Genomic DNA, 288,358 nt, shown 5'->3' with positions numbered 1-288,358 from the left:
TGAGTTTATCTTTGTGAATGGTGTAAGAAAGTGGTCCAGGTTCATTTTTCTGCATGTTGCTGTCCAGTTTTCCCAGTACCATTTGCTGAAGAGACGGTCTTTATTCCATTGGATATTCTTTCCTGCTTTGTCAAAAATTAGTTGGCCATACGTTTGTGGGTCCATTTCTGGGTTCTCTATTCTGTTCCACTGATCTGAGTGTCTGTTTTCATGCCACGTCTTTGTGAACTTCTAAGTCATCCACATTCCCTGGATTGTGGTCCCCTTCCTCCTTCAAAGCCAGATACTCTGTATCTCTCTGACCCTGCTTACATAACCACATTTCTTTAACACTCTCTTCTGTCTCCCTCTTCTACTTTTAAGAACCTTTGTCATTAAACTGAGCGGACCCAGATAATCCAGGATAACCTCCCCACCTCAGGGTCTTCTTTAACATTAATCACCTAGTCCAAGTTCCTTTAGCTATGTAAGGTAACATATTCACGGGTTCCAAGAATTAAAACATGGATGTTTTTGGAGGTCCATTTTTCTGCCTACCAGAGTATATGTTTGAATTTTTTTTAATATAACTCACAATAACAGACATAGTTGCCATATCTTTATAAATATTTATCAAAATAAGTTTCAGAGGCAATCAAGAAACCTATCTTATAAGATTCCAAAGTCAAAACAATGAATAGAGGCCATAAATTTATTTTTACATACTTTCAAACTTAAAGAAACATTACAAAAATAATACAAGGAAATCCCTGATAGCACTTACCCAGATTCACCATTTATTTACATTTTGCTCCATTTGTTTTCCCTTCTTCCCTCTCTTTATGTGTATATGTGTGTTTATATTTGAGATAGAGCTGGAGACACTGTGCTCCTTTACCTCTAAATATTTCAAGATGCGTTCTCAAAGAGCAAAGACATTCTCTTCCACAATCACAGTAAAATTACCAAAATCAAGATTTAACATTGCTATATTATTATCTAACCCACAGTCCACATTCAAATTCAGCCACTTATCCCAATAATGTCTTTTATAGTTTTTTCCCTGAGCCATGGCCAATATCAGATCATATATTATATTTAGCAAGCATGGTTCTATAGTCTCTAATCTAGAACAATTCCTCAACGTTTATTTGTCTTTTGAGACTTTGACACTTTTGAAGAGTACAGGCCATTTTGTAGAATGTCCCAATATGGATTGTCTGATGTTTCTTATGATTAGCTTCAGGTTATACAATTTGGACAGAAATACCACTGTTCATCATACCAAGAGGCACATACTACTGATTTGCCCCATCACTTAAGTATATATTTGATAAAGGTGTCATTAGCCAGGTCTCCCTGAAAAGTTAGTATTTTTCCCTTTTTTATTATTTATTTTTGAAAAAAAGAACAAGCAAGCAGGGGAGGGGCAAGGAGAAAGAGGGAGAGAGAATCCCAAGCAAGATCCAGTGCCCAGGACAGAGCCCAATGTGCAGTTTGAACCCACGAACCAAGACCCGAAATCAAGAGCCAAACGCTTAACCAAGTGAGACACCCAAGTGCCCAACCTTTGTAAGTCTTAAAAGCATGTTGTGGGACACCTGGGTGGCTCAGCGGTTAAGCGTTTGGCTCTTGGATGTCAGCTCAGGTCATGATCTCAAAGTTTCGTGAGTTTGAGCCCAGCATCGGGCTCCGTGCTCACAGCACAGAACCTGCTTGGGATTCTATCTCTCTCCCTCTCTCTCTCTCTGCTCTCCAGCCCACGTTGTCTTTGTCTCTCTCAAAAATAAACTTAAAAAAAAAAAAAAAGTCATCTAGGGGCACCTGGGTGGCTCAGTTCAAGTTTCTGACTTTAAAGTCAGTTAAGCATCTGACTTTGGCTCAGGTCATGATCTCACGGTTCATGGGTTCAAGCCCTGCATTGGGCTCTGTGCTGACAGCTCAGAGCCTGGAGCCTGGTTCAGATTGTATCTCCCTCTCTCTCTGCCCCTCCCCCACTTGCACTCTATCTCTCTCTCTCAAAAATAAATAAATATTTTTAAAAATCATCGTAAAAAGTATGTTGTGAGAAGATGCTTGAATCTATTCAAGTATCTTATTTCCTCAAACATTCATGCACTAGTTTGGGTATCCATTGAACTTTTTTTTATGGACAAGTAAACACAGCTGTCTAAGGCCAACAACTGCTATGGAAAGCAAGGCAGGTAAGGAGGAAAAAAAGTCGTTCTAGCCAATGTCCAAATATCTAGGAGGTATTTATGGTTCTCCATGCCTCAAACTTCCTTCTAGAGTTCATACTAACCAGTCTAGTCCCTTACACTGTTGTAGAAATTACACAAATTGGGGATGCTGGGTGGCTCAGTCAGTTAACCATCTGACTCTTGATTTCAGTTCAAGTCATGATCTCATGGTTCATGGGATCAAGCCCCACATCAGACAGCACAGAGCTGGCTTTGCATCCTCTCTCTCTTTCTCTGCCCATCTCCTGCCGGTGCTCTCTTTTTCTCTTGCTCTGTCTCTCTCAAAGTAAATACATAAACTTAAAAAAAAAAAAAAAAGAATCACACAGATTGATTCGGTTCCATGGATTAAGAACTAATGTGCAAACTCTTTGTTATAGAGCACACTAATATTAAGTGTATTAATTCCCTTTAAAATCCTGTCATATTGGGGTCCCTGGGTAGTTCAGTCAGTTAAGCATCTGACTTCAGCTCAGGTCATGATCTCATGGTTTGTGAGTTTGAGCCCCACATCAGGCTCTCTGCTGTTAGCACAGAGCCTGCTTCTGATCCTCTGTCCCTCTCTCTTTCTGCCCCTCCCCCGTGAATGCACACTCTCAAAAATAAATATTAAAAAAATTTTATAAAAAGTAAAATCCTGCCATATTGTAGGTGCTTAAATGTGTTCCCATGTAATAAACATGCAACTTAAAATTCTTCCTTTATCCCCACAAATCATTCTTAAGCATATATTGTTGTATGCTAACAAGCTCCTTTAATTGGAGTACTGAAGGCAGTTTTCTCTTCAGCCCTGGCTTAAGAAACGGCTAAACTGGGGCGCCTGGGTGGCGCAGTCGGTTAAGCATCCGACTTCAGCCAGGTCACGATCTCGCGGTCCGTGAGTTCGAGCCCCGCGTCGGGCTCTGGGCTGATGGCTCAGAGCCTGGAGCCTGTTTCCGATTCTGTGTCTCCCTCTCTCTCTGCCCCTCCCCCGTTCATGCTCTGTCTCTCTCTGTCCCAAAAATAAATAAAAAACGTTGAAAAAAAAAAATTAAAAAAAAAAAAAAAGAAACGGCTAAACTTTTGTTTTAATTGACGCTTAACTGAGATATAACATATTGGTTTCAAGTGTACAGTGGAATGCTTCAAGATTTGTATATATTTCAAATTGATCACCACAATAAACATAGTTAACATCCATCACCATACATAGTTACAAAAAATTTTTCTTGTGATGAGAATTTTTAAAGTCTACTTCTTAGGGGCGCCTGGGTGGCTCAGTTGGTTAAGCAGCCAACTTCGGCTCAAGTCATGATCTTGCAGTTCATGAATTCTAGCCCTGCATCAGGCTCCATGCTGACGGCTCAGAGCCTAGAGCCTCTTCAGATTCTGTGTCTCCCTCTCTCTCTGCCCCTCCCCCACTCACATTTGGTCTGTCTCTGTCTCTCAAAAATGAATAAACATTAAAAAATTTTTTAAAAAAATAAAGTCTACTTCTTAGCAACTTATGGCATCCATTATATTTTCTAACACTGTCACTTCTATTATGATTTAGCATTCCACTTTAAGGAAGAGCTTACTCTTCTCCCCATTTACTTATTTACTTATCTCAGTATATATTCAGACTCCTATATTATTCAATGAATTACCACCCACGAGCACATTTATTTTGACAATTTGTTCCAGATTTTGTATTTATCAGACCAAATAAAAACTCCTGAGGTTACCAAAACAGTACTTTTTAGTATGGAATAACTCAATCTAAGATAAATATTTTAAGAACAAAAGTTAGGAATGGAATAGACTAAGGTAAAGTTAATTGCCAAAGGTTCTCATGTTGCCTTGCTTAAAATAGCTGTATAATTTCAAAAATGCCTACTTAGAAAATGCCTAGTTTTAAAAAATAACTATTTAGTTTCCTGATATAATTCAAAGAGTAAATCGGTGGTTTTGGTCTCAAATTAGTCCTCAGAAACAACATTTAAAAAAAAAAAAAGGGGGGGTGCCTGGGTGGCTCAGCTGGTTAAGCATCTGACTTCAGCTCAGGTCATGATCTTGAAGTTTGTGGGTTCAGCCCCACATCGGGCTCTGTGCTGACAACTCAGAGCCTGGAGCTCGCTTTGGATTCTTAGTCTCCCTTTCTCTCTCTGCCCCTTCCCTGCATGAACTCTGTCTCTCTCTCTCTCTCTCTCTCTCAAAAATAAACAAACATTAAAAAAAATTTTTTTTAAACAAACAAACAAAAAGAAACTACATCAAAAATTAAACCTTAAGTCAAGGGTGTCAAAATGATTAATGGGTAAAGAAAAGTCTTTTTTTTTTTTTTTAATTTTTTTTTTTTCAACGTTTATTTATTTTTGGGACAGAGAGAGACAGAGCATGAACGGGGGAGGGGCAGAGAGAGAGGGAGACACAGAATCGGAAACAGGCTCCAGGCTCTGAGCCATCAGGCCAGAGCCTGACGCGGGGCTCGAACTCATGGACCGCGAGATCGTGACCTGGCTGAAGTCGGACGCTTAACCGACTGCGCCACCCAGGCGCCCCAAGAAAAGTCTTTTTAACATACTGGAACAACGAGGTATCCACATACAAAAGAATGAATTTGCACCCCTATCTCACACCATGCACAAAAAGGAACTCAAAATGGGTCACAGACCAAAATGTAAGAACTAAAACTACAAAACTCTTAGAAGAAAATATGAGACAAGAAAAAAAAAATTCTGTAACTATGTGCAGTGACAGATGATAACTAGACTTATCATGATCATTTCACAGTATATACAAATATCATTACGTTGTATACCTGGATATAATGCTGTATGTCAATCATACCTCAATAAAAAACAAATTAGTTTTTTTTTTAGGTTCTAATTTTAAGTCATCAATACACCCAACATGGGGCTCAAACTCACGACTTCAAGATCAAGAGTCACATGCTCTACCACCTGACCCAGCCAGGCACAACAAAAAAAAAGTTCTTTAAAAAACAAAATACAGGGGCAGCTGGGTGGCTCTGTAAGTTAAGCATCTGACTTCAACTCAGGTCATGATCTCACTGTTCATGAGTTCAAGCCCTGCGATGGGCTCTATGATGACTGCTCAGAGCCTGAAGCCTACTTTGGATTCTGTCTCTCTCTCTCTCTCTCTCAAAAATAAACATTAAAAAAATAAAAATTAAAAAACAAAAATACAGGAGTAACTATTCATGACCTTCTTAGATATACTACCAAATCACAAGGACTAACATCAAAAAAATTAGATAAATCTAACTTAGTCAAAATTAAAAACTTCTGTGCTACAAATGATACTATCTAAAAAGTGAAGAATAACCAACAAAATGAGAAAACGTTTGCAAATAATGTATCTGATAAGAAGCTGTACCTAGAATATATTTTTTTTAAAAACACTCTAGTGGCACCTGGCTGGCTCTGTCAGTGGAGTGTGAGGCTCATGATCTTGGGTTGTAAGTTCAAGCCCCGCATTAGGTGTAGAGATTACTTAAAAAAATTAAAAATCTTAAAGAAAAAAAACTCTTACAACTCTATAATAAAAAGCAAATAATCCAGTTTTACAAGGGTCAAAGGATCTGAACAGACAGTTCTCCAAATAAAATACACAAATGGCCAATAAGCACATATAAAGATGCTCAACAACATTTAGCCACCAGTGACACACAAATCAAAACCACAAATGACATACTACTTCACCCACTAGTATGGCTACAATCAAAAAGATCTTAAGTGTTGACAGGGATGTGGAGAAACTGAAATCCTCCTACACTGATGGTACAAATGAAACTACTGCAGCTACCTTGAAAAAGAGTCTGGCAGTTTATTAATGAAAGATTAAACAGAGTTATCATATGATCCAGCAATTCCAAACCTAGGAATATAACTAAGAAAAATGAAAACATACGTCTACACAAAAACTTACACACAAATGTTCATAAGCATTATTAATAACTCATAATTTAAGGAGCACCTGGATGGCTCAGTTGGTTAAGCGTCTGACTTTGGCTCACATCAGGATCCTGTGGCTCGTGGCTTCAAGCCCCTCATTGGGCTCTGTGCTGACAGCTCAGAGCCTAGAGCCTGCTTTGGATTCTGTGTCTCCCTCTCTCTCTGACCCTCCCCCACTCACCCTGTCTCTCTCTCTCTCTCAACAATAAACATTAAAAAACTTACAATAACTCATAATTTGAAAAGTGGAAACGATCCAAATGCCTGTCAACTGATGAACAGATAAATAAAATGTGGTGTATTAATATTAATATTATACAGTATGGTAGGCAGAATAATGCTTCCCAAAGACATTTATACTAATCCCCAGAATCTGTGAATATGTTACAAGGCAAAAGAACTTTGCAGATGTAAACTGTGCTCAAAGTAATCTCTCCTGGAATGGAGACTGTCCTGGATTATCCAGGTGGTGCAATCTAATCAAATGATTCCAGTTTGAGAGAACCAGAGACATAACAACATGGCAACAGAAATTATCATTGCTGGCTTTGAAAATTAAAGAAGGGGGCCAGGAGCAAAAAATAAATTCAGGTGGCCTATCAAACCTAGAAAAAGCAAAGGAAATAGATTATTGCCTAAAACTTCCAGAAATTAATGCAGCCCTGCCAACACCTTGATCTTAGCCCAGTGAGACCTGTTTTGGACTTCTGACCTACAGAACTTTAATAGATTTGTGTTCCTTTAAGCCACTAAACTTGTAATTTTTTATAGCAGGAATAGAAAACTAATAAATTTGGCAATAAAAAAAATTAATTATTGATACGTACTAAAACATGGATAAGGAAACCATTACACTAACTGGAAAAAGCCAGTCACAAAATGCAATGAGTATGATGAACGTATGATTCCATTTATATGAAATTTCCCTAATAGGCAAATCTACAGAGACGGAAAAATGATTAGTGGTTGCAAAGCACTGAAAGAGTTTGGGAAAAATGGAGAATGACTGTTAATATATATAAGTTTTCTTTCTGGAGTGACGAAAATGTTCTTTTTCTTTTTTTTTCTTTTTTTTTTCTTTTTTTTAGAGAGAAAGAGATTGCACCCGCACAGGAGAGGGAGAAAAAGAAAGAATCCCAAGCAAGCTGCATACTTAGCATGGAACCTGACATGGAGCTTGATCCCATGACCCTGGGATCATGGCCTGAGCCAAAATCAAGAGTCAGATGCAACTGAGTCACCCAGGCACCCAGTGATGAAAACGTTCTAAAATTGATTTCTGTGATCACTGTACAACTCTGTGAATACAGTAAAGACAAATGACAGGGCATCTGGGTGGCTCAAGCAGTTGGTTAAGCAGCCAACTTCAACTCAGGTCAGGATCTCAAGGTTCATGAGTTCAAGCCCCGCATCAGGCCTGCTTTGGATTCTGTGTCTTCTTCTCTGTCCCTCCCCCTCTCATGCTCTGTCTCTCTCTCTCTCAAAAATACAAAAACAAAAAACAAAAAAAAAAAACAAAAAAAAATCCACGAATTGTAGTAGTGGGACTGTGTGGCATGTGAATTGTATCTAATTAAAGCTGCTTTTAAAGAAAGAAAGAAAGAAAGAAAGAAAGAAAGAAAGAAAGAAAGAAAGAAAGAAACCTTATTAAAAAAACAGAAACCTATGTTTTCTTCTGACATTGTGTCCAGAAAGAAATGTAGGCTAAAACAAACACATGCAGACCAAAAAACAAGTTAAAAACTAGCAGACTTTTTGGAGCACCTGGGTGGCTCAGTCAGTTAAGCATCTGACTCTTGGTTTAGGCTCAGGTCATGATCTCATTGAGCCCCACATCGGGCCCTGCACTGAACCTGCTTGAGATTCTCTCTGCTTCTCTTTCTGCCCCTCCCACCTCAAAATAAACTTTAAAAAATATTAGACCTTTTTAACCACAAAAAGACACAAAATAAATTAGAACAACCTATTAAAAACCAGGCAAAGGGGGTGCCTGGGTGGCTCAATCAGTTAAGCAGCCAACTTAAGCTCAGGTCATGATCTCACAGTGAGTTCAAGCCCCGTATCAGGCTCACTGCTGTCAGTGTAGAGCTAACTTTGGATCCTCTGTCCCCATCTCTCTCTGCCCCTCCCCATTTGTTCTTGTGGGCTCTAATAAATTAAAACTTAAAAAAAAAAAAAAAAAACCAGGCAAAGAACTTGAATAGGTATTTCTCCAAATCAGATCTACAAAGAGCCAATTAACATATGAAAAGATGCTCAGCACCACTTTTCATAAGAGAAATGCAAATCAAGACCACAATGAAATACCACTCCTACTACCATCACCTACTATGGTTATAATCAAATAAATAAATAAATAAATAAATAAATAAATAAAATAACAAGTGTTGCTGAGGAAGTGGAGAAAAGGAAACCCTCACACAGTGCTGATGAAAACGTAAAACAGTGCAGCAGTTGTGGAAAACAGTTTGGTAATTTCTCAAAAAATTAAACACAGAATTACCTCATTACCCAGCAATTCCACTCCTAGAAAAATGAACACAGGGATTCAAGTAGAAACTTGTATGCCAATGTTCATAGCAGCATTATTCACAACAGCCAAAAAGTGAAAACAACATAAGTATCCATCAATAAATGAATGGATAAATAAAATGTGGTATATACATACAACTAAATATTGTTCAACCTTATAAAGTTATGAAGTTTTGACACATGCTACAACACGGATGAACCTTGAAAACATTATGCTAACTGAAATAAGACAGAAATAAAGGGTAAATATCGTATTATTCCACTTCTATAAGGTAACTAGAAGTCAAATTTATGAAGAGAGAAAGTACAATAAATAGTGCTTACAAGGGGGTAGGTGAAGGAGGGAATAAGGAATTACTGTTTAATGGTTACAGAGTTTCTGTTTGGGGTAATGAAAAAGTTTTCAAGTGAAAACAGTGATGATGGCTGCAAAACAGGGCGAGTATAATTAATGCCATTTATCTGGCACACTTAAAAATGGTAACATAGGGGGTGCCTGGGTGGTTCAGTCTATTAAGCAGCCGACTTTGGCTAGGGTCATGATCTCATGGTTCCTGAGTTTGAGCCCCTCCCCCCCCCATTGGGCTCTGCACTGACAGTTTGGAGCCTGCTTGGGATTCTCTCTCTCTGCGCCTCCCCCACTTGTGCTCTCTCAAAATAAACTTTTAAAAACAATGGTAAAACGGGAAGGGGGGGGCCTGGGTGGTTTGGTCAGTTGAGCACCAACTCTTGATTTCAGCTCAACTCAAAATTCCAGGGTTGTGGGATCAAGCCCTGCCTCCTGCTCCTCGCCGAGGATGGAGCCCGCTTGAGATACTCGTTTTCTTTCTCCCTCTCTCTCCCCCCCACTCCGCCCCTCTCCCTGCCTCGCACTCTAAAAATAAATCTTTTAAAAAACAAAAAAGGTAAAATAGCAAATTTTATGTTATATATACTTTATCGCAATAAAAAAAAAAGGAGAGGCGCCTGGGCAGCTCAGTCAGTTAAGCGTCTGACTCTTGATTTCGGCTCAGTCACGATCTAGAGGTTCTCAGGGTTGAGCCCTACATTGGACTCCAGGGTGTTGGTGTGGAACCTGCTTGGCATTCTCTCTCTCCCTCCTCTGTCTGCCCCTCCCCCATGCTCACTTGCGTGCTTGCGCTCTCTCCCTCTCAAAATAAATAAATAAACCTTAAAAAAATAAAAGGAAAAGAAAAAAGGAAACATACAAAATAGTGACTGTAATCATTACATACATTGTCTCCTCAAATCACCTTACCTAAGGTTTTCACTTATATGGTAATTTTAAAAAGAACACTGGTTACAATAATTTATTTTTACAATTCCTTCACAGAGGTTATTTTTTACTGTTAACAGTTTACTCTACAGATCCAACTGCATATCATTCCTTTAAAAAAATTATTTTAACCATTATTTTAAGGTTTTGGGAAGACTTTGTCAGAGACACTAAAAACTCCTTCAGGCGATAAGTGTCGTTAACTCCTTAAACGACATGTTTAAAAAAAAAAAAAACATGCTTCTCTATATTATGCTTCTTTTATTTATTTATTTATTTAATTTTTACCTGAAGTAATTTTACATCTGGACTCATCTTTGTAATCTCTTCATCTGGACTTGGATTACTCCTTCCTGGTGGTATAAATTTTACTTTTTTGAAGGAATTCCCCTGCAACTGACTCGGTGCTGCAGATCGTCTCATATTCAGCAGTACCAACCTAAAAAAACACCCAAAACAGAAATCACCTACGAATCTGACAGATTTAACCCCAAACATAAAAACAGTTCATCCCTACAACCCTATCTTTAAAAATATAAGAGAATAAACCTGTAAAAAGCCTTAGGAAACAAGTTTAACAGCTAGTAACATTTTATTTTCATCACAAAGAGGTACTGAAAAGAATATAAGATTTAAATTGAACGGTGTAAACTTGAGCATGTGGATTTTGATAATACTATGGATTAGATAATGATGATGTAGTCTTTGAAGAATGCAACCATTAAACCTCTAGGATACAACAACGTTAATAAAACAGCCAAGAACCAGCAACAGACCCGCTGTTTCTGCTTTTGGCCTTCCAACTACCATCGGCAGCAGCTACACTTCGTGACTTAAGTCGTTCCTCTCCTTTGTGGCCCCGCTAAACGTGCCTACAGACATCGTCTATTAATCAATCGGTTTATACCGTGCAACATAATGCAGACTAGCCCTGGGGGAAAGAAACCCAAGACCCACAGAAGCAAAGCAGGTGGACCGCTGGGGGACCACTGCCCAGAGTCGACTCTCTCTGGGACACTACCCACCCCACCCCCCATCACAAACGCACCCCTACCGCCGGCCTTGGCACCAGCCACCCCGGAGCCAAGAGCGAGGGCGTCCCTTACACTTCAGACCGCTCTCCCCCACCGCCCGCAGGAGACGGCCGCGGCCGCTCCACCGCCTTCCTTCCCTCCTCCCCGGAGGCCTGCTCCAGCGCCTCTCCTGTTTTGTCCCACACAAGCGCACACACCACCGCAGTCTCACAAGCCTTCCCCTCCAAGGACGCACCGGCGACGACCCAAGAGAAGCCGCACATCCAGGGAAGAAAAACTCGGGTAAACAGAAAACACCTCGCCACCCCAGGAGCTTAAGGCTCCCGCCTCAGCGCAGCCTATCGCGAACGAGCTAGCCGCGCGTGCGTACCACCTTCCTGCAGCTGCGCCTTGTTCAGCCCGACTCTGATTGGACGACCTTAACTGCGCATGTCTCTATGCGTTTCCCTTTATTTGTAGTTTGGTTCAATTCAAAAATATTTGGTTGGAAAAATATTTATTTGTTTATTTGTTACTTATGTCCTATAATCAGACATGCTGTAGGTGCTGAGGCTACAGACCTCATTTTCAACAGACGACCCATCTTAAAACTGAGACCACCTACATGGATATGTTCATACAGTTAGATGGTCTGCTTGGAAAAATAATACGCAAATATGCTGATTTTACCATAAAGCTCCTAAATTATGCAGCATTTTAGGAATAAAGTGACTTCAGCAACGTGGTTAAAATAATATAGGCCCTTAAAGTACCTAACCCAAATAGGTAAACTAACCTTTTAAAAGTGGTCTGACACCTTTTAATATAGTGACAAGCCATGCATAGGTCATAGGCCTTTTAATGTAGAAGTATCTCCAAACCATGTCACTGTCTGTAGTATCTACAAAAATACTCCAGTTTGAACAAAAAACTTAGAAATGTGTGAATAGAATAATTTTTATCATTTAGCCTGATTTTGGAAAACACTTAACTCTAAAATATAGGTAAAGAATTAGAGAATATTAAAGTTTACCTAACTGTAGTAGACTAGTATTCTTTTTTGAAATTTTGTTATTTTATTTTGAGAGGGGTGCCTGGGTAGCTCAGTTGATTAACCTGACATCAGCTCAGGTCATGATCTCCTGGTTTATGAGTTCAAGCTCCACTTTGGGCTCTGTGCTAACAGCTCAGAGCCTGGAGCCTGCTTCAGATTCTGTGTCTTCTTCTCTCTCTGCCCCTCCCCCTGCTCACACACTCTCTCTCTTTCTCTCTCTCTCTCGCTCTCTCTCTCTCTCTCTCTCTCAAAAATAAACATTGAAAAAAAATTTTTAATAAAAGTTTATTTTGAGAGAGTGTGTGGGGAGGGGCAGAGAGAGAGAGTGAGAGTGAAAGAGAGAGAGAGAGAATCCCAAGCAGGCCTCTCTCTCTCTCAGCACAAGCCCAATGTGGGGCTCAAACTCACAAACAATGAAATCATGACCTGAGCCAAAGTCAGACACTTAAACGACAGAGCCACTCATGCACCCTGTATTTTATTTTATTTTTAAGTGAACTATAAGCCCAATGTAGGACTTGAATTCAGACCCTGAGATCAAGAGTCACATGCTCTACCAACTGAGCTAACCAAGTGCCCCTGTATCATTTTTTATATACTAAATTGTTACAATTCTTTGGACTTTATTTTAGCAAAATTTGTGTTTTAAATTTTTTTTTAACGTTTATTTATTTTTGAGACAGAGAGAGACAGAGCATGAACAGGGGAGGGGCAGAGAGAGAGGGAGATACAGAATCTGAAACAGGCTCCAGGCTCTGGGCTGTCAGCACAGAGCTCGACACGGGGCTCAAACTCACGGACCGTGAGATCATGACCTGAGCCAAAGTCGGACGCTTAACCGATCAAGCCACCCAGGCGCCCCACAAAATTCGTGTTTTAAATAAAGATGTTATGAATTGCATAACAGCAAAAGTTAGGATTAATTTTCTACAATAAAGATAAGGACAAACAGCAAAATTATAACTGATGAGCATAAACCAAAAGAAATATAGTCCTAGTTAGAATACAGCAGATAAAATAACTTTTCTTTGAAACAGTAAATTTCAAAATTTCAAAAGGCTTATTTATATTTTATAGGAATTGTCTATGGAAGAGAAATCAATCTCACTTTTTATTCTTTCTAATAAAAATTATCATCATGAAATATTTAGTTTACTTCACTTAATTGTTTTATGGTATTAGATAATGGTGGGCTAGAAAAAAAAGATAGTGTAGAAAGATACCTGTCATTTTTGTCAGAACGATTACAACTACTTCTCAATACTAACATAACTTATTACATAAATGATTTTAATTTTCTGCATTTTAATGACAAAGTCTACTACTTGCACCTAATTATAAAGAAGATAAGTGAGTGCTAGATAGTGAAAAGGCATAAGAAGAGTAAAGCAGAGATGGGGGGTATTGAAACTCTAGATAGGGTAGCCAGGGAAGGCCTCTTTGAACAAAGGTCCTGAAGTGATAAGGTATTCAGGGCTGGTAGGAACAGTCAGAAGGTGGTAGCTGGAGCAAAGTGAGCTCAGAGAGTAGTAGATGAGGCCAAAGAAATACCAAAGAGGGGTGAAAACAGGGGTAGAAACCTGTGGACTATTGTAAGAATTCCAGCTTTTATTCTGAAATGGGAGGCCATTGACGGGTTTTGAGCTGAATTAGGAAGCTATTACCATAACTCAGAAAAGAGACAATGGTGGTTTGGCAGCAGAGGTGGAACAATTAGAGTCTAGAAGTCAAGATCGGAAGTAGAGTATGAGAGAAACACAGTAGGGAAGAATGACTCTAAGCGTTTTGGTGTGAGAAATTGGAAGTATGGAGTTGCTGTTTATTGAAAATTTAAAAAAGAAGACAGCAAAGGAGTAATGATCACAGCAGGGGAATATTCAGAGCTCAGTTTGAGTATGTCAAATTTAAAGTGATTGCTAGAAAACTGGTGGAGATGTCGAGATGCAAATCTGGGTGTCACAGGACAGGTGTGGGTTGGAAATTTAGAGGAACCAATATGTAGAGATGCTATTTAAAGTTACAACACTGAAGGGTGCCTGGGTGGCTCAATAGGTTTAAGCATCTGACTCTGGGTTTCAGTTCAGGTCATGATCTCACGGGTTCATGAGTTTGAGCCCCGCGTCGGGCTCTGTGCTGACAGTTTGGAGCCTACATAGGATTCTCTCTCTCTGCTCTCCTTTGCTCATGTGCTCTCTCACTCTCTCTCTCAAAAATAAATAGATTTAGGGGCACCTGGGTGGCTCAGTCAGTTAAGCATCCGACTTCAGCTCAGGTCATGGTCTCATGGTTGGTGAATTTAAGCCCTATGTCGGGCTCTGTGCTGGCAGCCCAGAGCCTGGAGCCTACTTCACATTCTGTGTCTCCCTCTCTCTCTGCTCTTCCCTCCCTCGCTCTCTCTCTCTCTCAAAAATAAATAAACATTAGGGGCGCCTGGGTGGCGCAGTCGGTTAAGCATCCGACTTCAGCCAGGTCACGATCTCGCGGTCCGTGAGTTCGAGCCCCGCGTCAGGCTCTGGGCTGATGGCTCGGAGCCTGGAGCCTGTTTCCGATTCTGGGTCTCCCTCTCTCTCTGCCCCTCCCCCGTTCATGCTCTGTCTCTCTCTGTCCCAAAAATAAATAAAGGTTGAAAAAAAAATTTTTAAAAAAATAAATAAACATTAAAAATAAATAAACTTTAAAAAATTCTTCATGTAGGCAATTTTGTGAATGCAGATATCTTTGTAAACAAATGTTTTGATAAACTTTAGTTCATTTCCTTCCCTTCTTTAATCATTGAGTAAGTACTAAAATTTTATCACCACTACTTTCTGTAAGGACATTGTACTGTGTCCCCAGGTTCAGTTAACATTAGACCTATCAGAAGTAAAAGTTTCTGGGGCAGCTGGGTGGTTCAGTCGGTCAAATATCCGACCCTTGATTTCAGCTCAGGTCATGATCTCATGGTTCGTGAGTCCACACTGCCTGCGCAGAACCCACTTGGGATTCTCGCTCTCCCTCTCTCTCTCTGCTCCTCCCCCACTCTCTCTCTCTCAAAATAAACTTTAAAAAGTAAAACAATAAAATGAAAGCCAAGCAACTCAGCATAATTTTTTCCAAATTAATACCTCAAAACTATGTTGCATTTAAAACCCAAGAATATATAATGATATACTAACCAGAATAGGGTCATTAAAAAAGTATAGCTCCAAGATATTTATGCAGCATGAAACAATGCAGCATAGTTAAGAACATCTTAGATATGAAAGACATCGACAGAAGAACTTAGAATACAACAATCAGAAATGCAGATTCCAGGGTGTGTGGGTGGCTGAGTCAGTTAAGTGACCAACTCTTAGTTTTGGCTCAGGTCATAAACTTTTGGTTTGTGGGTTTGAGCCCCACATCAGGCCCCACGCTGACAGTGCAGGGCCAGCTAGGAATTCTTTCTCTGCCCCTTCCCCACTCGCACACTCTGCCTCTCTCTCAAAATAAATAAGTAAAAAGAAAGGAAGAAAGGAAGAAAGGAAGAAAGGAAGAAAGGAAGAAAGGAAGAAAGGAAGAAAGAAAGAAAGAAAAAGGAAGGAAGGAAGGAAGGAAGGAAGGAAGGAAGGAAGGAAGGAAGGAAGGAAGGAAGAAATGCAATTTCCAAAGCAGTCTGTAGTCAAGTATGGAAGCACAGAAAACAAAACTAGATTCTGCAGATGCGGTCTAGCACCACAAACATAAAGGCAAACTTTATACATAACATGTTAGGGAAGGAGTGGCTTTGGTACACATAGCTTTTAGCAATCTCTCCTCTGTTCCCCACCAGATTGAAAAAATATTCATTGCCCATAGTTTCTCACTTCTCTATAATTCAACAAACAGCATTGTGGATTCTGCTTACCTTTCTCCAAATTCACACTCCAAAAAAACTACCATCACAGAAATTATAAAATCTTTCAAACTGCCCAATCTAGTAGTCTTTTCACCTTCACCTTTTGAGGACTTGTGTAGCATCTGGTACTACTTACCACCCCTAAACCCCAGGTCTCTTCAGGTGCCTCAGTCTTTTCTGAAATGCTTTTTCCTCCTTCTGCTCCCAAACAGCTGTCCCTCCCTTCTCCCACTAGAAAGGTATTTCAGAGCAGTTAACTGCTTTGTACTATTTTATGCCATCGTGGCCTAATATAATTCTAGAGGCATTACAGTATCTGGGAAACATCTTTTGTATTTGATCCCTCCATTTCCATTACCATTGTCTTAGCTGAGGACATTACTTTTCATTTGGGTCACTGGATCCAAACCTGGCTGATTATCAGAATCTCCCGAAAAGCTTTTTAAAAACAGATTAGTAGGTCCCTGGAACCTCTATTTTTAAGTTTTTTATTTATTTTGAGAGAGAGCAAGCATGCATGCACACCTGTGCACAAGACGAGAGGAGCAGAGAGGAGGAGAGAGAGAATCTCAAGCAGGCTCTGCACCGTCAGCAAGAAGCCCAATGTGGGGCTTGAACTCACAAACTGTGAGAGCATGACCTGAGCCAAAACGAAGAGCCGGATGGTTAACCCGATGAGCCAACCCAGGAGCCTCCTGGAACCTGCGTATTTAATGACCTCCCCAGATGATTCCTAAATTTTAAAACCACTGAGAACATATCAGTGGTTCTCAAAGTGTTAGGGTGCATCAACTTTTAGCAGAATTGTGTGCAGGACTTGTTAAAGCACACATTGCTGGGCCCCAGTTCCAATTTCTTAGGTCTGGGATTGTGCCTGGGAATGTGCATTCCTAACAAATTCCTAGGTGATGCCAAGCTGCTGGTCTGAGGACCACTCTAGAAATCACTGATTTAGATCTTTGCTGTAATTGCTTAATTGCTGTTTCTGCTTGGGCTCTTCCCTCTCTAATCCATTCTTACTGCACTAGAGCTGTCTTTCTAGTTTCTTAAATGTTTTTATTTATTTTTGAGAGAGAGGCAGACAGACAGAGCACAAGCGGGAAGGGGCAGAAAGAGGGAGACACAGAATTCAAAGCAAGCTCCAGGCTCCAAACTGTCAGCACACAGCCCGACGTGGGGCTCGAACTTACAAACCGCAAGACCATTACCTGAGCCGAAGTTGGATGCTTAACTGACTGAGCCACCCAGGCGCCCCGATATCTTTCTAAAGCATAAATCTGGTTATGATTAACTTATGGAAAACATCTTTCAGTCACTCACCAATAGTAGATGCTTATAAAGGTGTGCCAAGTTTACAAATGTCATTCATATTAACAAAAATTATTTTGTTGCTGAGCACAGCAAATAAGAGACCTTTTGCAATTTAGCCCTAGTCTCCAAGTACACATTCCCTCCTCTTCTTCTACCCTTGATCCCAGCATCCAATACTGGCCAAAGTAGACTACTCACTGTTCCCTGCACTTTCGTATCATCTACCACCTCCTTATATTTAAAAAATATTACCACATGCTCCTAAGCATCCTGGAACTTATTAGAAACTGGACTATCTTCACTTAGAATGTATACTACAGAACTATTATAAAAGTATCCCCAAACTAAAGACCTCCCTAAAGTCCCATCAAAATGCTTCAGTAGATCTACAAATAGAGCTGTAACTCTATTCCCATAACTTCCACATTATTTTTCAAGCAGGCACTAATTCCTATGACTTCAGAAATAATTTAAATAACAATTTAGTAAATAATATTGCTCTACACATCAAAAAAGAAAAAAGTCAAATATATACTTTCTTTAATCTTCAAGACATAGTGAGGTAGGTAAAAGGAGATAGATTTAGGATAAGAGATTAAAGTTTATTAAAGTTGCACAGCTAATAGATGATAAAGCTGTTCTCAAATCCAAGCTTTTTGGCTCCAAAGAGCTCCATAGCATCATGTCCTACCACAAATTTACTTGGTAAATTTTACTGTCTCAAATGTGGTAAGTTTTTGCAGTAATCCAGTTCCAATTTCTAAAACAGGTGTTATCAAACTCTTCAGGATGGAATCCTCTGGCCACATTTTGCCCTGCACTTGTGTTTTTTTGGGCTCATATAGTTATTAACTGCTGCATTTGGAAATTGTTTATGTACACACAAAGAAAAAAATTGTTCACACAATGGTCCAAATTTTTGACTTCTCTGTTTTAAGTTTATTTCTGTATTTTGAGAGAGAGCAAAAAGCGGGAGGAAGGGGGAGACAGAGAATCCCAAGCAGGATCTGTACTGCCAGTGCAGAGTCCGACAAGGGGCTTGGTCCCACAAACCATGAGATCATGACCTGAGGCTAAAACAAGTTCACCACTTATCTGCTTGAGCCACCCAGGCGCCCCTTGGCTTCTTTGAAAGAATCGGAAGTGAAGCCCCTGAGTAATAAAAAAAAATTTTTTTAATAAAATCAGAAAACGGGCCACCTGGGTGGCTCAGTCAGTTAAGTGTCCGACCTCAGCTGGGGTCCTGACCTCACCATTCTGTGCTGACAGCTTGGAGCCTGGAGGCTGCTTCAGATTCTGTGTCTCCCTCTCTCTCTGCCCCTCCCCCACTCACATTGTGTCTCACTCTCTCAAAAATAAACATTAAAAAAATTTTTTTAATAAAAAATAAAAAAAGTCAGAAGATGCATCAGCATTGGACCTATCAGTCTTCCAAGTTACTGATCAGCTGAAGCTGAAGCCTAGTCTCCTTTAACACTGCAGGCACTCTCCAGAGCCACCTGCTTCAACTTTCCCTATTTGGACTCTGGAACTGAAGCCAAAATACCAACTAACAACTCTTCTCCAGTTTTCACTGTCTGTTCTTCAACTGATTCTCTTCCCACATTTGTTACTTTCCAGGCCATTGCTAGTAGTTGAGTTTGCAACCTTTTCTCTAGCTTATGAATTTATAGGACCCTTATAAAATCTTGCTAATTATTAATCTCTCTGGCCTATGAATTTAAAAATAAAAATCACGTTTTTCATCTGAACTAGTCTTTATGCAAAAATAATTCCAGAGATGTTATATATGATCTAACATACAACTCTAATGTCTTTTTATTTAGCTATTTAAAAAAGTTACTTTAAAAACTTATTTGAGTTTTCACAAATTTTTTTTGTTTATTTTTGAGAGACAGAGTGTGCATGGGGGAGGGACAGAGAGAGAGGAAGACACAGAATCCAAAGCAGCCTCCAGGCTGAACTGTCAGCACAGAGCCCAATGCAGAGCTTGAACTCACGAACCCTGAGATCACGACCTGAGCTGAAGTCGTATGCTTTACCTACTGAGCCAGCCAGGTGCCCCTCTTTTTCCTTATACTTATGAAAAAATACAAATCATTCAATTAAAGATTTAACTCAGTAACTCCTTGTATTATATGTTAAATAGAATATAAGTTTTATTCTTAAAGGTATTCTCCATTTTCATTAATTTCTAAATACCATTCAAAACTTTTCCTGAAATGTCTTATGTAAAACAAAGTAGTTTTGCAAATAATGCATATACCCATTTTACCAAAGTACATATAATATAAAATTGATTTATTTTTGAAGGTATGTGACCTTCCATAGAGATCTAAATATATATGACAGCAAACATCCCCCAGTTATCTATCTGGCTCACGTTAGAAATGACTAAAACAGAGTGTTAAGCCTTTGGAATTAACACTTCCCTATGATAAATTAATTTTTATCTTTATTATCATTCAACCTAAAACGTAGCTTCATACTTCTCCAAGACGGAAAAAAAGAGGTATAGAATTACAAGCTAGCCAACCTGGTTCTAAATCCTGTTTCTTTCACTTTTGAGTCAAGCTCCTCTTCAGCTTTCTCTATCTATAAAATTATGGTATATCTCCTTTGCTGGATTGCTATAAAAACTGAGTGATGCATGCATGAAAGGGATAGTCAACATGTTTATCTAAGACTCTTAATTACTCAAGACGTTTTAAATTTGTCTGGTATTAATTTGCATTTATGTTAATTTATTATCTTGGCTGGTCTGAAATATTGGCCTGAATCATCTAAGGCAAACAGCAGAAACAACCCTGAATATTTCTCAGAGATTATATTCAACTTAAAGCTAAAAAACTAGTCAAGTAATTACGTATTTGTATATAGCCATATGTTATTATTTAAGAAATGCAGTTACTTAAAAAACAACTATTTTTCTGTGTACTTATGTCAGACATTAGGGACAAACTTTGAATTCTAGCTAATGTGAAAAATGCATCTTTAGAGAGAATGAACTCATTAGGTTTCAGGAATGAAAGAGATTTAAGTTACCTTGGATTTTTTGAGGCTACTATAGTTATGAAAAGATTTCCATTACCTTTTCCTTAAATCAGAGTCTTTAGAGCTCAGAGTTCTTTAAAGTATTTTCCAAACAAACATACTTTATATTCCCACAAATAGTTTGGCAAAACAGTGATATAGGGATGGCATGAGACTCATACACTCCTGTTGTTTAAGAACTCTATATTTTATGCCAGTTATATAGGCTGAGTCAAGACCCTTGGGAAAAATATGGCTATTTTCTCAAAGTTATCAACTTTATTTCTGTATGTAAAGTCCAGACTTTATTAGATGTTTCTGACTCTCAAAAGACCATTATTAGGCTATGTCTCATTTAGGCTTTAAAAAATTGCATAATAAAATAGCATAAGTAGGTATAAAGTTGAAACACAAAGTACGTACATATTTCTTTCTAATATGAAGAAGAGTGTCAGGTTTCTTTTGGTACAGCCAAAAGATTCCCAGCACCAGGGCATCCTAGTAAATTAACACAGATGTCACAGGGTATTTTAAATTTTTGGGAGTAACACATCTGTTACTGTGTCCAACGACACAACACAAACTACTACTTCAAGGTACTTTAATTAGCACTAAATTTTCCCATGACAGTGTATCTTTGCAAAACCAGGTTTTCAGCAGTTCTCATAAAAAGTACTATGCAAAAAGCATTGTGGAACAGGAAATGATACTGATGGTGTCCAAGCTGGTTCCAAAGTAAGAAGGTGGCAGTGTTCACAGTTACTCATGGTTATGATATAAATTCTTATGAAGCTGTTTGGACCCAACTGTTAATAAATAGAAGTATTAGGTACTTCTTTTGGCTTAGCTGTGCTGTGAAAAAGTTACTGCAACACTAAAGGGCACCATGAGCTGAGAAAGTATTGAGGACATCTGTGGCATAGGCAAAAATACACTAAAACCAAAGTCACTTCATTGTTCATTTTCTACCTAAGAAATTTTGTAAATAGTTATATATGAAAGGGAAAAAATATATACAAACGTACATACAAAGTTTGGATTTTTATTGAAATCTTGTGTTAGGTATCAAACAAAATCTGCTTTCTTCAGATAAAAATATTCTCTCAGATGTCTCCAGATAACTGCTAAGTCTAAGTTGGTCCTTTAATGTCTTATTTTACTTTTATTGTCCTCATGAAATGTTCGTATACACTCAGGATGTTCCCAAAAGAATTTTTATCGTGTAAAGGATCGTACATGACGACCTCTACCACTGCCTCCACTGACAAACTTTCCTCTTGAGCCTCCACTGCCGCTATTTGCACTTGCCCAGGAAGGTCCAAGTCCCCCACGACCTCTGGAAGCACGGTCACGAGGACTTGGGCGGTAGCCTATAAAAAAAAGAATATAGTTTTTAGTCATAACACCCTTTACATTCCCACTATAGAAATAGTAACCTACAAAACTGAGCTCAAACTAAGAGAGGAATTACTCTTTGCCCCTTTAAAATCCATGTGCAGGTTCTTTCTGTAAATGTGATGAAGACTGATGAACTGTCTACCTTAAATAGGTAAATCGTATGATATGTGAGAATTATATCGCAAATAAAGCTGTTATAAAAAAAGTAAGTGAATATGAAACCAAAAGCTACTTCTGACCAGAAGAATTCTGGACTTGATATAGTAATGTTTGAGGAAAAACAGGTTATGTGCCTACTCACACAACACCAATATTATAAACAAAAATAGAATACACTGTATGAAAATATCTCTATTACTAAAATACTTTGGTCAAAAAAGTATCTTAAGGATTGGCTTTCATTATCAGCACATCACTGTGAAACTGCTCAGATTATACGTGTATTCAGAATCCAGAATTTTTATTATTCCCACAGAATATGAACATTGGGCATTCATTTGCAGATATAAAATTAAATTGACTTTAGAATTATAAGTCTATGTTCTAAAATATCCTCTCTCAGAATGAGAGTATATGACATCTGACAACTTAAAAAGGAGGTTTCACCACGCCCCCCCCCCGCCCCACCCAATTCCCTGCCTCAGCGATATCAACTCGGAAGGATGTATACCTGTAGAACTAAGTGGTCGCAACGGTGGAAGAGGTCCTCTGTTAAAATTGCTCTGGCCTCCACGACTTTCATTGTAAGTTCCTCGAGGAGTATTCTGAGCACTCCAACTGGAGCCTCTTGTTCCCTCCCGACGACTGTAGTTTCCTAAAAAGAGAAAACACAATCAAAACCTACTATTTTCACAACTTCAACTGAATTAAAAAAGACTCAACAGGCTTTTCTTATTCTTCAAAGTAATGAAAGAGAAACGGTGAAATTCTGGCTTATATACTACAGTGTGGCAGCATCGTATGTGGTTAGAAGCAGAGGCTCTACAGCCAGACCGCCAGCATTCAAATACTGGTTCTGTCACTTACATTTATATATCCTGGTCAGCTGATAGTTTTCTCTTCTGTAAAGTGGGTGTACTAACAGAATCTACCTCAAAGGGTTGATATGAGAGTGTTTTACATAATAGTCCCAACACAGCTATGTATTTGCTATTAATATAAACTGCTATTCACTTTCACTACCAACCTCTTTAACTCAGCAGCATGAAAACATGTCAACAATCCACTAGCGAAGTATAATTTCTACAAGTATACCTAGTTTCTAAAATCTTGAAACTTTTTTTAAACAAGGAATGTTTAATAAATCACAGAAGCAAAAAATATCATGCAGTAAGTTAAAGTAGCCACTGTGACAATCAATAAAACAAGTTCTGTTACATTCCACAATAGTAGGGGCACCTGGCTGGCTCAGTAGGTGGAGTATGCAACTCTTGATCTCGGGGTTGTGAGTCTGAGTCCCACATTGGGTGTAGGGATTACATAAAAATAAAATCTTTATGGGGCGCCTGGGTGGCGCAGTCGGTTAAGCGTCCGACGTCAGCCAGGTCACGATCTCGCGGTCCGTGGGTTCGAGCCCCGCGTCAGGCTCTGGGCTGATGGCTCAGAGCCTGGAGCCTGTTTCCGATTCTGTGTCTCTCTCTCTCTCGGCCCCTCCCCCGTTCATGCTCTGTCTCTCTCTGTCCCAAAAATAAACAAAAAACGTTGAAAAAAAAAAAAATCTTTAAAAAAATTTTTTCCACAACAGTAACTTAAAAAAGAAACAAGATTTGGGGCGCCTGGGTGGCGCAGTCGGTTAAGCGTCCGACTTCAGCCAGGTCACGATCTCGCGCTCCGTGAGTTCGAGCCCCGCGTCGGGCTCTGGGCTGATGGCTCGGAGCCTGGAGCCTGTTTCCGATTCTGTGTCTCCCTCTCTCTCTGCCCCTCCCCCGTTCATGCTCTGTCTCTCTCTGTCCCAAAAATAAATAAACGTTGAAAAAAAAAAAATTTAAAAAAAAAAAAAAAGAAACAAGATTTGTAACTTAAAGCTCTGCTGTGCAGTGGTCTCCCTAGAGCCCATAAGGAGGGTAGCATTCTGAAACAGGTATGACAGGTGTACAACATTTCAAATGGAATTCATTCACAGGCAAAATCTTGAAATAATTTAAAACAAATTAAATAGGGGTGTTTGGCTGGCTCAGTCGATAGAACATATATCTCTTGACCTTGGGGTTGTGGATTCGAACCCTATGTAGGGTGTAGAGATTTAAAAATAAAATCTTAAGGGGCTCCAGGGTGGCTCAGTCGGTTGAGCATCCAACTCTTGATTTCAGCTCAGGTCATGATCTGAAGTTTGTGGGATCAAGCCCCGTGTCAGGCCCTCCACTAAGTGTGGAATCTGTTTAAGATTTTCTCTCTCCCCCTCCGCCCCTCTCCCCTGCTCACGCATTCTCTCTCTGTCTCTCTAAAATAAAATTTAAAAATAAATAAATAATTAAATCTTAAAAAAAAAAAACCACAACAAATATAACATCAAGAAGTAGATAAGAGAATCAATGCTTAACTACTTAGAAGAATCCTAAGGAAATTGTTGGCAAGTAGAACTGTGAGATTGTATATGTACTATTCAGAAAGGATAAACACAATTTTCAATATAAAAAGGAAAATAATTAGCCAACTGACTTCTTTTAAACTTATCACTAAACATGTAATTAATTAAATATTAACTTAAAAAAGATTTTTTCTGGGGTGCCTGGGTGGCTCAGTTGGTTAAATGTCCAACTTCAGCTCAGGCCATGATGTCGTGGCTCATGAATTCAAGCCCTGCATTGGGCTCTGTGCTGACAGCTCAGAGCCTGGAGACTGCTTCAGATTCTGTGTCTCCCTTTCTCTCTGCCCCTCCCCTACTTGTACTCTGCTCTCTCTCTCTCAAATTAAACATTTAAAAAATTTTTTTAAATTGTTAAAAATTTTTTAAAAATTAAAAAAAAAAGATTTCTTTTTTCTATCCAATAAAGTACTCAGAAAATAGTTACCAGTGGTCTGAGAAGTCGCTTAATTGTAGTAACTGAAAAGTACTTCATCTGAATCACTTATATCTAAATCACTTCTTTTAAAAAAAAATTTTTTTTTTTAATGTTTATTCATTTTTGAGAGACAGAGAGAGACAGAGCATGAGTGGGGAAGGGGCAGAGAGAGGGGGAGACACAGAATCTGAAGCAGGCTCCAGGCTCTGAGCTGTCATCACAGAGCCCTACGCGGGGCTTGAATTCACAAACTGCGAGATCATGACCTAAGCCGAAGTCGGACGCTCAACTGACTCAGTCACCCAGGTGCCCCACATCTAAATCACTTCTATTAAATATGCTAATATTCCAATATTCTAACCCACTAGAAAATATACATAAATAATTACCTTTTGAAGCAGGTGGTGTGAAAAACCTATTCTGACTGTGAAAAGCACCCCGTCCTCCTCGATTGCCTGAAAATCCACCACGAGAAGAAATCTTCTGTGATACTTTGAGTGGTCGTTTTGGTGGGGGTATTCCATCTTGAGGGACCACTTCTTTACTTTCAGCCGCAACAAAGTCATCCACATGCATAGATGGTGGTCTGCTTGTGTTCTGTTTTCTCTGACGAAAAATATCATGGGGTCGTATACCCTGTCCAAATCCTCCCCTGCCCCTTCCTCTTGGTGGTGGCACAACATGAGCTCGTTTGGCAGGTTCGATGTATTCAGACTTCCCGCTATTAAAATAAAAACACCCCATGAAAACTTACTCTTTTTTTTTCTATTTCCAATGAATATTTAAGTCAGTCTTTGTAATATTGAAAACTACATTTCAATTAGTTCTTATTTCAATTGTGTTAACACTGCAAACATCTCTATTCCTCTCCAGGGATGGACAACAAAACTAGCTAAGAATGGTACTCACATTTTATGATATGACTAACAATTATTTAAAATAATCCAGTTCACCTCTTGTTCAAATCTTCCAAACTCTCATAAAGTAGAAGAACATAACAAAAGTACCAGGGATATCCTGGCCAAAGTATTATCTTAAAAAAAATTCCAAACAATATTCATGACTCAAGTATTATGTCAACTTCCTTTTTTCTCTTATAGTTAGTGTCTATCTTAAAATACATTGCAACAAATAAGCTTCCATGACCACAATCAAGATCTTCAGTAGAAAAAGTTTTACCTTGAAGTTATAAAGGTCTCATGCTTGTGCTTCCCAAGTTTGAATCCTTTAGTAGTCTTAGTTCTCCCTGGAGATGATGGTTCTGACAAAAATGAGCGCTCTAATTCTGAGTGCAAATCAAAGTCACTACAGCATTTTTCAGAGAGCTCAATTAGGTCAACCTTTACCTGCAATCATAAAAATTAAACAAAATGGAAAATAATCTTAAATATAATTATTAATGTAACATTTATTAAAATTCTTATTTCCTATAAACTAGCTTTGACTCATAATAAATAAATTATAGGTCGGCCTCTTTCCCTCATCCTTTTTTTTTTTTAATTAATTAATTTTGAGAGAGCGAGAGAAAGAGAGGAGAAAGAATCCCAACCAGGCTCTGCACTGTGAGCAGGGAGCCCAACACAGGGCTTAATCCCACAAACCAGAGATCGTGACCCGAGATGAATCCAAGAGTCAGACACTTAACCAGCTGAGCCACCCAGGTGCACCCCCCCACCTTTTTTTTGAAGAATTTATTTTTAAGTAATCTCTACATCCAACATGGGGCTTGAATTCACAATCTCAAGATCGAGAGTTGTATGCTCCATTGACTAAGCCAGTCAGGCACCCCTTTCCCTTATCCTTTCAAAAAGCAACATCATTGGTAGTCAAAAATCTTAGGAATTCAGCTGCATTTTGGAGGGATGGAAGAGAGTGGCATTCTTCCTCAAAGAAGGGTTGTCAAATTTGGGAGGCCTCTGCTGTCTGACAAGGAACTCAGAATTTATCTATATAAATTAATAAAGTAGCATCTCCAAAACGTTTCCCAAAGAATCTGAAAATAACATACTTTGTAAGCCCTGTATAGTCAACATATCTATTATAAAAGGATTCTGTGCCACAGATCTCAAAGTTCTACGCATTTAATGAGGGTCCAATCTAAGTTTACTTCCAGAGAAATAAAAATTATGTTTACTTAAGTTTTATTTAAATTTAGCAAACCTAAAACCCCAAATTTTCTAAACCATGTAAGGTTACAATAAAGACAGTTGTGATTCAATATAAAAGTTATAAAGAAAACAACATCCTTCTAACAAATATTTTAGATCTATGATGCTAGATATGGTAGGTAGCCCCTTAACCTCTTGTGCCTATTTAAATTTAAATTAATTAAAATTAAATAAAAAATAAAATTCAGTTCTTCAGTCACACTAGCAACATTTCATTGTTCAACAGTCACATAAGGCTAATGGCTACTATACTAAACAGAGCACATTTCTGAACATTTCTGTTACTGCATAAAGTTCTATTGGACAGAACAGTTCTAAAGAATCATTGACAATTTACACTAAAGAAGAAATTTTTTTTTTTTTTAATTTGAGAGAGCGTGCTAGCAGGGGAGAGGGGCCGGAGAGAGAAAATCTTAAGCAGGCTCCATGTTCAAGGTGGAACCCAACATGGGGCTCAATCCTACAACCCTGGAACATGACCCAAGCCGAAATCAAGAGTCAGACACAACCAAATGAGCCACCCAGGCACCCCTTTTTGTAATTTTTAAGCAAGCTTTATGCTCAATGTGGGGCTTTAACTGAAAACACCAAGATCAAGAGTCACATGCTTGGGGCGCCTGGGTGGCGCAGTTGGTTAAGCTTCTGACTTCAGCCAGGTCACGATCTCGCGCTCCGTGAGTTCGAGCCCCGCGTCGGGCTCTGGGCTGATGGCTCAGAGCCTGGAGCCTGTTTCCGATTCTGTGTCTCCCTCTCTCTCTGCCCCTCCCCTGTTCATGCTCTGTCTCTCTCTGTCCTGAAAATAAATAAACGTTGAAAAAAAAAAAAAATTAAAAAAAAAAAAAAGAGTCACATGCTTGCTCTACTGACTAAGCCAGCCAGGCACCCCAAGAGAAATTAATTCTTTTTTTAAAAAATGTTCATTTATTTTTGAGAGAGAGAGAACAGGGGAGGGGCAGAGAAGAGGGGGACAGGGAGTCTGAAGCAGGCCCTACATCGACAGCAGCAAGCTTGATGTAGGGGTCGAACTCATATAAACTGAGATCATGAGCTAAGCAAAGTTGGACACCCAACTGACTGAGCCATCCAGGCACCGTGAGAAATTAATTCTTTAATGCAATTTAAATCGGATTTTATGCGATATTAAATTTTTTAATGTTTATTTACTTTTGAGAGAAAGAGACAGAATGCAAGTGGGGGAGGGCAGAAAGAAAGGGAAACACAAAATCCAAAGCAGCTCCAGGCTCTGAGCTGTCAGCACAGAGCCTGACACAGGGCTCAAACTAACGGGTGGTGAGATCCTGACCTGAGCCAAAGTCAGACACTTAACCAACTGAGCCTTCCAGGCACCCCAGATTTTATGCAATAGTTTAAAAGGGAAAGGAGCTCTCAAATATATTAAATACACCTTAAGCATGAAGTAAATAATTCTTTTAGTCTTATTGCATATAATAAATACTAACACTTTTTGGACCAGGGAATATCCAAATATATTTATTTTTCTGATCAAGAAAAAAATAATATATAGTATAATATGTGGCTGAAATCATCCTCCCTAATATGGCTCTGAGAAACATAAATCAGCATGCTTCTAATTTTAAATGTTTAACTATACTCTTACATGTTCAGCATTACGTTTAAGAATGTGAATTCCCTTTTGTACCTATGTTATTTTAATAAATAGATTCTTCACATTTGCCCCAAAATTAAAAGTAGATTGCCACAATACCATTCCTTTCCTTAAACCCCAAAACAGAAATGAATTATAATTCTGTGGGATACTTTTCTCTATTCTATACCCTGCAAATATAAGAAAACAAAGTGCCTCAGAGTACTTAGGCAAAAACATAATTTTTCCCCAAAGAATCTCATTCTCAGGGCACCTTGGTGGCTCAGTCAGTTGAGTGTCCAATTCTTGATTTTGGCTCAGGTCATGATCCCAGGGTCAAGCCCTGCATCGGGCTCCCCACCAAGAATGGAGCCTGCTTAAGATTCTCTCTCTCCCTCTGGCCCTCTCCCCTGCTCTCACTCTCTCTCTAAAAAACAGAAAGAGAAAAAAGAAAGCATCTCATTCTCAAATATACATATCACTAACTAGAAAGAAGCAAAATAAGTAGCATAAGATACTGAATGTCCTGGATACCATTAAGTGGGCAGCCGATATGAAAATAATGCAGTACTGGTCCTCAAACGGGCCTTTTTTTGTTTGTTTTTAAGATTTTATTTTTAAGTAATCTCTATTACCCACCGTGGGGCTCAAACTTACAATACAATGAAGAGTTGCATGCTCTACGACGGAGCCAGCCAGGCATCCCCTCAATGGGCTTTTAACAGCCATACAACATGTATCTTATTTTAGTGCTAATAATACACACAAAAAACAAAAAAATCAACAATAACTTTTTTCTAAATATTTAGTAATAAAATTACTTATACCAAATCCAGATCTGTATCAATCTCTTCAGCCTGAAATGGAGTGAACCACATGGATTTCAACTGATCATCCATGACATCAGCTAGCACATATGCAGTCCTAGAACAGAAAAGACATTTGGTAAAAAGCAGAATTCCAAAATCAAATTATTTTAGCTTACCTTCTAAGCAAAATCTGTACAATGTACAATTTAAAATGTCACCCTCAAAACTGTTAGTAAAATTAGTATTTAAAAGCCAAGTTTATTACACTGTAGCAATGTGTACAGAAACTGCCCATATTTAATTTTTCTAAATTTAGAGAGTAATTCCATCACACTGAATAGTTATGCTTTAGAAGTATCAGTAAAGTATAGCCTCCATTCTGCCAGCCTGCTTGTGTACAGCCTGTAAGATAGAAATGGTTTATTATTTAAGTTTTGTTTCATTTTGTTTTTAAGTAGGCTTCACACCCAGCACAGAGCCCAACATGGGGTTTGAACTCACAACACTGAGATCAAGACCTGAGCTGAGATCAAGAGTCGGATGCTTAACTGACTAAGCCACCCCAGGTGCCCCTATTATTTAAGTTTTTAAAAAAAACATATGAAACAAACAAAATGCTACAGAAGAATATGCAACAGAGGCTGAATGTGGCCTACAAAGCCTAGAATTTTTATTATCCAGCCCTAACAAAAATAGCTTGTTGGCCCTCTCTAGACCTCGGTCATTAAATATACAATACTCAACCACAAAACATTGCTTGTTTTACCTATTATTAAACAGATTCTGGAGAGATTCTGGAGCTGAAAGTACTGGTTCTACATCCTGGTCACCAAGAGGTAAAGGATCACCAGATGACTCCAGCATCTGCTTAAGTCCAACTACATTGTCCAACAAAGAATCCAGATTGTCATCATCTTTTGAATGTTCCTAGATATAGACAAAAGCAGAATAAGATGATACAGGTAAAACTTGAACATTTATGCCCATAATCTACTGACTCTTTAGTAGAAAAGGTTGTATTTTTTGATTACTAAGAAATTTGAATACTGTCAAAAACTTATGAACATTAAACATATTCAAATAAAACAAATACCAAAAACATTTGTCATTTTATTTCTAAAGAATGGTAGCAGGGGACACCCTGCATTCAAATAGATAATTCAAAAACTAATGCCTTCTTTCTTAAGATTCATAACAGTATGGAGGACTTCACTCCAAATTATTAATTCAAAGAGTTATTTCAAACTTTATTACAGGTATCCAACTGAAGGTTCACTATTTAAAAAGGTCACTGAAAAACTTGCACTAGTCAAAAAGAGAAAAAAATATATCTTAGGAATGAGCAAATGTTTTTATTTTGCTTCTGTTTTTCTTTCTTTTTTTTTTTTTTTTTTTTTTTTACCAAAACAAGCTTCTCTAGTTCAAGGAACAAATTTTCTGGACTTTCTTCTTTGCTTTGTAGAAGCTGTTTTAACTCTGCAGCATTAATACTCATTGTCCGTGACGGATGAGTTCCCTCTACTTCCATGAGACCACTATCATCTCCACAACATCCCTGTAAATGTCACACACAAGTTAAATTTGAGAGCAGAGAAATTTGCAAAGATGCTTCCACACTTATACAGATATTTAAGCCATTTGCTGCAATCTTCCCCTCAGTGTTTTGGTTTTACACCAGTATAAATGGCTAGTTTTAAGAAAGAGTTAATCAGCTTAAGGCTGAAATGCATTTTCTTTGAGTAAGACTCACATAATAAATAGCTAAACACACATATTCAATATACTAGCAGCAAGGTTTCTTAACAAAAATATCCAATGGCAAATACACTGGCACTTGCTGGGCATGTAACATACTGATTGATACTTAAGTTAATAAAATGCCTACTGCTAAAATAAAGAACTGATGAAACCTGAATTTATCTTTCTAGAGATAAAGCAAACAACTAAAGAAAACAGTAACTATTGTATTTAGGGCTATATTCTGTAATGAAAAAAATTAATATTTCCTGTTTTAAAAAAAAGTAAGCCATATAGTAAAAGGTATTAAGATAGTGATACTCCCAAACTTCAATACAATTCCTATCAAAATCCCAGCAATCTTTTTGCAGAGACTGATATAGAGATGGAAAAGTAGATTAGTGATTGCCATGGGCTAAAAGGGGAAAAGAGGAGTTTCTGTTATGGGCACAGAGCTTCTTTTTGGGATTACGAAAGCATTCCGAAATTACATAGCAGAGATGGTTGTACAATATACTAAAAACTAAAGGGGTGAATTTTATGAGATGTAGATCATACTTCAATAAACACATTACGAAAAAAGCAGCAGCAGGAAGGAAATCTAAGGTAATAGTGGTAAAATACAAAAGAAAATGAAATATGAAAGGTATTATAAATAAAACTGATACGAATGACAGCTGCTGAAGAGGATGAAGAAAAGGAGGAAAGTTGGCTACCATTTCATGATTTCTATCGCGAAGGTCAGGGAAAATCATGATATAAAAGTAGGACAGATAAATCAAGTTTATAGGGGAAGATAATGAATTTGATTTTGGATATTCAGAGATTCTATCAAGTAGCCAAGGGCAAGGAGAAACAGGAGAGGGAAAAGGTGCCAGATAGGATATTAGAAGGTGTAAGATATACGTCATAGATAGAAATGAAGTGATGGGGGAGGGGGGAAGGGATATTCTCCTCTGATTAAGGAAGGAAACAACAGGTTAGAAAAAACAGGGAAAGAATCTAAGGGAGAGTGAAAAGATTTAGAAACCAACAGGATGGCCTTGATCTTCCCAATGAAGGAGGTAAGAAAAGGAAATGCACTGGTGAGGGATGAATAAAAGCATTAATTAGCAGTCCTCAGGGACCAGCAGCTCCTGGATAACAAGAATGAACACTGGTTAGTGGTTTTTGATTAGAAACTGTTTAATTGATGACATGCATAAGAAAATCTGTCAAACTGATTTATTAACAACACACCACTTAGGATCTGGTAAAACTAATTAGTCTTCCATTACATAAAAACTCCTAAAATTTCTTTACGGTAGCTATAGTCCTACCATTAAATATGCTCTTTACCTTTCAGAATCAAAATCTGATCTTTAAGAATCAAAGCATCTGGTAAACTTAATCACTTTAATAAAGTATATCTGACACAAAGCAAACACAAATCTGCCAGTAAAATCAGTATAAAAAAAACTACAAAAACAACAGGCAGCCAAGAGGTGCTTACTAGAGTAAAACAGAAAAAAATTTTTAAGTAGGCTCCATGCCCAATGTGAGGCTTGAACTCACGACCGCAAGAGCCAAGTCTCATGCTCTCCTGACTGAGCCAGCGAGGCATCCCTTACTGGAGGAGTAGATATTCTTAATATAAATTACACACATTACATGTTTACTAAACAGTAATTTTACTTAATTTTACCTTATGAAATCATCCCATATTATATTTATTTTGGTAAAACTGAACTAAGCAGGTCCTCCACAATTCTTCCCAAACACAAATCTTAAATATGAGCTGAATTTTTTTTTTTTTTTAAAGAAAGAAAGCGTGAGCAGGGGAGGGGCAGCGAGCTGTGCTGACAGCAGCAAGCTGGATGTGGCATTTGAACTCACCAACCGTAAGATCATAACCTGAGCTGAAGTCAGATGCTCAACCCACTGACACACGCAGGTGCCCTTGAGCTGAATTTCTTAAACCAGTGTTGACAGAATACAGACCCACAGGATGTTAACAGTATATGCACATGTACACGGACACACACACACACACACACACACACACACACACACAGTATTTTGCAGGCAATCCATTTGGGAAAAGCTAGATTAGACTATAGTAAAGCAAGTTTCTATTTATCCAGGAACTTTCAGAACTTTTACTATACTAATGTGCACAGTTAAGTTCCATCAGGGGAGACTTTTCCAAACTTATCTGACCAAAAACACTTTTTAAAGGCAAGCCTATTAAAGGTTTCTGGAATTGTGTCCACAACATATACTAGATTTTGGAAAATATGATGGGAGAGATTTTTTTAAGTTTATTTATTTTGAGAGAGAGAGAGAGAGAGAGAACGAGAGCACGTGAGTAGGAAAGGGGCAGAGAGAGATGGAGACAGAGAATCCCAAGCAGGCTCCACGTGGTCAGTGCAGAGCCCGACGCAGGGCTCAAACTTACAAACCATGAGATCATGACCTGAGCCAAAATCAAGAATCAGAGGCTTAACAGACTAAGCTACCCAGGTGCCCCAGGAGAAATTCTTAATTAGATTTTAACAATAAGATTTGAGAGAAATAGATACTTAGTATCTATGATGGATCCAAAATACCCTAGTGTAATAAACTTTGCAATCACCCCAAAAGCACAATATCCAAAACACAATGAGTAAATGCTCAATTAAATGACAGAAGGTAAATATCTGATTAAGAGACTAATAAAATTTGACTGCCCTGAGTGTCCCTGGCAAGATAACTCAATGTAAAAAATTATATAAAAGATGAAGGCTCTGTAAGTAGTATTTTTCTCTAAGTTGCCAAGTTACAGAGTATTCACAAATTAATGATGTTTAATAGATTTAAAAAGAGTTCAGTAAATTCTACTCTAAAACACCTATCTTTTTTAGAAATCAAAACCTTGCATTTATAGTGGAGTAAGGACACAGGAAAAAAAAAACACTATTCTAAGTTCAAACTTCCAAAAACCATTTCAAGATATTTTTGAATGCAAGTGATTTTTTTTAACTTATGACAAAAGTCTATAAATTTAAAAAATACCAAATACATACATATACATTTATGTACACTTACCATTGTGTCAGAGTTAAGAATTTGTCTCATAAATTCCAAAAATGAAGATGCAAGTTCACCTGTGTCCTTACTAAATGTGCTGACCACTCGTTTCAGTAAACTATGCAGAGCATTACTGTTTTTCCTCAAAGAACTGTAAATAAAGAGAGAATATGTCTCAAAATTTGAACATATAAATCTAGTATGAGAAATAAATGATCTCCAGTTCAGACAGAACAAAATTCAATCCATCATTTAAAAAATGTTTTGGTGTGCCTATGTACACACACCATTTAACAAAGCAATATCTACAGATACCTTCTTTTAAAAATAAGCTTCAAGCCCCCCATAAAAAAAGAAAAAATTTCCCCCAAATAATAAAGATATAAAACTTAGCAAAAGAAACTCCAAATTCCTTATTTTTTATACTTTTTATAGCCTGAGGATTTCTCTAATACAAGGAGGTTATAGCTGTCTCAGAAGCCTGACCAGAAAGCCTGCTTTATGTAATAATTATTATGTAAATTATTTAATAATAATAATTATTATTACTATAATTTGACAGAAGAAAATCAAGGGTATAGACTGGGGGTCTCCAAACTTTTTATGTAAAGAACCTAATGGTACATATTTTATGCTTTGCTGGCTAAATAAAAACGCAGTCTGTTTCTCTCTATACACAACACCAGTGTCAGTCACTACTCAACTCATTTGTGTAGTGGGAAAACAGACATAAACAGCACATAAATGCTGGCTATGCTCCAACAGAACTGTATTTATAAACACTCGTGGTCAGCTGAATTTGGCCTGTGGCCCATAGTTTGCCAATTCCTGATATAGGTAGATTTAAGTATAACAATCAACCATATCCAAGTCCTGCTAAAATTATTCTATACAATTACACAGCTCTTTGTTGATCAAAAGAGAATTTCAAGGACAAAGTATTCTAATATTCAATTGTGCACTTTGAGTTGTAACAATTCATAATTAATCAAAATGAAAATAAGATTATATTAACACTAAACATGCAGTGTTTACATTTGAAAAATATAACTCAGATGGATTCTGAGATGCCATCATAGAAGACTTTGGTAAAACAATACAAAAGAGAAAGATAAAGACTCCTGCTCTTGAGAACTTTATAAAATACTGGAATGGACAAGGCACAACAAACAGGAATGAGATTAAATACAAAGATAATATGATTAATGGAAAAAGAATGGATATAAACTGGACTACACCAATTACTAGTCTCTACATATAACCTTAAGCAAATACTTCCATGATCTATTAAAATCTGGGGTCCACTACATACCTATTAGAATATCTAAACTTTTAAGCTGGTATTTTTATTGCTCAACTTTTTTTTTTAAGTTTATCTTTTTATTTATTTTGAGAGAGAGACAGAGAGCAAGTAGGGAAGGGGCAGAGAGAGAGGGACACAGAATCCCAAGCAGGCTCTGAGCTGTCAGCATAGAGCCTGACGCAGGGCTCGAACTCACGAACTGTGAGATCATGACTTGAGACGAAGTCAAGAGTCAGATGCTTAACCAACTGAGCCACCCAGTTGCCCCTGTTGCTCAGCCTATAAAGAAGTTGTCTATAAAAAGGTAGTACACTGATGGAATTGTTCTGTATGCAACTGTGGCAATAAACACATGACTCTATACATTTGTCAAAATCCACACAACTGTACAACATGAAACATGAATAAGGTTACAAGGAAAGAGAGAAAGCTAGAATCAACATCTAATATTAGAGTCAAAATGTCAGTATGGACTCATTTAAAAAAATACATACAAAGTGATGAATCACAGGAATCTACCCCCAAAACCAAGAGCATACTATATATACCGTACATTAGCCAACTTGACAATAAATTATATTTTAAAGAAAAAAAAGGAGGAGGAAGGCACTTCAATCAACCAGAGCAATGAGGCAAGCTGGATCCTGTCTGCCTCCACTTGTTACAAACAGCCAAGCACCACGCTCAGGAATAGAAGGGCTATTCTCCTTTGGGATATCTGATGCTGATGGCTGTTACTGAGCACAGAACCCAGTGGGAACCTGATGGCCATCCCTAGGAGCCCGCTGAGTAAGTGCCAGCTCCATGGCTCCTAAGGGTGAACGAAGACAGAGTCAGAGACACAGTAACAGAGAGGAAATCGCTGCAGCCAAGACCAAAGTGCGTTCAACATTTCCATCCAATGGGAACGTGATCAATGTAGAATAGAGATATTTAACTTTATTTCCCTTAGGCCCAGCAAAGAGGCCAGCTCCCCACTAATACATCTGGCCCAGCCTCCATACAAACAGCTCTCAGCAGGACCCCTTCTGATGCCCTAGGGCTCTGGATGTCCATGTAGTCCTAAAACCAAAAGGCCAGGGCCCCTTTGGCTCAACCTGTCCCACAGTCACAAGGGCTGGTCCACATTTGACATACACAAGCCAGAGATAGTACTCTGAAAGACTGAATTTGTATGGACCCTGAGATGAACTCTGATGGATAATAAAGCAAAGTCATGAAACTTGAAAAAAAAATAATAAATAAAAACAATACATACATACAAATAAATAGATACAAAAAGAAATGTAGACATATATATGCATGAGTTAGGACACAGGCATATATTTCCTAGCTCTATCCAATAAGAAGAAACAAAATCAGTGACACAAGCTGAGCAACAAAATGAATAACAATAGTATCAGATTATCATACAAAGAGAAAAAAAATAATGTCCATAAATTCATACTTATATCCCTGAATAAGTAAATAAATGAAGAGAAAGTGGTAATTCTTCTTTATAGAAGGATAATTAATAAATTAAAAAGGAATAAGAGAGAGGCACCTGTGTGGCTCAGTCGGTTAAGCTTCCTGACTTTGGCTCAGATCATGATCTCACAATTCCTGAGTTCGAGACCCATGTTGGGCTCTGTGCTGACAGCTTACAGCCTGCAGTCTGCTTCAGATTCTGTGTCTCCCTCTCTCTCTGACCCTTGCCCGCTCATTCTCTTTTGCTCTCTCAAAAATAAACAACCATTGGGGTACCTGGGTGGCTCAGTTGGTTAAGTGTCTGACTTCGGCTCAGGTCATGATCTCACGGTTTGTGAGTTCAAGCCCCGCATCGGGCTCTGTGCTGACAGCTCAGAGCCTGGAGCCTGTTTCAGATTCTGTGTCTCCTTTTCTCTCTCTCCCTCCCTGTCTCAAGCTCTGTCTCTCTCTCTCTCAAAAATAATAAACATTAAAAATTTAAAAAATAAAAAATAAACCATCAAAAAAAAATTAAAAAAGGATTAAGAGAAATAGGAAACCAGCATTGGGATACCACAGTAAAACCTGCCACATGCCTAGATTCACTGATGAATACTAAAATTAGTGGACAAAAGGGTTTTTGTTTGTTTTTAATAATACTTTTAAATGTTTATCTATTTTGAGAGAGAGAGAGAGAGAGAGAGAGAGAGAGAGAGTGTATAAGCAGGGAGGGGCAGAGAGAGAGGGAAAGACAGAAAATCCCAAGTAAGCTCTGCACTGTCAGTGTAGAGTGCGACCCAAGGATTGAACTCACGAACTGTGAGATCATGACCTGAGTGGAAGCTGGATGCTCAACCTACTGAGCCAACTGGATGCTCAACCTACTGACTAAAGTTTTACACAGAAATAAGATCCTATATTTGCACAATGGAAATATATTTTGGAAATATATTCTCCAAAATATTTAATTAAAAATGGAAAATTATTAAGTTTACAGTGCAGAATCCTGACAGACAGCACCTCAGTCAAGTGATCAAAGTGGATATCATCAGAAATATATCAAGCATTTCCTAATATGGTGCACTGAAAGAGGTATTCTCTCTGTGTAATCTTCTCAATAAAGCATAATCTCAATCTAATTATGAGAAAACATCAGACAAAGCTAAATTGAGGAAATTCTACAAAATAACTAACAAGTACTCTCCAAAAATGTCATGGTCATGAAAAACAAGGCTACAGGACACAAAGGATACATTACAACTAAAACCAATGTAGGATCCTGTCTTGGATCTTTTTTTTTTTTTTTAATTTTTTTTTTTTAACGTTTATTTATTTTTGAGACAGAGAGAGACAGAGCATGAATGGGGGGAGGGTCAGAGAGAGAGGGAGACACAGAATCGGAAGCAAGTTCCAGGCTCCGAGCTGTCAGCACAGAGCCCGACGCGGGGCTTGAACTTGTGAACCACAAGATCATGACCTGAGCCGAAGTCAGACATTTAACCGACTGAGCCACCCAGGCGCCCCTGTCTTGGATCTTAAAACAGAAAAAAAACATTAACAGAAAAACTATAAAATCTAAATAAATTTTGTATTTTAGTTAATAGTATTATGCCAAGGTTAGTTTCTCAGTTTTGATAAATATTCAGTGGTTACATAAGACATTAACATAGGGGTAAGGTGGACAAAAGGCATATCTGAACTCTGTACTATTATTTTTGTAATTCTTCTGAAAGTACAAATACCTCAAAAAAGAAAATTTTTTGTGACGTGCTTCAGGGTTGTTGTTAGAACTATGTAAAAAGCATAATAGTGACCTGCTCATAAGAAAAAAAAAGGCAGATAAAAAACCAGATCATTCTTTGCTTCTGCTCAAAATCTTACAATAGCCCTTATAATAACCCTAAAGGCCCTTGATTTGCTGTCCCCCACCTTCCCCCCAGGTTACTTCTCCAACCTATGCCCTATCATTTTTCTCCTTGCTCTCTTACTCCAAAGATAGCCACCGTGACCTCATGACTGTTTCTCAGACACATTAGGCATGCTATTTGTGATTGTTCTCCCCCAGGATATTAACATGTTTCACTCTTCACCTTTGGGTCTTGGTCTTTGTTCAAGGGTCACCTTCTCAGTGAGGACTTCCCTGATCACCTCCCCGTATTTCAAATGACAACTCCTACCCTCACTCTGGCACTCACCAGCAGCTTGAACTGCTCTATTTAATGTTTTTCTGTAATATACTATGTATTTTATTTACTCAATCTTTAGTGTATGTGGCCCAGAAGAGGCATTCAATAAGTATTTGTGGACTAAATGAATCCAGTGTCCATTTTTATTCTTTCATAGAGCCTACTATGTACCAGGTTTCTAAATGCTGGGGGACTGAAGTCAAGAAGACACAGTCCCTTTCTTAGGGTAGCTTATATTCAAATAAACAATAAATCTACATAATGCAATGTCAAACAGTATAAATACAGTGAAAAATATAAAGGGGGATAAGGAATGGGGACTCAAAAGATAGACTTATTTTAGTGTTTTGTTGTTGTTGTTGTTTTACTTTAAGTAGGCTCCACGCCCAACATGGGGCTTGAACTCATGACCGTGAGATTAGGAGTCACATGCTTGGGGTGCCTGTGTGGCTCAGTCAGTCAAGCGTCTGACTTCGGCTCAGGTCATGATCTTGTGGTCCATGAGTTTGAGCCCCACATCGGGCTCTGTGCTGACAGCTCGGAGCCTGGAGCCTGCTTCAGATTCTGTGTCTCCCTCTCTCTCTGCCCCTCCCCTGTTCGTGCCTGGTTTCTCTCTCAAAAATAAATAAACATTAAAAAAAAAAAAAAACCTCACATGCTCTACCAACTAAGCCAGTCAGGCACCCCAGGATAGACTATTTTAGACAGGTATTTTGACAGGAAAAATATTTATACAGATACATGAGTGAAGTGAGAAATAAGTCTTATAAGGATCTAGAAGAAAAACATTTTAGGAAAACAAAACAAAACAAAAAAGTCTGGAGGTAGAAATGAGCTTGACAGGTAGCAAAACTGAGGATAAAAAAGCTATAAGGTTAAGTCAAAGAGATGAGCAAAGGCCAGACTGTATACAGCCTTAAAGAACATTATAGAATTTGGATTTTACTGCAGTGTAATAGGAAACCACTGGAAACATTTCAGCAGAACAACAAATGTATCTGTTTTAAGTTTAAAAAATCAGTCTGAATGCTCAGAAAATAGATTTTAGGGGGACAACAGTGGAAGCAAGAAGTAGACTGGAGGCTACTGAAATGAGTCATGCACGAAATGACAGTGAACTGGACAAGGGTGGTAACTACAGAGTGGACAAAAGTGATCAAATTAGGGATAAATTTTGGAGGTATAATCCACTGGACTTACTGATAGGTTGCACGTAGGAAGTAAGGAAAAGAGAGAAATCAAGATCTTGGTGTTTTGTGTGGACAGTTAACGTGATAACACTTACTGGGATGAACAAGACAGAAACGTGTTTGAGAGCAAGAATTTCAAGAGCTCTGCTTTAAATCTGTTCAGTTTGAGATGTCCAATAGAAAGCCAAGCACAGACATCAAATGGATGGGTTATTTGGAGCTTAGCAGAAAAATTAGAGCTAAAGGGAGAAACTGGAATAGATTAAGACAACTTAGGAAAAGATTACCAATAGAAAAAAGACCAGAAACAGGAATCCAGCAAAATTAAACATATCACACATAATACTATGAGAGCTTAGGAATGGAGGAATCAAGGAAAGTTTTTTGGCTTTCCTGGAGATGGAGAGTAGAAGATGAGCTTTAAGGATATAGAGTAAATACCCAGGCAATAGGAAAAGGGGCATTCCAGAGTAAAATGTAAAGATTATGGTGAGAGACTAAGAAGGGGGGGGGGTAGGAGGAAATGGAAAACTTGGATTTTCAGCAGGTGCCACCAACTGAAAGAGAATATAAAAGAGGAGACAGGTTTTTCAGGAGAAGGAAGTGGAGAAGGTAGGAGCCAGCACCAAAGAGCATTTGGAACGTAAGTTTTCAACCAATGTTACAAGAATGAACGAGAGGCACAAACATGTTTCCTCCTCCTTTCTGTCTCATACTCCTACAAGCTTCTACAAATGTCCAAGCAAATCTACATAACATCCAGCTACCTTCCTAGAGAAGAAAAAGATGAGGGCATGGACAGAGAGACTGAAGCAGAAATTACACTTGAGGTTTACATCATCTCAAATTAATTTTATCTCAGCCACTTCTCTACAGAATAAAAAACACAGAATCAGCACAGAGTATCACAGCACCATCACAGCACCATCACTTCTGTTTGTTTGTTTGTTGTTTAAGTAGGCTCCACACCAATGTGGGGCTTGAACTCACAACCCTGAGAAAAAGAGCTGCATGCTCTACTGACTCAGCCAGTCACGCACCCTACACCAACCATCACTTTTAAAGAACTACAGGTAAATGTATCAACAAAACAAAAACAGTGTGAATTAATATCCCTGGAACAGTAAGGGATTCACTTCTTAAATACTGTAATATGTCCACATTAATTTGTCTATCTATTCAATTTATATTTTAATGCTGAAGATTGGATTACTAGCACACTTCACTACTAAAAAATCCTTTCCATAAATACAAATTTCTCCACATGAAAGAAATCATATCTTCAGCCTTCTACAACAGCAATGAGTTAACTAATTTGGGGAGGGATGATAGAGTGAAAAGTTAAATCCAAGAATATATTAAATTAGATAAAGCATTACCTTTTTAAATGAAATAATCCATAATCATGCTCTGCAAGAAACATCATTGTTCTGACACATGTCAGTAAACAGCTATAACTGCTCTCAGAGTTAGCTAGCATAGCCAGTAGACAGTCACAGATTGAGGCCATCAATTCTTTGTTTGGTAGAGAATTGGAGAGCTGCTCCAGTTCAGAAATAGAACCTTCAGAAGAGTTTGGCAAAATAAGCGCAATGTCCTGTGAGGGTGGAGAGGAGTAGGGAAAAATTTTCTTTCATTATTATCACCATCGATTAACATTTTTATTTCAGAAACACACAGCAACTAATACTTAGTAATTATCTCATCAAAACATTGTCACCTTCCTACACCAAATATAAATTCAAACACATTAAGAACAATGGCGTCATTTTGCTCTTCTATAAAAGGTAATTCAAGGATATACACTTAAAGAAACAAAGACAAATATTTTACTTTACAATATTTTTACTTTAAAAGAATATCTCTTTTTAAGCTTACACTTATTTATTTGTTTGATTGTTTGTCTGGCTCTATGCCCAACGTGGGGCTTGAACTCATGATCCCAAGATCAAGATTTGCCTACTCTACTGAATGAGCCAGCCAGGTGCTCCTACACATTTTTCCTTCTGTACTGCACTGAGTGTAGTTTCTATCTTCAAGTGGTTACATTCTTTTGGTACTAAAAGATTTTAAATCATGTGTTATTGATTCATTTGAATATCTTTTTAATTTATAAAGAAATCATTCAATGAAATAAATTTTTTAAATGTTTATTTAGTTTGAGAGAGAGAGAGAATGCATGTGCGGGAGAGGGGCAGAGACAGAGAGAAGGATAGAGAATCCCAAGCAGGCTCTGACTGAGCCACCTAGGTGCCCCCAGTAAAATAAATTTTAATGAACATATTGGAATTTAAAACATCACAAAAAGAAATGGATAGAGCAAATAAACATTTAAGCACTGTCTTTCAACTAAATATTTTATTTTCCTCTAGTTTTTATATACTTTTAAAATTCAAGTTTTTCAGCACTAAGCAAGTTTAACCAACAATAACTAAAAACTCGGGGCGCCTGGGTGGCGCAGTCGGTTAAGCGTCCGACTTCAGCCAGGTCACGATCTCGCGGTCCGTGAGTTCGAGCCCCGCGTCGGGCTCTGGGCTGATGGCTCAGAGCCTGGAGCCTGTTTCCGATTCTGTGTCTCCCTCTCTCTCTGCCCCTCCCCCGTTCATGCTCTGTCTCTCTCTGTCCCAAAAAATAAATAAACGTTGAAAAAAAAAAAATTTAAAAAAAACAATAACTAAAAACTCTCACCACTCTTTTTATAGAAGTAAATAAAGTAGATCTTACAGAAACATTTTTAGGGATGTCTCATTGCCTTTAATCACTTCAACATACTGTAAACTAGTATTCAACATGGGTTACAACCAAAAAACAAAGTTTGAATCAGAAGGCAAATATAGTAAGATGAGGCCAAGAATGAGGTTTACGTGATCAGGGCAGCTATGGTGCTATGGTGTCATTCAGATTAGTCATAAAACCTGACCTGGGTTATGTAACAAACACCAGTCAAATGGACACTTTAGGGTATAAGGACTTAAAATATCCTCTCTGCCAGGTCCAAAACTATATTCTACCAGGTCCTCTTTTTGTGAAAACAAGTCACACCAAAAATGCTCCTTCTTAGGTGTTAAATGTAACCAAACTGGATTTTTGTCAGCTGAATAAAGATAATCTTCCAACATGGGATCCTATTAAAAATATTCTGCCTGGGGGCACCTGGGTGGCTCAGCTGATTAAGAATCCAACTCCTGATTTTGGCTCAGGTCACAATCTCAGAGCTCGTGAGATCAAGATCCCCGTCAGACTGCACTAACAGTATAGAGCTTTGCTTGGGATTCTTTCTCTCCCTCTCTCTCTCTGCCCCTCACCCTGCTTGTGCACACGTGTGCACTGTCTCTCTAAGTAAGTAAATAAATATTAAAAAATATACATTCTGCCTGAAAAAAATCACATCTGATTAGACAGGAGCATTATGATAAGCTAAAGTACCATTAGGTATAGAAATCTTAAAAAATCTCAATCACAATGAGCTTTAAAAGTTAAAACAATTTTCATTAACTCATGGAATTATAAACTGGAAGTCAATAATATACAAAGGTAGAAATACTACTACTTTTGGTCAACATCTGTAAGGAGAGTAGTCGGAAACACACTAAAACTGTAGTAGCCTATGATACCTTCAAAAGTTGTCCTAACAAAAAAACACATGGTATTAATTCAACCAATCACAAAGCTATAAAATTCAAGAATGAATCTGTGTATAAGTGGAATGAAAATGAACATGCTGGACATAACCAACCCCAACGAATATAGTGGCACATAAAGTAACTATCCAATGATGCAATCTCATAAAGAGCTCTTCAGAGAAACCTGTGAAGTACAAACCCAAAGAAAGCTATGAAGCACCAAACCATTTTATTATTGGTTCACTGGTCAAACAAGATCTCCCCCAACAACAGTAGGAATAATAAAACAGATGAGATGTCTGTGTTGACAGACAAGATTTATATCAAGGGAAGCTTTGGAACCATATACAAAAAATGAATTTATAAAATAACTATAAATACCTGATCACAGAGAGACTGCAAAATGGATGTGATATATTCAACACATTGTTGGCGAATAACACTGTCTCCAGGAGACCGCACCAAAGCTAACAGATCCTGGAATATCTCTGCATATCTTTCATCACCTTTAATAGTTCCATTAATTAGATGCAAAATAGCTAATTTACAAGCTTTATGTGAAGCCAGAGCATCAAGAAGAGCAAGCAACCTGGTGGTTTGGCTAGTGTACTGTTTTTCTTTATCTTCTGAAGTGCTGAAATAAAATCAATACATTTAGTAAACAAAATTCTTAACTTTAAGGTATTATTTAACTAATATTTATTTTCCAACACATATCATCTTACACAAATCTTGTATAAAATATTTCAATCCTTGGATATGATGACTTCTCTGGAATTTTACAATTATTATAAAATTTTATAAATTCAGATTTCAATATGTATTTTTTTAAATCAGAGTACTTTATAGTTCACCTTTTAAACACCCAAAATCAAGACCTTCAGGGTATCTTGCACGTGAAATAAAGTTTTCCAATTAAAAACAATCTACATATATTCATATACATACACAAATGTGTATGTATACCTGTGTATATGTGTACACACACATATATATATGCATATATATATATACATATATATATATACACACACACACACACACACACACACACACACACACACATATTATCTGAGCATTCTAAACCCTGGTTTCCACATTCTAAGTGAAAAAAAATGTATGTGTCAAAAATAATTTGAGGAAAAAATGTTTAATACCTTTGCAAGTCTTCTACAATCAAATCCAACACAGTTCTCATAATCAGAAGTGCAGTTGGTGAGGCAAGATCACACAATTGAACACAAATACGCCGTAACATATGTTGAATGGGCTGGCAGGTTGTGCCAGAGAAAGAGCGAACTATTTCTTGGAGCAACTTTGCTTGAACATGAAGGTGCATGCTCCACAATTTTCGGGTGTTGAGTGCCACTGATATATCATGTGGCTCAATAACCTGTTAAAAAAGTATATTGTGTGTGTACGTAGATTTTCTTTAATATTTATTTATAGTCACAAAAATTGTTCAGGAAGAACTGTTACGAAAAGAACACATGCTTAAAACATTTTTCTATTATACAATTAAACATTTGCTTGAATTCAATTCATCTAGAAAATCTTATTGTTCTCAGGTTAGCAGTCAGTAGAACAGAGTCCATTGGTGAACCAACCTAGTTAATGGCAAATTCTAACACATGAAAAAGGGGAAAAAAAGGATTTAAAAATAACAAAAGTACAAGTATACATAACAGCATAATAAAATTCACATTAACAAAAATTTATTAAAATGTTGCCCCCCATATTTCTTTAATGACCAACTTGCTTCAGTTTTATCTCACCCTCATCCGGTTATTTTATGTCTTTTTTAGGGGAAGGGGATGAGGGTTGTGGGTTTGGTTTTTTTTTTTTAACAAAATCACTGGCTTTTTTTAAAGTGTTACTGCAGTCATTTATAAGATGCATGTTATATGGAAGTGATACCTGAGTTGTTTGCATGGGCAATGGTAGAGGCAGCAGCTCTGAAAGTAGTATGAGTCCAGAAAAAAATCCTTCAGGAACCTTCAAGATTGAAGAAAGAACTTCTTTTAACATTAAAGACCAAGTATTATTGGCCAGTGTCTCTTCTGAGATTGTGAGTTTTTCATTAACTCCTTGTGTAAAAGTCAGTAAGATATCAATGATATCATTTTGAATTTTCTGTTCATCACTATCCAAACGACCTGAGAGAGGGATAGAGCACAGGAGCATGTGTAAAGTCACAAGTGCTGAAGGAACACGCATGTCCTTAAACTCAAAGGATCCACCTCTCAGGAGTTCCGTTAACATAGTTTTAAGAAGAGTGAGTGTGCAGCGAGCCATTGAAATAGTAGTAACTCTGTGAAGGGTAGTCCCCATGTTGACATGGAGCCTCCAGGGCTGAGTCAGAATACTGTTCAATTTTTGTAGAACCCGAATAAAGGTGTCCATTCCTTCAGCAGAAAAAAGCTGAATAACGGCAAGATTCCATTTCAGGTCTTTCTGTTGACCTTTATATAGGATAAGGGGAAAAAAAACTAATTACTTATATGTTAATAATCAGTTAAGATTTTTTAATATTTTATTTAATAAATGACATTTATACTAGGCCTTAAGAATAGTTTTTAATGTATAATAGCCATATTACCTTCAACAGGAGGTGGTGGACACGCGACATTACAGAGAACACGCAAGGCAGTGGTAAGGCCAACTCCTTCTGGGGTCATCAAATTATCGATATTCTTTAAAAATAAAAATGAACAGAAAGTTTAATTCTTGGTGCTTTGATACAAATCGAGAAAAAATTCCCAAGAAGGCATTAGTTAAAAATACATTTCATAGTAAGTACTTACACTTTAAGTATCTTAATTAAATGTAAAACATGAATAATGCTTATGAAGTTTATAAAGGTTATTTTATAAAATGAGTAATTACAAAGTGCAAGTAGATTAAAAAGTGCTGATTAAAAACAAAGGTAACATACAAAACTGAATGAGACTCCTTGTATTAAGAATTTAAAATAGTTCTTTATCATATACTCTTTCTAAATACCCTCCCTCCCAAAAATGAAGCAATAACTGATTTTACAGAGCCTTGTGGGCACTAAACCTCTTTTAAAACTGAGGAAGCAACAAGGAAAGTTTTAGCACTATATAACATACACTTAAATATAGCTACATAGTTGTGATGGTCAGTTAGGACATGGTTAAAGGAAAAAGAAATACAGTTGCCTATGTCCTTAGCACCTGCCCATGCCATGTTTCCTGACAATAGTTATGTCTGTTTTTGTAGTTTCTACAGAGAAGCACAGATGGTTTGAAAATCCTCAGAAAAAATAACATTTAAAAATGTTACTCTTTCAGCTTCTAAACCTCAAGGAGGAACTTAAAAATTAGAAAATTCCTTTCCCTTATACATTTTTCACCTTACATCTTTTCCTCTGATTTCTTCCTTGCTGCCTTTCCATGGTAATTCCACAAACTACATAAGGCAGCATGGAGCCACCAAGGGAAGTTTCAGTCTCAGATGAACTGCTTTTGGTATATCTTGGAATAAGAGTCATTCATTATTAAGTATAATTAACGAATAAGGATTTACAGAAAAGTCAAAATTCCTTTAATTATAGCACGTAATTTAAATTTCTAGAACTAAATTTCTTACTGGTTAAAATCTTGTACTCAAGTATCTGATGTTTACTGGATGTTTCCTTATATATTTTCCTGACCACACACAAGTACCCCAAATACATGACAACTTAAATTTACAGACCAAAAATGATCATATTTCTGCCAAATAAAAGACTGAATATAACGAGAAGCTCTAGACGTCATACAAAGCATAGAGTGAGGAACACAGAAGAATATGATGGCACCAAAGGAGATTAAAGTACTCTTAGGAAAGATGGAGTAAAAAGAGAAGATAAGGGAGACAAGTCAGTAAAGAAAAATCTAAAGCAGAGAAACCCAGATTAGAAAGATATACATGTATGTTATTTTAATAACACATTTCAACTCCAAGACCAAGATGTTTTACACACACACATACACAAAAATACACAGTTTACCTGTTAAATGAAAGAGGAGAATAATTCAAGGTTCATTCTTTTAGCTTAAACTTTTTATGCATCTATGACCACCTTTGTTACACTGACTTCCTATGTTACACTAACTTCTAAAACTGACAATACAACAATCTTAGTGAATTTTTAATTACTAATTACTTGAATTGTATATGAATTTTTCAAATGTACTATTATGAGTTTTATGATTTTCAACTTTCATGAATATTTTATTTATAGATGTGACCATCCCAAATTAACAAATTTATAACTAGTCCCCATTGTGATTATCTGGAATTGACTCTTGTCAATTTTTGCCTAAAAATTTTGAAGGAAGTTCTTTTTTCACTAAAGTTTAACTTAAACAATTATACGTTAAATTACTTAACTTTAAAACACTGTTGTAAATGTCATCAAAATGGCAGTGATATCACTCCAATTTGAGAAAAAAATATGAAAGAATCTGGTAGTGGAAAGCAGTACAGTACACAGGGTTGTCTGCATGTGTATTCCCATATACACACCGTCACATACCCATCTACATATATGTACGAATCTGCACCCATAAAGTCTAGTAAATCAATCAAGTATACTTAACAATTACTGCATTATCTACATAAATGATTTAAAGTAACACTACTATACACTACCATACAGTTCCATAAAATCAAGGTACTTTTAGGTTTTACTTACCTGTTTAACATATTCAATTAGGTTTGGGATGCAGTTAATTTCAAATCTAAGGTTTTTCAGAGGTTCAAGCCACTTGCCAAGTTCTTAAAAACAAAGAGGTCATTTATAACATAATATTTTAAAATAAAAGCCTTTATAACAAAGGAAGTAAAGGTATTCTTTTCCAAAGAACATTGTCAGATCCATACTGATTTCAATAATCTAAACTTCATACAGGGATGAGCTTATGTCTAATTTTTTTAAAAAAGTTTTAACATGAAATGTAAATGGACTACTATACTGGTTTAGAAGTAAGAAGTGACCATTCTTAGTTACTTGGTTTCTGAAAACTTAAGTGTTTACATGCTTAAACAGGACCATCAACTTATAACATTAAAAAGATTTATAAAAGACTTTTTATAAACTAACATAATAAAATAGTGTTTATTCACTTAATGCTACTGCTGCCTCCCACACCCTCCAAAAAGCATGCACAAAATATATTAATTTCTAACAGGATCAACCCTGTTGGGGGAGTGGTAGACATTTGCTGAGTGTCTTTTCTCTTAACCTGAATTTTAAATTTTATCAATTTCCTTATTTGTCTTTATAAAATTAAAAATAATCACTATCATCCCAAAATAATAACACACTTTGCTTATAAACAATTATAAGTGAAATATATCATCTACCACAAATGAATTTAAAACTCTTCTAGAAAAAAATGAACAAACAAAAAAAGAAAAAACAGATCCATAAATATAGAGAAGAAACTGGTGGGTTGCCAGAGAGGATGGGGGTGGAAGGATGAGCAAAATGAGTGAAGTGGAGTGGGAGGTAAAGGCTTCCAGTTATGGTATGAATAAATCACAGGGATGAAATATACAGTGTAGGAAATATAGTCAGTGGTATTATAATAGCACTGTATGGTAACAGATGATAGACACACTTGCAGTGAGCATCGCATAACCTTATAGGTTGTGGAATCACTATGTTGTACAATTGAAACTAATGTAACATTGTGTGTCAATTATACTTAAAAAAACTGAGTGGAATAATGTAGAAAAAAACCCTCTCCTAGAAGCTGCGCTATAATACCTATACTTTATCACCAAAAATGTTTTAAGAAAAGCATTCTAATGTAAAAAGTGATATGCCAGTTCCAGACACTTTGTAGGAAAAACTGAAAATAGTCATGTCTCTCCTTGGTTCTACACACTCCTCCATGAGGATTACAACCATGCACATGAGTATTTTTCCTATGTGTTTTTAAATTAACTCTTTCATATATACAGAATATATTGTCCCAATGAAAAATATAATGAATAATAAAACATATATGTGTACCCATCACCCAGAATAAGTAGTAAAGCATTAATAATACCCTTTGAAGATGTTGTGTGACCTCTTTTTATATAGGCACACTACAGGGAAAAAACCTATTTTCTAGATGGGAAGCTGAATTTACTACCCAACTTTTACTGGTAGTACCACACTTAAAATTTAAGAATAAAAAGAAAAAAGGCCACATGCTATTTATAGTATTTACTTAATGTTTTCAAATTTTCTATTTGGTAAGGTCAGAAAGCCAAAAATCAAAGCAAAATAATAAAAAACTGTGATTAAATACCTTCGATTTTTCAGGACTGCCCATATAAGCTTTGCCATAAACTTCATTCAACATACATTTAAATATTGTAGAAAATAATGCTCGGGGTGCCTGGGTGGCTCTGTCGGTTAAGCATCTGACTCTTGATTTTGGCTCAGGTCATGATCTCGCTGTTTGCGGGTTTGAACCCTGCACTGGGCTCTGCACTGACAGTGCGGAGCCTGCTTGGGATTCTTTCTCTGCCCCACCCCTGCTCATGTTTTCTGTCTCTCAAAATAAATAAATAAACTTTAAAAAAATTATTAAAAAAGAAAAGAATGTTCATATTCACTATCTTTCACTGTTAAAGATAGCACAATGTGTTAATGACAAATAGATTTCTAAGTTGTACTTAGAATAGTGTTATACTTAGAAATATATATAGAAAAACACACACATATGCAAACTATACACAAAACTCAACTTTTGAATTAACCTTTAAGCTACTTCTTCCATTTTGATTAGTAACTTCAACCAACCACCAATTACCATGATTTTCCAGGAAAAGGTACTTGCAAACAACTTCCTAAAAATTTTTTTAAGAACACCATATAAAACACTTTTATATAGGGTACCCTGAGGCAATAACAGAGTATTACCATGTATATTATCAAAACATGAGAAAGTACTAATTACAGATATTCAAAGACTTTTCCCTTCACATATCATAAATGCTTAAACAACTTCAAGTACCATACCTTGTAATTTAGCATTATTTTCATCTGCTTTACAAAGCTTCAAGAGAGATGCTGCATGCTGTTCTAGCATTTGGACATCACTGGAAGACTGAACCACCACCAAAATAAGTATGCATGCATAATTATAAGCTACTGACTTCTTAGACTTGGAATCACTGAAACAAAATAAGGTTTTAAAGTTTTTGGTATGAAAACAATTCTTCCAGGAACAATTTTAAACATTTTTTTTTCTATTTGGTTTTAAAGAGACCAGGGAATTTTACAATGAAACATGACTAACTTCCTGAAGACATGAAATCAGATTTTAACATTCACCTCCAATTCACCTGAAAGCACTACTTAAAAGTATATAAACAAAGAACACGTATCACAATAGAAAGTGAAATTCTATTAAGAAATAAGATTGGAAGAACAATGAAATATTAACAATAAAAGATCCAGAAGTCTACTTCAATGGTCTCCTTTAAAATGTTTGTCCACTCCAGATAAGTAGGAATAAGTGTGATGAATCAATCTACTGCCATCATCACTCAGTCTTCTACTGTAAAACTGTTGAGGTAGAGCTAGGCATGGAAGCCGATGGTGTTTGCCTTTCATAGCCCCCACCCCCCCCAAAGACCTATCACTCAAGGAGTCATAGCAAGACCCTGTTGTGAGGCCAGCTACCTGGATGTCACTGCTCTGTATGACATGAGCCAGGAAGAGCATGTTTACCTCCTCAGACACTAAAATCCTCTGCCCTCCAGGGCAGCTCTTGAAAACTAGTATCATTCTAAAATCCCCCACATCCATTTAGTCAAAGTACTTCTGAAACCAGAGCACCACAGTGTAAAGGTGAGGGAAAATTCAAGACAGCAAGATAGTCCTCATTACTCTGCAAGTATATATTTTGGTGCCTTAGGATTACTCTACACACAAATTAGCAAGGGTACTACAGTTGCAATCTTGTCAACACCAAGGGGAAACTGGCAGAAGCTGCAAAAAGATCCATTTCGTTGCTTTATAGCACATCTTATATTTTAGAGATTTCTGTCATACTAATCCTTAATTAACAAATTATGTATTATGTCAAAAAATAATTACAGTTTTTACTTTCAAATGCAACACCTACTTTTAAGAAACTAGCCCTTTACTGACACAGTTTTCCCGAATAATAAAAAATTTAACAAGTAAAAAGAAAATTACCCTAAGGCTTCTTTGGAATAGTACTCCATTAGAGTAATAAGACTTTGGAGATTTTTCTCAAGACTGAAAACATGACCAACAGCTGATCTTCCCACAGGGTTAAAAGTAATCAAATAAAGATTGTGAAGGGTTCCCAAGAGATCTGAATGGTCAGTTTCTTCACTGGCTGTGCAACGCTGAAAATGGCTGAAGAGCTCTGTAATACACTGCAATGTCTGTGTTGAGTCCTGTAGCCACAAGGCAAACGCATCATCAATGACACCATCAGACTGAAGACCCTCCTCTTCATCTTGATCATAAAGGTGACACAGAGCTCGGATCAACAAATTTGTTGCTTCATATTCCGACATAAAAAAAAGAAGACCCTTTTGTGACTGTGCAAGAAACTTTAAAACATCTTTTGTGGCTTGCAGCACACCAGGGTGGGCACTTGTTACCGGAATTGACAGAAGCAAGGTAACTAACTCCAAGAAGTGATGACTATGAAGATACCTGTAGAAAAATTAATTGATACGTGTGAAGTCAGTGCAAAACATTCTTCATATACTCAATATTCGTTAGATAGGAGAGAGGTAAAAAAAGTTAATGGCCACAATCTTTACCCTCAGCAATATACTACTTTAAGAACATAACGCAAGCAGCAAGTCTTCTCTCCACTGGGTCAAATAAAAGTGAAATTGTGTGAGGCTTTTTTCTAGCTAACATTCAATGGACGTTCAACAAATAACTGTGGACAAGTTTTCTCTTTCCAGAATCAACCTTGACTTTAAATTCTGGATCTTCTTTCCAGGCCACTTATCAAATATTTCTTTTTCACCATGGTCTTCCTCTACTCATGGTACATACCAGTGTATCTGAATTAAGTGTATCTAGGAAAAATATAGTACATGTACTACAAAAAATATGTAGTTTATTCAGATTTACTATAGGTAGTATATCTGAATTAGTACTTTCTACTAGAGTAAATAAATTAAAATTATCAATGTTTAGTATTTGAATAGTTAATACTATCATATAGCACTTTTATCAAATCTAAGAACCATTTTTTAGCATACATACTTTTAGTAGAAAAAAGCATGAACTTACTCACACCCCAAAATAGACACAAATGCTACTGCGTTGTCCTAAAAATACTGTGCTCCATGTATTTATCCATTTCCCTCCCTCCAACCCCTGGCAATCGCTGATCTGTTTACTGTCTCCACATAGTTTTGCCTTTTTCAGAATGTCATGTATTTGGAATCATACAGTATACAATTGCTTCCTCATATTACTCCTTTAACGCAGGCTTCTACTTCAGGATAACAAACACCCCCCAGTAACTTCTTGACTACAAAAGCAAACAATCCTCAAGAAGATAAAATCCCAGAACCACTATACTCTAAGAGCATCTTTTAACTACTCTGTGGAGTGTTCAGAAACCGTTAATACTGCAGGCCTCAGACTGCTTACTCTTAGAAACGCCTTCTTTGAGGCTGGTCCTCGGCTGGCATCTGGGAACCCGGATTTGAGGAGGGGGGGGGTTGCATCCCCCAATTGGTAAGAATGTCCACTTTGCCTAAAATGTTTACGCAAACAACATGGTTTACAGGGAACACCTGCTTTCTTTCTGGAAGGAAAGCATTACTTCAAACTAATCTCTCCAAAATGCAATTATTTCTCCTTTCAAAATTCATTGTCCCTCCTAATTTACCAGGTTCTATCAATAAAATCCCAGTTCTAGTAGGTACCCTAGCTAGAAACCTCAAAACACCTTTGGCTCCTTCTCACTTTCTCTTAGCTATTAGGTCCAGTCACCAAGTCCTAGTAACTGCTCTTTCAAAACCCTCTCGCTATTAGCACAATATTTGTCTTTCCATTCCCTGTAAGTGCTACTATATTTGATAAGTACTTAAAGTACAATCTAGACTGGCTCATCTACTTCCTTAACTCCAATTTCTTTTCCATTGCAATATATCTTAACAACATAAGATCTTAGAATGCTATTTTGATCAGATCTACTACTCTGAAATAGTGAAGAGCTTCCCACATTCTAAAAAAAATCCAAATTCCTTAGCACAGCATTCAAGGCCCTATATTTCAAGTCTGATATCTAAATGTACCTTCTCCAGTTACAGAGGAGAAAACAATACTTAATAAGCCTTTAATTATTGGTTTCCCCTCAGTAACTAAGAGCATCACTCCCTTCCTTAAAGTCACTACCCTCAGGTATCCTCAATGCATGACTTCACCTCCTATCTTATTAAAAATAAAGGGGTCAGTGTGAAGTGTCTTTGCTCTTTTACTGTCTCCATGTTATAAATGTATCTATATTTGTACACATAAGATTTCCTTTCTCCTGTTCAAAGCCAAACCTCTACACTTGTACTCTTGACCTCATCTCTTACCAGACCTTGCTTTAGCATTATCATCTTTTATTACCGTAAGAACTCAAATTAAGGCAAGATCTAATAGTTTCAGCGAAAAACAGGAATGGGTATGTACAGATTTTAGAATGGTTAAGATCTCATTTTCTGTTAATGCAGTATGCCCTAAATCAAATGAAAAATTAATCACCGAAATAAGGAATAACAATTAAAATGCCATTTTCTCATTAGCTACAAAATTATTTACAAGCAAAACGCCAAAAAATAAATTATCAAAAATTAAAACAAAATTTAAAAATCTACTGTGGGTGCTGATCCTAATAATGTCAAACTCTATCAACAAAAAGAGTTAGATAGGGGCACCTGGCTGGTTCAATCTGTGAGCATTTAACCAGGTCTGTAAAATTAAGTTAGTAAAATGTAACTTTAACGTGCAACGTATTAAAATGATAAAGTACAAAGAGGTTCACACAGAAAAGTTCTCTCCTTCCTGGGCCATCTTCTTGTACCACCTTCCCAGAAGCAACTCTACAGTTTCTCATTTATTCTTGCTCATAGACATGCTTATGTAAGCACTGTTGTTAACTATCACTATCTTTAACTTAAATTACTATTACTAGTTTAAGTACTAATAAAATGCAGCTCTCCCACAGTAGCATACTTCTCAGTTTCACCACTCTTTTGAAATAGAGTATTCTTGGGGCGCCTGGGTGGCTTGATCGGTTAAGCGTCCGACTTCAGCCAGGTCACGATCTCGCGGTCCGTGAGTTCGAGCCCCGCGTCAGGCTCTGGGCTGATGGCTCAGAGCCTGGAGCCTGTTTCCGATTCTGTGTCTCCCTCTCTCTCTGCCCCTCCCCCGTTCATGCTCTGTCTCTCTGTCCCAAAAATAAATAAACGTTGACAAAAAAATTAAAAAAAAAAGAAATAGAGTATTCTTACACAGATATGCACTGCCTACAGATTTGAAAAACCAAAATCAATCACACAAAATTGCCTGTAGTGATTTGTGAAACGTATTTTCCCCGACTGAAAATGTCTTACCTAAAGAGAACAGGGTATGGGTCATCCCTTTCTGGAGGTCCAGTAATACGTGCCATCGTTGGGAAAGACTTAACAGGAGGCTGGATCATTGTATGAGGTGCAGTTTCCATTAAATGGAAAACTTCTTCCAAGAGGTTAATAAGCTTTTCTATTTCCCCTTCACTTATATTTGAGGATTCCAAAAGATCCATATCCATTGAAGCCTCTACCTCATTTTCATATTCTGGGTTTGTTCTCTCAAGTCCTGCATCTGTGTCATGATCAGGTTCACCGTGGTTAGGAACAGATGAAGTCTTCTCTGCTAAATGGTCACCAAGTCTTTTAATCTCTGACAAGATTTCATAGAAATGGCACTTCTGAAGAATAGCGGAACCAGCAGTGACAACTCTCACAGTCTGATCTAAAAGTATGAGCTCCAAAAGTTTTTGATAGCCACTTTTTTCATTCTGCCTACCTCTTAAAAAAGCTTCCATTCCTTCTGTCATACTAATGACACTGTCCAAAGCTTTAAAAGCATTTAACTTAAGAGAAGATGAGACATGATCAGCAAACAGGAGCTCAAATAATCCATTGATTACTCCTGCTTGTAGCAGTCCCATGACTCCTTGAGCCCCACATTCTGCTAGTGAGGACACTAATTTGGTCCCAGCTTTGAGTTGTCGGACATTTAAGGCAATGGGTTGGCGAAGAGCTACTTGTAAATTTAAAGCTTGCATGGTCCAGTCTACCAACTGGTCAAGAGAGTCTTGTTTTGTGTTTTTCAACTGCAAATAACTTAATCCTTTTATTATTAAACTTGGAATTTCTTCTAAAGCTGTTACCCACTTTGCACCTCTATCTTCCCGATACAAATCTAACAGTTCAGTTAACTTCACTGAGGCTTCTACTGCCCCTGAATTTTCTTTATCTGGACCTTGATCCTTCATCCTACTGATTTCAATTTCAAAAGTAGTCTTGTATGGACAGCTGAAGTATAAGAGTGGTACAAGTTCCCTATCATATGGATCATATGTCATAGGAGGAACTGAAGCTAAGTCTTCAGCAGTGTATTCAACATCAAAGTTTGGATACTTAAATGTTTCACGTTCCAAGTCAGCAATTCCATCTTCATCACTGGAAATTTGTTCATAACCATCATCCCCTGAAAATCAGTTTGAATATTTAAATATTACTGTTGTTTAATGCAAAAAAATCTAGTTAATCAAAAAAATAATTTAGTACTATGGCAAAAAATTAGAATGATTTCTTCAATAAAATTAACTTCTGCTCCAACATCTTATCAACAATTACCAACATTTTATAATTTCTAATAGAATAATTAATAAGAAAGTTCATAAGCAGTCTTCTATCTGTTCAACTTTACAACTGACTCTTCTATGGATATCTTCTCTTCACAGAAATAAAATTAGAAATGTCTTGGGGTGCCTGGGTGGCTCAGTGGGTTAAGCGACAGACTCTTGGTTTTGGTTCAGGTCGTATCTCACAGTTCATGAGTTCAAGCCCCACGCTGGGTTCCGCACTGACAAGTGCAGAGTCTGCTTGGGATTTTTGCTCTCTCCCTCTCTCTGCCCTTCTCCACCTTGTGCATGAATTCGTGCTCTCTCTCTCTCTCAAACAAATAAATTTTTTAAAATGTCTTAAAGGAATAAAAAACACCTCTCTCAAGAAGGAAGAGGTTAACCTTGCCCTCTTTCAAAAAAAAAATTTTTTTTAATGTTTTTATTTTTGAAGGAGAGAGAGAGAGCATGAGCAGGAGAGGAGCAGAGAAAGAGAGAGGGAGACACAGAATTTGAAGCAAGCTCTAGGCTTTAAGCTGTCAGCACAGAGCCCGATGTGGGGCTCGAACTCACAAACTGTGAGATCATGACCTGAGCCGAAGCCGGATGCTCAACCAACTAAGCCACCCAGGCGCCCCAACCTTGCCCTCTTAAGAGTATTTTTAAGATGGGGGAAAAACTGACAGGCAAAGATTATTAAATTTAACTGTAACACCATAATCACAAAGCTAAACCAAATTTTTCAGTGAAAGCATTTTAAGTTCTTTTTTAACATTAATTTCATACTCCCCAATTTTTTTTAATTTAGATTTTAGTTAACATACAGTGCAATATTGGTTTCAGGAGAATTCAGTGATTCATACACTATCCAGTGCTCATCACAACAAGTGCCCTCCTTAGTACCCCCAACACCCACCTGGCCCATCTCCCACTCACCTCCCTCTGTCAACCCACGCTTTGTTCTCTTATCATTAAGAGTCTCTTATGCAGGGTGCCTGGGTGGCTCAGTTGGTTGAACAACCGACTTCAGCTCATGTCATGATGTCACAGTTCGTGGGTTCAAGCCTCCTATCAGGCTCACAGCTGACAGTACACAGCCCGTTTCAGATCCCCTCTCTCTGCCCCTCCCCCACCCATATGCGTGCACGCATGCACTTTCTCTCTCAAAAATAAACTTAAAAAAAGAAAAAAGAGTCTCTTATGGTTTGTTTCCCTCTTTTCTTTCTCTTTTTTCCTCCCCTTCCCATTTATTCATCTGTTTTGTTTCTTAAATTCTACATATGAGTGAAATCATAAGGTATTTGTCTTTCTCTGATTGACTTACTTCGCTTAGCATGATACGTTCTAGCTCCATCCATGTCGTTGTAAATGGCAAGATTTCAGTTTTTTTGTTTGTTTATTTTTGAGAAAAGAGACAGAGCACGGGCAAATGAGGGGCAGAGAAAGGGAGATACAGAATCTGAAGCAGGCTCCAGGCTCTGAGCTGTCAACACAGATCCCAACTCGGGGCTCCAAATCAAGAACCACGAGATCATGACCTGAGCCAAAGCGGGACGCTCAACACACTGAGCCACCCAGGCGCCCCAAGATTTCATTCCTTTTGATGGTTGAGTATCATATTCCTGAATTTTTATTTCTCTTCATTTACCTGCCACACAGACCTGTATTTTTTAAATTTTTCAAAAAAGTTATTTATTTATTCTTGACAGAGAGAGAGAGAGAGAGAGCACATGCACGTGTGTGCAGGGGAGGGGCAGAGAGAGAGAGAGAGAGAGAGAGAGAGAGAGAATCCCAAGCAAGCTCTGCACTGTCAGCACAGAGCCAGACTAAGCCACCCAGGCACCCCTCCTAGGTCTGTATTTTATTTTTAAAGAAAATTTATTCACTTAAAATGCTCAGTTGGACCAAAACAAAGCTTTCTTATCATTACACATGTGCAACTTTTTCCTGTATTTCAAATAAAACAAGGTTAGAGACAAAACTTGGTTTTACTTTTTAACACTGCTATTGCCTGGTTGTGGGAAAACTGAAATAATTGCCTACATAAGAAAAGGAAATGTTTCTAGAGTATTGTTCCAGCATCAGCCATCTGTAGACATCCTTTTGTTCAAAACAAGTTTGCTTTAGCCATATACACTCATCATTATTTGAAAAGATAAGGGCCTACAGAGGCCCGACTCTGGGATAAGCCAGATATCTTCTATTAAAAACCAAAATAACCAGCCTCTTTCTCTCACCTTCTCTACAAAAGTGATTAAGAAAATAGTCTGCCTGAAACCTAACTACTATTTGCCAAATACAATAAACATAAAAAATATTATTTGCTAATCTGGGAATGGGGGAAGATACAAAAGTATCACTCAATAACCTAATTATTTGTATTCTGTAAAAGGGCACCTGTGATACCAAAATGACCCTCATTCTCATGGAGAATAATCCTCACCCTATTTTAGAAAAAAAACAAGGCAGTTTATGTTATTTTACATAAATGCTTTAACATTACATGCCGTTTCTTAGACACCTTAAGAGTCAATTAGCTTGAGTCGCTCTCACTTTTTGCTTTCAAAGGAAACATAAAGCCTAATGAAAGGACTACATCATGCTGTCATACATCCCTGTATAGTTGAGATTTTTTTCCCCCTGAATTTCTAAAAATGTAGCATTTGCTAAAGTATCTAGGTGGCAGGCATCTTTAGGAATTCCACCCAGCTTACACCATTCCTTTCTGAAAACAGCCCACCAAATCTCTACTCATGTATTTCCTACATGATCTTGCTTCCTGGCCAAAGCTGATGGTACCAAGGGACAAATGATATTGGAGCAAGCCAAACAATCTCCCAGAAAAATGCAAACAAGACTGAGCACAGGTAGTGTAGGCTGGTTGGTTAAAAAGAGATTAAACCTGGAGTGCCTGGGCGGCTCAGTCAGTTAAGTGCCAACTCTTTTTTTCTTTTTTTTAGTGTTTGTTTATTTTTGAGAGATAGAGAGACAGAACGTGAACAGGGAAGGGGCAGAGAGACAGGGAGACACAGAATCTGAAGCAGGCTCCAGGCTCTGAGCTGTCAGCGCAGAGCCCAACACGAGGCTCAAACTCACAAACCGTGAGATCGTGACCTGAGCCAAAGTCGGACACTTTACCGACTGAGCCACCCAGGTGCCCCAAGCACCTGACTCTTGATTTCAGCACAGTTCTGGGTTTGAGCCCTGTGTCAGGCTCTGCACTAGCAGTATAGAGCCTGCTTGGGATTCTCTCTCTCCCCTCTCTCTCTGCCCCTCCCCTGCTCTCTCTCTCTCTCTCTCTCTCTCTCTCTCTCTCTCTCAAATAAACTTAAAAACAAAAAAAGGAGATTAAACCTGTGGGGTGAGCAGAGAAACAAGTTGGCTGACAGAAAATAAAGCAGAAACATAAAGGAAACAAAAAATGGAAATCCCCGTTCTAGTCAAGTCTTGAGGTGCAGCTAGAGTCTATCCCTTGAGTTTCTTGAAAGTCATTTATCTTTGCTATGAATTCTCTTGGATTGCTGAGAGCTATAGCAAGTCAGTTCCTAGTACTTAAAACCAAAACGTCCTAACAAACATAACCTACCTTCACCTTCTTCATCCTCTTCACCTTCTTCCTCTTCATCTTCCTCTTCCTCCTCGGGGATACTGTCTACTGTATGGCGATCATCCTCATCCTCATCCTCTTCTTCCTCTACGTCCACATCATCTTCATCATCTTCTCCTTCTTCTTGCTGTTCCTCTTCTACTTCTCCTTCATCAGAATATTGCCCTTCTTGGGGAACAGAATTCCGATCAGGAGAAATGGGTTCAAAGTAATCTTCTCTGTGAGAAGCATCCTCTTCCTTATCACCAGATACTGAAAAATTGAGATTTAAGGCACAGATTATTTTAATGGTTTAAATAACATAAGGCAGCATACTGGATACTGCAACTAGTTAATGACATTTTGGATGATTTAGCTCATAAATACCCTTTAAAAAAAAAAAGTGGTTAAACTACCCGCTTTTAAAAATATTAAGAGTATATTGCACAATTTTACACAGTAAGAATTAATAAAGTATACTATTTTATGTTCTAACACCGCAAACTAATCCTTTTCTTTATAGCTATTAAGTACACAGGTTGTTTACTTCTTCCAATACATACTGCTTATTTTTAACTGGTATTCTTCTGTATACACCACTACAGTAAATTATTTTCAAAGCAATGCCGGTACAGCTTCAAATGAATTAACTGATTTTTTTTTTTTTTTTTAAACAAGTTCATTTGCCAAAAGAAAACACAAGGAAATATCGCATAGGATAAAGTGTGAGGGGCATTCATCAAGATTTGATTAACGATATCTAATTTTTCCTTTAATCAAAAAGCACTATAACATTAATCAGGGGATGAAGAACTAGCACTGATTTTGTTCACACCTGGCAAAGGTATGGGATCATCCTCATCATCATCAGGTGGAGGTGGTCCTGGAGGAGTTCTTGGTCCCCTAGGTTGTGGTCTTGGAGGGCTTCCATTAAACTGATCTTCTTTCTCCCCATCAGCTTTTTTATTAAAGACAGAAAAAGAACTTTCAAATTATTAAAGTGAAATGAATGCACGACAAAAATGCTGTTATCAGCTGAGTCTTTCATCTTCAGAATTTATTGTTAAACTTTTCCTTCCTAACAGCTAACAAATTTTACAAATTAATTTATATTACAAACATTAGAATTTCTGACTTCCCACATACCAAAATATACTCTTGGGCATTATCCCAGAGAAATGAAGACTTATCTTCCTCAGGAAGATGTACACAAATGTTCATAACAGCTTTATTTGCAAAAGTCAAAAACTGGAAAACATCTAAGTGTCCTTCAATGATTGAGTAAATAAACTATGATATATCCATACTATGTAATACTACTGAGCAATAAAAAAGAATGAACTATTGATACACACAACAGTGGATGAACTTCAAAGAAATTATGCTGATTGGAAAAAGCCCATCTCAACAAGATACCTATTTATGCAATACTCATGAAATAATATAATTACAGAAACGGAGAACAGATTGGTGGTTGCCAAAGGTTTGAGATGGGTAGAACGGGTGTAGTTATTAAAAAATAACACCAGGCAATCTTGTGATGGTACAATCAAGTATTTTGATTGTAGTAGTGGTTATGAAAGGCTATACATGAATAAAACTGCATACAACTACACACACATACAGGCACACACACACAAAGTGCACATATGACTGGTGAAATTTGAATGAAGCTCTACAGATTGTACCAATGCCAATTTTGTTTTGATATTGTTCTACAGTTGTAAAAGATGTTAACAGTGAGGGAGCCTGGGGAAAGAGTGCACAGGACTTCCTCATACATTTCTTTGCAACCTCTTATGGATCTATAATTATTTCAAAATTAAAAATTAAAAACACATACATCCATATAAATAAATGGATGAGCACAAATGCCAATTTTAAAACAATTCAGTAAATTAAACAAAAATTGTGAGTAGCCACTATATACACTAGGCACTGTGATAAAACTAGAAACACAAAATATAAGTAAAATATACTCTCAGCCCACAAGGAGCTCAGAGTCTGGTAAAAAAGACAAATGAGCACAGAAAACTAAAGGATTAAAAGAAAAAGTGAAAGATTAACCGCACTTAATAGGTAAGATTTAAGAAAAGACATGAAAATATGGTATGTGACCATCAAAGACAAAGAGCTCACACGACACTATTAGATGATGTTTAAGAGAAGGTCATTTTATTTACTCATAAAATGCTCATTGTAAAGCAAAAGATTTTTCCTAGTGACCTCAATTATAACTTGAAAATGTATTCCTGAATCTCCATATTTCAACAGCTTACAGTAATAATATTGGAATAAGGAGATGAGACCCTCTGAAAGAGGAGTCCAACTACCTGCCTTATAGAAGGAGAGTCACTAAAGTTTAATGGAATTCTTATTTTTCTTGTCTCCACTTAATGAGCAAAAGGTTCTCAAAAATGCGGGGGGGGGGGGGGAATCTGCATTTAGACATCTAACCAAATCTGAAATGCACTCCTGAAAAAAAAATACCATTAACATGAGTATTCTAACCATATATACCAAACTTACTGCCTATTCCTCAATTCCTTTGGAGATAATTTTGATATTAAACCATGAATAAACACTGGAATACATTTCACTTACTTATTAAAAAAAAAACCCTCAGGTCAATTAAAAAAGTATCTAGGAAACTAGAGGAAGAAAATGTAACCACTTCAACATAAAAATAAACTCTTTTATAGGAAAGAATTGTGAGACTGACAAAGATCTTCTCAAGTTTTAAGGAAGTTTCAAAAGCTCTTCAAAGTTTCGAAGAGCTACTTCGATTACCTTTTCCTATTATAATGAACATAGTGTCACTGACAAAGACAAATTTAAAATTCTCACCATGTTTTGGATTCCTTTTCAAACTTGGCTGTGGCTGGGGAGGAGGTGGAGGTGGAGGTGGAGGTGGTGGAGAGTCTCTGTCATGACTTATCACTCTATCCACTGATCCATATATTGCCAGTGTCAGACAATTATACCAGCCTCTTAGCACCAAACCATCAGTATTCACCTAATTTGTTGGGGGAAAATATCTTCCAGGTTAATCTTTTAATATGCCAAAAGTAAACTGATATCAAATTACTCTATGGTTAAACTAAAGTCTTTAAAAGTATGCTGAAAGTGCAAAGGTCAATATTGATGGAAATACATCCAGAGGCATAGCTTTTATATGGCTCTCCAGAATTGCCATACCTAAATTTGTCTCAAGACTACATCTCTCCTGTCTGATACTTTACATCAACTCTGTTCAAAATGCATAACCAGATTCCCAGTCAAGAGAAGGGAAATGAGAATGAAATTAAGTGAGAGTTACTGCCAATTAATAAATTAAACTCCAATAGTTATAGAGGTCACGGAGGTGCACAAAAGCACAAATTATGCCCAGTCTCAAGAATTCTAATCCGTAAAATTGTATAGCATTCTTTTTATATGCCCAACTCATACATGCAAGTATACTTAATGTACCCATATTGTACTTAAAAAGTAAGGGTAACCAGAAGCATTAAACAAATTGTTTTTGCAAAGAAACTTTCTCCTAAAAAGATCAAAGATTTTATCAATGCAATTAAACCTCAATATTTTCTTATAAAATAAAAAACAACTTGTTTTTCAGTGCTTATCTACATTAATTGCCATATTTCCACAATACTATGAGAGGTAGCCAGAATGAGTACAAATATATAAGAAAATCAGAGTGTCAGTAGAAGAACCTGAACCAGAAACCAAAGCCCCTGACTTCTGAGTTCTTTCCATTCTACCATGTTGAGTAAAGATAAAGTAATAAGTAGTAATGGGGCCCATTCTGGAGGCACGATAAGGAAGAATGAAATTATTATTCTCCTTGCAAACTCTAGCAAACTCCAGTAAAGGGAAACTGGGGACCAAAAGAACGGCTCAAAGACTATGCCCAGGAATTGACAGATTCTAAACAGAAGCCCCACTGGAAGACAAATAAAGAGATCAGGAAGATAACTTAATCTAAACAGCAAATAGAGGATTAAATACCCACCTCCCCACCAAGAAAAAACAAACAGCCTAAGTAAGTAGCCCCATACTAGGACAGTTTTTTGCATTTCAGATCACCCATGATTTAGCTTTTCTAGATGCTTCTAGAATGGCATTTGTTAGGGGCGCCTGGGTAGTTCAGTCGGTTAAGCAGCCGACTTCGGCTCAGGTCATGATCTCGCGGTCCGTGAGTTCAAGCCCTGCGTCGGGCTCTGTGCTGACAGCTCAGAGCCTGGAGCCTGTTTCAGATTCTGTATCTCCCTCTCTCTGATCCTCCCCCGTTCATGCTCTGTCTCTCTCTGTCTCAAAAATAAATAAATGTTAATTTTTTTTAAATAAAAATAAATTTAAAAAAATGGCATTTGTTATATCAAGAAAAAAGACATACTTTTGATACGAAAGGAATATAAAATATATATTTGTTAAGAAACCTAAGGCACAGTGGTGTCTAGTAACAATTTACCTTCCTGTCATCTTCTGAACTTGCTCACCTAAATGAAAGAAGGGCAAGCACAAATGCTGGCCTCTTCCTGACTCACACTAAAATTAGAGGAAGAAAGAGCTTTATAGGTAGACAGTGACATTAGATGTCTTTGCTCCATTTTAAATTTTTTTTTTTTCAACGTTTATTTATTTTTCGGACAGAGAGAGACAGAGCATGAACGGGGGAGGGGCAGAGAGAGAGGGAGACACAGAATCGGAAACAGGCTCCAGGCTCTGAGCCATCAGCCCAGAGCCTGACGCGGGGCTCGAACTCACGGACCGCGAGATCGTGACCTGGCTGAAGTCGGACGCTTAACCGGCTGCGCCACCCAGGCGCCCCGTCTTTGCTCCATTTTAAAACAGCTTCTGGATGCAAGAGGAATCAGACAAGAAATGTTATCCTGCAGCACTAGAACCAAATAGGCTGATATTCTGCATCACTGGTTTATTTAGATCAAAACTCTCAATGAAAGTGAAAACAAACAGTAGTAACAAGATGAAAACTGACTTCTGCAATTACCTTTGAGTTGGGTCTAAAGATGATAGAAGTATTCTCATCATATTCCAGGCTGCCAAAAGAGTAGGAATAAATATATAGGCTCAAACACTGAACATCATTATTCATGAAGAAGTCTTTCTCAATTTATATGTCTTAATAAAACCAAATACTAGATTATTGTTTTAATAAACCACTAAGTTTAGTTTTAATTTACTTCCCCCAAAATGTTATCAAGTATAAAACAAACTCCCCAGAGATTCTGATTTAATTGGTTTGGGGTAAGTGTAGGTATCAGTATTTTTTAAAAAGCACCCCCAGTAATTCTAATATACAGCTAAGTAGAGAACCATTGCATTACAGCCTTTCTAAAATGTATAATGGGACCAAATAGAGAAAAATACCTATTTTTAAAAGTAGGTACTGACATAAGAAAAACATTCCATAATATTAAAAATTAACTACTTCAGATTATCTAGGTTTCCTTCATTTAAAAAAAAGCCAAATTATCAATATAAATTAATATTGAGTGAAAGATCAATAAAATGACAAGTGAAATCTAAAAAACTTAATTCATGACAGGGATAGAAGTTTTTCCATTTTTAAGCTGCCTTTAAGTTTTTTTTATTTTATGAATGAGTTCTAGGGGGCACCTAGGTGGTTCAGCAGGTTAAACATCTGACTCTTGGTTTCAGCTCAGGTCATGATCTCACAGTTCGTGAATTTGAGCCTCATATCAGGCTCTGCACTGACAGTGGGGAACTTGCTTGGGATTCTCTCTCTCTACCTCTCTCTTTGACCCGCTCCAGCTTGCTCTCTCTCTCTCAAAATAAATAAGTAAAAATTTATAAATGAGTTCTTACTAAGCCCATTTAATGGTCAATTATTTTGCAAACATCAAAACAACTAGTTTTAGTAATACCTGGCAAGTATTAAATAATCCAAAATAGAGGTTTCTATTAATAAAATTCTCATCTTACAAAATATGCCCATGGAATTTTAAATTATGAAATAGTCTGATGTAAAAGATACAAATTATTAGTTACCAAAGTGTTTATACAGTTCTTTTGAAGAAATCAAAAAGCAATTTTTTCCAAATTAGAAGATTATTATTAAATCATTTGATGTGTGTATAAGAAATGTATACACCAATAAAAAGCAAACAAGATGGCTAATGTTTCACACATTTAAATTTTTACTCTGTAAAGAAACTCAACATCTTTCTAGGAGCTTGACATTTCTTTAATAATGCCAACTGGTAAAATAAACCCCGAGTTCTTGGGTCCACCAACAGATACATCCTTTTCTTCTATCTAACGAATAAAAAGGTTTTGCCTATTAACTCCTAAATTTCTGGTGCAATTACCTTATAGGTACATACCTTCCCAACCTATCGAAAACTGGGGCACTTGGTTTGCTTACATTGTTAAAGAATAAGTCTAATTGAAATGTGTGCGGAGAGGTCTCCCTGTGAATGAAACAAAGTTGAAACATCAGCCTTTGCACTAATCAGTTCCTAAATTAAAACAAAAGACAAAGTACAAATTTAAAAGCAATCCTAGAATTATATCTTAAGATTTAAATAATAAAAATACACAAGTTAATTGTAATTATTTTCTGTAATTTTTAAAAGTCATATTCAATTTTTAAGTAGACACCTATGCGTTTTGAGTATTACTGAAAATGAAATTTTAATCAACAAGTATCTTTAGCTTGCTACTTGGGCCATTCTAATACACATAAATATTTTAAAGTCTTAACGTATTATAAAGACAAATGCTAATTAATTGTAACACCTACTTTTATAATTCATTATAGCATGATTCCCTTCCATGAGCAGAAAGAATCAGGAGTTAACTAACTTCGAGTTATATAATTACAATTTGATTTCAACTTAACCTACATTAATACAAGATTATAATAATAATTTTGGCATCAGAGCCCTAAATTGTGACTTAAAGCTTAAATTCAAATTTGTATAGTAGCAATTTAGATAAACATTTTGATTTTTTTGTAGACTTACATAGCTAAGAGTAAAGCCTATTTAATTTGTGTTAGAATGAAATCTTACTTGATACATATTTTACCCTTGGCTGAAATTCCTCAGACTCAACTAAAAACCTTGATTCTAAACATCACATATTTTGTTATTTACAAAAAATTCAAATGGTAAAAGGAGTAATGCCCAAAGTATATCAAATAGGTTCCCTGATGCACTGATAGAAGTACAAACACGCGCAATTGTTCTGAAAGGCAACATGGCAATAAAATTCAGGAGAATGAGAAAATGTTCATACCATCTGATGCAGAAATACCTTTTTTCTAGGTGTTTCTATGGAAACACTGATACACAAAAAAAGATTTTTTTTCAAGAGAATGTTCATCATACTCTTATTTATAATTTGAAAAGTTAAAAAACACCTAATGGTCCCCACATAAGTAACTAGCCAAACAAATTACAGTACAGTAGTACCCCCTTATCCACAGGGGATACATTTCAAGACCCCCAATGGTTGCCTGAAACCATGGATAGTACCAAACCCTAAATATACTGTTCTTTCCATATATATTTGTACATATATATATGTGTGTGTGTGTGTATGTATACACATATATACATACGTATATTAAAGTTTAACTTCTAATTAAGCACAGTAAGAGATTAACAACAATACAATAGGACAATTATAACAATATACTGTAATAAAAGTTATGGGAATGTAGTCTCTCTCAAAATATCTTATTGTATTGTACTCCCTCTTATTGTGATGTGAGATGATAAAATGTCTATGTGATGAGATGAAGTGAGGTGAATGACATGGGCATCATGACTTAGCATTAGGCTACTACTGACCTTCTGACGATCTGTCAGAAGGAGGATCATCTGCTTCTGGACTGCGGTTGACCGCAGGTAACTGAAACCCGGAAAGTGAAACCATGGATAAGGGGGGGACTACTGTACATTCATTAGATTATGCAACCATTAGAAATTATATTTTCAAATAGTATTTAATGATGTGAAAGTACTCCTGACGTAATGTTAAGTAAAAGAAAGAAATATACAAAACAGTATACAGCTGGGTTAGAGTAGCAAACATTTACCTAACCCAAATTCAACCGTATATGCGCAACATCTCTAGTCTCTCCTTCCTTTATTTCTTCAAACTAGACCCTGGCCTTCAGTATCTAAAGAAAGGAAAAAGGTAACTCAAATGTAAATTCTTTACTTTTGAAGCCCCAAAAACTCAAGCACTGGTCAGTGAAAAGCAACTTAAAGAATCAATGGTGATTTGACTGCACTAGACTTCCATCTTAAAAGTTGACTCTAAAACCTAACCTCACATAAGATACCACACTTATAAAAAATAACAACAAAATATACAAACACCACATATAACAACAAAATATACAAATATACACATATACATTAAACAACACAATGCATCAAATGTAAGGATTTTCTTAGGAGGGAGGGATTACAGGGATTTTAATTTTACCTATACATTCCTGAATTTTATAATGAGAAAAAACTTCCTGTTAACTATTTTAATTTGTTGGCTAGATGTATAAAGATGTTTATAATGAGAAAAAACAATGCTGTAAAGTATGCTGCACAAATATCACTCGATCTCTAACATTACTTTCTGACATCTTACATTTATTTGCATTACTGTATTAATACTTTAATTTACTGTTCTATAACATATTAATGATGTATAAAGTTGTTTCTGATAATTTCATATTTGGAATTATTAAAATATGAACTGCCATTTACCCCCAGCTAAGAAATACAAGAGAGAAAAAAGGGAAAATTTAACAATACTCCTACCCATTGCAGCTAATGGAAGAGATCCATTTTGCCTGTTGTGCTAGCCAGCCTCCAGGACAGCCCCAGAGACCCCTCATTCTTGGTATTCACACCTTTGTAGTTTCTTCCCACACCATACCAGCAGGACATGTAATGAACAGAATATGGTAAAAATGATGGTACATCACTTCTGATACTGGGTTAGAAGTATGCGCTCTCACTCACTCTGGAGGAATCCATGTTGTGACATGAGCAGCACCATAGAGAAGATCTCCTGGCAAAGAACTGAAGTCTCCTGACAACAGCCATGTGAGTGAGTTTCTAAGCAAATTCTCCAGTCCCAGTCAAATCACTGCAGCCCTGGACTATATCTTGACTATAATCTCATGAGGGAACTTGAACCAAATAAGCCACTTCTGGATTCCTGACCCTCAGAAAAAGTGTGAAATAATAAATGTTTACTGTTTTAGGCTGCTAAATTTGCTGTAATTTGTTATGTAGCAATAGATAACTGATAGACCTTCTTTGACCAAAAGCAGTACAATTAGAGAAGACTGCTAGATTACACTGTCATCACCCCATCTTTTCCATTCTACACACATCTCCCTTTATAGGAAAAAACAAGAAGAAATGATTGGAAAACATGTTTTTATTTCCTTAAACACGGATAAAAAAGATATATGAAGTCAGTGATGATTTCTCATTATAAACATTAAATATTTTTATTGTTTCATTTTGTATTTGTTGTATTTTTGAATGATCTGAAAACCTATAAAGATTTTATATCTATTTCTACAAATAACCAACTACTTTTCATAATTATGAAGAAATGAGCCCTTCACTTTGAATCTGTACCATAACACTAAGTAGCTGGTTTAACTCTTTCAAGTTACAGAAATTAAGCTATTAGAACATGCACATAATAAAATGTGGTACTGAGACTATAAGCTAAAAACTCATATAAATATATTTACTGTATATGTTCATGCTTCCAAAACCAAAATTTGGCTTATACTTCCAATTCATGTAATTAAAATAGGAAGAAGAAAATGATTATTCATGGTACAACAGAGATCAAATTCCTCTGTTTTAGGTCAGCTGTTAAAGTTATCAACAACTCCACATCAGAGACCATGTCTTACATTTCGCTTATTTCCCACAGAGCCTAAGAAAGAGAAAGCATCAAATAAGTACTTGCTAATTAAAACTAAAGGCTAATGTGAAGCTACAAATTTATAAAAAGACACATGTATCAGGCTAAGAAGATCACCATTAAGTCATGAAAACTGATATAAAATAATATAAAAGATACATTTCTAAATATTCAGACTAATTCTTACTTATTTTCAAGGAAAAAGCCAGGTTAAAAATACTTCAATTACTAGACTGTACCACCCTAGAATATTTTAGAAAATATAAACCTATTTCACCGCTTAAAAAAAAAATGAAGAAAAATTTTTTTCTGGTACTTAGATCAAATAATTGCTCTTTTCAAATTTATAATAATATGTGGATTATTTAGAAAACCTATATCCAACATAACATAACTGAGTAAAGTTTTAGGTTGTTGTTTGTTTTACTTACAAAATATTACCTCAAATTTTTGCACTTAAGAATATGTCTAGGACAATCTTTTGTCACAAACACTTTTAAAAAGAAAGCTCACTTACCCGTATGCTCTATTATCTGGCAGGCTGCTATGGGCTCTTACTCCTGGGGGTATGACTCGGACTTCATTGATATAAACCACACATGGAAAACGTACTACATCTATATGAGAACTTTGCTTTAAAAAAAAAGAAGGACAGGGACATACTGTAAGCAAAACCAAACACTTTCTCTATTCAAAATTTATTCATCTTCAATTTAATTTCTTTCAAAATGTCACAAATAATCTTAAACTCCATACCATTAAACAGCGTCTGGTGCCAGATGCTTTTCACAATCCTGAATTTCTGGGTTTTTAGAAAGGCAGTATGATACAAATATTACATGTTACTTAACACTCTCTGCTTCTGCTTTTGATTACCTTGTCATCAAAACATTAATATTTCTGCAACTACATGTATAAACATTCATACTAAAAAAGACTGTAACTACCATGTCAGTTCAGATTAGACTGCAAGACCAAATGAATTCAGGGTGGACTTTTCTGCCATTTTTGAATTTCTGAATTATAAATAAGAGACTGAGGCTATAGATCTATACTTAAATCAGTTTAATTTACTAAACTTACATACAACTAATAACAAAAGATCAAGGAGAGTCATTTAGGTATTTAATAGTTGAAGTTAAGCCCTCCCTGAAATAATCTGAATCCACAAACTGTTTATCAAAATAAAAGAAATGGATAGCATGAATTATATTTAGTATACACTTATGTCTATGTATTATTTGACACAGTATCAGACAAAGATAGCTCTCGTGATCAGTAATTTAAAATGAATGTTTCACATAGTTTTTGGACTATTTTACACCAACTTTTCCTAGAAGTTCAGCCAACCTGATTACTTAGTGATCAAAATTCATGAGAAAAATGGTTCATGTTATTTGTATCTAGAAAGAATGACTCTTGAGTCTCTCTTGGAAACTGCAAAGAATATCATGCATATCAACAGACCAAAAGATTATTCAAGTTAGTCTTTCCTAAAATGTGAGAGGATGACTTCCCAATTTTGCATTTTTTAATTTAACTTTTTAGTTTAGAGACAGAGAGCATGTGAGTGGGAGAGAGGGGCAGAAAGGGAGAGAGAAAGAATCTTAAGCAGTGTAGGGCTTGATCCCACAACCCTGGGATCATGACCTGAGTCAAAATCTAGAGTCACTCAATTGACTGAGCCCCCCAATTTTGCATTTAAAAAAAATTTTTTTAATGTTTTTATTTATTTTTGAGACAGAGAGAGACAGAGCATGAGCAGGGAAGGGGCAGAGAGAGAGGGAGACACAGAATCTGAAGCAGGCTCCAGGCTCTGAGCTGTCAGCACAGAGCCCGACATGGGGCTCGAACTCCCAGACTGTGAGATCATGACTGGAGCTGAAGTTGGACACTTAAGCCAGTGTGAACACCTGATCATAACTTTTTAAAAAATTATTGAGTTATTTTACATTCTTTTCAAGTTTATTTATTTTGAGAGAGAGTGAGAGTGTGAGCATGAATGGGAGAGGGGCAGAGAGAGAGAGAGGGAGAGAGAGAATCCTAAGCAGGCTCCATGCTAATAGCATAGAGCCTGACATGGGGCTTGATCTCACGAACTGTAAGATCATGACCTGGGCCAAAATCAAGAGTTGGATGGTTATTAACCAACTGAGCCACCCAGGTACCCCATGATCACTAACTTCTGATCAATGGGATGGGAATGGAAATGATGCAGGCAACTCCAGATCATGTCCTTAAAGGGAAGGTTCAGACTTTAGAAACTCCTTCTACTTCTTATTCCAAAATTCTGCTGCCTTTCTAGAACACAGATGTTATCAGTGAGCTACCTTGGACAAGGCAGGCAATACCCTAAGGATGGCAAAGGAAAAGGACAGAAGGAATACGGGCCCTTGACACTGTGGAACTGTCATATGAGCCCTAGAATACTTAACAACCAGATCGAGAGAAAATCCTATTTTATCAAATCCACTGTTATTTTAACTTTTGTGACAGCAGCTGAACTTGTATACTTATTATTACAAATATACTATAGGTATTCTACATATACTACATAGTTTTACACAAAAGAAATTAGCATTTTGCCTCAAACTTTGGTGCTATGTTTCCTTCCTGTAAGAACTTCTCTACTTACAAAGTATACTATATTGAAGATCCTTTGCTTACATTATTATAAATTCTCATTAATATGTACAAAGGAAACTTAGAACAAAAGTTATTAATTGCATCCTCCTCTACCTTGCCCTCTACTGATTAATTAATAGTATCAGTTTTTAGGGTGTAATCACTGTGGACCTAAAAAAAATGAACTTCAAGTTTTATGAACAGACTTTCAAAATCCATTTTGTCTGTAAGTAGAAGAGTTTCTGTATTAGTTGCTATCCTTTTATTCAATATTTATTTCTAAACATTTATTAAATATCTATTATGTTCCAAGGAATCCCAGGTCCCAAGGATACCAAGACAAAAACATAATCTCAGCCATTAAGGAAGAGACCATCTATTGTGGTAGACAGATATATTGTTATGATACAGACTCACAAAGGAGTCTGTGCAAAGTCAAAGAGGTACTTACCTAACTCAGACTGTGAGCAAAAATTTGTGGAGGGGAAAAGAGGAGTGTCAGGAAAGATTTCCCCAAAGAAACAGCACTTGAACTAAGTAATCATAAATCTTCCATGATTTTTTAAAAAAGTTTTTTAAGGGGCGCCTGGGTGGCGCAGTCGGTTAAGCGTCCGACTTCAGCCAGGTCACGATCTCGCGGTCCGTGAGTTTGAGCCCCGCGTCGGGCTCTGGGCTGATGGCTCAGAGCCTGGAGCCTGTTTCCGACTCTGTGTCTCCCTCTCTCTCTGCCCCTCCCCCGTTCATGCTCTGTCTCTCTCTGTCCCAAAAATAAATAAATGTTGAAAAAAAAAAAAAGTTTTTTAATGTTAATTTATTTTTGACAGAGAGAGAAACAGAGCATGAGCAGGGGAGGGGCAGAGAGAGAGAAGGAGACACAGAATCTGAAGCAGGGTCCAGGCTCTGAGCTAGCAGCACAGAGCCTGACGTGGGGCTCGAACTCACAGACCGTGAGATCATGACCTGAGCTGAAGTTGGATGCTCAACCAACTGAGCCACCCAGGCTCCCCGAGCTAAGTAAGTCTTTAAGGCAAACAAGAATCAGTGGAAACGGAGGAGAAGGAACAACTTTCCAAGCAAAGGGAGAAGCATGCACATAAGGAAGGCAAACAAGAACCTGGAAGGTTCAAGAAATTGCAAGCATAGTTCACCATGGCTAGAGGGCAAAATGGAGGAGAAAAGTAGGGCAGAGTAGCTAAACACAATCAATAAAATTACAAGAAATAAAACTTTCATCCATTGCCATAAGTCAACTCCAAATATAAATCTCCATTTATGACCTCTCTCCCAAGCCCCGGACCACTATAACCAACTGCCAACTGGACATCTCCACTTGAATGTCCCTCTGGCACCACAAACTCAAGTCCAAAACTGAACTCTCCTATATCAGTGTTTGCAACACCATCCACACAATGACCAAGACAGAAACCATTATTATCCTTTGCTTCTTTCTCATTCTCTCACCTAAATCATTCATTTAAATATCAAGTCCCAGTGCTCAAACCTCTAAAAAGCTCTCAAATCTGGTATTTCTCTCCATTACTGCTTCACTTCTCTAGTTCTAGACACTATTCACTCTAATCTGGATTACAGCAATAGGATCCTAACTGGTTTGGGGTTTCTTTCTTGCCCCCCTCCACCCATTCTCCTATTGCAATGTGGTCCTTCTAGAAGATAAATGTATCACTCCCCTGCTCCCCAGGCCAAATTTCTGGTCTTATAAACAAGTATAACCTCTTCTGATCAGTTCAAATTTATAGCTCCAACATACCATGCTCTTTCTCACCCTTCATGCCCTCACTCATGCTATATTATCTCTGCTCCCACACTCCTCTGTCCCAACTCCTTTTAGAGTCCACTTTTTTAAGAGTTTTTTTTTTAGGTTTATTTATTTTGAGAGAGAGAGAGAGAGAAAGAGGAGGGGCAGAGAGAGATGGAGAGAAAGAATCCCAAGCAGGCTCTGTACTATGAGCTCATGACCTGAACCGAAATTAAGAGCCAGATGCTTAATCCAGTGAGCCACTCAGGCGCCCCTCTTTTTATTATTATTATTATTATTATTATTATTATTATTATTATTATGGGGGGCGGGGGTGCAGAGAGCAAGAGCACAAGAAGGGTAGGGGCAGGGGCGCCTGGGTGGCTCAGTCGGCTGAGCGTCCAACTTCAGCTCAGGTCATGATCTCACAGTCTGAGTTCGAGCCCCATGTCGGGCTCTGTGCCCAACAGCTCAGGGCCTGGAGCCTGTTTTGGATTCTGTGTCTCCCTCTCTCTCTGCTCCTCCCCTGCTCATGCTCTGTCTCTCTCTCTCAAAAATAAATAAACATAAAAAAAAAAAAAAGAAGAAGGGTAGGGGCAGAGAAAGAGAATCCCAAGGAGGCTCTGCGTTGTCTGAGCTTGATCATGAGATCATGACCTGAGCCGAAATCAAAAACCATACGCTTAACTGACTGAGCCACCCAGACACCCCTAGAGTTAACTTTCTCTTGGAACCTGTGCCAGAGCAAGTCTAGATAGATGCCTCTCCTTGTGAATCAAAAGCCTCTTATCACACTAAATTGTAATTGCTTTTTTTATTTCTCCCATTACAGTTGTATCTCAAGAAGACAAGAACCAAGTCTCAGTTTATACTTTGTTATAATCAAAGTGCCTAGCATATTCATTTAATGAATGGAAGACTTTTAATAAGTGCTTAATAAAAGTTGACTGAATTTTGTTTTCAGAGAGTTGCAAATATTACAATGAAGTAGGCGCTTAAGATATCTAGAGGAAGACTTAAACCTAGGAAGACAAGGGGAATCATGGAAGATTTATGATTACAGAGATAGCAGGAATGTGAAGAATAAATTGGTCAAATTTCAGGACTCTGAACCACATTTACCTTCAGAAGGAGTCACTGTGTGTTTATAAGTCACAGTATAGCTGTCTCCCCCTCCTTATTCTTTTATCCCTGCAACTATTTTCCCCTCTCTGTTTACCCTCTCCTTAAGGGTAAGCTAAAGCTATCTCATCTATTCCTACCACTTCCATTATCACTTCTGTTCAGATGAGTTCTAAATTAGTTTCTTAAAGAAACTCTAAAATGAAGCAGTACTTTCTAGCATCAATCACTATTGTAAGACTGTATTTTAACCTAGCAATTCTACTCTAGAAAGTAATATTCATAAAAGAACTTAAATATTTTTAATTTAAATAATCAAAGAATATCACATCATTGTAAAAAGTTAGAAACCTAAACGTAGGGGCACCTGGGTGGCTCAGTTGGTTACGCGTCTGACTTTGGCTCAGGTCATGATCTCATGGTTCATGGGTTTGATCTCCGTGTTGGGATCTGCACTAAAGGTGCAGAGCCTGCTTGGGATTCTCTCTCTCAGCCCCTCCCCTGTGCGTGTGTCGTCTCTCTCTCTCTCTCTCTCTCTCAAAATAAATCAATAAACTTAAAAAAAAAAAAAAAGAAACCTAAATGTATGAGAATATAATATAAATAGCATCACCACTTAAAGAAATATTATGCAGCCAGTAAAAATGGAATTATATAGAATACCTAGGCAAAGAAACATGATGGCTAGAGGACAGGGACAAGAAAAAGCCATACTTTTTACTGTATACCCTTTTGTATCTATTGAATTTCTACCTCACACATGTGTTACCTAGTCAAAATAAAAAGATCCTGTTTTAAAATAAAGTATATTTTTAAAATGTTATACAAGTACAGGACACCTGGGTGGCTCAGTCTGTTAAGCATCTGACTTCAGCTCTGGTCATGATCCCCTGGGGTTTGTGAGTTCAAGCCCCACATTGGCCCCACGTCTGACAGCACAGAGCCCACTTTAGATCTGCTGTCTCCCTCTCTCTGCCCTTCCCTTGTTCGTGTTCTCTCAAAAATAAACATTAAAAATAATAATAATAATAATAATAATAGGGGCACGTGGGTGGTTCAGTCAGTGGGTTCTCAGTTTGTGGGTTCACACCCTGTGTCAGGCTCTGTGCTGTCAGTGTAGAGCCCGCTTTGGATCTGCTCTCTCTCTCTCCCTCAAAAATAAATGTTAAAAAATAATAATAATAATTGCGGCACCCGGGAGGCTCAATACATTAAGTGTCTGACTCTTGGTTTCGGCTCATGTCATGATCTCACAATTCAAGGGTTTGAGCCCCGCATCTGACAGCATGGTGCCTGCTTGAGATTTCCCCCCCCCTCCCCACCCCCACCTTTTCCCTCCGCCCCTCCCCCATTTGTGCTCTCTCAATCTCTCTCAAAATGAGTAAACTTTTTTAAAAATTTACTAAGTTTTTAAAATTTTTAATAAAGTGGCCTACAAACCACAAACACAATTTGTAATTCATTTAACACGACTCAAACCCCTTTCAGTATTCCCCTTGGGAAATGTGACTAAATATTTTCTTCACCAGATAACAAACTTCTTTGAAGGCAAGGGCAATAGGTTTTGGGAGTTTTTATTTTTTTGTTTTCTTATTTGTATTGCCCCTCCTGGAGCTATACCTCACCTTCAGAAGTATTTTTCATAAATGAAATTGTTAAAACAAATTTCCAAATTCCTACTTGAGCAAATCTCTCTGGTGTACCACTAAACACACCAAAAACTAAAATTATCTTGTTCCCATCAAACCCAATTTCAGACTTTTCTATTATCAATGGCCTTCCCAATTCTCTAGTCTCTAAAACTATAACTCTAGAACTTTTAACTACTCTTCCTCTCTCACACAATCAGTTGCCATGCTATCAACTCTATAACCAAAATTTATCTTGTACCTATCCCCTCCTACTTAGTCCTACTGAGACACAGTATGGCATGGCTTTAGAGCCACATTACTGTGCCTTCATCCTGCTATGACACTTAGGAAAATGACCTAACTTCTCACACTCACTCTCCTTATCTATAAAATAGGGATAAGGATCTTCCAAAATTATTAAAAGAATTAGAGATAGTATATTTAAATTACAAAAGGACCGCATCTGCACAAAATGAGCATTCAATAACTGTGGACAGTGATTACTGCCCATCTGCTAAACCCAAGCTTTCATGACGTCTCACTTTTTCTTCCTTATTTGCCATATCTAATTTTTCTGAATCATTTTAGGTATTACTGATCAATTAATTGACTTAATGAATTTTACTAGTCATTTAATTTGCCTGCTCAAAAACTACCTATTTCCTATAAAACAAAGTCCATACTCCTTTGCTGAGCATTCAAGGAACTCCATGATCTGGCTTCGAACTGCCCTGCAGCTGCCACTTAATACGAATGTTTTTGGCATACTCCACAGAGGACTGACTACTCCAGGAGAATGCCCTGCTTTCTTATCTACAATTGTGGAACATTTCCTCTTCCACCAAAGACCAAGTTCACATGCTAACTGCCTTGATGAAGTCTTCCCTGGTATTCTCAAAAGAAGAGTGATCTCTCCCTCCTCTGAAATCACGTAGCCTTATTGGTAGCACCAAATGGAGCTAAATATATACTCATCGGGGACCTAATACGTCAGAGCATTTTGGAATAAAGATGATAAACCCTAGGGTGCCTGGCTGGCTCAGCCAGTGGAACATGAAACTCTTGATCTCAAGGTCATGAGTTCGAGCCCCACACTGGGCACAGAGCTTACTTTTAAAAACAGACAGAGAGACAAGAGAGAGAGATGATAAACACCAAGGGATTCCCACTGTTTCTTTACACACTCATTGCCTTCTAACTTGAATCATACTTTTGTGGACCTAACCTCCAATAGTCAGTTATAAACTCCTTGAGAACAAACAGCTCAATATTCCATATTCCCCACAAACCCTGAGTCTTCCTTCAAGACTCTGTTCAAATGTGATCTCTACGAAGCCTCCCTCAATCATTGCCAGAATTGGCCCTGACCTCTCCTGGTCCTCAATGTTTGTCTAAGAATGAATGAAGAAACACTAGATATTTATTAATTTTTTAATGTTTATTTATTTTTGAGAGAGCGAGCGAGAGAAACACAGTGGGGGAGGGGCAGAGAGAGAGGGAGACACAGAATCCCAAGCAGGCTCAGGCTCCGAGCTGTCAGTACAGAGCCCGCCCCGGGGGCTTGAACCAACAAAGCTCCAGATCATGACCTGAGCCGAAGCTGGGACGCTTAACAGACTGAGCCACCCAGGTACCCCAAGAAATACTAGGTTTTTAAATATACAAGTGAATTAACGCCGATTTACCTAAACTCATCACCAACTCATCACCAACTCATCACAGACTTCTTTCTTTCACTTTTAACAGTTCTTTATTACTGTACACATGACAGGTTCGTTCTGATCCAACTACTAACCCCATCATGAGTTTTCTAAAGCTTAGCTGGAAGTACAGTCACAGAAGTACGGGCAGTCGTTGGGACAAGCAGAGCTTACTGACCCACAAGAAATGAGACCACAAACTCACTCATTGTTAGTAAGACATGTTCAAGTTTCCAAAAGTTTTTATTTTCACACACCTATAAACCACTCGTTGAAATAATTAGAAGACCACCAAGTTGTCAATTTTTTTATTTTGCCAAACAAAGCATTAAGATACAACCACTACCCACTATCATCACTAGCTCCGAAGAAAGAACCGTTCACTAAACTAAGTTTACACTGGAAGAGAAATGTGAGCTCTGGGGCCGTTTTCATTCTCTCTGTGGACCTGGTTAATGTTCATTTGGGCCAGCTTTCGGGAACCGTTAGTTAACTAGCTCCTTTCCACTTAAATATCGCAGAGCCACTCCGACGTTCAGGGGCACTCCGGTCATCACAGAACGAGGAGTCCACACCACCCCCACCCTCGCCCCTCCAAACGACAAGACAGTTATGCTGCACAGACAGATGAGCTACAATCCTCTCAAGTCTCTCTTCTTCGCAAGTATTCTCCACGCAAAGGGCGTTCCGTATAAGAACTTCGCGTCCTAATGTGTGAAATCCTTCCAAGAGGTAAGGATTAAAGTTTCAGGGCAAACTGGAGAACGCCGCAATCCTGAACCGAACGAGTGTCACATCTGGACAGCAGAACTCCTGTCAGGAAGGAAACCTAGGAGGAGGGATTCAGGAACCACGAAACCTGCGGGACCCTACTCAGTCACCTGCGCTGTCAAACTCAAGCTGTCCAAGACCCCTCCCAAACACCACCTCAGGTAAACTTGAAAACCGTGATCCTTCTCCAGGTCCGAAGCTGACAGGAACAACAGCACAACAACAAAAGAACAAGGCAAGCGGAGCAGCCAGCTCGACCAAAGGCCTGGGGAACTAAGGGAAAGCCGGGGGAAATGGGGGGGGGGGTCTACCGCCGCCCTCCCTCAGACGCGGTGCCTACACCCAAGCTGGGGGGGGAGGGGGCTATGTCTGTGAGGCGTTAAAGCGGCAATCGGCGGGAGGAAAAGTCGAGGCCCGCCTAATGACTTTTTGTAAGGGTCCACGAGTCGGCAAGCAGGATCGGAATCAAGTCGGGAAGCCTTACCTCGGCGCTCGGGTGCTTAAAAGTATCTAAAAATAGCAGCTCCATCGCCGAGTCTACCGCCATGTTTGCCGCGGGCGGGGGATAGGGAGAGGACTTCCGGGGCAGAGCTCCAACCTCGGCGACCGCGGCCCCGGAGAGGGAGAGACCGCAGCACTTCCGGTGGCCGGAGCGCTGGCGCCGCGAGCATTGGCCTATCCCGAAGAGTGGTGCTGCCGGAAGTCTCCGACCCCGCCTTCTCCAGCGCGGCGGAGGGCGCCGCAGGAGCACCGAGAAGGGCGGAGGGAGAAAAGGAGGGGACTACGGTATCGCTAGTGGTCCAAACCCTGTCCTTCCACCGCGTTGCAGAGCCACGACTGCCTTCGGATGGCAAGGTGCCGAGCGGGATTCGAGGAGGGTGGAGGAGGGGTAAGGAACACCGCCCGGTGGACGCCCGGCCCAGTGAAACCTCTTTTCCAAGCAAGCAGCCTTTCCAGGGCTGACAGGAAAAAGGTTCAATAAGCGAGGCTGAAAAGTAAGACTTTTTTTTTTTTTTTTAAGCAGCAACTGTAGTCTAAAAACGAAGAGATTTTTTTTTATTTGTTTTTTTCATCTGCAAATGTGAATAATAATGCCCAACCCAGTCTTAGGGTGAGGACTAATTGAAGCAAAACAAGAAATTGTATAATGTGAAATGCCATGAACATAGAAATGTAGAGTGAAAAGTAAGTCTCATGGCCTCGGGGTTGATGAACATTGAAGCAACTGGAACTGTTTTGTAGTCTAAATGGCACGAGTGCTTGGGAGAGCAATTAGGAATTATTTAGTGAAACTACATGTGTCTGCCCCACTTCTAAGACAATTCTCACGCATGTGCCCAAAGAAATACCTACGCATACGAGAATGTTCATGATAAAACTTAATAGTTGCAAAAACATCTGTTAATTGACATCAACAAGAAGCAATAATTAAATTGTGGTGTATGTATACAATGTAATAGCGCATAGAATAGAATGAACTAGTGTCATATCTAACATGGATCATCTGAAAAACGACTAAGTGAACAGACTGAAGAATCTGTAGTGTAAAATAGTATGTATCGTGTTCAAAACATGCAAACAATATAACTTTCCAAGGGCATGTATATAAATTATAAAATTACAAAATGCGTTGGAATGACAAACACTAAAATGTCAAGACAGTAGGAAACTGGAGGGAGGTGTAATTGAGAAGCGCACAAGGGCTTGATTTTGGTTTATTCTTTAGGTTGATGATGGTTTCACAGGCATGCCTCACATTACTGTTTGTGCCTTTTGGTATGCTTGAAATATTTAATAATAAATAATTTTGAAAAATTTTGAAAGTAAATCTCCATTCACCCCCTTCCTCAGCCCACTAGTTTCTGCCTTTACCTAACAGTTCATCTCTTTTACTATTTGTTTTTTCAAAGAACTCATTCTTGCATTCATAGTTATTATTCCCAGCATTCTTCTCTTTTCTGATTTTTCAGTTCTGCTTTTTTTTTTGTTTTTTTTTAAGATTTTATTTTTCTTGGGGCACCTGGTTGGTTCAGTCAGTTAAGCGCCTGACTCTTGGTTTCAGCTCAGGTCATGATCTCACTGTTGGTGAGTTGGAGCCCTCTGTCAGTCTCTGAGATGACAGTGTGGAGCCTGCTTCAGATTCTCCGTGTCCCCCTCTCTCTGCCTCTCCCTCACTATCTCTGTCTCACACACACTATCTCTGTCTCTAAATAAACTTTTAAAAAGTATACTTTATTCTTCTTAAATGAAGAATTTCAAGCTCTCACCCCATATCTGCTGAGTCAGAACCTGAATTTTTTTTTGTTTATTTATTTATTTTGAGAGAGAGGGAGAGTAAGTGTGCATTAGCGGGCAAAGGGCAGAGATAGAGGTGAGAGAGAATCCCAAGCAGGTTCTGTGCTGTCAGCTCGGAGCCCGATATTAGGATCTGAGCCAAAATAAGAGTCCCACACTTAACCAACTGAGCCACCCAGGCTCCCCTAAGATTTTATTTTTAAATAGCCCAGTGTGGGGCTTGAACTCACAACCCTGAAATCAAGTAGCACGCTCCACTGACTGAGTCAGCCAGGCGCCCCAATTTCTGCTTTTGAATTTACTGATTCCTTTCTTCTGCCTTTTTAAGGCCTATATGCAGTTCTTTTTCTAATTTCTATGGTGATGCTTAAATTATTTATATTCATCATTTATTGTATATGTCTACAAACTTCCCCTAAGCTCTGCTTTAACTGTAAGTAATATATGATGTAGTACCTTTATTATTGGTATTTTTACATACTCTCATTTTCTTAGTTTTAATTTTCTTTTTGGCCTAAGAGTAATGTGAGGTAGATTTTTTTTTTAATTAATAGACTATTTTTTAGAATTGTTTTAGTTTTACAGGAAATTGAGCAGATAATACAGTAGGTCCCATTTATTCCCTTTCCCCCCTGTTCAGAGCATCCTCAATTATTAATATCTTGCTTTAGTGTGGTACATTTATTACAACTGATAAACCAGTATGGATACATTATTATTAACTAAAGTCCATAGTTTACATTAGGGGTCACCATTTGTTTTGTGTTGTACATATATGCTATATGTGTATTTGAATTTATAGATTATCTCTGAAAGAATTATTTAAGAAACTGGTAATAGTTGTTGCCTCTAGGGAGGGGAGTTTGATGGTTAAAGTATAAAAATAAAGGTAATCTATTACCATGTACATATATTACCCGTTAGCAAATGTTGAAAGATGAATAAGAATCGAGGAGTAAAGGGGCACCTGGGTGGCTCAGTCGGTTAAGCGTCCTACTTCAGCTCAGGTCATGATCTCATGGTGTGTGAGTTTGAGCCCCACATTGGGCTTTGTGCTGACAGCTCAGAGCTTGGAGTCTGCTTCAGATTCTGTTTCTGTCTCTGTCCCTCCCCACTCACCGCTCTGTCTCTAGTTAAAAATAAAAAAATTGAATAAAGAAAACTTGAATACAACACCTCTTTCAAGAACTTTTGTTGCATAAAAAGCGAAATGAGGTGGTTGTGAGAGGGGGACCTGGGGTCAGGAAAGAATGTTTTTAAGATGGGAAATAACAGCATGCCGACTGGTGAGAATGAAGCAATGGAGAGAGAAACAGTGATGAGAAAGAGGCAGCAAAATAGTGAGTAGGTGGGTTTGGGGGGTGGTACCTGGTAGCCAAGTAGAAAGTGACCTTTGCTAGAAATGCCTACTCCCTGGTGACCAGGGGCAAGAAGGAGTCCATGAGTACACATGCAAATGGGAGTAATGATTTAGTGTGTGGAAATGAGAGAGTTCCTTTTTCATAGTTTTCTATTGTCTCAGTGAGATCATCAGCTATGATTCAGAGGACAGAAAAATGTGTAGGAGGTCAAAGAAGATATAAAGTACTAACCAGACTTCTAGGAGAGCCAAGAATCCCTAATTGACTATCACTTCTCACAGAAGTGTCTATCACTTCTCAAATTCGCTTTTACTTGCTCAGTTTTTCACCTTTTTCCTACCACCATTTGATCATTCAGCCATTCCCAGCTAGATATGGTTCCCTTAATACAAAGGTATTTCACATCACTGTGCCCTATGGCTTACATGGTTTCCTCTGCTTTAAATATGACTCCTGTGAAATGGCTTTCAAAAACCTACATACAGTTACAATAGCATCCAAAAGAATAAAATACCTAAGGAATAAATTTAACCAAGGAGGTGAAAGCCTTGTACACTGAAAACTATAAAATAATTGCTTTAAAAAAATTAAGACAAATGGAAAGATGTTCCATATTCATGGATTGGAAGACAATATTGTTAAGATGACAATATTACCTAAAGTGATCTACAGATTCAATGCAACCTCTATCAAAATCCTAATGGCTTTTTTTTTTCAGAAATGGAGAGTCTGATCTTCAAATTCATGTGGAATTTCAAGGGACCCCCAAATAGCCAAAACAATCTTGAAAAAAGAAGAACACATTTGGAGGACACACACTTCTTGATTTCAGAACCTACTATAAAATTACAGCAATCAGAACTGTAGTAAAGCCATAAGGATAAACATACAGACCAATGGAATAGAATTAAGAGGCTAGAAATAGGGCACCTGGGTGGCTCAGTTGGTTAAGCGTCTGACTCTTGATTTCGACTCAGGTCATGATCTCATGATTTGTGGGATCAAGCCCGCTGTCAGTGCAGAGCCTGCTTGGGATTCTCTCACTCTCCCCCTTCTCTGCCCCTCCTTCTCGAGTGTGCTCTCTCTCTCTCAAAATACATACATACATAAATACATAAACTTAAAAAAAAAAAAAACTCAAAATGAGTTGAGGACCTAAGCTAAAACCATTCAACTCTTAGAAGGAAACATGGGTAAATCTTCATCACCTGGTTTTGTTCACCAGTACATCCTTACTTAGTATGTGGCATACACTAAACACTCAAAAATGGTTATTGAATGAACCGATTTCTTGTTTGCTATTTTGAATCACTTAGAGCATTACATATTGTATATGTGTTATATATGATATGATTAGGTTGTACTATTCTTATTCTTTCATTTTTGTCTGTCTTGCTCATCAGATTATCAAACTCACCCTGAACAGTGCTCTGTAAACAGTCCGTAGTAACTGTTGCTATTTGGCCAGCCATAGTGTCTTTCCCTCTTTGATTTCCACCACCCCACAGTGAAAAGAGCAACTTGAAGGAAAGCAAAAATTGCCTTTGATGTGAAAAGCAATTTGTGTGGATCTGAATGCATGCCAGGAGCAACTTGACAAAAAGGCAAAGATGTGGGAGGGAGCTAACCAGTCCAGGATAACTCAAGGTTGCATTTATTTGGTAACAGATGAGCTCCTTTCCCAGGTGACTGACATGCACACAAGTATACAGAGCAGGAGGAGGGTCTGAATGAACTGCCAAGCATTTCAGCCTCTCCAGAGACCAAGTATATCAAGAACAACTGATTGGGTAATCTGGCAAACTGCCAACTGTAAGACATCCATCCACCAGCAGGAACACAAAGAGCTTTCATTTTCCGCCCTAGCTGAGCACACTGATTAAAAGTAACAGCTGCCACCCTCTTTCCATGAGACTTGATTATGATAATTCCACACAGCCAAAGGCTTGCTATGAAACTTCTACATCATTCTTCAAAATGTAGTCTGGAAATTACCTAAAAATTTGAGAAACAAGGATTGTAAGCTATTATCTACACAAAGTATCTTGAAATAAGCACAGCGATTAGTGCCAATTGTTCTGAAAGGTTTAATGACTCCAGCTACTTTTCAATTGTTTTGCAGCTTCATTTTTTTTTTAACATTTATTTTTGGGACAGAGAGAGACAGAGCATGAACGGGAGAGGGGCAGAGAGAGAGGGAGACACAGAATTGGAAGCAGGCTCCAGGCTCCGAGCCATCAGCCCAGAGCCCGACACGGGGCTCAAACTCACGGACCGCGAGATCGTGACCTGAGTTGAAGTCGGACGCTTAACCGACTGAGCCACCCAGGTGCCCCATTTTGCAGCTTCATAAAGGCATTAACACTCTGGGATCCTGGCTATTTTAAAGATAGGCAAATAGGGGTGCCTGGCTGGCTCAGTCAATAGAGCATGTGACTCTCGATCTCAGGATGGTGAGTTCTAGCCCCATATTGGGTATAGAGGTTACTGAAAGGTAAAATCTTAAATGTTTCTTTTAATGTTTATTTATTTTTGAGAGAGAGAGAGAGAGAGGGAGACACAGAATCCAAAGCAAGCTCCAGGCTCTGAGCTGTCAGCAGCACAGAGCCTGATGCAAGGCTCAGACTCACAGACCATGAGATCATGACCCGAGCCGATTGAGCCACCTAGGCGCCCCTACTTAAAGATAAAATCTTAAAAAAAAAAAAAAGTAGATAAAGATAGGCAATGGGGCGCCTGGGTGGCTCAGTCAGTTAAGCGTCCGACTTCAGCTCAGGTCACGATCTCGCGGTCCGTGAGTTCGAGCCCCGCGTCGGGCTCTGGGCTGATGGCTCAGAGCCTGGAGCCTGTTTCCGATTCTGTGTCTCCCTCTCTCTCTGCCCCTCCCCCGTTCATGCTCTGTCTCTCTCTGTCTCAAAAATAAATAAACGTTAAAAAAAAAAAAAAGATAGGCAAACAGCCAAAACTTCGTGGCTCAGTTCTACCCTTCAGTACAGAGCCTGCACTATGTAGACTATAAACCTTATATAAGGCACTTTTTTTTAATTGCTCTACTGTATTTAGCAGATGAATAATCTCTCAAAGCATGTTCCCTTAATAAGTCCGTGGGAAAAGGTTTCCGTGATAAAAAAAATAACTTGGAAAATTCTGTATACCCTACTTCCCTGTTAGAGCTTCATCATGCATATTACAAGCTCTAAAAAGTACACAGAGAAGCTTCTCTAACTTTTTAGAACTTAACCACTAGCCCTTGCTCTTAACAACTTCAATGATTCCTATACCCTTAAGAGCTAGTGACGTCAGCCTTACGGATTATTCTTTCAGCACTTTCAAAGAAAAGCATAAATACAAAGGTTAAGTGGGATTTGAATGAAGATGGCTGTAGAATGAATAGAGTTGACTAAAAACTTGCTTTTATATAAGAACTTAATGTTAGTTGATGAGCAAATATTAGTTAGGTTCCTCTCCCTCTGGACCCACTTATACCCCCGCATCAGAGATTCTACCCCTATCTAAGTCTTCCTCAGTTTGTGCTCTCCCAGCTTCAGCTAATTGGAACAAGGATAGTCACCTGGCACAAGGTAGGTTGTAGGAAGTCCTCAATTGGCAGCAAGTTCTGACTCAAAAAGATGAGATATCGGAGTGAAATTACCAGCTGGTAGTGAGACAAAAGGATGCAGATTCATGGAGCAGAACCAAGTCAAATTAATCACAAAGGATTAGACTGGAGCAAGCATTGATGGTCACCTGTGCTGAGGTCCCAGTGCTGAGGTAGGCCCAGCCATGTCACTGCTCTTGTTTGAAATGAATGCTTCTTACCATAATCCCCTTGTATTTAAATAGTTTGTGTGGGTCTCTATTTCTTGCAATCAAACAGTTCTACATTAAAACAACTGTTTACCAAGTGTTCTTCTGAGATCAATGAGAACATATGCTACAAAATGAAATATGGTAATGATCTTAAATGAATGAACAATAGTTACAGAAATAAAACATAATTGTTAAATAATTGATCATCTAAGAGTATTTATAAAATTATAGAATATAGTATAAAGAGTATGACTGGACTTTATGAAAACATGAATTTTGGGGGCTCAGGACTCAGGGTTTTGACAGGGAAGAGGTGGCACATTCAAAGTGTTTAATTCAAGAATGTTTAATGAGGGGCACCTGGGTGGCTCAGTCGGTTGAGCGTCCAACTCCTGATTTCAGCTCAGGTCATGATCCCAGGGTCATAGGATCAAGCTCAACATCGGGCTCTGTGCTGAGCTTGAAACCTGCTTAAGAATCTCTCTCTCTCCCTCTGTCCCTCTCCAGCTTGTGCTATGTCTTTATCTTTCTCTCTCTAAAATAAAAATTAAAATTAAAAAAAAAATTTAGTGATATGGGGTGCCTGACTGGCTTAATTGGTGGAGTATGTGACTCTTGATCTTGGGGTCATGAGTTCAAGCCCCATGTTTGGCACAGAGCTTTAAAAAATGAATGTTTGGGGCGCCTGGGTGGCGCAGTCGGTTAAGTGTCCGACTTCAGCCAGGTCACGATCTCGCGGTCCGTGAGTTCGAGCCCCGAGTCAGGCTCTGGGCTGATGGCTCAGAGCCTGGAGCCTGTTTCCGATTCTGTGTCTCCCTCTCTCCCTGCCCCTCCCCCGTTCATGCTCTGTCTCTCTCTGTCCCAAAAATAAATAAACATTGAAAAATTAATTAATTAATTAATTAAAAAAATAAAAAATGAATGTTTATGGGTGCCTGGGTGGTTCAGTCAGTTAACCATGACCTCATGGTTCATGGGTTCAAGCCCCGCATCCAGCTCTGTGCTGACAGCTCAGAGCCTGGAGCCTGCTTTGGATTCTGTGTGTCTCTCTTCACCTCCCCCATTCACACCCTGTCTCTCTCTCAAAAATAAATAAACATTAAAAAAATTTTTTTTCAAAGAATGTCTAGGGGCACCTGGGTGGCTCAGTCGGTCAAGCATCTGACTCCAGCTCAGGTCATGATCTCATTGTTGTGAGTTCCAACCCCGTGTCAGGCTTTGTGCTGACAGCTCAGAGCCTGGAGCCTGCTTCAGATTCTGTGTATCCCTTGCTCTCTGCCTCTCCCCCACTCACTCTCTGTCTCTGTCTCAAAAATAAATAAACAGTAAAAAAAAAATTTTACATAAAAACTTAAAAAATGAATGTTTAATGATAATTTTTTTAAAAGAAAGAATGTTTAATGAAACTTTTGAGGTAGAGTATGGTTATTGATTGTAGTGATAGGTTTAAAGTGTACATTGTCAAAATTCGCGTGCTCCACATTTTAAATTTGTGCGCTTTATTGAAAGTTATGCTTCAATAAAGCTGGGGGGAAAAAAGGATATTTCATGAAGGAACTATTTAGGAAGTCTGAGCAAAGTCAAGGGTAATGCATCTATGGACAAACAATCCTGAGAAGCCATTACCACCCTAGGGCTAAAGGAGCACTGGGAGGAAACTTTACAGGAAATCATCAGAGCTATAGCTGTAAACATGGGGCCAGCCATCTACAAACTGTTTGTAACCATCTAGGAAGAGAGAAGGACAGAAATTGAGAGTGAGCATTTAGAAACTTCTATACCAATTTAACAGACTAATGTTATGTTTTTTTAACCAAATGTTATGTTTTAGAAAACCTGAGGATTATATTTTGTATGTATTTAGTTTTTAATTTCACTTTTCTAGTAATTCACTTTTGTTACTTATTTTTTAAGGTGTTGGTCATTGGTGGGGTGGTAATTTAAGAAAGATTGTTAGGGGCGCCTGGGTGGCGCAGTCGGTTAAGCGTCCGACTTCAGCCAGGTCACGATCTCGCGGTCTGTGAGTTCGAGCCCCGCGTCGGGCTCTGTGCTGACGGCTCGGAGCCTGGAGCCTGTTTCCGATTCTGTGTCTCCCTCTCTCTCTGCCCCTCCCCCATTCATGCTCTGTCTCTCTCTGTCCCAAAAATAAATAAACGTTGAAAAAAAAATTTTAAGAAAGATTGTTCATCACTAGTTTGAGAAACACTGATCTAAAGAAATTCAATCTCTGATAAAACTTGAGCTGTGCATGGAAAAAGCTAGGGAACATGCATACGTCAGTCACTTTCCTCCCACGCTGATCTCTGTCTTTCTCCTGGACCAAACCCAATTAGAAGCCAGGTGACAGAGAAGTTCAGGTGATGCAGTATATAGCCAGCCATGGCAAAGAGCCCAGCAGGGAAGGGTGGATCTGGAGGAACATACAGAGAATACGTTGTACTCTGGGCTGTGACACTCAGATGTGTGATCATCAGAGAGTAATTTAATTTCAATGATCCTTAGTTCACCTCACCCCCAAAGAAATGGGGATCCCTAGACCACCATTCACTTATTCTACCACTGTGCATTCGCTTCTTAAACTAGAGACTTGGCAGTCATGTTTTATTCTCTTTACTCCCATCCCATCCAGTCAGTGCTGATTGGCTCACCTCCATAATGACATTTACATGTGACCCCTCCTCTCCATTCTATGCCCTGCCTGAGCTGATAAATTTTTTGGCATTTGTCCGCTGAGCTGCAACAGCTTTCTAACTGGTCATGCTCTATTCCAGTCCATCCCCTAGGGTGACAGATACAGATTTGACTAGCTTATTCCCTAGATTAAATGCAGATCTGCAAAGAGAGCATTTAGAAAAACTTAAGTGTTTAGAGTCCTTGAAATTTTTGGTTTGCTTTGATTTTGGTCTTCAGATTATAATGCTTTCTTGGGGCACCTGGGTGATTCAGTCAGTTGAGCATTCAACTCTTGATTTTGCCTCAAGTCATGATCCCAGGGTCATGGGATCGAGGCCTGTGAGGAGCTCACATCAGACTCTGCACTGAGCATGGAGCCTGCTTGGGATTCTCTCTCTCCCTCTCCCTCTCTCTCCCTCTGCCCCTCTCCCCTGCTTGTGCTCTCTCTCTCTCACAAATAAAAATAAAACAGATATTTTCTTAAGCTTCCATGCTTCTAATCATGCTCTATGTCTCTCTATGTAGCTGTTGTCTACTTTGCCAGCTAATCCTCTATACACCTTTGAGAACTTGGGAAAATTTCCCTGACCACCACACCCAATACAAGCAAGGGGCGGGTATATGCTTTTATTGTACACTTTATTACATCACTTATTTCTGCATTGTAATTAACTTTAGCTTTAGAAACTGTAAACCCCTTGAGGCACCTGTCTGGCTCAGTTCGCAGAGCAAGTGACTCTTGATCTCAGAGTTGTGAGTTCAAGCCCTATATTGGGCATGGAGCCTACTTAAAAAAAGAAAAGAAAAACAAACCATAAACCCCTTGAAGAAAGGAACTACACCATTGTCATGGTTGTATGTCCATGCCTAATATTACCTGAACACAATAAGTGCTCTCTTTATGTATTTGTTGAATGAATGAATAAATGAGAATTGGGGTGGTCAGTTGATCTTCATGGACATAGAATTTGAACTAAATTCTGAAGGACATAAGAATGAGATGGCCAGAGCAATCTCAATCAAAATAACACCAGCATTCTTCACAGAGCTAGAACAAACAATCCTAAAACTCGTATGGAACCAGAAAAGACCCCAAATAGCCAAAGCAATCGTAGGTTTGAGCCCTGCGTCCAGCTCTGTGCTGACAGCTTGGAGCCTGGAACCTGCTTCAGATTCTGTCTCCCTCTCTCTGCCCGCTTGTGCTTTCTCTCTCTTTCTCTCTCTCTCAAGAATAAACATTATTTTTAAAAAAACAACAGTGGTCTCTTATGACAAGCATAAGTGCATGCAGCTTATCATTTACTGATTGTTTGACACTGTAAAATTCTGGTCGGTACCAATGACAGAAATAAAGATGGGACAAGATGATGACACGATGAATCCATCTGGTTCCTAAAGTATACTGCTGTTATTATTTAAATATAAAAAGTTATGTTGAAAATTAAAATCTCAGGCAAAAGATTTTACATTTTGAACCCCAAGGACTAGTTGCAATATCTACTGCCACCTGCTGGCAGAGGTACAGTGACTATAGTCTCTTAATTGTGAAACCTGCAAGTTATGGTTAACATTATATAGTCATCTAAATGTCAAGCATCTGGATGGTAATAGGAGTTTCTGTTCTTTATTATATACTCCAATAGCCATATCAATACCAGCTCAAGGAGCCCTATGGATCTGCTACTGACTGATCAAGCTTGATGCCTTATCCCACTTTCATTTGACTATTCGTGAATGGTTTTAGGATTTCCTTAGATTAACAATGTCCTCACTTCTAAGACTGAAATAGTAAAACATTGCTAGTTACTTTTACAATGTCGTAAAAAAGAATGGAGAAAAAAAAAGCATTGAAAAGTAAGGATGTTTTTCTTTTGTTTGTACCAGGCATCTGTTTTGTTCTACAAATTGATTTTTTTTAACGTTTATTTATTTTTTGAGACAGAGACAGAGCATGAACGGGGGAGGGGCAGAGAGAGAGGGAGACACAGAATCGGAAGCAGGCTCCAGGCTCTGAGCTGTCAGCACAGAGCCCGACGCGGGGCTCGACCTCCCAGACCGTGAGATCGTGACCCGAGCTGAAGTCGGACGCTTAACTGACTGAGCCACCCAGGGGCCCCTACAAATTGATTTTTTAAGAACTTCGATTCAGTACCTTAAAGTTTTTATTCTTGCCACGTTGTAGTAATATATTTTAAAATATACTAGCGTGAGGCACTTGGTTGGCTCAGTCGGTTGAGCGACTGACTCAATTTCAGGGTCATGAGATCAAGCCTCGAGTTAGGCTCCTAAGATTCTGCTTAAGGTCCTCTCTGTCCCTCTCCCCTGCTCACACTCTTTCTCTAAAGTAAAAAAGAAAGAAAGAAAAGAAAAGAAATCAACGTAAAAATTTATAAATAAATAAATAAAATATACTAGAGTGTTCCTACGTTTAAATGAATATTGATAGGTTGATATTAGTAATACTGGATCTAAACACATATCCATAAAAGATTCATGCCCTTTGACCCAATACTTTTCATTTTGGAAGTTTATCTTAAGGATGTAATCACAAAATGGTAAAATCAGCTTTATTTACAAAACATGTATCACATCATGTGTAATAACAAGAAATTAGACATATTAAATGTCCAATAAAATAGTAGTAATTTTAAACAATGTTATAATCATAAAATGAAGTGTTTTACAGCCATCAAAATATTTATGAATAACTTAGAATCACATAGGAAATGTATAATTACAGCTATGTAAAACTAAACAAAATTTTAATAATCCATGAATATAAAAAAGCTAGAAACAAATATACCAAGAGGGATGTTTCACAATGAATCTCATTTTAATTTTTTTCTATATTCTAATTTTTTAATGTTTATTTTCAAGAGAGAGAGGGGTGGGGGAGGGGCAGAGAGCGACAGACACAGAATCTGAGGCAGGCTCCAAGCATTGAGCTGTCAGCAGCACAGAGCCCAACTCGGGGTTTGAACTCACAAGCAGTGAGATCATGACCTGAGCCGAAGTGGCTATTCGCTGAGAGTATCTGCAAGAAAAAAGTACCTCTCTGTTACTACAAGTGTGCAATTCTCTGTTATATGAATGCTATGATTATTATGCTTTGTTATATTGAGACAGTACTATGCTGTAGGGATGAAGCTACATTCTTGCAGGTCTCCCAGGAAGGGTAAGGTCACTTCTGATGTCAGATATGAGGAAGGAAGTGTGTTTTTCAGATAGAAACTTGAAACAAAGAGGGAGGTCCAAGATAAATAGTTAAGGTGGTTTTGCTGAATGAAGGGTTAAATGCCTAGGAACTAAAGGATGTTATCAAGAAGGTGAAAGGGTAATTTACAGAACAGGAGAAAATACTTGTAAATCATATACCTAATAAGGGCTACAACCTAGAATATATAAAGAACTTTTATAGCTCAACAACAAAAAGACACTTTAATTAAAACGTCCAACTTTAGTTAAGCGTCCAACTCTTCTTGATTTCAGTTCTGGTCATGATCTTGAGGTTCATGGGTTAAAACCCCCATGTTGGGCTTTGCACTGATGGCTCAGAGTCTGTTTGGGATTCTCTCTTTCCCTCTCCTCTTTGCTCCTCCCCCACTCCCTCATGTGCATGCATGCGCACATGTTCTCTGTCTCTTTCAAAATACATAAACCCAAAAAAAAAAAAATGGGCAAAGGACTTTATAGATATTTCTCCAAAGCAGATATGCAAATAATCAACAAACACATGAAACGATGCTCAACATCATTAGTCATTAGGGAAATGCAAATCAGAACTACACTGGAAAAAAAAAAAGAACTACATGAAGAGGGGAGGGGTGGAGATATGAATTAAATAGATGGGGATTAAGAAGTGCACTTGTCACGATGAGCACCGGGTGATGTATGGAATTGTTGAATCACTGTACTCTACACCTGAAACTAATATAATCACTGTATTGTACACCTGAAGCACTATATTGTACACTTGAAACTGATATAACTAATGTAAGAATTAAAATAAAAACTTTTAAAAACCAAAAAAAAAACAACTACAATGAAATACGGCTTCACACCCAGTAATATGGCTATAATGAACAAAATATAATTAACAGGTGTTGGTTAGGATGTGAAGAAATTAAATGTAACTGGTGCATCTATTGTGGAAAACAGTTTGGTGGTTCCTCAAAAAGTTAATCGCAGAATTACCATGTGATCCAGAAATTCCACTCGTAGGCATACACCCAAAGAAATGGAAATAGAGACTCAAATATTTGTATATACAGCAGTATTCACAGTAGCTCCAAAGTGGAAACAACTCAAGTGTCCATCAACTGATAAACTGGTAAATTGTAATGTATCATACAACAGGCTATTAATCGGCCATAAAAGGAAATGAACTCCTAACATATGCTGTAGTATGAATGAACATTGAAAATATTATGCTAAGTGAAAGAAGCCAGGCACAAAAGACCACATATTGTATGATTCCATTTATATTAAATATCCAGAATAGGTAAATCCACAAAATTAGCAGATTGGTAGTTGCCAGGGACTGAGGACAGGGTGGGAAGGGATGTAACTGCTTAATGGGCACAGGGTTTTTTGAGGGAATATGAAAATGTTTTGAGGGTAATAAAATGTTGTGGTTGTGCAACATTGTAAATGTACTAAGTGTAAATGTAATTGTTCACTTTACCTTTTTTTTTTTTTAGAGAATGAGAGAGAATGCATATGCACGAATGGGGTAGGGGCAGAGGGAGAGGGAGAGAGCTAATCTCAAGCAGGCTACACCCCCAGCGAAGAGGAGCCCTACTCCAGGCTCAGTCTCACGAATTGTGAGATCTTGACCTGAGCGGAAGTCAAGCTTAACAGATTGAGCCACCCAGTTGCCCCTGAATTGTTCACTTATAAGTAATTAGTTTTAGGGGCACCCGCGTGGCTTGTCAGTTAAGGGTCTGACTCAATCTTGGCTAAGGTCATGATCTCTTGGTTTGGGATTCTTTGTCTCTCCCTTGCTCTCTGCCCCTCCCGTGCTCATGCGCACAGGTGCACTCACTCTCTCTCTCTCTCTCTCTCAAAATAAATAAACTTTAAAAAAATAAGTAATTTTATATTATGTGAATTTTGTCTAAAAATAAATAAATAAAACCAAAACACCTAGGAAATTGCTTCTGGGTATTAAATGAAGACAGCTTCTTCCACGGAGAGAAAAGGGAGGAGCCAGGAGGTGAGGGACCTAAGCAGGCTACTTTGGGCCAACTCTTTGGAGCCACAGTGAAAATATCTCAAAAGGGCAGTAGAATAAGGACAACTGTGCCAACTGTGGAAACTTCTTTGTAAAACAGACGTTTATAATGCTTCCAATTTTTATATTTATTTCCCATAATTTTGAGTAAAATTGTTTGGAAAATTTGAAACTCTTAGACTTGCTTCAAAAATTTCTTAGATTTCTTCAAAATCAAGAACTGTCATATTTTTGAACCCTTCTTTCCTGGTACAGAGTAGGTTCTATAAATGCTGATTTGATGACATTGGAGCAGGAGGGTTTGATTACACTTTTGCAGGAGCATAAAAATGAGAACAGCACACTTTTGGAACATCGTTGTCATAGCAACAATAAACAATTACAGATCCCAAGGGAAAGTGAAACTCTGAAAGTCAACTTCAAGAGGAGGGGTGAGAGGAGTCAATCTTCCTTCTATGGTTAAATAGGTACTTATTTTCTTAAAAGGGTCTGCAAACCTTTATAGTGTATGTCTGACTATGGTAAGCAAACTCTCATCAGTTAGTAGGAATTTCATCACAAATAATAGAAAACCAAACTTAACTGGCTTAACAATAAAGGAAATCTATTGGGTTGTACATAAGATGTCCAGAGGCAGGGCTAGCAAGCTCCACGTTCCCTGAGGACCAGTTTCTCACTGTACACTCTGCCTTCTTTGTTCTTGCCTTCATCTTAAAGCTGGCTCTCTGCATTTCCAGGATGATAGCCTAAAGTTCCTGTGATGGCTTACTTTTGTATATCCAACAGGAAAAAGCCGGCACAATTCTCCCACATGAATTTCCAAGAAAATTCTGATTGGATTGGTTTTGCTATCTGCCCACCCCTGAACCCATCACTGTAGTCTGTTGGATGGAACACACTGAATGGGATTAGCCTAGGTCATTTGTTTCATCCCTGGATTGAGGGGCAGAATCAGCCTCCCTATAACCTTAGGATCTCAAAATGGAAACTGAGGGTTGGAAGAAGGGAGAAGAGGAAAATGTTGCTAGGAAGGCAACTGACAAAAATGCCTACATAAACTGTCTCAAAATCACATTGTAAAATCCATCTTTTCTGGTTAAATGTTAGTCCTATGGGATGCTCCTCAAAAACAAAATGAAACCAAAAAAGGAAAAAAAAGTCCTATGATCAAATACATTTGACAAATAGTATATACTATTACCTCCTCTTAGAGGTTCCCATTGCACATTAATATAGTGAAGGCTTTAAGAAATGCTTCAGCAGAGAGAGTGTTGAATTTTGTTTAGTCAATTGTTTCAACAACATCTTTGGAGAAAGTTTTTTCTGAGGAACACCTTTAATAGCCTTGGAACATGTTTTGGAAAAGACTGTGTCAAGGCAAACATCTGACGTCTTCAGACTTGGCTGTCTCTGGTGGTTGGAACTGGTCTGTACTTAGTTACCAAGTCAACAATTACAGAGCCATACTAATGTAACATTGTATGTCAAATATCCACAAATTTAAAGAAATAATGTAAAAACAAACAAAAAATCAATTACAGAACCAGGAGTGAATTTAGCAATCATAAGATTAAATGCCATTTTATAATTTTTTAGCAATATGAAGTGATTGTTTCATAATTTCACTAGACTTTTGTCTGCCAAAGAGTTCTGTGCCAAATCTTTTTGTAACTGGTTTTGTTACTGTGGTTAGAAAGAAATGAATCAACATTAAATAGTTATCTCTGGGAATGGCAAATTGTTAAGGGCACTGTCACAGTGTAAATTTTACAATCTAAATGCACAAGAGCTCTAAAATCACAGGAGAATGGCACCCAGACTTTCTAATATTTCCAGAAAATGTTCCCTATTAAAAATAATCTTTGGAGCACCTGGGTGGACTCAGTCAGTTAAATGTCCAACTTCGGCTCAGGTCATGATCTCTTGGTTTGTGGGTTTGAGCCCAGCTGTGCTGACAGATCAGCACCTGGAGCCTGCTTTGGATTCTGTGTCTCCCCCTCTCCCTCTCTACCCTTCCCCTGCTTGTGCTCTCTCTCTCTCTCTCTTTCTCTCTCTCAAAAATAAACTTAAAAAAAAAGTCTTTAATCCACCCCATCCCTATTTCACAAAATGAAGAGGTCTCATACATATCTTTGTAAAAAATCCTGTGGGAATCTTTTTAAAATTAAACTTAACATGTGTTAAAAAAAAATTCAGGGCGCCTGGGTGGCACAGTCGGTTAAGCGTCCGACTTCAGCCAGGTCACGATCTCGCGGTCCGTGAGTTCGAGCCCCGCGTCGGGCTCTGGGCTGATGGCTCAGAGCCTGGAGCCTGGTTTCCGATTCTGTGTCTCCCTCTCTCTCTGCCCCTCCCCGTTCATGCTCTGTCTCTCTCTGTCCCAAAAATAAATAAACGTTGAAATTGCTTTGAAAAAAAAAAAAAATTCAACTGAGTAAAATTTAAAGATCTAATTGGCTTTACTCAATGAGTCATGAATCAGGCAGCATCCCATATAGCAAATAGAAAGGCACAGCTTCTCCAAACTGCTGCACAAAAGGGGAGACTTCTACAGGCAGAATGGGGCGGGGACAAAGAAAGAGTGGATTACTCATCTTTCTTTGGGGGATGAAAGGGGTCTATTAAGTGAATTACCTCACTACCGCAGACCAGGAAATTCCAGACTGACCAGTTAAAATTATATTCCTGGGGGAGGTTGAAACTGCAAAGTAGGTTAGGTATTAAGTTTCAGTTTGGTGATATAGTCTTAGCACAAGTGACTCCATTTTGATGCTGTTGTCTTTTTTTTTTTTTTTTTTTTAACATTTGCCATTACCATTTGAAAACTTCTTCCCCAAATATCTCATTGATTTAGAGGGCACTGGAGAAAAAAATCTGGGAAGTGAGTAATGTATAAAAGAAATGTGAAAACCATGATTCTCCATCAAAAACCAGAAGAGGGGCACCTGGGTGGCTCAGTCAATTAAGCATCTGACTCTTGGTTTCACCTCAAGTCATTATCTCACCGTTCATGGGTTTGAGCCCCGCATCAGGCTCCATATTATTATCGGGATCTTTGGGATTCTTCCTCTGCCCCTCCCCCGCTTGTGCCTCTCTCTCTCTCTCTCTCTCTCTCTCTCTCTCTCTCTCTCTTAAAATAAATAAATAAACTTAAAAAAAAAAAAGCAGAAGCAATGTGGGCACAGATGAAATTCCCGTTGAATATCCATCAAAGAGATTGAATGGTGTCAGCTTCCCAGTGTGATGGTGGGTAATAACCTCAGATGGTCTGAGGCCTTTATTTTCTTCCTGCCTTTATTCCCTAGCTGTCTTAGTTCTCTCCATCACTATACTTTGGTCTTCAGTTGTATATTTGTATCAAATGTCCAGTTTCACCTGAAACTCTGGTTTCAGAAATTTTTCAAAACATATCATAACAGGCCAATCAACAAGTGCCCAGCTAGGTATGTGGTTTTTTATAGACAACGACAGCTGCTGATTTGCTTATTTCCTCCACTAAACATTGCTTAGTTGATAGGTCATCTGGCTTTAGTTGTTTTATTGCAATGGTGATTGAATCAATCCTTTAAAATCTATTTTCTTATTCATATCTCCATGATCCAGGAAGAGCAAAGTGTGAGAAGGATCAATAATATTCGTGGAATGAGTTATGATCATGTTAGGCAGATTTTCCAGTTTCTCTTATTTAGCAGCATATATATTCTTGCTGTATTTTGCATATTTGTGAAATTATTGCCTGGAACTCCAATATGCATGATGAACAGTTTCAGATACTAAAATTCTAGTTATATAATGCATTTGGTATTTTTAGCATACGTCTCAATCATTAAAATTTATGTAATAAGCATAAATTTATGTAATAACTAGGGGTGCCTGGGTGGTTCAGTCAGCTAAGTGTTTGACTCTTGATTTCAGCTCCATTCATGTTCTCACAGTTCATTGGATCGATCCCTGCATCAGGCTCTATACTGACAGCACAGAGCCTGCTTGGGATTCTCTCTCTCCTCCTGTATCTGCCCCTCTTCTGCTCGTGCTCTATCTCTCTCAAAATAAATAAAATAAACTTAAATAAATTAATAACTACAATGTACTCTGGAATTTTTTTAAAAAAATCACCACTTGTTTCAAAACCCCAGGAAATCCAAAGATTGAAACTACAAATTAGGGATGCCTGAATGGCTCAGTCGGTTAGGCATCTAACTTTGGCTCGGGTCATGATCTCAAGGTTTGTGAGTTTGAGCCCTGTGGGAGGCTCTCTGCTGTCAGCACAGACCCACTTCAGACCCTCTGTCCTCATCTCTCTCTGCCCCTCTCTTGCTCTCTCTTTCAAAAATAAATAAACATTAAAAAAAAAAAACTCCAAATTTAACTAAATTTTTTAGTGACTGATAAATTACAAAACTGGATGAAATTCATATGAAATATATCTTTCAAAATGCATATTAAGCATGATATGATTTAATCTTTGTTCCTTTGAACCACTGGAGCATGACTTCCTTTTAGTTAAATTTTTACCTTTTTTAAAAAAATTTTTATGTCTGTGTCTTCATTAGGATAAATAGGCTATTTGGGCCAGAAAGGATCACAGAATGTTGAATCTCTATACAAATAATCTAAACATTAAGAAGGGTATTCAGACTGAAATTTTTTGGTTATCAATGTGAAAAACCCACAAATGATAAATTTATCCCTGAATTATTGAGTGCCACTTCATATGTTTTTCTTTCTGTTTCAGTAGACTATGATTTTGTTAAGAAAAGAAATTTGGGGGGTTTCCTGGCTGGCTCAGTGGGTAGAGCATGTAATTCTTTATCTTGGGGTCTTGAGTTCAAGCCCCACACTGGGCATAGAGCTTGCTTAAAAAGAAAGAAAAGAAAAGAAATTTTTGTATTCCTTTCCTAGACTTAGTATAATTAGGTGGTTAGTTGGTGTTTACTTAGCACTGGTTAAAAGAACAATGAGTTTTAAGGGCACACACACACACACACACACACACAAGTGAAAATGAACATTGGTCAGAGCCTTTCAGAGGTAAAGAGAGATTTAGGTCATTTGAATCTGGGGCAGCTGTTGATACATTAAGAACTGAAGAAGTACCAAAACAGCTTGTAAGAATTGTGGTATATTTTTCAATGCTTATATTTAACACATTAATGTTTTTTAATACAAAATATAGAATGCAATATAATTAATTACATAAATCACAAAGTAATTAGGGGGGGTTAGTTAAGAAATATGTATAGTATCCCCTAGGCTGTATGGTCTGGTAATAGGACAGGAATTTCAAGTTCCATGACAAATCTCTTCTGTCCTTGTAACAGTATCTTTCTGTAGGAATCATCCCCATTGGGCAGGTTGAGCCCCACTGTGAATCTGTGGTCAGCGCCAGGAAAGACCTGTTGGAACTACCTGCGAAAGAACACTTTGATATTAGAGAATCAAAAGATGGCCTTCATCATAACCATCACAACCAACCACAAAGAACAGTCGAACCACATGAAATTGCAGCTGTTTGACACTTTTTGACCTGAAACATCCACAGTTTTAGCCTAAAAGTATGCCCTATGAGCCGAGTTGCTGAGGACTCAAGGAGGTACAAGACATGTATACAGCCCTCTGGGGCACTGGGGTAACTGGATTAGAATGAAGGTTCTGTCTCCCTCCACAGAATCTAGCCTAGGTTTGACAAGGAGTAGAGACTCCCAACAGGAGAAGGGCAGCTGGATCTCCTTGCCTCCAGTCTTGTTGACCTCACATCATGTTCCCCTGGATATCTTCAGTGCTAGCCTTCAGGTGCACTCCTTGAAAATTCTGACCCCTTCACAGACACGCTCCTTTCCTCCTGACTCTCGGTGACAATTACAGATGCCTTTCTTTTATTCGCAGAGGTAGCTAAACTTCTGTGAGTTTGAGACCCACCTTGGGTGTAGAGATTACTAAAACAACAACAACAACAATAACAACAACAACAGCAAGGCAGGAATTAGTGAATTAGGGGCAAAAGACCAGGGAGAAGAGGGGAGATTAGGAGACAAGAGTTGGGGTGGGCTGGGACATACCTAGCATTTTTGACACCATGGGTAGATCATTTTTAATAATCAAGAAATTTATGGGGCACCTGGGTGGCTCAGTAAGTTGAGTGTCTGACTTTGGCTCCGGTCATGATCTCACAGCTTGTGAGTTTGAGCCCCATGTCGGGCTCTATGCTGACAGCTCACAGCCTGGAGCCTGCTTAGGATTCTGTGTCTCCCTCTCTGCCCTTCGCCTGCTCACATTCTGTCTCTCTCTGTCTCTCAAAATTGAACAAACATTAAAAAAAATTTTTTTGAAGTGCAGACCACACACTCCTTTATTACAAACAGAAATAACAATAATAAAATTTCAACTTGTTTGCTCTGTTGTATAGTTAAGGTACTATTCACTATAAAGTCTTTTCTAAAGATTTAAAAGCAACAATCGAGAAATCAAGTAGAATATGCACAGAGAATGTAATCTACAAAATCTCTCTCAAGTGCACAGCACACACCTATGTAGTTCATGCTCTGCCGGCTGTGGACTGAATTGTGTGTCCCCTCACCCCCTGCAAATTTATATGTTGAAGTCCTAACCTCCAATGTAATTGTATTTGGAGATAGGGCCTATAAGGATATAATTAAAGTTAAATGCGGTAAGAAGAGTGGGATCCTAATCTGAGGAGGAGGAGAGAGAGCAGTCTCTCTACATGCACAAACCAAGGAAGGTCCACGTGAGGACATAGGAAGGTGGCTGTCTGCAAGCCAGGAAGAGCGCTCTCACCAGGATGGAACTGGTGGCCATCTTGATCGTGGACTTCTCAGCCTCCAGAACTATGGGAAATAAATTTCTGTTGTTTAAACCACCCTAGCCTATTGTATTTTGCAATGGTAGCCTTAGCAGACTAAAACACTGTCCCTTGTAGTGAACTCTACCTTTGCCCTTACAGGAATTGATAAAAGAGGTAGCGCTAATCAAGAAGGATATTCAGTCCATGGCAAGTAAAGCAGGAACCTCTGGGGCCATAGAGCGCCCCGACTGGACTTGGCTGTGGACTTGGTGAGATGAGCTCCAAGGGGAAGAGATTTGCATGAGACTAACTCCTATGCCTCAGTGTCAGCTTTCCTCTCACCCCAGTTTATGACCAAATCTGTGTTTATATGTATGGTGTGTGCACATGCACTTGTGCCTATTTTATCATGCTTTCAAATATCTTTGGAATCAAGACATTTTAAGTATATCTTTTTTTAAGTTTATTTATTTATTTTGAGAGAGCAAGAGAGAGAATCCCAAGCAGGCTCCAAGATAACAGAAGATCCGACATGGGGCTTGAACTCATGAACCGTGAGATCATGACCTGAGCTAAAATCAAAAGTTGGATGCTTAACCAACTGAGCCACCACAGTATTCCTAAGGATGTCTGTTTTAAGAAACTTTGGCAAAAGGCAGACAGGACCCGGTTGTAATTCTGAAAATTACTGTACTGACTCCATGTGGCCACCAGAGGGAGTCAAACTATTGAGGCTCTGTCTATCACCAGAGGCATTAAATGTGATCTGTGCCTTAGACTTGCTCCAACCCAAACATAGATCTAAATTAGGGGATCAAATTGCAAAAAGCAGTCCAGTCCTGTTTTCCTCATATAAAAGCCTGGGAGACTTTTCTATTTATTTACTGCTCCACCAAAGTAGTTAAGGGGCCAGTGTGACAAAGTAAAAGTTCTAAACGAAAGTGAGGTCCTACAGATCCAAATCCTAACCACTACTTGCATGAAGACATTGTTAAATTCAAAGAGGTTATAGAAGTTTCTGTATATATACACACATACAGATAAAACAGTTTATACATATACATACAGATATACATATGTATACATACATCATACATATATATGATATAGATGAAATGTAAATAATTGAAAGGATATACACCAAAATGTTACAGTTATCTCTCTTTGGATAATGGGATCATAGGTGATTTTTATTTCCTGGTTACCTTTTTTTTTTCCTGGTTACCTTTGTTTTCCAATTTTTAAATATTTTTAATTTATTTTTAATGTTTATTTATTTTTGAGAGAGAGCACAAGCAGGAAGGGGCAGAGAGAGAGGGAGACACAGAATTCAAAGCAGGCTCCAGGCTCCGAGCTGTCAGCACAGAGCCCGATGCGGAGCTTGAACTCACAGACTGGGAGACCATGACCTGAGCCAGAGTCAGATGCTCAACCAACTGAGCCACCCAGGTGCCCCTAAATTTTTATTATAATAACCAGAAGTTATTTTGGTAATTAAAAGTAAAAGTTTGGATTTTTTAAAAAAAATTTTTAACGTTTATTTATTATTGAGAGACAGAGAGAGACAGAGCATGAGCATGGGAGGGGCAGAGAGAGGAGGAAACACAGAATCCAAGGCAAGGTCCAGGCTCTGAGCTGTCAGCACAGAACCTGACGTGGGGCTCGAACTCACAAACCACAAGATCATGACCTGAACCAAAGTCAGACGTTCAACTGACTGCGCCACCCAGACACCCCTAACAGTAAAAGTTTGGATTAAAAAAAATTTAAATCTACAATATATTACCTCTAGAGAAGTCCCATATAATTACCAGTTACAATGCACACAGTTCTGGGTTTTTCCCAAAGTCCTAATTTTTTATTAAATAGCGTTTTCTAGGGGTTGCTCCATTTAATAATAGTAATTCCCACTACAGACAGAGGTTTGGGAAGACAGATTCAATCTCTTGTAGGTCCTTGAAGTTGAAGCAAACACAGAGCTGGTTCTGAAAGCCCAGAGATGGCCCTTGTTAGGAAGAGGTATTTAAGCAGAATCTGGGCTGGCCACAAACCACCTACATTGTGTATGTGGCAAAATATACATGACATACAATTTACCTTGTAATAATTTTTAAGTATAAAATTCAGTGGCATTAAGTAAGTACGTTAACAATGTTGTGCAACCATCACCACTATCCATTTCCAGAACTTTTCCATCATCTCCAAGAACCCAGTAACCACTTTTCTGTCTCCATAAATTGATGACTCATGTAAATGGAATCAAACAATATTTGTCCTTTTGTGTCTGGTTTATTTCACTTAGCATAATGTTTTCAAGGTTCATCCGTGTGGTAGCATGTGTCAGAATTTCATTCCTTTTTACAGCTGAGTAATATTTCATTGTATGTGTGTTCCACATTTTGTTTATCCACTCATCAGTTGATGAACGCTTGGGTTGTTTCCATAGATTAGCCATTGTGAATAATAGTATTACAAACACTGGCATACAAGAATCTGTTCAAGTCTCCACCTTTTAATTCTCTGGGGTATATATCTAGGAGTAGAATTCCTGGGTCATAGGGTAACTCTATGTTTAACACTTTGAGGAACTATCAAACTATTTTCCATAACAGCTGTAACCACTTTACCTTCCATTCAGCAATGCACGAGGGTTCTCACTTCTCCACATCTTTGTTGTTTCCAGTTTTGCTTTTTTTTTTTCTTTTCATTATAGTCACCCCACTGGGTGTGAGACCCACTCACATTTTCTATGCCTTATATATCCTTAGCAGGCACACTACCAATAAACAATTATGCTTGTTGGTTAAGATTTGTCACACTAAGTGTTATTTGACCCAGGGAATTTAAAAAGCAAAGTTTACTGTTTGCTTTCCCACCCCTAGACACCTCCTAAACACTTTGTATAGGAAAACAGGCATGGAACCAGACAGCCATAGGAAGCATCACAATTGAGGGCAGGAAGAGTCTGAGGGAAACACGGAAGAAGGCAAACATGGAGCCCAGGGGAACCAAGAAAGCCAAAGGATGTGACACAGAGATAAAAGATAAGAAGAAAAGAGAAAGATTACAGAGTTAAGGGGGAGGAGCAAGGAGAACGAAAATTCAAAGGAAGATTTTACCCAAACAGAAATATCACTAACTGTCACTCACCCGGACCAAGCCTGCCTCCAGAAAAGCCAGTTTGGCAGCTTGGAAAGAGGAGAGGGTAAAAGTCAAAGTTTCAGATTTGAGCATTAAAAAACATATCTGGACACGACCCTTTTACATTTTCATCTTTTTTGGTTACTTTGCTAATCCCCACCCTGCTTTGAGTGATTTCTGAAATTAACCTGGGCATTATATAATCACAAAATTATTCAGGCATCTACAATGAAACCCCTTCCACTAGTTTTTGGAAATAGATGTCTGGGTGTGGCAATCAGGTAATTACCAAACTTGCATGTCTCTTAATGCCATTCTATCTCATAAAAGCATTTGGTGGATCAACAACACACTTTACATTTTAAAAGATTAAAAATTTTTTTGCATTTCCTAATGTTTTGCCAGAATTGCTAGATTTTAACAGAAGCCTTCTGTTTTAACTGTAAAGAATTAACTTCTGGTGGGGCACCTGGCTGGCTCAGTCCCTGGAGCGTGAGACCTCGATATCAGGATTGTAAGTTTGAGCCTCATGTCGGGTGTAGAGTTTACTTAAAAATAAAATCTTTTTTTTTTAATTTTTTTTTTAATTTTTTTTTCAACGTTTATTTATTTTTGGGACAGGAGAGACAGAGCATGAACGGGGGAGGGGCAGAGAGAGAGGGAGACACAGAATCGGAAACAGGCTCCAGGCTCTGAGCCATCAGCCCAGAGCCCGACGCGGGGGCTCGAACTCCCGGACCGCGAGATCGTGACCTGGCTGAAGTCGGACGCTTAACCGACTGCGCCACCCAGGCGCCCCAAAAATAAAATCTTAAAAAAATAAAAAAATAATTAACCTCTGGGGCACCTGGGTGGTGCAGTAAGTAGAGTGTGCAACTCTTGATCTTGGGGTCATGAGTTTGAGCCCTAAATTGGGTAGAGATTATTTTTAAAAAAAGAAAGAAAGAAAGAAAGAAAGAAAGAAAGAAAGAAAGAAAGAAAGAAAGAAAGAAAGAAAGAAAACGGGCTCCTGGGTGGCTCAGTCGGTTGAGCGACCAACTTCGGCTCAGGTCATGATCTCACGGTTTGTGAGTTCCAGCCCCGTGTTGGGTTCTGTGCTGACAGCTCAGAGCCTGGAGCCTGTTTTTGATTCTGTGTCCCCCTCTCTCTCTGCCCCTCCCCCTCTCATGCTCTGTCTCTCTCTGTCTCAGAAATAAATAAACATTAAAAAAAATAATTAACTTCTAAGCCTCAAATAAAGTAAAAATATATGTAATATATTCTGTTGCAAAAATTAACTCCTATTCCTAATGACTCACTTCCTCTATTTCATATTTGAACTTGGTGGTCTCAAAAGAGATTTTTCTGAATCTTAAAATTAAAACATTTATGAAAAATATTTTAAATTCTTTTGAAATATTTGTCACAGGGGGGAAAAAAACTAAATACCAAATAGAAAGATTCTAAATGGAGCCCTGATCTTGTATGCTATTTTCCCAAACTAATTTCTTTCCTAGACATGACTAACTGGACATCTTTGGAGTCCTTCAGGAAAACCTAGTGTGCTCAAGGACATAATACAAGTGATTTAGTAAGACAAAAATCCCTTCTGAGTTGGCACTGGGACAATATTGTTTATACTTAAAAAGATACACAAGACATAATCTCAGGCTGAAATTTTAAGGTGCCAAGTAAGCATTATCTCATCTATTACTATGTGACATTTCACAACATATTTATTTATAACTCATTTCTCTTTCTTAGTCTCTGCTGAGGGTACTTTTTTATATCATCTGCCAATTTCTCTGTACCAGAGAATCAATCAAACACTACTCATTGAACCTCTTTCATAAACATCACACTGGCAGACATTGTGAGGGATGGAAATGAGGGAAAGTATAACTTTTGGTGCTTAGAGAAGTGACTTTTTTTGTTTGTTTGTTTGTTTGTTTTGTTTTAATATTTCACAAAAGCTGGGATCCTGGGTGGCTCACTCTGTTGAGCACATGACTCTTGATTTCGGCTCAGGTCATGATCCCAGGGTCATGGGATGAGCCCCACTTTGGGCTTCCACTGAGCATGGATCCTTCTTGAGTTTCTCTCTCTCCCTCCTTCTGCCCCCCTTCCCCACTCGTGCTCTCTCTTTCTCTCTCTCAAAATAAGATAAATTATTAAAGGAAGATTAAAAAATATTTCACAAAAGCTATGTGGCCTGTGTTGTGTATGTTTTGCCTTCTGTTATATTTAGTTATTTAAATGCCTGTCTCTCCAAATAGAATCTACATGTAAATTCCTGAAGACAAGAATAAAAACTGTCCAGAAAGCAGGTTTTATTTTTCCATGAAGTCCTCACAGTGAAGCCCTCATAGTACAGGGAATATTTGTTGATATATAGAAACAGATGGGCCACAACTTACAATATCATGATGTTCTATAACTTATTAGTTAGTTTTAGGGACTCAGCATTAGATTTCTAACAGAAACTTTTAAAATTGGTGGTTCAATGGCCAAACTGGTAAAAATGGGAGTTTAGTGGCCAAACACACAACACTGAAAATTGAATTTTAAAACTATACAGCTCTTCCTTCTAAATTGTAAAAGTATAGCCCTAAATTAAGATAATCATATACTTCAATAAATAAATAAAATGTAAAATGTAGGAGAGCAGAAAATGTGTCTGTCTTGGTGTATCTGTAAGGATGCTTTTGCTACAAACAGTAGGAATCAACTCTGGGGAGCCTGATGTGTAAAGGAATGTAATCAGTGAAGAAGTGTGACAGAGGAACACAGAAGGTACTAGAAGAGTACAAGATGAGGAAGGCACGTGGAAAGTTTCCAAGAGGCGTTGTTTCATTTAAGGTTGAATCTTAGAGGACAAACACATTCCTAGGCAAACAAGAGAGGAAAGACGACCCAAACGGAGGTGGCAGCCCATGCAAAGGTCGGGGAGAAAGAGGTCAACTGAGACATCCAGTGAATGGCTGCAGTTTAGTATGGCAGGAAATAAAGCTTTCAAGTATTCATTCATTGCTTTACATTAATATGTTTATTGAGTGCTTCCCATGTGCCAGTGTAATGAATGTTTGTCTTTTTAGCTACCATGTATCCATTTGTCCTATCTAACATTATTTTATTCCTTTCAAGAAATTACCTCACCTCTATTGGCCAGTTATATGGGACTTCATCAGGGACCTTGCTGTCATGGCTAGGGATGGACATAGCTATAATTGGGTAATCCTTTCTTTTTTTTTTTAATATTTTAATTTATTTTTGAGAGAGACAGAGAGGGTGAACAGGGAGGGGCAGAAAGAGAGGGGGACAAAGGATCTGAAGTGGGCTCCACACTGACATCAGCAAGCCGAATGCAGGGCTTGAACTCATGAGTTGTGAGATCATGACCTGAGCCACCCAGGTGCCCCCAGGTATTCCTTTCTTGAAGTCTGCCCAGCCAAAGAGACAAAAAATGGTTGGAGTCCATTTGGTTTGCTCCAGTTACAAGATTTTCTCTCCACCTCTGTTTCCTATCTCTCAAGAACAGCCCTAAGCCCTTCCTACTTCCAAATCTGGCTCTCCGTTCTTCCCATTGAGTCTGCGAACTGATATCCCTCCTCTAAATCCCGTTTGGTTTACGTTGATCAGAGTCAGTCTTCCATGGTCAATAGAAGACTCTCACCAATACAGCCAGTCTCTGTGTTAGCAATGAAAAAATACTACTAAAAAATATGTGGGTCTTATTCAGAAGGAAACGTATTTTCCAGAATGGAATGGGGGGAGTAGTGAGGATTATATAACCAATATAATTGAGTTATGTAAAAGATATAATGGGAGCAAAAGAGAACAATCCTAAGACCCTCTGAGAAAATCAAAGTAGGCTTCAAAGCAGAGGAAGCTCTTGTGCTTTCTCCTAAGGGAGAAGTAGGAATTTATGGATAGAGAAGTGTAGAAGGACTACCAAAAAAAAAAAAAAAAAAGAACCATATGCAGGAAGGAAAAATCATGACTAATCTGGGGGGACTGAAAGAATATTTTGGAATGTGGAGAAGATTCTGTATAGGATTCAGATATGCCTGGAACTTATCTCAAAAACAGTGACAGGTCATTCGAGAATTTTAGGCAGCAGAATTATATGACCTGATTTTTATTTAGAAAAATAACTCTGCAAACCACTGAGGATAGAGTGAGAGAAGGTAGGAGATGAGAAAGTGGGAGAAGAGTGTGAGGAGGAAGGCAGTGATAGAGAGGAGGGAAACATTAGACTGGAAACAGAGTCTAGAGAAGCAAAAGGGTTACTTACATGAGAAACGGCAAGGGCACAAACTCAAAAAATTGCAGTGGGAAGGACTGAGTCCAGCGATAGTTCAAAAAGTAACTGATAGATGGGGCGCCTGGGTGGCTTAGTAGGTTAAGCATCCGACTCTTGATCTCAGCTCAGGTCTTCATCTCAGGGTCATGAGTTCAAGCGCCGCATTGGAAAAAAAAAAAAAAAGGTAATTGATAGACTTGAAATCTGTTGGCTGTAAGAGTTGAGGGAGAGGTGAGGGTGATAGTCTAAGATGAAGGATAAATCACTGGGTAATTGGTAATAACTAAGATAGGATATGCAGGGAAGGAGCATCTTTGGGAAAAGATAAGGTGGCTCCTTTAGGAGGTGATACCTGTATGTCAAGCCTTGAGCTCAGGAGATAGGGATGTGGGAGTCATCATGAGCCAGTAATTAAAGGAAAAAAAGTAGGTGAACTTTCCTGGGAGAGTATGTATGATGAGAAGGAAAAAGGGCCCCAACAGAAGCCTGATGTGTTGCAAGTCTTCAAAGGTGGCCCCAAACTGCCTAGGTGGCTCAGTCGGTTGAGTGGCTGACTTCAGCTCAGGGCATGACCTCATGGTCCATGAGTTCGAGCCCTGCGTCAGGCTCTGTGCTGACAGCTCAGAGCCTGGAGCCTGCTTCAGATTCTGTGTCTCCCTCTCTCCATGCCCCTCCCCTGCTCATTCTCTCTCTCTCTCTCTCAAAAATAAATAAACATTAAGTTAAAAAAAAAACATTACTAGAATAAATTTGAAATATTGTACCGGTTAACTTGAGATTTCACTAGACTGTTTACAGAACTGGCCAAAAGTACACAGCAGTTTTTAGAGAACTAAAAAGTCATGCCTTGCTAGAACTGACCAATCTTGAGTGATTAATTTTGTGACCTGATTGTACAATTTGTGCTATACAACTAAAAGATGAGCCTCCAGCCCCAAGACCTTTCAATTAACGGTTTCCTGGAGTCTGATGGCCCTAACCGATGAACTTCTTATACTGAAAAAAGTATAGTGAACTAGTGACTGAAGGTGAGTTATTTCATTATCTCAATTTTAAAGTTTTTTATGTCTCCTAAAATATAAAGTGACACAACCACCTTGGAAAACTGGCTCGCTCTTTCTTTCTTTCTTTCTTTCTTTCTTTCTTTCTTTCTTTCTTTCTTTTCTGTTTATTTATTTTGGGGAGAGAGAGAGAGAGACAGAGACAGAGCAGGAGCGAGGGAGGGGTAGAGAGAGCAGGAGACACAGAATCCAAAGCAGATTCCAGTCTCAGAGGTGACAGCAGAGAGCCCTACGTGGAGCTCGAACTCATGACTTGAGGCGAAGTCTGATACTGAACTGACTGAGCCACCCAGGGGCCCTAGAAAACTGACACTTTTTAATAAACTCAAATATTTGCCCTATGACCCAGCAAATTCTGTTTCTAAGTAATTTTCCAAGAAAAATTAAAACATAACATCCGTGGGACGCCTGGATGGCTCAGTTGGTTTTGTGTCTGACTTCGGCTCAGGTCATGATCTCACGGTTCAGGGGTTCAAGTCCCACGTCAGGCTCTGTGCTGACAGCTCGGAGCCTGGAGCTGCTTCAGATTCTGCATCTCCCTCTCTCTCTGCTCCTCCCCTGCTCTCACTCTGTCTCTCTCTCTCTCAAAAATAAATAAAGATTTTTTAAAAATTTAAAAAAACCCATAACATCCGTGGAGAGCTGTACACAAGTGTTCACAGTAGCTTTATTTATTTATAATAACCTGAAAAGATCTGGAAGCAGTCTGAACATCCATCAACAGGAGAATGGATAAAGAAATTATGCCATGTCCATACAATGGAATTCTACTGAGCAATAAAAAGAACTATTAGATGCAATAACATGGATAAATCTCAAAAATATGCTGAATGAGGGGCACCTGGTTTGGCTCAGGCAAAGCATGTGACTTTTGATCTCGGGGTCATATTTTCAAGCCCCACGTTGGGTGTAGAGATTACTGAAAAAAAAGGTTAAATGAAAGAAGCCAGAGGCTCCCCTCCCATACATATTGTATAATTCCATTTATATGAAGTTCAACAACAGACAAATCTAACCTATGGTAATAGTCAAAATTCAGTTTATCTCTGGAGAGTAAAAAAAAAATTATCCTTCCCAGGATGTTTTCTGGTTTAGGAAATTACATGTTATAAATCCCTTAGTTTGATTAATTTTTATGAATAGGAAATTAGTTTCTCTCCATCCTCACTAAATAAATGTTGAACACTTACAGAATATCTGTTAATTTGAAGAGTTACCAAATTCTCATTTCAGCCCTGAGAGCTCCCTGTCGTGAACAAGGGACACGGAGGAGAAAAGGGAATATACCATTGATGGGGTGATGGGGGTAATTCTGAATACAGAAATAGCTTGACTGTCACCAGGACACAGAGAGAGCCAGTTCTCCTGAACCCCCTTGAGTGGAGAGATTCTCCAGCAATTGGGTTCTTCTGGGAATGGAAGCTAGCTGCTCTAGAAATAGGAGTGCTGTGGTTTCCATCTGAGATGTGTTTCCAATTTCAGCTACTAGGGGGCAGAATTGCAGCAGCAGGAATGGTGGAATGGTTCCAGAAATGGAGAAGCTGGAGGCAAAATTAGGCATCTAGCCAGTAAAAAAGCAAGAAAAGGTATAGGCCAGAAAAGGCACAGGAAATATGGGCTCAGCTGAGCTGGTAAGCAAGAATGAGGGTGTGGACAGACCAGGAACATCACGCTGAGGTGGCAATAGGCTACTGAAAACTGCTGAGGTGCAAGGTGGATAAAGATCACCGGACCCCCAGAACCTGACATTGCCTCTGAGAAGAGTACCCAAGGTGTAGCTACTGCAAACAAGAATCTGTAAGCCCGGATGTTCAAACATCTATTAATGTTGGGGTGGGGGGTGTGGAATTCAACTAGGGAAGAACAGTTTTCTGAGGGAACCTCCCAGGAAAGTTGGAGGGGATCCAGAAGCAAGTACAGACATTAAACAGGGGTGGCCTATAAAAATAGAGGTATGATTTTTCAGGGGAGTGGTGAAGAAATTCTCCTCAGTCAGTAAATTGATAATTAAAATCTTACCAGCTTGCTTTTTCCTGATCTTAAAGCTTTGAGCCCAATTAAAATGTAATGCCCAAGAAAAATGGAGTATTTGGAGCACTTGTCAGACATTTACACTCTGGTGTGAATAAGTGATCTATTAAGCAAATGTTAACTGAACATCTACTTTGTGGAGCTAGAGCTTGCATTCCAATGGGGCTGGACCAGCAATAAGCAAGTAAACAAATACGTAAATAAAAATTTCAGAGAGGGAAAGGGCATTGGAGAAAAGCAGTCAGGTAACAACAGAGCGAAAGACAGGGAAGGTTGAGAGTCTTCAGAAAAGTATCTCTTAGGGTGATGTTCAAGCCAAGACCTAAATGTTGAGGAGTCCATAATGCAAAGATCTCTGGGAAGAATCTTCCAAGCAGAGGGGACAGCAGTACGAGGGTTCAGGGCTGTGTTGTTTAAACTTTGTAAGCTCCAAAATAAGGAGTTGGATCTTATTCAATTTGCAGTGAAAAGTCATTAGAATTTAAATGGGAGAGTGGTCTGACCTCATTTACATTTTTAATAGTGTTCAGTAGAACATCAACTCAGAATGGAAGCAGAGAGACCAATTAGGGAGCAATTGCAATCATTGCTGAGAGATCATGGTGGCATGGTCAGAGAAGTAGCTGAGAGACAGTAAGTGGAGAGGTTCTGATGGGATTTTGTAGGTGGATGGAGAGGTAAGCAGAAGCACAGATGACTGCTAGATGTTTACCTTGAACAACTGCCTGAATAGTGGGGCTATAACATGACAGGAGTAAGGCTGCAGAAACAGCGGTGGTGTTGGGGGTGGTCAAGAGTTCTCTTTTGGACATGTTAAGGTTGAGATGCCTAGTAGATCACCAATGGAAGTGTTGAGCTCTGGTAGAAGATCAGCTGCGGAACTGTCAATGCCATTAGCATCTGGGTGGTATATGTGTTGCCAAAGGGAACACAACAGATGAATGGTATTGAAAGCCATCTGCCTAACTGGGATCACACAGGGACAGAATGCAGACCAGGCAGAAAAGGGAGGCCATCAGGAGCTCTAGGAAAGGGAACTGGAGTGAGGCATGGGAGGTGGAGCCTGCAAAGGAGCTGAGAGGGAAGAATCTGAGAGGTAGGACAGCCCAACATGGCAGAAATCAAAAGGTGAAAGTATTTCAAGCCAAGAGGGTGTGCCACCAAGTCAAAAGCTGCTGAGTTGTTGAGTAAGAAAAAGAAGTGATAATGACCTTGACAAAGGTAGTTCCAGGGAGTGAGGTTGAAAACCAACCAGAAACCAGCTTTTGATAAAAAGGAAAACTTTTGCGAGGACAGATCTTCCAGGAGAGAGGAAGACCCAGGGATATCAGAAAAAGTCCGTAAGAGGCATGAGAAATAGAGGAGGTTCTCAACCTGGCTGAATGTCAGAATCATCCAGGAACTTAAAAAATGAAACAAAGGGCACCTGGGTGGCTCAGTCGGTTAAGCATCCGACTTCGGCTCAGGTCACGATCTCGCGGTCCATGAGTTCGAGCCCCGCGTCGGGCTCTGGGCTGATGGCTCAGAGCCTGGAGCCTGCTTCCGATTCTGTGTCTCCCTCTCTCTCTGACCCTCCCCCGTTCATGCTCTGTCTCTCTCTGTCTCAAAAATAAATAAACGTTAAAAAATTAAAAAAAAAATAAAATAGGGGCGCCTGGGTGGCGCAGTCGGTTAAGCGTCTGACTTCAGCCAGGTCACGATCTCGCGGTCCGTGAGTTCGAGCCCCGCGTCAGGCTCTGGGCTGATGGCTCGGAGCCTGGAGCCTGTTTCCGATTCTGTGTCTCCCTCTCTCTCTGCCCCTCCCCCATTCATGCTCTGTCTCTCTCTGTCCCAAAATAAATTAAAAAATAATAATAATAATAAAATAAAATAAAACAAGTTTTGGGGTGCCTGGGGGGCTCAGTCGGTTAAGCGTCTGACTTTGGCTTGGGTCATGATCTTACAATTCGTGCGTTCGAGCCCTTCATCAGCCTCTGTTCCTACAGCACAGAGCCTACTTGGGATTCTCTCTCTCTCTCTCTCTCTCTCTCTCTCTCTCTGCCCCTCCCCCACTCATTCTCTCTCATTCTCTCTCTCTCTCTCTCTCAAAAATACATAAGCCTAAAAAAATAAATTAATTTAAATAAATAAAACAGGTTTCTGGTCCCCTCCCAGATTTACTAAATTAGTAGGAGTGGGAGTTGAAATACATATATATGTAGATTATCTTTCATTGCCATTAGTTTCTTTTTAATTTTTTAAATGTTTATTTATTTTTGAGAGAGAGAGACAGAGTGCAAGCAGGGGAGGGGCAGAGAGAGAGACACACACACAGACTCTGAAACAGGCTGCAGACTGAGCTGTCAGCACAGAGCCCGATCCAGGGCTCAAACCCCCAAACATGACATGGTGATTTGAGCCAAAATCAAGACTCGGACACTGAACTGCTTAACCGACTGAGCCACCCAGGCGCCCCTATTGTCATTAGATTTGAATTTAGTTTTTACTAATGGAATCTATATATTTCTTTAATTTTGTTTTTAATTGAGGTATAATTGACATTGAGTCTATATATTTTTTAAAACTCCTTCAGTAATTCTGATTTAGCTAAATAGAGTAGAGGTGAGATGTGCAAGAATATTCCCTCAAAACAAAAGAAATACCTTCTGAGGGGAGAGGTTAATAGGAAGAACTTTCAAGTTTTAAGTTTACCTCCCCTAGGGGGTGCCTGGGTGGCTCAGTCAGTTAAGCGACAGACTTGGGCTCAGGTCACTATCTAGTGGTTCCTGAGTTTGAGCCCCACATCCAGCTCTGTGCTAACAGCTTGGAGCCTAGGGCCTGCTTAGGATTCTGTGTCAATCTCTCTCTCTGCCCCTCCCCTGCTCACACTCTGTCTCTCTCTCTCTCTCTCTTAAAAATAAACACTTGAAAAAGAAAATAAAATAGTTTATCTCTCCTAAACTTTTCACAACCTTTAGAGCTTGATATCACTTGTTTTCTGCTGAGCTTCGAACACAAAATGAGTATTAACAGAAAGACTTAGAAACAGGCAGCCAGGCTTAGATATCCTGCTCTTTTTCAGGGATATGAGGGTTCACGACTGTGATTTTATACTGCATATACAGAATTAAATGTATTTTCTTCTGCCATTGAAATTGGTTCTTGTGTTGGATCCCGGAGCTGTTTTTAGCAATTTTGACAGTGTTTTGCAAATTGCTAGTAGATTTTGAGGTACTCTGTCATCAGAACAGGTTTGAGAATGCTTCAAAAGAGCCCTGAAAGCTTCATGCACTCTCCTTCTCCCTCTTCCTCTCTCTCTAAGCCTCTCCCTCCCTCCCTCCTCCTCTTCCCCACCTCTCTCTCTCTCTCTGTCTCTCTCTCCCTTGTTCCCTCCCCACCCTACCACCTCTTTCCTTCTCTGCTCAGGTTAGCAATTTCCTCAAGGGAGGGCTGAAAGTTGAACTTGAGTCCCCCTTGAGTTCAGCTGGCAGGAAGAAAATCCCAAAATGGGAGTAATTTGATATGTCTGGAAGCAGGAAAAACAAAATTTAAAATAGAAGCTTCCTTCCAAGAGGCGATTATAATAATGTCTCACATGTATACATCACTTTACAGTTCACAGTACACTGTTGTGTCCATTACTTTATTTGATCTTAGTATCAGTCCTGAGAGAAGCTCTGCTCTTATCAACTTCACACCATTAAAAAAAAAAAAAAGACAGATGAATAAATGGAGGCTTAGAAGGGTTAAGACCATTTCCAAGGTCCCTCAGGTAGAAAAGTATAAACTTCTTTTTTTTAATACTTATTAATGTTTATTTATTTTTGAAGAGAGAGAGAGAGAGAGAGAGAGAGAGAGAGAGAGAGAGAGAGCACAAGTGGGGGAGGGGCAGAGAGAGAGAAGGAGACACAGAATCTGAAGCAGGCTCCAGGCTCTGATCCGTCAGCACAGAGCCCTGTGCGAGGCAGCTCGAACCATGAGATCATGACCTGAACTGAAGTCCGATGCTTAACAGACTGAGCCACCCAAGTGCCCCCAAAAGTATAAACTTCTAAGTGACTTGTTCACTATCACAGAGTAAAAAAGTAAATGAACTCAACAATGAAAAGGAACCGACTACTGATACTTGAAACAATTTGGATGACTTCCCAAGGACTTATGCTGGGTGAAAAAAGCCAAACCCCTAAAGTTTACATCCTCTTTGATTTCATTTATATAAAATTCTTAAAATAATAAAGTTTTAGAAACACGACAATGGTTGCCAGGTTGCTATTCAATATCTACACTACGATGGTGGATACAGGAAACTTCATGTGTGAGAAAATTGCATAGATCTAAATACAAGTGAAGTGGGAGAAGTCTAAATAAATGAACTACACGAATGTCGATATCCTGCTTCTGATGTTTTACCATAGTTGTGCAAAATGTTCCCAATGGGAGAAACTAGGTAAAGGGTAGACAGGAGCTCTCTGCTTAATTTCTTACAACTGTAGATGAATGTATAATTATCTCAATAAAAACTTCAATTTAAAAAAGTGAATGAGTCAGGATGTGTCTCTGCTTCTTGCTTGTGCGTTATTTACCTTCCCACAGTGCAATGGAATGAGAGATGACCTTGCTCTTGGGATCCCCAGTTTGATTCGATACTCTGTGAGTGAGTGAGTTGGAGATGGGGGTATATTCAAATTTGACCCCGATTATTAAATTAGGTAAGGGAATAGTGTCCCCAGAACGTTTCCTACATTGAGAGTCAGGGGAAGCTTAATTCTGTACCAAGCGCTGAAATGTGTTAATTTATCTGAGTCACCTATTCCAGCACACACACTCTTAAGTCTTTCCTGGCTTTTTGGTCTCACCTGCTGATCGGGGGCAACGTTAACGGTAGAGAAAGGAGGGAATGGGAACAGAGCCTTAGACCTGTGGGGTGGGGCAGTTGGGGTTGCTGGTAGGGTTAGTGATGTTCTCTCGGTGATCGGTGATCGTGCATGCAGAGCCAGAAGCTGAGGGTCACCTCTGATGCCTATCCATTCCACGCCTCAGATTTTGTTTACCCTTTCCTTCTCCTGTTCTCTTCCTGTCATTTAATTTTAGCTGCTTCTCTCTACCCTGCCCCCACCCCTGCTGTCTTTTTGTGTCTCTCTTGATTTTTCTTTCTCTTTTTTGCCAAATTTTTCTACTATGGTCACATTTTATTATTTTTTTAATGTTTTTTTTAAAAAGAACTTATTCTAAATTTTTTTTTTGTTAATGCTTATTTATTTTTGATATATATAGAGAGAGACAGAGTGCAAGCAGGGGAGGAGCAGAGAGAGAGGGAGACACAGAATCCAAAGCAGGCTCCAGGCTCTGAGCTGTCAGCACAGAGACCGACGCGGGGCTTGAACTCATGAACCGTGAGATCATAACCTGAGCGGAAGTCAGATGCTTAACCGACTGAGCCACCTAGATACCCCATGTTTATTTATTTTTGAGAGAGAGAGAGCAGGGGAGGGACAGAGAGAGAGGGAGACAAGAGGATCTGAAGCGGGCTCCGTATGCAGGGCTTGGACTCACAAACAGTGAGATCATGACCTGAGCTGAAGTCAGTGGCGCAACTGACAGAGCCAACAGGCACCCTGACTGTATTTTAATTAGTACACAATTTTTTTTTTAATTTTTTTCAACGTTTATTTATTTTTGAGACAGAGAGAGACAGAGCATGAACAGGGGAGGGGCAGAGAGAGAGGGAGACACAGAATCCGAAACAGGCTGCAGGCTCTGAGCGGTCAGCACAGAGCCCGACGCGGGGCTCGAACTCACGGACCGTGAGATCGTGACCTGAGCCGAAGTCGGACGCTTAACCGACCAAGCCACCCAGGCGCCCCTAGTACACAATTTTAAAATATTAACTAAAAAATAGCAAGAAAGTCAGTGTAACCTAGTACAGGTCTTGCTGTAAAAGTCACATGACTACAACTCAAGTCCAGAGGAGTCTCTACTAAGACACAGCTTCCTGGTGCAGGAGTGCTTTTTGCAGGGTAAGAAAACCCAAATTAAGGTCTGGGTTCCACCACTGACTTTCATTTGATCTACCACAGTTTGTTTCCTCAGCCACAAAACAAAAGGGACAGACTCAAAATTCCCTCCCTAAATCCCTGCAAGTTTTGTCCGAGTCTAGAGAAACAAGCCTTCCTGGCCAGGCGTGGTGGAATGCTAAAAAAACAAAAATTAAAAACTGGTGAATCTAGGTAGAGAGCGAGATGTTCGAAGATTGCTTCATTTGGAGGCTTTCCCAGAGGCTGGGTATTCCAATGGGCCCGGAAGTTGTGATCCAACCAGGTGCCATCAACCCAAGGCTGTGCAGGCCAACACTGTAATTACGCTAAGGCCTCAGTAGCAGGCAAAGCCTGTGGGCATTGGACCACAGAGAGGGGCGGGTTAATCAAGAGAAGAGGAGGGATCTGGCCTGAGCAGAATGAACGTCTAACTAGAAAGGGAAGAGGTGAAAAAAAAAAAAAAAGAAAGAAAGAAAGGGAGGAGGTGATTTGGTTCATGCATCTGGGCAAAGATTTGGGTAGGGTGATTCAAACAGTGGCAAGGAGAAGAAAGAGCTGGCTCTCATGAGGGTCAGAGTGGAGAATAGAAAGTGTAAATAAAGGGGCGCCTGGGTGGCTCAGTCGGTTGAGCATCTGACTTTGGCTCAGGTCATGATCTCAGTTTGATACCTGCGTGGGGCTCGGTGCTGACAGCTCAGATCCCAGAGCCTGCTTCGGATTCTGTGTCTCCCTCGCTCCCTCTCCTACTCTCGCTCTGTCTCTCTCTCTCAAAATACATAAACATTTAAAATGTTTTTTTTTTTTAAATGTAAATAGAGTCAAGCAGTGGAAAACATTGAAGAAAAAGAAACTACTATTCCCAAGGCAACAACAACCCATAACCACTAGGCTCTCACAGATTAGGGTCAAGGTGGAGAAGGAATTTTTATCACTGGGGCAAGGTAGATATTTGTTGTGATCTTAGTATGTGCCAGGCACTTTCACGGGTGCTACCTGCCTTGATCTTCACAGCAGTTCTACTAAGTATTAATATCTCCATTTTATACCTAAGGAAACTGACCTTCAGGGAGGTTAAGTCCCAAAGTAGGACCTTGGGGAGAGCCAGCATGAAAGCTGGGTTTGTCTGAGTCCCAAACCTAACTCCCAGGATTACTGAATGCTTTTTTTCACGTTTTTTTAAAAAATTTATTTGTTTATTTTGAGGGCAAGGGAGGGGCAGAGAGGGAGGAAGAGAGAACCCCAAGCAGGATCTGGCACCAGAGAGCAGAACCCGACGTGGGGCTCAAACTCACGATCATGACCTGAGCCAAAATCAAGAGGCGGACACTTCGCAGACCGAGTCACCCAAGCACCCTTCGGGTGCTTTTTTGGAGCCGCTGAAGTCCCCAGTGTCACTTTGCCACTGACCACATGCGCTCGTGTGCTAACAATAACACCAAGAATGCTGTGTTATCTAGCAGTGGGCAGGGAGCTGTGGCCCTGATTTTGAGTCAGAAAATCCTGCATTTGAATCCTGACTCTGCTAACCTGTGCCTGGGGGCAAGATAAAAACTTCACGAAACCTCAATATTAATTTCTTTAAAGCGGGAGTAACAATACTAAAGTTCTAGAGTTGTTGAGAAGATGATATGTAAATGTAAATGAGAAGTTCAATGCTTGGCACATTATAAATGCTTCATAAATGACAGCTATTAAATTATATTAGCGTGAGCTGAGGCAGTGGGCCTCCAGCTTGGGTTGCACGTTGGAATCACCTGGGGAGCTCTAAAAACACTGAGGCCTGGGCTGGCTCCACCCCCCAGGGATTCTGGTTTAATGGGTCTGAGGTGCAGTCTGGGTGTGGGAATTTACAGACTCTCCAGGTGATTCTAATGTGTGTGGTTTGCAAGACTTCAGCACGTGCATCAGAATCACCTGGAGGGCGTGTTACAACAGAGTTTCCCGGGGTCCCGTCCCCATCTGAAACCTTAAATCTTTCAGGAAACCTCCAAACTTTCCAGCTGCCTTCATGAAAATAACATTTCTATTGAATACCCATCATATGCTGGATGGTGATGCTAACTGCTTTACGGGTAGTATGTCTCATTTCATCCTCACAACAACCCTGTGATTATTTTTCGTTTTACAGGTGAAGAGTCTGAGGCTCAGAGGTTAAGTGATTTGTCCTAAGTCCCATAGCTGCTAAGTGGATAGGGCCAGTTTGGACTCCCAAGTGCATCCTCTTAATCGAGACCTTGCAGGGCTGCTTTTCCTCTTAAAGCCCTGTTCTTTGATCTTACTGAGACCCCCAGGCCTTAGCCCCTTTTTTCTCAGTCTCTCGGCTATCATCCTTCCATCCTTCCCTTTCTAACTTCTAGCCGTGCCAACGGTGGAGCCTGAGAATTTGCTTTTCCAAGTTCCTAAGGTAATGGTGATGCTGCTGGCCAGGGGACCACGCTTTGAGAACAACTAGCCTAGAAGAAGTGGGGAGGGATTGAAAGGAGGAAGAGCACTTGTTTTAAAATCTCACACCCAGGAATCACAGTAGGTCTTGAGTGACTCACAAATTATTTGCTTGCAAGAGCAGAACAGGGTTCCAAGCCTGGATTTCATTGCCTGATAAATGTGTTGGACACCGTTGTTGGGAGATGTGGTTAAAGTGTGCAGGACGTGGTAGGTGGCATTGAGTGGGCAACTGGCATCTGTTGTATGTGGCAGAAGGGCCACCTTTGCCCTAAGACCCAATATCTGTAGAACAGATGGTCCAACCAGGAAATAAAATGTTCTTACAAATTCTTCACACATTCCTAGACAAACACTCATGCCTTCAGCACAGCTTTCCTTTAGTGCTCCCATTCAGGGAGTCCCACACAATGGCTTTCTCTCCAACTCTATACAACAGGCATAGTGGGTTTACTCTATTATCCCTCCCTGGAATGTTTGCAATTTAAAAGAGGTCAATAGAGAGTATGAAGTTAATCACAAAGAACTCAGTTACTATTAGATGCAACCGTCTAGAACTAATAAAAATGTCTTTCATGATGGAGAAAGAGAGCTGCGCAAGAAGCCTTCAGTCTGTACCACCAGTGCACTGGTCCTTCCTTTGTTGACTCAGAATCACGGTAGGGTTTAGAGACAAGGTGACCCAGTCAGAGTAGTGTTTTAGGGAGGTCACTGGAGGGCAGTGGGATTTAAGAGGGCAAACCTGGAGCCCCTGAGGTCAACCCAGAGGCACCTAGAGTAGATGAGATGAGCATACAGAAGGCCTGCACCAGACGAGAGGAAGCAGAAATAAAGAGGAGGCACTGGGCAGGAGATTTTAAGGAACAAGAATATGCAGGGCCTTGTGATACATTGAATAAGAGGAGAGCCAGGGAAGGAAAAAATTCTAGGCATGCTGCAGGATTCTAACTAGCGTGGCCCAGCAGGGACTTTAGAAGGATGAGTGGATTTGTAGGTAGAGAAAGTTATCCGTTTACTTTGGAACATATGGAATTTTTGTCTGTGTTTGGAATAGCTGAGTGGAGATGCCTTATTTCTCAACTGTTTGGAGAGGTACTCTTGTCTTCAGACGAGACAAAGAATTAATGGATTAAACAAATGGCCTAAGGGAGATGGTAGAGTGAGGACTGAAGCCCAGCCTCCAACCTAAAGTATATTAGCATTGTGAGGAAAGGTCTGCATGGAAGACCAGAGATTTGAGGGTCATCAAATATAGAGTACAGCTAGAGCCATAGCAGTGGAGAGAGGTGCTGTGCAGAGGAGAAGAAAGCCACACAGGCCATCAAGAAGGCCTGGTCAGAGAGCTAGAAGGAAAATTAGAATAGGCTGTTTCCTTAGAAACCAAAGGCAGTAATACACCATGTGAAATGCCATGTAGGAAGGGACAAAACAGTGGCCTTGGGGTTTAGCAACATCTCATTGGTGACCTTTGCTAAGGTAAGTTTCTTTTTTTTTAAATTTTTTTTTAATGTTTATTTATTTTTGGGACAGAGAGAGACAGAGCATGAACGGGGGAGGGGCAGAGAGACAGGGAGACACAGAATCGGAAACAGGCTCCAGGCTCTGAGCCATCAGCCCAGAGCCCGACGCGGGGCTCGAACTAACGGACCGCGAGATCCTGACCTGGCTGAAGTCGGACGCTTAACCGACTGCGCCACCCAGGCGCCCCGCTAAGGTAAGTTTCAACAATGTGTGGGTACCTAAAGCTACAAGATTATTGCTAGGTTGAACGAGGGACTGGGAAAGGAGGAGGAAGATGCTATTTTTTTGAGATACTGGCTTAGAAGAGCAGGAAAGAGCAAATGCTTTATCTTGAGGAGACCCAAGAAAAGGTTTCCTTAATGAGAGGGAAAGTTTGAAAATACAAAAAAAAAAAAAAAATTTGTATATATATATATATATATAATATATATATAATATATATATATTATATATATAAAGTTTGAAAATACAATTAAAAATATAAAATTATATAAATTATATAAATATATTTATTAATATTAATATATTACATTTATATAATTTTAGTCAATGTATATATAATATATATTATATAGAATTATATAGAATTATATATATAACATATATAAAACAAATATATATATAAAACAAAAATATAAATAAACATATATATAATTTTAGTCATCTAATCTTTTGTATTTTTTTTTCAATTTTTTAAAAAATTTTGGGGCGCCTGGGTGGCTCAGTCAGTTAAATGTCTGACTCTTGGTTTCAGCTCAGGTCATGGTCTCAAGGTTCCTGAGTTTGAGCCCCGAATTGGGCTCTGCACTGACAGTGCAGAGCCTGCTTGGGGTTCTCTCTCTCTCCCTCTCTCTGCCTCTCCCTCACTTGTGTGTGTGCACGTGCTCTCTCTCTCTCTCACTCCCTCAAAATAAATAAACTAAAAAAAAAAATTTTTTTTAATTTTATTTTAAGTAGACTCCACACCCAATGTGGGACTCAAACTCACAACCTTGAGATCAAGAGTCACATGCTCTACCTACTAAGCCAGCCAGGCATCCCCTAATCTTTTGTATTTTGAAATACAGAGCATAATGATGTAAGGAACATCAGTGCATCCTCCACCCACCTTTGTCATATCTTAATGTTTTGCCACATTTTCTATGCATATATACATTTTATATTTAAAAAAAATTATAACCACATCAGGGCTGCCTTGGTGGCTCAGTTGGTTGACTCTTGATTTCGGCGGGAGTCATAATATCGAGGTTTCATGGGTTTGAGTCCCTTGGGCCTTGCGCTGGCAGCGAGGAGCCTGCTTGAGATTCTCTCTCTCCCTCTTTCTGCCCCTCCCCCACTCTCACTGTCTCTGTCTCTCTCAAAAGAAATAAATTAAAAAAAATAATAACCACATCACGCTTAAGTTTTCAAATGGTGAGTATTATTATCTGCCTTCTTAGAGTCCACTGAGATAATGATCTGATTTATTTTCACTCCTTAAGTGCAGTGGCCCCTTGCCTTTTGCAACGCTTGTGGTACAAGCCTGCTTAGACAGTGTGGGGAGGGCTCAGCTATGTCTGTGTAGCAGAGTTCGATTACACCCATATTCAAAAACAGGATTAACCAGTACATTTTTTTCTTTCTGGTTATTCTTCTCAAGTTTTTAGAGTTAAAACCACACTAGCCTCATAGTGACCAAAGTGTACCAAAGTACAAACTTTCAGTTATATGATGAATAATTTACAGCATGGTCACTATAGTAATAATAATACACTATATACTTGAAGTTTACTAAGAGTACATCTCAAGTGTTTTCACTACACACACACACACACACACACACACACACACACACACACACAGTAGTAACCATGTGAGGTGATGGATAGGCTATTAGCTTGATTGTAGTATCATTTCAACGTTTATTTATTTTTGGGACAGAGAGAGACAGAGCATGAACGGCGGAGGGGCAGAGAGAGAGGGAGACACAGAATCGGAAACAGGCTCCAGGCTCTGAGCCATCAGCCCAGAGCCCGACGCGGGGCTCGAACTCACGGACCGCGAGATCGTGACCTGGCTGAAGTCGGACGCTTAACCGACTGCGCCACCCAGGCGCCCCATGTAGTATCATTTCAAAACATCATGTTTTACACCTTAAAAATATTGCCTTTATGTATTCATCATACATCAATAAAACTGGGGAAAATAAAAATTAAAAAAATGCATTTAATTTCATAAAAGAAGCAAAATTGTAAAACATGTCCTTATCTTTTTGTTAAAAAAAGATAGTATGTAATGTAATATGGGGATTGTACAGTTTTTTAAAATTTGGAAAAGTCTTCTAAGAGTCTTTCAAGTGATCCTTTTTCCCCTAACAGAAATACCTTCATTGACTTTACCAATTTTAGTCACTGTAAAAAAATCAATTAGAAATGTTTTAAGTAAAAGGGAAGACTTCATTCATATCTCATTCACTAGAGATAACACTATTAAACAGTTTCATATACATCTCCTTAGCCTTTTTTTTCTTTTTAAATTAGGTTATACGTGCATACCTCCTATAACCTGCATTTTTCTTTTATCAATAGATTTTGGTCATCATTTACGTCAAAACATAGAAAATTATACTGTTTCTACACCACATCAAATTAAGATAGTTGCTAAAGTTTTATTCTTTTTTATTTTATTTTTTTTTAATTTTTTTTTCAACGTTTTTTATTTATTTTGGGACAGAGAGAGACAGAGCATGAATGGGGGAGGGGCAGAGAGAGAGGGAGACACAGAATCGGAAACAGGCTCCAGGCTCCGAGCCATCGGCCCAGAGCCTGACGCGGGGCTCGAACTCACGGACCGCGAGATTGTGACCTGGCTGAAGTCGGACGCTTAACCGACTGCGCCACCCAGGCGCCCCAGTTTTATTCTTTTTTAAAAAAATGTTTTATTTATTCTTTGAGAGAGAGAGCATGAGTAGGGGAGAGGGATAGAAGGAAAAAACGAGACAGAGAAAGAGAGAGAGAGAGAAAATCTCTAGCAGACTCCATATTCACTGTGGAGCCCAATGCAGGGCTCTATCCCACGACCCTGGGGTCATGACCTGAGCCAAAATCAAGAGCTGGACGCTCAACAGACTGAGCCACTCAGGCACCCCCTAAATTTTTATTCTTAAAAATATTCTGTGGTGTGGGGCGCCTGGGTGGTTGGGTAGATGGACTGTGCAACTCTTGATCTTGGGGTTTAAGTTTGAGCCCTATGTTGGCTGTAGAGATTACTTAAAAATAAAATCTTTTAAAAAATAAAAATAATGTGTGATGAGCAATCTGTCTTTTGAAACATTCATATTTAAACATTTCTTCAGTAAAACTTTCTAACGTACAATTGCTGGGTCAAATGGTAACCACAAAAAAACTGTGATATTTCTAAATGGTACTCCAGAAAAAAATTTCTACTCCCAGCAATAGTGTATGAAATGGTCACCCTTTTTGTTGTTGCTCTATTAATAATTTGTTAAGTACCTATTTGTTTCTCTGCTGTATGTATCTTCCTGGTTTCTTTCTGTGACCCCCTTGAGTTTGGTGTCCTTACAGTATCATAAGCTGGTCTTCTCTTCCTCTTCTTTAGCATATTCTATAAGCTTGTGGCATAATATAACATTACTGCCATTAAAAAATATGTTCGAGTTATGTGACCTTTTTTCTGTCCATGATTCTGTTACTTCGAATTTTTCTTTTATTAACTAATCTGATGGTTTCTCATTTTTCCCCCAAGGCAAACTGTTGATTTGTCATCAGTTATAAAATAAACACAAAAGGCACCTGGCTGGTTCATTTGGTGGAGCATGCAACTCTTGATCTCAGAGTTGTGAGTTCTAGCCCCACGTTGGGTATAGATATTACTTAAAATCTTTAAAAATAGGGGCGCCTGGGTGACTCAGACATTTAAAGGGTCCGACTTGGGCTCAGGTCATGATCTTGCAGTTCATGAGTTTGAGCCCCATGTTGGGCTCTGTGCCCAGAGCCTGAAGCCTGCTTTGGATTCTGTGTCTCCCTCTCTCTGTGCACCTCTCCTGCTTGCGCTCTGTCTGTCTCTCTCTCTCTCTCTCTCAAAATGAAACATTAAAAAAAACTTTTTTAATCTTTAAAATTTTTTTTTTTCAACGTTTATTTATTTTTGGGACAGAGAGAGACAGAGCATGAACGGGGGAGGGGCAGAGAGAGAGGGAGACACAGAATCGGAAACAGGCTCCAGGCTCCGAGCCATCAGCCCAGAGCCTGACGCGGGGCTCGAACTCACGGACCGCGAGATCGTGACCTGGCTGAAGTCGGACGCTTAACCGACCGCGCCACCCAGGCGCCCCTAATCTTTAAAAATAAAATAAAATTGGGGTGCCTGGGTCGTTCAGTCACTTCAGCATCCAATTCTTCATCTCCGCTCAGGTCTTGATCTCAGGGTCTTGAGTTCAAGCCATGCTGGGTGTGGAGCCTACCTACCTACCTACCTACCTACCTAAATGAATAAATAAAGAAATAAGTAGGGGTGCCTGGGTGACTCAGTTGGTTGAATGTCTGACTCTTGATTCTGGCTCAGGTTGTGGTCTTGGGGTCATGGGATCAAGCCCTGTGCCCAGCTCTGTGCTGAGCATGGAACCTGCTTGAGATTCTCTTTCTCTCCCTCTGCCCCTCTCCTCTGCTTACACTCTTTCTCTCTAAAATAAAATTTTTTAAAGTTAATTTAATTAATTAATTAATTAAAATACAGACAAAAAATAAAATTGATAAGCAAACCAATATAATTCTTTAAAAATTAACAGAACACGGGGGCCTGGGTGGCTTAGTTACTTAAGTGACCTGCTGACTGACTCTTGATTTCGGCTCAGGTCATGATTTCAGCTTTGTGGGATTGAGCCCTGCATTGGGTTCAGTCTGGACAGCACGAAGCCTGCTTGGGATTCTCTCTCTCCCTCTCTCTCTCTCTGCCCCTCCCTTGCTCACACTGTCTTTCTCTCAAAATAAATAAATAAATAAACTTTAAAAAAATTAACAGGGGCGCCTGGGTGGCTCGGTCAGTTAAGCGTCTGACTTCAGCTCAGGTCACGATCTTGCGGTCGGTGAGTTTGAGCCCCGTGTCTGGCTCTGAAATACTATGTTTCTTTTCATACTCTTTAGAGAAAGACTTAATTTATCATGCTTCGTTCTTAAATTTTTTTCTTTTTGCTACGGGGCTCCTGGGTGGCTCAGTCAGTTGAGCATTCTACTCTTGATTTTGGCTCAGGTCATGATCCCAGGATTATGGGATTGAGTCCTGAGTTGGGCTCTGCATGGAGCATGGAGCCTGCTTAGGATTCTCTCTTTCCCTCTGCCCCCGTTCCCCACTTGCACTCTTTCTCTTAAAAAAAAATTATTTTGCTACTATAAGCATTTAAGAGCAAAGAGGTTTTTTCCAAATACTGACTTAATAAATGATATGTATATTTTAATTTTGTTGTTTAGAAAACTGATTATAGTGTGAGCTGGTTTTGCTTTATGACTTAGGTTTTATTTAAGAGTATATGCGGCGTGCCTAGCTGGCTCAGTCCTTAGAACATGTGAGTCTTGATCTCTTGGTCATGGGTTTGTGAGTTTGAGCTTCATGTTGGGGGTAGATATTACTTAAAAAAAAAAGTCAAAAGTATATGTGTGGTGTATATATATATATATATATATATACATACATATACATATACGTGTTCATGTGTTTATTTTAAAAGATATTACATTAAGAATGTATTTAAAATTTTGTTTCATCATTGTCAAAGAATACCATATATAGAAATAATATCTTGAAGGGTGCCTGGGTGGCTCAGGTGGTTAAGTGTCTGCCTTCAGCTCAGGTCATGATCTCATGGTTCGTGAGTTTGAGCCCCACATCAGGCTCTCTGCTGTCAGTGCAGAACCTGCCTCAGATCCTCTGTCCTCCTCTCTCTCTGCCCCGGCTCTGCTCTTTCTTTTCTCTCTCTCTTTCTCTCTCTCAAAAATAAATAAACTTAAAAAAAAAGAAATAATATCTTGAGATATTAACTATGTGTATCTTTGTCCTGTAACACAGGATCAGATTATATGAATCTTACAACTGCATCGAATAGAGTGTGTTCCCCAAATTCTACCAGTAAGATATTTTCACATGTAAAGTCTACCACGAATTTTCTAGTTCTGTAGTTTCCTTAGTTCTTTTGGTATTATGGGACTGATGTATTAACTTTTCAAATATACTTTAGTGTTACGGTTCCTTTTCATCTTTCACTGTCATATTTCAAAATGGGTTTGGTAGCCCTGTGATTTGGCTCATCCAGGCAGTGGGAACAATGTGCACAAAGGAAAAGTGCTATACCACACACCAGGTGGGTTGCTATGAGTGGTTTGGTGTGGCTGGAGGATAGAGAGTAAAGAAAGGAAAAGTGACGGCCAGCAGAAAGGGAAAAAAAAAGGAAACCAAGGCTTCTGAGTTCTCAGTAAGATCAAAGAACAGTCGCTTTAGGAGGAAAAGAGGCTCGTCAGGGTCTCCATTAAGAGGACGTACTTGGGGGGCGCCTGGGTGGCGCAGTCGGTTAAGCGTCCGACTTCAGCCAGGTCACGATCTCGCGGTCCGTGAGTTCGAGCCCCGCGTCGGGCTCTGGGCTGATGGCTCAGAGCCTGGAGCCTGTTTCCTATTCTGTGTCTCCCTCTCTCTCTGCCCCTCCCCCGTTCATGCTGTGTCTCTCTCTGTCCCAAAAATAAATAAAAACGTTGAAAAAAAAATTAAAAAAAAAAAAAAAGAGGACGTACTTGGGATCCCAAACTGGCTCCGTCTACTTACCAGCTGTGGGACTTGGAACAAGTCACTTAACCTCTCTGAGCCCCAGATTTGCCATGTGTTAAATGAAAAATACTCACAGGGTTCTTGTGAGGATTAAATGAGATATAGTACCTATAAAGCAGTTAGCACAGTGTTCAGTACGTAATAGCTAGTCAATAAAATGTTATTTTCTATAATTTAAAAAAATGCTTATTTATTTTGAGAGAGAAAGCTTGAGCAGGGAAGGGGCAGAGAGGAAGGGAGAGAGAAAATCCCAAGGGGGCACCATGCTCAGCTCAGAGCCCAGCTGGGGGCTTGATGTGGGGCTCCATCCCACGACTGTGAGGTCATGACTTGAGATAAAATCAAGAGTCGGACGCTTAACCAACTGAACCACCCAGGTGCCCCAAATATTATTTTCATTAAGAGAGCTGGAAAGCTTGGAGGTTGTCAGAAAGATTTAAGATTTTAATGTAGAATTATCTTTATAAGTGATTGTTTCCTAACTCTGGTTCTTAAGAAAACTTCCATTATCATTATAGCCCTTGCCCATTATAGCATGTATTTACATTGTATTCTAATTATTTGCTTCCCTATGTAGACAAGGGGCCCTGAAAGCTGGGGTGGGGCCTCACTTCTGTTTATATTCTCAGTGCAACAGTCATTTTGTCATTCCCACAACATTTGTTGAATTGAATTTGGAAATCATTCCCAAAGAGGCCAATAGCTGACATAAATGAGAAATATCTCTAGGAGAGAACTTTGGGTCAGGAACTACACACTTAGCTAGGGTTTGATTTCTGTTCTCACTAATTACACACTTACAAGTCTTACAGAAACATATTTTCACAATGTCCCCATCTGCTGGGTTCATTATTTTGCTTCTCAATGGCTGCTTGTTTATACAATTGACAACAAGCACAGTGATGGTTTATTAAAAATTAAAAAAGAGGGGTGCCTGGCTGTCTCAGTCAGAAGAGCATGTGACTCTTGACCTTGGGGTGGTGAGCTCAAGCCCCACATTGGGTGTAGATATTACTTAAAAGAAACTTAAAAAAAAATTTAAGGGGTGCCTGGGTGGTTCAGTCAGTTGAGCGTCTGACTTCAGCTGAGGTCATGATCTCATGGTTCATGAGTTCGAGCCCCATGTCGGCTCTGTGCTGATGGCTCAGAGCCTGGACCCTGCTTCGGATTCTGTGTCTCCCTCTCTCTCTGCCCCTCCCAAGCTCACACTCTGTCTCTGTCTCTGTCTCTAAAAAATAAATAAACATTAAAAAAAATTAAAAACTCAAAGGGAACAGTTCTCTACCGCCTTATTTACACACAGAGTGAGGCCTCCTAGGAAGTCAGACCTTCCTGTCCCAGTAAGGGGTGATAGAAAAAGCAACCAATCAGAAGTAAGAGCTGAGTTCCCAAGCCAGCTTTGTTGCTTACTAGCTGTGTGACCTTGAAGGAAATCATCTAACCTACCTAAATCTCATTTGTGTCATCTGCAAAACGAAGATAATATTTGCCCTACCCTTTTTTTTTAATAGATTTGAGTATAAAATGGAATCTTGCATGTGAAATCCTTAAATACTATATGGTTCTATTCAAATACAAGATAGTATCTTGCATTCACTAGAACTGGTTTTTTAATCTTTCTAAAATATTGCTGCTAATAGTCCAATAGAAAGGCTTCAGCCCAACATTGGATACTATACACATATTAACATAGTTTACTTATTTGCTGCTATATCCAGCACCTGGCATAACACCTGGCAAAAAGTAAGTGCTTGATAAATATTTGCTGAATGAAGGAATGAAAGAAGGAAGGAAAGAGGCTGGGCAGCCAGGTGCGAACAGCAGGTTTTTGGCTTTAGAACTGTGTGAACGTAGGGCAGAGTAGTTGTGTGAAAGAAGCATGATGATCACCTGGGCTTTCAAAGCAGGCTTTCCAGCGTGGCCAGAGCTGGTCGTGACAGCGAACGATGAAAATGTTTTCCTCCTCTGTTTTGCTCTAATTGGAGCACTCTCCCTTGTAGATTTTGAGTAAACTAATGGAGTAGGAAAAGGCATAGGGAACAAGTAAATGAGACCTAAGAACTGGCCTTTGGTTTTAAATATTTAATTTGTTTCTATAAACCTTGTTAATAAAAACAGTAGATCAAAAATCAAAAAGAAAAGAAAAAAAAGAAGAAAAGGTGTAAGGGAGAAAGGTTGAATCAGTATTTTGTTTGAAAATACTTTTCATTAGCAAAACACCACCAATTAGCCAAAATATTGAAGGACAATTAAAAATGGCGCATGTTTGGGGCACCTGGGTGGCTCAGTTGGTTAAGCTTCCAACTTCGCCTCAGGTCATGATCTCATGGTTTGTGGGTTTGAGCCCCTCATGGGGCTCTGTGCTGACAGCTCAGAGCCTGGAGCCTGCTTCGGATTCTGTGTCTCCCTCTCTCTCTCTCTCAGCAATAAGCATTAAAAATTTGGGGGGGGGGAATGTTTTGGGGCACCTGGGTGGCTCGGTCAGCTAAGCATCCAACTCTTGATTGTGGCTCAGGTCATAATCTCATGGTCCATGAGTTTGAGCCCTGTATCAGGCTCTGCCCTGATAGGGTGCAGTCTGTTTGGGATTCTCTCTCTCCCCGTCTCTCTGCCCACTTACACACTCTATTTCAAAATAAGTAAATAAACTTAAAAAAATGGTACATGTTTACTAGGTAGTACCACCCTTACCACCCGTATCTGGACAGCTTCCTTTTCTATGTCTCCTAGCCAGATGGGATTTCAGGTTGCTCAAACTCGGTGCCTTTTCTTCTCTATACCTCTGCCCAGCCACCAATAATCTTTTCATTCCCAATGCCTGTCGAAGTCTTAAACTTCTTTCAAAGATGTCAGTGAATGAATTATTGATCAACAGGTATTTATTATGTTCACTGAGTACCTACAATATGTAAGGATGAAGGGAGTTCATAGTCTAATTCCAGTAGGAGGACAAATACATAGAAAGACATAATTTTAATGTTATATGATAGGTTTTTTATATAACAGCTTTATTGACATGTAATTCACACACCATAAAATTCATCCTTTTACAGCATGCAGTCCAGTGGGTTTTAGTATATCACAGAGTTATAAAACCAACATTACTATCTAAATTTCATTGTCCTCAAAAGAAACTCCATGTTTTTTGTTTTTTGTGTTTTTTTGAAACTCCAAATTTATTAACAGAAATTAGCCATTTCTCTCTCTTTCCCAATCCCTAGAAACCACTAATCTACTTTGTGTCTCTATGGATTTGCCTTTTCTGGGCATTTCATATAAATAGGATCACATAATATGTGGCCTTTTGTGACTGGCTTCTTTCATTTAACATAATGTTTTCACATTTCACCTAGATCGTGGCATGTATCAGTACTCCATTCATTTTCATGTCCTTCATTCAAGATCATGTCCTATGTATCTGTAACTTCTACAGAGTGATTTACTGATATCAAAAGAATGCACCCGTTAAACTTTCTTTGGACAGCTTTATATTTTTTTTATAAAGTTTATTTGTTTATTTATTTAGAGTACACGAGCAGGGGAGGGGAAGAGAGAGAGGAAGAGAGAGAATTCCAGGCAGGTTCTGCACTGTCAGATCTGAGCCAAAATCAAGAGTCAGTTGCTTAACTGAGCCACTCAAGCACCCCTGGACAGTTTTAAACTAAAAATGGCTCTAGGGGCACCTGGGTGGCTCAGTTGGTTAAGTGTCCGGCTTTGGCTCAGGTCATGATCTCACAGTTCGTGGGTTCGAGCCCCGCGTCGGGCTCTGTGCTGACAGCTCAGAGCCTGGAGCCTGCTTCAATTCTGTGTCTCCCTCTCTCTCTGCCCCTCGCTTGCTCACACTCTGTCTCTCTCTCTCTCAAAAATAAATAAACATTAAAAAATAAAAAAAAAATAAGAATGGCTCATTCAGGGGCTCCTGGGTGGCTCAGTTGGTTAAACATCCAACTTCAGCTCAGGCCACAATTTCAATGTCCGTGAATTTGACCCCATGTCAGGCTCTGTGCCAACAGCTTGGAGTCTGAAGCCTGCTTTAGATTCTATGTCTCCCTCTTCTCTTTAGATTCTATGTCTCCCCATTCACACACTCTCCCTCTCAAAAATAAAACAAAACTATAAAAAAAAAAAAAAAAGAATGGTTCATCCAGGGATGCCTCGGTGGCTCAGTTGGTTGAGCACTTAACTTCGGCTCAGGTCATGGTCTGGCAGTTTGTGGGTTTGAGCCCAGCATGGGGCTCTGTGATGTCAGAGTGGAGCCTGCTTTGGATCCTGTCTCCCTCTCTCTCTGCCCCTTCCCCATTCATGCTCTCTCTCTCAAAAATAAACATTAAAAAAAAGGAAAAAAGAAAAAAGAAAAAAGAATGGCTCATCCACCCCCCACATGCTCTCTCCCCACCAAAACTTCTCTAAATTCTCAATCCATAGGCAGTAGCTGTGGAATCAGACTCCAGGACAGCAAGCAGACATGAGTCAGCATCAGACACTCAAGTCTCTCTTTTTTTTTAAAATGTTTATTGATTTTGAGAGAGAGAGAGAGTATGCACAGGTACATGAGCAGGGAAGGGGCAGAGAGAGAGAGAGAGAGAGAGAGAGAGAGAGAGAGAGAGAGAATCCCAAGCAGGCTCTGTGCTGATGGCACAGAACCCCACCTGGAGCTGGAACTCACAAACTGTGAGATCATGACCTGAGCCAAAACCAAGAGTCAAATGCTTAACTGACTGAGCCACTCAAGCACCCCTCAAGGCCTCTTTCTATCCCCTAAGTTGCAACCAAGATGTCTTTTCCCTACCAAAACCTTAACGATAAAGGTCATTTTCACCAAAACCAGCTACATAGACATTTCTGAGTCTCATCTAGAAAGCCTATCATATTCTCAGAGGGAGCATGCTTTCTGGGTAGTCATGGACACAACAGGGAAAGAGCATTGGGCTAGGAGCCAGGAGACCTGAGCTCTGAATACAGCCCTTCTGCTAATTAGCTATGTCACCTTGGTTGGGCAAGTCACTTACTTCTTTGGCCTCTTGTGAAAAGGAGTTGGAACAAAATTTACAAAAGTCTCTTCCAAATATGAAAATAATAAGCCTTGATGACAGATTTAATGCTTGTTTTAACTACCATGTTATTTATAACTGTTGTAGAATATTATATCCTCGATTGGTCTCAAGTATACTTCATAATACATGGTTATTTTGTAAGCAAGCTGAGGTATAAAATGCAGGCTATTTTATAAAATTTAAGGTGTGATATGACTAAAACTATTAAATCAGCTTACCGTAGCTTTGTTTTTGTGGCTTCTTATTGGCCATGTGTATGTGTTATAACCCAGTTTTCACAGGGAGATAGGTTTTACTTTGTGACAGTCTGCTTTATTTTAGTTTATTAATAAAATTTCTAAAGTACAAATGTGGTTCGTGTTAAGTACAGAGTAGTAGCTAAATGCAGTCTCTGGTGTCAGACTACCTAGATATAAATCCCAGCTCTGCCAGTGCCCCCCATGCTGTTTTCACCAAGTTCTTTTTTTTTTTAAGTTTATTTATTTATTTTAAGGGGGTGATGCAGAGAGAGAGGGAGACAGAGAATCCCAAGCAGGCTCTGCATTGTCAGCACAGAACCCAACGCAGGGCTCAAACCCATGAACAAGATCATGACCTGAGTCAAAAATCAAGAGTTGGACGGTTTAACTGACTGAGCCACCCAGGCTCCCCACCAGGTTATTCTCAACCTCTGGTTTCATCAGTTGTCAAGTGGGGGATTAAAAAAAAAATGTACTTTTACCTTATTTGGTTGTTGTGAGAATCACATGAGATAATATATATAGTGTCAATCTAATAAATAAAAGCTATTTTATTGTTGTCATTTATGTTTTTTTTTTTTCCAACGTTTATTTATTTTTGGGACAGAGAGAGACAGAGCATGAACGGGGGAGGGGCAGAGAGAGAGGGAGACACAGAATCGGAAACAGGCTCCAGGCTCCGAGCCATCAGCCCAGAGCCTGACGCGGGGCTCAAACTCACGGACCGCGAGATCGTGACCTGGCTGAAGTCGGACGCTTAACTGACTGCGCCACCCAGGCGCCCCGTCATTTATGCTTCTTAAGAGAAAGATCTTCCTCCTGCCCGCTTTCCCATCAAGTCCACTCTTTACAAGGAGTAAGTGCTAATGGTGTTTTTTTGTGTGTTGCCTTTCAGCATGATGATCTGATTCAAAATATTGTTTGCAAAAATGGATGCTGATTTAAATAGATTCTAAAGCAGAAATACAGATTTGAACAGGAAAGGGATGTCCTATTGCTGAGAGCAGTGCTTCTATTTTGGAAATGTTATTCTTCTAAGGCCAGCATAATTGATGGGTACCCTCACCAAACATCTTTCCCAAGTTCAAAGCATGAGCAATTTCTCCAGGTTGTTACAGTGCATAGAGGGATGACAGTCTGGCTCAGTCAGAAGAGCATGTGACTCTTGGTCTTGGGGTCATGAGTTTGAGCCCCACGTTGGATACAGAGATTACTGGAAAACAAACTTAAAAAAAAAATAGAGCGCACATAAAGAGTTTAATAAATGGGAATAAAACCACCCATCCAGTGACCATTAAGAGTCTAGAATTTTAAGAAAAGAAAGCCATTGCCTACTTGAAATAAATAATTTGGACAGAATTTTAAGTATATATTCTATTGTGGTAATCACTGAGGGCTTGACTCTGGGAAGCATCATAGATGGATTTGAGATTTCAGTTAAATAATATACAATTTATCCCATACTTCTAATTTAATTTGAAAAGAGAAGCAACAAGATTGAACTAGGCTTCGACCTTTCTGAGTCAGGTGGCCTGAGCTGGTGGGACTGCGCCGAGGTGCTTAAAAGCCTTATTAAAAATGTTGCGATCCCCATGAAGCTCTACTACACCCAAGTTTACCAGGAGATTTGGGTAGCATGAGGTTGATGGGCTTCATGACTTATAAAATCAGGGTTACTGATTAAAAAAAACAAAAAAGTAAAGCTTTGAAAGCTCTGAGTCCTGCACCTGCTCACGGTCATCTTTAATCAGCTTTACTTGAAGTACACATCAGAGGGACTATCAGCCTGACTGTAAACTTCAGGAAGCTCTGTTGGATGGGAACACGGAACATCATGTGTGCACTTGTAGGAGTGTTGTTCCCTTTGTGGCATGAACAAATGTACCTGTGAGATACACTTAAAAAAAGATTGAAGTAGGATTTTAGACTTTATTTATTTATTTATTTATTTATTTATTTATTTATTTATTTTAGTATTAGTACGTGCATCTTACTTGTAAATGAGGAGGTCACAAGAACAGAAAACAGCTGGAAGTCGGTAGTGGCTGCCTCTGGGAAGCAGGAATCAGAATTCAGGGAGAGACAGGTAACTGCAGTTTTTTTGTTATAAACATGTAGAAGGATTAGACTTATCAAATGACATATTTGGGTTTTTTTAATGTTTGTTTTTGAGAAAGAGACAGAGCGTGAGCAGGGGAAGGGCAGAGAGAGAGGGAGACACAGAATCTGAAGCCGGCTCCAGGCTCTGAGCTGTCAGCACAGAGCCTGATGCGGGGCTCGAACTCACGAACCGTGAGATCATGACCTGAGCCGAAGTCGGACACTTAACCGACTAAGTCACCCAGGTGCCCCTAAGGTGACATATTTGAATTACTTTAAATATATATTAATTTTAAAAACACATGAGTTTTAGGGAAAAGTTTTTTAGTACACTCAATGTACTAAACTCACGACCCAGAGATAAAGAGTTGCTGACTTCACTGACTGAGGTAGCCAAGTGCCCCGGAAAATCAATTCGTTGATAATTTTCAGAAGGGATGGAGGCAGTGACTTCAAAACCCTGGTATATGACTTTTTCCAATAGGAGATTCAATGAGACAAAAAAGGACCATGTGGAGGGGTGCCTGGCTGGCTCAGTCGATGGAGCGTGCCACTCTTGATCTCAGGGTTTTAAGTTCAAGCCCCACGTTGGGTTGAACTTAAAATATTTAAACAACCACTCCTGTCAACCCAACTTGACTTAAAAGATAAGGTTTGCTGCTATGCTTCCCTCTCTAACAGGATTTTGGGAGGGACAGGGATGTGCTTCTGGGCAAACGGCATGAGGCCAGGAGTAGGGAGGAATTCTCTAGGTGGTGTTATGCCCAGAATTCGTGATCCCCAAAGACCACTAGGGAGCCGAGTCCGATGCAAAAGCATAGAGCTTTTATTTGAGCTAGCTCGAGCTCAATCCCCTACCTGCACCAACGCAGCGGTGAGATACCAGGGAAAGAGAGCGAGTTTCAAAAGGACAAAGGTTTTATTGGGGCCTGGGGGCAGTTGGTGAGGTAATGGCTATGGCCTCAGCCGATTGGCTGGGGAAGGATCCTGGGGAAGGGTCCGAGTCCTGTTAGGCAGGTGAGGGGGGGTTTACTCAAGGGGAGGAAGTGTGGTCAAGGTGAAGGACACGGAACAGGAAGGAGTCGGCCGGCGTAGGCCCGCCCTTTCAGTGGCATAATTCCCTTGTATGCCAAGTTAAATCTGTCGTTCCCAAGGAGAAGGTTCATCTCGTCTAGATTCATGGAGTATTTCCCTGCATATAATTTTTCTGTGTATTTCCCTACGGCATGGGAGTCAGTAAAGTCTTGTTTAAATGTTTCAGCCTGCCTTCAAGGCTAGGGTCAGAAGGTTAAGGCCTTTGTGGTTGTCTGAAGACACCCCCTCCCCACCTGGATATTGCTCTTGAGTAGTAAACTTCCTGGTACTCATGTTTGTCTTCTTTAAGGAAGACACTTCTTTTTAAATTTTATTATTATTTTTTTTATGTTTATTTTTGAGAGAGACAGAGACAAAGACAGAGACAGAGCAGGGGAGGGGCAGAGAGAGAGAGGGAGGCACAGAATTTGAAGCAGGCTCTGAGCTGTCAGCCACAGAGCCCAATGTGGGCTCAAACCCATCAGCCTCAAGATCATGACCTGAGCCGAAGTGGGATGCTTAACCAACTGAGCCACCCAGGCACCCCTAAGGAAGACACTTCTTTATACATTTCCTCTAAACTATGAAGTGTACATTGTCATCATCCCAATTTTTACAGGCGAAAAACTGTATCCTTGTGAAGCTAAGGAACACATTGAAGGGCAGGAGGTAGCAAATGGCAGGGCCAATTAATAAACCCATACTTTTTCCATACAGACCATCTATAATAGTTGCTATAATAAAGGTTCAGACCAGTAATTTGTTTAAATATGTGATGCACAGAGTAATTCACAGGAAATTATAATGTATCTAATTATCTTGACCATCACTTCCTCTTACCGCTCTATTTCAGAGAGGTTGGATTTGTCCATGGAATATAAAATATGATCTTTTACAACTGTCTCTAAAACAAATAACTAGGAAATATCAATGGCTTGTGGTAGCCTCAGAACACAGGCTTTTACTTTGATTTGCTTTTAAAAAAACTGAGATATAGGGGCGTCTGGGTGGCATAGTCAGTTAAATGTCTGACTCTTGGTTTTGGCTCAGGTCATGATCTCAGGGTGGAGATCTCAGGTTCAGTGAGATCGAGCACTATTTCTGGCTCCACACTGAGCATGGAGCCTGCTTGAGATTCTCTCTCCCTCTCTCTCTCTCTCTAAAAATTAAAATAAAATTTAAAAACACATATAATTCATATGCCATAATATTCATTTTCAAGTGTACAATCCAGTGGTTTTTAGTATATTCACATGTTTGTGCAACCATCACCATTATCTAATTCAAGAACATTTGTTTCACTTTTTTTTTTTTACCATTACAAAAGTTTATTTTACAAAAAGGTTCAATATGAAAATGCACATGACCTGATTTTTATATCGTAGGAAAACAGGTGCTATGGAGAGGGGACATGTAGAAGCAGAAATCAACTGATTTCTTCCAGTGAACACACCCATTGTTTATACTTGTTCCAAAGCTCTAACATGATACTATTTCTTCATATCATCACCATTCCAATATTGTTCTGTTGCCCACTGGTTGACATCTCCACACATTTCATCTGTCACAAGATTTATAAAGGGATCGAACCCCCGCAATATTTTTTGGACAAGTCTGCCAACCTTTCATTTCTTTTTTTTTTTTTTTTTTTTTTTAAAGTTCTCCACACCCAGCATAGAACCCAATGTGGGGCTCAAACTCACAACCCTGAGATCAAGATCTGAGCAGAGATCAAGAGTCAGATGCTTAACAGACAGCCACACAGGTGCCCCTGCCACCATTTAATCTCAATGATAAGTTCTTGTACATAAATTTTTCAACTCAGATGGGTGAGCTTTGCTGTGGTACCTATTTGTTAGCTCAAAGATCCATACTTTGATTGACTTTTGAAGGCTCTATTCTAACACATGCAAGAGAACAACTAGGTATGTGCAACTGAGAACTCCAAGAAAGATCTAGAGATCTCAAACAAAACTGGAGCCAGCAAATGTAATGCTACTGTAGTCTTAAAAAGGGAATTGTATGACAAGTTATAAGAATATGACATATAGATACCACTGTGTCAAAGGTCAGGCCATGGTAGACACGTTTGAATTTTGTCTAGTTCAAGAGCGGCTCTCTAAAAGTGATAAAAGGAAAAGGGTCCAAGGAGTATAATGATCATTAAAAGAAGAAAAGTAAGATTCACAATGAAAGCTTTAAAGAGCTTGGAGTAATTCAGTCTAGGAAAACTATTTAAGAACAAACTTGGGGCGCCTGGGTGGCTCAGTAGGTTAAATGTCCAACTTCAACTTCAGCTCAGGTCATAATCTCAACAGTTGGGTTCGTGGGCTGGAGCCCTGCGTCGGGCTCTGTGCTGACAGGTTAGAGCATGGAGCCTGCTTCAGATTCTGTCTCCCTCTCCCTGCCCCTCCCCTGCTTTCTCTGTCTCTCAAAAATAAATAAACATTAAAAAAAAATTTTTTTAAGAACAACCTTAAAGTATATAAGAGGATTGTTATACAAAAAATGTGATGACCTTTATTTCCTTCTTTCACTAAGGAAAAGACAAAGAAAATGGATTCATTCTACAGGAGGAAGGATTAGGTTAGCATAGAAAGTCATCAGAGCCTTATTAAACACCAAATGGTAGTTGCAGCAGAAAGTCCTCCGAAATTTTTTTTAAAAGTTTTAAAAGTTAAAGGATAGTATAAAAAATTCCTTCACCCAGATTCACCAATGTTATCATTTTGCCACATTTGCTTTATCATTTTCTCTCTTCTGTATGTATATTTACAATCATTTGAGAGTAAAATTATTTATATGAATCCCCCTTTATCCCTAAATACTGGGTATTTCCTAACACAAAGCACATTCTCCTGCCAAGCCACAGTAGTATAAAAATCAGGAATTTAACAGATACAATACTATTTTTTAATCTATAGCCCTTATTCAAAATTTTCCTATTGTCTTAATAATGTCTATTAAATTAAGAAAAAAAAAAGTTTTCAGGTCCAGGGTCCATGTTGCATATAGTTGTCATGTCTCATAAATTTCTTTAACCTGAAATTTAAAGACTGAGTTCTGCAGTCTTTGTTCTTCCCTTAATACTGGCAAGTTATGTAGCCTGTCTTGCAATTGGGTCTCTGCTGCTTTAAAAAACAAAAACAAAAGAAACAGATTCTCATTTGTTTTGGGAGTTTTAGGTGTGGTCTTGAGTGAAGATCACAGGTAAATGAGCCATTCAAGGCTCCTTCCAGCCATTTCCTACTGCTTATTGTTACTAAACCAGAATTATTCCAGATGGTGGGGATAGACAATAAAACATATTTGTATTCAGAGCTGCAATGTATTACGTAGACTTTGTTTCCTCGGCATTCCTGTATTTTATGAGAGTTTAATGTCTTTAACAAAATTAGGTTTGGTGAAGAATTAGCACCTACTCTTTTTAAACACTTGAGACTTAAATTCCCGGTAGACTACCATTTTCAGAATTTCACCTTCGCAGTGATGAACTATGCCCTCGCTAGGAAACAAGAGCTGCAAAGATGGGTGGGTGTCACTCATTAAAATCTTTCAACAAATATTTGTTGAGTGCCTCGTAGGTGTCCAGCTCTGTTCCAACCCTGGGAATACATTAGAGAACAAAACAAAACAAAATCCCTGCCCTTGTAACCTAATTGTCCAAATTTAAATTAAAAAAATCAGAGCCCAGGCACCCGACTTCCTTAAACAGGAAGAAGCCAAGCTCTGAAAAGGGGCAGCTCGGTGATTCAAATCGAATATGGACAACGCCACGGAATCCCCGACAAACGCGCGGATAGTAAAGTTCCCAGTTTATCCAAACGAGCTATACAAATGATTAATCCGAAGACCAGGGGCCACAGAGGACAGGCGGAGCAGGACTTCAGAGCCGTTCTAACCACTTTCTCGGCCACAGTCCGCCGTCCCGCCTTGGGCCTCCGGGCGGTCGCGGCTCGCGCTCGGGTCCGCCCCGCAGGGGCCACGCACCCAGCCCCGCGTCCCCTCCAGGCGGCACCTCCCGGCCCAGGCAGAGCCGAGCACCTGGGAACCGCGCATCGAGAACGCCCCGCGGGGAGGCGGCTCGGGGGAACCGGCTCCTCCGGCGGCCTCGCCCACTGCAATGCAATCTGGGTGGTTTTTCCAGGTCCCTCCCTGTCTTGTTCCGCGCCCAGTCCCTGCCCCCGCAGCGCCTGCGGGCCGGGGAGCGCGGCTCGGGGACCGGGGGTGAGGGGCGAGCGCGCCGAGAACCGCGGGGGGCGCCTTCCCCACCACGCACTCTGCGGTCCAGGAACTGAAAGCACTCGCCGCTGGAGCTCGAGCTGCGGACGAGGATGGCCCCGAGCACTCTCGTGGGCCGGTGAAGCGCTACCTAGCCCCAGCCTCCGCCCGCTCTCTGGGGACGCGAGCTGCTACCTGCGCCGCGGGCGGCAGCGCCTCCGCCCGCACAGTCCTGCCGGGAAACGCAGCGGCGCGGCCCTGGGCTCCTCAGACTCCCTCCTCCCTGCCCCCGAACGCTCAGCCGCTCCCCCACTGTGTCCGCGCTACCTCGCGACGGGGAAAGCGCGCTCTCCCGCCTTCCCGGACACGCATCCCGACAGGTTCTCAGATCTGTACCCGGAGCGGGTTCCGGCAGTGACTATATATATGCTTGCCTGATTTCACACCATGAACACAAAGGGCTGGACACCTTGGGCCCAACTAAGTAATACTTCGGACCGATTTCGGTTCTCCAATAATAGATAAGTTGGAAACATAAAACTCCAGGAAACGTCACCTCTGCCTCTTTCCTCTCCCACGTCGACAGGTCCCAACCACATTGCCTTCTGACTTGGTGGCTGGGTGGCGATAGTGGGCGCATAAGCCTCTGTGCAGACTTAGCTTAGCTAGAGAAGGGAAACTGCTCGCAAAGTTGGCCAAATCGACACATAAGTACAAAGGCAAAGGTATGGGGAGGGACGTAGGGGTCAGAACTGGGAACTGAGGGAAAATTTGCTTTGGCCTGATTTAGGAAAACATTAGTGTGTATGTTTTATTTAGGGCCCAGAGCAAAACAAAGTTTGTGGGCCCAGCCATGGAGAAGGTTCTAGTCTCAAGCTAGCAGCCAGAACCAAACAAGACGTGGCAATTAAGAAGTAGAAGAGAGACAAGGAAGTGGGGTCCATTGTGCCTAAATTTCCTCGCGGGGACTCCCTGCTCCGTAGCGCGCAGCCTCTGCGCCTTTGGGCGAAACTTGGTGGCTGGGCGTGCTGCCCCGGGCGTCTGGCTGTGTCTCCAGAAGGTGGGTAGCGTCCCGGGGTTTGGAGGAGCTCAGGCCTGGGCTCTGGCCGGGAGAGAGGGAGGGCCCACAAGGTTTCACCTACTGTTTGCACTTAAAGGTGTGTTGGGCTCAGGAGCGGCTTTCCCGGTGCTTGGCAATTGCCCCTGCCGCTTCCCGGCTATGGTTGGCCGGTGCCTCCCTCCGCGGTGCGCCCTCTTGGGGCGCCGCGCCCTGAGCAGCTCCGCACCCCAGGCTTCACCTCTGGCCTCTTTTCTCCTTCCTGCGCCAGGCCTTTTCCCTTGACCCTTTAGAACCCCCGGCTTAGTTCCCCCACAGTCGACATTTTTCCATGCCCCCCATCCCTCTCGATTACCTCCAAAGGGGCGACCCCCACAAGCGACTCCGGCCCTCCCCTCCGCGCCCTTCACCCCTCACCCTTTTCCCGTCTGGCCTCGGCTACCCTTCGGGTGGCAACCGCCTCTTCCCCGCCCCTCACGTCTCCCCCTCCTTCCTTCTCGCCCTCCCGTCTCCATTCATCCAGCCATTGTCTCCCGCCCCCTCCTCCCCTTTCCCCAGGCGGCCTCCACCCCCACCGCTGCCACGTCGTGGTTTGAAGGAGCCAATGGGCCGGCGCCGCCAGGTGTCTCTTACCTGCACCACGTGGGGGAGGGGGAAGGGGAGGGCAGGTAGAGCCACATCCCAAAACAGAAAAGCTTTCAGCCATTGCGCGCTCCACCCGGGGTGCAGCCCAGCTCCTGGCTTTTTGCATAGACGCACGGGCAATTGAATACAAAAAGGGCAGGCCTCCTGCGCCCTCCTTCCCACCCCCTTCCTGCCCAGGGTGTGGAGCACCGACCAGGTGTGGGCTAGGGTGGTTGGTTACCGCCTTTTGCACCGGCGGCGGCGAGGAGGGGGGGGGCGGGCGCTCTTTCTTCTTTTTCTCTTGGAAGAGGTTTTAGCACGGGTTTTCTCGTTCTCACTTCCACCCCGCCTCACCGCCTCCCGACCCCCCTCTCCCCCTCCCCACCTATCGTCATGACGGCGTCTCCGGATTACTTGGTGGTGCTTTTTGGGATCACTGCTGGGGCCACCGGGGCCAAGCTGGGCTCGGATGAGAAGGAGCTGATCCTGCTGTTATGGAAAGTCGTGGATCTGGCCAACAAGAAGGTATTCCTCCAGATTTCTGTCCAATTGATAGGAGTGGGGCAAGAAGTTTATTGTAGAAGTTTGGAGAGTCGGTAAACAAGTGCTCTCGTTTAGCCACTTATGAGGCTGGACCCGAGGCCTACAGAATCCAGAGTAAAACCAAACTTGTTGGCCAACGGCCTGGGAACCGTTTCAGTAATCTGAAATCTGGCTCAGGTGGAGCGGCCGGGCGCAGCCGAGCCAGGTTCTCTGCCCGTCGGGGGACGCCCCGCGGAGCCGGGGTGAGATCCTTGGGGCTCGGGTTCCCACTTCTGGGCCTTTCCGACCTGATCCGGGTGGGGGTGGGGCCGGAGGCAGGGCCGTGTCGACCTCTCTGCCACCGGAGTCGCTCGCGACGAGTGAGCTTTGATTCTGTGGCCAGACCCCTGCAGCAGCGCTGGTCGCCCCAGCAGGGGAGCGAGGAAGGAGGGTGAATATGGGGGCTTCCAAATTGAGGAAGGGGAAACTGACCCCAGTTTCTTTCCGCCCTGGAGGTGGGACAGTTGCATGAAGTGCTAGTTAGACCGGATCAGTTGGAGCTGACGGAGGATTGTAAAGAAGAAACGAAGATCGACGCGGAAAGCCTGTCCTCCGCGCCGCAGCTGGACCAAGCCCTTCGACAGGTGACAGCCTTGGGCCGCGCGGTCCACCTTTATCCAGGCCACTCCGGCGTCCCCCGGAAGGCAGCCCAGCCACACCAGGTCCCACGCCCTCGCCGGCCGGTCCACGCGCATCCCCGGGGCAGAGTGGCAAGACGCCCAACCGCGTGGGTGGAAACCCGGCCTTGGAGGCCGAGGTGGACCTCTTGGGAGGAGGTCGCTGCTCCTCCAAGCCTCCCAGCCCCTAGCGTCGTGGGCCCAAACTCGCTAGTTTTCGAGTCTTTCCGGGGGCTTCAGGAGCAGTCGGGTTTTACCAACTGAGGAGCAGAGGTTGAATCCTAGCGCCCCCATCCCGAGGCCCAGACGCCCGACGCGCCTGTCCTCTGCGGGGCTTTGGGTGTGTGGCTCAACGCTAGGACAGAGGGCGCTGTAGTGTAGATGAGCGGGTGGGCCCCGCGAGGCGTGCCAGAGGCGGCCCCAGTTCGGTGGGAAGCTGAGGGTGCCTGCTTGGCTTCAAGCTTCTGAACTCCTAAAGGCTCGGTTTGGGTTCCCTTATTACTTCTTCAGTGGCTTTGATCCTAGCTGGGGAGGGCTTGCAGACCCGAAGACGTAGGGCTGATCGTTGGGTCACTGTGAAACTGGTGGAACCCCCTTACAGAATTGAGATGACCTAAAAACCTGCTGCTTCCTGGTTCTGACGGGTACTGGATCAGGGATAGGGCGGGGCGCTAAACACCTGTGCACAGGTGCGTGTCCGGTGCTCTCTTGGCCTGTGCTCCAGGACACGAGGTGCGAATTAATCGGGGAAAGTTATCATTTGGGATTGTGTTCCAGGGAAAGTGTTGCCAGACTTCCCAGAGGTCTGTATACCCATTAACCGCCTTTGCTTATCAGAAACTGGCATCTTTCTTAATCTTGAAACATCCGAACATAAAATAACACCAGGGAATGATGTAATCTGAAGGCAACCTGCTGATGAAACGAGACCCGACTTAAAAGTCTTGAATGTGGATTTAGCGCAAAAGTAGACGGGGGCACTGAAGGGAGAATGTCTATACTAAATTCTCCTGCGGGTGAACTGTGGGTTGATTGGAAAGCTTGTCAATCCAAAGGATTCTAGATAGCTTGTGGGAACGGAGCCTTTCTAATATTGCCCCAGCACTGGTGTCCTCTTTTATGGCAGCGTGGTTTTCGTTGGTTACCAACACGTGGGGCCACTTTGCCGGAGTTTGTAAATCCTGCTTAAGTTGCATCCCTGTGTCTTGTTTACAGTTTAACCAGTCAGTAAGCAATGAACTGAATATTGGGGTTGGAACTTCCTTCTGTCTGTGTACTGACGGGCAGCTTCATGTCAGGCAAATCTTGCATCCTGAGGCTTCCAAGAAGGTAAGAGTGCTGGCTTCTGGGAGAATGATTGGACCTTCCTTTGGGGGTGACTGGAGGCTTTTTTTTTTCCCCCATGGTTTATCCAAGTTTCTCCATTTTAAAAAGATGTGTGTCGGGAGTTATTGTTTCCTGGCAGAATTTCAGTTTGAGAAGATAACAAAGGAATAGTGGTAATGGTTTCACAACAGTGTGAGATGTAGTTAATGCCACTGAACTGTAAATATTGTGTTGTGTATATTATTGAATGTTAAAATGGTGAATATTGTGTTATGTATATTTTACCACAAAAAAATCATGACCCTTTAATAGAGATCTTCGAGATTGCAGTAATTTTATAGATACCCTCTGGTGACTTAACAAAAGTTTCTCTTTTTGTTTTATGTTAAGTTTTTGAGATGGTTGCCATTCCCCCTTTTCTAAGCATATTAGCTGAATTTTGACGTTTAAAGTAACAGCAAGTAGGCAGGGGAGAACATTTACTTTTAAATTTTAAGACATTGTAATATTCCCTTCTGTAGAAAATGCTTTATCCTAGAAAGGAAGGAGCAAAGAAAAATAGTTTAATTAAACCTTGTTAATCGTAACTAATTTCATTAAAGAGCTTTGTACTGTGTAAAGACCTAGTCATATAACTAGTGAAACATTAATTATAGCATACTGCACTTTGACTTAAATATTCAAAACTGATTAAATACTGTATCATAACAGTAGGGTCAGCCTTCATCTTTTACTTTTGCTGGTCTTTCTGACATAGAAAAGGGTATGGAGTGAAAAAAACATAATCTTACTGTAAAAATGTGACTTCTCTCTGGGAAGAATACTGAGGGGCTGTGGGGAAATGGAGACAGCGGAGGGCAGCCCCAATGTAGCCAATCATTGCTAATATAGTTGATCTTATCAACTTAATTAGTTTGAGCTGTAACTTTTTTATTATGGTAGGCAAATACTGAACTTGAAAAGATGAAGTATTTTCAGGAAACTGGATGAAGCAAGTCTTCAAAGAAAGATTCAGACTGACAATTGATGTCCCAAGTATAGTGACTAGTCAGTACGGATTTTTCTTTTTACCTCACTAGGGAAATGGAAAGAAAGGAGTTAAATATATGATGACAATTTCAAAAATTCAAGGGAGAAACTCAAGTTCCTAGATCTTAAAGGTTGAGAAAATCACTCCTCTTATAGCAACTTTTGTAATAACTTGGCTAAAGGGGTGGGCACGGGGAGTGTTTTTTGTTAATTAAATGTTAGACCAGTTGCTATCCCCTTGATCCAGAAATAGACATATGAGGATTTTTTTTTCCCCCCTTTCAAATTCTTTTGGAGAGGGGATAAAACTTAATACTTTCCCTATTTGGCTTGAGGAAAACAGCTGTTTTTGTTATTTTAGATGGGCTGCTTTAAAATGTGGGGAAACCTCCAGAGAACAATTGAGACATTTTCCTGAATCACTTCTATTAGGATTTTCATAAAGAAACCTGAACCAACTTAGTATCCTAAAACCAGAAACTAATTTAGTATCATAAAGGAATTCTATTCATGGCAGGGGGGAAGGGGGAGAGAAAATGGTAAAACATAATAATCCTGCCATTCAGAAAACAATATTATTATTTTTCTCTAATATGAACATATTTGAAAATATTCTTCCAGGTTTTTGTAGAAAAGCCTCATTTTTACAAGGAGCATTCATACTACACACACTTTTTAGCCTATTTTATAATTAGTATAACATCAATATCTTTTGTAGGAATTAAATGTTAAGTATTTTTAAGTGGATACAGCTATTTAAAATCTTTTATTGTAAAATGTGAGTTATCAACAGGTTTTAAATGAACGTTTTTGTAGATAATCCTGAAGATTTCACCATTTTTTTAAGTAACTGTTTTGAAAACTCTGACCATGGTACAATGATATCTATTTCATTTTTTTAAAGATTTTATTTATTTTTTTGTGAATCTCTACACCCAACATGGGGCTTGAACTCACAATCTCGAGATCGAGTTGTAGGCTCTACCAATTGAATCAGCCAGGTGCCCCTGACAGACATCTATTTTAATTATAGCATGAGCAGGTGTACATCTGATAGATCCAATGAGGAAATCTGAATAGAAAGAGACATTGTATAAATGTTATGGTTGCAAACATTAAGTCTTTATTTCCTTGACTTTCTAATGTATAAGTAGGTAGAAATTCCCAGTAAATCAACAGAAACTATCTTGAAATTGTAAGAAAAATCTAAATTCAGTTTTAAAAAATTCATCTTTGACAGTTATTTGATGGGGCTTTTTTCTACTAAGGGAAACAAAAATGCATTAGTACAATATTTGCCCAGACAGTTGAACTTGCTTAATAAGTACGAGAGTAGTACTAGTAGCTAAGAACAGTAGGTAACTATTTCTTTACCGTTGAGATTTGTGATATCTTTTTCTTTTTTTTTTTTGAGTCTAATTTGAGTTCTCAGGTATAGCTAGAATATTGGTCACAAAACTAATGTGGGACTATAATTTGGCACAAAATCATGCTTTTTAGGTAATCAGGAATTTACTATCTTGCTCTGATTTTAGTATAAAAATATGAGTATTATATGAGCCTAGTATTTAACTATGTTTTGTAACTGAATCCTATATCTGGGTAGACACTGTAAATATAAGCATCTTTATGAGAACTGAGAGGGCTAATGTTGCTGCCTGAAAATACAGACTGTATGAAATGATTATGGCTGAAAAGAGTGTAATTTTATCAATTAGAAAATGTATGACAGCCCAAATATAGCTTCAGAAGTGTTTTGAATGGAATGTGTAATGGAACACAAATGTAATCTATTGCCTTAAAATAAGGTAATTTTTTTCCATGACCCTTGTATATAGGATATAATACAGTACTAGAAAATAGTCACTCTTATATTTAATTTTAGAAATTAATTTTGGTAAAATATACTCCATGCAATTCTTAGGTTCCTAATTATTAGAGAAACATTAAATTCATTGAGTTAACAGTGTCTACCTTGTCCTTCCTCAGAATGTATTATTGCCTGAATGCTTCTATTCCTTTTTTGATCTTCGAAAAGAATTCAAGAAGTGTTGCCCTGGTTCACCTGATATTGATAAACTGGATGTTGCAGCAATGACAGAGTGTATCCTTTAAGTGATTACCCAAGAATCCTTTGAAAAGGTAGCTCCAGATAAAATGGCAATTCAGGAAACTTTAAAATCCTTTTGTTAGTGTATGAATGAAATTGACCTGTCCAAAATTTGTCTACTGTGCTAGGAAGAACTAATAGTACAGTTACAGGCATCTTTCAAAGTAGCTTTTATTTTTATTTTTTTTATTTTAGAGAGAGCGCCTGCATGAGCAGGGGAGAGGGGCAGAGGGAAAGAGAGAATGAGAATTGTAAGCAGGCTCCCTGCTCATCACGGAGCCTGATACAGGGCTCGATCCCATGACCCTGGGATCATGACCTGAGCTGAAATCAAGACCCCGATGCTCAACCAGCTGAGTCACCCAGGCACCCCTCAAAGTTATGATTTAATTAATTTAAATACTGATTTAGTGTGATGGATTTAGAGTTGGATTTTTGTGAGTTGAACATATCTAAAATAGATTTCCATTTCACATTATGGGAGTGTTTTTGGTTTTTTGGTTGATGAAGAATGTGAAAACTACGTTCTTTGATAACTGATTCCAAGGCCACTTATTCTTGATTGTTTTAGGGGTTATTTTGACACCTTTCAAATGGATATGCATTTTTTTAAAATAGCGGAATATATGCTCTTTACAAACGTTTCATTGGTATTTCTTTTAACCCTCCTTGGGTTTCTCAAATACATATGGTGATTATAATGAGTCCTCTTTTGAGATGGTACAATGAGGTGGGGACTTTACCCCAAAATCCTTTCATTACCAAAATAGCATATTTGATGCAATATGCATCCTAAAAGTAAATTTTATAATCACAAATCTTGTAGTCATGAATGACTGACTCGTCATCTTTCATCCAGTAAGTTTTAAAAGTGCTAACTAATAAGTAGTCATGTGCTAACATCAGATGTGAAATTGAGTAATAGAGGGTTGGGCAACTCACCCAAAGCCACTATGAGAACCAACTTAAAATTGCATTTAAGTTCTTTCAGGAACCTGTGGGTCATAGATGTTTATTCTTAAACTTTCTCATTTTTTAGGAGCCAAAGCCTGATTCTTGTTTTATTCCAGAATTTCCTTTCCTGATTGGAAACTGTTTGCATGCTTTTCTTAACCCCTTGTAAGCAGGTCAAACCCATTATGTCTACCTTCTTTCTGGAAGTAGTTAGCTGGAAATTTGCTTTAGCGTCCCTAGTAGTGCTGGGAGATGGATGTAGTAAGCTCATTTTGAGGGAACTTTTGTAAGAATTAAAAGGTTTGGACACCAGAAAAATTCTTACTGATTGTTTTGTTGGTTTGAATGCTGTATTAGCCTGCTAGGGCTACCATGACAAATACTATATAGACTATGTGGCTTAAACAACAGAAATTTTATTTGCTCACAGTTTTGGAGTTTGGGAAGTCTAAGGTAGACAAAAAGATCCAAAAAATCAATAGATGGAGAGAAAGTCTAATAAAGTTATCTTAATTTAGAAAAAGACAATTTGAGTAGAAAAGGCAGTATATTAAGAATTGTTTATCCTTGACAATTCAGTATCCTCTTTTAGCAAAGAAAATCTTCCCCTAGTGATTATAGGTCACATGGTAGTAAAAATTTCCACAGCTACAAGCAAGAGATGCTTATATTTGGGTTTTTTGGTTTTTCTCAGTGTGTTGACAGTTCAGGGAAAATTTATTAAAAGTTCATCCTTTTTTTTTTGTTTTGTTTTGTTTTCTCTTTGGCTTCTTGTGACCTTCACGTGTATAAAATTTGGGGCTATTAGTAAGCATTTTCATTGTGGTGATCTGGACTTTTTACTTTCTGCTTTGCAGTGGTATATAGTACTTTTTAAAATAAAATTGAATTATCTGACATTAAATTTTTTTTTTGTTTTTATATTTGAGAGAGAGAGAGAGAGAGAGAGAGAGAGAGAGAGAGAGGGAAACACAGAATCCAAACCAGGCTCTAGGCTCTGAGCTGTTAGCACAGAGCCCTATGTGGGGCTCGAACCCACCAACCTGAAGATCATGACCTGGGCCGAAGTTGGATGCTCAACCAACTGAGCCACTCAGGCACCCCTGAATTATCTGACATTTAAGTGAATAGATATAGGATGCTATGACAATTATTGTTGTTTTCTTGTCATTCATATTAATCCTAGCTCTAAAACTGTTGTTGGTGGTTCTTTTTCAAGTGCCATGAAGATGAAAATCAGAAATATTTGACTATAGTAAACAAAGAAATTGTGAATAAAGCAAACTTGGACTCCATTTCAGACATATCGCACTTGGAGTATGATCTCATGGCCCTTTAGTAATGCATTCATTAGAAAAACTAAGGTATTTTCTTTTTTCTTTTTTTAAGTTTATTTATTTTGAGAGAGAGTATGTTCAAGTGCATGAGCAGGGGAGAAGCAGAGAAAGAGGGAGAGAGAGAATCCTAAGTAGGCTCCACACTGTCAGCACAGAGCCTGATGCTGGGCTCAATCCCATAAGTCATGAGATCATGACCTGAGCCAAAACCAAGAGTCAGCTCAACCAACTGAGTCACCCAGGCACCCCACTATTTTCTGTTTCTTAAATAGCTTAATTATATCCTACTTCCTTTGGGCTTACATTGGAAAAGTCTTAGATTTATAGTTTTGTTACCAATCAGAAAATTGATTTTAATCTTAAATGTTCTTATTAATGTTTTATCTGCATATTTTTTCCCCACTTAATGGGTAAGAAATCTTAAGCTTTCCTAACAGTGGTTTTTATTTTACATTGCAGCTGTGACAAGTTATTTTATGACTCCTATTCAGAGGAATCATTACTTCCTTGACTAGACCACCAAAGTCCCCAGCTCAAAAAGTCATAATGGGGCTTCTGGGTAGCTCCGTCGGTTAAGCATCGACTCTTGATTTTGATTCAGGTCATGATCTCATGGTTCGTGAGTTGAGCCCCACATCAGGCTCTGTGCTAATAGCACAGAGCCTGCTTGGGTTTCTCTCTCTCTTTCTCTTTGCCCTTGCACTGCTCATGCTCTCTCTCTCAAATAAATAAACTAAAAAACACAAACAATCATACCAAATATGACTATCTACTTGTCCTTATCTATGCATAGGATTTCTACAATGTCTGGACCAAAGAGTTCTTTCAGTTCACGAAATATTTCCCTTTCTAATATGGAAATGACACTGAATTTGGAAACCTAAAGATGGTCATTACACATCCTTGATGGTTTTGCCAAGTAGATGGAGAGTCATTTGCTCCTGAGGGAATGAATACCTGTTGGACCAGGTAAACCAGCAAGGGAGGGAGAGGCTCTTGCCAACCCTTGGAAAGGAACAAGTAAGAGAATATGTAGCTTTACTTTCCTGGGAAAGTTACTTACCTTCTCCAAGCTTTACTTTGATCTCAGGTATTCCCAAATGAAAGCTTTGTAAACCACTAGGAGCTATGTAAATGAAAAAGTATGACCACTTTGATAAAAGAAAGGGTTTAGGAATTTCTTGAGTGCGGTTCTCGTCCTTATTTTAGTGCTTATTTCCCTCTTTTGTCTTTGTGTTGGTTCTGAGACCACTTCTGGTGTTAGTTGTTGGGTCTCTCTGAGTTCTTCAAGTTGCAGTTTTGTTACCTGCTTTTTAAATTATGCAGTCTCAGCAGACAAGAAGACCTCATTTAGCAGATGAACGATGGGTAGCATTTTGTAAGCTTTTTATTTAATCAGGTGAGGTGGTGAGGGTGTGAAATAGGGATTGAGGCCTCAATTTTTATTTTTTATTTTTGGAAGAAATTATCTTAGATTTTTTTTGGAAATTAATAGTTTTCTCCTGTGGAAAAGACCTTTCGATTATGGGACTATTTGTATAAATGACTTCTTTTATCCATTTAAAAAAAAGAACCCTATTTTCCCCCCAGTGGTGGATGGAATTACTTCCTCTTGGTTTCTTAACCTATTTTTTCTTTGCTTTGTTGTTCATGAACTAATTTATTTTCATTAATCAAGACCTCTTCCATTTTGTTTATTGTACTTAGCCTTTGGCAAGAACTTTTTAATGAAGTCTGGCCTTGTAAGGAGAGCAGTGAGCACTTGTGAGTTAAGTGCTTACTGTATGCGCCTCCAGCAGCCTCATAACCAGTGGGGGAGTGTCGCCCCCTTTTTACAGCTGGGAAAACTGAGGCTTAGAGTTAGAAGTGTCAGCATTTGAGCCAGAGTCCTTCTGAGGTAAAAACCGTGCTCCTTAACTAGGGGGTAATATTCTAGAATTTACAGAGCTCACTTGAGGGTGGTGTTACATGTTTAAATAGATGATCTCCCTTGTAAGTTTATATTCTGTGTTTCCTGAGCACGTGTTGAACTATTCAGCAAGAAAGAGGAGTGAATAGAAATTTTGTAAAATTTTTATCCAGTTGGATCCGTAGGTGCCATTTATTATTAGCAAATGCCATTTCACTAGTACAGCTTTCTATTATCAGGATAAAAAAAAAAAAAAGTCACTAAACCACTCTTGTCTGCCTGTCCAAGGGTTAGTAGGGGTGTGTGTGTTTCACCACTTATTTATTTTTTTTAATAAATGTGTCATACTCATGTTCTCCCAATCACTTTTTTTTTAATGTTTATTTTAGAGAGAGAAAGAGACACAGAGCACAAGCAGGGGAGAGGCAGAGAGAGAGGGAGACACAGAATCCAAAACAGGTTCTAGGCTCTGAGCTGTCAGCACGGAGTCCAGTGCTGGCTTGAACTCATGAACCCCAAGATATGACCTGAGCCAAAGTTGGATGCTTAACCAACTGAGCCACCCGGGTGCCCCTGTTTCACTACTTCTTGATGAGGGTGAAGGATTGTATGTGTGTATGCATGTGCTAACACAGTGATATTGGCCTGTTTTCCCATATATTAAAGATCAAGATAAAGCCTTACAAGCAGAATGGTTGAGAACACAAGCTCTCAAGTCAGATTTATTGGGGGTGAATTTACTATACCTCTTAGCTTCATTTTCCCCATCTTAAAATGGCCATGCCTATTATAAGGAATGATAAGAGGGGCACCTGGATGGCTCAGTTGGATGAGTGTCTGACTCTTGGTTTCTGCTCAGGTCATGACCTCCTGGTTCAGGGGATTGAACTCTGTGTCAGGCTCTGTGCTGGTGGCAGAGAGTCTTCTTGGGATATCCTCTCTCTCTCTCCCCCTCTCCCCCCTCTTCCTTCCTCCCCCCCACCTCTGACCCTATCCTGCTCATGCTCTCTCTCTCTCAAAATAAATACACATTAAAAAAAAAAGAGAGAAGAAGAAGATAGTATATGCAAACACGTAGCCAGTGCCTGGCCTCCCACACACTTTCCAATGTTGCTGTGATTATTCGAACCTCACCAGGTTGTTGGGGATGAAGACAAACAGCTTCAAAGGACTTCCTTGTTGATTTAAGACCTTATTTAAACTATTTTACACTTAAAAATTTTTTTTTTAACTTTGAGCGAGTTTGGATATAGACCTTTTAAAGCCTCAGGTACATGTTAGTACAGCTAATCTTCAAGGTTAACTTAGCTTCTCCAGTTGTAAATAGTGTGTGTGGTTCATTCTGCACTTACTCGCTTATTCTGATAAATCCAACAATTGCATAAACCTTCATTGCCCTTCTTAAAAGGGGGAGGGAAGTACCAAATCCTCCTTGGTACTTTTTTACGTATGAAAAGGATTTTACATATCCCCAAGTGTACAGTTAAGCTAGGTTAGTAGTTGACCTTGTTCACTGGAGGGGGAAAATTATCTTTGGCATCTCATCGGCATGATATGAGCCAAATCCGCAAATACTCTGGTTTGTGGTCTGTAGTAAGTGACTAGAAATACTGTATATTCTTGGCCAGCACTCAGAGTTATGTTAATTTTGTGTGGTTATTTTAATTATAAAATAATTTACTTTTAAAATCGGAGTTTGGGAATTTCAGGATAATTTTTTTGGTTTGTTTTAGATGGCGTTAGAAGACTTTGTTACCATTTTTCTAAAGTAGACATTTTCACTCTTGTGGCATTAGCCCATACTTCTATTTTATTTCTTTGAGATTACAATTGAGTCATCAGTTTTGTGTTTTGTTAAAATAATACCTCCTGAAGTAATATTCGTTAGGATCGGTCTTATTTTTTCCCTTGGAAAGAGTAAGCTTCTGGGAAATACAGTTAGAAAACTATGGGTTTTTAGATTCTTTTTCCAGCATTTTATTACTGTTATGAAAAAGGTTTTGTTGCCTTGGCTGTTAGTTCTGTTTGACAGTGGCATTCTTGATTTGCTTTTTTCAATTTTTTTTTTATGTTTATTTATTTTTGAGACAGAGACAGAGCATGAATGGGGGAGGGTCAGAGAGAGGGAGACAAAGAATCTGAAACAGGCTCCAGGCTCTGAGCTGTCAGCACAGAGCCCGACGCGGGGCTGGAACTCACGGACCGCGAAATCATGACCTGAGCCGAAGTCGACTGAGCCACCCAGGTGCCCCATTGATTTGCTTTTTTCAAAGCCTACTTTAGTATGAGAGGTTACTTACAGAACCTATTTTTTTAATTATGGAACTCAAGGGTAATTTATCACTTGCTTTTTTCCTTCTTTCCTTCACATAATTGTAGGAAATTCAGTTCTTTGTTGGAATACTAATCCAACTTTTCTCTTGCCATATTGTTTGTTATTCTTCTTGTTCATTAGCATAGGTATTTTATTGTAATATGTCTGGCAATTAGGCAATTGGTGTTTTAAATCAAAGAGTAAGAATAGAATGGGAGGAAACAAACTTGTCTTCTGAAGGGTCTATGACAGGAAAAAATGGCGTGGGGTTGGAATTTCTAATTGGGATGCAATTATAATGTAGCTTTAGCTTAAAAAAGAGGTTACTTAAAAGTGAAAATTAATAACCAAATGTGTATTTTTAAGCAGTCAGAAAAGGTAACTTTTTGGCTGGATAAGCTAATAGTGGCAAGTTTTTGGTGATTCACCCCGCCCCGAGAGAGTTAGCTAATATTGATGAACTCCAAAATCTCACACTGTGAATTCCACCTTCAGCTATGGTATAAGTTTGGGTCAAATCCTGAAATCTGTTTCACTGAAAAGAGTGCTAAGGAAAATGTTCCCCCCACTCAGATGAAGGCAACAGCTGGACTTCTGTAAGCTCAGTGTAAATGCAGCACTTTGCTCAGTTGTAGCCCGAAATGTTAGTTTTGTTCCCACCATGTCTGGCTTTACCCTTCCTCATTTCCTCATGGCATTTCTCATTTGGAAAGCTGGCTGAGCCTGTTCGTGCTGTTGTGGTTGCCTCGAGGGCAGAGTGAGTAAGTTGCATGATGAGCCATAAATCAAGGGACATAGACTCATCTTTCCTTTCCTCAAGATCAGACGTGCAGCAAGTAATTCAATATATAATTATGAATTGATAGAGGAAAGAATTGGTACTAAAACATTTTTTTTTTTTTTTTGCTATTCTTTATTTGTTATTCATGTTAAATTCTGGTAAGGATTATGGATTGAGCAAGCCTTTTGAAGAGAGGGTGTCTGTGTGTGTAAGTGTGTGCGAGTTTTGGTTTAGGTTTGGGCATGCAGGAGGTTGGGTGACTTTTAAAAGTTGTCGGGAGCTTAGAGCTGCTGATCCTTGGTGTGTGATGTCTTGAAGGGAAACATGTTGGGACGTGTTATGTGGAACCAAGTTAGCCAAATGTCTAGAACATATTCCTACTTTAAATGTAGAATTCAGTAAATAATCCTTCATCTACCAATCTTTGTCTACACAGACAGGATACTTTACATTTTTACTTTTGATCTTTTTTCACTTGACTTTGATATATACATTTAGAAAATCTCTCATAAAGTATTGCTTAAAATGAATTAAGCAAAGCTGCTTCTCTTGGTTCAGGGAATTATGTACACATAGTCAGATCAGAGCTGTATTGTAATCCCAGCTCTCTTACAGATGAGCTAGTGGACTGGGTAAGTTATGGAACTTCTCTAAATCCTAGTTTCTTCATCTGTTTGGTTTTACTCTTATCTATCTGGTAGGGCTATTGCAAAAACTGGAGGAAACAGTCAGTGTGTGTGGGGCGTGAAATGTTTAATAAATGTCATCATTTATGTCACTAGATTCTGGGAAATGATAGGTGCTGTGATAGATGGATAGAGAACAGAAGGAGGTAGGGGCCTGTGCTTAGGAAATATACAATACAGTTGAGGACAGAAATATTTTATGCGAATGGTAATATCTAATCAACTCTTAAATTGACGGTTGCAGCCTAGAGCAGTTAGGGAGGGTATTGGTGCTGGGTAGGAGTTACCTATGGTCTAATTTGGTTAGGGGATTAGAAAGATAGGAGAGCTTCATAGACTAGTTAACTGAGGAAAGGTGGGAAGGCTAGAAACCTCTTTATAGAAGAGAGAAAACAGTGGTTTGAATGGAATATACTCTCCCCATTCCTATTCCTTCAAAGCTTGATTTCAACCAATATTCTGTTTGGGGATAGAATGTTGTGATGTGGTAAACGTTCCTGTGCTGTTCTGCTTTTTGGCCATCTTCAAGCAATCGCTCTTCCTTTAGGCCAGAGGTCAGCAAACTTTTTCAATAAAGGTCCAGATAGTCAATAGTTTATACTTTTTGTAGGCCACATATGGTCTCTGCTCATATTTTTCTTTTTATAATCCTAAAAATGTAAAATCCATTTTTCTGTTTTTGATAGTCCAAAAACAGGCTGACCATCAAGGGTTGACTCTTGCAATGTCTTTCTTTCATTTCCTAAGATAGGGTGTGTGTGTGTGTGTGTGTGTGTGTGTGTGTGTGTGTGTGTGTATTTACTGATAGGGGTTTTGATACAGCACTGTACAGGTCCTTACATGGGGTTTTTTTAGCCAATTTTCTTGAAACTCTGTTCAGTAATGGTCTCCTATATTATAAAAACTTTCTAGGGGTGCTTGTGTGGCTCAGTTGGTTAAGCGTCCAACTTTGGCTCAGGTTATAATCTCAGAGTTTTTGGGTTCAAGCCCAACATCAGGCTCTGTGCTGACAGCTTGGAGCCTGGAACTGGCTTTAGATTCTGTGTCTCCCTCTCTGCCCCTCCTCTGGTCATGATCTGTCTCTTTCTTAAAAATAAATGTTTAAAAAAATAAAAAAAAAAAAAAAACTTTCTCTGATCATTCAGTGGATGGTGAGGGGTGAAGTTGGAACAATTGGGAACCATTAGCCTATACGAGTGGTTCTCAACCTGGAGTGATTTTTGCCCATTTGGGGACATTTGGCAATGCCTGGAGATATTTTTAGCCAGAACTCAGGTGGGTAGAGGCCAGCATGCTAGTAAAAATCCTAGAGTACACAGGATCCCCACCCTATGCACCACCACCCACCCACCCCAAAGAATTGTCTTGGCCAATAGTGCCAAGGTTGAAATAAAAGTGATTTATACAGTGGGATTGGTCTCCATTTCTTGGATACTTTTCTCTTGATTCCATCATAGCCCCTGACAAGGTCAAAAGCAATTATTCTAATTGCAGGGTTTCAGGGGTGCCTGGGTGGCTCAGTTGGTTAAGTGTCTAATTCTTGAGTTTGGCTCAGGTCCGTGAGCTCACAGTTCATGGGATCAAGCCCTGAGTTGGGATTCTCTCTCTCTTCATCTTCCCTGCCCCCGTTCGCACGTGTGCGCTCTCTCTCAAAATAAATAATAGTTAGGGCGCCTGGGTGGCCCAGTCGGTTAAGCGTCCGACTTCAGCCAGGTCACGATCTCGCGGTCTGTGAGTTCGAGCCCCACGTCGGGCTCTGGGCTGATGGCTCAGAGCCTGGAGCCTGTTTCCGATTCTGTGTCTCCCTCTCTCTCTGCCCCTCCCCCGTTCATGCTCTGTCTCTCTCTGTCCCAAAAATAAATAAACATTGAAAAAGAAAAAAAAAAAAAAAATAGTTAAAAAAAAAAAAAAAGAATCGTAGGGGTGCCTGGGTGGCTCAGTTGGTTAAACATCCAACTCTTGGTTTTGGCTCAGGTCGTGGTCTCGCATTTCATGAGTTCAAGCCCCGCCTCTGGGATCTGGGCTCCATGCACTCAGTGCAGAGCCTGCTTGAGATCATCTCTCTCCCTTTCTCTCTGCTCCTCCCCCTCTCACTCTCTCTGTCTCTCTTGAAATGAATAAATAAATATTAAAAAAGAATTGCAAGGTTTCAAGGGACTGTTTAGTGGCAGGGTTTGCGTGGTAAACTATGGCTAGTCACAGCTAGTCCTTCTTAGTTCTGTAAGGATTCTTAAAGTACCCCTCCTCACCCCCTCCCTTGCCTTCCCAGAAAATTTAGGGCAGTTGTCTCCCCAGAGTATCTTCATCATTTGTTTCTACTGTTTCTGTCCTGTCGTACTTTTTGAAAACAACACTGGATTAATACTTACTGTATACCTTCCATGGGTAATCATTTCATCTTATTTTTAAGATTTTATTTTTAAGTAATCTCTACACCCAACATGGGGCTCCAACTTAAAGCCCCATGATCAAGTGTCACAGGCTCTACTGAGCCAAGCAGGTGCCCTGATGACCATTTTAATGACCCATTCCATGGTCATTGCTCAGGTGGAAGCATCTCCTGGGATTGATTTTCTAATTCCTGAGGGGTCAGCACATTTATTTCATCACTAGATGATGTAAACGGTGGGATTAGGGGGTGGGGAGTGTAGAAATTATCTACCATTTCAGCTTGATGATTATCCTGTGAGTATACAAATAGGCATCTGGTGAGTTCAGAATTTTGGTCATAAATGTGACTCTCAAAGTGTGATTATTGTGGGTTATGAAAGTTGGTTACCCAAGGGTTCTAGGATGAGGGGGAGGACATCGCTTTTTATAATGCCTGCTTTGTGCCCTGGACTTGTTTTATCTCATTTAATCTTCACAAAAATGCCCAGGGAGGTAAAGATTATCACAGCTTTGGCTTTTCAGATAAGCTGAAGTTTAGTGGGGTTAAGTAATTTGCCAAGGAACATATGCCTGCATTTCTACATGTAGTATATTTAACTGCAGAGAAATGTAGCCGGATGAGGGGCAACACAAAGTGAATTTGCGTAGCACTGTGGGAAAACAACGTCTCTTTAGTGGAGAAAGAAAGGAGGAAGGGGGGGTGGAGCTTGTGGAAGGAAGAAATGGAAAGGGATTTTTAATTGAATGGAAAAGGATATTTATTGCTCATTGAATTAACTCCTCAGATGATTGGTTATAATGCTTGGTGGAAGTTAGGCTCTCTCAACTGTTTGAATCTTGTATCCTCTTTGATTGCCGTGAAGTAGTGCTTTGAAGTTTTTCTTAATGTCTGTCTTCATTTTTTACCCTTATTATAAAGTACCAGTTAGAAAACTAAAAGGCAAACAACCACCCAGATTGCTGTTTTCATTCCAAATTGGAGGAAAGATAGGTCCCACAGTGTTATCTGTTGTATACGTTGTGTACTATATTATGAAATTTATGCAAATTTGTACATAATACAAAGTATGACTGTAGTATTGAAACTTAGAAATAACAAAATTAAACATTTTAATGACTTCTTAAGCAACCATTTTGTCAAAGATACATGCTTCTTTTAGATTATAAATTTGTAAAACTTGATGTAAATCTCTTCTGGTCCCACTCCCCAACCCAACTTAAGCCATGCATTTCTCAAAATCCATGTATCCTGGCTTGCTCAAAGCATGTATTCACTTGATTGAGAGGCATATTAGCCATTGTTTGTTAGCTCTGAGTATTTGAATTCTTTCTACAAATTTACTCTCAAAGGACAAGCATTTGCTGCCATCTAAGAAGGCTATACTATATGGCTCTATAAATCTGGTAGGGAAGTTCTGAGTAAAGGTGGCATAGAAATAGTGTCATCACTAATCTGAAGTTGTTTTTTTTTTTTTTCAAACAGCCTTAAAAAGCCTTTTGATGCCTCATGATCTTGACTGATGTAACTATCTTTTTTTTTTTTTTTTTCCTTTGAGAAAGAGAAAGAATCTAGCAGGCTCCATGCCCCGTGCAGAGACTGATGTGGAGCTTGATCTCACAACCATGAGATCATGACCTGAGCTGAAATTGAGTCAGACACTTAACTGACTGAGCCACCCAGGCACCTGCCTATCTATCTACCTACCTACCTACCTACCCACCTACCTACCTACCCATCCATCCATTCATTTGAGAGAGAGTGGGGGATATTTATTTATTGAGAGAGTGAGAGAGATGTAACCATATCTTTAAATTTTTTTTAATGTTTATTTGAGAGAAAAACAGAGCTCATGTGGGGGAGGGGCAAAGAGAGAGGGAGACACAGAATCCAAAGCAAGCTCCAACCTCTGAGCTGTCAGCACAGAGCTGGACGCAGGGCTCGAACTCACGAACCATGAGATCATGACCTGAGCCGAAGCTAGATGCTTAACTGACTGAGCCACCCAGGCATCTCTAGATGTAACCATATCTTTAAGTCAGTATGATCACTGCCTTGGATGTGCTATAAAGATAATATTGGATGAAGAGGATGTGCTATAAAGATAATAGGATGAAGAGGTTTACTAACTTTGGTGTATACTAGGTAGTTTGAAACTAAACGAAAGTGCTTAGTATTCATGCCTTTGCTACTCAATAAATAGAAATTTTATTACTAGTAGTGCCTCAGGATAGGATTGATTAGGCCACTTTTTTATATATTTGCCCAAGAGGGAAATTGGAGACTCCAAAAAGTGTGGGTGAAGTCCAGACTGACAGGAAGCATCTATTCTGTGATTTCAAATAATTCTTGATCTCAGATGTATTTTACTTGGCTTCTTGGCTCTGTGTAAGTTTAATTTGGGGTTAGAAGCAACCTCATGTTACTTCCTCAAAATGTTTCCTTAACTTAATATCCCAGGTTTAAACTTTGAGAAGAATAGTTCAGTCTCCCGGTATGGAGCCTCTCAAGTTGAAGATATGGGGAATATAATTTTAGCAATGATTTCAGAGCCTTATAGTAAGTATTGCTGTTTTAACAGTTGCAGACGTAGAGTTTGATCCTGCCATTTTTCCCTCATGTATACTTTTAAATCTCCTGCCATATCTTTGTCTTCCTAATAGGTAAATGATGACTTCTGTTTTCTCATTTTTAGATCATAGGTTTTCAGATCCAGAGAGAGTAAATTACAAATTTGAAAGTGGCACTTGGTAAGTACTAGAGTGGTATTCAGTTTGAGCCTTTTAATTTGTTTTATTCATATTGTGATATTTAACTCTTCTCGTAACTTCACTAAACCTTTTGGCTATCCATTGTTAAAAATATTATGTTATTTATAAAAGAAAGTTGTATCTTTTTAAAAAAATTTTTTTTTCAACGTTTATTTATTTTTGGGACAGAGAGAGACAGAGCATGAACGGGGGAGGGGCAGAGAGAGAGGGAGACACAGAATCGGAAACAGGCTCCAGGCTCCGAGCCATCAGCCCAGAGCCTGACGCGGGGCTCGAACTCACGGACCGCGAGATCGTGACCTGGCTGAAGTCGGACGCTTAACCGACTGCGCCACCCAGGCGCCCCGAAAGTTGTATCTTAAAGTGAGCTTGGATGTTGGCATTAAACTTAAGTGGAATATTTGTATCTTTAGTCACTATGACCCATAGGTGTTGTATCTGTGACTCTTGCTTTAGCCTCTCAGAACTATTCATCCTCTCACCAGAGAACTTCCAAAGGAAAAATCATAGGCTTTAAAAGAGTTCACAAGGCCCTTACGGAGATAATTTTAAGTATGTTCTATCAACTTCTACTTTAAAGCAAAGGAAATAACTGACAAGAAGTATGAAATGGTGGGATCTCATTCTGATGACAGAACTGTTCGTAAACACAGCAGTGAATCCCTGAGATTGCCTGCTGCCTGAAATGAGCAAAAACTTTGGACATCTTTGCCCAGCGAGAGACTTTGAGGCCTATTTAGTTGGGGAGAAAGTGACTCATTCTGAAAGTGTCCTAGGACTATTAGAAATATGAATATGGGAGGAATAGCACATCAAAAGGTGTTAAAATATATAATAGGTGACTTGCAAATGACTCATTAAGGTGTGGGAACTCCCATGCATTTCCATAAACACTCTGATGGCTCCCCTGTTTGATAGGGGAGATATTTTAATGGCAGTGTTCTGACTGCATGCACACATTCCTGATGTGGGTTAATTGTCAGCTTTATGCAGATCTTAACTTTTGCTGTCAAACTGGATTTAAACTCCACTGGTATACTGGCCGGATCTCATAATAAATTTAAACGTATTCTTCTTGGTTCTAGGAACTTACTGGCTATCAGGGTATCGGGAGAACTTTGCTTTCTGTGACTTGATCCTAGGTCCTTTTGAGTTTATGGCAAGCAGGCAAGCAACTTCACTGATAGATGGTTTGTTGAGTGAGCTACCCGTGTGGGACCTGCTTTGGCACTTTCCTTTCTATAGTGAACCACCTAAAGAATACTTTGTGCCCAGATAATTTGTTTATAATATTTTTATTTATTTTTGAGACAAAAAGAGACAGAGCATGAGCAGGGGAGGGGCACAGAGAGAGGGGGACACAGAATCTGAAGCAGGCTCCAGGCTCTGAGCTGTCAGCACAGAGCCTGACGCAGGGCTCGAACTCCCCAACCATGAGATCATGACCTGAGCTGAAGGTGGATGCTTAACTGACTGAGCCACCCAGGCGCCCTGAGTGCCCAGATAATTTTTGAGGTTCTGAAATAAATGAGGCAGTATTACAAGTCTGTCTGAACACCAAACAATACCTTATGTGTAACTAGGAAAATGGTGGGAGGGAATAGTTTGGACTCCCTAGTGCTAATTATGCAAACTGAAGTTTTGCTTGACCCACAGCAGCAAGATGGAACTTATTGATGACAACACCATAGTCCGGGCGAGAGGTTTACCATGGCAGTCTTCAGATCAAGACATTGCAAGATTCTTCAAAGGACTCAATATTGCCAAGTTGGTTTTCTTTAATTCTATTTTGTTTAGTAATCCCAAAGGGATAATGGGTGTCCTATCATTTTTCCTCACTGTGTTTTTCCCCCACTGCTGTCTGTCCTTTTCAAAGGGGAGGTGCAGCACTTTGTCTGAATGCCCAGGGTCGAAGGAACGGAGAAGCTCTGGTTAGGTTTGTAAGTGAGGAACACAGAGACCTAGCATTACAGAGGCACAAACACCACATGGGGACCCGGTACATTGAGGTACGTCCTCACAATCTGAGATCCTTGGCATCTTGAATGAATATTAATGTTGGAAGGCTCATAAACTGTATTTAATTCTCCTTTCTTTTCTTAGGTTTACAAAGCAACAGGTGAAGATTTTCTTAAAATTGCTGGTGGTGAGTTTTTTTTTTTTTTTTTTTTTTGTGAGTGCTTTTTATATAATGTGGCTATAAGAAGAATCTAAAATTTATATACTAGAATAAATAAGTAGGGTCATGAATGGTTTCTATTGCCTAAAGAAACAAAGGAATTGACTTTTTTTTTTGTATAAGTTGGAAACAAGACCCATATGGTATCAGTGACTAAATGTATACACTCACCCTAAGGCTTGAGTCAACCAACTGTAGTTAAATAGCCATTAACAATAGTAACTTACGAGAGAGGCTGGCTGGCTCAGTCAGTAGACCATGTGACTCTTGATCTTGGGGCTGTGAGTTCAAGCCCCATCTTGGGTGTAGAGATCATTTAAAAATAAAACCTTTAAAAACAAAATAGTATCATAAAAAGGTGAAAGGGTCATTGTAAAGTCTTGTACAGGAAGAGAGTAGTTCTTGAAAGAAATTAAATAGTCTGAAAACTACTTTGAAACAATCACAGAATACCACACCAGAATACCTGGAATTGTTGCATATCTGCTTATGGTTTTTCTCTCAAGCTTCCTTAACTCATCAATGACCAAAAACATAGTACTTTTCTTGCTCTAATATGTTTGAGTATGTAGTGTTTTGTTTGCAGTACTATGGTCAAAAAGAAATGGGAACAGATATTTATCTAATTATTGAGTAATTTGTTACTTTAAAAGCTGTAAGTAATAGATAAAAAATGTTAACTATGGTTTGTCTGACAGATTTTTTCTATACATAAAACTACTTTGTAAGTTTCTATTGCTCTGTTCATACAGCTTTATAACTTTCTCCTTTTAGTATATTATAAATATTTTCCCATGTAACTAAATATTACATGTTAATTACTATACAATATTAAGTATCATACATTATTTTAAAAACACCCCTGTTGGGCATTTAAAGCTTATTTCCAATTTTTCATGCTAAGTATGTTGCAGTGAATATTTTTGTGTCTCTGAATATACCACTCATTAGGATACCTCTCTAAAATTAGGATGGCTGAATCAAAGAATGTAGGTAGACCTTTTAAGAGGCTTTTGAACATCTTCTATTGCCAAATATATACTAGGATGACTTTTACTTAAATATAGAGAACTTTTGTATCTCTGCATTATATAGCCCTGGTTAAAATCCTTGCAACTGTTGAACTTGTAGTAAAAACATCCTGTTTTCAATTTGCTGGTATATTTCTATTCTGGCACTTATTCCTTTAGACAAATGAAGGCTTCCAAATTCAGAGCTTCAAATTTAATAGTGCTTCCAGAATCCCAAAGTGATGTTTGATACTGGTTGGTGATAAAATACATTTGGAGTTGCTATGGCTCTGAGGTTCCATGATAGCTAATATTGTAAATTGAAGAAGCAAAGTTAACTAATATGTTCATGCCTGGGATTTCATGGCTTGTAGGTAGTATGATAGTTTGCTCTTAAAGGAAAATGTTCCTGGGGCACCTGGCTGTCTCAGCCAGTAAAGCATGTGACTCTTGTTCTAGGGCTTGTGAATTAAAGCTCCATGTTGGTGGTAGATGTGCATTTGAATATTTGCTACGTGGCAATATTGTACAAAATGCTTTATGTCAGGCAGAATGTTGATAAATCTTGAAATTAGCTGCCATGTATGTTCATTATACTCCCCTTAACTTGATTATTTTTGAAACTTTCTTAATAAAACATAGTCAGGAAAATAATAACAAAAGTCACCAAAGTGCTTCATGTATAGTAACTTATTTAATTATCATAATTTATGAAGTAGGTAATTTTAAACTTGACTAAAGTCATAACCTAGTAAATGGCAAAGTCAAGATTGGGCCCAGACATTCTAGCTCCCTGACCTGTGCCCTTACCTATCACAATGACTTACTGCCTCTCTGTGAGAAGAATACAGTGGTTGGTGCATGATTTAACTGTCTGGCCACCTTCCTAAGTTAACAGGTATTTTATGAAAATGGTAGGGGAAAAGTTTCAAACTTGTGGGAAGAGAATTCTGATTCCTGGGATGTTGTCATGAATTCAGTGGGAGTGTGAATTTTAATTAAAAACTCAAGACATTGCCAAGAATTTTGCCATTTTAAATTTGGTAAAGTTGATGTCTTAACCATTTCTCCCCATGTTTCCTGGTATTTGTGTTCCCTAGGTACGTCCAATGAGGTAGCCCAATTTCTCTCCAAGGAAAATCAAGTCATTGTCCGCATGCGGGGGCTCCCTTTCACGGCCACAGCTGATGAAGTGGTGGCCTTCTTTGGACAGCATTGCCCCATCACTGGGGGGAAGGAAGGCATCCTTTTTGTTACCTACCCAGATGGTAGGCCAACAGGGGATGCTTTTGTTCTCTTTGCCTGTGAGGAATATGCACAGAATGCATTGAGGAAGCATAAGGACTTGTTGGGTAAAAGATACATTGAACTCTTCAGAAGCACAGCAGCTGAAGTGCAGCAGGTTGGTTTTTTAAGAACATTTTGGTGCTTAGTGTGATTTATTATTTATTTCCAAGAACAAGACTACATTATTTATTGTGCTAAAATAAAACTTGAGAAATATAGAAAGTGTAAGTGCATTTAAAAAATTTTTCATTCCATGATTAAAAGATAACCACTGTTATTTTCTATACGCATAGGAAAAATACTATGTTTTTATATAATTGGAATACTGCTGTAGATATACTTTATATTCTGTTTAAAACCTACATATCTTGAGGAGTCTGAGTGGCTCAGTTGGTTAAGTGTCCAACTCTGAATTTTGGCTCAGGTCATGATCTTCCGGTCCATGGAATTTAGCCCCCCAAGTCAGGCTCTGTGCTGACAAGTCAGAGCCTGCTTGGGATTCTCTCTCCCTCTGTCTCTGCCCTTCCCCCGCTCACACATGTGCTCTCCCTCTCTGTCTCAAAATAAATAAGCTTAAAAAAAACAAAAAGTCTCTTACCAATAAAAAAAGAAAAAAGAAAAACTTCCATATCTTGGAAGTTTACTCATGTCTAAAAAGTTCCATTTTTGATATGTCTCAAAGGTACATGATTTATTTAGAGAACCCATTGTACATTTAGGTTGGGGTTTTTTTCTCCTATAAGAAATTTCTATATAAACATGCTTATAAAACTCAACTTCTGGTTGATTTCTTTAGAACTGGATGGTGTGAGCTTTTAATGTTTTTAATAACTTACCAAATTTATTTCCCAAAAGGCTTACTCAGTTCCATACTGCTGGTGACAGCATAAAGTGCCCTTTTGTCCTGTTATTGCCTTCCAGAATTCAGAGGCACAGAATTTGAGGCACAGATGGGACAATCGTTTGCCCCACATGGTCCAGACATGAAGCCATCTGCAGGGTTTCAAGCATTTTGACTATTCTTGACTTACCAGCTGAATGGTCTTCAAGGGTCTGTTCATTTTTCCTTGTATCTGAGATCATGTGGGCTGCCTCACACATGGCTCTTCCAACTTCTTTTACTTGGGTCCCATAGTAGAACAGAGTCACTTTAATGATTCATTTTTGTCCTCTTTACAAGCAATTAGGACACTGACTCCACTATTATTTCTATGAGTTCATAAAATGATTTTGTCTAGCTTTTTTCTGCAAAGCCCATTGTGTATTGTGGTTTGACATCATTGCCCAAAGTTGAAAAGAACGTTTCACCTGGTAGAATACCAACATGTTTTTATACCTACAGTGAACAGAGGTGACATTCTGAGCTAGTTCTGCATCCTGATGTCCTCCTGTTCTTGAACCCTAATCTATGAACATACTTCTACTTGAGTTCTGTACCTTGTTGAAAATTAGAATCATAAACTCTGAATTTCTAAAATATGCTAAATGTGCTTGAGGCTTCACATATTATATTCATCAGTGCCAAACCAGAGGAGGTGAAAATGAGACTTTAGATCTTTAATTGGAAGAAAAGTTTTATGGAAATCTTGGCCTAGAACAGACTACTCCAGGGTCTTGGCTACTGTATGTTGATTGGTTTGGGTATAGAGTATGCTGCCTCTGTATGACTTTAATGTGGTTTTGGTTATAGATGAGCTTCCTCTCTAACCCCATCCTACTGACTTATTTAAGAAATGCTGAAGTAATCATATGCTCTGCACTGTCATCTTCTCATTACTCATACAAGTAATCATTTCATTCAATAACTATTTGCTCACTTCCTATTTGGCAGTTATTGGAAGGTGCCTGACCATGTCCTGTCCTGAGTTTGTCTACAACTATATTTATTTTCATATTCATCCTGTAATGTTTGTTCTATGTCTAGATTATTTGTATAATTTCTTTTTATTTTTATTTTTTTTCTTTTTAAATCTTGCTGTCTCTTTAAAGTTTATTTGGCTGTGTTTGTATTTATTTTTGTCACCTCTTACTTAGATAGCAACCAGACAGGGTGTGAGTGAGAAAATCAGGACAATTTTTTGGGGAGGGTTTTGATTCTATATTTCCAGTTTATAGGATGATGAAGGCTACCGTAGTAAGTTCAGAAAACCTAGGGATGTCACACATTGTTGCACAAGGACCTTCTAGTATTATAAACAAGTAGGCATGTTCTAAACTAAAACAAAAGTAGACCAGAACCTTACAATAAGGTTTTGCCTGGCAGTAATCCTTTCTCCTAAATACACCTGACCTCTCATTCATTATCAAGATAGCTGAATTCCATGACTTTAAATGATAGTCAAGGGGCACCTGAGTGGCTCAGTCAGTTGAGCATCTGACTTTGGCTCAGGTCATGATCTTGTAGTTCATGAGTTCAAGTCCTGCATCGGGCTCACTGCTGTCCATGCAGAGCCTGCTTCAGATCCTCTGTCCACCTCTCTCCTTCCCCACCCCCGCTTGCTCTCACTCGCACGCACTCTCAAAAATAAACATCAAAAAAAAAAAAAGATAGTCAAGATGTTCTGTCTTTCTACTATCACAAATTCACATGACAACTGATTATTTTGATGGTCACCAAATGATTTTTTTCTTTCATTTTTACATTACCAGTTATTCTGTTTTGGGCTTTATACGTTATTATAAATGTGGCGTTATATAATCCAGAGTCATTGTTTGACCTGTGGTTCCTTTATTATGTCATTCTCTTGCTTGAGTTTGGAGGTAGAATGTGGTAACAGTATTAAGGGAAACACTGTGCCTGGTGAAATGAAATCTAATAGATTGCTGCAAATGTCCACATTTAGCAATATGTCTGGTTTTTATAAAAGCAGCATACTTTCAGGGTATGTGTCCTGAGACAGTGATGTACTTGTCCAGTAGACAAGTCCTTAATCTAAGCGTGTTGTATTGTGTGTGGCACATGCCTCAGCAGGCATCTGACAAAAGTAGGGATCATGCTTTCCCAGCTGAAAAGCATGGATCCCTTTCTCCATAAGTGCTTCTCAAGCTTTAATATGCTTATGAATTACCTGGGGATCTTGTTAAAATGCAGGTTCATATTTACGAGGTCTGGGTTGGAGCTGAGGAGACACATTTCTAACAGACTCCACAGCGCTGCTGGTGCTGGTTTGCAGACCATGTTGGAAGAGTAAGGCTCTAAATCACTTCTCTTTTGCTTTGAGTATAGGTGCTGAATCGATTCTCTTCGGCCCCTCTTATTCCACTTCCAACCCCTCCCATTATTCCAGTACTACCTCAGCAATTTGTGCCCCCTACAAATGTTAGAGACTGTATACGCCTTCGAGGTCTTCCCTATGCGGCTACAATTGAGGACATCCTGGACTTTCTGGGGGAGTTTTCCACAGATATTCGAACTCATGGGGTTCACATGGTATTGAATCACCAGGTAAGAAAGTTACTTATCGAACGCTGACTTGCTTATTTTTATGATCAAAGGCTCTCTTCCAGTAAAAAAAAAAAAAAAAGAAAAAAGAAAAAAAGTACAAATGTTCATCAGCTGTGTAGTAAGTCTTTAAGGAAAGATTTAACTGTAAATGGAGGAGGTCTTTAAAATGGACTCCAGAAAGAATGCTGTCATTAGCCTGGTAATTTAAATTCAGCTCTGATTCCATCATTATTTATATCGGTCAAATTATTTGCCTCAGGAAGGAGACAAATACATTATTAGTCTAATACAACATTTTTCTGAGCTTTGCTGTTGTAGTGTGAAAGCGATTGTATATAAACCAATGAGCATGTCTGTGCATCAGAGTATTTTATATTTATAGACTGTTTAGAAATGGCTTATTTTATATGTATGACCTCAAATGACGTTTAGTAAAATGCGAAGTTAGTAAGGATTTGTATCTGTACCACCTGGAACAGTATGTGATCATAACAGGTGCTCAAATGTATTAATGAATTGTGGAGAAGTCTCCATCAAAGTGGAACCAAATTCTAACTGTATACAAGTATACTTATGAGTATATTAGCAGTAGTTCCTGGCTTGGTGTCCTTTGATTTTTGGTTAAATAAAATTAGTCCTATTTGTTGCTGAATAATTTACCAGCATTGTGTGCTATTATAAGCAGGACAAAATTTCTAAAAACCCCTAAGCCAAGCAATTCTAATTAAAATTTTGGAACTCTCTATTAAAAGCAAAGTTGAATTTTTGAAAATGTTTTCTTAGTATTATGGTTTAAATATAGATTTGTATTGGAAGTTTCAATATTTTTCTAAATTGGAGTGGAGATTTGGTCACATTCATAACCACAATCCTGTCCCACTGGAAAGTACATCCCTCTGGGGATGAGGAATCAGAAAACATCCTGAGCCTCTGGCTTGGGTTTCCACACCAGCACATGCTCATTCTTACTCGTATGTCAATATTAAGCTACGCAACTTTTTATCTTACACACCCTCAGCATGCTTCACTGGGGGGAGTCGTTTTAAATAAAACCTCCCCACAATTCAGCATCACCAGGGGATTATTTTGTTTCTCTTCGAGCACCATTTCTAATAACCTAGGGGCTATTATAATTCTTTGATTAACCACAGTAGACCTATTTGTCTCTTATTGACCCACATGACCTATTATGATTGCACTTGGGAGAAATGCTTCTTTAATGATGGACAAGCTTTTAGCTGCCTCAAAGATGTTAGGTTTCCATCTTGGACTGGGTTTCCATGGTATCCCTAATTTCCCTGGTATGGTAACTCTTATGGTAACTTGCATGGTTATAATTTGCACTACATAGTCCCTTAGAGATTTTTAAAGAAATCCATAAAAAAGGAATCTTAAAAACTGATTGTGTCTTTTTCTCCCCCACAAAATGTCCATGTTAAATAAAGCCAAGGTGTTCTGGTTCTGTGAAACAGAAATCTAGTGTGGTTTTAAACAGGATTTTTAGCAAGCTATTAGTAATAGAGGAAGTGTCTATAAACACCTGTCTGACCAAGGTTTAAGATGGAGGTGCCAGGGAAGAGATGAAAGAAGGGCTCCCACGCAAGACTTTTAGTACAGCTTTCACCAACCCCCACGGTGCTTTGCATCTCCCGTTTCCTTATCCCCCTTCTCTATTCCTAAGCCCACGTCACCACCTAAGCTTCAGGGAGAAGGGAAAGGGATGTTGCAGGTCAATGATAGACAACTGAGAGCCAAAAGAGAACACTGGTTTAGTCAGCTTCTTGTAGGAGGATACATAAAGCTCTTATACTGGTTCTATTCCTAGCTTTTCTCAATCAAATAAGATTTAATCAGGTTTTTCAGAAATGCAAAACCCAATATACAATCCTAAACTTTGAAACCACAGTTACAAGGAGACCCTTTCAAAACCCTGTAAATCTGATACTAATAGAAATGGGAAAGGATCACTTTTAGCTACAAGCCCTCAAAACTGTTTCCAAGGTTTTGTGGGCCATTCTGGTGATTAGGTGATGAAATGCGAATCAGATTTCAGTAGACAACACTTGTCACCCAGATTTTGTGGCTAAAACGTCTGTACTATGGGTGATTGTCACTTTGCATGTTTTGTAAGCAACCATTTCCTTGTTGAAGGAGACAGTCTCCTTTTGTTTTTATTCTTCCCCCACACGCTCAGGGCCGCCCATCAGGAGATGCCTTTATCCAGATGAAGTCTGCGGACAGAGCATTTATGGCTGCACAGAAGTGTCATAAAAAAACCATGAAGGACAGATATGTTGAAGTCTTTCAGTGTTCAGCTGAGGAGATGAACTTTGTGTTAATGGGGGGCACTTTAAATCGAAATGGCTTATCCCCACCGCCATGTAAGTTACCATGTAAGTTTTTCTTGGGTCTTGGCGCTATTCTACGCTATATGCTGGTAGGTGCTTAAGCTGCTTTCATAACTTTCTGTGCCCCTGGTTCTTTCTAAGGCAGGTGAGATGGTTACATAAGGCTTTCCCATCTGAAATCGGTAGTATCTGGTAATCATTTAAGACCTTGGTTGTGGACACCCATAATTAGAGATGCTACGAATACCTCCTTTCAAATTATATTCTTGCTTTTCCAGTGATAAGCACTTGATTTCTGAAGCTTAGTGTGCTCAAGATAAGCACTGACTCTGAGAGGCAACCTGGCTATGTAGATATTTTAATACGCATTTAAAGGTAAAATAAATATGGCTAGATCCTTTTTCTTTTCCTTCTTGTTTTTTTTTTTTTTTAAAAGGGTGATTGATGCCCATTTTGCATTTTTAATTTTTTGAGCATTAAGTATGTCTTTGCAAAGGACAACCTGGGGAGCATTTCTCTTGCTTTCCAGGATATCTGTTATGAGTAAGTTAGTAAAAAAAAAAAATATATATATATATATATATATATATATGTATATATACACACACACATATATATATATATATACACACATAAATGCGTAAATAAATTAGCCAAAGTTTCCATTGGATCGCAGGATCAGTGCTTAATTTCAAGCCATGCTCTTGCTCATTGGCACCTGGGTGCAAGCCATCTGGAATCCTGTTTGAGAGGAATAAGCCCTTTAGTCTGGAAACCACGTTCTGGATAGTGAGGGACATTTGGGGATCTTATGTTAAGACTTGAATCTTTTTGACACAGTTTTCACTTTTGAATAAGACATACCTTGTTAGGAGTCATACTGGGTATGTTCAAAGAATGTAGCACTTGGAATGTAGTTCAAAGATGACTGAGAAAGCAAACTGGATTATGTGCTTGATCCCAATAAAATGAGGAGTGTTAGGACATCGCTTTCTAATAAAGAGTATCTTTACCAATGAAACTATTTGATAAAGTATTTTTCATAGAAGATTCGGTGGGGCTTAATCCTTTTTTTCCCCTTTGGACTTCCTAAATGCTAATATTCTATTTACCTGCTGCTTGCTGTTGGTGAATAGGAGTTGATGACTAATGGCTATCAAGTTTTGAAAACTTGTGATTGGGTTTAAGCAGTATCTTAAAGTAATCTTAGTCCTATGTATCCTGTCCATAAACCACTGATAATATCAGTAACTTTCAATTTCCTTTAGTGATAATGTTATCAAACATTGTGAGATAAGGGAATTTCTTTGTGATGTATAACCCAAATTATTCTGCTGTGGTATCCTTTTACTTCTCTCTTCCTAGTGGAAAACTGGTCAATACAGACTTTCTTCTTAAGACTTCATTTTTCCCCCTTTCCTCCTACAGGTCCTAAAATAATAGAAAAAATTAAATTTTTTTTTGTAAAAATAGATTTCCATGTATTTTAATATTCTTCAAAAATTTTAACCCAAATTAACTACTTACAAGTGGAAGACATACTCATTTAAAAAATAAAAATAAAAAATAAAAGAATTCTAATCAATACATTGTAATATTATGCCTGTTCTGGAGTTTTTTTTCCCTGCCAACTCTAGGTGATTTCCTATTTTTACAGCAACCAAAAAAATTAGGGAAATTGCATATATTTTTTATCTACTCTCAATGACTAAAGAAGTTAAAATAGTGATTGGAAATTCCCCACTGAGGAGTTTCTTGTTCAATGTGGAAAGAAATGCTGCTACAGTCTCAGTGGTTTAAAGTTTAAAACATTAATTTGTTCATTGAAATTTTAACTTTTGCAAAAAGTTGAACATTGGAAGGTGAATTCCACTTTTCTAATCTATGAATGTATACATCTGATTTTCTCTTAGGGGTATAAGAATAGCTCTTTTCAATTGAGGGAAATCCAAATCTGGGCAGCCTAATCAGTTTTGTTATCAAAAATTTCTACCTTTCTTTATATTGTCACATAATGAATTACTTGATAGTTCAAAAGCAAGATATAGGCATAAGCTTTATAATTTTCTGTATGACTTAGTGCCTCAATTTGTTCTGTTTGCCCTTTTGTGGAGTCTTGAAGGCCAGGAATCATAATTTTAAAATTTATGTACATTAAGGACCAAACATGCATCACAGTTTTTGTTGAATTATGAAGGAGATACCTAAAAGTTGAATAGGAGATCGATATGTTGGTCTTTGGTTTATGTACCCCCTCTCAGACTCTTACTCATCACCATACACGTGTAGAAACTTTTAAGAAAAGCATAAGACAAGGGGTGCCTGGGTGGCGCAGTCGGTTAAGCGTCCGACTTCAGCCAGGTCACGATCTCGCGGTCCGTGAGTTCGAGCCCCGCGTCAGGCTCTGGGCTGATGGCTCAGAGCCTGGAGCCTGTTTCCGATTCTGTGTCTCCCTCTCTCTCTGACCCTCCCCCGTTCATGCTCTGTCTCTCTCTGTCCCAAAAATAAATAAACGTTGAAAAAAAAATTTTTTTTAAAAGAAAAGCATAAGACAATAGAGATTTTCCTGTGAAAAGGTATCCCTTGGGCCTCTGTTATTTACAAACTATATTAGATAGTTCCTGGTGTAGAAATTAAAGTCAGGAATTCCAAATTCAGGCCACCCCTCAGTTATCTCTTCTGTCGGGTGCAGATGGCCTGGATAGTTATATTCATCCCGCTTGATAAAGCCACTGTCTAGTAATGAGTCTGATTTAAAAGGGTTATGGGGCCTGGAAGATGTTGAATAACTGGAAGTTAATAGAATTTCATCCTTTTCTGTTTTCTGTTTAAACTGAGCTTTTTATCAGCTGACGCTTGGAAGCCTTGAACATATATTTCTTGAGAGTTATTTTTCAGGTTACATGTGGTCTTTTCTTTTTTTTTAATTATTATTTTTTTATATTAAATATGATTTATTGTCAAATTGGTTTCCATACAACACCCAGTGCTCATCCCAACAGGTGTCCTCCTCAATGCCTGTCACCCACTTTCCCCTCTCCCCCACTTAATTATTATTTTAGAGAGAGCATGCGTGAACAGAGGAGAGGGACAGAGGGGGAGAGTGAGTGAGAGAGAGAGAGAGAGAGGAAAAAAAAATCTTAAGTAGACTCCTTACTCAGCACAGACCCTGATGTGGGGCTCCATCCCAGGACCCTGGGATCATGACCTGACCCAAAATCAAGAGTCAGGTGCTCAACCAGCTGAGCCACCCAGGCACCTCTGTTGTCTGTTTTTTAAAAACAGGTCCAAAAAGTTAGATTAGCTTCAAATCCCACCTTCTGGGTTTTGTTTAGGTGGAAATAATGCAGTTAATCTATTCTTAGATCCATTCACTCTGGTGTCATCTATGCTTGGGCATAATGCATGGAACTGGTTAAGTTTTTATCATAACAATTTGCATCTCATGCTTACTACAGAGTAGTTAATAAGATGAAAGAACAGCCAAGCTCTCTAAAGGGCAACAACAACCCAGCTTTTAATTTGAAGTTATACTAGATGTGAGTCCTGTGTTTGTTTCCTCAAAGGGTTAGTTTGTAGTAACTGGCACTCAAGAGTAGAAAATAAAAATGAGGGGTGCCTGGGTGACTCAGTCGGTTAAGCATCTGACTTGGGCTCAGGTCATGATCTCGTGGTTTGTGGGTTCAAGCCCCGTGTCGTCTTCTGTGCTGACAGCTCAGAGCCTGGAGCCTGCTTCGGATTCTGTGTCTCCCTCTCTATCTGCCCCTCCCCTGCTCTCTTTCTTTCTTTCTTTCTTTCTTTCTTTCTTTCTTTCTTTCTCTCTCTTTCTCTCTCTTTCTCTCTCTTTCTCTCTCTTTCTCTCTCTTTCTCTCTCTTTCTCTCTGTCTCTCTCTCTCTCTCTTTCAAAAATAGACAAACATTGAAAAAAATCACATCATGAAATGGTTGAAAAGACATAAAAGTTCACTTGCTAATTGGTTTCTCCCAATTTCCAGGTATTTGGGTTTTCAGATTATTTTTAGGTGTTATCTGTGTAATCAAAAGGAAGTTATTTGGACATTTTAATCAAATTTTGTATGAAGGATCAGGATTCAACGATTGATGAGTTGAAGATTCACCAAAAAATTACCAACCTAAAAAATGTTTTTACAGATTTGTAGGAGATTACACATTTGAGAAAGTTCACGTTGGTATAAAGAATTCAGAAAATATTAAATCTATGCAATAATAAAAAAGCTGCTTGGGATGACAGAGCTAGTCTCTTCAAAATGTATGGATGTGTGGAATGCTGACCTATGGCTTTAGTGTTAGCATATGTGTCAGTTGTGACAAATGGGTCTTAAAGTCTCTCTCTTTGCTTATTTAGGCCTGTCTCCTCCCTCCTACACATTTCCAGCTCCTGCAGCAGTTATTCCTACCGAAGCTGCCATTTATCAGCCCTCTGTGCTTTTGAATCCACGAGCACTACAGCCCTCCACGGCATACTATCCGGCGGGCACCCAGCTCTTCATGAACTACACTGCGTACTACCCCAGGTGAGGCTCGGGTGGAAGTGGAAGCGAAGGACAGAAACAAAGGACTCCTTTGATGGCCAGTGCCTGGGTTCACAAAAGAATATTGTCTGCCATTGAAGGTTAGGATGGCGGGCAGCAGCCTCTGTCCTATCTCTCTGACCACAGAGGTTGTTTCGAGACCAAAATAAGTTTATTTTTTCACCACGTATTGACAGCAGGATCTTTTAGGTTACTCACGGAGACAAATTTCCTTTGTTTCCTGCTCCTGTCTTAGGACCATAAGTAAGTAGCACTGTAAGTATTGCAACAGCGTGGCAATATCATGTAACTGGATTTTAAAACAGGAAAATCCATAAGAACAATTATATTTTTAAGTAGCATCAATTCATATGTAGGCCCATAATAAATAAAAACTTTTAAATTTTACAGAACTTGTATTTTGTTCGCCCCACCCCACCCCAAACCAGTACTAACAAGTCCAAGATGAGATTCGTCAGTACTTTTCTTGGAATCAACATATTTTTAATCCAGTTCATTCTTTTGAGTTCTGTTCAATTTCTGGAAGGCAGGAGGTATAATGGAGGGAAAGCTGTTGGTCTGGAAGTTAGGAGACCTGAGATTTAGTCTCAGCTCTTATTCTAACTGGGGCAAGTCACTTAAGTTTTCTGGTTCTTAAAATATGATAAGATTGACCAAGTTTTTGAAGTCCCTTTCACGTCTGACTGCTTGTGAATCTAACTTGGATGTATAATGACATCTCAAAATTTTGTTAAATTTTCTTTTCAAAAAAACTGTTTAGCCAGTAACCAGTTCATGTTATTAGAATAAAATTTTACTTTGGTGCAAGCAATATTGCTCAAAAATTTTTAGCTTATCCCAGGCCTTATTTTTCCTTCCCAAGCTATTTGACTGCATGTTTTGAGTACGTCCACCAATACGTAAGTGAAGTTTTTTGATAAGTGATCTGGAAGTAACCTATCCGATCCCCATAGTTGCCATGTCACATTGTAGTTTTCTTCCTTCTCCATCTAGTTTTTGAGAATGGAGCAGAAACTGTAGAATCTCTAGCGGTGAAGCTTGTAACCACAGTTCATTACATTTGTTACTTAATTAGACATTTTAAAAATATTCACTAATGTTATTATACATGTTCTTTTCTTTCTTTCTTTAAGAGAGCACATGAACAGGGGAGAGGGGCAGAGGGGGATTGAGAGAGAGAGAAGGAGAAATAGAGGCTTAAGGAGAACCACGCTCAGTTCAGATACCACCATGGGGCTCCATCCCATAACCCCAGGGTCATGACCTGAGCCAAAAATCAAGAGTCAGACGTTCACCCGACTGAGCCACCCAGGTGCCCCACAGCTATTCTTTATTCTACTGGGGAAGAATAGGGAGGAAGCAATACTAGTCAGTTGGCCATCTTTTGAAGGTTTGAAGAAGCTCAGAAGCATGAATGATTGTTCATGGTTGAGTACTGTGTCAGGTGCCCAGCCGAGTCCCAGTCTGTCACCTTCTCTGGACCCTGTGACAATCACTTGGCTAGTAGTGGGTCCTGGTTATAAGAGAGATCTTTGTCTACACCATCAGAATGTCAGGAGTGAAAAAGCATTGTTCCTTTGGGTGCTATTTCTCAACTCTAGAATACATTTGCAGAGTATTCGATTCCACTGTTGACTTGTAAGCTGGATCCTATGAAAAGAAGGAATCCCTTAGAAATAGCTAGCTATCGTGGTAAGATGGGAACTTAAGTCTTGAATGGAAACCCCAAAGGCAGGAGGAACTGACATTTATGGCTTGATAGCTCCTGTAATTTCATGCCCTTGTCTGTAGGTTAATTTTTTTCTAGTAGTTTTGAAGTTGGTAAGGTCCTCTTGTTAAGTCTAAGAGTATAGAAATATAGTGAGTAAAAGTAGACTCCCATTTTATAAACGTCTAAGTCCAGAAGCAATCACTCTTATTGGTTTGAGAATACACACATATGTTTGCATTTCTAAATAGTGTGGCATACTTAACATGTACTGCTCATTTGTTCCTTTTTTATTTTTGGGAGAGAGAGTGGGGAAGGGGAGCAGGAGAGAGAGGGAGACAGAGCCTGATTGGGGGGCTTGATCCCACAACCCTGGGATCATGACCTGAGCGAACATCAAGAAACAGTACAGTCAACCGACTGAGCAACTCAGGCACCTGTTTCTTTCCTTTTTTTTTTTTTTTTTTTTTAAACCTGCCATGAGAGGTTTAAACTTATGCATGATGTCACAAGGGTGAAAATACATGAGAATTTAACAATTCCTTTATTTTTAGACCTCTAATTGAAAAAAATTTTTCTCAGGGCACCTCGGTGACTCAATCAGTTGAGCATCTGACTTTGACTCAGGTCATGATCTCACAGTTCGTGAGTTCACGCCCCATATTGGGCTTGCTGCTATCAGCATAGATCCTGCTTCAGATCCTCTGTCCCCCTTCCTCGCTGCCCTTCACTGCTTGTACTCTCTCTCAAAAAAAAAAAAAAAAAAAAATTAAAAAAAATTGGTTCTCTATTAAAGTTTGTATTGATCTTTAAGTACATCTATTTCTGTAGGACAATTTCACAGAAATGAAATTTTTAATCAAAGATCATGTGTATTAAATTTAAATTAATACTTTCAAATAACCCCTAATATTTCATTATTTTAATTGACATTTCCCTAATTGTAATGAAATTGCCCACATAAACAAGGTGTTGAAACATGGGAATGTCCTCTTATTTATACTGCAAAATCTAGAATAATTTTTAAAAACGAATTCCAAAAAACTATAAAATAGTTCACAGTTTTGGAATAATACCACTAAACTCTAATCTGACATGACTATAAAGCATTTGAGGCTATTGAAAAATTGCTGCGTAAGTTTTCATGTATATTTTGACCATATTCCCTGATAAATGGAGAAAGTCTTAAGAGAGCACATGTGAGGCTAAAAAAGGATATTAATCAGAAGTGTTGGAGTTTGTGTCTCTTTTTAAAGATTTTTAAATTCCCTACTTTTTTATAAAATATGTCAGTTTGACTTGAAATTAATTTAATGTGTTCATTACTTTAAGAGTTTAAGATGCCAAGTATTTTGCAGAATTTTTAAAGCATGTCCCTCAAAAAGAAGTGATTGGTTTTAACTGTTTAAGATTTTATTATTATTTTTATTTTTATTTTATTTTGACTATTCTCTGCCCCTGACATGGGCCTCGAACCTATGACCATGAGAACGAGTTGCATGCTCTACTGACTGAGCCAGCCAGGCACCCTGGTTTTAACTGTTTTTGACTTTCAATTTAACTGAGCAAACTATTACTTAGTACCTCTGTGTGATATCTGTTGGGAACATTAACAAAACCTGGACTCTCTCTGGTATAGAGCAGCTGACGGAGTATGTATGTAACCCTGTTCAAAGTCAGTGCTGTCAGTGGTCTCCTTCAGCTCGAGAGCATTTGTCTTTATTTTGTCTCTAACTTGCTCTCTTTATAAATTTGAAGATAAACTCTCCAGTGGCTACTGCTCTGAGATATGGCATCTTTTATCATAAGGATTTGGGTTTCTTGAGGAACAATTTAAGGAGAAAACATGAATTGTTTGTTTGTTTATTTAATGTTTATTTTTGAGAGAGAGTGTGAGCGTGCCCATGCTTGAGCTGGGGAGGGGCCGAGAAAGAGGGAGACACAGGATCCGAGGTGGGCTTTGTGCTGACAGCAGACACAAACTCAAACTCACGAACCTCGAGATCACGACCTGAGCTGAAGTCAGACATTTAACCAAATGAGCCATCCAGACGCTCCATGAACCATTTAATACTAAATAAGTTTTTGGCAGTTTAAATGTGTGGCTGTGACAATAACATCATGAAGAGTAAGTGAAATAAAAGCATATGTGGTTTTTATTTTCTGTTTATGGACATTCTTTCTCCTCCTTTTTTTTAAGTTTGTTTATTTTGAGAGAGAGAGTGTGAGCGAGCACACAGGGGAGGACAGAGAGAGGGGAGAGAGAGAATCCCAAGCAGGCTCCACACTGTCAGTGCAGAGCCCCACGCCTGGTTCAATCTCATGAACCAACCAGTGAGATCATGACTTGAGCTGAGATCAAGAGTCCAACACTTAACCTACTGAGCCACCCAGGCACCCCCAATTCGCCTCTTTTTGGAAGACCGTTCCAGTTCCTTAGTATCCTAGAGCTTAGCCAAGGGTACAAAGAAGTTAGAAAGGCCAATATGTTCATGCCCACCCTGTTTACCACTCAAAACTCTGTTAGATCACACCTTTTCCTCTCCAGTTACATGAAGTCCCACCTTTTATTCTGATCTTTCAGTTTTCTAGGAAAAGCATATTCTCCTTTGCATCAAAGCTGTAGCACCGGTGAAAAATCTGCTTTTTAACTCAATGCCATCTAATTTAAGAAAAGCCAGATTAACATAAATGTCTTTGTATGCATCACCTCACCTTTTGTAGGACACTAAAAAAGTAACATATTCCTTGGACCAAGAAAGAGGACAAGGGATATTTTATTCATGAGTGTGCTTCATTTGCATGCCCATGTGAATGATTGGGGGTGGTAGAGATTATTTCTTTCCTGGGATAACCATTTGTTATACAATCAGCTTATTTCTACCTAAGCAATGTAGATTTAGTAATATTGAGGCATTCTGCACTGTTTGCTTTGTTGTACAGCATTATCGTATTCTATTCCGGAATTCTTTGCATTTGAACCAAAAAAAAAAAAAAATACCAAGCCTCTGGGAGATGCCTATATTTCATATTTTCAAACTTAGCTTTTGAGAGAAGTATAATTTAATTCACATGCAATTGTAATAAATAGTAGGGAGAGATCTCCTATACACCCTACCTAGTTTCTCCCAGTAGTAACATTTACCTTCTAGTCTTTAAGAAGAGCCCAGGTGTAGTAATCAGTATGGGCAACTGCCACACAAAATTCATAACCAGTGCTGAAAATTAACCTTGAGATTATTGATTTCAGATGAAAAAGTCGAGTCAGATCAAAAATTTCCTACATGAAAATTGACTCCAGACTTCACCCTTGCTGGAATTCAAAGAGTCACTTCTGAATACATGGTCTTTGTAACACTGTGGTGTTGATGAATGTTGTTACAAAGGTTGTGCAATAATTTTGGCAAGGGAATATTTCCTAGGTTAATGTGTTGTAACTCATCAGAGGGGAGAATGTATTTCATGAATCTTTTCACTTAACCTATTTCTTTCTCTAACAGACTACACAATGCTTTGATTTCTCTTTTCAAGAGAAATCTGGCAAGTCTTCAAATTAAGAATATTGTCACACTATGACTACCTTGATTTTGAATGTCATCTGATGACATTAATTTGTGTTACCTATGTTTAGTAGTTTGTAATTAGTAAATGAGGAAGGGTATTATGAGGCTTGTTTTCAACAGAGTGTGTATTATGAGTGTTCTGATGTGGTAGGCATCTTGGCCCCAGTATTTTCTTTCTTTTTTTTTCTTTTAATTTTTTTTTAATGTTTATATTTATTTTTGAGACAGAGACAGAGCATGAGCAGGGGAGGGGCAGAGAGAGAGACACACAGAGTCCGAAGCAGGCTCCAGGCTCCAAGCTGTCAGCACAGAGCCCGACGCGGGGCTCAAACCCACAAACCGCGAGACCATGACCTGAGCTGAAGTCGGACACTCAACCGACTGAGCCACCCAGGCACCCCAGCCCCCAGTATCTTCATATATCTTTCCCTGTTCTGCAAGAATTTTTGTAAGACTTACTCAAATACATTGGGTATTACAAAATTAGATATAAATTCGAATCTGGGAAAATAAAGGATAGAAAAGAAATGTTTGGGTAGTCTTGACAATAGACTCTTAGGCTATTGATATGGGAATAACAATTTTGAACTCTGAGCAGGTAGTCAGATGAAAAGAAACCTATATTCAAAACTCCTAACTTCAAAGGAAAGGAAGTCATAACTTCTCAGAAATATAGGTTTTCTCTACATTGGGTTTGAAAAAGGTTTTAACTGGACAGAGAAGACATGGAGTACTGCAGTGGAGGGAATCTTCAACAGCTTTATAATATACTTATTCATGTGTTTCATTAAGCAGTTTCTTAACACTGTCTCAGTGCAGCTTGTCCCAGCAAGTGGTCATAAATAATGTCTTTACTTCTTGTGTTCTTTTTCCCTTCATTTCCTCTGCCTCCCCTCATTCTTATTGGGGTTGCACCCAGCTCAAGTGCAGTCTCTCCCTTTTTTTTTTCTTTTAATATTATTTATTTTGAGGGGGGTAGAGAGAATCCCAAGCAGGCTCCACCCTGTCAGAGTAGAGTCCAATGCAGGGCTTGATCCCACAAACTGAGATCGTGACCTGAGGCAAAAGCAAGAGTTGGACGCTTAACTGAGCCACTCAGATGCCCCTCAAGTGCAACCTTCTTGCTTATGTGCCTACGGTACAATCTTTCCAACCACAGGACCTTTGAGTTCAGTGTTACCTTTTTAGTCCTATCAGTTTTTTTTTTTAACCTTTGTGGCTTCTGAGTAGAAGTTACATTGTGGACCTCCTATACGCATGAGACATTGATAAACACTTGCACTTGAGAATCTGAAACCTCACTAACGGTATAATGGCAGCAAGAACCCAAAACAGTAACGATTGAACGTAAAGATTAAGATGAGTTACTAGTATAATCTGCTTTTGATGGGTAGCTCTTGTTTATGGTTTGTTTTAACGTTTATTCGTTTTTGAGATAGAGTGTGAGTGGGGGAGGGGCAGAGAGAGGGGGACACAATCTCAAACAGGCTCCAGGCACTGAGCTGTCAGTACAGAGCCCGACGTGGGGCTCAAACTCAAGGACCGCGAGATCATGACCTGAGCTGAAGTCGGACACTCAACCGACTGAGCCACCTAGGCGTCCGTATCATTTATGTTCTTAATTGGAGTGGTTAGAAAATTTCCTGCTTGAATTTCTTGTCTTTTTCTAAATTACTGCCGTAAAGCAAATGCACATAATTTCTGTGTTCTCCTTATTCTGTTGTGGCAGATAAATCCATACATATTTTGAAGCTATTCTTATGTTGAAATTTGTTTCTCTTATCTTTCATAATGTTTTTTAATCTACACAGAATCTGATAAAAGACTTAAAATTTTTTAAAGTTTTATTTACTTAAGTAATCTCTAACACCCCATGTGAGGCTCGAATTTACAACCCCGATATTAAAAGTCTCATGCTCGGGGCGCCTGGGTGGCGCAGTCGGTTAGGCGTCCGACTTCAGCCAGGTCACGATCTCGCGGTCCGTGAGTTCGAGCCCCGCGTCAGGCTCTGGGCTGATGGCTCGGAGCCTGGAGCCTGTTTCCGATTCTGTGTCTCCCTCTCTCTCTGCCCCTCCCCTGTTCATGCTCTGTCTCTCTCTGTCCCAAAAATAAATAAACGTTGAAAAAAAAAATTAAAAAAAAAAAAAAAAAATAAAAGTCTCATGCTCTTCCAAATAAGCCAGCCAGGCACATCCTAAGATTTTTTTATAACTCAGTAATTTATGTTCCATGAAAGCATTGACTATCTCAGATATTGACTGTAAATTGGTCTTTAACTCAATTAGCTGAAAAGTTAATGCTATGATTTTTCATATTTATTGAGGCACTTTATATACTATAAAATTGACCCATTTTATTATTTTTCAAAATTTATTCAAATTCAAATTAACATACAATGCAGTAGAGTCTTTTATGGGGCACCTAGGTGACTCAGTCTGTTAAGCATCCGACTTCAGCTCAGGTCATGATCTCACGGTTCCTGAGTCTGAGCCCCATGTTGGGCTCTGCTGACAGCTCAGAGCCTGGTGCCTGTTTCAGATTCTCTGTCTCCTTCTCTCTCTCAAAAATAAATAAACATTAAAAAAATATTTTTAAAAATCTCTTACGGTTTGCCTCCATCTTTGTTTTTATCTTATTTTTCCTTCCCTTCCTCTATGTTCATCTGTTGTGTTTCTTAAATTCCATATATGAATTCGATCATGACTTCAGCTCAGGTCATGATCTCATGGCTTGTGAGTTTGAGCCCCACATCAGGCTCTGATAGCTCGGAGCCTGGAGCCTGTTTTGGATTCTGTGCCTCCCTCTCTCTGCCCCTCCCCTGTTCACACTCTGTCTCTCTCTCTCTCTCTCTCAGAAATAAATAAACATTTAAAAAAAATTTTTTTAATTCCATATGAGTGAAATCATATATTTGTCTCTCTGACTGATTTCACTTAGCATCCATGTTGTTGAAAATGGCAAGATTTCATTCCTTTTGATTGCTGAGTAGTATTCCATTGTGTATATGTAACACATCTTCATTTGTTACTTGATGGACATTTGGACTCTTTGCATAATTTGGCTATTGTTGATAGTGCTGCTATAAACATTCGGATGCATGTGCCCCTTTAATTCAGCATCTTTGTCTCATTTGGATACATACCCAGTAGTGCAACAGATGGATCAGAGGGTAATTCTATTTTTAATTTTTTGAGAAACCTCCATACTGTTTTCCAGAGTGGCTGTACCCAGTTTGCTTTCCTACCAACAGTGGAAAAGGGTTCCCCTTTCTCCACATCTTCAACATTTGTTGTTGCCTGAGTTGTTCATTTTAGCTATTCTGACAGGTGTGAGGTGGTATCTCATTGTGGTTTTGATTTGTGTTTCCCTGATGATGAGTGATGTGGAGCATGTTTTCATGTGTCTGTTAGTCATCTGGATGTCTTCTTTGGAGAAGTATCTATTCATGTCTTCTGCCCATTTCTTCACTGGATTATTTGTTTTTTGGGTGTTAAGTTTGAATAGTTCTTTATAGATTTCGGATACTGACCCTTTATGTGATATGTCATTTGCAAATATCTTCTCCCATTCTGTCGATTGCCTTTTAATTTTGTTGATTGTTTCCTTTGCTGTCCAGAAGCTTTCTATCTTGATGAAGTCCCAATAGTTCACTTTTGCTTTTATTTCCCTTGCCTCCAAGACAGGTCTAGTAAGGAGTTGCTACAGCTGAGGTCAAAGAGATTGTTGCCTGTTTTCTCCTCTATGATTTTGATAGTTTCCTGTCTCACATTTAAGTCTTTCATCCATTTTGAGTTTATTTTTGTGTATGGTGTAAGAAAGTGGTTTCATTCTTCTGCATGTTGCTCTCCAGCTTTCCCAGCACCATTTGCTGAAGAGACTGTCTTTTTTCCATTGGATACTCTTTCTTGCTTTGAAAATTGACTCATTTTAAATGTATGATTCAATTTTTAGTGTATTTACAGAGTTGTGCTGCTAATTTTACAAGTTTTATAATCCAATTTTTAGATAATATAACATTCTAATTTTAGAATAACCTATCACCCCAAAAAGAAACCTGGTGACCATTAGTAGAAACTCCTATTCACCTCCCTTCTACCCCCTTCACTCTCTCCCGTAACCCCATCCCTAAAGAACTACCAACTTATTTTTGGTTTCTATGGATTTGCCTCTTCCAGATACTTCATATAAATGAAGTCATACCACACGTGGTCTTTGTGCCTGGCTTCTTTTATGGAGCATGTTTTGAAGTTCATTCATACTGTAGCATGGGTCAGTACATTATTCTTTTTTATGGCTAAATAATATTATGGCTAATAATATTGTAGGGATTTACGACATTTAGTTTGTCCATTTATCACTTGTTGGACATTTGAAGGTGTTTTGACTGTTAAGTATAATGGTACTGTGTACCTCTACATTCAAGTTTTTGCATGTATATAAATTTTCAGATTTCTAGTATAAGGTTTACACCTAGGAGTGGGATTGCTGTGTCATACGTTAATTCTAAGTTTAACTTTTGAGAAAGAGCAAAACTGTTGTCCAAAGGAGCTTCACCATTTTACATTTCTGTTTTTTTTTTTTATGATGTCTAAATTTTTTAATGTTATTTATTTTGAAAGAGAGTGTGAGCACACACGAGTGGGAGAAGGGCAGAGAGCAAGAGAAACAGAGGATCTGAAGCGGGCTCTGTACCAACAGCAGAGAGCCTGAGTGGGGGACTAAAACTTACAAACAATGAGATCACAGCCTGAGCCACCCAGGCACCCCTTAAGACTTTATTTTTAAGCAGTCTCTATACCCAACTTCGGACTGAAACCCACAACCCAAGACCAAGAGTCTAATGTTCCACCAACTGAACCAGCCAGGTGCCCTACCATTTTACATTTCTAACCAGCAATGTATGAGAGTTCAGTTTCTCCACAACCTTTTAATTTTTTTTTTTAACGTTTATTTATTTTTGAGACAGAGACAGAGCATGAACGGGGGAGGGTCAGAGAGAGAGAGTGAGACACAGAATCCGAAACAGGCTCCAGGCTCTGAGCTGTCAGCACAGAGCCCGACGCGGGGCTCGAACTCACGGACCGCAAGATCACGACCTGAGCCGTAGTCGGCCGCTTAACCAACTGAGCCACCCAGGCGCCCCTCTCCACAACCTTTTAAACTTGATTTTATTTTAGTCATTTTTGTAGGTGTGGATTTGCTTTCTCATTATAGTTTTGATTTACATTTCCTTAATGGCTATTGATTTTGAGCATCTTCATATGTGCTTATTATCCTTTTGTATATTTTCTTTGGAGAAATGTTCAAATCTCTTGTGCATTTTAAAACTGGATTAGTCTCCGTACTGTTTTTCAGTGGTAAGATTTTTTTATATATTCTAGATGAGAGACCTTATTAAGGTGTGATTTACAAATACTTTTTCTCAGTCTGTGGGTTATCTTCATTTTCTTAATGATGTCTTTTAAAGCACAAAAGTTTTAAATTTTGATGAAGTACAATTTATCAGTGTCTTATTTTCTCACTTACAGTTTTGTTGTAATATATCACCCAAGTTTCTGGAGATTTACTACATATTCTTGCAAGAGTTCTGTAATTTTACTTTATTTTTTTAAGTTTATTATTTTGAGAGTGAGTGAGAGAATCCCAAACAGGCTCTGTGCTCTCAGCACAGAGCCCAATGCAGGGCTCCATCCCACGAACCGTGAGATCATGACCTGAGCCAAAATCAAGAGTCAGTCACTCAAGTGACAGAGCTACCCAGGGGCCCCAGAGTTCTGTAATCTTTGCTCTTAATTTAGGTGTCTTATTCAACTTGGATTAATTTTTTATATGATATGAGGTAGAGGCCTAAATTCATTCTTTTGCATGTGGGTATTACATTATTTCAGCACCATTTATTGGAAAGACAACAGACATACTTTGTTTTATTGTGTTTTGCTCTTGCACTGTGTAGATACTGTGTATTTCTTTTTTTTTTTTAAAGAAATTTTTTTTAATGTTTATTTTTGACAGAGAGAGAGAGACAGAGCATGAGTGGGGGAGGGCTGGAGACAGAGAGGGAGAGACACAGAATCCAAAGCAGGCTCCAGGCTCCGAGCTGTTGGCACAGAGCCTGATGTGCGGCTCAAACTCACAGACTGCGAGATCATGACCTGAGCCGAAGTCAGACACTCAACCGACTGAGCCACCCAAGTGCCCCTGTGTATTTCTTTTTTAATGTTTATTTATTTTTGAAAGAGAGAAAGAGCACGAGCAGAGGAAGGGCAGAGAGAGGAGGGAGACAGAGAATCCAAAGTAGGCTCCATGCTGTCAGTGCAGAGCCCAACGTGGGGCTCAAACTGGGAGACCATGACCTGAGCCCAAATTGAGGTGAATGCCCAACTGAAAAAGTCACCCAGGTGCCCCTAGGTACTTGTTGTTTTTGTTTTGTTTTGGTTTTGTTTTTAACAAATTGAAGGTGTATGGCAATCCTGCATCAAGCAAGTCTGTCGGCACCATTTTCTCAACAGCATTTGCTCACTTTGTTTCTCTGTCACATTTTGGCGATTTTTGAAATATTTTGTAGTTTTCTATAATTTTATTTGTTATGATCTGTGATCAGTAATTACAACTAGCTGAAAGTTTAGGTGATACTTAGCATTTTTTAGCAATGAAGTATTTTTAGGCACGTCTGAGTGGCTCAGTCGGTTGAGTATCCAACTCTTGATTTTGGTTTGGGTCATGATTCTGGGTTGGTGGGATCAAGCCCCGAGATGGGCTCCATGCTTAGCATGGAGCCTGCTTAAGACATTCTCTCTCTCTCTCTCTCTCTCTCTCCCAACTCATGCTCCCTCTCTAAGGTAAAAAATAAGTAAATAAAAATTTTAAACTTCTAAAAAATAGTTATTAAAAAAAACTTTTTAATGTTTGTTTATTTTTGAGAGAGAAAGACGGTGTGAGTAGGGGAGAGGCAGAGAGAGGGAGACAGAATCTGAAGCAGGTTCCAGGCTCTGAGCTGTCAACACAGAGCCAGATGTGGGGCTCGAACTCATGAACCAAGAGATCATGACCTGAGCCAAAGTCAGACGCTTAACCAACTGAACCATCCAGATGCCCCCCAAAATAGTTATTTTTAAATTAAGGTGTGTTTTTAGACCTCATGGCATTGCACACACTTAGTAGACTGCCGCATAGTCTAGACAAAACTTGTATGTGCACTGGGGAACCAAAATATTCATTTGACTCTATTGTGATGTTTACTTTATTGCAGTTGTCTGGAACCGAACCCACAGCATCTTCAAGGTTTGCTTGTATTCTTTCCTCACCAGATTGTCTTGGAATCTTTGTCAAAATTCAAATGACCATAAATGTAAGGGTTTATTTCAGGCCACCCAATTCAATTCCACTGATCATTGCCTACCCTTATGGGAGTATCACACCATTTGATCACTGTAGTTTTATAGCAGGTTTTAAATTTAGCAAACATAACTCCTGCTTTGTTCTTTTCCAAGAGAGTATGGCTCTTCTGGGTCCTTTGCATTTCTGTGCACATTTTAGGTTCAGTTTTGTTGATTTTTGTAAAAAAAAAAAAAAACAAAACAAACAGTTGAGATTTTGATAGCTTGTGAATTGAATCTGTGGGTCAATTTAGACAAGATTGCCATTTTAACCATATTAAGTCCTTTGTTTATGAACATGACTGTCTTTCCTTGTGTTTAGATCATCTTTTGTTTTCAAATAATGTCTTTTAGTTTTCAGTAAGTCTAACTATTCCTTTTTAAATTTTTTTCCTAAGTGTTTTTTTTTTTTTTGATGCTATTGTGAATAGAATTGCTTTCTTAATTTCATTTTTGTGTTTTCACTGTAGTGTATAGAAATGCAATTGATCTGTGTCGATCCTGTATTTTGTTACCTTGCTGGACTGGTTTTTTCTACCTTGTTTTTAGTAAATTCTTTTTTATTTTCTACATAGAGGTTTACCTTATCATTTTTTAATAAGTTATTTTTGTTGATTCTGATTTCAATAATCTGAAAGACCTTTATTCTCATTTCCTGTCAGGTACATACACAATTATTTAATTTTCCTTAAGATGCCTTGTGTACAGCAGAAATCCTAGTGCAAAAATAAGGATGTGATTCCAAGTTTAGGCTTCCTGAAAATAGGTGTTACCTTATAGATACTGAACATAATTGCCACTTATAATGTTACATTTCTAGTTGGATAATTTTTATCTATTTTGTCTTGTTTGTATTTTGAAGGTACTAGACACCTGGATTTAATTTATAGGAGATCTTTAGCCAAAGGTATAGAATGTGCCAGGACAGAGTCATAGAAGTAAGTTGTATACTGTGGGAACAATCTGACTCTACTAGTTAGTAGGAAAAACCTAGTTACTCAATTAAATACATAGAGAAGTCTTGGTGGTTTTTGAGAATTAGTTATCAGGCATTTGACATGAGCAAATATGGTCTTTGAAGAATGGTGGTTAAAAACTCTAGGTGGTTCTGGTTTGGTGAAGAGCTAACTAGTTGTGTGACCTTTGGGAAATAATTTAACTCTTAGTTTCTGTTTCTACCTCTGTGAAAACGATGAGGTATGTCTGAGTGATTGCTAAAGTTCTACTCAGGCACAAATTTCAGCATTCCCTCTGTATCTGCTCTTATAGTTGCATATAGATTGACTGTTAGTCTCTAAATAGACTTTCCCCACACAAAGTTAGAAACATCTCCCAACTATCTTTAATATGCACATAAGTTGAGGATCACTGCTTTATAGACTTACAAGATTAAGGGCAGCTTGATGTCAAGTAATTTTTTTCACGCTCTGATATTTTAAAAATGATGAAATGGAATGATGGTTATGGAAATAATAAGAATGAGGTAACAAATTATTTTTTGATTTATGGAGTAACTTGGTATGTTACATTATTGAATCCGAAAAACAATTCTGTGAAACTAGGAAAGTGCTATTATCCCCATTTAGCAAATGATGAAATTGAAGTTCAGAGAAATTAAGTGACTTGCTCAAAGTTTCTGTACTAATAAAAAAAATGGAGTCTGGAACTATATGCACATCTGGCACCATTCCTATTAACCCATCAGTTAGGATTATGTAGGATAAATAATCTCAAAGATTCTTAGCCCTTCCATTATGTGTTTACTGGTCTTTGAAGTTGGGTAATTACCTACTTAGGTTTAGAAGATTGAATAATCTAAAGCTCTGGGTCTTTATTGATCCTTAAGCTACTAACATCTTTATAATTTTTCTCTATGTATTTTCAATTATGGGTATCTGGCCACTGTGACGGAAAACAAATTGGGTAGGGGGGTAGGGTGAAACTAATTTCAAAATATGGTAATCATTTGCGTTGCCACATAAAGAATAATTATGTATTTACTTGGCTTGTTCTTGGAGGTAATTGCTGCAGATAGCATGGAGAGGACACAAGCATCAATTTTCCCTTTGTGTTAATGGTGATTGATTTAACTTGTTATGCATCCCTTCCAATTTACCCACTTCGCTACCTTTTTTTCCAATCAAGGTTGGAAGAACTAATTCATGAGTGCTATAGTACTTTGTGTTTTATGCTGTACAATTGCTTGTATATGTGGGTAGAACCGTCTATTCTTTGGAGCAATAACTTTGGATTTTTTTCTCTTTTTCTTTTCCTTTTGGTCACCGTGGCTGTGGTTCCTATTAGTGCTTTGAATTCATGCATTTTCATGCCTAACTATTCCTGGCAACTACCCAGTTAATCATCAATGAGCTGGGCTTTGGAAGTGGCGCTTTGTGGTTGAGTGACTACGAAGGCTTAATTCTCTCTTTCCTGTCCCTTTAAGAATCTCAGAACTGGATCTCTGGGGAAGACTTGCACTTAAGTCTGTATTAACCCTTTTGCTTTTCAACTTTGGACTTTTGTGGAAACGTGGGACAGACTAGCTATGGTATTCTTACCTGTCTTGGGAGAGATAACTGAGAATTCTAAGAAAGATCACCTTGAGGAAGTCTGTTTCCTTACATAACTGATGCTTTTAGAATAAATATTGGACATTGTCTATTCCTATTGGTTCACTGTGCTTTCTCTCCCTTTAGCCCCCCAGGTTCGCCCAATAGTCTTGGCTACTTCCCTACAGCTGCTAATCTTAGCGGTGTCCCTCCACAGCCTGGCACGGTGGTCAGAATGCAGGGCCTGGCCTACAATACTGGAGTTAAGGAAATTCTTAACTTCTTCCAAGGTTACCAGGTCAGTAGCTTGAAGAAGAAAATACACAGTGCCCTTATTACTTAAGTTGATTTGCCTAAAGAATGCAGCCAGGAAAGAGCAGATTTTCTGAACCTCATGTGTACATATGCTAATAGGTTTGCTTATAGAGGCAAAAAGAACCAGAGGCAAAGTCAGGGGGACTAGTTTTGAGTGCTATTTTCTTTTTCTTTTTTTCTTTTTTTTTTAATGTTTGTTTATTTTTGAGACAGAGACAGAGCATGAATGGGGGAGGGTCAGAGAGAGGGAGACACAGAATCTGAAGCAGGCTCCAGGCTCCGAGCCGTCAGCACAGAGCCCGACGCGGGGCTTGAACTCACGGACTGTGAGATCATGACCTGAGCCGAAGTCAGACGCCCAATTGACTGAGCCACCCAGGCGCCCCTTGAGTGCTATTTTCAAACTCACCCATTTGACAAGATTAGGACTTTTCCAGGCTGCTCTAATTGTCTCAATATAATCTGTTGGTGCTCTTTTTGAAAATTGGGCTACTTTGGGAAAGCTCTTCAGGGCACACAGCAATGTGGGTCTTTTTATCTAGAATAGGATTGGCTAAGAAGGAGTTTTCCTCTAATTCTTGACTACCCCCCCCCAAAAAAAAGTACTTAAACATGCAATTTGAGTATGTAAAAAGTAGTCAAGGCCTCTCTACCTAACCTGGAAAAAACAAAGGAGACTCAATGAATCTTTAGATGCTAACTCATTAAAATGAGCTGTAGGATATTTGGTGAGCCTTATATGAAATGATCTGTGATAATTCTTGTGAAACGAATGTTGGCTCTTACCAACTTTTTCTGCCACTGCCTATGTCCATCAATTGTTTTCCGACTCAAGTTACGAAATGAGATGTTTCTTGGTAAACTCTATAAGAGCTCTGTAAGAGTGAGCAAAATCTCCTCATTGCCATCTCCTCTGAGCAGAGAGCTTTCTTTCCTCGAATCCCATAATTACCTAGAACCCAAATTCCTTTCTTGCAATACCTAAAAATCAGTATCTTGAAACTCTTTTATTGTATTAATAGCAAAAATTATCTTTCTTCTTGAAGATGAACTTTGCTTGAGTCTCTAGAGCCGAGAAGTATTTATGGACATAATCATCAAACCTAAAATAGGCCTTGAGCATTTACAGTACAGAGTTGTAAGGATTATGCCTACAGAGTCTGTTTCACCTTTGGAATGGGTTTACAAGCTTGGCGTCCATGAATCCTGGAGGATTGTGGAGCTCATCTAAAATTATCTCCGTGGGGATGCCCCAAGCCTACCAAGTTATTGTAATGTTCTTATGGGCTTTTAAAATTAAAAGTGTATTTTCTGGCAAATGAAGAATATCTAATGAAGGTTAGACAAAAGTTATTTTTTGTTATTGCCTGGCTTAACACATTCATACCGGAAGTAAGAGGTCTTTAGAGATCAGTAGATCTTTTCCCCTTATCTATGGGAGAAAACATTCCAAGACACCCAGTGGATGCCTGAAATTGCAGATAGAATCAAACCCTGTAATTTCTTTTTTCCTATCCCTACCTACCTGTGATAAATTCTAATTCAAAGACAGAGATTAACAATAATAAAGCAGAACTGTAATAAAAGGGATGCGAATGTGGTCATTCTCTCTCAAAATATCTTACTGTACTACATTTACCCTTGTTGTGATGATGTGAAAAGATTAAATGCCTGTGTGGTAAGATGAAGTGAGGTGAATGACGTACGCATCGTGATGTAGTGTTAGGATTGTGTTAGGATCATTTGCTTCTGGTCAGTCAAAGGTAACTGAAACTGCTGATAAGGGGGACTATTGTACATACTTTGCTTCTTCCCTAAACCATTATGCTGCCTATTGGGAGCTCTTGCAGGGGGGGAAACAGTTACTCTAAACTTCACATAAGATTCATGAGATTCTGAAAGGAATAGAGAATTTTACTGAAGGCTATTGAGGAGGTTGCTTAATAAACTTTTGAGTTCGTGTTTTCTCCCAGTGTTTTCCAATTCTGGAAAGTACAAGCAAAGTTTCAGGTTCTAAAAGTCAGCTGATTTTCTATTTTGAAGTCAATTAATTTTCTATTTTGTTTTGACTGGTCAACATTTAGCTTTGCAATGACTAGAATTAAGAGGTCATACACATAAATTGGTTGTGAGATTAAGCAAAATTGCTCTTATTATGAAGTGTTCTCTGGCTGGCTTTTGTGGGTATTCTACCAGAAACAAATAAAAGCAGTTATTTCTAGATTTATAGCTACAAGATTGATGTGCTTCAAAGTTGAGATAAAATAACTTCAGTTTATAGCAGTTTATCTTCTAGTATCTTCTAGGGAATCATTGAAGGCTGGAGTAGAGTTATCTGGTATAATCAGAAGTAAGAAGATCGTACAAAATTATTTGATCTCAAGGAATTTGGCCTTCATTGCTGAAGTGCTTGGAGTTTGTGACCTGGATCAACCAATTAGGATTACATAGGAACTAGGAGCACCTGTCTGGTTCAATCAGTAGACCATGCGACTGTTGATCCCAGGGTTGTGAGTTCAAGCCCCACATTGAGCATAAAGCTTCCTTGAAAAAAAAGAAAAGAAAAAGATTATATATAAACCTCACTTATCAAATTAAGTATATCAAATTATTCCAATGTCTTTAGTAATTTGAGTTTTAAGGCAGTTACAAAATCCAAAATCTTTTGTATCCTAATTTTATATCACTCTTACATGAAGACTCATACCTTCAGTCTTTGAGAGTCCATATCTATTTTTTTGTTTTTCTTTTTTTTTTAATGGTTTTGTTTTTTAAGTTTTTATTTTTGAAAGAGAGAAAGAGAGAGAATGAATCACAAGCTTGATTGAATGAATCACACAGGGCTTGAAACCGTGACCCTGAGACCATGACCTGAGCTGAGATCAAGAGTTGGATACTTATGGGACTGAGCCACCCAGGTGCCCCAAGAGTCTGTGTCTTCTTATTTTTTTCTGTCCTCAATTATTTTGGTAATAGTCCTAGCTATAGGAATCCAGATTGGGTATAGATTTACCATAAGACAAAATCAGTAGAGTGTGACTTAAAACTGTGTTCTCCTAAGTGTATTTTGTATTTACCTTTATTTATAGTGTATTCATTGCTGTTGATGTATTGGGAGGTTTTCATTTTATTTCTGGTTATGTAATATATTCATAAAGCAAATACTTAGTAATAATTGGTTGAGTGAAATCTCTTGATAGTTTCCGATTCTGCCTTCTAAAAAACATCTCAAGATAATAATGGCATATGTCATTTCCTACAAACATATTTAAACATAATTTTTGGATATATGTTTCTCCTACCCTTAACAAAATTCCTTCTACTTCGACGTAATTTTTCTATACTTCACACTTGGTGGTAGTGGGGAAGGGGGTATGAAGCCAGAGAGGGCAAGGATTTACAAAAAGGGAAGAATTCTGATGTCCAAAACAAAATGCAGGACATGGGTTCTGCTGTCAATTTTGTAATTTTGTAGGGGCACCTGTCTGGCTCAGTCAGAAGAGCATGCTACCCTTGATCTCAGATTTGTGAGTTCAAGCCCCACGTTGGGTGCAGGGAATACTAAAATAAATAAATAGGTAAACTTTTTAAAAATCTGTGATTTTATAAAGTTAAAGTGCCTGGGTTGGGCCCATTTTGGTAAATGAGATTTATAGAATGAGGACTGAATACATGAAGACAAACTACCATGAAAATATTTGATCAGGAGAATGTCATTCTGGTCGTGAAAATAAACCTGTATCTATATTTGATGGGCCTCTTATTCTGGACTCTCTGGTCTCCTTACATAATTCTTATAACTTGATTTGCCATTTGCTTTATCCTTTACTGTTAATGCTTTGCATTTTTAATGGTTTTAGTTTTTGTTTTTTCTCAGAATACTGACTTTTTAATCAGTATCTCTTTAAGCCTCTCGCCGCTATTATGTTTATCTGCTGTCTGCCTGAGAGAATTAGGTTGATATTACAAATACAATATTTAAAGGGGCGCCTGGGTGGCGCAGTCGGTTAAGCATCCGACTTCAGCCAGGTCACGATCTCGCGGTCCGTGAGTTCGAGCCCCGCGTCGGGCTCTGGGCTGATGGCTCAGAGCCTGGAGCCTGTTTCTGATACTGTGTCTCCCTCTCTCTCTGCCCCTCCCCGTTCATGCTCTGTCTCTCTCTGTCCCAAAAATAAATAAACGTTGAAAAAAAAATTAAAAAAAAAAATACAATATTTAAAGTTCACAGAGTTGCTTGCAGATGCTGGGCTTATTGGACAATACTTTGCAAATAGTTGGTACTCAAACTATTTTATATCTAGTCACACCTGTGATATCATGGAAACTGTACTGTTAGCATGATCTGACGTGTTTGTTGTTTATTGTGTTATGGGTTCTTTATTCCTGTGTTCACTCTAACTAACCCCTTCCCTAAAAGAAGGTTTTATTAAGTAGGAAGTGGTGTGTTGGGATTAGTTGTTACATATGTGGCTCTTACCAGCATTTGAGCTTGTTTCCTACATTCTAAATGTCGTATAGTACTGTCCGTAGATCTATTCAGTTGAAATGCTAATCGTCCATAGTGGCAGTTTGTCCATCTTATGATCCTGTTTGTTCTAACTTGCATTGTAGTACGCAGCCGATGATGGACTTGTACACACAAATGACCAGGCCAGGACTCTACCCAAAGAATGGGTTTGTATTTAAGGGCCCCAGCAGTTAGACCATCCTCAGAAAAGAAGGTAAGGCGCTATAATGTGAAAGCTCAATCATAAAGGGCCAAATAGAGATCGAGAATCTGAATGTATTTTTTATGAGTCGTGTAAGAAGTTCCCCCTTTTCTTTAGTATGATGTAGGAGTGACAGAGATTCTGGAAGAATTGGGAGACTGGAATTCAGTGTGTCATCCAAGGAGACAGTATCTTAGAAACATTTATGGATCGTAGTTGTATGTTATTTGGGGGTAAGGGAAAACTTGTCAATTTAGAAATTCATTTGCTAGATTTAATGTGGAATACAGTTTGGGTATGCTTTTTTGTTGTTGTTTTAATTTAGGTAAAAATCATAACAAAATCTACCATTTAAAAATAAAAATTTTTAACATGTATTTACTTTTGAGAGAGAGACAGAACATGAGTGGGGGAGGGGCAGAGGGAGGGAGACACAGAATCCGAAGCAGGCTCCAGGCTCTGAGCTGTCAGCACAGAACCCGATGCAGGGCTCTAACACACGAACAGTGAGATCATGACCTGAGCCGAAGTAGGACACTTAACTGACTGAGCCACCCAGGCGCCACCCCTAAAATCCATCATTATTATAAGTATACAGTTCAGTGGCAGTTAGTATATTCATAACATGTGCAACCACCACGTCTATCTAGTTCCAAAACACTTTCATCACCCCAAAAGAAAACCCCAAACCCATTAAGCATATCTTCCTATTTTCCTTCCCCATAGACCCTGGAAACACCATTCCTGTCTGCGTGGATTTGCCTTTAGTGCGTATTTCATAAAAATGGAATCCTACAATATGTGGCCCTTTTGTGTCTGGCTTCTTTCACTTCCCAGGTTTTTGAGGTTCATCCTTGTTGGAGCCTGTATCAGTACTTCCTTTCTTTTCATAGTTGAATAACATTCCATTGTATGGATAGACCGCATTTTTTATTCATTCCTCTTTTGATAGACATTTGAGTTGTTTCTGCCTTCTTGCTATTGTAAATAGTGCTGATATGAACATTTACGTACAAAGATTTGAGTACCTGTTTTTTAATTCTCTTGGGTATGTATCTAGGAGTGGAATCACAGAGTCCTATGGTAATTCTGTTGAGTGGACTTTTTTCCCATTTCATTTTTTTTAATGGTGGTAAAGTATACATAACATAAAATTAACCATTTTTAAGTGTATGGTTCAGTGGCATTAAGTACAGTCACATTATTATGTAACCATCACCACCATCTATTGTCATCATCTCAAACTGACACTCCCCTCTTCCCTCACACTCTGGCAAGTACCTTTCTACTTCCTGTTTCTATACATTTGACTATTCTAGGTAACTCAAAAATGGAATAACCTAATATTTGTCTTTTCATGATTAGCTTATTTCCATTAGCATAATTTTTTTTTTAATGTTTATTTTTAAGACAGAGCATGAGCAGAAGAGGGGTGGAAAGAGAGGGAGACACAGAATCCAAGGCAGGCTCCAGGCTCCAGGCTCTGAGCTGTCAGCATAGAGCCCGACGCGAGGCTTGAACTCGTCAACCACGAGATCATGACCTGAGCCGAAGTTGGACGCTCAACCGACTGAGCCACCCATGTACTCCCATTAGCATAATGTTTTTAAGGTTCATTGTCTAAATCTAGAGTAAAGGAATCCTGATAGTTTTTGAAAATAGTTTTTTAACTGGTAACCTTTTCTTAAAGGATATTGGCTTTCATTAACTAACTTGAACTTAAATAAAAACTTCGGGGGTGGGGTGGGGCACATGGGTGGTTCAGTGGGTTAAGCATCTAACTTCCACTCAGGTCAGATCTCATAGTTTATAAGTACGAGTCCCACATCAAGCTCTCTGCTGTCAGCACAGAGCCCACTTCAGATCCTCTGTCTCCCTCTTGCTCTGCCCCTACCCTACTTGCAAGCGTCCTCCCTCTCTCTCTCAAAGATAAACATTTAAAAAATACACACATACATACATACATACTTGGAAGGGAAAAAAAGGATACTGGGTTTCTGTGTGAGCTTGCTCTAGAGATGGCATTGTGGAGACATGGTCAGGAATTGCTGTAACTTAATTCCTTCATTTTTTTTTTTGTTGTTGTTGTTGGATTTGGTTTCCTGGTATGCCACTTTAAAATTTTGTTACTGGGGCACCTGGGTGGCTCAGTCAGTTGAGCGTCCGACTTTGGCTCAGATCATGATCTCATGGCTTGTGAGTTCAAGCCCCGTGTCGGGCTCTGTGCTGACACCTAGGAGCCTGGAGCCTGTTTCGGATTCTGTGTCTCCCTCCCTCCCTCCCTCCCTCCCTCCCTCCCTCTCTCTCTCTCTCTCTCTCAAGAATAAATTAAACATTAAAATAAAATAAAATTTTGTTACCATTTTCATGGCTGAGGACCCTATGGGCCTTAACTATATGAGTTCTAAATTGGAAAGTGTGGTTGCCAATAGTACAATATTGTCCTTGAGAAATGACAATTGGGGTCTTAGGCTCTCGTTCTGAAGTTGTAGAAACCCCAGTTCTGGGATGGAAGTGATGATTCTCTGCTATTTTCTGTGAGATTTCAAGATATCTTGGGTACTAAAGAACATTGTGCCCAGATACTTTGCAGTGGGTATGGAGTATTTTCTAGTTTAGTTCACAGGAATGAGAGCACATTATTCTAGCCTTTTGATACTCTTTTTGATCCATACTTCGTCATTTGAAATGTTCTTTATTCAACTTCTTAATGCTGTTTATGAACATGATAAGCATACTCTTCTATATCATAAAATGAATATATTGAATGAGAAATGACTAGAGGGGTGACTGGATGGTTCAGTCGAGTGTCTGACTTCAGGCACTCCCAACGTCATGATCTTGGGGTTCCTGGGTTCAAGCCCCTCGTGGGACTTTGTGCTGACAGTGGGGAGCCTGCTTCAGATCGTCTCCTTCCTTCTCTCTCTGCTCCTCCCCTGCTTGCACACACGCTCTCAAAAATAAATAAACATTAAAATCTTTAAAAAGAAAAGAAATGACTAGACATGGAACTTTGTTCTTTTTTTAAAATGTTACTTTGAGAGAGCGTGTGTGCATGCACACACATACAAGACAGGGAGGGAGAGAGAGAATCCCAAGTAGTCTTATGGGCTGTCAGTGCAGAGCCCCATACAGGGCTCTATCTCACCAATGGCAAGATACCATGATCAAGAGTAGGATGCTTAACCAACTGAGCCACCCAGGCACCTCAGCTTTTTGTTATTATATGAGAAATGTCCTAACTTGACTATAACCATTACTCAACTCTGATTCTGTCTTATGTTTATATATTTGAAGTCATGATGGAAATATCAGGTGCTCTGTTAAAATCCAGGTGTTTGCATTTATTATTGTAAAATTAGATTGATCTACTTTTATATTGAAATTTTAAAAAATTCACATGGAGTACTGGCTGAAACACCTGGCTAAGTTATCAGTTATTTAATGATCTCAGCGATCCTGGGAGGTAAGGATCATAAAAGTATTGTGTGCTCATTGTAAAGAATTTGGAACATACAGACAGGTGCAAAGAAGTCACTAATAATTCCACCCTCCAGAAATAACCATAATGAATATTTTCTTTCAGATTCTTTTTTGTACTTCCTTATGCAATTTGGACCCCATTTATTTCCCTTTAACCTTCTCGTGCCTATATATTTTTTCTCATCATCTATATTAATAATCAAATTTATCATCACTAGTCATCTCTTAAACATCACTAGAATGCCTTATGCTCTGTAAGCAATTTTATATCTCCAGTGCCATTTAAGTCTCATTGCAGCACTGTGAGGCATCAGGGCAGGTACCCATGGCTCCATGTGACAGATGAGGAAATGAAACCCAGAGAGGTTGGGTAACTTTCTGAGTCCTACAGTTAATGACCAAGCTGACTAAAGATACATCACTTTGAGTTTCAGTCTTGGTGCTCTTTTCTACTAAACAAATAAGAGCCTGGCAGAGTAAGTACTTATAGTGGGATGGATGGTGGCCCCAAATAAATGTCCACATCCTAATCCCTGGAACCTGTGACTATTACCTTATCTGGCAAAAAAAAAAAAAAAAAAAGTAAGGATCTTGAGGGGAGTTTATCCTGGATTATGTGGGTGGGCCCTTAATGCAATTATAAAAGAGGCAGAAATAGGGGCACCTGGGCGGCACAGTCAGTGGAGCACGTGACTCTTGATCTCAGGGTCATGAGTTCAAGCTTTCACACTGGGTATGGAGCCTACTTACAAAAAAGGGCAGTGGGGAGGAGACCAGATGGACACAGGAGAAGAGGAGGCAATATGACCATGGAGGCAGAGATTTAAATAATACAGACATAAGCCAGGGATCACCTGCGACCATTGAAAGGTGGAGAAGGCAAAGAATTGTTCCCTAGGGCCTCTGGAGGATGTACATCCTGGCTGACACCTTGATTTCTGGCCGCCAGATATGTGAGAGAAGTTTCTGTTTTAAGTCATCAAATTACATTATTTTTTACAGCAATGACGGGAAACTAGTAACAGTACTTGAAAAATTTATTGAAAGCATGATGCCATTACTGGTTATGGAGTCAGATAAAGGTAGCCAAAGCCCATGATAAGGTCTGATAAAGAAGTTTCAGTATTCTGCCTTCTTGTATAGCCAACATTTGTCAGCTAACCCAAGAATTACTCTAGGTATGCCTCTTTTTTTATCATAAAAGATCCCCAACTACTGCTCACAAGCTGTTGAAGATGCCCTCTTGGGAAGGAGGTTTGATGGCTGTCTGGAAAAAAATGCCTCCTCAAAAGGCCAGAGTTCTTGTTTGTACCCCCAACTCCCTCACCATAAGCTCCAAGTGTAACTCTCCTAGTATGTTGGGGGGGTGGGGGGGCAGGACCAGCTCATAAATTTGTCAACAAATGCTTGGCTATAAACATATTTTGCATACATATGGAGAGACAGTTCTTCAGAGGTAACATTTCCCTATTCTGTAAAATGCACATAACCTCACTTCTTCATATGTGACTTAACTTTTCTAGGTAAGAATCAGGTGGGTTAATGAGCGTAAGCAAGTTTTACAAACTATAAAGTTCTGCATATAGACAAATAACTACTTTATTGCTATGATTACAATAATCAATACAGAAGCAATGTTGATGACTATTATCTATGCTCCAGACATTGTTCAGATTTCACCAATTTTTCCATTAATGTTCTTTTTCATTTCCATGATCTAGTTCCATGATCCAATCTATGAATCCATGTTGCAGTTATTTGGCCTGTCTCCTTAGTATCCTCTAGTCCATGTTAGTTTCTCAGTCTTTGCTTATTTTTCATGACCTTGACAATTTTGAGGTATTCTGCTTTTGAGGTATTTTGTGGGCTATCCTTGATTTTGAATTTGTTAGATGCTTTTTTGGCAATTATACTGGGGTAGTGGGTATTGGGAAAGAATAATACCATGGAGGTGAAGTGCGCATCCTATGACATAATATCTGGGATGCTATTACCTACATAACATTACTGGCGGTGCAATCTTGATCATTTGCTGAATGTCTTAGTTCATTCTGGCTGCCGTAACACAATTCCATGGACTGGGTGTTTTATAAATAACAAACCTCTAATTTCTCACAGTTCTAGAGGCAGGGAGGTCCAAGATGAAGTGTTCACATTTTCCTTTGCTTTTTTTGTGAGAACTTTTGTCTATACTGGGTATTTTTGGAAGTTCTTGTGATGTGTTAAGCCTGGTATTTTCACAACAGCTAGGTTTTAAGGAAAAACAAAAGAATACCCAACAATCAAACAAAAACCATGCAGCTTTCATTTGGAGAGTATCTTTTATACCTGGCCTCTTAAGTATATAGTTTAGATTACTTTGTAGTTCAAAAATTATCTGTCTTGCACTATCAACAATAGCCAAATTATGGAAAGAGCTCAAATGTCCATCGACTGATGAATGGATAAAAAAGATGTGCTGTGTGTGTGTGTGTGTGTGTGTGTGTGTGTGTGTGTGTGTGTGTGTACTGGAATATTACTCGGTGATCAAAAAGAATGAAATCTGGCCATTTGCAACAACACAGATGGAACTAGAGTGTATTATGCTAAGCAAAATAAGTCAGAGAACAACAAACATGATTTCACTCCTATGATGAATTTAAGATACAAACAGATGAACATAAAGGAAAGGAAGCAAAAATAATATAAAAACAGGGAGATAAACCATAAAAGACTCAAATACAGAGAACAAACTGAGAGTTGCTGGTGGGGTGGGAGGTGGGGGATGGACTAAATGGGTGATGGGCATTAAGGAGTATTTGAGATGGGATGAGCACTGGGTGTTATATGTAACTAATGAATCACTAAATTCTATTTCTGAAATTATTATTACACTATATGTTAACTAACTGGGATTTAAATTTTTAAAAAATGATATGTCTTTTGTATTATATAATTATTTGTTTGGACCAATATAGTGACTAATATTTTAGTTTCTGGCCAAAATATTCAAGATGTTTCTTGGATAAATGAGATTTTAAAATGAAACAAGATTTTACTTTCTTTCTCTTTCAGCTAGTATTTATAATAGTGGGCAGCAACAGCTACCTAAATGCCGATTAGTGATTTAAGTGACAAAAAGGCTATCAAAACATTTTTCTCTGATGAAAGAATCTGAGTTATGGGTTTTATTTTACCTATTATATAAGGAAAAAGAAACTATTTCTTTGTCCTAACAAAGAAATCTCACAAATGACTTAATTTTTTTAGAAAAGAGATGTCAAAATTGCTACAAGGAAATAAAATATTACAACTAATCAGAATTGCAGGGTTTTTAAGGGGTTTAGCTTCATTTCATAAGACGTAACCCCAGTTGGTGAAATCCAGTTTTCTTAAATGATTTCTTTGTACATGGTACTTTCAATGTCCGTGTACAAAAAAACATTTTTTAACACAGATCTTACTGGAAAGAGATTTGTGAATATTTGCAGTTGTAACTTCAAAATTATCTTTGCATAATAGTTTCTTTATACTTTTACTCTTTTCTGCAGCTAAGGGAAAATAGGAAACATTCGTTGTTTTTTGTTTGTTTTGGGGGTTTTTGTTGTTTTGAGGGGGAGTTGAAGGTTTTGTGGGGTTTGTCTTTTGTTAACAGCTTGAAGTCTAAAGTTTGATTACTAAACACTAAAATTCCATTGGATACTACTGGGATTAAAAAGCAAGGGGCACCTGGGTGGCTCAGTCAGTTGAGCGTCCGACTTCCACTCAGGTCATGATGTCACGGTTTGTTAGTTCGAGCCCCAAATCAGGCTCTGTGCTGACAGCTCAGGGCCTGGAGCCTGCTTCGGATTCTGTGTCCCCCTCTCTCTCTGCCCCTCCCCTGCTCATGTTCTGTCTCTCAAAAGTGAATAAACACTAAAAAAAAAAAAAAAAAAAAAAAAAAGGCAGGCTTCAGAGGTGAGTGGGTCGCTCAGTCAAGCATCTGACTTCAGCTCAGGGACTTCAAGACCCATATCAGGCTCCACACTGAGGGTGTAGAGCCTGTTTGGGATTCTCTCTCTGCCCCTTCCATATGCATGTGCACTCTTTCTTGCTTTTCTCTCTCAAAATAAGCTGAAAAAAAAAACAGGCTTGAGAAAGCTAAACTTTTCATTTTTTTCAGACTTTTCTACGTTTTCACAGAATATGAAGGTATAGTTTTCAGCATCTACATTGGTTTCTTATTAGAATGATAATATGAGCTGGGAATGGGAAAGGTTTTATTTATTGACTCTGATAACAGGCCCATGGTTGACTGACTTGACTGGATCCAAGGGCTTGCTCTTTCCAAACTGTCTCTGTAGGGTACCTCCAGCAACCCTTGGCTTACATCCTTCCATCTTAAATCCAGAAGCAGGCCAGGAATTGAGGTTATTTGGCCTGGCTTAGGTCCATTTCAGAAAGCACTGTGGCCAGGAACATGCAGGGCTCTGATTGGCCATGTCTGTGTCACTTGTTGGGCTCAGTTGTAAAGTTGCTTCATTATGGGCTTAAGATTAGGTTATGGGACAGTCAGTTATTTAAGGACAATTCAGATGCTTTTGCCAAAAGAAGAATATAGTAGATCTTGGACAATTGTGTTGGTAGATCATTGATAGAGATTTTATTTGTACTTAGTAACCAAGGGGAAACTTGCGTGTCCTGTGTTTTACACTAAGTACTAAATTACAGTCACTTTGTAAACCACATTTTAAGAATGATTTCTAACAAGTATTTCCCTGTTTTATAAATACCTGATTCTAAATTTGTATCAATTTTAGAGTCTATTATTAAAGCAAATCTAACCTTGACCATGATTTCAAACTGGCCATATGAACAGATCTGAACTCTGAAGAACCATTTTATGTCTATCTGCAGTCCAGTTTCTCATCTACTTGTGAAAACATGCACAATGCCAAAAGTTTTCACTTTAAAGTTTTTGTGTGATGGGGCATCTGGGTGGCTCGGTCAGTCGGGCAACCAACTCTTGATTTCACTCAGGTCATGATCTTGCAGCTCGTGAATTCGAGTCCCACGTCGGGCTCTGTGCTGATGGTGCACAGCCTGCTTTGTTTTCCCTCTCTCCGCCTATCTCTCTCTCTCACACAATGAATGAATGTATGAATGCATGTATGTTTTTGTGTGGTGTATAAGTGAAATAGCATAACGGAACCAATTTGTGTTCAAATTCTGGACCTGCCGATGACTACTTTAATTGCTCTGTGCCTCCGTTTCTCCATCTGTATGATGGGGATAGCATGGTAATCTTTATAGGATGGTTGTGCAGATGAATGAATTCACATAAAGGTTGTCTATCAACTGTTCACTGAAAGAGTTGATGTTTCCTATAATGTCATGCCTCATTGCTTCTTATTGACTCAAATATTTTTGTTTCATATTTGAAATTTCTTATACTAGACTTTAATTTTCAAAAATTGTCTTAATGGTTTTAATAATGGCATCAAGCCTCTTAATATCAGAAGAATTGCTATGATGGGGTGCCTGAGTGGCTCAGTCAGTTGAGCTCTTGATTTCAGCTCAGGTTGTGATCCCAGGGTCATGGGATCGAGCCCCATGTCAGGCTCTGTGCTGAGCATAGAGTCTTCTTGTGGTTTCTCTCTCTCTCTCCCTGTGTCCCTCTCCCCAGCTTGCATGTGTGCGCGCTCTCTCTCTCTCTCTCTCTTCCAAATAAAAATTAAAAACACAACAAAACAAAAAAACGCTGTTGTAACTTGAGGACCCAGACTGAGGAATGTCTGTATGTATAGACATTGTGAAATAGTCACTCCACAAAGGAGCTGAGTAAAGTATGGAGGTGCAAACATACACATCAACACATGGTAACACAAGGGAGGGAGCTGTGGGAATGCCAGTTACCACGTAAATTTCATCTGCCAGCACTGCTCCTTGAGAACTTGCTATAGAAATCCCAACTATGTGTAAAATAACGGCTTCGGATTCTGTGTCTCCCTTTCTCTCTGCCCCTCCTCTGCTCATGCTCTGTCTCTGTCTCAAAAATAAATAAAACATTAAAAAGAAAAAAAGAATCCCAACTATGTGTAAAATAAAATTGTGGACTCCCTTAAGGCTTTTTTTTTTTGGGGGGGGGGGCTTTTGTAATTTGAAATCGTTTTATTATAGCTGCCAATAATTGAAAATTTAGAGACTGTAATATTTCCTTTTATTGTCTTGTGTTGTTTTTTTCAGTGTTTGAAAGATGTATGGTGATCCCGAAACCGTCAGATATATCAACTTCTAGCAACTTCAGGGGAAGTTTGTCTACACTCAGGCTGCAGTATTTTCAGCAAACGTGATTGGACAGTGGGCCTGTGCCCTATCTTTTGGTAGAGGAAAAAATTTGAGCCAATGAAGCCAAATCCTTCTAGCAAGCAGCATGCCTGGCTCCTTGCTGATTGCAAATAGGCATTTAAAATGTGAATTGGAAATTGAGTGACTCTAATACTTCCAGCTAACGTGGCATCATAGGTGTTTCCTAAGTTTTAAGTCTTGGACAAAAAATACTAGTGTCTACCGTCTCCATCAGGAACTCTGTTGTGGAAGCTTCATTTGTGTGTTTCCATTTTTCTATCTCCATCTCCCTATCTTCTGCACGAGTGTGCCCTCTTAACTAAGTAATTCAAGAATAAGATCTTGGAATACTTGAGTCACAAACTTAAGAAATAAAACTATTCTCCCACTATCTTGGCCATCATGGTGTCTTACAGTTAAAAACGAATGAAAATGATTTTTAAAACACCTTGGGATAAATTAGAAGATATTGTACACCCACTGCAAAACATACATGGCTTAAAAGTTGCATCTTTTTTCTCAGCAGGTACCAGTTGTAAATAATGAACTAGGGGCCAAAATGCAAAACCAAAAATGAAGCAGCTATGTGTAGCTAGTAATTTCTAGTTTAAACTGTAACTGAACATTGTGGCTTCAAATGTATTATTTTATATTGTACTTTTCCCATTACTGATGGTTTGGACTTTAATAAGAGATATTCCATAGTTTTTAATATCGCAAAATGAGAATATTTGAACAGTGTATTCTAGAAAGCAATATACTAACTGAAGTGAATGCTTGTATATATTAAGATATAGCCTTAAACCTTTCTCTCTAATGCCTTAACTGTCAAATAATTAAAACTTTTAAAAGCATAGGATTAGAGTCAGCATGCTGGACTGAGAGGTAAACACTGAAGCGGTTAGAGCAGTTACTGATGCTGTCAGCGTTTAGCACTATGTGTTTAGCTGTGTGTATGCTACAAAAGTGCAATATTAGACACTAGCTAGTACTGCTGCCTCATGGAACTCCAAAGAGGAAAACAGGATTTGATTAAGTAAGTGCACATGTATCTTTAAGTTCCTCCTATTTGTCCTTGGCTTGGATGCAATGCCATGCAGATTTATGTGGCTGCTATTTTTTATTTACTTTGCATTACTTTGATTAACACCTTGAATGGAGAGCCAAACCTTCCCTCTTCACTTGACCAGCAATGGCCCTTTAACTGCAGTAGGAAAAAAGAAAAAACAAAAAAACCTTTTTGTGTGAAAACTGGTGACAACTGGCACTTAGGATCAGAAAAAGAGTTGTTTATACTTGATGCCTTAAGATGCTGTCTGCCCAAAGCTCTGAAAGCCTTAAAGATAGTAATACTTAACTACAATACTACTGAGAGTTTTCATAGAATTGTTACATTTGATAATAAAACATGCCTGTTTAATCTCAAAGTGTGTGTTCTTTTTTATTACTGAAACGGTTAGGGTCATGGAAAGGGTGTGGGTAAGCCATCTTTTCCTGAGGTGGTAAGGTTTTTCCCTAAGTTTGCTATAAGGATTTGCTCGCACTCTCTCTCTCTAAATAAATAAACATTAAAAAAAAGTGTTTAGGGGCACCTGGATGGCTCAGGAGGTTAAGCCTCCGACTTTGGCTCAGGTGTCATGATCTCACAGTTAGTGAGTTCAAGCCCTGTGTCATGCACTGTGCTGACCACTTAGAGCCTGGAGCCCGCTCCGGATTCTGTGTCTACCTCTCTCTCTCTACCCCTCCCCCACTCACACTCTCACTTCCTCTCTCTCTCTCTCTCTCTCTCTCCTTCAAAAATAAACGTTAAAAAAAATTTTTTTTAACGTTTGAGAGCATGTGTGTGCACACGTGAGAGCAGGGGAGGGGAAGAGAGAATCTCAACCAGGATCCTTGCTATCAGCGCAGAGCCCATCTCGGGGCTCCATCTCATAAGAATCGTGAGATCATGACCTGGGCCGAAATTGGAGACTCTTACTCAATTGACTGAGCCACCGGGGCACCCCTTCAAATCAAATTCTATCCATTCTTCAAGTCTTTCCTGAGTGGTGCTACTTCAGAGTTGTATATATTGTCAGTATCACTTGACATATATAATCTTGTTAACAGAGCACAAGTGTATCAGTTCTGAATTTAGGTTATAACCTCGTGGACAGGAAGTATGCCTCTATTTCCCTCTGTTTAGCACATTTCTATTCACTCAATTAGCCCTTATTAAGCATTCACCGAATGAAGTTTAGTTCACGTGGGAAAGTCCCAGTCCTTGCCAATATCATTTACAAAAATGGAGCTGTTGCTTTCAGGTTTGTACTTCACCTTTGGGTGTGTCTGGTATCATCTGTAAGGAGGTGGTAGAGTTCTCTAGACAAGCTGAGATTCTGACCCATGTTCATGATCTCTGGCAGGCATTTGACATTGCCCAGTCTATTCCCTGCCTTCAAAAACAAAGTTGCCTGTGCTGAACTCATTTGTCTGTTTACCTCCTTGAAATTGTCCCACGTGTAGCTGCTGTTCGCATGGCAGAAAAGAAAAATAGGATGTCGAACAGTAAGGAAAGGAAGACAAGATGAGGGCAAAGAGGACCAGAATATATAAAATACCTTAAAGGTTCATCTTTTAGGATCATAGTTGATTACACAATTTCTCTTCCTTTCCCTGCTTTCCCCAGCGGTGGTTGGAAGGGGTGGGTAACCTGCAAAAGTAAAGGGTACACTTTGTACCCTTTAGCCAGCTTCAACAATTATGAACTCCAGGCCCATCTTGCTTTATATCTCTTTCCTTTTTTCCCCCCCGTTGTATTATTTTGAAACAAATGTTTTGGGTCAAGTTTAAAATGTATCTCTGGGGATGCCTGTGTGGCTCAGTCAATTAAGCATCTGACTTTGGTTCAGGTCATGATCTCACAGCTCGTGAGTTCGAGCTCCCTGTCCGTCTCTGTGCTGACAGCTCGGAGCCTGGAGCCTGCCCCGGCCTGCGCCCTCTCTCACTCTGCCCCTTCCCCACTCCCACTTTGTCTCTCTCTCAAAAACAAACATTAAATATTTTTTTTAAATTGAGCCACTGTAGGAGGTGCTGTTCTTGATGAAAAGAGTAGAAGACTGGAACTGAACTGAAGACATCTGTTTATGGATGTCTTTGGTTCAAGGTTGGATCTAATCTATGATCTATTCATGTTATAGTCTATGTGCTAATACAAGGAAACAGACTAGGCAGGAGATGATCTACACTCAAGACCAGAAGGCCACCGGGATGAAATTCGCAAGTAAGACCACTAAATGGGTGCCATAGGGAGAAAACTGTTTTTTTCATTTTTACTGCTTCCTTTGTATTGAGCGAATTCATGAGAGCCAAGATCCCAAGGCGTGAACCTAAGGAAAAAAGGTTCAGAAGCAAACTACTTGACTTGCCCAAGCTTAGACCTGACTTTTGTCTTTATTTCAATGTGGTTCAGCACAATTCCATTATGTGGAATGTGGAGGGATATTTAAAGCCAAAAACCAAGCTAGGACTCATTATATTGGAAGAGTATACCATAAACTACAACAAAACAATCACTGAGAACACATTTTGTTAATGATAATAAGCATTATATTGGTTAAATGAATCTTCACAATAACCTATTATAGTAGGTACAACTATTATTAATAGACTAGGAAATTGAAGCATAGGTTAAGTAAAAAAACTTCATGGTTGCACAGAAAGTAAAGGAAGGGATCTGGAAAATAAAGTGAAATTTGGAGACTGGTTGATAGGGTTACTACTCCCATAGTTGCTCTTTTATCCACTTTGGCTCTTTTTCCTAGCACTGCACAAACACAGTTCATTGTTTACAGTGTCACAAAGTAGGGCTTCGTAATGTTCCTTTGGTCCACCTTTTTACCCCCTTTGGTCTGCCTTTTTATTTTATTGCCAGCAATGCATTAATTCAGCAGCTGAATTCGTAGCTGCCTATTGTTGCTGTTCTAAAAGTGAATGTAGGGGCGCCTGGGTGGCGCAGTCGGTTAAGCGTCCGACTTCAGCCAGGTCACGATCTCGCGGTCTGGGAGTTCAAGCCCCGCGTCAGGCTCTGGGCTGATGGCTCGGAGCCTGGAGCCTGTTTCCGATTCTGTGTCTCCCTCTCTCTCTGCCCCTCCCCCGTTCATGCTCTGTCTCTCTCTGTCCCAAAAATAAATAAAAAACGTTGAAAAAAAAAATTTAAAAGTGAATGTAAACGGTAACAAAGCTGCTGGTTGCACACTTGAGTTTGAACTAGTGTTTTATAACTGAAACCTGTATGATAGTAGAATTAAATACTGAGGCACCTGGGAGGCCTAGTCAGTTGAGCACCTGACTGTGGCTCAGATCATGATCTCACAGTTTGTGAGTTTGAACCCCACATGGGACTCGCTACTGTCCGAGCGGAGCCCACTTTGGATACTTTACCCCTTCTTTCTCTGCCCCTGTCCTGCTCACACACACTCTCTCTCTCAAAAATAAACAAACATAAAAAATAAAAAGAATTAAGGGGCACCTGGGTGGCTCAGTCAGGTAAGTGTCCTACTCTTGGTTTTGGCTCAGGTCATGATCTCGTGGTTTGTGAGTTCAAGTCCCGCATCCAGCTCTGCGCTGGCAGTGCAGAGCCTGCTTGGGATTCTCTCTCCCTCTCTCCCTGCCCTTTCCCCATTCATGCTTTCTCTTACTCAAAAATAAATAAGCATTAAAAAAAAAAAAAGAATTAAACACCAGAAACAACACATTAAAAAAAAATCAATGTAGTGGCGTCTGAGTGGCTCAGTTGGTTGAGTGTCCAACTCTTTTCAATTTTTTTTTTCAACGTTTTTATTTATTTTTGGGACAGACAGAGACAGAGCATGAACGGGGGAGGGGCAGAGAGAGAGGGAGACACAGAATCAGAAACAGGCTCCAGGCTCCGAGCCATCAGCCCAGAGCCTGACGCGGGGCTCGAACTCACGGACCACGAGATCGTGACCTGGCTGAAGTCGGACGCTTAACCGACTGCGCCACCCAGGCGCCCCGAGTGTCCAACTCTTGATGTCAGCGCAGGTCATGATCCCAGGGTTGGGATTGAGCCCTGCATTGGGCTCCTTGCTGAGCATGGAGCTTGCTTGAGATTTCCCTCTCTCTCTCTCTTTCTTCTGCCCTCCCTCCCCTCCTCACATGTCCTCCCCTCTCTAAAATAAAAACAGGGGCGCCTGCATGGCTCAGTCGGTTAAGCGTCTGACTTTGGCTCAGGTCATGATCTCGTGGTCCGTGAGTTCGAGCCCCGCGTCCAGCTCTGTGCCGACAGCTCAGAGCCTGGAGCCTGTTTCAGATTCTGTGTCTCCCTCTCTCTCTGACCCTCCCCCTGTTCATGCTCTGTCTCTCTCTGTCTCAAAAATAAACATTAAAAAAAATTTTTAAGTAAAAAACAAAAAATTTTTTAAAAATTAAAAAACATCAATGTAGGAGTTCCTGGCTGGCTCAGTCAGTGGAGCATGCAACTCTTGATTTCAGAGTTGTGAGTTTGCCACGTTGGATGCGGAGGAGACTACTTAAATAATGTTTAAAAAATATGAATTGTGGGGCGCCTGGGTGGCGCAGTCGGTTAAGCGTCCGACTTCAGCCAGGTCACGATCTCGCGGTCCGTGAGTTCGAGCCCTGCGTCGGGCTCTGGGCTGATGGCTCGGAGCCTGGAGCCTGTTTCCGATTCTGTGTCTCCCTCTCTCTCTGCCCCTCGCCCGTTCATGCTCTGTCTCTCTCTGTCCCAAAAATAAATAAACGTTGAAAAAAAATTAAAAAAAAATATGAATTGCTTCTCAGCCTTTTGGCTAAGATCGAATGTAGTATCTGTTTTTATCAGTTTAATATCTGGCATGTCCTATATCGGAAGACCATATATTAAATGGGTTTTTGGAGTGGGAGATGGAATAAGAGCTTGCTCCGTCCACTCCACCCATCGACTTGCTATGCAGTACTTCCAGGAACGGTGCACCCCCTCAGGGACAACAGTAGGGAAAAAAAAAAAAGAAAATCAATGTGAAATTCTTGGCTTGCTCTGCTTCTGTCCTCCCTTGTGATTCATCCTTCCCTACCTGGAGGTGTTTTTCATGGTTCCTTCCTCAGCTACCTTTTCCATCCATTCATTCTCTGAGCAAACTCATTTTCTTCCACACACACAGGTGTGCCACAGACTTCTATACTCAACACTATAATGGACATTTCCATTTGGACATCTCCCTGGCAATTCAAATTCAACATGCTTAAAATAGAACTTATCTATGACCAAAAACCTGCTTGTACTCTTGCATTCTGGTTATACTCCTTGTATTCTTTTTACTTCAGGAAGCCGTGCAGCGTACCACCAAATGTTAAAGTTAAGAAAGTCATTCTTGGGGTGCCTGGGTGGCTCAATCGGGTAAGCGTCCTACTTCGCCTCAGGTCATGATCTCGCGGTCCGTGAGTTCGAGCCCCGCGTCGGGCTCTGTGCTGACAGCTCAGAGCCTGGAGCCTGTTTCAGATTCTGTGTCTCCCTCTCTCTGACCCTCCCCCGTTCATGCTCTGTCTCTCTCTGTCTCAAAAATAAATAAACATTAAAAAGAAAAAGTCATTCTTTAACTTCCTCTTTCACGTGTTTTTGCCTCAATACTGGAGTCCTTGCATCAAATTCTGCTTTCCTCTCTTGGCAGAATGTTTAAAAAAAAAAAAAAAAACACCTTTTAAATTAACACAGATCTGGGGCACCTGCATGGCTCAGTCAGTTAAGTGTTCAACTTCAGCTCAGGTCATGATCTCTCTTTGTGAGTTTGAGCCCGGCATCGGGCTCTGTGCTGACAGCTCAGAGCCTGGAGCCTGCTTCACATTCTGTGTGTCCCTCTATCTCTGCCCCTCCCCCTCTCATGCTCTATCTCTCAAAAATAAACATTAAAAATAAATAAAGACAGATCTGATTACATGTTCCTTAGAAAAGCACTTATTGAGGTATGATTGAGATACAAGAGCTGTACATATTTAATGTACACAACTTGGATGAGTTTGGAATTAAGTACACACTCACCACAACTGATGTCACAAACATCCGTCGCCTCCAACACGTTCCTCCTGGCATCTTTATTTTTTGTATGTGTGTGATAACACACAATGATTATATATTCCTAAAATCTTTTTTTAATAAATAATTTTTTAAGTTTATTTATTTATTTTAAGAGAGAGAGAGAGAGAGGGCATGAGCAGGGGAGCAGCAGAGACAGAGGGAAAGAGAGAAAATTCCAAGCAGGCTCCACACTGACAGCGTGGAGCCCAACACGGGGCTCGAACTCACAAACCATGAGACCGTGACCTGAGCCAAAACCCAGAGTCTTTAACCAAGAAAAAACCAACCGAGCCATCCAGGTGCCCCGTTAAAATCTTTTGATTAAATGTTCCCATTTGCTATTGGAAAAAATTGACACATGTATGAGTGCATGGTATTGCATGGGATGCCTCCTGCTGCTTCTTGAGCCTTTTTTTTTCAGGGCACTCTTCCCCTCGTGTGCTACATTTTGTTGTTTTTTCTAGCTTTTTGTGGGTTTTGTCTGAAATACCCTTTTCCCCCCTCTGTTATTCCTCTTTTCACTAACTGCTACTCAGAAATATTTTTCTCAGGGAGGTCTTTTCTGATTCACTGAGATCAACTGCCTAAATTGTAACTTTCATCGAGGCAGTGTGTGTCTTCCCAGTGTATCGTTAGTGACTAGCCAGTTTTGAAATATGTACACAATAACTGTTGAATGAAAAAGTTTATGTTCATTCCTAAAGAGGAAAACTAATGTGATTCTTTTTTAAAAAAAGTAATTCTATACAGTTTTAAGAATTTTTATAAATTGAAGTGTTGCTAAACAGCGGCACCTGGTGGCTCAGTCAAGTAAGCATCTGACTTCGGCTCAGGTCCCACAGTTTGTGGGTTCGAGTACTGCGTCAGGCTCTCTGCTGTCAGCATGGAGCCTGCTTTGGATCCTCTGTCTCCCCTCTCTCTGCCCGTCCCCTGTTCACACTTACACACACACACACACACACACACACACACTCTCTCTCTCTCTCTCTCAAAAATAAGTAAACATTAAAAAAAATAAAATGTTGCAAAACAGTAAAAATTGTTTTTCTTTAGCACCATTAAAAATGTTTAAATGTCAGTATTAATGCAGTTATTAATGGTACGCTTTTTATTTTGAAGTACAAATTCAGAGAGTCACTTTGTACATTGTACACATCCAAAGTGACAGTTTTGTTTAAAATTTACCTAAACATGACGTTTTCGGCTGCTTCTGCCATCTACTGGACATATAGTGCTACTGGATCTTCAGAGTCCTATTCTCAGCCAGAGTGTTTATTCAGGATTCCAATAGGATTTTAAAAATATATTTGTATTTAAATCATGTCATAATTGATTTCTTCACGGTACTTAAAAATATAGGGTCACTTCGGTGGCTCAGTTGGTTAAGCGTCCGACTTCAGCTCAGTTCATGATCTCACGGTTCTGGTGAGTTCAATGAACCCCGCATCGGGCTCTGTGCTGACAGCTCAGAGCCTGGAGCCTACTTCGGATTCTATGTCTCCCTCTCTCTTTGCCCCTCCCCCACTCATGCTCTGTCTCTGTCTCTCTCACTCCAAAATAAGCAAACATTTAACAAATAAATAAATAAATGTTTTGGCAATTTCTCTATTACACATGAATTGTTATGTTGCTAAGTCATAATTTTGAAGAGAAGCAGTTTCCCCCACAAAATCATTGTGCTCTTTTCGATTTAAGATACGTATAACTTGGAAGTGTGATTAGTGCCCAGCAGAGCAGGTCTTGAGATGCCTGGTAAATCATCTGCACTGGCTGTTTGAGAAGTAGTTCAGTGGTAGCTCCAGGACTGGACTAGGCCCATCCAGGTCTGGCCTGAGTCAGGATGGCAAAACAGCAGAGCAACTTCATGTGCTGGGGCTTTAGAAATGACAGATTTTTTTTTTTTCTGAATTAGTTCAATTGAGGTACTCAGAGTCCACCTGCTCTCTAACTGCCTTCCCTCTATCATAAGAAAGAATTTAATCTGTTAATTACACGTTCCCAGAGGCCTGAAAGCAGTCAATGCTAGATGGCTTCAAATGGGGCCGTCTCAATCCGTGTAAATAGGGCTACTGGAATTAGTGGAAACAAACAAAACACCAAGTCAAACTGAATAAAAAAAAAAAATCAGATAATTAAATGGGAATTTCAAATAAATAGATAATTTTTATTAAATATGGCCCAAATAATACATGAGGCATAGTTATACAAAAGTGTTCTGCATTTTATCTGGCGCCTTTAATATATAATTCAATTCAATTTCACAAATATTTAGAGAGCATACTATCTGAAAGAAAAGAGGAATGGATCTTGGTACAAAGTCAGCAAACTGTGTCTACTAAAACAGAAGTTTGCTGGGAAAATCTCAGTAATAGACCACTAAATGCCAATAATGTTTTGCTTTAATTTAGGAGTATTCTTTCATATGACCAATTTGGTCAAAAATCTCTTTCTAGAGGAGTTTTTACACTAGAAAAAACTGAAGTTTAGAAAATGTCCTAAGATATCAAGTTAAAAAATATTTACTTACTTTGGAACACCTGGGAGGCTCAGTCAGTTAGGCAGCCAGCTGTTGGTTCCAGCTCAGGCCATGATCTCATGGTTTGTGAGTTGGAGCTCCACATAGGGTTCTGCGCTGACAGTGCAATGCTTGCTTGGGATTCTCTCTCCCTCTGCCCCTCCCCTACTTATTCCCTCTCTCTCTCTCTCTCAAAATAAATAAAGTTTAAAAAATATCTATCTATTTATTTACTTATTTTATTTTCGGGAGAGCAAGAGTATGCACATGAGTGTGGGAGAGGGGCAGAGGGAAAGAGAGAATCCCAAGCAGGTTCCGTGGTCAGCACAGGGCCTGATGTAGGGCTCAACACAGGACTCGACACAGGGCTCAATCCCACAACCCTGAGATCATGAACTGTGCTGAAATTGAAAGTCGGATGCTGAACCTACTGAGCCACCCAGGTGCCACAAAAAATATTTAAATGTAATATAGATTGTTTAATGTATCCCCCTTGGGAGGACTATAGCGTTCACAGTTTGACTCTGTTGGTTTGTATGATTGTAGCCCCTCCTGATCAGTGGAAGAGGAAGACAGCAAATCCTTACAATGAGTGACAAAAGAGAAAATGTATTCAGGAGGCGTGAAAGCACAGCTTCAAACAATGAGGAATAAGTGAGGCCTCTGTGAGAAACAAGTGAGGAGCAACTGAGAGTGTAACCCTGATTCCCTTTTAAAAAAACTTTTTTTAATGTTTATTTTTGAGAGACAGAGAGAGAGAGAGACAGAGACAGAGACAGGGCACAAACAAGGGAGCAGCACAGAAAGAGGGAGACACAGAATCCGAAGCAGGCTCCAGGCTCTGAGCTGTCAGCACAGAGCCCGATGCGGGGCTTGAACTCATGAACTGCGAGATCATGACCTGAACCGAAGTCAGATGCTTAACCAACTGAGCCACGCAGGCACCCCAACTCTGAGTCCCTTTTAATGAAGAGGTACAGGGGGTAAAATTTCACACTAATCCAAAATCACAATCAGAACTAGTGAACAAAACAGCTTCAAGGGATAGTTCTCACAGATAGTGTAGAATACACAATTTATGTTGGTCTTCTAAGTCACACCCACAGCTAATACTTGCTATTATCAACAACTTTTAAGTCAATTCCCAAAATATTTGTCTACAAAGTGTTTTCAAAGAGTTGAAAGTATGGGGATCAAACATGACCAAAATACAAGCCAGAATATAACTGTGGTCAGGGTGCTACATGTTTCAAAAATGAATTGATCCCATTTGGTTAAGAGGTCACAAAGGAGACGGTGTTTCAGAATAACATAAACATGTTGTTAACCAATGTGCAGTTGAGACTTTATTATATAATAAAAACAAAACTCCGTATCTTTAGGAGAGGAAAAGCTGAACTTACACAAGGATTTTCTATTTCTGTTCTGTTCCTAATAATAAGATGAAGCATTTGACAGAAGAATGTTGATGAAATAGACTTTGCCTGTATCTGATTTCAAGCAGCTAAGTCCTCAGGGGCTTTTTTTTTTTTTTAAGTTCATTTATTTTGAAAGAGAGGGAGAGAGTGTGCTCATGAGCAGGGGAGGGGCAGAGAGACAGAGGAGGGGTGGGGGGAGAGAGAGAGAGAGAGAGAGAGAGAGAAAGAGAGAGAGAATCCTAAGCAGGCTCCACACTGTCAGTGCAGAGCCTGATGCGGGGCTTGAACTCGAAGTGATCTTTGGACCATGCATCCATACCCATGCCCATTGCCATCTGGAAGCAGCTGGTATTAGAGAATAATGGATTGGCCTTCCGAAAACTCAGATATAATGCCTACTGCAAGGCAACATCTTGAGCAGTTAGAGTTCTATCTTTTCAGATTATGTATATATTTTGAATACAAAATGGCCCACTTCTCTCAAAGCAAAATGAGAGATGGAGGGGAAATAGAATGCTCCATTCTCATTACCCTTATGTGGAGGTTTTAGGGTTCAAGGGAAGAACAATGTTTCTACTAGGAAACAAACACAATCATGATTCCACTGGTTATCTATCTAAAGATTGAATAATGATCTTTGTTCTTTCATATTTTCATTTCATTTTAAGAAGCTGTCTTCCCTTTCTAGCCACTACTGTTTAGAGCAGGTACATTTGTAATTAAGCCCATCAGTCACCTTGAGGTGATTATGAAGAACTATAGGAAGAATGGTCATCATCACCTCAAGACTCTCAGAAAAACTGTTTTTCCATGAGATGGAACTCTTGCAATGAAGCTCATCTAATAAGGAGAGCGCTCTGGTATCTGCTGTCCATGGCATGGGCCCTGCCATAGCTTCAGATTTTCAAGAACCATACATTTTGTTCTCTGTCCTTTGATCTGGGTCCACTGGCAACCTCCACCGTGTTTCTAACTCCTGGTCCAGTGTTGTTTAAGGGCAAGACTTATGTATTGGCAACCAAAGCCATAAAAAGAGTTCTTGGAACCGTTTTTGCACAGCACTGAAAAACGATAGCTTCTCTCCAAATACCCTAACTTGACAAAGGCGCTATTAGGCGAATCTTCATGCCTGCTATGAATGGGATGTTCATAATTACCCCATGACTTCAGTGAGTTCTTGTGCTTCTTTCTCTCGCTCTAAAATAAGCATTTTCTCATCTAAATCTACTTCTGGGTATTGTTGGGGGAAAGTTCCTGGCATTTGTTGGAGAATGCCAGCCGTAATACAAGCAAAGATATAAACAGCGTAACAAGTTAAAACTATGTTCGGCTGCTGTGGAATATCTGAATGTATCCGCTCCCCCCACTGACCATCGTATTACTGTTTCTTTAAATATCTTGAAACGCAAATGCATTTGTCCAACCAGTTTGGGGAGTTAAAAACAAAGTTCCAAGCACAAGCTTTCTTGTAATGAGACGTGGCCTACTACACCGAAGCACCACCCAGAGCGTTTTACCGCTGCCTGAAATCAGCCGGCACGCAGGTACCGAGAGGAGTTCGGAGCCCTGGCTTCCAGATGGCCTCCAGTCCATCTCGGGGGCCTCAGCTTCCTCTCTGTAAAACGGGGCGCGGATGGGGTTCGGATCTGGAAGATGTGGCCGACGCTATTCTCCGACTGGGTCGGAAGACAAAAGCCTCGGCCAGCCCCCTGCGCTCCCACCTTTCGGAAGGGGCGGGCGAAGGGAGGGGCTTCGGCAAACGGCTGGAGCGGGCCCGGAGCGAGGGCTGTAGGCGGTGCCACCCGCGGCGACTCCCCTTCCTGCCCGCGCAGGCCCAGGCACGCCCGCAAAACGCTCCGGCTGCCCTTCGCTCCCGGCTCTCTGGTTCCCGGGCCGCCCGGGGGGACGCGGTTGGCGGCGACACCGGAGGGGGGCGGGTCAGGAAGTGGGGGCGCGGCGGCCGGGAGCTGTCCTGGGGCTGCCGAGGGGCTCGGCGACGCTGAGGACCGGCGACTCCGGGCCGCGCGGGAGCCTGAGGGGCGCCCGGACCTCCGCGGAGACGATGGCGGAGGAAGAAGGTGACGCCCCGGGGTCCAGCGCGCCAACTGTCGCTCGTGGTCGCGGGAAAGAGGGGCGGGGGCGCGAGGGGCCCAGAGGCCTGGGCTGCGGGCGGTCAGTGGCCGCGGCCGCGCGGGGTGGGGGGCGGAAAGAAGCGGGGCGGTGGCGGCGCGGGGACATTTAGGAGCGGAGTGAGTGGCCTGAAGTTTTGTCCGCCTCAGTGGGAAGCAAAGGTGGAGCTTAAAGTTGGGAATCGGGCTGGTAGAGAAAAAGCTGTGGGTGGGAGGAGTGCTTGAGAGGGGAGGCCACTAGCAGATAATTAATGGGGTGGGGAGCATAGTTTGGTTTAGAAGATGGAGGCTTGGGCACTGAGTGCATATTTGAAAGTGAGAGTGTTTAACCAAATGCCCCTCATTCTGAGTGCCCTCTTCAGAGGTCTGTGGACGCTGATAAATACGAAGTCACAGGGCGAGAGGAGCCGCACGCCTAGAGTGTAGAAAGAGGCGGGGGTTGGGGAGGGGAAACTGAAGAAGGCCTGGTCACTTACAGGTTAGGGGGAGGTGGCAAAGGCTGAAGGGTGTAAGTATTTTCGGAGGATTAGGAAGCCACGAGTGCTTTGAGGGTGAAAGTGGGTGGGCCGGAGAGAGCTTTCCATGCCCCCACAGGGCCAATGTTAAGAAAATTAAACCCTTCAGTAATATTTAAAATGATAAGTATGAGAGACAATTGGGGAGTTGGAGGAATTGATCAGCTAGTGATAGATATCACAGGAAGCATTCATGGCATAACAACTTCATAATACCCGTGCTAGTGTCAGGAACAGGTCTATTTGATGGTGTCGCTTGACTGAGCAGTTAGATTTTGCATCCTGGTGGGAAGCATGACTTTTTACTTCCTTGAGTGCGGTTGTGAATGTGATCTCATTTAGACTTAAACCTTTATTGAACCAAGAGTGCAAGGAGGGAATTTCAAGAATTCGGTGGAAAGTGATATTTAAAACATTGTTTATTGCTCTTTGGCTTTCTGCCTTGTCTCTGTCTATGCTCACACTGACTTCATTATCTGCCTCCTCTTTTTTGAGTTTTCAGAGTGTTAAAGCTGATCTAAATTTAAGACACTCTTCCTAATATACAACTTCAAAACCAGTGCTGTTTGTAGTTGATAAGGGATAAGTAATTCCATTTGTTACCTTGGTTTTATTTTTGGTTGCAGTAGTTTAAAACATTTCTTGATTTTTTTTTTCCTTTTCTGACTACTTGCAAATCTGTGGAGTAGGTTGATAAGCTAGCTTGTATGTTTCCATGAGCCCTTTCATGCTTAATCTAAAGCAGGAAAAAAGTACTGCAATACTAAAAGTCTTTAATATTTTGCATCATGCAAAATGAGAAATTGCTTTAGGATATTATAGTTACACTTAATTAAATCAATACCACACTATTCTGTAAAATTTACTCATGGGATAAAAAAGGAAAAATGATTTTTCATTGTAGAATTACAGATAAGCAAATACGTGTTAAATGGAACAATTAATGGATTGAAGTTTTCTTAAAATATAGTTTCATTCAACAAATTTTTCAATTCTGTGAACATTTGGTGCCTACTATGTTAGGTGCTGGGATATAATAGTCAGCAATGAATAATTATATTCTTATTAAAATAATGCTAGTAATGATAATATTTATAGCAAACATGTCTGTGTGCTAGGCATTATTTTGTGTGCCTTACGTTTATTTGGCCCTCTAAATTTTTTCAAAATACATATTATCTTAAAATTAGTCTACATGGTGTATTTTACTTGTATCCATATCTTCCCTAGATCCCTTTTTTGTTATCATTCACATTCACGTGGATCCTTTTCATTGTCCCACTGTTACTCCACGTACATAATTTTGAGAATCTCATCTTATGAAAAATGTCTTTCTTGATGCAGTAGAGCCTCAGGTTGTTCATACTTAAGGCTTCCTGAAAGAAATATTAGAACAAACAAGTGACAACTCTGAATACAGCAGTATTAACACTTCATGTGGAATAGTTTGGATGGACATTTGCTGCCCTATTTGTAGCTCTGCTCACTATCTCATGTGAAGATCGCTGGACCAGAGACTGAAATACTGGGTTATTTTTGTGGCTATGTTGTCATTTTCGTTTTATTTTTTAAGTTTATTTATTTATTTTGAGAGAGAGAGTGTGCAAACGAACCATGGGGGAGGGGCCGAGAGAGAGGGAGCGATAGAGAACCCCAGGCAGGCTCTGCATTGCACTGTCAGCACAACGCTGGATGCAGGGCTCGAACTCCCTAACTGTGAGATTGTAATCTGAGCCTGAGTTGGGTACTTAACCAACTTAAGTGCCCCTTTATGTTATCATTTTCATTTAGTTTGACTTTAAAAAAATATGTATTTGTTTATTTTGAGAGAGAGTGCATGTAAGGGCAGAGAGAGAGAGAGAAAGAAAGAATCTTAAGCAGGCTCTGTGCCGTGACCACAGAGCTCATGGTTCATGAGATCATGGCCTGAGCTGAGATCAAGAGTTCTATGCTTGGGGCACCTGGGTGGCTCACTCAGTTAAGCGCCTGACTTCGGCTCAGGTCATGATCTCACGGTTTGTGGGTTTGAGCCCACGTCGGGCTCTGTGCTGACAGCTCAGAGCCTGGAGCCTGCTTCGGATTCTGTGTCTCCCTCTGTCTCTGCCCCTCCCCTGCTCACACTGTGTCTCTGTCTCTCAAAAGTGAACAAACGTTTTAAAAATTTAAAAAGAAAAAAGTTTTATGCTTAACTGACTGAGCCACCCAGGTGCTCCTAATGTTTTTGAGACAGAGACAGAGCACAAGTGGGGGAGAGCTTAACCGACTGAGCCACCCAGGTGCCCCTTGTTGGGTGCTTTTAACTTTTCTTTTATCACAGAGCAGGGGAAAACAAATTTTTTTTTAGTTTATTTAATTTATTTTGAGAGAGAGGGAGAGAGGGAGAATCCCAAGCAGGCTCCGTGCTGTCAGCATGAACCATGAACATCATGATCGGAGCAGAAACCAATAGGGGCACCTGGCTGACTTAGTTGGAGGAGCATGCAGCTTTGTTTCTCAGGGGCATGAGTTCAAGCACCATTTGGGTATAGACATTTAGAAAAAAATAAATTAAGAAAATGTGTATTTGTTTTTTCATTTTCCACAGTAAAGCTAGAGGATTTTTTAAAGGAATTTTTAAAAGTTTTATTTATTTAAGTAATATCTGCACCCCACATGGTGTTCAAACCCATGACCCCAAGATCAGGCGTCACGTGCTCCTCCGACTGAGCCAACCTGGTGCCCCTCCACTGTAAAGGTAGAACCCTTCATCTGATCAACAGTAGCTGATTCATTTTCCTTTTGTGACTTGTCTTTTTAGGCTCACATTTCATAGCCTAAAGTCATTCCTAAGAGAAAAGAAAACTCTCCTCTGCTCCGTTAAGAAGGAAATAAATTCTTGAACCATCTTATAAGGTTGGGAGGACAGTCTGCACCTACACGGCAGTCATAGTCGACTCTATAAGATAATTAATTCTAGGAAGGAAACGTAGTTAGGTTGAATATAGTAAATTCTTGTTTCATTCGGAATTTAGTTTACTAGTTTGGAGGTACTTTTTGCTTTACATTTTTTTTTATTTAATTTTTTTTTAATGTTTATTTATTTTTGAAACAGAGAGAGACACAGCATGAGTGGTGAAGGGGCAGAGAGAGAGAGGGAGACACAGAATCCCAAGCAGGCTCCAGGCTCCAGGCTCTGAGCTGTCAGCACAGAGCCTGACGCGGGGCTCGAACTCACGGACCGTGAGATCATGACCTGAGCCAAAGTCGGATGCTTAACCGACTGAGCCACCCAGGCGCCCCTTGCTTTACATTTTTTATCAGACATAGAAAGGGTAGTCTAATATTGGGAAATTTTCTGACAACTTCCCACATATAGGGATATTTATAGGTTCAGCCTATTTCTAACACCTAAATCTATAAAACAATCTATTACAATGGCAATACCATAGCACTGAAATTCTGCAGAGCTTGCAGGATTATTTTAAAAATGAAGTATAATTTTATGATCAATGTATTTTATTATATTCAAATTTTAAAAAATGGTTAATCCTTGAATGATGAATGTGATACTCTCAGGTAACTAGAATATTATGCTAATGTATTAAATAACACCTGTTCCCCAGTCATTCTAGAAAGGAGTTTACTTATTTTGGGATATTTTGAAAATAACATTATCTCAGGAGAAGAGCTTGTTGATTTATCACTAGGACTCTGAAAGCATAGATGGCAGACAGAACCTAAATTTTTTTTTTTTTGTATGAAAGATTGTTTTTCAAGAAGTGCTAAAATAATTGTGGAAAAAAGTTATCTTTGATACTAAAAGATCTCTATGTGACTCATTGCCCTATTATAATAAAAGTGAATTCGTTTGGATTACAGATTAGAACAGCTTGATACACATGTTGCAATAACTTCTTAAATATTTTAAGGACCAACTGTAGAACTGCGCCAGAGAAGAAAGCTGAAGTCTTCAGAAAATAAGGAATCTGCCAAAGAAGAGAAAATTCGCGATACTCCAATGCCTGAAAGAGCTCCAAAACGTAAGTTAGATAAATTTGTTTTCATGCTACTATAAAAATGTTTTTTTTATACATTAGGTAGTATATTTTATATTAATGTTTTAAATGTTTATGCCTATTTTGAGATTAATTGTATGGTGTTGGCAGTCAACTTTCATAGGTTTTGTTGTAGAACAAACCCTAAATCTCACTGGCTTACAAAAGACACTTATTTCTGACTAATGTTACGTGTTGTGGCTGCAGGTTGGCTGGTTTAGCTTCATGTATCTTGAAGGAACAGCCCCTATTTGGGATATGGTTTTCTTATGGCAGAAAAAAAGAACAGGGGAACAGGCAGAATCATTCAGTGTCTCTTAAAGTTTCTGTTGAACTGGCACACCGTTACTTGTAGTCACATTCTGTTGACCCAAGTAAGTCACGTAAGTCACATAATTAATCCAGACAATGAGATGGAGAAGTATACTCTGACTACAGGGATGCATTGCAAGTCACATGGTAGTGGACAGAGATGAATAATCTTTTTATAAGAAAGGACAAAATAAGTGGGAATAATAATAACAGTCTACCACATTCTGTCCTTTTAGTCATAAATATTTGCTTTTCTCCGTCAGACAAAATACTCTCACTACCTCTCTGACCCAGGAAGACACTCAGTCTTACCCGGTCATGGCATCAGTCTTGAGGCCCAAGGTCTTGTTCAGGGCCAGCTATGATTCATTCTAGTCCAGAGACCCATGAATTAAAAAGATAAATTATGTGCTCTGTGTCAGGGGTCTCCAAGACCACCCCCGTTTGGTGATGAGCTAGAAGGACTTACAGCCTCAGAATATTTACAGCTGTGATTTATTACAGTGAACAGTACAAAACAAAATCAGCAAAGGGAAAGGTCTGTGGGCTAAAATCTGTAAGATCTAGGCATAAGCTTCCCTGATTCCTTTCCTAATGGAGTTACACAAGATGTGCTTAACTCCTTCAAGCATCAAATTGTGACATTTGTAAAGTTTTGTCTACCAGGGAAGCTCGTTAATGGCTCTGCACAGAATGTGTGTGTGTGTGTGTGTGTGTTTTAATTTATTTTGAGATAGACTGCGAGTAGGGGAGGGGCATAGAGAGAGTGAGAGAGAGAATCCCAAGCAGGCTCTGCACTGTCAGAGCAGAGCCTGATGCAGGGCTTGAACTCACAGACTGTGAGATTGTGACCTGGGCTGAAGTTGGACACTTAACCGACTGAGCCACCCAGGGTCCCCTGCACAGAGTTTTTACTGTTAGCTGGTCGCCATACCTTTTCCTACCACATACCCAAACTAGATTCCCAGAAGGAAAGCAATGAGCATGAACCACATTGTTTGTACAAACAGGTCAGGTACAGTAAACTAACATGAGAGAATGGTGATAACCCTCCTGAAATCCAAGTTCCCAGATTCCAGCAGAGTTTACCTTGTGAGCAGACCTTTCTTGGCAAAATAATTGTAGAGCTGCTATGCTACGTTAACTTTTCTTTCCTCAGAGGAAGAGAGACGTACATCAGCCACTGGTTCACAGCAGTTTTGAAATCCTACAAGATAAATATGAGGTCTTACTCTGGTGTAGGGATGTTTCTTGATTAGGCCCCAGTTGTTTACCTTGGGAGTAGCTTCATTATTCTGTGTGGTCCTTGAGTCCACCCTCTAGAGGTCCTTCCTTTTCTGTTATCCTGCTGAACCATATATGAAGATGGCTTTGGAGAACATGCCATCCTTAGGGACTGAAATGCCTTCTCAAATTGCTTCTTGCCCATAAAGAGTCGAAGGCACATTTATATATATTTTTCTCAAATAAGGTAAAGGCAGTGGGTCATCTATAGATCTAGTTTAGGGGCTAGCAGCAAGAAAATTTTTTGGAAGCTGGAAAAATAATAATCTATGTTATGCAGTGACAAAACATTTGTATGTGTTTCTTGTGAATAGTTACAATTTTAATACTAAATTTTTTTATTATTTTAGGTAACAAGATTATAAAACAGAATGTTACTAGAGTGCCTTGTTTATCAGCTGCATTTGATTACAAGAAAGATGAATTTAAAACATTTGGCCTATTTGCAAGCGGGAATGAAGAGAAAAATAGAGAATCCAAAATTTCTGGGACTTGTAGTGTTGAGTTAGAACTGTCTATTTCAGCTAGTAAAATCGAGAAAATTGAGAAGTACTTTGAGTAACAAAGGCTGATTAAGATGAATCCTCAGGGCAATGACTAAATCAGGGGCATGGCTGTCAGCACATAGTTTGTTAAAATATATGAATGCATTAAGGTATTTCCTAGTAAATCCTTTCAGTTGGATAAAGTAAGATAGAGTGTGGTTCTACAAAAGCTCAAATACATGTAGTTAAACCTTGCCAAGACTCATCTAGAAATAAAATTGTGGTTACAGTAGTCCCCCACCTTATCCAGTAGTTTCAGTTTCCATGGATTCAGTTATCTGGTCAATCAGAGTTTGAAAGCAGATGATCTGCTTTCTGATGCATTGTCAAAGTATGTACTGTTAGCAGTGTAATGCTATGTCACACTCACAATGCCTTGTCATTCTTCTCACTTCATCTCATCACATGGGAATTTTATCATCTCCTATCATCACAAGAAGTAAAGTGAGTACAGTACAATAAGATATTTTAAGAGAGAGACCATGTTCACATAACTTTTATTACAGCATATTGTTATAGTTATATTTTATTATTAGCTATTGTTAATCTCTTACTGTGTCTAATTAATAAATTGAACTTTATCCTAGGTGTGTATGTATAGGAAAAAACATAGCATATCTAGGGTTCACTACTAGAATTCAGTTTGAGGCATCTGCTAAGGATCTTGGAATATATCCCCCACAGACGGTGGGGAGGGGGACTACTGTGTAGTTGTTGGAACATGGAACTGAATAGAATCAAGTAGGTAAAAAGCTAACAAAATTGTTTTTTTCTTTGCAAAAATAAGTGATTTAACTGTTAAAAATTAAGGTATAGGCATACCGCCTTTAATTGTGCTTCATGTTGTACTTTGCAGATTATCTTTTTTTTCTGTTTTGTTTGTTTTTTTTGTTTTTAAATGTTTATTTATTTTTGAGAGACAGAGCGTGAGAGGAGCAGAGAGAGAGGGAGACACAGAATCTAAAGCAGGGTCCAGGCTCTGAGCTGTCAGCACAGAGCCCGATGCGGGGCTCGAACCCACGAACCTGAGATCATGACCTGAGCCGAAGTCGGAGGCTTAACCGACTGAGCCACCCAGGCGCCCATGTTTTTTTGTTTTTTTAATGAATTGAAGGTTAGTGGCAAGCAAGTCTATTGGCTCCATTTTTCCAACACCGTTTGCTAACTTTATGTCTCTGTGTCACATTTTGTTAATTCTTGCAGTGTATTATCATTGTATTTCTTGTGGTGATCTGTGATCAGTGATTGTGACTCATTGACAGCTCAGGTGATGGTTAGCTTATTTTAGCGTTAATTAAGATAGGTATGTTGTTTTTAGAGATGTAATGTTATCGCACACTTAATAGGCTACAGTATAGTGTAAACATAACTTTTATATATACTGGGAAACCAAAAAAATTAATTTGATTCACTTTATGACAGTATTCACTTTATTGTAGTGGTCTGGAACTGCACTGAGGTATAGCTGTATAGTTAACATATTAAAAAATGCCCAGAATCTTAGGTGTTTTATTAAATGAGTTTTGACATCTTAGTCCAATTAACAAGATACAGAACATTTCCGTTATCCCAGAAAGTTTCTTTGTATCCCTTCCAGTAGATTTTCCCTGTACCCCCTAAGACAACTACTCTTCGGATACTTATCAATATTGATTAATTAGTTTTGCATGTTGTAGAATTTCATGTAAGTGGAATCATACAACATGGGTGCTTTTGTGTCTGGATTCTTTCACTTAGCATTTTATCCTTTAAAAATATAATCATTTTGGGGCGCCTGGGTGGCTCAGTTGGTTAAGCATCCGACTTCGAAGGGCTCAGGTCATGATCTCGCGGTCCGTGGGTTCGAGCCCCGCGTCGGACTCTGTGCTGACAGCTCAGAGCCTGGAGCCTGTTTCAGATTCTGTGTCTCCCTCTTTCTCTGACCCTCCCCTGTTCATGCTCTCTCTCTGTCTCAAAAATAAATAAATATTAAAACAAATTAAAAAAATATATATATATATAATCATTTTGAGATTCATTCATGTTGCTGTAATTTTCTAACTATTTTCTTGTTGGACATTTGAGTAGTTTTCAGTATTTAGCTATTATGAATAAGGCTTCTGTGAACATAGTTCTACAGATATTTTTGTGGACATTTGTTCTTTTTTTTCTGTTAGGTAAATATCTAGGAGAATTGCCTGCTAAGCTTTTGAGAGATGTACTGTTTTGTTTTTTGTTTGCTTTTTTTTTTAACGTTTATCTGTTTTTTGAGAGAGAGAGAAAGAGAGAACGTGAGTGGGGGAGGGGCAGAGAGAGAGAGGGAGACGGAATCCAAAGCAGGCTCCTCACTCTGAGCTGTCAGCACAGAGCCTGACGTGGGACTTGTACTCACAGACCGTGAGACCATGACCTGAGCCAAAGTTGGACATTTAACTGAGCCACCCAGGCACCCCAAGAGAGATGTACTATTAAAAGAACTATCAGCCTAAATTTAAGAGGATGCAACTATTCAGATCTTAAAATGATGTATACATGCAGGAAACAAGCTGAATAAGCTGCTCTTAGGATATTTTTCTTGAAAAGCAGTGAGAGTGTTTTGCCTTTGGGCAGGAAATGAGTGTTTGTGATGAGTGGGGCAGACCCTGGTGGACTCTTTTACTGTTCCCAAATATTTGCTCCCTTCCCTAAAATGAATTATCCATTCCTTCCCATTGCCTAAAATGAATTATCCATTCCTTCCCATTGCCATGTGATTTGGAGCGCAGTCTCTGAAGCAGTGTTTACTTCACTACCTCATTGTCAGGCTTATCCACGTGACTCATGTGGACCAATGGGATGTGAGTGGAAGCAACACTGTACTAGTTTTGACCAGAAACTGTAAGAGGCATTGTATGCTCTGCCTGTTCTCCTGCTCTTTTCCTCATGAGAATAGCATGTCTCAAATAGGGATTGACCCCAATCTGGAACTCTGAAGAAGATCCAAGAAGAACCACAGCTAATCTGAAGTCTGGAATTGGGTGGAGAGTCACTGCAGACCCAATACCAACAAGTAGCATAAGTGAGAACTAAACCTTTATTTTGTAAGCCACTAATAATTTGGGGTACCTTTTTTTTTAATCACAGCAAAGCTTACTAATAGAGTGGTTATTTAAAACATTTTGGAAAATACAATATAAGAAAGATTAAATTAAACAATCTAGAGATAACTAGAGATAACTACTATAAAATAGTATTTCCCCCTGACTACAAAAATATATTTTTAGGGCAGAAAATGTGGAAAATGGAGAAAAGTATAATAAAAATAAAATATATGAATAATGCCAGTAGATGGAACTACTCTTAAAAGTTTTGGCAAGTATTGCTTATATTTTTTTCAATGCAGTTATACTTTTCCTTTTCTTTCCTTTTTTTTTTTTAACTTTTTGTGAAATTGAATCTTACATTTCTTTTTCTAACATGTCATTAGATTTTTCGTTAGCTTTAAATATTACTTAACTATGACCTGTGTTACTGATACAGACATTTATGTAGTGCTCTTTTTTTTATTCCATTTTTGACTCTTCACAAAAAACTTTGAAAACAGCATATTTAGTATTAAGGTAAGACATTTATGGGGCGCCTGGGTGGTGCAGTCGGTTAAGCGTCCGACTTCAGCCAGGTCACGATCTCGCAGTCCGGGAGTTCGAGCCCCGCGTCAGGCTCTGGGCTGATGGCTCGGAGCCTGGAGCCTGTTTCCGATTCTGTGTCTCCCTCTCTCTCTGCCCCTCCCCCGTTCATGCTCTGTCTCTCTCTGTCCCAAAAATAAATAAAAACGTTGGAAAAAAAAAAATTTTAAGGTAAGACATTTATATGTAGGATTTGGTTTACATACTTTTTATAATAGCCCCAGATAATTAGGGTTAATTTGCCATTATCTAAGACTTAATGAAAAAAACAGGAAGAGATACATGTTCAGAAACTTGGAAGAACTTTTGTTAAATGCCACCATTGATAAGTTTCCTTACCAGTTTTTTATAGTTCATATTATGTCAACATTGCTTTAAATGACTATCTTATATATTTTTGCACATATATTTCAACCATAATAGCTAGTATTTACTGAGCTCTTACTATGTGCCAGGCCAAATGCTTTACACATGCTGTTGAAAACAGTAATTTTATTTATTATTTTGAAATGTTTATTTATTTTGAGGGCCAGAGAGCAAGCAGGGGAGGGGCAGAGACAGAGGGAGAGAGAGAATCCCAAACAGCCTCCACACTGTCAGCATAGAGTCTGATACAGGGCTTGAACTCATGAATTGTGAGATCATGACCTGAGCCAAAATCCAGAGTTGGACGCTTCACTGACTGATCCAGCGAGGTGCCTCTGAAAACAGTAGTTTTAAAATGATTTTGTTATACTGATACTAATATTTGATTTATTGAGTAGTGTTTCTAAAGCATTGTTTTTAATAAAATTTTTTATTTATTTTTTTAACGTTTATTTATTTTTGAGACAGAGAGAGACAGAGCATGAACGGGGGAGGATCAGAGAGAGGGAGACACAGAATCTGAAACAGGCTCCAGGCTCTGAGCTGTCAGCACAGAGCCCGACGCGGGGCTCGAACTCACGGAGCGTGAGATCATGACCTGAGCCGAAGTCGGCCGCTCAACCGACTGAGCCACCCAGGCTCCCCTCTAAAGCATTTTGAATATAATTCTCATAGACTTACTGATATCTTTTTTAAAAGTAATCTGTACACCTAACATGGGGCTTGAACTCACAGCCCTGAGATCTAGAGTCCCATGCTCTACTGATTGAGCCAGCCAGGTGCCCTGACTTAGTGATATCTAACTATTTAGTCTGCTTAATGTCTCTAGTATTATATGAAAACTAGTATTTATTAAATAATATTTTGAAAATGGTTAAGATTTTAGTTTAGCTAAACGAACAAATCAGCAAGTTGAGTTTTTTACAGACCTGTCAGTCATTCAGTAACAGAACACTGGACTTTGGGCCCTTACGCCTTGTTATTCCTAATAGCTATAGCAGGACCAAATCATCCTGTGTGTAGAAAATCCAAATGTGTTTTATGTTGTTTCATCAAGAAGTAGTTATATATATGTAACAGTTGTATATGATGTTTTAAATACATAATCATCAAAGATCATTGAATTATATACTTTAAATGGCTATATAATATGTAAATTATTCCTCAAGAAAAAAAACTCCTTGATAAGGAAAAGCTATCAATAGTAATTCTGAATGAACCCCTATCTTTCCTTTAGATATTTTGTAGTACATTACTTTTATTCTTTCTTTTGATTAATAGATTTTAACTTTTGAAACCTTTTTTGATTTATAGAAGAACTGAACAGATAGTGTAGAGTTCCCTTGTTATACCCTCCCTCTGCCCACACAGTTTTCCCTCTTATTAACATTTTATATTAGTATGGTATACTTGTTATAATTAACAAAACAATGTTGATACACTTATTTTTATTTTATTTTTATTTTTAAGTTTATTTATTTTGAGAGAAAGCAAGCTGGGGAGGGGCGGGGGGGGGAGAGAGAGAGAGAGAGAGAGAGAGAGAATGAATGAGAATCCCAAACAGGCTCCACACTGTGGGACAGAGCCCGACGCAGGTCTCAAACTCATGACCCATGAGATCATGATGTGAGCCAAAGTCAGAGGTTTAACCAACTGAGCCACCCAGGTGCTCCGATACAGTATTTTTAACTAAAGTCCACACTTTATTCAGATTTGTTTAGTTATTACCTAATGTCCTTTTTCTGTTCCAGGATCCTACATTACATTTAGTTGACATTACATTTAGACTCCTCTTGGCTGTGGCAGTTTTTTTAGGCTTTCCTTGTTTTTAGTGACCTTGACAGTTTTGAAGAGTACTGGTCAGGTATATTTAGGATGCCCCTTGATTGGAATTTGCTGTTTTTCTCATTAGATTAAGGTTCTAGATTTGGGGGAGGAAGAACAGAGAGTTGGTTACTTTTTAAAAATAGAAGTGTGGGGCGCCTGGGTGGCGCAGTCAGTTAAGCGTCCGACATCAGCCAGGTCACGATCTCGCGGTCTGTGAGTTCGAGCCCCGCGTCAGGCTCTGGGCTGATGGCTCGGAGCCTGGAGCCTGTTTCCGATTCTGTGTCTCCCTCTCTCTCTGCCCCTCCCCCGTTCATGCTCTGTTTCTCTCTGTCCCAAAAAAAATAAATAAAAAACGTTGAAAAAAAATTTAAAAAAATAAATAAATAAATAAAAGTAGAAGTGCATAAATATAAATATCATCTACATCTGATTACTTTTAATATGCTTTTTCAGATGTATTATTTCAGCGCTTTGCAAAGATTTTCATTGGCTGTCTTGCAGCAGTTACTAGTGGTATGATGTATGCTCTGTATTTATCAGCATACCATGAACGGAAATTCTGGTTTTCCAACAGGCAGGTAAGAAGAAAGAATTTTGAGCATATGGAAGTTGCTTTAGTATTTAATTTTAACTTAAGTAATGTGTTTTACAGGGAGCCAAAATATATGTATGATAAGTATGAAAAGTGCTTTCTTATTTACAGCCATTAGAAACAAAATGGTGTAGAAGCTGTTTTAACATAGTCACAGGGTCAACCTTGAAAAATGTAATACAGTATATTTCAAGGCCATAGAATAGAGACTATGGGTTTCTAAACTAAGGGTGCTTTCCTTCATGTAACTAGCTTATCAGGAGTTTTTGAAGACAGTGAAATGTTACAGTTTAGTCAGTCTTTTAGTTTATGGAGTTTACATTTCAGAAACAGTCTATAGAAATTTCAGTGAAATATTTTAATTTTTAGATGACATGATTAGAATGTTTTTGGGGGATTGGAAATGATTAACATGCATGACAGTATTTATTAAGTTGTCTCTTACATATTAGTATGATTAATGTTTGGTTTTAAGTCATGTGCATTTCACAGACTCTTTAGGCCCTATAGTTACTTAATTCATAATTTAGCCTTTGAATAAGTTTGTTCTCAGACTTAACTTCACAATCAGATACATCTTTAATATGCGTTGACAAAGTTCACAGTGTTATCACTTGACTCTGGAGACTTTTCTTTTTGGTCCAAGCTGTTTTGTAGTAGTAGTAGTCGTTGCCTTCGTCAAACTGACTAAATGTTTTTAAGCCGTTGATTGACCTAATCCCACCAAAACATTTAGCTGAATAATTATTTGTATAGTCTTGACAAAAGCTATTACTGTAGTATATCCTCTGTTTCCTTGAAAATGTTATGCAGATTAACCATTAGTAGTTCTCAATACTGGATGTACAATAAAGTCATCTGATGAGCTTTCAAAACATAACCTCCCTCACAGACTCTTAGGAGGGGTACTGGGGAGTATCTGGGATCAGTATTTCAAAATATTTCCAAGCAGTTGTGTTATTATAGGCAGAATTGAGAACAACCAAAGGTTTGAAAATATAGAAGGCATACATCAAGAACCTTGTTTTTTAAAACCTTGTATATGAGCCAGGAACATTGACAATACCTGGGAGCTTTTTCAGAATCGCAGATTCTCAGGCCCTACTTTAGAATCAGAATCTAATCAGAGATCTTTTAATAAGATCTCTAGGAGTTTCATATACACATTAAATCTGAGAAGCATTGATCAAAAGTTTACATCTTTGAAATCTTAGAAACAAATTGTTTCCATTCATAAAGAATCATTTTAAGGAAATATATTTAATGAACTCCAAATGAGGGGGAAAAATTCACTGGTCAAATAGATATGGGAAAGGTTTTCTCTTTTGAGATTCACCATGCATAACATATACTGAAACTCTTAAAAGTCTTGCAGTAAAGAAACCCACTAATTTTCTTTCATGCGACCTTTTCACAACTCATTTAACCATAGAACTATTTTATTTACTTATTTTTTTAACTATAGAACTCTTACGTAACACTCATTTATATCTTAGCAAGTTCTGTTGATCAGATCTTGGGGAAGCTGGTCTGATATCTTTTGTATTAATTGATAAATATTCATGAAAATAAAGAAGTTGCATTTTCAAAGACTATAGATTTATGAAACCTTGATTCATCTTGAAATGCACAATTTTTCAGAGTTTTTGAATTACCTATATTCTTGGCTCTGTATAGCCCAATTTTAGGAAATTTAAGATTTACTTACATTACTGGAAGTTCATTTGAAAAGCACTGATTAGGTGTCTGCTGCTCTTGAAAATACTAGTTAAGAGTTTGCAATTCTGGATACATAAGGAAGTGGAATAGCAATAGAAAATACTGGTTTCTTCTTAAACTTATCTTTTTCTTATGCACTTTAACACCTCAACCATCATTTTTTATTACCTGCCTTACTATTCTTGCTGTCCTTAGGGCATTTTTCTTCTTTTCCTTGTATGTAATAGGTAAATGACTTATGACCTACAATCCATTTTAAACCTTAGGTGTTTCATTAAAATGATTGCCAGATTATTGAAAAGTTTAACCTCCTTAATGTGACTACTAATGATTAAAGGAAAATTCAAACATGTCTTTGAGTAAAATGATAAATGCATAGCATTAATTTAGAAGACGAGGAGAGAAAAAGAAGATTACAGTTGAAATTTAGGACACTGGTATTTAAATAATCATTTCATTTTCTTTTAGGAACTCGAACGAGAAATCACATTTCAAGGTGACAGTGCCATTTATTATTCTTATTATAAAGATATGTTAAAAGCGCCCTCATTTGAAAGAGGTATGATAACCACATTTGTATCTTTTTAAATTACACTCTGCCTCCAACGTGGGGCTCAAACTCAGGAACCTGAGATCAAGAGTCATACGTTCTACCAACTGAGCCAGCCAGGCACCCCTCACATTTGTATTTTTAATAACAATGTTTTTTAGGGGCGCCTGGGTGGCTCAGCTGGTTAAGCGCCCGGCTTCGGCTCAGGTCGTGATCTCGCAGTCCATGAGTTCGAGCCCCACATCAGGCTCTGTGCTGACAGCTCAAAGCCTGGAGCCTGCCTCAGGTTCTGTGTCTCCCTCTCTCTCTGCCCCTCTCCTGCTCATGCTCTGTCTCCTTCTCTCAAAAATAAATGAACATTAAAAAAAAATTTTTTTTAAATAACATTTTTCTAAAATAAAACATTGTTCTATGTGTGAGCACTTGAATGTGGAAAATTGTCTCAGAATAGAAGTATTACTCTTTTGGGGCGCCTGGGTGGCTCAGTCAGTTAAGTGTCCAACTTCAAGCTCAGGTCATGATCTCACAGTTTGTGAGTTCGAGCCCCGCATCAGGCTCTGTACTGACAGCTCAGAGCCTGGAGCCTGCTTTGGATTCTGTGTCTCCCTCTCTCTCTCTGCCCCTCCCCTGCTTGCTCTCTGTTTGTCTCTCTTTCTCTCTCAAAACTAAATAAATATTAAAAAAAATTATAAAAAAAGTATTACTCTTTTTTATACTTAATAAAGACATTGGAAAAATGAGGCACAGTGTATTGTATTTTGAGATTTTTCTTAATAACTTAAAATATTTAATGACCTCTGACATGTTTAATTATTTTAAAGCAGAATCAATAATCTGGAGAAAAATTTTTCTGTCTCTAGGTGTTTATGAATTGACACACAATAACAAAACTGTATCTCTGAAGACTATAAATGCAGTGCAGCAAATGTCTCTATATCCAGAACTTATCGCCAGTGTTTTGTATCAAGCAACTGGTAGCAATGTATGTTTTCTTTTGACTTTAATATTTATTTTCTTACATGTTTATGAATCATTAAAATTATTTAATGTTCTATTATCTTTTCTTTTTTTTTTTTTGCCAATTAGGAGATTATTGAGCCAGTATACTTCTATATTGGCATTGTTTTTGGATTGCAAGGAATATACGTTACTGCTTTATTTGTTACAAGTTGGCTTATGAGTGGAACATGGCTAGCAGGAATGCTTACTGTTGCATGGTTCATTATTAACAGGTAAAAGATGTTTTCTTAATTAAGTTTTACAGTTTTTTATGGCTGTGGTATTTGGTTCTAAAAACGCCATCCCCCAAATATTCTACATCCTAATCCCAACCTGTAAATATGATGAGATATCATTCCTGGTTATGTTATGTTATGTTATATGGCACAGTTGACCTTAAGATATGAAGATTACGTGGTGGACCTGATACAATCATATGAGCCCTTAAAAGTGGAGATCTTTCTCCACTTGGTGCAGAAGGGGAGGTCAGAGATATTTGAAGCATGAGACAGGTTGCCGTGCTGTTGCTGGATTGAGGTGAGAAGGAAATGAATTTTGCCAGCAACCATCGAACCTGTGAAAAGACCACAAGCCCTGCATGAGTATGGCAGCCCTGGCAGGTGCTTTGATTTTAGCTTAGGGAGGCCCTGAGCAAAGTATCCAGAGGAACTGGGGTAGGTTTTTTAGCTAATTTGTGTTGTTTTAAGCCTATACATTTGTGGTCATTTGTTATGCAACAATTGAGGACTAATAAACTCACCTTGTATCTCTGTATTTTCAGACGTAGTAACATTGGCATATATGGATGTGCCTTTTCTTTCCCTACTTATTTATTTATTTTAAGTTTTTATTTATTTTGAGAGAGAGAGTGCAAGTAGTGGAGGGGCAGAGAGAGAGAGAATTCTAAGCAGGCTCCACACTGGTAGAGCGGAGCCCAGTGTGGGGCTCAAAGTCATGAGCCTTGAGTTCATGACCTTAGCCGAAGTCAGATGCTTAACTGACTGAGCTACCTAGGTGCCTCTTTCCTCTTTTATTTAAAATTGATGATACGATTTCATGAAAAGAAGGAAGAGGCATCAGATCACTATTTTTTTTTTCAACATTTATTTATTTTGAGAGAGTGAGAGAGAGAGAGAGAGAGAGAGAGAGAGAGAATCCCAAGCAGGTTCCACACTGTCCTCGTGGGGCCCAACACGGAGTTTGATCTCACAAACCTTAAGATTGTGACCTGAGCCAAAATCAAGAGTCAGAGGCTTAACCGACTAAACCCCCTAGGTACCCAAGATATATCACTATTAAGTTAACCACCACAGATAAGAATTCTATGTTAATCTGTCACAGAGTGCTTTGAATTAGTAAATCCATCCCTTTTGGTGATCAAAGCAGTCTCAGTTCTTTAATAGTAAGTAAAAAGAGAATAAGCAATGGGGTTTCTTTGAAATGGAGGGCTGATTTGAGACATAAAAATTTTCTTGGCATTGGTCAGTGTCAAAGATTTAATTCTGAATTATGGGTATTTTTTCTCTCCATAGCACTTTTCTCCCCTAACATTTATCGTGACTAAATTTTTATTTTTTTATTATTAAAATTTTTTTTTAACATTTATTTATTTTTGAGAGACAGAGCACAAGCGGGGAAGGGGCAGAGAGAGATGGAGACACAGATTCCGAGGCAGACTGTAGGCTCTGGGCTGTTAGCACAGAGCCTGACGTGGGGCTTGAACTCACAAACCATGAGATCATAACCTGAGCCAAAGTTGGATGCTTAACTGATGGAGCCACCCAGGCGCCCCATCATGACTAAATTTCTAAAAAATGAAACATTTCTTCTGTTACAACATTTTCTTTTGGCAATTCCCAAATAAAAAATATGATACTTTTCAAGTTATTGAGACTCAGCATTAAGGGCTATATCTCTTACTGGGCTTTGTTTATATTTAGAGTCATATGCTGCCAATAATTTGATATAAAGCATATTTTAAAAATCTTCCTTAGAAGTTTTAAAGTATAGCTGTTCAGCTTTATGGCTTAAACCTATTTCTTCTTATTATTTTTATTTTTATTTTTTATTTTTTTAAAGTAAGTTCTATACCCAACATGGGGTTTCAATTCACAGCCCCGGGATTGAGTCGCATGCTGTACTGACTGAGCCAGCCAGGTGCCCCTAAACATATTTCTTCTTAAAAACAGGAATGAACCAAACTTTATTATTACAAAAACAGTATATGTATGTTATGGAAAATTAAAACCAGCAAAAACAGAATAATAACTTTACATTCCCACCACCTGGAGATCACTCGCCATTGTTTATACCTCGGTGTCTATACTTTTGGATCTTTTTCTATGTGAGTATGTATGTGTATGTGTATATAGTGTATTTGTGTGTGTATTTTTTTTGTCAGAATGAAATATATTACACCTACTGTTTTATATGCTGCTTTCTTTATTCAGCAGTCTACCTTTCCAATAACTTTTTTTTTTTAAAGTAAACTCTATGCCCAACATGGGGCTTGAACTCACAACCCAGAGATCAAGAGTCATGTGCTGTACCGACTGAACCCCTCCACTTCAATAACTTTTTTTTTTTTAAGTAGGGTCCACACCCAATGTGGGGCTTGAACTCAGGACCTTGAGATCAAGAGTCAGATGCTGTACTGACTAAACCATCCAGGCAGGCTCCCCTCAATAACTTTTTATCTTACCTCTTACCCGTGTTGACCTCAGAATATCCCAAAAAGCTGGTTTGTCCAAACCAGCATTTAATCCAGGACCACATATTGCATCTGGTTGTTATGTTCTTTAATTCTTTTTTTCAAGATTTAAGAAAAAAATGTTGATTTATTTTTGAGAAAAGAGAGAGAGCGGAGTGAGGGGGTGGCAGAGAGAGAGGGAGACAGAGGATCCAAAGTGGGCCCTGCACTGAGAGTGGAGAGACTGATGCAGGGCTCAAACTCACGAACCTGTGAGATCATGACTTGAGCCAGGGTCAGATGCTTAACCCACTGAGCCAGCCAGGTGCCCCTCCTTATTTCTCTTTAAATCTAACGTAATCCCTTTTTTCTGTTGAAGAGACCAAGTCAGTTATCCTACAGAATATCCCACCTTATGGATTTCTCTTGTTGCTTCCTGTGGTGTCATCTAGCTTTTCCCTCTATTCCTTGTGTTTCTATAACCTGGAAGTTATATCCAAAGGCTTGATGAGTTCAAGGTAAACAGTTCTAGTTAGAATATATCATAGGTGGTATGTTTTTCGTGTTCCATGATATTTAAAGGTTACAAGGTATTTACTTGGCCTGCCCCTAGTGAGTCTGAGATTGCTGCTTTGGGGAATGACAGATTTCTTCATTGAATAGTGTGACTAGAAAATAATCTGTGCCCTTTTCAATGTTAACCATTTAGCTAAGGGTTGTAACTCTAGTTGATAATCTGCTGAAATTAGTAATTACATTAGGGTTTATTAAATTATATGTTTCTATTTTCATTAGCTAGATTCTTCTTCAAAAGGTAAAATTTTTCTTTATTAATGAAGGTTCTTTGGTTACCTTTAAATACAGTTACTATTAGAAAGTCAGGGGGCACCTGGGTGGCTCAGTCAGTTAAGTGTCAGACTCTTGATTTCAGCTCAGATCATGATCTCAGCGGTCATAAGCCCTGGTTGGGCTCCACGCTGAGTGGCTCCGTGCTTAAGATTCTCTTTCTCTTGGGGCGCCTGGACGGTTGGGCAGCCGACTTTGGCTCAGGTCATGATCTCATGGTTTGTGAGTTCAAGCCCCATGTCGGGCTCTGTGTTGACAGCTCAGACCCTGGAGCCTGCTTCAGATTCTGTGTTTCCATCTCTCTCTGCCCCTCCCCTGCTTACGCTCTGTCTCTGTCTCTCTCTCTCTCTCAAAAATAAAAATAAAATAAAATAAACCTATAAAAAAAAAGATTCTATTAGAGTTCATTCTATTCAGAGTTCATTCTATTAGAGTTCATTGTTAGAAATTTAATAGCCCACTCAAAGTATTTCAGAACTCATAGACTAGGTCTAGAAAGTCTTGCTTTTTAGAATGAAATGTATTTAGTATAAAACTAGCATTATTTAAAATAATAAAAGGATTGTTTTCTTCATTATGTGATGTATTAGTTATTGCTGCATAAAAATCACCCTAAAACTTAACAGCTTAAAACAAACATTATGTCACAGTTTCTGGTGGTCAGGAATCCACAGTGGCTTAACTGGGTGGTTCTGGTTCAGGGCCTGTTATGAGGGTGCAGTCAAGAGTTGTTTAAGGGTATAAACATTTGAAGGTTTGACTGGCCTGGACCATCTACTTCCAAGCTCATTCATGTGACTTTTTACAAGAAACCTTGGTTCTTTAGCTGGTTGTTGGCCCGGGAGACTTTAATTTTTCAACACACAAGCCTCACCATAGGGCTGCTCACAGCTTGGCTGCTGGCTTTCTTTATAGTGAGTGATCCAAAAGAGTGTGGAGTGAGTGTGCTGTAGTGGAAGCCAGATATCTTTTTTTTTTTTTTTTTAATGTTTATTTATTTTTGAGACAGAGAGAGACAGAACATTAACGGGGGAGGGTCAGAGAGAGAGGGAGACACAGAATTTGAAGCAGGCTCCAGGCTCTGAGCTGTCAGCACAGAGCCCGACGTGGGACTCAAACTCACAGACTGTGAGATCATGACCTGAACCGAAGTCAGAGGCTCAACCGACTGAGCCACCCAGGCGCCCCTCCAGATCTCTTTTAAAACTTAATTATCAGAAATGATAGGACGTTACTCTGCCATATTCTGTTGATCATGCAGACTAACTCCAGTGCATTATGGGAAGTAACTACACAGGGTGTTAATACTAGGAGGCAGGGACCATTGCAGACCATCTTGGAGACTGGCTACTACAGGCAGGGAACTTTTTGTTTTTTGAGTAGGCTCCACGCCCAGCACAGGGCTCAAACTCATGACCCTGAGATCAAGAGTCATATACTCTACAGACTGAGACAGCCAGGCACCCAGCAGTGAACTTTTAATATTCATTTTGTTTAATTTCTAGATCTATCTTTATCTTCATCAGAAATTTGAAGAGGGGAAGCCCAGGCAATTTTTCCTTGTAAAAATAATGGCATTAAAGACTCCTTGCCACATGTTTAAAGTTCATTTGTTTATTTTGAGAGAGAGAGAGAGCGAGCAGGGGAGGGGCAGAGAGAGAATCCCAAGCAAGCTCTGTGCTCTCAGCGTGGACTGAACCACCCTGGTGCCCCCCAAATGAAAGTGTTTTAGAGCTCTTAGTGAGAATTGTAAGGAAATTGCCTTATTTAATGACACATTGTATCCTGGGTACCTAGAGCAGGAGTTAGGTAGACAATTTGTGATATATTCTGCTAAAATGTATCTTTTGGCAATTAAAATATTCTTAACAAGTAGCTTTTATTTGTTTTGCATTTCATTCATTTTTTATTGATATATATTTTATACTGGAAAATATATTTTAATGCTATGAAAGATAACTTGCTTTTTTTTTTATTCAGCAGCTTTAGAGTTTATATATGAATACCTAGAAAAGTATAAAAAGGTATTAGTCATTCCATTATATTATGATTATTCGTAGTGTTCTTAGTTGTATTTTGTATTACTTGTTTCTTAACACCAGAAGGGAAAAGAAGTATTCTAAAACTAAAAAATGTAGGCATACTAGAAAATTTGAGGAAATTTTAGGAAACAGCACTGTATAGACAGTAGTGAGGGAAAACTCAGTGGCGAATGACTCCCTCTTAACAGACGTGATCACCAAAATAGGGTAACCAAAACCAGGCTTTACACATAAACAATATGGAAGAGTCCTACTGATCTTCTCATCTACAAATATATACCTGGGTATCACTTTCAGTGAAAACATATTTATATTTGAAGAACAAAGAAGAAATGTGTAGGATTAAGTGTACTACTGGGTGGTTCAGTCAGTTGAGTGTCCGACTTCGGCTCAGGTTATGATCTCGTGGTTTGTGGGTTCGAGCCCCGCATCTGGCTCTGCTCTGACAGCTTAGAGTTTGGAGCCTGCTTTGGATTCTGTCTCCTTCTCTCTCTACCCCTCCCAACTCACGCTCTGTCGCTCTCAAAAATAAATAAACCTTAAAAAAAATGTATGTTAAAGTTAGTCTTTGGCCCCCAAAAAAGTAATTGTACATTGGTAATAATAAAGAGGTTAGGTGCAAGGAAATATCCATGACGTAGAGGTACAGCTAACGGAAAATAACGGTAACACATGATGCTGGTTCTGTTGTGATGGTATTGGTATACTCAGAATGCTCATGGAGGTATAAGCTTTTTAAATTTTAGGTGGTAGTCTTCCCCAAGAATTCCATTTTATCACAAGACAGTAATCCAGAAAAGGAGGGAAATAACATGAAAAATTAGAAAACCATCTGAATATAGGAGAATGGTTAGGTAAATTGTAATACATCAGTGCAAGGCAATATGCTGCCATTGGAAGTTATACTGATACTGTGTAAATGTTTTTCATCTTTCACACATTATACATTGACATACCAAACTGTTTTATATGTTATCCAACTCAGCATTTCTTGGACTTCAGTTCTATATATTTAAAACTTAATTCTCATGGATTCCATGTACTGACATAAATAATTTGAATTCTGTAATGCTACTTACATATAAAACAAAACTAGGTAATTGCTGCATATACTTAAAAGCACTTATGCTACTATAAAACTGAAACCAATCGGGGTACCTGGGTGGCTCAGTCGGTTAAGCATCTGACTTCAGCTCAGGTCATGATCTCACAGTTTGTGGGTTCAAGCCCCACATCAGGGTCTGTGCTGACCGCTTGCTCACAGCTTGGAGCCTGCTTCAGATTCTTTGTCTCTTTGTCTCCCTGCCCCTCCCCCGCTCATGCTTTGTCTCATTCTGTTTCTCAAAAATAAATAAATGTAAAAAAAATTTTTTTAATAAATAAAACTGAAACCAATCTATTAATGAAATAATGAGCCAGCAAAATATTAACTGAAAAGATAAATTTAACATAAAAAATGATATTTTGCTAAAACCAGATTTCTACTATCTGTGTAAATATGGTACCATTCCAGCAGGTTCTTTTGAATATGGTAAACCTACACAGCTGGGTACTGTGAGATGACTCACTTCTCATCATGTTGCTCTCTTGTCTACTATGGAATCTTTTTTTTTTTTTTTTTTTTTAACCATAGTGATCATGACATCGTTTTGTTTTTATTTGACAGTATACCATTTAGTATTACAGTCATCTCCCCCTCCCCCCCCCAATTAACTCAAGCCAATTGAAGTAATGCTATATTGCCAACTACATTGTTAACACAAACACGGAAGCGAGTACTGAAATCCAGATTAGGCTTATACCATGACGTGTCTAAAATGAAAATTCAAAGGGTGCTTGGCTGGATCAGTTGGTGGAACGTGCGACTCTTAATCTCAGGGTCATGAGTTCAAGACCTACATTGGGTGTAGCGATTACTTTAAAAAAAGAAAGAAAATTGAAAATGAAACCAGGGCTTCCTGATTTCTGTGAATGTATCAATAGGCCTATGCATCCTAGGTGATTTAACTAGTTATTATTTTAAACTACTGGTTTGTGCTGCTCTAGACTCTGCCACTGGGGGAGAAAAAGTGGGTCTCATCTGATTTAGTCACTTACTTCCTACTATTAGCCTTCTGTTCCTCACAAGGACCAAACATGGTAAAGGCAAGAGAGAGTAGCTCAGGTGTTCAGCAAGGTAGCAGTGGGGAGGCTTGTGTAGGTGAAGAGGGTAACTGGTAGAGATCCTACTCAGTCTGTGTTGCAACAACTCCCCTTCTCCAGTGCAGAGTTTTAAAGATTTTCACTGTACTGATCTGTGATTTAGGCAGGGATAGTGAGTAAACCTTCAGAAAGGTGACTGCTGGGTCCAGCTTCCCAATTCTGGGCTGATGGAGTGGCTGATAGATATCCTCTCCCTCCTCCCCACGTCCTGCCTTATGACACGTGAATCTCTTATTTGTCTTTAGAGAGTTAACTTCCATAATTTCTCAGAGATAATATTATATGAGAATAGATGGTCTTTAAAATACATGATATTCAGTAAATGGTATTGGAATAATTATCTGGAAAAGAAATCTTGTTGCATCAATACTAAAGTAAATTCCAAGTGGATTAGAGTTAAAAGTAAATAGTGAAACCAATAATTACTATACAGAAACATTGGTTCATGTTTTAAAATTCTTTGTAAAAGATAAGATCTGAAACAATGTAAGTGTATGACAATAGAAATTGGTTATGTTAATGATAAATCTATACGATGATGTGTCCTGGCCATTAAATATTCTTGAACTGTATTTATTGACACATATGTTATGGAAAGATGCTCATTAGATATTAAGTGAAAAGTGGTCCATTACAGAATTATAAAAGAGCCAAGATCTAATACCGTTTACTAAGCTGTAGATATACTGCTAAGTTAATATTTACAGCTTTTATTTTGTTTGATCTTCATGTATGATCCTGTTTTTTTCCATATATATGTATTCAATCACATATATATTCATAGACAAGTTTTCTTATAATACTTTTTAACTGTTTTACTGAGGTATAACTGTCATAAAATGTACATATTTAAAGTATACAGTTTGATCAGTTCAGGCATTTAGACACACTCTTGAACCCATCAATAAAATCAATGTAATAAACATACCTATCACCTCCAAAAGTTTCTTTGAGCCTCCCTGTAATGCTTCCTTCTTTCTTCTTCTTACCTCACCTCTACGAACTGTTCCATTGTCCCCAGAAAACCAGGAATCTGCTTTCTGTCACTATAGTTTTCATTTTATAGAATTTTAAATTTATTTTTATTTTTTTATTTTAGAGAGAGAGCGAGAGTGGGGGAGAGGGGCATAGAGAGAGAGGGAATCCCAAACAGGCTCCACACTCAGCATGGAGCCCAACGTGGGGCTCAATCTCATGACCCTGGGATCAATCTTAGCCGAAATGAAGAGTCAGACACTCACCTAACTGAGCCATCCAGGCACCCCTCATTTTCCAGAATTTTACTTAATAAAGTCATATAGCATATACTTTTTGGTCTTTTTTTTTTTTTTTAACTCAGCATAATTATTTTGAGACTCATGTATATTGGGCATATCAATAGTTCATTCCTTTTCATTGCTGAGACGTATCCTATATCACAGTTTGATGGAACTAACTTACATGCAAATACATTCACCTCTATTATTTAGGAGAATTAATACAACAATTTTCACAAAAATTTTAAAGCAGTAGCACCTTTGTTTCTGTGTAGAAAAAAAACATTGAGCGTGAGTCCTAAATTTGGTGATTGTTGGAAAGGTAATTCTCTTGAGGTGTGAGGATATGCCCAGGAGACAACATGCTGTAGCGCAGATTGAGAAGAAACCTAGGAAGAGCCTGGAAAGACATTCTGTATTCGGCATTTAAGGGTTTCTGGATATATCACGTGAAGGATTACTGTAATGGTAATTCCTGGGAACTGCTGATTGAAAAGATTATTAGACTAGATATCAGAAGATGCATTGTAATCCCAGTTGTGCCAGCTATATGACATTGATTAAGTCACATCACCTCTCTGAACTTCATATTCTTTACATAAGGGAGGATAAGAACCTTGGGCCTGTCAGGCCTGCTAATTATGTAATGCAGATTGTATTCTAGAGAAGAGTAGCCATCTATCTCATTAAGGGAAGAGAGGGTAGGAGCTGAAATCTAGTGTCCTCTTCGACAAGTTGTGTGCCTTAACATGAGGCGTATCTGCTCAGAGCAGAAAGACTTTTTCAGATTTTCACAGTTGCCCATCTATTCACCAAGCAGTGTACAACCACACTGAGTCTTCCTGGAAGGGAGGAAAGAGGGGTTGAATGAGGTGCTTAATTTGCTCCAGGTGCTGTATAGACCGTAGTGGCTCTGTCTATGTCTACCTCACAGGATTGTTACAGAGAACAATGAGATGTGTGTGAAAGTACTTTGAAAAGTACAGTGTTACATAAATATAATGTCTTGATATTTTGCTCTTCATCTGTGGTTTACTTTAGGGTAGATACAACAAGAATTGAATACTCCATTCCTTTAAGAGAAAACTGGGCACTGCCATACTTTGCATGCCAAATTGCTGCACTTACAGGCTATTTAAAAAGCAACCTAAATACTTACGGAGAGGTAAGATACAAACTTATTTGTCACAGTTAATTCTGATGTATTGCAAATGTATATAATTTTAGACTTAGTCATATTAACAGGTCAGTGATATTCAGTGAAGCCTAATTACTACATAATAAAGGATATATTTACAGAGTCTTACTATAACATTATTAGTCTAGTCAGATTGACGGGTAAATTATTATTTTTTTAAAGTTTATTTATTTATTTTGAGAGAGGCAGAGACCGTGCCAAGTGAGGGAGGGGCAGAGAGACGGAGAGTGAGAATCCCAAGCAGGCTTCGTGCTGCCAGCGCAGAGGCCCACGTGGGGCTTGAACTCACGAAACCATGAGGTCATGACCTGAGCCAAAACCAACAGTCAGATGCTTAACCAACTGAGCCACCTAGGTGCCTCTGATGGGTAAATTATTTTTAAGAGAAAGGAGATGTTGTATCGTTTCAGTGCAGTTACTTGGCAAATAAATGAAGAGTTTATTATTTTGAAAATTAATCTCTCATTATTTTACCATTTCTTTTCTGTAATATTGATAGCTTTTAGTCATTGCAAGTTAAGAAAATATTAATGAAGATGTATAGAGTGACTACAAATGGCAGCAGTGTTATCTTTTATGGTAGCACCGCATATTTTCTGTTTTTCTGGCAACCACTGCTCTAATTTTTTATCACAATGATTTTGTCATTTTGAAAGGTTATACAAGTGGAATTATATAGTATGTTATCCTTCAAGATTGGCTTTTTTTCTTTTTTTTTTTTTAAATGTTTATTTTTGAGAGAGAGAGAGGGAGAAAGAGAATGAGCAGGGGAAGGGCAGAGAGAGAGGAAGAGAGAGAATCCCAAGCAGTCTCTGTACTGTCAGCACAAAGCCTGACATGGGGATCCATCTCACCAGCTGTGAGATCATGACCTGAGCCGAAATGAAGAGTCAGAAGCTTAACTGACTGAGCCACTCACGTGCCCCAAGATCGGCTTTTTTCATTTAGCCTAATGCCCTTGACATCCACCTAAGTTATTGCATTGTGTCAATAGTTTGCTTATTTTCATTGCTGAGTAGTATTGGAATAGGATGTGTATTTTAATCACATATTTGGTAGTTTGCTTCCCATTCTTGAGTCTAGATCTTGTGATCCCTGTTGCATCAGGCTGTCCAAGCTCAGATCTTTGTGCAGTTATTTGGAGCTATGTAGACATATCTGTGGTTGATTACTAAAATACATTTAATGTGTCAAGTAATATGTGTAAAATAGTTAACAATAAAGGCATAGTTGAAAATGAAGTGAGCAGGGTAAAGGATAGACAAAAGTGCACAGAATTTTGAAAATGTTCAGAGAAAGGAAAAACAGCTAATTGTGCAGATTGTGTTTGACATATATTTTTTAAAAATCTTTTTTTTAAGTGTTTGTTTATTTTTAAGAGAGAGAGCGTGCATGAGCAGGGAGAGGCAGAGAGAGGGAGACAGAGGATCTGAAGCAGGCTCCACACTGACAGCGGAGAGCCCGATGTGGGGCTCTGAACTCATGAACTGTGAGATCATGACCTGAGCTGAAGTTGGAGGCTTAACTGACTGAGCCACTCAGGCACCACCCCCCCCCCCGCCCATATATTTCTATCTTATTTCACACTGTATATCCTTTAAAGTAGTTTGAGGGTAAACCCGTGGCATGAGTAATTTGCTTCATTGTACTGTAGCTTTTTCCTAACATCCTTGAAGTAATCTCCACATGCCCAGTAGGTTAGTTAGGCCGGATCTAGACCTGATTTCTGGTACTGTTTTCTCAGGGGATGATGGTTTCAGGTCTGGTTATTAGAGTTCTGGTTGTTCCACATTAGAAGTTTCCAGAACACTTTCTCTTAAAGCTATGGTGATATGAAGAACAGAAGCTTATGTGTTCTATCAGTGCTAAGCTCTCTAGGCCTTGCAGTTGGTATTCTTTGACCAACTGATAGAATTTTTCCATCTCTTACACTTTGTTTTCTGGTCTTAATCTTATTCAGGGTGCTGGAAAATCTTTATATGTGCTGATGGCCTGAAGTACTTCTCATTTTGGAATCTATTATTTTTTAATTTTTAAAAAGTGTGTGGGTTTTTTTTTGTTGGTTTTTTTTTTTGTTTTTTTTTTGAGAGAGAGAGAGAGAGCGTGAGCAGGGGAGGGGCAGAGAGAGACACAGAATCTGAAGCAAGCACTAGGCTCCAAGCTGTCAGCACAGAGCCTGATGCGGGGCTCGAACTCACAAACTGTGAGATCATGACCTGAGCCAAAGTTGAATGCTAAACCAACTGAGCCACCTAGGCACCCTGGAAGACTTAGTTTTAGAAGAGAGCATGGCTATTAGGTTTCTTGACTAGACTAGACCCTTATCGCCTTTCTCCTTTGCTATTCTTATCAGAACAAAGTCATGTGATACCATGGCTGATGGAGGAATTGGCAATAAAAATGCAGATCCCTGGAGGAAGTAGAGGTTGTTAGAAATATGCTAAGGAACAATGGATTTGTCAGACTTGGGTTTCTCACTAAGGGATCACTTGGGAGATAACATTTGGAAAGACAGAATTGATTTTAGCCAGGCAAGGACAAGAAGTCCTTGTGTTTAGTATGTTAGCAGAGGAAAAAAGGGTTTTATATGATTGACAGTACAAGCATTGGGGAAAGGCAAGGGCACACATTTGCTGAGAAGTAATGAAAAAAGAGCAGTGGGCTTTTTTCCTTGGACTGTGGAATAGGCTGAGACATAAACAGACTGTTTAAATGGAAACTCTTAGGGAAATTTGGAAGTGAACATGTTTTTTAGAGTGAATGGAGTTACTTTCACAATACAAAAGCCCATCGCCACGTCTAGCAAAAGCCACCGTTGTCTTATATTTATTACTTTACCTCTTGTGATAAAAGAAAAATGTACTGACTTTTTTCCCTTTGTCTTCCTGAAATTCTCAATATGGTTTTGAACTTTGAGGATTTATTTATCTCTGTGTTTTATTTAAGATCTTATTGTTTATGTAAGGATTTAATAATAATTATGTGACTTAAAAACAAAATTTCTAGAATTATATAGCTTAAAGTTGAACCAGTAACAGGGCTGCAACTTTGAGGTAACAACCTCATGGATTTTTATAGTAATGAAGCTACTGATATTTAGTTTCTTTCTTTTGTTTTCCCTAGAGGTTTTGCTACTTGTTGATGAGTGCTTCAACTTATACGTTTATGATGATGTGGGAGTACAGCCACTATCTCTTATTTCTTCAAGCAATATCTCTATTCTTGCTAGATAGTTTTTCACTGGAGCAAAGTGAGAAGGTACTTTGAATTTTAAAATTGTGGTTTTAAATCCGGAGAATAAATATTTTTATAGTGTCGTATCTTTAGGTAATTTGGCTTCTAAGCTTTATTTTGAAATTTTTGTTGTTTGGGTTTTGTTTGTTTTGTTTTGGGGGGCAGCGGTGGGATTATTTTGAAATGTTTTAATAGGCTCTGACTTCACACTTGTACTCAAAAGATTGTTAAACTCATTCTCCCAGCCATTTAAGAAGGACTTTGAAATTCCCTTCAAGACAGCCTGCTTACCCAAAGTCACCATGTGCTTTTGCTCTTTTGAGCCATTTCTCCTTCCCTTTCTATTTCTTTAAACAAACAAACAAACAAAAAAGTGAAATATAGAATAGACACAAAAGAGTGTATATACGCTGTGTAAATATACTATATGGAATAAAACATGACTGTTTGACCATCCAGGCCAAGAAATAGAGCATTTGAATACCCAGAAGTCCCGCTTTTAACTGCTTCCAGTCACATCTTGCTCCCTCCCCAACAGAGGTTCACTGTCCTGAGTTTTGTTAATCCTTTCCTCCTGTTTCCTTGTGGTTTTTACCACCTATCTATATATTCCTTAAAACATGCTGAAAATAATGTATTGTTTACTTTTGTCTGATTTGCTTTTGAGATTCATCCTTGATGATGTACAGACCTATATTTCTTTCATGTTTATGTATTTACACATTCTATTGTTGATGGACATTTCAGGTTTTTTTCCAGTTTATTGTCCATGTGACCAATGCTGCTATAAGCATTCTTACCTGGGACATAAGTGTAAGATTTTTCTAGAGTATACACTTCATAGTGGAATTACAAGTCAAAGGATATATGCATATTCAACCTAACCACATACCAAGCCTTTGTTCAGAATGGTTCTATCAGTTTATATAACTGCCTACAGTGGTTAAAGGTTCCCATCAGTATTTGGTTCCTTTTTTTATCTTTATCTTTTTCACTCTTTTCTTATCTTTTATTTATAAACATTTATTAAGTATTTAATATGTTGTCCAAGCCAGAAACTCGTGGGTCTTCTTGCTCTTTCTTTTCTTCATCCTATATATTTAGATGATCCAGAATCCTGATGAATATCAACATTTAGGTTAATTGAATTGAGGGTGTTTAACATAAAGAGTCATTAATCAAATACAATGCCATTATCTTATTAATTGAAAGGGTAGTAAGAACCCAAAAGCATCATACAGGAAGCAACTGCAGGAAGCAGTTACCACCACTAGAGTTGAGGGAGCAAAGGGGAGAAATTGGAGTTTTTAAAACTTCAAAACTTAGAAGAGGAACCCCTGTGGAGCTGAAACTCAGGCTTCTAAGGAGGGGCTGCTTCCCAGCTTTGCTGGAGTCTCTGAACTGGAGAAATGGAACCCAGACTTCTGAGAATGGGGGCTCTGTCCAGCTGGCCCTGGGGTCTCCGGGGCAAGAGAATGTGTTAAAGCTGGTCTGTCGAGTGTTGGAGAAGCTGCATATGCATTTAGCTGCTTTAGCTGGAAGGAATTGCTCTAGTGGAGTGAAGAAGTATTGCTGATATGATACTCACAGGAACTGCAAAGCAGACAGGAAGCCACAAGCTCCTCCCTTCTTCTTCAGCCTTATTATATCTCTCTAGCATTTCATATTGGCAGAGTTTAATAGGGAGCCAACTGGAAAAGCAGAGACATAGAAAGCAGAGTCCTCAACCCCAGCATTACAAGACAGTGGGTAGAGGGATAGGTTTGGAGCTAAGAGACAGTCACTCAATAACTAGCACACATCTCCAGAACCAGCATCCAAAATCAGGAAGTAGAATTTTTTTAGCACCTGGAAGATCCCATTGTGCCTTCTCCCAGTCAATGTTTCAGCCTTCCTACAGTGAGGTATTTCTTTTTCTTAATGGCTCTGGCCTTCTAAGAGGCCAGATATTTTTTTTCTGTTTTTCTTTTTCTTTCTCTTTTTCTTTTTCATTTTCTTTTCTTTTCTTTTCCCTTTAATACTCTGTCTTTTGATTTCCTCCCCTAACTAATGTCTATATTTTGTCTTAGTTTTCCCTTTCCAAAAGGAATTAATCTTATGGTAGAGAAAATTACTATATTATTGAATTTTAGAAAATAAATCTTTTTTTTTTTTTTTTTTTAGAAAAGAAATCTTCTAAGACAAACAACTTTCTTGGGAGATCTTCTATTAGGATATTGAATTTGACTTTCTTATGCTCACTGTTAAATGGACCAAATCTAAAAATACTGGTCTCTGGTGCTACATTTCATGGCAATGTTTTTACTAGGTGGTGTTTGGGAACTGCTGCTAAAGATTATAATTTTTGATGTATGCAGTTTGATGATGTATAGATGGATTTTAATAACAGGGCAAGCAAGCCAAGTAAAATTAAATCAGAACCTAGGACTAAGATTTTTTTCAGTCTGATTTAGATGTCCTTGGTTTTAAAGCTTTTTACTTTGCTTATAAGAGTTATTTCTAAGAAAATAAGAAATTCATTTCATACCATAACATTAAAAATACAGATTAAACATTTGTATAATATATCCTAAATTATAGTAGAGCATTTATTTTATAATTGGATTATAATAATATAATTGGATACTAATAATTATTTATAATCTACTCTAAACAAAACCAATGAAAAGGTGTACAGTAAGATTCATTTTATTCTCATTCATCTTATTTTGTTTCAACAGGTTCATGAAGTTTATAAAATCTATATATTTTCTCTCTTTCTGGGATATTTACTGCAGTTTGAGAATTCAGCTTTATTGGTGTCTCCTCTATTAAGTTTAGTAGTAGCCTTAATGCTTGCTAAGTGCCTTCAGGTAATAAGAATTGCCTTTTTATCATTCTTGTGGTAAATTTTTTAATTGTTCATTTTTCATGCCTCACTTCTTTGTTCATGGTTGTTTTCCCCACAGCTGAATGTGAAAAAAGGAACTTTTATAGCCAAAATAATGAAAGTGATTAATTTTTACTTGGTGTGTACTCTGACAGTGACGCTGAATATTATAATGAAGGTAAATAACTCTGGGTCTGAAATTCATGTAGAAGAGCAAGTTGAATAATGAAAGTACGGGGCTAAATTTTAATGAGCATGATAACATAGCATGGTAATAAAGTTTTTACAGTAAAATTACAAGTTGAACGATGATCATTCTTTCATGAGAATATAGGATTCTGATTCTTTTCTAGATACGCTTAAAAGATACACCTTATTTTCCATTTCATTTAAAATATTAAGTAACATATGGAGTAAATTGAGATGAGTAAAAGTGTTCAAAAGAGTATGTCAAGTCTCCTTGCTTCATAGTTATAGCATGTATTATTTAATTCCTTTTTAATTCATATTTTTTGTCTTATAGTCTTGCTGTGTTTTCAATTTCTAGGCAGAAACATATTGCTGTGAGCATAGCTAATAGTTCTTTGTTGTAACTAGTGTTTTTTACTTCCAGATGTTTGTCCCACACAAAGAAAATGGGCACATGCTGAAATTCCTTGAAGTAAAATTTGGATTAAATATGACTAAGTAAGTTTTATTTATTAATTTTTTTAAGTTTATTTATTTTGAGAGGGAGAGAGTGCATGCACAAGTCAGGAAGGGGCAGAGAGGAAGAGAGAGAGAATCCCAGGCAGGCTTGGTGCCATTAGCACAGACACTGACACAGGGCTCAAACCCACAAATTGTGAGTACATGACCTGAGCCGAAACTAGGAATTTCGGCTGAAATTGACTGAGCCACTCAGGCACCCCAGTAAGTTTTAGATTATATAAAAATTTATCTAGGGGCTCCTGGGTGGCTCAGTTGGTTAAGCATGTGACTTTGGCTCAGGTCATGATCTCCTGACTCTTGAGTACAAGCCCCGTATCAGGCTCTGTGCTGACAGCTCAGAGCCTGAGCCTGCTTCAGATTCTGTGTCTCCCTGTGTCTTTCTTCACCCCCCCCACCCCCCCATGCACGTGTGCTCTCTCTCCTTCTCTCTTTCTCAAAAATAAGCATTAAAAAATTTTTTTTAAAAATTTGTCTAACTCTATACCACTTAGAAAATATAGAGCAAAAATAATCCAAGGGGTAGTAGACACTTAATTACATGCCACTTAGAAAATAAATAATTTGGAAAATTACAATATCTAGGAGAAATATATTAATATTTTTTCTCATTAAAAAAAATCTCATTGGGGCGCCTGGGTGGCGCAGTCGGTTAAGCGTCCGACTTCAGCCAGGTCACGATCTCGCGGTCCGTGAGTTCAAGCCCCGCGTCAGGCTCTGGGCTGATGGCTCAGAGCCTGGAGCCTGTTTCCGATTCTGTGTCTCCCTCTCTCTCTGCCCCTCCCCCGTTCATGCTCTGTCTCTCTCTGTCCCAAAAATAAATAAACGTTGAAAAAAAAAAAATTATTAAAAAAAAAAAAAAATCTCATTTAGGGGCGCCTGGGTGACTCAGTTAAGCGTCCGATTTCAGATCAGGTCACAATCTCACGGTTTGTGAGTTCAAGCCCCACGTCAGGCTCTGTGCTGACAGCTCAGAGCCTGGAGTCTGCTTTGGATTCTGTGTCTCCCTCTCTGTCTCTGCCCCTCCCCTGCTCATGCTCTGTCTCTCTCTGTGTCAAAAATAAATAAAAACATTAAAAAAAAATCTCATTTAGGTGTTTTATAAATTAGATGTACTTAAACCCTAATAGTGTGACAGCGTTTGAGAGTATTTTTTCTCTTAATGCAGAACAATGATACAGTCTAAAGTCAGAATAAATTAAAGATATAAAATAAAGAACCAACGTAATTAAAAAATTTTTTTTAAATGTTTATTTTTGAGAGAGAGAGAGCGAGCGAAAGAGAGTGAGAGAGAGAGAGAGACAGCATGAGTGGGGGAGGGGCAGAGAGAGAGAGGGAGACACAGAATCTGAAACAGGCTCCAGGCTCTGAGCTGCGGGGCTTGAACTCAGGAACAGCGAGATCATGACCTAGATTCAAGTCAGACACTTAACCGACTGAGCCATCCAGACCCCCCAAGAACCAATGTAATTGTAACCACTAAAAATGTTTGCATCAAAAAGAGGTGGGCAGTAAGATACTTATTTCATAGCAAAGAAATGAGATCATAATAGTGGATTAGATCAGAAGCTGACTTTTAAATTCAAGAATAATGTACCTTTTGTTTGTTAAATGCATTTTTTAAATCTAAAGTGAGATAAATGACTTATGCACTGATGGAGTCCACTTGCATAACAGAAAAAATATTTACACATTTTTCTAGTTCTTCTAATATACCTTAGAACCTTATAATTCACTGTGATTACATGGGATTTCAGATGCTGTGCATGGAATTTCATGTGTGTTATATCACAGTTAATAAAGCTTTTGACATGGTTTAAATACTTCAGAAATCTTCTGAAGTTTGTTAAGTCAGGTATGGATATCTACTGAGGTAAAATCCTGTAAGAGGCCATATACTCCGTAAGGGCAGGGATCATGTCTTTTTCAGGGATATTTATAGGCCTGACACTTAGCAGGCAATTAGGAAAAATTGGTTATAGATCTCCATAATTGACTAGCCTTTCCCCTGACTTTTTCTTTAACTTTGGAAAACTCTAGAGTTCACAAATAGGATTAAGGGCTGCTTTTGTCTAGCATTTCTTAGTTGATGTTATGTAGTGCCCCTTTCTTCAGCATGTCAGGTACTAGATTTGTTTCACTGGGTAATATAATAGGTATTTTAAGAATAAGGTAGTGTCTCTGTCCTTAAGAATATTGACATCTCACTTGGTAGTTTTTGTACAGTTAATAACATGGGTGGTATAAATAGTAAATGCCTTACACTCACATGTGCCAACTGGGTATTAGGATTTGTAGTTCACCAGAATGTCAGGAAACATTTCTTTTTTTTTTTTAAATATATATTTTTTAATTTTATTTTTTTAATTTACGTCCAAATTAGCGTATAGTGCAACAATGATTTCGGGAGTAGATTCCTTAATGCCCCTTACCCATTTAGCCCATCCCCCTTCCCACAACCCCTCCAGTAACCCTCTGTTTGTTCTCTATATTTATGAGTCTCATCTGTTTTATCCCCCTCCCTGTTTTTATATTATTTTTGTTTCCCTTCCCTTATGTTCATCTGTTTTGTCTCTTAAAGTCCTCATATGAGTAAAGTCATATGATACTTGCCTTTCTCTGACTAATTTTGCTTCACTTAATACCTTTTAGTTCCATCCATGTAGTTGCAAATGGCAAGATTTCATTCTTTTTAATTGCCAGGTAATACTTCCTTGTATGTATAAACCACATCTTCTTTATGCATTCATCCATCGATGGACATTTGGGCTCTTTCCATACTTTGGCTATTGTTGATAGTGCTGCTATAAACATGGGGGTGCATGTATCCCTTTGAAACAGCATACCTGTATGCCTTGGATAAATACCTAGTAGTGCAACTCCTGGGTCGTAGGGTAGTTCTATTTGTAATTTTTTGAGGAACCTAGATACTGTTTTCCAGAGTGGCTGCACCAGTTTGCATTCCCACCAGCAGTGCAAAAGAGATGCTCTTTCTCCACATCCAACATCTGTTGTTGCCTGAGTTGTTAACATTAGCCATTCTGACAGGTGTAAGGTGGTATCTCATTGTGGTTTTAATTTGTATTTCCCTGATGATGAGCGATGTTGAGGATTTTTTCGTGTGTTGGTTGGCCATCTGGATATCTTCTTTGAGGAAGTGTCTATTCATGTCTTTTGCCCATTTCTTCACTGGCTTATTTGTTTTTTGGGTGTTGAGTTTGATAACTTCTTTATAGATTTTGGATACTAACCCTTTATCTGATATGTCGTTTGCAAATATCTTCTCCCATTCCATCAGTTGCCTTTTAGTTTTGTTGATTGTTTCCTTCGCTGTGCAGAAGCTTTTTATTTTGATGAGGTTCCAATAGTTCATTTTTGCTTTTGTTTCCCTTGCCTCTGGAGACATGCTGAGTAAGACGTTGCTGCGGCCAAGATCAAAGAGGTTTTGAGGAAACATTTCTGTTGAGACAGACTTTCAAGAACCAGTAATGAAATGTTAATAAATATTGGATGTGCACGATACTAGGCCAGGTATTCTGAGCTATTAAAAAATGACTATAATCTTAAACTAGCAAATTGTATTAAGTGCTATAATAGAAGGATAAGTAAAGTGCCATGGGAATATGGGGAAGGAAAGATTGAGACTGGGTGACATGGAAGAATATTCATGAAATTGAAATTTGAATTGGATCTTACAGAATTAGTACCTTTAATAGGCAGATAAAAAAGACATGAATTCATCATACAATCATATATACAAGACAGTTGGATAGCAGCCTCTTTGATACAGTTGTATTGCTGCTTGACACATTGTGAAACTTTGACCTTTAATTCTAAACCCAGTGATTTGTGAAGCAGGCATTCTCAGGCCACCCATGAGCTCTCCCGAAGATCACTCCATCTCTTAGCTCCTTTCCCAGGGTTAGGATTAAGGATAAAATGGTGGTTGGAGATGGGTCAGATGTTGAGAATGCAGATAAAACTATATATAAGCAGGAGCCTTGTTAATCATATTTAGCTTAGAGTCAAAAGAAGTTTATCTTGATTCTTATAGCTTGAAATGTTTATGTGTTAAATCTTATGACTTCTGTCGTAATAATTAGGTTACTCTCTTAAAATGAGTCCTGTGGGGCACCTGGGTGACTCAGTGGGTTAAGCATCCAGCTCTTGATTTCAGCTCAGGTCATGATCTCATGGTTCATGAGTTTGAGCTCCATGTCCAATTCTGAGCTGACAGCATGGAGCCTGCTTGGGATTCTCTGTCTCCCTGTCTCTCTGTCCCTCCCCGACGCACTCGTGTGCATGCTCTCTCTCTCTCAAAAATAAGTAAACTTAAAAGAAATATTTTTCAAAATGGGTCCTAGTTGAATTACATTTATCCATATAAAACAGGACTGTCCAATAATGTGAGTCACATATGTAATTTTCTAAGAGCCACATTAAAAAAAGTAAAAAGAGGGGCGCCTGGGTGGCTCAGTTGGTTGGGCGTCGGACTTCGGCTCAGGTCATGATCTCACGGTCCGTGCATTTGAGCCCCATGTCGGGCTCTGTGCTGACGGCTCAGAGCCTGGAGCCTGTTTCAGATTCTGTGTCTCCCTCTCTCTCTGACCTTCCCCCGTTCATGCTCTCTCTCTGTCTCAAAAATGAATAAACGTTAAAAAAAAAAAAAGTAAAAAAAGTAAAAAGAGGGGTACTGGGTGGCTCAGTTGGTTAAGCATCCAACTTCAGCTCAGGTCATGATCTCACAGTTTGTGAGTTCGAGTCCCGCATCGGGCTCTGTGCTGACAGCTCAGAGCCTGGAGCCTGCTTCTGATTCTGTGTCTCCCTCTCTCTGCCCCTCCCCGGCTCATGCTCTTGCTCTCTCAAAAATAAATAAACGTTAAAAATTTAAATGAAGTAAAATAAATTTTAAAAAAGGTAAAACAAAACAAGGGAATTTTATTTTAATTATAAATTTATTTAATCTGATTTATTAAAATATTTTAATGTGCAAACAGTATAAAAATTAATGAGCTATTTTGTATTCTTTTGTCCTTTTTCATTTTCTTTTATGTTTGAAATCCGGGATACTTAAAGTAGATCTCCATTTGCATTGGCCGCATTTCAAGTGCTAATGGCCCCATTGTATCTAGTAGCTACCATGTTGAGCACTGCAGATGGAAGGGTTGGACAGCTGAATTTTTTGTTGTTTCCAGATAAAAATAGAAAGTGAAACTCTATTGAAACCATATTGAATTCTAGAGATGGTCACATTACTGGATAATACAAAGCAGCAGTTTTACATTTATTAGGGCAATTTGTTGAGAAGAGTTACTAATGCTATTATCTTCATTTATAAAGGGTACTGTTACAAGTGAATTTAGGAAATGTGTTTTGTGTTTTATGTTTTTATTGAGATAATACTTTTATGTTCAGTAGTTTATAACATCTATGATTTTAACATCATGCTTTTTGTTTTCTCAAGGAATTTTACAATGAATTGGCTCCTGTGTCAAGAATCCCTGCAGGCACCATCTCAAGATTTTTTTTTGCGATTGACACAGTCTTCTTTATTACCTTTCTATGTTTTAGTGTTAATTATTTGTTTTCTTTCTATGATGCAAGTTATTTTTAGGAGAATTAAGTAAGTACCTGTGAGAATCATCACATTGCTAACTAATACCTTATGGAAATATGTAAACTATCAATTTTTAGTATCCTTCCAATATTTGTGTATTTGTTTTAGAGTTTCTAGTTCCATTCTCTTGTTATGAACATGTACAATATCGTTATAACTTAACCAGATAATATTCAAATTTGTTTATACATCTAAATACATGATGTACAAATTTAATGTAGGAATAATATTCATTTAAACTGTTAGACTCCTTCACTAATTTAGTCATATTTTTACTGAATGTAAGAATAATTTTTGTAACCTAAATGAAGCTAGTAATGTAAGTGATTTTAAATTATCAAGACTATTTTAAAATATTTTTGTCATGGCTGAAAGCAATAACTAGTTAAGTGATAATCTTGGAAAAGGAACCTAAAAATCTTTTTTGTCATATTTCCTGAATTTTCATATTTAGTCTTCACTGAGTCAGTTTCTTCAGGTTCTTAAAAGCCCTTTCAAGGACTTGGAGATGTATATGAGTTAGGCATTTGACTATCAGAATATACTTTCAGATTTCAAGAACCACCTGTATTTCTTTTTTTTTTTTTTTGAAAAAATTTAAGACCTTTGATTATTTAAAAATGTTTTTTCAATAGTAAAAAACATTTCCTTTGTGTAGTGGCAAGTCCTTGAAAGAAACTATTACGCTTGAAGATGGACGAATTGGAGGAAGGCCAGAAATAATTTATCATGTGATTCATACTATTTTATTGGGCTCTCTTGCAATGGTTATAGAAGGGTAAGTGTACTTTATTGGAGCTATTTGTTTTTACAAACAGTTGTCCTTTCTAATGGTAATAAATGGATACTTTCAAGAATATATTTATGAGGGACGCCTGGGTAGCTCAGTTGGTTTATGTGTCTGACTCTAGATTTTGGCTCAGGTCATGATCTCATGGTTCCTGAGTTTGAGCCTGGCATTGGGCTCTGCCCTGACATTGTGGAGTCTGCTTGGGATTCTGTCTGTCTGTCTGTGTGTCTCTCTCTCTTTCTCTCTCTCTCTCTGTCCCTACCCTGTTTGCACTGTCTCTCAAAACAAAACAAAACCAAAACAAAAACACTTAAAAAAAAAAAGAATATATTTATGAAACTATAAAAACTCAAAATCTACCAACTTTCTTAATTTATCTGGAGTTTACAGAGGTGCTTATAGTACAGTGAACTGACATTTATTTATTCACTCATTTGTTCAAAAACTATTGAATGTTTTCCAAGGACCAGGCATTGTACTAGGTGCTGAAGGTACATTGGTAAGCAAAAGTGGACATACAGTTTCTAACCTTATGTGACTGTGGCCTAATGGAGGTGACAGATATTAATCACACAAAAATAAAATTACAACTTTGTTAAATGAAATAGAGGTAAATCGTGCTGTGAGGTTAAGAGTTCAGTAAATGATACCCTTTAAAGTTTGGACTCAGATGAAAAATAAGACACATGGGTATAAAATGATTTTGAATACTCAATTTCAATTTGAGGAGGGGCTTTTCCCACAGTAACAACAAGCAATTGTCCAGGTACCAACTGAATGTCCTACACTTTGACTTAATTCTGGCACTGTCCACCTAGAGGTTGCATCAGATTCCACAGTTCAAGGTTGCCCCCAACCCACTTCATGTGCCAGTTGCAAATCCAGGTTATTACCTGTGCTTCTGACCAACCGGCTGTAAATCAGAAGTTCTTAGATCCCCCTCCTCAGGTTCAATTAACTTGCTAGAACAGTTCACAGAACTCAGAGAAACATTTTACTTACTAGATCACTAGTTTATTATAAAAGGATATAACTCAGGAACAACCAGATGGAAGCTCGGCAGAGGGCAAGGTTTGTAGGAAGGGGTCCGGAGCTCCCGTTATCTCTCTAGGTGTACCACTCTCTCCAGGTCTACATGTGGTCGCCAACCCAGAAGCTCTCCAAACCCTGTCCTTTTGGGTTTTTATAAAAGCCTCACATAGGCATGATTGATTAAATTATTGGCCATTAGTGATTGAACTCAACCTCTAGGCCCTTTTCCCTCCCCAGAGGTTTGGAGTGGGACTGAGTTCCAACTCCCTAATCATATGGTTGGCTCCACTGGCAACCAGCCCCTTCCTTGAGTGTCTTCCAAAAAGTTACCATTAACATAAAAAAAGATACCTTTCCAGTTTCATCACTTAGGAGATTCTAAGAATTTTAGGAGCTGTGAGCCAGGGACTGTACAAAGACCAAATATATGAGAAATACATTTCAATCATCTGAATGATTCTGATTCTATAAAGGTTGCATTGGAGACCACTTCTTCATGTGTGAACAAAGGGCTTCTACTATTTGCCACCCCAAATTGACCTTAGTCCTCAGACTTTGGGCTTTCCCTCTTTAATGGGTAGAGCCTTGGTAAGTTTATGCCCCTGTCTACACCTACCTTGCAAAAGGAAGATACAAAATATGGATGCCTAGAATGTTTAAGCTGGATATGCTCAATTCTCCCTCTTAATACACAAATCAGATAAATCACTGCCATGAAGAGGAGCCATTAAGATTCTGAGGTAGAGGGATAAGAGGGGAAGTAGGGAGAGATGAAAAGTATTGATCCTAGTATAAGATTTCTCAAGTTAAATTTTCTTTATGATTATAGATACTGAATCACAGTCCCATGGTGCTTTTCCAAAAAGAAAGCTTAGCTGTTTTCAAGTATTATATTAATTTTTTATCTTGAAATACTATATACATCACAACCTCAAAGTTACAGTTATTATTGGGCCTGCATTTAACATCTTAATTAATAAGCACAAATGTGCTATATTATAAATCTTTTTATTATTTGATATCAGTATTTCAGCATAATTGGTTTCCTTTGTAGACCTATGTACTTTATGCATTTAAAAACATTTTCTTGGGGTGCCTGGGTGGCTCAGTCGGTTAAGCGTCCGACTTCGTCTCAGGTCATGATCTCGCGGTCTGTGAGTTCGAGCTCCGTGTCGGGCTCTGTGCTGACAGCTCAGAGCCTGGAGCCCGTTTCGGATTCTGTGTCTCCCTCTCTCTCTGACCCTCCCCCATTCATGCTGTCTCTCCCTGTCTCAAAAATAAATAAACATTAAAAAAAAATAAAAACATTTTCTTGGGGCATCTGGAAGACTCAGTTGGTTAACCAACTGACTCTTGATTTTGGCTCAGGTCATGATTTCACGGTTTGCAGGTTCGAGACCTGCATTAGGCTCCACGCTGATGGCAAGGAACCTGCTTGGGATTCTCTCTCCCTCTCTCTCTGCCTTTCCCCCGCTCGCACACATGCATGCTCTCTCTTAAATAAATAAACTTAAAAAAAAAATTTTCTTATAAGTCATCCGTACACTTTATCAGACTGCCAAACCCCTGACCAATGGGAATCTTTTACTGAAACATTAAGTGAGAATGGTGGTTCACACTAATAGTTAGCATTCCATAATGCCTAGTAAGTAGGATGAAGAAATGTGTTAAACCATGAATATTCTAAGTGATTCATGTTTTGATTCTCATCTCATTGCCTTGTAGTACTAGAATTTTGGTGCATGGGTTACCTTTTTCCCTCTTTGTACTCTCTCAGTTTTATTTCTCTCTGCAGAAGAACATTTTATTATCCTCACCATTCTTCATTGTTGGATCTACCATTTTCAAGATCCTGTTTTTGAACATGTAATATGCATTATTCTTTCACTCATCTTTACTTCTTTAATTTATTCACCAGGCCCTGTGACCACCTGTTCATGCAAATAATAAGCATAGTCACCCAGAATGTGCCAGGCACTCTATTAAGTAGGCAGTAGGGATTAAAGAAATACAAAATCTACTCTTTTGCTTCAAAGAGTAAGTAAACCAAGAGTTAGAATAAAGTAAGTACTATGAGAAAGGTATACAAAGGGTGCTTTAATCACTCAAGAGGAGAGGTACTAACTCAGTTGTAGAGGGTGGACAGAGGAAGTCAATTTAAGGAAGATTTCCTAAATGGGGCAACAGCCTTCAGAGATAAATAGAGGTTGGCCAGGCTGTTCATTTTCTTGTGTGTTTGTGTGTGTGTGTGTGTAATAATCTGGACAATATAAATGTCAGGGGTGCTTAGGTGGCTCAGTTGGTTAAGCATCTGATGCCTAGTTTCAACTCCGGTCATGATCTCACAGTTCGTGGGTTCAAGCCCCACATTGCACTCTGCAATGACAGTGCAGAGCCTGCTTGGGATATTCTCTCTCTCTCTCTCTCTCTCTCTCTCTCTCTCTCTCTCTCTCTGTCTTTCAGAAATAAATAAACAAAAATGTTATATCAGATTTGTTTTTAGTAAGATCTCTCTGGCAGCAATAATTGAGGAAAACAAGATTAAAGGAAGACAGGCTGGTTAAGAAGGTGTCATAATAGAATATAGAAAAGAGTAGCCATAGAGATGGAGGAAAGGGGCTAAAACTAAAATATTTGGGAATTGGAAACTGAGTAAGTAGCAGTAGGGACTGTGGCAGAGGGACTTTAGGAGGAATTACAACTCAGAAGTCAAAGGAGTTTTTAAAGGAGTACATAATCAGAGAGTAGAAGGCAGGAAGAAGTGGTAAGCATGGACCTCAAGGGGTCTGGCTATAAAGGGAATCAGAGCCTAAGGCAGCACTAGACGAGGATGGATGGGCTTGTATCAAGAAGGAGAAACTTATGTGCATTATGGAATGGAACACTTGAGATTGTTATGCAAACTCTGGCTAGAACACTAATCATATTTAGGGAAGTCCTAGGAGAAAAACTGAAAAGGTGCATCAACACCATATTTTTGAGGGCCCTGAAATTTAGATGAGTTTTCATTTATTTCAGTAGATTCTGGGGAACCACTAGAGACTATAACAAAAAGTGTCTTGTAATTATGTTTGAAGAAGGTTCATCTGGCATTTGGTTGAAGGAGAGTCTAAAGGTAGAGATGTTAGGGCACCTGGCTGGCTCAGTGGGAAGAGTATTCAACTCTTGTTCTTGGGGTTTTAAGTTCAAGCCCCACATAGGATATAGAGATTACTGAAAAACAACAAAAGGTAGAGATGTTAATTATCAGGCTGTTGCAATAAAATGGTAAGGAAGAGATAGATGCAGAGAAATCATTGGACTGGACATAGTGGTCTAATCTCTAGAGCAGGAAGTTGGTGTTCCAGGGAATGTTATGTACATATAATTCAATGTGAATGGTGTCTCCTGGAGTTCTAAACCAGACTCTAGTTTTGATTCTGGGTGACTTGAAGAATAGCAGGAATGGGGGTAATTAGGAGGAAATATTGGTTGACCAGAGGAAACTAATACAGTTCCTTTGTCTTAGCAATATGTATTCTATATACACATACACTACTTCTGTCAAAGTCCAAGTCAGTTTTCATTTTTCTTAAGATTTTATTTTTAAGTAATCTCTGTACCCAACATGGGGCTCAAACTTACAACGCTGAGATTAAGAGCTGCATGCTCCACCAACTGAGCCAGCCGGGTTCCCCTACATTTTTTTAAATCGCCAAAAAGCTAGGGTAGCAGTATAGTACCTGCAATTTTACATTTTGCTTTTATATTTTTCATAACTATTTAATACCTACTGAAGGACAGGTTTCTAGTTTTTTTTCTACTAAAACAACATACTGCAGTTAAAACCTTTGTATCTTTATATACATATACTAATATATCTGTTGACTAACTTACTAGAAATGGGGTTGTCTTGGAGTACTTAAAATTTGTCTAGGTTTTGGGGTGCCTGGGTGGCTCAGTCGGTTAAGCCAACTCAAAGTCCAACTCTTGATTTCAGCTCAAGTCATGTCTTGCAGTTCGTGGGTTCAAGCCTGTTGTCGGGCTCTGCACTGGCAGTGCGGAGCCTGCTTGGGATTCTCTCTTTTTCTTTCTGCCCCTCCCCTGCTTGCATGCTCGCTCTCTCCCTCTCAAAAATAAATAAACATGAAACAAACCGAAACTAAAAACTGAAAAAAAATTTTTTATAGATTTTGCCAAATTGCCTTCTGGAAAAGTATAGCAGTTTATATTTTCTCCAAGAGTACAATCTTACTACACTCTCATCTATATTAATGCTCTTATTTCATCCTCATTTTAGTAACCTGCATGTTTTCTTGATTATTTAAGAAATGAATAACAATCTGTTGCTGAAAGAGGCTAAGCTTTTCATTTTCCCTTAACATGTGGTATTTTCATGGGTAGTAGGAAAGAACTGAGAAAAGAGAAATCGGGTTGCCTGGCTGGCTCAGTCAGTGGAGCATGTGACTAATGATCTTGGGGTTATGAGTTTGAACCCCACATTGGGTGCAGAAATTACTTAAAAAAATAAAATCTTTAAAAAAAGATAGAGAAATTAGATAGTAATGATGTTCATGGGATATCTGATATGTGACTCCCATTCTTTTCTAGCTTGAAATACCTCTGGACTCCTTATGTATGCATGTTAGCAGCATTTGGTGTATGTTCTCCTGAACTTTGGATGACACTTTTCAAGTGGCTTCGATTACGAACAGTACACCCAGTGTTATTGGTGAGTCATTGTTATTTTGTGTTAAGTACTTGTTTCTCTTTCAATTACACAAATGGAAACTACATTGAATACAATTGAAATGGTGTGAGTAAAGGATATTATGACTTACAAGTGAAAAAGAGATCCCGGGGAAAAAATTTTTTTTAGAATTTCTGATTTAAATGCAGATAAGTAAAATAGAAGGTAAAAATACGAGTGAATCAATAATGTTAGAGGCTATCAAGAATTAATTTTTAGGGGCACCTGGGTGGTTCAGTTGGTTGAGTGTGTGACTCTTGGTTTCATTCAGTTCAGGTCATGACGTCACGGTTTATGAGATCAAGCCCCACATTGGGCTTTGTGCCGCCAGTGTGGAACATGCTTGGTATTCTGTCTCTCTCCCTCTCTCTCTCTCTGCCCCTCCCCTGCTTGCATGCACTCTTTCTCTCTCTCAAAATAAATAAACTTTTAAAAAATTTATTAAAAAAGAACTAATTTTGAGTGGTTGGGCATCTGACTTCAGCTCAGGTCATGATCTCATCGTTTGTGAGTTTGGGCCCCCAGTCAGGCTCTGTGCTTGCAGCTCAGAGCCTGGAGCCTGCTTCGGATTCTGTGTCTCCCTCTCTCTCTGCCCTTCCCCTGTTTGCGCTCTGTCTCTCAAAAATAAATAATGAAAGGGGCGCCTGGGTGGCTCAGTCGGTTAAGCGTCCGACTTCTGCTCAAGTCACGATCTCGCGGTCCGTGAGTTCGAGCCCCGCGTCGGGCTCTGGGCTGATGGCTCAGAGCCTGGAGCCTGCTTCCGATTCTGTGTCTCCCTCTCTCTCTGCCCCTCCCCCGTTCATGCTCTGTCTCTCTCTGTCTCAAAAAAAAAAAACAAAACAAAACATTAAAAATAAAAAATAAATAAATAATGAAACATTAAAAAATAAAATTAAAAAAAGAATTTTTATAATATCATTCTTGATTTGATATGGAACTATTATATGTTTTCTTTTTTGTTGTTTAAACAAAATTTTTTTTTTGGTTTTGTTTTTTTAATTTAATTTTGAGAGAGAGAGAACGAGCAGGAGAGGGGCAGAGAGAGGGAGAGAGAGAATCCCAAGCAGGCTTTGCACTGTCAGCATAGAGCCCAATGTGGGGCTTAATTCCACAAATTGTGAGATCATGACCTGAACCAAAATCAGGAGTGGGACACTTAACTGCTTAACCAACTGAGCCACCCAGGCAAACTATTGTATGTTTTCAATGTGAATACAACATTTTCACTGTGCCTGCTATGTGCAGTGAGCTTACAATGCAAATTAATTTCATCAGGTAGATTACAGTCTCCTATTCATAAAAATAATAAGAAGTATTGACAGGGTACTGTTAGAACACAGAGTAGGGCTACTTAATTCAGTCTTGTTAGGGATTCAAAGACTTTTCAATCTGAAATTTGAAAGATGATGAATTATTACTTGGATGGATGGGAAAGAAAGGGTGGGCATTCATGGTAGAAGGAATAAACATAGATAGGCAAAGAACATGTTATAATCAAAGGGAATAAAAACAGTGGCAAAGAAAAAGCATGATATATTTACTTTTCTTGGCACATAAAATGTGAGATAAGAGTGGTCAAGAAATGAGATTGGGGAATTCAAGACGTGTAAGGTCATGGAGGCCTTTGAATATCATGCAGTAACACTTGGTCTTATCCTATAGGAAGTAGAAAAATCATTGAAATGTTTGAGTGTGAGAGAGTCAGACTTCTGTTTTCTCTCAGTTCACACTTATAATTCTTTGAAGGATAGACTTGAGGGTGACAAGCCAAGAAGGTAAGGTACTGGCCATGGTGAATGGAAGTGATAAAAGCTTCAATATATTGAGTGTTCACCACGTGTCGGGTACTGTTTATAAAATACTTTATGTGCTATTCAATGCTTACAAAGGCCCTAACAGCTAAGTTTTATTGTCTGTATTTTATAGACAAAGAAACTAAGGGTTAATCTGGTTAAATAACTTGCTTGAGATCACACAGTTTATAAATGTGGAAATCATGATTTACACCCAGGTTTTTCTGACTCTGGGGTCTATTCACTTAATACTATGCTATACTGGAGTGAAAAAAATTAGAAAAGAAGGCTAGTGAGACTTGGTGCTTCAACAGTATGGAGAGACAAATCATAGATATTTCCTAGTTCTCTAGTTTGTGTGACTGTGGATTTTAGGGTTACCAAAATGGGGTTATAGACATAGGACAATAGGAAGAACAGGTTTTGGCAAAGGGATGATGAATAATTATCTTTAGTAATAGTCATGTTGTGTTTTGCTGGTCTTTTTCCAGAGGAATTTATATGTTCTTGTTTTAGCATACTTGTATATTGATATGTACTGGTGTTTTTCTTGTGTTAATTCATTGCCTTTTTGTTGCTAGCTTTTTAGGTAGCACGGTGCAGTGTCCTTTTAAGCTGTTCATAACTTAAATTCCTGGCAGAATTATCAAATATTGATTTATTATTTGAAATACTTCCATAAGTGTTACCTTTTTTCTGTTCTGTCTTAAATTTATATAGTAAATATGTATGTCTCACTTTATCTCCTGCTTAATATGTCTTAAATTCGTTAATCTTCACCCATTTCACTCTGTGAACCTAGGTTCCACATTGACTTCAGTTTCTCTGAAATTTTATAACTCTAAGAATCTGTGATTGATCATGGAGTCAATGTCTAGTACCTCCAGTACATTCTGAAATGTATCCACAATCATTTTTGTTTTAATATTTTAGGCTCTTATTCTGAGCATGGCTGTGCCCACTATAATAGGTCTCAGCTTATGGAAAGAGGTAAGAAAGGTTTTTATATTATGAAAATGTACTTTACAAGGTAGTGATAAATTTACATGTGTGTAGCATATTTATATTGAGATACTATTCTAACCAAATAAAGTGTGATATTCTTAGTATGCCTAATTTTTTATCATTAGGAACACAATACAAGAGTTAAAACATTTTTAGAATGCCACATGATGCAATTTTCTGTGGTTTCCTTATTTATTTATTTATTTATTTATATTTAAATGTTTATTTATTTATTTTGAGAGAGAGCATGTGCATGTGTGTGCGAATAGAGGAGATGGAGAGAGAGAATTCCAAGCAAGCTCCACGCCTTTAGTGGGGAGCCCATCGCAGGGCTCAGTCCTATAAACCCAGGCGCCCCTCAGTTTTCTACAGTCTAATTCTGTTACTAATTCAGTTTATAATTGGCAAAGGCCATTACTGAATAAATAGGTGATAATATTAAAAAGCAATTTGGGGGGGCGCTTGGGTAGCTCTGTCAGTTTGGGCGTTTGACTTCAGCTTAGGTAATGATCTCGCGGTTCATGAGTTTGAGCCCTGCATCAGGCTCTGTGCTGACAACTCAGAGCCTGGAACCTGCCTCAGATTCTGTGTCTCCCTCTCTTTCTCTGCCCCTCTCCTGCTCACACTCTGTCTCTGTCTCTCTCAAAAATAAATAAACGTTAAAAAAAATTTTTTATTAAAAAGCATTTTGTAATGAAAAACCCACAACTAACATCGTACTCAGTATTGAAAAACGGAGGTTTTCTTCTAAGGTCAGGAACAAGACTGACACCACTTTTATTCAACATAGTACTGGAAGTTAGAAGTCCATAGCAGTCAGACCAAAGAAAGGAATAAAAGGCATCCACGTTGGTAAAGAAGTAAAACTTTTGTTATTTGCAGATGACGTGATATTATATATAGGAAACTCTATTGGAGCACCTGGGGGGCTCAGTGGGTTTAGTGTCTGACTCTTGATTTTAGCTCAGGTCATGATCTCACATTCGTGAAAATGAAAAAAGAGGGACACCTGGGTGGCGTAGTTGGTTATGCGTCCCAACTCTTGATTTCAGCTCAGGTCATGATCTCATGGTTTGTGGGATTGAACCCCACATTGGGCTCCTCGCTGTCAGCATGGAGCGTACTTGGGATTCTCTCTCTTCCTCTCTGTCTGAGCCTCCCTCATTCATCCTCTCTCTCTCTCTCAAAATAAATAAATATGAGAAAGAGAAGTTAAACAGCAGAAAGAAATTAAGAAAACAATCCCATTTACAATTGTACCAAAAATAATAAGATACCTAGGAATAAACCTAACCAAAGAGATGAAAGACCTGTACTCTGAAAACGATAAAACCTGATGAAAGAAATTGAAGACAACACAAAGAAATGGAAAGATGTCACATGCTCATGGATTAGACAAACAAGTATTGGGGGCACCTGGGCGGCTCAGTGGGTTAAGCATCTGACTCTTGAGTTCAGCTCAGGTCATGGTCTCACAGTTTGTGAGTTTGAGCCCTGCATCAGGCTCTGTGCTGATGGCATAAAGCCTGTGTGAGATTCTCTCTCTCTCTCTCTCTCTCTCTCTCTCTCTCTCTCTTTCTCTCTTTCTGTGTCCCTCCCCTGCTTGGCTCTATCTCTCTCAAAATAAAACTTATTAAAAAAAAAACAAGAACAAATATTGTTAAAATGTCTATATTACCCAAAGTAGTCTACACATTTAATGCAATCTGTATCAAAATACCAGTAGAATTAGAACAGACATTCCTAAAATTTGTATGGAACCAAAAAAGACCCCAAATAGCCAAAGCAATCTTGGAAAGCAAAACTGAAAGTATCATGACCCCAGACTTCAAGTTATATTACAAAGCTATAGTAATCAAAACAGTATGGTACTGGCACAAAAATAAACACATAGATCAATGGAACAGAATAGAAAGCCCAGAAATAAATCTACAATTTTATGGTCAATTAATCTTCAACAAAGGAGGCAAGCATATGCAATGGGAAAAGGACAGTCTTCAACAAATGCTGTTGGGAAGACTAGACAGCTACATACAATACAATGAAACTGGACCACTTTCTTACACCATACACAAAGATAAACTCAAAATGGACTAAGGACCTAAATGTGAGACCCGAAATCATAAAAATCCTAGAAGAGAACACAAGCATTAATTACTCTGACATTGGCCATAGCAACATTTTTCTAGGTATGTTTCCTGAGACAAAGGAAACAAAAGTAAAAATAAATTATTTGGGACTACACCAAAATAAAGAGCTTCTGAACAGCAAAAGAAACAATCAACAGAACAAAAGGACAATCTACTGAATGGGAGAAGACGTTTGCAAATGACATATCTGATAAGAGGTTCGTATCCAAAATATATAAAGAACTGATACAACTCAACACCTAAAAAACAAATAATCCAATTTAAAAGTGGGCAGAAGACATAACTCTCCAAAGAAGATATACAGATGGCTAATAGACACATGAAAAGATGCTCAGCATCACTCATCATCATAAAAATGCAAATCAAAACCATAATGAGATACCATCTCACACTGGTCAGAAGAGCTAAAATAAAAATTACAGAGACACCTGGGTGGCTCAGTCGGTTGAGTGCATGACTTTTCTGCTCGGGTCTGGATCTCGCGGTTTGTGAGTTTGAGCCCCACATTGGGCTCCACACTGACAGTGCAGAGCCTGCTTAGGATTCTCTCTCTGCCTTTCTCTCTCTCTCTCTCTCTCTCTCAATGAAAATAAATAAACTTAAAAAAAAAACTAAAGGGTCGCCTGGGTGGAGTGTCTGGCTTCGGCTCAGGTCATGATCTCACCGTTCCTGAGTTCGAGCCCCGCATCGGGCTCTGTGTTGACAGCTCAGAGCCTGGAGCCTGCTTCAGATTGTGTGTCCCCCTCTCTCTCTGCCCCACCCCTGCTTGTGTTCTGTCTCTGTCTTTCAAAAATGAATAAACATAAAAAAAAAAACTAAAAAACCAAAAATAAAAAACCAAGTGTTAGGATATGGAGAAATAGAAACACTCATGCACTGTTTGTGGGAATGCAAATTGTACAGCCACTGTGGAAGACAGTATAGAGGTTCCTCAAATAATTAAAAATAGAACTACCTTATGATCCAGCAATTGCACTACCAGATATTTACCCAAAGAATACAAAAACACTAATTCAGAGTGATACATGCACCCCTATGTTTATTGTAGCATTATTTACAATAGCTAAATTATGGAAACAACCTAAGTGTCCGTTGATAGATGAATGGCTAAAGAAGATATGGTATGTGTGTGTGTACATTATATATAATAATATATATGTATAATATACACACACACTTATCTTGATGAGCACTGAGTATACAGGGAATTAATTGAGTAATATAGGGAATTGTCCATTGATATATGAATGGCTAAAGAAGATATGGTGTGTGTATGTGTATTTTTTATATAATATATATATATAAAATATATATATATATTATATGTATAATACACACGCACTTATCTTGATGAGCACTGAGTAATATAGGGAATTGTTTAATCAGTATATTGTACACCTGAAAGGAATATAATGCTGTATGTTAACTACACTGGAATTAAAAAAAAGTGTTTTGGCAACTCCAAAATTTGAATATTTATAAAATAATATAAATTCTTTAGTTTATTGTAGCATAACATGAAACTAATTGCCAATAAACCTGTTAAATTAATTGTGTGTTCCTGAAAGATGAAACTGATGATTGTTTGGTAATGATAAAATTATTTATTGAGTCTAGGCAGTAAATTAACCATAAAATAGATTATTTAGATTATTTGGACTGAGAAGAATGAGCAGCTCACTGAAAGAAAGTAAAAAGATCCATGATATTTTTTCCGTGAGAATGATGTTATAATATTGTTTGTCTTACGTTAGTCTCGTAGTAAATACTCTGGAGCAGTTTTGAACTTTTTGGATACTTATACATATTTTTGGGAATTTTGTTTTGCATTTTAGTTTTTTCCAAGATTAATGACAGAACTAATGGAACTACAAGAATTTTATGACCCAGATACAGTGGAACTTATGACCTGGATAAAGTAAGAATTGAACTGCTTAACACTTTTGTTAAACCATTGTTGCATGCTATCTCATCAATTCAGGGGAAATAATAAATTAATCCTTTTCCAAATTGTTCTCATAAAACTTAGAATTTTGCCCCATGCTTTTAGGGATATTTAGTTTTTAATTGACTTATAATTCTGATTTTCTAATTGAACTCCTCTCCATTGGAAATACAGCATTAGGTCACCTGGGTAGCTTAGATGGTTAAGCATTTGACTCTTGATTTCAGCTCCGGTCATGATTTCATGGTTTGTGGGTTCGAGCCCTGCTATTGGGCTCTGCGCTTACAGTTTGGAGCCTGCTTGGGATTCTCTGGCTCCCTTTTTCTGCCCCTCCCCTGTTCATGTGTGCACGTTCGCTCTCTGTCTCAAAAATAAACTTAAAAAAAAAAAAAGAAAGTAGCATTCAGGGGCACCTGGCTAGCTCAGTCAGAACATGTGACTCAGGGCACGTGGGTGGCTCAGTCACTTAGGCATCTGACTCTTGATTTCAGCTCAGTTCATGATCTCACGGTCATGAGATTGAGCCCAGTGTTGGGTTCTGCACTGACAGCATAGAGCCTGCTTGGGATTCTCTCTCTGCTGCTCCCCTGCTCACAAGCGTGCGCACTCTCTCTCTCAAAAATAAATAAATAAACTTAAAAAAAGCATGTGATTCTTGATCTCTGGATTGTGAGTTCAAGCCCCTTACTTAAAGAAATAAAAAGCTAATATATATAGCATTGATAAGTTTGAGATTTGAGACTCTTTCTGTGCTACACCTAGAAATGTAGAATATAAAGAAACAAATATTCCCTTATTTAGATAGTCAAGAGGTTGTTTCTTTTACCCTGGGTTGGATAAGTGGTGGATTACTAGTCTTGTTAACGAAGTTTACCAAAATTTAAGATTTTAATTTTAATAGCCATACATATTTTATTTTATTTATTTATTTTTAAGTTTTTTAATCTTTATTTATTTTTGAGAGAGAGAGAGAGACAGAATGTGAGCAGGGAAGGAACAGAGAGAGAGGGAGACACAGAATCCAAAGCAGGTTCCAAGCTCCAAGCTGCCAGCTCAGAGCCCGACCCAGGGCTCAAACCCACGGACCGCGAGATCATGAATCTGAACCGAAGCTGGCCACTCAACTGACTGAGCCATCCAGGCGCCCCTAATAGCCATGCGTATGTTAAAACCCACACAGGACAGAAGATATGGTCTTTGGCCTATGGATACAGGGAATTGCAATTGAGACCCCGTTTTCCCTCTCTCAACACACACATATGACTAAGGGACGCTCAGAGGACTACACTATCAGTGATAGAATAGACCCACAAAATAACCATCCAGTGGTAGGGAAAGCATATCTTCCTTGGCCTCAGCTATTAGTCAAACAAAAGTCTCTCCTCTGAATTTGCAGCAGTGGATCTGAATTCACACGGGTTTGCAGTTTGAAATTATACTTGTCTAATCCAAGAAACCCCCAGTCAAAAAATTATCATAAAAAGTGGTCCTGTGTGGTTTAGAGTGTCTGATATATTCTCAACCCAGGCTACACAGGTTTCCACAAATAGGACTTCATGAAGATGAGCTCTAAAATTAAAAAACACATGACAAAACGGTCCAACACAGTGAGATCAGCTGTTGTTTGTGATAAACAACAGAATTAGATCTCTAACAATTTTTCTTTTTCTTTCTTTTTTTTTTTTTTAGTTTATTTACTTACTTACTGAAGTAAACTCTATACCCAATATGACCCTGACATCAAGAGTCACATGCTCTTCTGACTATGCCAGCCATGTGCCCCAGAGCTCTAGAAATTTCTGATAATAAAATTTATGTGAGTTGGTTTCTGCTGCATAATAGACTACCACAAAAGTTAGTGGCTGCAAATAATAAACATTTCTTATTTTTCACTATTTTGGCAGTCAGTGAGTGGGGGGTGGGGAAGAGTCTTCTGGTCTGGGCTAGCTGCTCTGGGACTGAGTGGTCAGGCATGGCCTCTCTCACATGTCTAAAGGTTGGGTAGGTACCAGCTGGGGGAATGGAATTGACTTGGCCACAGGCCTCTCATCCAGCTCAGGTAGCCTGGGCTCATTTAGAAGATAGTGGTTATAGAGTTCTTAAGAGTAGCAAGAGAGGACGAATCTCAATGTCAAACATTTTAAAAGTTTCTGCTCACATTATGTTTCTGTTCTGTTGGCCAAAGCGAGTCACATGACCAGGACCACTGTTTGCTCTGAGAGCATAGGTATGAGGTAAGAATCATTGCAGCCGTTTTACAACTAGTCTACCCTACATAGTGGGTAGACACTATGAAATAACTACACTGAAAAATGTTTAAGACATAGAAGGAGAAAATAAAACATGAAAAAATGAAACACTATCAAAAAACAGGAAAATATGGGGGGGGAAGACAAAAATGTTTCTATAAATGAGGAATAGGTTTATAGAAATGAGAATTGGTGTTATTACAAGGTTTTGTTACTGTAAATACACATTTCATATGTATAAAAATTGTTTTCTTTAGATCACCTTTATTGCCTATTAATATTTTTTGTGAATTGTGATTACCATTGTAGGACACTGACTATATAGCTTTGTATTGTCATTAACAAAAGATGAAGTTAAATCTGGGTGTGTGATTTATCACATTATTTTTAAGCATAGGGGCTTGAACATTGGACATTGTACATCAGGCAGTTATATATATTACTGTGGTATAATTATCCTGTTTCATGTTTGTTTCCCCATTACTGGGTGCTCCCTGAAGACAGTGGCTGTGTGCCATCTTTTATTTCCAGAGCTTGGCATTGACTCTAGCGTGTAGTAAGTGAATGCTGAATGTTGAATTGGTTGGATTGGTTAGTGAAGACATTGGAGCAACCCTTTGGGATCTGCTTTTAGGTTTCCTAGTCTTGTAAGTGGCATCTTTCTGGGGCTTTGGATCATCGTTCAAAGTGGAGAAGTCCTACATGTGTTATCTGCAGACAGGTACATGGTAAAGGTAGGGAAGAAGCAGGAGATGGATGGATTGGGAAAGATTTGGGTTGTGGTGGTTAATATTTTCAGAAGGATAAATTTGAGAATTCACACTCACCATTGAATTGATTACACTATATAAAGTAGTAAATTCCTGTCATTATATATACCCTGCATTATTTTTTAGTAGTAGTATTACCACCTGGCCTATATCCCTCCCATCTCTCTCAAAAGCCAGGAACCTTGGGGTGCCTGGGTGGCTCAGTTGGTTAAGTGTCTGACTTTGGCTCAGGTCATGATCTCATAGCTCATGGGTTTGAGCCCCGCATCAGGTTTTGTGCTGACAACTCAGAGCTTGGAACCTGCTTCAGATTCTGTGTCTCCCTCTCTCTGCCCCTCCCCAGCTCATTATCTGTCCCTCTCTCAAAAATAAGTAAACATTAAAAAAAATTTTTTTTTTGTTTTAATTAAAAAAAAAAAAAATGCCAGGGACCTTGTCTCCACCCCACCTTTAAATTTTTTTTCTGTATTAGGGCACCTGGGTGGCTCACTCATTTAAGCATCCCGACTCTTCATTTTGGCTCAGGTCATGATCTCATGGTTCATGGGATTGAGCCCCATGTCAGGCTCTGCACAAACAGCATGGAGTCTGCTTGGGATTCTCTCTCTTCCTGTCTCTCTGCCTCACCCCCACTTGCTCTCAAGTTCTTTCTCACTCTCTCAAAATAAATTTAAAAATGAAAATAAAACTTAAATTTTTTTTCCCATATTTTCAGCATTCAAAATAGTTCCTGGCACTTAGTAGGTGCTTATTTTTTTTGAATTCATCAATGAAACAAATGCTGATATAGAAATTCAAGTATACAATACATGATTGAGTTGCCTGCTGTTTCAGAGTTGATATAAATCATTGATCTAAATAGTACACTTACCTTTTCAGTGTGTAAATCTTTATGTTTCTTTACAGAAGGCAAGCTCCAGTTGCAGCTGTGTTTGCAGGGAGTCCACAGTTAATGGGTGCGATTAAATTATGCACGGGATGGATGGTGACCAGCTTACCTCTTTACAATGATGATGATCTTCTCAAGAGAAATGAAAATGTAAGGCATTTTAGATTACACATTTAAATCTTTTAAACATCCCTCTTCTATTTTAGTATAGCTCTGTAATGATGCATGTGTTCCTGGTTAGCTAGGAAAATCCAAACAATTTTAGAAAGAGTTGATTATTACCTTTGGTCTTTGAAAAGCTGTGTAATATATTTAACCAAGAGGAGAGCAAATTATTTTATTTTATGAATGGTATCCATTATTTTATGAATGGTATTGATAAGTTTCTAGGAGAAACATTTAATTTTCCACAAAGTTTCAAGGGAACTCATATGTAATATTTCACAAAAAGAAACATTCTTTGGAAAATACGATTGTTCTCAATCAGATTACCGAAGGCAGGCAGACTGTCAGTTAATGTCTTGATACACTTTGTATTTCCAGGCTAAAGTTCTGTCTCACTGTGGTTTATTTTTCAGTATGGGCTGTTATTAATAACTTAGTATAACATTACAATATCTAATAATACAATAGAATGTATTATTTTGACTGGTCCAGATGCAAATGTTAACTTCATATCTGGAAGCAGTGACCAACTGAACCTAAATTCCAAATATTCTGTTTTTCAGTTTGAGAGAATTTTATGTAGTTTTTAAGTATGCTGTAAGCTAAGGAGGTAATAAAGCAATATAGAATTTAAACTGTAAGAAGACGACTCTGGAATTAGAATACCTGGATTCAAATGCTACTCCTGCCATGTGCTAGCTCTGTGACCTTGAACAAGTTTGTTTTCCTTTTTTTTTAAGATTATTTTTTAAGTTTTTATTTAAATTCCAGTTAGTTAACATACGGTGTAATGTTAGTTTAAAGTGTACAATGTAGTGATTCAACACTTCTGATCTCTACACCTATCTTGGGGCTCAAACTTAAAACCCTGAGATCAAGAGTCATATGCTTTACCAACTGAGCCAGCCAGGAACCACACCCCCCCCCTTTTTTTTTGTATTTCCACACTTCCTGTTTTATTTAATGTATTTATTTATTTATTTATTTATTTATTTATTTATTTTGGGACAGAGAGAGACAGAGCATGAACGGGGGAGGGGCAGAGAGAGAGGGAGACACAGAATCGGAAACAGGCTCCAGGCTCTGAGCCATCAGCCCAGAGCCTGACGCGGGGCTTGAACTCACGGACCGCGAGATCGTGACCTGGCTGAAGTCGGACGCTTAACCGACTGCGCCACCCAGGCGCCCCGTTTCCTGTTTTATTTTAAAAAAAATTTTTTTAATGTTTATTCATTTCTGAGAACAGAGAGAGACAGAGCATGAGTGGGGGAGGGGCAGAGAAAGAAGGAGACACAGAATCTGAAGCAGGCTCCAGGCTCTGAACTGTCAGTGCAGTCCCCCATGCAGGGCTCGAACTCACAAACCATGAGATCATGACCTAAGCTGATGTCGGATGTTTAACCGACTGAGTCACCCAGGCGCCCCACACAATGCCTTTTTTAAAAAATTGAGGTATAGGTGTGCCTGAGTGGTTGAGTCAGTTAAGTGTCTGACTCAGCTCAGGCCATGATTTCACAGTTTGCAAGTTCAGGCCCCACATTGGACTCTCTGTCAGCACAGAGCTACTTCAGATCCTCTGTCCCCCTCTCTCCATGCCCCTCCCCTGCTCTCTCACTCTGTCTCAAAATAAAAAAACCTTAAAAAATATGGTTAAAAATTTTTACAATAAATAAATAGTAATTGAGGTGTAATTGACATATAACATTACATTAATTTCATGTGTACGATGCAATGATTTGATATTTGTATATATTACAAATTGATTACCACATTAAGTCCAGTTAACATCTATCAACATACATAGCTATAAAAAATTTTTTCTCATGATGAGAACTTTTAAGATCTACTTTCTTAGCACCTTTTAAATGTGCAGTACGGTGTTACTAACTATGTCACTATGCTCTACATTAGGTCTCTATGACATACATTTTATAACTGGAAGTTTGTAGCTTTTGACTCCCTTCACCCATTTTACCCACCTCTGGCAACCACCAGTCTGTTCTCTGTATCTGTGAGTTTGGTTGGTTTTGGTTTTGCTTTCAGATTCCACATATAAGTGAGATCCTACAGTATTTGTCCTTCTGTGTGACTTACTTCACTTAGTATAATATCCTCAAGGTCCATCCATGTTTTGTGTGTGTGTGTGTGTGTGTGTGTGTGTTCAAGCTTTATTTATTTAAGTACTAATCTCTACACCCAGTCTGGGGCCCGAATTCATACCCCCAAGATCAAGAGACACATGTTCTGACTAAGCCAGCGAGGCATCCCAAGGTCATCCATATTGTTGCAAATGGCAAGATTTAATTCTTTCTTATGGCTGAATAATTTCCTATTTATAAATACACACACACACACATACTACATTTTATCTATTCATCCACTGATGGACATTCAGGTTGTTTCCATATGTTGGCTTTTATAAATAATGCTGCAGTAAACATGGATGTGCATATATCTCTTTGAATTAGTGTTTCCATTTCCTTTGGATAAATACCCAGAAGTGGAATTTTTGGATGATATGGTAGTGTCATTTTTAAGTTTTTGATGAACGCTTCATACTGTTTTCCACAGTGGCTGTATCACTTTACCTTCCCATCCCCAGTACGAGGGTTCCCTTTTCTCCATATTCTCGCCAGCATTTCTCATTTCTTGCCTTTTTGGTAGTACCCATTCTAACAGCTGTGAGGTGATATCTCTTTATGGTTTTGATTTGCATCTCTGTGATGATGAATGATGTTGAGCACCTTTCATGTACCTGTTTGCCATCTGTATGTCTATTTTGGAACAATGTCTATTTAGATATTTTGCCCACTTTTTAATCAGATTTTTTTTTCTCCCATTCAGTAGGTTGCCTCTTCATTTTGTTGATGGTTTTCTTTGCTGTGCAGAAGTTTTTTAGTTTGATGTAGTCCCACTTGTTTATTTTTGCTTTTGTTGCCTCCACTTTTGCTGTCAAATCCGAAAAAATAATCGCCAAGACCATTATCAAAGAGCTTATCACCTGTGTTTTCTTCTAGAAGTTTTATGGTTTCAGGTCTTACATTCAAGTCTTTAATCCATTTGAGTTAAGTTTTGTGTGTGCTGTACGATAGTAGTTCAGTTTCATTCTTTTGCGTGTGGCTGTGCAGTTTTCCAACATCATTTATTGAAGAGATTGTCCTTTTCCCATTGTATTGTTTTGACTCCTCTGTTGTAAATTAATTGACCGTGTATGTGTGGGTTTATTTCTGGGCTGTTTTGTTCCACTGATCTATGTATCTGTTTTTGTTTTTAACGGTTATTTATTTATTTTGAGAGAGGATGGGGGAGGGGTAGAGGGAGAGAGAACCCTAAGCAGCCTCCGCACTGTCAGCACAGTCAGTTTCATGAATTGTGAGATCATGACCTGAGCTGAGATCAAGAGTTGGACACTTAACCGACTCAGCCACCCAGGTGCCCCATATGTCTGTTTTTATCCTGATACCATACTGTTTGGATTACTATAGCTTTGTAATATAGTTTGTAGTTAGGAAGCATGATTCTTCCAGCTTTGTTTTTTCTCAAGATTGCTCTGACTATTCAGGGTCTTTTGTGGTTCTATACAGATTTTAGGATTGTTTGTTCTATTTCTATGAAAAATGCCATTGGAATTTTGATAGGAATTGCACTGAATCTGTAGATGGCTTTAAGTGGTATGGACGTTTTAACATTCTTCCAGTTCATGAGCACAGAATATCTTTCCTTTTATTTGTGTTTTCTTTAATTTCTTTAATTTTGAGCAAATTTCTGAATCTGGTTATTATAATAAGTTCTTATCTTCTGGTTGTGAGTCGGGATGCTTAAATGAGTGAGCCACCCAGGTGCCCTAATACAGAAAAAAAATTTTAAAGGTGGGGTGGAGACAAGGTCCCTGGCATTTCTTTTTTTTTAATTAAAAAAAAATTTTTTTTTAATGTTTACTTATTTTTGAGAGAGGGATAGATAATGAGCCGGGGAGGGGCAGAGAGAGGGAGACACAGAATCTGAAGCAGGTTCCAAGCTCTGAGCTGTCAGTACAAAACCTGATGTGGGGCTCAAACCCACTAGCTGTGAGATCATGACCTGAGCCAAAGTCAGATGCTTAACTTACTGAGCCACCCAGCCTCCTCTAGAAGTATTTTTTTTTTAATGCCCCATGAGTGTGTTACAGCTTCTTAAAATTTAAAGTAAGTAAAAAATGTATGTGAAAAACAATAAATAGATACAGGCTGGATAGAAATATTTCCATTGAAACCTATTTAGCAATTAAATGAGATAATGCACTATGCCTGAAACATAGTAAGACTTAAATATTAGTTATTATGTTCTGATTTACTATTAAATTGTATATGCACACACATAGAAACATAGAAAGTACAAAGAGGAGCACAAAAGCAGGAATAATTGGGGCACCTGTCTGGCTCAGTCTGTAGAACATGTGACTCTTGACCTCAGGGTCGTGAGGTCAAGCTCCACATTGGGTATGGAGCCTTCTTTAAAAAAAAAAAAAAAAAAAAAGGCAGGAACAATCCATTCTGCCTCTACAAATCCAAGTCTTCATAAAAGGCATTGGCTTGATCTGGGCTTTGAAGGACTAGTAGAAACATGGTTGGAAAAAGAATGCATTGATTCCAGGATGAAAAATGACATGAGCCATGAAATTTGTATAGCCATGAAACTAAAAAAGTAAACTAGGGCCAAATTCTAAAGGACCTGGAATGTCGTGCTGAAGAATTTAGACTTACCCTTGAGGCATTTGGGAGTTATCAGAGACTTTTAATAAGCCTGGGAATGGAATGCTTAGATCTGTTTTAGAGAGTTAATTATGGTCACAGCAGAAAGAACAGATTGAAGCAGGGGAGAGGTCAGAGATGAGGAGATCTATCTGGGTGTGATTTACCTGAGAGACAACAGCTGCCTTTGTCTAGTATCTGCTGCATTTTGAAAAGGTACAGTCGCCTAGAATGTAGATGTATATAGCATATTCCTGAACTTTTTTTTTTTAGTTTTTTTGTTGTCTTATGATTGGTCTTTTCCTAATACAGAATTTCAGAATCACTTATAATTAGGTCAGACTTTTAATTAGGTTCTAGTTAAATTTAAACATTTTAGAGTTTTATGTTTTATGTGATTTAACTATGAGAATAGGAACCATGTTTCTTTTCAAAACTTTGTCTTTCTCTTTGGTATCTAGTGCACAGCAAGTACTGACTGAATAAATTTGTTGTTAAACTGAAATTCAAATCAGACTCCATAAATGAGACCATATCATTTGAATTGCATTCTATCTATAATTCGTGACCTGTGACTAATCTTTGTATAATTCCTAGGCCAGTAATTCTCAAACCTGAGACTATTATGCTCCTAAGGGACATTTGGCAATGTCTGGAGACATATTGATTGTCACAACTGTAGGAGGAATTCTTCAGGCATCTAGTGGGTAGGGACCAGGAATACTGCTGAACATCCAACACTACACAGAACAGTCATCCTCTGTCCCAACAAAGAATTCTCTAGCCCAAAATGTCAATAGTACTTAGATCGAGAAACCCTGTGTTGTTGCCATTGCATAGAAGTGGTTTTCTTGTGTGTATGTTTAAAAAATGTTTATTTATTTATTTTGTGTGTGAGAGAGAGAGAGAGAGGGAGAGAGAGAGAGATTATGGGGGGGGGAGGGGCAGAGAGAGGGAAAAAGAGAATCCCAAGCAGGCTCCATGCTGTCTGCACAGAACCCAATGTGGGGCTCTACCTCACAAACCATGATCATGACCTAAGCTGAAATCAAGCAGATGCTTAACCAACTGAACCACCCAGGCGCCCCTAGAAGTATTTTTTTTTAATGCCCCATGAGTGTGTTACAGCTTCTTAAAATTTAAAAGTAAAAAATGTATGTGGAAAACAATAAATAGATATAGGCTGGATAGAAATATTTCCATTGAAACCTATTTAGCAAAGAGAAGCGTTTATTAACATTCTGTGTACCACAGAATATCAAGTACCTCTTGATAAGTACCTCTATCATATTGGTGGACATTGGACCTGAAGGTGCTGGAATGACAGCAATCATAACATGTAGGAGGTGGCTGCTGAGTATCAAATAGGTTGGGATCTTGTCCAATCTAGATATCAAATCTCAGTATTTCCAGGACAAATAGCATGTGATACTTTTGGCCTAACATTTGTGATTCTGTTATTTTGTATTTTGTAACAAGAGCTCGTCCAATGTTAGCATCTCAGAAAAACTGAACAAGCTTATTATTTAATAAGATCCAGAACTTATTATCTTATAAGTTCAGCAAAATTGTAATGGAAAATACCATGGAATCAAGACAGGAGTTTTAAGCATTCTTGTTTATTTAGTATTTTGTAACAGTGGTCAAACTATGTTTAACCTTGCTAACTTTATTTCATGTATAAGTGAGTATAAAATACACTGTATGTGGTATAAGATTAAAGGAACTATTATAATTCAATAATAAAAAGACAAGTCAGTTAAGAAATGGGCAAAGCCCATTGCTAAGTGAAATAAGTCAGATAAAGACAAATACTCTGATTATCATTTACATATGGAATCTAAACAAGCCAAACTCAGAGAGTAGAGTGGTGGTTACCAGGGGCTAGAGGGTAGGGGAAGGAGGAGTTGTTGGTCAAAGTGTACAAACTTTCAGTCATGAGATGAATAAGTTCTGGGGATCTGATGTTACAGTATGGTGATTATAGTTAATAATACTATATTACATACTTGAAAGTTGCTGAGAGAGTAAATCTTACATGTTCTCACCAGAAAAAAGAAATGGTAATTATGTGACACAGTGGAGGTGGCAGCTAATGTTGTAATGGTAATCATTTTGCAATATTTAAGTGTGTCAAATCCACAGGTTGTACACCTTAAACTTGCACAACATTGTATGTCACTTATATTTCAATAAAGCTGGGGGGAAATGGCCAAAAGACTTGAATGGACATTTCTCCAGAGAAGATATTCAGTGGCAAGTGAATGAATTATGAATATAAGCTTCCTAAGGGCAGGAATCAAGGCTTAGTGAATATCTTTATTTTCCATAGATAGTGCTTTATACCAAATAATAGTAGATGCTCAATGTGTCGTTTCAAATAATACATTTTAAATGTTTTGACATCACTGTTTTAATTATATTCTTCCAGATCTATCAAATCTATTCAAAGCGATCTGCTGAAGATATTTATAAAATACTGACATCCTACAAGGCTAATTACCTAATTGTAGAGGATGCTATCTGCAATGAGGTGGGAACCATGAGAGGCTGTAGGGTTAAAGATTTATTAGACATTGCAAATGGCCACGTAAGTAATCATTTGAAAAGTTAAATCTTTTTGACAAAAATGACTTTTTAATTCAGCTTAATCTTACTCTTTTTTAAAGTTTATTTTTTTATTTTGAGAGAAAGAGCAAGCATGCCCAAGCGGGGGAGGGGCAGAGAGGAGAGACAAAATCCCAAGCAGGTTTCACGCCATCAGCACAGAGCCCAATGCAGGGCTCAAACTCACAAACTGTGAGATCATGACCTGACACTTTTTAATATGGTGTTTCATACCTTTTGACAGGTGGTTTGCGAAGAAGGTGACAAGTTGACCTATTCAAAATATGGGCGATTTTGTCATGAAGTCAAAATTAACTATTCTCCATATGTGAATTACTTCACTAGAGTATACTGGAACAGATCCTACTTTGTATATAAAATCAACACTGTGATATCCTTTCAGTCTTGAAAATAGCAGAGTCTTCATTTCAAAGACATATCACTTGAAGTAAAATGTGATTTTCTTCTACTTACATGGTGTCTTTTGGAAATCAGAGGATGGACATTTGAAATGTTGCTGCTGCTTTTCCCCTCCTGCTGTTAACTGGATCCAGAGTTCTGCAAGAATAGAACATCAAGCATTACTGTCCTTTGGTAAAATGTCAGATCTGCCACAATATTCCAGTCAGGTGTTTTCCTTATCATTACATGGTCTTTGAATACTTTATCTTTTCAATTATTATAAAATTGCCCTCATAAATCTTCATTCTGTCACAACATAGGTCTTGAATTTGAATATGTTCAGGGTCAGAGTATATTTCTCAGACACAGCATTTAATAAATATACCATTTAATGTCATAATTATAGACTAGAAGGAAAGAACTCTTCTTACCCTTGAGGCAGTTTCTGAAGGTATTTCATGGTTTATAATAGAATTGAAATATTACAATAAAAATTAATTTAAATGTTAGCTGAAAATATGTGACATTTAAATTAAAATGTGTAAATTGTGTAAAGGAACATTATTTTGAAGGATATATATAAAGATATATCCAGATTTTCCATGATACTGCTCTCCTCACCTGCTGCTTATATAAATGTGCACTTTCTTAGTAATATAGAGGACATAATATTGCATTTTATTATTTTATGACTATTAAGTGGTTAGCTTTTTTCACTTATACCCATAAATTTAATACCAATTTAATCATGATAAAACAGTGTAACTCTTGTTACCTAAATATTTTTGAAACATTTAAAAGAATGTTCAGGTTTTTAAAGGGGTAGAATGGGGTATACAGTCTATTCACATATTTTCTACTGACGTATTAAGTAAAAAATTAAGTCTTTATCAGAATGAGAATATTCTGATATTAATGACTAAAATGACAACACTAAAACGAACAATTTCCTGAGATGGGGCAGAGGCTATTAAACATACTTCTGCATGCAGATATGTTTACCATAAAGCACAAATGCTGTTATTTATGAAACTATAGTACAGTCTTCAACATTAAGAACAAAATGACAATTCTAATAAAATTCACAACACAGTTTCACAGTCTAAATGCTACGTTCCTTTAGGTTAAATGTTTTCGTATTTTTAATCATTTATTAAAAGAAATTCTTAAATGATTCATTGGGGCATATAAAGAGATTCAGGATAGATGTATCATTTTAATAAGATGAGATGCATGTTTAGTTTTACCTTATGCATATGTTTAGTGAATAGATTTTTAAAATTTTCACTTGTTAGAGTGTTGTAAAAATTGCAGTTTCAGTACTCTGAATTACTACTTTAGAAGGGAGCATCTTTTCATTATCCTTATTTTCGGGTATATATATGTGGGGCTTTTTTTTTTTTTTTTAAGTGCAAAAGCACATGCACTCTTAGACTAGCTTGAGGATGCTTTGCTTTTTTAGAGCTTCAGAATTAATTGATGGCAGTGTCATATATCTGGTGTACTAGTTTTATTTGGTTCTCATTTGATGCTTTTATATAATTTTTAACAATTAACATATTTCAAGGCAGGGCATTTCAGGTTCTCTGCACGTCTTAATAGTGAGTCATTAGTATTAAACTTCAAGCCTTATGAAAATATTACTGTGGTTACCTAAGTACACAGCAAAGGGTCACCTGGTAGTCCTTGTGATTAGAGCATGTAAAGCAATGTAACTTCAGGGTTAGCTTGCATATGTTGAAAGGGAAATATAATAACCTATGTAGCGTGAAATATTTAATTGAATTTGTATTGATTTATATTATCAAATATGCTGAGTTCATTTTGATGTGTGTTTTTTGACTTTGTTTTGGCTTTTGACATAAACATATTAGTGAGTTGCTTTTGCTCCTGCCAAAGCAAATTTATTTATTTCTTAAATAAAATTGATTTGGAGAAGCTTTTAATTTAATTTTTTAAATGATAAGTTGTTCATTCAGCATCAGTTGAAAAGGAAAATGTGAGCTTTATTATGGAAGTAATAATATTGGATACAAGAGATTAGCTTCTATTTTAATTATAGTTAAAACAGTAGTAGTAGGAAACTTTGAGGAACATTTTATTAATTTCCTTGCTTATTTGTAGGGTAAAAACTGATTAAAAGTTCTGTAAGGAATTCCATTTGGGTAACTTACAGTTGTTAGATTTTCATAGGTTATAAAAACCTATGAAAGGAGCAAAGTTTACAGTTTTAGGATGAAAGGAATTTCTCAAAGAAATACAAAACATACTTTGCCCTTGATGTTGCAAAACCATGGAAATAAGTGCCTTAACTTCTTTATTTCTCTTTACTTTTTATTTTCAAAAAATATTATCTACTTTTTTCTATAATTTGGTATCTTTCCTCATCATTAAGCACAGAGAAAAACTCCTCACTAGGCTATTTTTAGTATTGACTTTAATTCGTTAATAAGCAAATCTTTGGTAAGGGTAGCGATGGGATTTTTAGCCTGCTAAATTAATTTATCTAGCTTCCCAAATGCCAAACAGTCTAACAAATAAAACTTAATTGATATGATTTATGATATTGACTCTGTGCTGGTTTATATTTTTTCCCACTTTGGCATCTTGGTGCTTTTTGTTAGACTGGTGAGGTTTTACAGCCTAGGAAGTATGCATTATACTTTAGAACTAACTGTTTTCTTCATTACTTTTTGTGTATATGGACAGCATATTTTTTCAGAACATTAACCCAAACTGCACATAGCCTCAATGTTGTGGCACTCTTCCATACACTGCAGATTGGTTTAAGGAAAAGCAGAAATGGAGGTCAAAGTGTGTTACAAGTTGGGGCTGGAAAATAGGCTTTAAAAAAATAGGTTCTTAATTTCTTGAAGGGCACAGTGATAGCCATCTTACTAAAACTGTTTTGTTTTTGAGAAATCAACTGTTTTTTCGCCCTGTTTTTGAACTGTTAAAACATTTTATTGCCTTTAGTGGATAGATAAAAAGTAGTGCCTCTCTTTATAAAATTGATGGGGTTTCTAAAAGTTGTATGTAGGTCAATCTTTTTGGTAGATTTATTTTAAATGCATGAATATTTAAACATCACGTGTTATGAATTATTCTGTATATTTAAGAACTTTTTGTAAAGCAAATAACTACTTCCTGTACATCTCAATATATTCTCACTTCAATTGTCCACTTTTTAAATATATGGTCTCTATTGTTGCCATTTGCTAATAGTTTTAGATCCCAATATGTATTAGAATTACAACTTTGAAAAGTTGCAAGTAAAGTTAAACAATTCTTATTGAAATAATGGCTCGTTATTAGCTTTTTGAATGTTTAGAGTTAACACTTTAAGTAAAATTAGATGTGAAAATTGCAAAGAATATATTTAACTCAACTATTTTCCATCTATTAAGGTTTCTAAAATTATACTTGTTTTCTGTAATAAAAAAAGGGGCATTGAAGAATCAGATTTGCTGAATTTAGCATAAAGTCATCTTTGAATCACTTGTTTATGTCTCTTAAAATTTGCAAAATTTTAATCTTGGCTTCTGTAATCCTATGTGCAGTTCTATAAGAGATACACTAAACATCTGACCACTGTATTTAGTGGAATAATGGTATCAGATAGAAACATGCATTCCAAACTTATAGTTTGAAATATCTCA

At 38.9% G+C, this 288,358-nt stretch overlaps 4 protein-coding genes and 1 non-coding gene across 9 annotated transcripts in view; 3 read left to right on the top strand and 2 right to left on the bottom strand.

Annotated features, from left to right (window-relative positions):
* RAD54B (RAD54 homolog B) overlaps positions 1 to 11,292 on the bottom strand; it is a 97,055-nt gene extending 85,763 nt beyond the window's left edge. The window contains exons 1-2 of the mRNA XM_047089019.1: positions 11,235 to 11,292; positions 10,254 to 10,404 (exon numbers count right to left, since the gene is read on the bottom strand). Coding sequence (XP_046944975.1) covers positions 10,254 to 10,388 — 135 coding nt within the window. The 5' untranslated portion in view covers positions 10,389 to 10,404; positions 11,235 to 11,292. The remainder of the gene's footprint in view (positions 1 to 10,253; positions 10,405 to 11,234) is intronic.
* A 9,962-nt stretch (positions 11,293 to 21,254) lies between these two features.
* On the bottom strand, positions 21,255 to 80,441 carry VIRMA (vir like m6A methyltransferase associated). The gene is made up of 24 exons (XM_047088878.1): positions 80,271 to 80,441; positions 70,699 to 70,814; positions 66,602 to 66,688; positions 65,245 to 65,293; positions 63,078 to 63,246; positions 61,066 to 61,188; positions 60,231 to 60,503; positions 55,368 to 56,508; positions 51,961 to 52,452; positions 50,776 to 50,930; positions 48,451 to 48,533; positions 46,348 to 46,441; positions 45,666 to 46,210; positions 44,906 to 45,141; positions 44,130 to 44,382; positions 41,505 to 41,722; positions 34,019 to 34,151; positions 30,618 to 30,770; positions 29,982 to 30,142; positions 29,234 to 29,330; positions 25,812 to 25,978; positions 25,022 to 25,353; positions 22,301 to 22,444; positions 21,255 to 21,602 (listed from the first exon to the last, which is right to left on the bottom strand). The coding sequence occupies exons 1-24, from the start codon at positions 80,331 to 80,333 to the stop codon at positions 21,448 to 21,450; spliced, it is 5,439 nt and encodes a 1,812-aa protein (XP_046944834.1). The 5' UTR covers positions 80,334 to 80,441; the 3' UTR covers positions 21,255 to 21,447.
* A 63,580-nt stretch (positions 80,442 to 144,021) lies between these two features.
* Positions 144,022 to 197,452, top strand: ESRP1 (epithelial splicing regulatory protein 1). 3 transcript variants are annotated; one of them, XM_047088988.1, is made up of 15 exons: positions 144,022 to 144,153; positions 144,666 to 144,794; positions 146,043 to 146,156; positions 149,172 to 149,286; positions 162,123 to 162,221; positions 162,358 to 162,412; positions 164,093 to 164,200; positions 164,310 to 164,442; positions 164,537 to 164,579; positions 166,723 to 167,024; positions 170,136 to 170,354; positions 172,549 to 172,747; positions 177,069 to 177,237; positions 192,599 to 192,749; positions 197,378 to 197,452. In XM_047088988.1, exons 1-15 carry the CDS (start codon positions 144,022 to 144,024, stop codon positions 197,450 to 197,452), a joined length of 2,043 nt encoding a protein of 680 aa, XP_046944944.1. The 3 variants fall into 3 exon arrangements, with proteins under 3 accessions (XP_046944944.1, XP_046944945.1, XP_046944943.1); XM_047088989.1 differs by having other exon boundaries at positions 164,090 to 164,200; positions 172,549 to 172,735; XM_047088987.1 differs by having other exon boundaries at positions 164,090 to 164,200.
* A 15,599-nt stretch (positions 197,453 to 213,051) lies between these two features.
* LOC124519092 (U2 spliceosomal RNA) lies at positions 213,052 to 213,240 on the top strand. The gene has a single exon (XR_006964001.1). It is a non-coding gene; the product is annotated as a U2 spliceosomal RNA (small nuclear RNA).
* Positions 213,241 to 220,240: 7,000 nt separating this feature from the next.
* DPY19L4 (dpy-19 like 4) lies at positions 220,241 to 287,261 on the top strand. Of its 3 annotated transcripts, XM_047088938.1 has the most exons (19): positions 220,241 to 220,344; positions 224,819 to 224,929; positions 233,376 to 233,500; positions 235,702 to 235,792; positions 236,644 to 236,765; positions 236,870 to 237,015; positions 246,859 to 246,982; positions 250,139 to 250,273; positions 252,970 to 253,101; positions 253,198 to 253,296; positions 253,732 to 253,805; positions 259,291 to 259,449; positions 260,102 to 260,221; positions 265,856 to 265,976; positions 268,721 to 268,777; positions 272,778 to 272,860; positions 276,813 to 276,945; positions 284,122 to 284,280; positions 284,542 to 287,261. In XM_047088938.1, exons 1-19 carry the CDS (start codon positions 220,329 to 220,331, stop codon positions 284,704 to 284,706), a joined length of 2,172 nt encoding a protein of 723 aa, XP_046944894.1. In that variant the 5' UTR covers positions 220,241 to 220,328; the 3' UTR covers positions 284,707 to 287,261. The 3 variants fall into 3 exon arrangements, with proteins under 3 accessions (XP_046944894.1, XP_046944895.1, XP_046944896.1); XM_047088939.1 differs by lacking the exon at positions 252,970 to 253,101; XM_047088940.1 differs by lacking the exons at positions 250,139 to 250,273; positions 252,970 to 253,101.
* The last annotated feature ends 1,097 nt before the right edge of the window (positions 287,262 to 288,358 follow it).

This window comes from Lynx rufus, unplaced genomic scaffold (assembly GCF_022079265.1).
Source record: "Lynx rufus isolate CCGP_SWC_20201006 ecotype Redwood Valley unplaced genomic scaffold, mLynRuf1.p SCAF_26, whole genome shotgun sequence".
NCBI lineage: Eukaryota > Metazoa > Chordata > Mammalia > Carnivora > Felidae > Lynx > Lynx rufus.
The sequence above is the reverse complement of the archived record's forward strand: the minus strand, read 5'-3'. Positions and strand labels throughout refer to the sequence as shown.

Excerpts from the sequence above, each read along its gene's own strand:
- VIRMA (XM_047088878.1), bottom strand. The coding sequence starts at position 80,333 with ATGGCGGTAGACTCGGCGATGGAGCTGCTATTTTTAGATACTTTTAAG. Across the intron at positions 70,815-80,270 it reads TTAAGCACCCGAGCGCCGAG|CAAAGTTCTCATATAGATGT; the intron begins GTAAGGCTTCCC and ends TTTTTTTTAAAG. Across the intron at positions 50,931-51,960 it reads TATTCCAAAGAAGCCTTAGG|TGATTCCAAGTCTAAGAAGT; the intron begins GTAATTTTCTTT and ends ATTTTGTTTCAG.
- ESRP1 (XM_047088987.1), top strand. The coding sequence starts at position 144,022 with ATGACGGCGTCTCCGGATTACTTGGTGGTGCTTTTTGGGATCACTGCT. Across the intron at positions 149,287-162,122 it reads TGTTGCAGCAATGACAGAGT|GTTTAAACTTTGAGAAGAAT; the intron begins GTATCCTTTAAG and ends TTAATATCCCAG. Across the intron at positions 192,750-197,377 it reads ACTTCTTCCAAGGTTACCAG|TACGCAGCCGATGATGGACT; the intron begins GTCAGTAGCTTG and ends CTTGCATTGTAG.
- DPY19L4 (XM_047088938.1), top strand. Across the intron at positions 260,222-265,855 it reads CTTGCAATGGTTATAGAAGG|CTTGAAATACCTCTGGACTC; the intron begins GTAAGTGTACTT and ends ATTCTTTTCTAG. Across the intron at positions 276,946-284,121 it reads TTCTCAAGAGAAATGAAAAT|ATCTATCAAATCTATTCAAA; the intron begins GTAAGGCATTTT and ends ATATTCTTCCAG.